General features: G+C 42.5%; 6 protein-coding genes, 2 long non-coding RNA genes, 10 other non-coding genes and 1 pseudogene across 46 annotated transcripts; 13 read left to right on the plus strand and 6 right to left on the minus strand.

Annotated features, from left to right (window-relative positions):
• Positions 1 to 17,000: 17,000 nt before the first annotated feature.
• Positions 17,001 to 40,385, plus strand: VSTM5 (V-set and transmembrane domain containing 5). The gene is made up of 4 exons (XM_036324682.1): positions 17,001 to 17,350; positions 37,356 to 37,682; positions 37,786 to 37,926; positions 38,056 to 40,385. Exons 1-4 carry the CDS (start codon positions 17,260 to 17,262, stop codon positions 38,097 to 38,099), a joined length of 603 nt encoding a protein of 200 aa, XP_036180575.1. The 5' UTR covers positions 17,001 to 17,259; the 3' UTR covers positions 38,100 to 40,385.
• Positions 30,252 to 30,400, plus strand: LOC118665628 (annotated as a pseudogene).
• Positions 40,386 to 43,627: 3,242 nt separating the features above from the next.
• MED17 (mediator complex subunit 17) lies at positions 43,628 to 61,020 on the minus strand. Of its 2 annotated transcripts, XM_036324683.1 has the most exons (12): positions 60,736 to 61,020; positions 56,785 to 56,951; positions 54,845 to 55,064; positions 52,854 to 52,990; positions 52,680 to 52,764; positions 52,168 to 52,320; positions 51,142 to 51,272; positions 49,863 to 50,047; positions 48,421 to 48,558; positions 47,245 to 47,362; positions 45,400 to 45,559; positions 43,628 to 44,224 (listed from the first exon to the last, which is right to left on the minus strand). In XM_036324683.1, the coding sequence occupies exons 1-12, from the start codon at positions 60,983 to 60,985 to the stop codon at positions 44,013 to 44,015; spliced, it is 1,956 nt and encodes a 651-aa protein (XP_036180576.1). In that variant the 5' UTR covers positions 60,986 to 61,020; the 3' UTR covers positions 43,628 to 44,012. The 2 variants fall into 2 exon arrangements, with proteins under 2 accessions (XP_036180576.1, XP_036180577.1); XM_036324684.1 differs by lacking the exon at positions 45,400 to 45,559.
• Positions 61,021 to 61,158: 138 nt separating this feature from the next.
• On the plus strand, positions 61,159 to 67,099 carry LOC118664518 (endogenous retrovirus group V member 1 Env polyprotein-like). Of its 2 annotated transcripts, XM_036324686.1 has the most exons (3): positions 61,297 to 61,429; positions 65,055 to 66,577; positions 66,685 to 67,099. In XM_036324686.1, the coding sequence occupies exon 2, from the start codon at positions 65,475 to 65,477 to the stop codon at positions 66,540 to 66,542; it is 1,068 nt and encodes a 355-aa protein (XP_036180579.1). In that variant the 5' UTR covers positions 61,297 to 61,429; positions 65,055 to 65,474; the 3' UTR covers positions 66,543 to 66,577; positions 66,685 to 67,099. The 2 variants fall into 2 exon arrangements, with proteins under 2 accessions (XP_036180578.1, XP_036180579.1); XM_036324685.1 differs by lacking the exon at positions 61,297 to 61,429 and adding an exon at positions 61,159 to 61,251 and having other exon boundaries at positions 65,055 to 67,099.
• Positions 67,100 to 77,107: 10,008 nt separating this feature from the next.
• CUNH11orf54 (chromosome unknown C11orf54 homolog) lies at positions 77,108 to 94,316 on the minus strand. 12 transcript variants are annotated; one of them, XM_036324691.1, is made up of 11 exons: positions 94,116 to 94,250; positions 92,975 to 93,054; positions 92,548 to 92,591; positions 89,995 to 90,145; positions 87,775 to 87,873; positions 84,586 to 84,659; positions 84,333 to 84,434; positions 82,934 to 83,110; positions 81,269 to 81,418; positions 79,292 to 79,408; positions 77,108 to 78,398 (listed from the first exon to the last, which is right to left on the minus strand). In XM_036324691.1, exons 4-11 carry the CDS (start codon positions 90,047 to 90,049, stop codon positions 78,225 to 78,227), a joined length of 948 nt encoding a protein of 315 aa, XP_036180584.1. In that variant the 5' UTR covers positions 90,050 to 90,145; positions 92,548 to 92,591; positions 92,975 to 93,054; positions 94,116 to 94,250; the 3' UTR covers positions 77,108 to 78,224. The 12 variants fall into 12 exon arrangements, with proteins under 12 accessions (XP_036180584.1, XP_036180587.1, XP_036180589.1 ...); XM_036324694.1 differs by lacking the exons at positions 92,975 to 93,054; positions 94,116 to 94,250 and adding an exon at positions 94,257 to 94,274; XM_036324696.1 differs by lacking the exon at positions 92,975 to 93,054 and having other exon boundaries at positions 89,995 to 90,140.
• A 161-nt stretch (positions 94,317 to 94,477) lies between these two features.
• TAF1D (TATA-box binding protein associated factor, RNA polymerase I subunit D) lies at positions 94,478 to 103,973 on the plus strand. 7 transcript variants are annotated; one of them, XR_004970340.1, is made up of 12 exons: positions 94,478 to 94,654; positions 96,339 to 96,465; positions 96,745 to 97,129; positions 98,552 to 98,727; positions 99,003 to 99,063; positions 99,420 to 99,589; positions 100,606 to 100,649; positions 101,548 to 101,599; positions 101,791 to 101,822; positions 102,876 to 102,928; positions 103,293 to 103,339; positions 103,902 to 103,973. XR_004970340.1 is itself a non-coding variant. In XM_036324710.1 (7 exons), exons 2-6 carry the CDS (start codon positions 96,407 to 96,409, stop codon positions 99,555 to 99,557), a joined length of 819 nt encoding a protein of 272 aa, XP_036180603.1. In that variant the 5' UTR covers positions 94,478 to 94,654; positions 96,339 to 96,406; the 3' UTR covers positions 99,558 to 99,589; positions 100,606 to 101,541. The 7 variants fall into 7 exon arrangements, 2 of the variants coding, with proteins under 2 accessions (XP_036180603.1, XP_036180602.1); XR_004970341.1 differs by lacking the exon at positions 101,548 to 101,599; XR_004970344.1 differs by lacking the exons at positions 101,548 to 101,599; positions 102,876 to 102,928.
• On the plus strand, positions 100,343 to 100,467 carry LOC118665596. The gene has a single exon (XR_004970695.1). It is a non-coding gene; the product is annotated as a small nucleolar RNA SNORA40 (small nucleolar RNA).
• On the plus strand, positions 101,371 to 101,501 carry LOC118665576. The gene has a single exon (XR_004970682.1). It is a non-coding gene; the product is annotated as a small nucleolar RNA SNORA18 (small nucleolar RNA).
• On the plus strand, positions 101,647 to 101,718 carry LOC118665609. The gene has a single exon (XR_004970705.1). It is a non-coding gene; the product is annotated as a small nucleolar RNA SNORD5 (small nucleolar RNA).
• LOC118665562 lies at positions 102,664 to 102,801 on the plus strand. The gene has a single exon (XR_004970669.1). It is a non-coding gene; the product is annotated as a small nucleolar RNA SNORA8 (small nucleolar RNA).
• LOC118665569 lies at positions 103,064 to 103,203 on the plus strand. Its single transcript, XR_004970675.1, has one exon. It is a non-coding gene; the product is annotated as a small nucleolar RNA SNORA1 (small nucleolar RNA).
• Positions 103,531 to 103,603, plus strand: LOC118665561. The gene has a single exon (XR_004970668.1). It is a non-coding gene; the product is annotated as a small nucleolar RNA Z40 (small nucleolar RNA).
• Positions 103,974 to 104,007: 34 nt separating the features above from the next.
• LOC118665575 lies at positions 104,008 to 104,132 on the plus strand. Its single transcript, XR_004970681.1, has one exon. It is a non-coding gene; the product is annotated as a small nucleolar RNA SNORA32 (small nucleolar RNA).
• Positions 104,133 to 104,327: 195 nt separating this feature from the next.
• LOC118664525 lies at positions 104,328 to 104,757 on the plus strand. The gene is made up of 2 exons (XR_004970346.1): positions 104,328 to 104,370; positions 104,612 to 104,757. It is a non-coding gene; the product is annotated as an uncharacterized LOC118664525 (long non-coding RNA).
• Positions 104,404 to 104,531, plus strand: LOC118665564. The gene has a single exon (XR_004970671.1). It is a non-coding gene; the product is annotated as a small nucleolar RNA SNORA25 (small nucleolar RNA).
• CEP295 (centrosomal protein 295) lies at positions 104,680 to 169,378 on the minus strand. 10 transcript variants are annotated; one of them, XM_036324702.1, is made up of 30 exons: positions 169,251 to 169,378; positions 166,349 to 166,482; positions 165,343 to 165,543; positions 163,320 to 163,444; positions 162,287 to 162,380; positions 156,815 to 156,910; positions 151,807 to 151,947; positions 149,218 to 149,401; positions 148,831 to 148,998; positions 145,826 to 146,047; positions 141,689 to 141,778; positions 141,414 to 141,517; positions 138,681 to 138,818; positions 136,460 to 136,557; positions 132,943 to 136,192; positions 131,508 to 131,652; positions 131,214 to 131,357; positions 123,070 to 123,222; positions 120,434 to 120,537; positions 119,807 to 119,906; positions 118,902 to 119,150; positions 117,622 to 117,761; positions 114,299 to 114,476; positions 108,112 to 108,767; positions 106,432 to 106,563; positions 105,527 to 105,623; positions 105,230 to 105,397; positions 105,062 to 105,155; positions 104,879 to 104,978; positions 104,680 to 104,801 (listed from the first exon to the last, which is right to left on the minus strand). In XM_036324702.1, exons 1-30 carry the CDS (start codon positions 169,375 to 169,377, stop codon positions 104,763 to 104,765), a joined length of 7,671 nt encoding a protein of 2,556 aa, XP_036180595.1. In that variant the 5' UTR covers position 169,378; the 3' UTR covers positions 104,680 to 104,762. The 10 variants fall into 10 exon arrangements, 8 of the variants coding, with proteins under 8 accessions (XP_036180595.1, XP_036180594.1, XP_036180596.1 ...); XM_036324701.1 differs by having other exon boundaries at positions 104,680 to 104,978; XM_036324703.1 differs by lacking the exon at positions 169,251 to 169,378 and adding an exon at positions 168,230 to 168,354 and having other exon boundaries at positions 104,680 to 104,978.
• LOC118665585 lies at positions 119,986 to 120,055 on the minus strand. Its single transcript, XR_004970688.1, has one exon. It is a non-coding gene; the product is annotated as a small nucleolar RNA U2-30 (small nucleolar RNA).
• On the minus strand, positions 120,229 to 120,307 carry LOC118665586. The gene has a single exon (XR_004970689.1). It is a non-coding gene; the product is annotated as a small nucleolar RNA U2-19 (small nucleolar RNA).
• Positions 169,379 to 175,959: 6,581 nt separating the features above from the next.
• LOC118662701 lies at positions 175,960 to 190,102 on the minus strand. Its single transcript, XR_004969843.1, has 3 exons — positions 189,939 to 190,102; positions 187,904 to 188,016; positions 175,960 to 176,238 (listed from the first exon to the last, which is right to left on the minus strand). It is a non-coding gene; the product is annotated as an uncharacterized LOC118662701 (long non-coding RNA).
• Between the last annotated feature and the right edge of the window lie 76,531 nt (positions 190,103 to 266,633).

Raw genomic sequence — 266,633 nt, forward strand, 5'->3', positions numbered from 1 at the left:
CCACAACAGTGATTCTCAAAGTGTGCTCCCCAGGCCAGCAGCACCACATCACCTGTCATTTGTTAGAAAAGCAAATTCAGGGGCCCCACCCTAGCCCTACTGAATCAGACGCCCTGGGGTGGGGCCCGGCGATCTAGTTTTAATAAGTTCTTCAGTGATTCTGACAAGCATTCAAGTTTGGGGACCACTGGCTCCTGGATCCCCGTTTCCTTTTCTTCTTCCTCATAAACCCTGAAAACATCTAGTCTAGTGAATGCCTTCCGTCCGTGAGATTTCAGGAGTGGCTTCCCAGAAAACCAGAGTTTTCCAAAGTATGAATTCCACTTGTTATACGTCAGGCACTCTTCTAAAGTGCTTTAATGGCATTCATTTGAGTTCATTTAAAATAATGAATGATGCTTTTTTCTGCCTGGCTGGTGTGGCTCAGTTGATTGGACGTCGTCCCATGAACCAGGAGGTTGCCACTTCGATTCCCGTGTTCAGGGCACATGCCTGGGTTGCAGGCTCGATCCCCAGTAGGGAGCTTACAGGAGGCAGCCAATCCATGTTTTTCTCTCTCTTACCTTTCTCTCTCTGGAATCAATAAAAACATATTTTCTACAGAGGGAAGGCTGGGGAGGGTTGGGGGGCAAGTAGGGGGGTGGGTAAGAGATCAACCGAAGGACTTGTATGCATGCATATAAGCATAACCAATGGACATAAGACACTGGGGGATAGGGGAAGCTGGGGGAATGTCAAGAAGGGGCAGGGGGGAGGAAACATATATAATACTCTTTGTAATACCTTAAGCAATAAAACAAAATTTAAAAAAACATATTTTAAATAAAATTATGGGTTTTTTTCTAAGTTTGGGTCATTTATCCTTCTAAAGACAATAAGATTTAAAACCGAACTAAGACATTTGGAACATCCCCATCAGCTCCTTTCATCCTAACAATCCCGTAAGCCAAGTGCTGTGATTATTGCCTCCATCCCACACATCAAGAAACAGACTCAAGGAAGTGAAGTCTTTTGCTGGCTCCAGCGTCACATCCCCAGTTAGCCTATTGCCTGTGTGGGACCCTTTCTTACCTTCTGAGCTCTTTGCACCTTAGTCTTAAAGCAGGACTGGACCCTACGGTGGACCAAGGTATCGTCCAGTGTCCACCTCTAAGTCCGGGCTCTGCTGGCTTGCAGCTTGCTGAGTGCACTTCCAGGGCATTTCCCCCAAGGGCCTGGGAGCCATCAGAGATGTTGCCAGCATCACTAAGCCAAGTAATTGGTCAAACTATTTCAGCATCTCCCACCTACACTGACCAAAGTGGTCAAAGGGACTGTGGATGCTAAAAGGAGTTTACATTGTGGCTCCACTTCCCAACTTTGGAGGGCCTGGCAAAGTAGCTTCATACTAAAGTGTATGCTCATATTTTTAGTAGTATTTAGTACATAGCAAAGGCTATGTTCCCATAACTTAAAAAATTACAGCAAACCTTATACTACAAAGCATTGCCGAGGACAGACACTCCCACCAAGCAACTATTCTGGTAAATAGAAAGCTGCCATATGTCCTATACATGGATTGTTAATTTAGACAAATTTTAGAATCATAAGGCATACATTTTGGACATTTGAAAGAGACCTGATTTAAGTCAGTGCACCTCCCCAGCGCCTAAATCCTCTGATCAAGGCCTGTCCATTATCTACTGAGACATTAATTGATGAGAACCCACCCCCAAGGCGGTCTGGTCCGTGTTGGACAGCCAGACAGTTAGGAAGATCTTCCTTCTAATGAGCCGAGAGCTCTCCCTCTGCAGCCTTTGGCCCCTGGGTTTCTCCTGTCTTTCATTTCACCTTCAGACACTTGAAGACAGTGATCATGTCTTCCCTGAGCCATCCTTCCCTCCAGCTCTCAGCTCTGTGGTTCCTTTTACCAATTGAGCATCACCTCCAAACTCACTCCATTTTTGTCTATGTCCCTCTTCAAGTGTGCTGTTCAGAACTGAGCCCCCTACTCCGCGGCATGTTCCGATCAAGAAAAAGAGGAGCAATGGGTTGGGATACAAATATAACTAAAGCCACCTTGCCATGACCTCATAAGCCCACACATAGGGAGTCCAGGTCCGAATACATGCATGTGAATACGTGTTAGACGTTTACAAGTCTGTTAAATAATAAGAGGCATTTTTAAATACTCAAACAAATTTTTAAATAATTTAAAAACACATGGCTCATCCTCACCCTTCCCCAGCTCTATGGTGTTTCACATACGGCAACTTCTCTCTCTCCATTCCCTGATCACCTTATGAAGGACACGTGTTGTCCTCAGGGAACACAGAATGTTTGTGTAACCTGCCCAAGGTCACCCAGCTAATTACAAGCAGGTAGGAATGAGAATGCTGGCCTGGCTGCCCAGGCCGGTGTGCCCCTCTGTCAGGCCACCAGAGAAGCCATCGCTTTCTACTCACAACCTACATGTAACATGTGCTCCACAGGATGGGGCTGGAGGGGTCTGGGTGGGAATCACAAAGCAGTTCCCTTTTCAGGAGCAGGGATCCCAAGTCCCAGGAACCCAAACACCCAACAGGGTCTTAGCATTGCCCCCTAATGAGTCACTTGGGTTCCTACCTTGGGAAATGGGCCCCTCGCTGGCTCACTAATGCCTGGGTTATCTCTGTGATCTGGGAGAAGGCTGGGCTGGTGCCATGTTAATCCATGCATATTAATTAACAATGACGAGTATATTTTTTTCTCCCTTCACACTTGCTGAAATGCTTTGAATTAAATAGGTTATTCATGATCACATCATTTGGGAGGCATCTCAAAAGAGAGTGAGTAAAAGACTTAAGTCACTTTGGGGATGTCTATAGATTTCCAAAGTACTAAAGGTTTCTTGTGTGGTCAGCCTGGAGGCTGTACTGCTTCTTGTCTGAACTGGGAGCTGAGATGGAGTTAAATGACTGAAATTAAGAGGGCTGTCTCCCAGTGTGTTCGAGGAAGAAAAATATCATTAATCATAATAAGGATGTGAACTTATACAGAGCCTTTCATCTATGCCTCTCAAAATATTTTAACCACCATTAATTATACCTCCCAATGCACCTCTGAGGTAGGTAAAAACTATTATAGCCATTTTATAGGCGAATAAAGGACTACCAGGAGGGAGGAGTAAATAATCTGAGGCCACACGAAAGTCAGCAGCAGACCAACCAATCCCAATCCCAGCCCCCCAGGTCAGGGCTGAGGCTGCCCTGAGCTTGTCAGCACTTCTTCCCAACGGACTGGACTCTGGGGCAGCATCAAAGAGGCCACGGGGATGCCACCTCTGAGGACCAATGGAACTGACCTCTCTTAGCCCAGGCTCTCACAAAGAGAAACGTGGCCTGTGTATGAAAGGCATGAATAAAGTGCAAGCTTTGTGCATCGTCCCTTAGATTGGTATGGCCAGTAATCGAAGGGATGTTCAGGACACACCCTAGGCTATGACTTGGCTGCCCTGGGCCCTGAACAAGATTCTCCTTTCAATAGAGTCACAGAATTGGGTTTTAAAGTGACAGAGAAGAGACAGAGAAGCATCGATCAGACCGGCAAACCTCAGAGGGAAGGTAGGGGAGGGTGGGGATAAAGGGGAGAGATCAACCAAAGGACTTGTATGCATGCATATAAGCATAACCAATGGACACAGACACCAGGGGGGTGAGGGCACGAGCATTGTGGGGGGGATGAAGGAATAAGGACATATATGTAATACCTTAATCAATAAAGAAAAAATAAATAAATAAATAAATAAATAAATAAATAATGTGTGTCTGAACAATGCTCTGCATAGCAGCTCATTCGGATGACCAAAGCTTCATCTTCTCAAAGTGTGTCTTTGCCTCTAGCCTTCCGTTCCCCATTGCCCACACCACAGGAGCACATAGCAGGGACATCTAACCTAGTCTTGGGGACTCAGGGAGAGCCCAAAAGAAGAGCATGAGAACCCCAACAGAGGGATGGGGACAGGAAGTGACAGAGGTATGGGATCCAGAGGTGAAAGACAGCATGACTGTGAGGAATGCAAGGAGCTCTGTATGGATGATACGCAGTGTGTGTGTGAAGGAGGAGTGAATAGTAAGCGCCAAAATAAGAAATTTTACCAAAGAATGTCATTAGGGGATGGTGAGTTGTGGCAAAGCGCAATCAAGTTTGTATTTTTGAAATAGTTTTTATTTTGGAAGCCTGGGTAGAGGTCCAGGTACGGATGGAGAGATGCTGAGTTCAGTGGGGACATGTTAACTTTGAGGTGCATACACAGCACCCAAGTACGGATGCCCAGTGGGCACTGGGTACAGGGGTCTAGAAGTCAGAGTCTGGGCTAGAGACAGAGAGAGATTAACTCAGATGCCCGTTCCTGCTAGTTTAAACCTACAAGGATTTGTTACAGTATGACTTACAGAATTCATTGGAGACATGGAATTAAGTTTGGCTGCTACAAATTTAGGGCAACTGCACCATGAGACAATTCTAGTAGAACCCCACTCCTGCTGTTGCCTGCCACTTGGCATCTCTAGAGCCAGAATAGACGCTCCACTACAGCATCCAGAAAGACCCAGTGTCTCTACATCGCCACCACCTTATAGTTACCCTGCATTGTGAGGAATGTCACCCTGACATCCAAGCCTCAGAAGGCACACCTACGTCACAGGCAGAACCCTAACCACAAGGAAGTCTGAGAATTATTATTAGGAGGATTACTACTACAGCACTGAGAGCCCGAGTGTGTCTGAAGAGGTACACAATGATGAGAAACTTCAACGGGCTCATTCTGCAATGACGCCAGGTGTCTGAGGTTTTGCTATACTCCAAATAGAACACCTTAGAGACCTAAAGTCAAGAGGCACATGAATGAAACATAGAGGGTAATAGAAAATATTGTGAAACTGGAAAAAGGCAATAGTTTGAAAAAGAAAGAAAACTGAGGACTCCACACACCGTTAAATAGTCTTAGGGTGACCCGTTTATAGAGAAAAGGCTATAAAACCAGAATTTTCTTAATTCTTCCCAATTTCAAATATTCTCTCCCATAGTCAAAACAGGTACATGTACTCTTACCAGGCATGGTGTCCATCTTGTTTTCATACCACTTTTTAAAAATTATTGATTTTTTTAAATATATTTTTTATTGATTTCTCAGCAGAAGGGGGAGGGAGAGAGAGAGAAACATCAATGATGAGAGAGAATCATCAATGGGCTGCCTCCTGCATGCCCCATATGGGGACCGAGGCCACAACCCAGGCATGTGCCCTGACCGGGAATCAAACCATGACCTCCTGGTTCATAGGTTGATGCTCAATCACTGAGCCACATCAGCCAGGCTTAATTATTGATTTTAGAGAGAGAGAGAGGAAAGGAGAGAGAAAAAGAGAGGGAAACATTGATTTGTTGTCCCCCAGGCATTCATTGGTTGTTGCTTGTATGTGCCCTGACTGCAGATTGAACCCACAACCTAGGTGTATTGGGATGATACTCTAACCAACTGTGCTACCCAGCCAGGGCCTCATACAATTTCATCCCCCCATTTTCCATATGGCAGCCCTGCCTCAACTGTGTCTCTAGACGCTCTTCTTTGGCCTCGTCAGATAATTAATCCTGGACATGAACTTGGCCTGAACATCCACTGGACCTGCTTCCACTAGTTCCCAGAATCCTTCTCTTTGAGTCTAGCCATAGGTGCCACACATCTATGCTGTCCCACTCAGGCCTTCCCATGTCCCCCACCAGGCAATGGGAGAGCTGAACCACAGACACCACGGCAGCATAATATGAGAAATCAGCGTCACTGGTGTGTTGTGGCCTTCCTGCCACTGTGCCCAGCAGAACCCTTCTTTGGGGGTCAAGCAGGACCCTCCCCCAGGAGGTGCAGGTGACTCTATTAGAGGGAATGGCCTGCCCAGGTATGTTTATTCTGATTCTTTAGTCTACACTTGAGGCACCATAACTGGTTGTGAGGAAGACATATCAGTTATAGGAAACTAAAAGCCATATTTTCTTAACATATCTCAGTGTGGAATGAAAATGTTGACCCCACTTCATCTAGAGAAGCGGTTCTCAACCAGTGGGTCGTGACCCCTTTGGGGGTCGAACGACCCTTTCACAGGGGTCGCCTAAGACCATCGGAAAACACATATATAATTACATATTATTGTTGTGATTAATCACTATGCTTTAATTATGTTCAATGTGTAACAATGAAATTGGGGGTCATCACAACATGAGGAACTGTATTAAAGGGTCGGGGCATAAGGAAGGTTGAGAACCACTGATCTAGAGGTTTGGTTACTCAATGAATAACCAGCTGTCTCTCCTATGAGATCTTATCAGTTTTACTCACCATTGTATTCCCAGAATCTAGCACACAGTAATAATTAATACATGTTTGAAGAATGAGTAAATAAATGAACAAATGAAAGAATAAAAACAGTGTAGGTAGATAGAATTTACCTTGATCAAAATAAAAGGTGCCTCCTCTAGCATCACAGAAGGCGAGCTGAAGAGGATAGACGGGAATAGGAGGAAGTTCAAAGGTGCAGAGTTAGGAAGCTGAGAGAGTCTCCACAGATGTTTTACTTTATCTATGAGTTGGGGGCGGGGGGAGAGGGGTGGTAAGGGGCATCTCCTGAAAGGGAGGGGAGGGAGGAATGAGGAAAGAACTGCAGATTTGACGCAGTTACTGTATAAAATGGGACTGGATGCCCACCAGAGGCTCGTGGAGGGATTGCTGGGCAGCAGGGTGGCTCTGAGGAGTCAACCATGATGCCAGGACAGCCAATGCCATCAACCAAGAAGTGATCAGTAGGAGAAGAAGCCTAATTCAGGGAAATGTTGTAGAGGTCGGCTTCCAGACAGAGCTAGCCATCTCAGATCAACAAGAATATACCAGGTTCCTATTAGGCACTGGACCTTGTATTGAGTACAAGGGAAAATAGGCGAGCCCCTGGCCTAGAGCAGCTAGAAAATGCTAGAAAAAAAGAGGGAGTCATAAATGCCTAAGTAAAACCACAGGAGGTCTCATGCTACGGCTCAACTGTTGATGCAAAGAATGCCAAGACCAAAGGTGTTTTCTCTTCTGTCTCCCTTTTCTTTCTTTTAAACCAAAAATAGCATTTCAGTGCCTTGTCCCTGCGCCCAGAATTCTTTTTCAGCCAGTGTTACCTAAACGAGGCAGTCTTGGAACGCCATCTGGTGGATCTTTAAGGTATTAAATATTTAACTTCAGAGGAAAGGGCTCTGGCTTGTTAATAAAAGAAAAATGCATTCCCTCAGCAATATTTATTCCCAAAACATTGTAACAGGCACCAAAAATACAAATATGGCCCTGACCAGTTTGGCTCAGTGGATAGAGCATCGGTCTGCGGACCAAAGGGTCCCGGGTTCGATTCCAGCCAAGGGCATGTACCTTGGTTGTGGGCATATCCCCAGTGGGGGGTATGCAGGAGGCAGCTGATCGATGTTCCTCTCTCATCGATGTTTCTAACTCTCTATCCCTCTCCCTTCCTCTTTGTAAAAAATCAATAAAATATATTTTTTTAAAAGAAAAAAAATACAAATATGTGCTGTCAAGTTTCTTTCAATCTAATAAGAAAAAAGTTGTAGGTTTATTAGGACTTATACTAATTTCTGAATTGAAAGCTCATATAAAAGCAAATTAAGTGAGAACTGGGATCTGCTGACTGAATTATGGTTCCTCAGATAAGAGAACATGTTAAATAAAAAATAGAAAATCCAGGCCATGGAAATTGCTTTTCTTCTGGCCCACTCTCACTTCTCTAGCTCCCCAAATGTTAATCTGACGAGACACTACAGAACACTACACCAAACACTACACAAACCCACTTCTTCAAAGTGCCAACAGGGAGGGCAACTATGGGCAGGGAGAGAGCACCAGGCTGAAGTCAACAGTCCTGAACTTGAGGTAAAGAAAGCCAGGTGGACTTGAGGGGGTCTTTTTGTGTCTGTTTCCTGAGCAGTAAAACAGAAATCAAAATGCCCATCTTTCAAGCTGGTTATAAGGATTAAATAAGATAATAAAGTGGAAAACACTTTCAAGGTGCTGATCAAATTTTGGTTAATACTGTTATGAGTCCAGAGAAGGGTTAGCACCTCTTTCTCCTTGTGAAGCCATCATTGACACCTGTAGGTAGAGGAACCCCTCTACAACACTTCGGAATAATAAAAACAGAACTGAGAGGTGAAGAGTAAAAGACTGGCCAGGGTCATCCTAGCCCATATAGCACCATTGTGTGGGTTAGGAAAAAGCACCTCTCCTCAACTTGAAAGGACTCTTTGTCCACATATCACTGTACAACCTGAAAAAACGTAAGTCATCGGGCTTGAAAACAGGAACAGAGGTGGCTGTGAGCTCTGCCGTGTTCAGGGACCCTTCTCGTCTTTACTCAGGTTTAAAGCGGCTCCGTCACTGGCCACGGGAAGAGCCCTGACGAATAATACAAATTGGCCAACAGAATAAAGGCTAACAGAGATCAGGGCCTGGATCAGGCTCTGAAGCTTCCATGCGTATTAGAACAGCCGTGGGAAGGAGGCTGCGAGAAGCTGTTTAAGATGTCAGGGGCAGAGTTGTTCTTGGTAACAGCGGGGTCATGAAATGGGCCACGGGAGTGGAGGCTGAAGCCCAAGGAGTGAAAGGGAGAAGGTTGGCGTGACAGGCTGGGCCATCCCCATTTACATGGCAATCACCCCCGCTGGTTGCAGGTATGAGGTAGAAATCCACTTCAGAGAACTGTGGGGAAATTGCATTCTTCTTTAAAATGTTTTATTTACAGGTTTGAGAGAGAGAGAGAGATTTGTTGTTCCACTTATTTATTCGCTTGTTGGTTGCTTCTTGTATGTGCCCTGAGTGGGGATCAAACTAGTAACCACAACCTTGTTGTACCAGGACGACGTTCTAACCAACTGGGCTACCCGGCCAGGGCCGGAAAAATGCTTTCTTTTTCCTCAGAACCTCCCCTATTCTACCCCACTTAAGCTTGATTGGTTGGTTTGCCCCTGAATTCACCTGGAAGCCCAGCTACCCCAACTAATGAAGACTTTTCACGTTTTCCCTCTCTAGGAAGAATGCCAGATAAACTCCAGATTTCACTCCACAAGGAAGAAATCCTGGGACCTGGAAATACAGGGTCCACCCTTCTGCTCCTGCCCTGCCCCAGAGCAATTGTGCCTTGCTGGAAGAATCTAAGAAACTTCCAGGCCATCACTTTGCTCTTTTCTCTCCAAAATTACCTCCCAGAACCATGATGCAATGGGGAAAAAATGTGAGATTCAAAGTGCAACCAACCTGGTTTGAATCCCAGCTCTGGCCATGGATAAATTCCATGATTTTTCTAAGCCTATAGTTCCTTAATTCAAAATGGGGATAATAACTCCCATCGCATAAGGTCGTGTGACAGTTAAATGAAGTAATTTATATAAAGCCACATTCCTGCCAGCACGTGGTTTCCACCATTAATCCTTACCCCTAAAATCCCAGTCCCCAGAGGCCCCTCCATGAGCCTTACTGGGCATGAGGATGGCCACAGGAAGTGTGCAATGAGAGCTGGATTGGGGGCAGGAGCCTTGCTTCCCGATGTGACTTTAGTACTTTAATCAGGCAAAGCACCCAGCCTGGCTGGCCCTCGTGCCTTTTTTTTTTTAAATATATTTTATTGAATTTTTACAGAGAGGAAGGAAGAGGGATAGAGAGTTAGAAACATCGATGAGAGAGAAACATCGATCAGCTGCCTCCTGCACACTCCCCACTGGGGATGTGCCCGCAACCAAGGTACATGCCCTTGACCGGAATCGAACCTGGGACCCTTGAGTCCGAAGGCCAATGCTCTATCCTCTGAGCCAAACCGGTTAGGGCTGGCCCTCATGTCTTTATCTCTAAATGCAGAGGATGGTGCCAGCCCTGCCCACCTCACAGGATGAATACAAGTTTTAAGGGAGTTAATGTGATTTATAAATATCAGCAAAAATGGACAACATGAATAAGTTCATATTAAAGTACCAGTGAGTGACAGCAGCTTAGAGGTCTACTTCCCTAGAGAGTATTGCATTTTTCTCTGCAGTGAAATGTAACCAGGCCAATTTAATAAAACTGAATTGGGCAAAGATCATGTATCCAATCCTGTGCAAAGGATTGTCCATAAAAAACCTCTCTTCCTCTGTGCTACTAGATCAGGGGTGGGCAAACTTTTTGACTCCAGGGCCACAATGGGTTCTTAAACTGGACCGGAGGGCCGGAACAAAAGCATGGATGGAGTGTTTGTGTGAACTAATATAAATTCAAAGTAAACATCATTACATAAAAGGGTACGGTTTGTTTTTTTTTTTTTTAGTTTTATTATTTCAAACGGGCCGGATCCGGCCTGCGGGCCGTAGTTTGCCCATGGCTGTACTAGATACACGGGTTGAACATTTATTTGTTCGTTCATTCATTCATTCATTCAATAAATCTTTATTGAGCCCCTGACATTTGAAAGGAGCTATAGGATTCATCCCTTGTAGGACATATTTCAGTCTGATTAGTAATTCACCTCCTACTGACTAGACCAGTGAAGGCGAACCTATGACACGCGTGTCAGAGGTGACATGCGAACTCATTTTTTTGGTTGATTTTTCTTTGTTAAATGGCATTTAAATATATAAAATAAATATCAAAAATATAAGTCTTTGTTTTACTATGGTTGCAAATATCAAAAAATTTCTATATGTGACACGGCACTAGAGTTAAGGTTTTTCAAAATGCTGACACGCTGAGCTCAAAAGGTTTGCCATCACTGGACTAGACTGAGCTTTTTGAGGACAGATGGGATCCAGGCAAGGCTCAGTGTCTGTTGACTGGACAAATGAACCCAAACTGACCACTTGTCAAGTAACACAGCTGCCAGAAGCTGCTTCTCTCTGACTGTCAACTATACTCATAGGGGCTGCTTGTCACCCAGGCTTGGTGAGGGAACTGGACTGATCATGTTTTCATCATCCCCCCCAAAATACTCCTTACCCTCCAGATGTCTCAGCAGTCTCTAGGCCCTGGCCTGGCATCTGACCCCAAATTGGCCCAGGGAAGTGCCATCTCTGTAAGCACAGCCTAGCACCTGCCCAACCAACATGTTCCCTTGCCAGTCCCTTTGCAGTGCACAAGGCTCAATGGCCATTAGGGCTGCTGGAGCCTGTGATATTAATGAGGGAGGCTCTCAGCACAACTCAGCTTTACTTCCTGGACATCAGCCTACCAAGAGCAGGCACGGATCTCATGGCAAATGCATTTCCCTCCAGTCCTGAGCCATTCCTAGGCTGCCTGCTGGCTGGGTGGTTCCTCTCCTCATGCCTTTCTTCTCCCATCTCCATCCTATCTTCCCTTCCTTGTCCCCACTTCACTTTCTTTTTTCTCCCCTCCCCCTACACATACTTCTTCTACTCTCTCACTTTACCACTTAGAATCGGTGCATTCTATTGTATGTAACTTATACTTATTTTTTTTTATTACCCATAATTACATAATCCACAAAAAAATACTACTATATGTCAACTAAAGGTGGTGACCAATTTTGCAGAACCAAACACCAGCATATCTGGTCTCACAGATTCGTATATACTTACAAGAACAATGGACTAGCATATTTAAAGTTGGGACTGTCCTCAAAAATGAGAACTGTATGAAGATGACGGCGGTCATAAAGTCAGGACTCTATAAACACATCATTTGCTTATCTTGGGAGTGAAGAGTAGCTCCTGAGGTCTTGAGAAAATAAACACTGGTGGGTGGTGGGTTATTTTGGTTAATCCTCACCCTAGGATATGTTTCCATTGATCTTTTAGAGAGAGGGAAAGACAGAGAGAAACATCAATGTGAGAGAAACACATCCATTGGTTGCCTCCTGCATGCACCCCAACCAGGGCCCGGGTTGGGGAGGAGCCTGCAATCAAGGTATGTGCCCTTGACCAGAATCAAACTTGGGACCCTTCATTCCACAGGCCGACGCTCTATCCATTGAGCCAAACCGGCCAGGGCTTCTTTTATCTTTTTTCTTTTCTTTTCTTTTCTTTTCTTTTCTTTTCTTTTCTTTTCTTTTCTTTTCTTTTCTTTTCTTTTTTTTTTTCCAGAATGGTTGATTAGTGAGAAGAGTTATAGTCAAACCTCATTTCTCGAATGTCTGCCATCAAACAATTCGGTTCTTGGCCAAGTTATTCCAGAAAATATGTTTCAGTTGTCCAACCAAACTTTGGTTTTTGACCTGATAACCCTTTCAGGCTGATACCTCAGCTTGACAATAAGCATCTCTCAGGCAACAAACAAAAGAGAGAATGCTGGCGAAATCCACATTAGCACAATTTTAAAACATAACGAGGCTTTCAAGAGTGCTCATCAAGAGAGCTAATGTTGCTAAGGGTGATAAATAAACAATGGGACAACTGAAGAGGTAGAAAAACTGTTGTTGATTTGGGTAAATAAAAAGCAATTAGCCAGTGACAGCATTTCATATGTGAAAAAGCAAAGATGCTACATACTTATCTGGAAGATACTCCTGGAACCAGTGCTGAAGTGATTCCTTTAAGGCTAGTAGGGGGTGGTTTGATAAATTTAAGAAAAGAAGTGTTTCTTTATAGATTAAACAGTCCATTAGACATGTACTGTATACAAGAAAGGTTAAACAGGGAATCATTTGGGATTCTAGAACAGAATAATTCTATTTACATTATTTCTACTGGGAAAAAAATTATTCGGTTTTCAAACTAATCACTTCTCAAGCAACCTTCTAGAATGAATTAAGTTTGAGAACTGAGGTTCCACTGTACCGAAGAACAGAGGGCTATAATATATGCCAAAGATTGCAGAGGAGAAGCCAACCCTTCAGATCAAGTGTGAATCTGGAATTACATCCTTTTAGCAAACACAAGCATCCTCAGTACTTCGTACATAAATTCCTCAAATCTTAGCCCCAATCTACTTTTCTAGTCTTCCCTCCTACTCCCTCCTCTCTACTTCAATCAGACTAGTGCCATGCCTGGGATTTTGCAGGTAATTAATAGCTGTTGAAAGGGAAAGAAAAGGAAGTGAAGGATGGAGGAAGGGAGGAAGGAAAAGAAGGAAGAAAGGAGGGGGAAGAAGGAAGAAAGGAAGTGAGGATGGAGGAAGGGAAGGACAACTAAAACTGTAAATTCTCCCTGAAAGGTTAAAGTTGGTGGCGCACAGGCAGGCTAAATAGCCATCTCAGACAGTGATTCAGGAAAATTGAATTAGTTTAAGGAAAAGAGGATGGGAGGTGGGGCTCTCCAAAGGAAGGGCTACACACAGAAAGGGGGGCCTTGGAGATAGGTTCAGGGGGTAAGCCCGTGAGGAGCTGACACTGCCCATTGCTCCCCTGGCTGCAAGTCTCATGGGGTCCCTTAGAGGTTGTGGGATACATGACTGGGAGAATGGCACGGGTGTGCTCCTTGGAAAAACTCAACTAGTCCTTTGTCCTGAGCGTATTTACCTCTCTTCCAGGTGGAAATTTTCGGGGAGGTCTCAGGGGAGGGTATTAATAGAATATTCATTAGCTTTCCAGGAATGCTCTTTCAGGATCGTGGTCTCCACTGATTGGTCGGTGCCAGGGCAAGGGGTCATTAGTCAACGTAGTTCCTGGCGCTACTTGTCTGATTTTGCTGCTTTTTGGGCCAGGAGCTGAAATACAACTGAGGCCTCGATGTTATTTTTAGAGAGGAAAAGGTCAGGGAAGCTAAGTAACCTGACCAGCAATATCAAAGATCAGGGGTCCAAACTGCATGGCCAGTGATATGCTAGGGGAGGATAGGCTACCCTGGGGGCAAGGTTCTTGTTTTCCCAGTTTTGCCCCTTGCTAAGCATCTGGGGTTTTCTTCCTGGTAAGTTTCTGTACCTGGCCCATCGTCCTTGCTCTGGGGGTCTAACACTCCCCTCTATGGAATCCTACTCTAAAGAAAGGATCTGATAAACTCAGACCTAAATGTCAGAGGCATGACCACAAGAAGCTTCTAACTCATCTAGAGTGGTGGTTTTCCATCATGGTTGCACATGAGATCATTTAGAGAGATTTTGAAAAACTCTAATGCCACCCCCCACCCCCGATAATCTGATTCAATTGAACTGGGAGTGAGGCCTAAGGCATGGTGCTTTTTTTCCAATGTGCAGACAGACAGGGTTAACCATTTCTGGCACAGTCCAACCCCCTCAGAGGTCCAGAGAGTTGGTAGGTGACAGAAGTAGGATAAGAACTCATAGCATCAAAAGAAAAAAAAGAAAAGAACTCATAGCATCACTGAGTCAGTCTAGCTGGCCTTCAGTAGCTCTTTATCTCATGAAGTTCTTTCTTCTCTCTTAAATCTCTCAGGCTGTTTATCTCATTCATATATTTCTTTAACAAATAGTTACTAAGCACCCACCAGGTGCCAGGTGCCAGGTATATGACAGTGAGCAATACAGCCCATTTCCTGTTCCTTGGCCTCAGCGGGAAGAGCCGTATACCTGAAGGCCTTTCTCAATTTGGATCATTCTGTCTCCATTCATTTGTGAGCTTCTTGGGACTAGGAGCCATGAGTGATTCATCTTTGGAGCTGCAGGCCTGGTACAGGGGCAGATTTAATAAAAATCTGATGAATAAACAAATGGATACAAGTGATTCCTGAACCCCCTTACATGGAATAAAGAAAACAGGAAAATGTCGCCCAGCCAGGGTAGCTCAGTTGGTTGCACCGAAAGGTTGCCGGTTCAATTCTCAGTCAGGGCACATACCTGGGTTGTGGGTTCGATCCTATAGAAGGCAACTGATTGATGGCTCGCTCTCTCTCTCTCTCCCTCCCTTCCTCTCATTGAGCATTGACCTATGAACCAGGAGATCACAATTTGATTCCCGGTCAGGGCACATGCCCAGGTTTCGGGCTCAATCCCCAGTGTTGGGCATGCAGGAGGCAGCCAATCAATGATTCTCTCTCATCATTGATGTTTCTATCTCTCCCTCTCCCTTCCTCTCTGAAATCAATAAAAAATATATTTTTAAAAAAACAACAGAAAAATGTCAGGAAGATCACCTGTATTAATCAGGAGTTTCTCAATTTTATGTCATAGAAATACAACTTAAATTTTCTGAGACAAAAAGGGGTACTTATTAGATCACAACTGGAAAAGGCAAGCGTAGAATCGCAGACACACAATGTCATTGGGGCTCCATCCCTCTTCTCGGTTCCCGGCCATTTGTGTCATCTCGGCTTCGTTCTTAATTTAGGGCCTCTGCACATGACAGTCAAGATGGTTCCTCCTATTCTCTGATTTTAGAAGTCCCAACAATGGCCTCATGTAATTCCCAGGGAAGACCAGCCCATCCTTGAACCAAACACTTTGGCTGGTGAAGAGTGTACTCTGATTGGTCAACCTGACTCACCATCCACCCTGCGGCTGTCAGCAGGGTACCACCACTGTCAGCCTCACTGCGAATTCACAGAATTGGCAGAGTCCCCCTTAGGAACCAGAAGAAGGAGCTAGGGAAGTGTTCTGGACTTCCATGCTCTTCTGTCTTTCCATCTTTCTGCTCCACCACCTTACTTGGCATGATGGCTTTTGTCCTCATCCATGCAAATTCACGGATGCAAGATAGGAACCACAGATCTAAACATTATCATTGTGTTCAAGGCAGGAAGAAAGGGGAGGAGCAGCCCTATCCTTATCCGTCACTATTATCAGGAAAGCAAAAACCTACCTAGAAACACCCCAAGGTGGCTTCCCTTAAACATCACTGGCCAGCATTAGATCACACTGCTGCCCCCTGCTGCAAGGGAGGCTAGGAAATCTAGTTTTATCAAACTGGAATAGACTTTCATCACACACACACACACACACACACACACACACACACAGAATTTCATGACTAGCTGGGACCAATACTAATTCCTCTCCCACCCTGTGCTCCTTCCCCCTCCCCTAGGGTTAGGTACTCTTGCTCTGAGTCCCCATAGCATTCTGGTCTCCCTTATCAAAGTGATATATGCACTGTACAGCAGCTGCTCATTTTCCCAGCCCCACCCTTTGCTAGGATTTCTAAAGAGGTGTCCATACCTATCTTGTGGTTTGGTTTGGTTTTAATCCTCACCCAAGGATATTTTTCCATTGATTTTTTAGAAGGAGTGGGAAAGGGAAAGACAGAGAGAAATATCAATGTGAGAGAAACACATCCATTGGTTGCCTTCTGCTCGAGCCCCGACCAGGGCCCGGCCAGGGAGGAGCCTGCAACGGAGATACATGTCCTTGACCTGAATCGAACCCGGGACCCTTCGGTCAACAGGCAAACGTTCTATCCACTGAACCAAACCCACTACAGGCCATTCCTATCTTGTTCATATTTGTATCCCAACCCTGTGCCAGCCTAGTCCTTCATTCCACCAGTGTTCTCTACCATGTGTCAGGCCCTGTGCAAATAAGGAGGAGACTCTCAGTGAACTCTTCTTGGATGGATGGATGGATGGATGGATGGATGGATGGATGGATGGAGAATGAATGAATGAATGAATGAATGAATGAATGAATGAATGACGGTGGTAGATAAATGGATGGTGGGTGGGTAGTGGAAATTTGAGTGGCAGATGGTGGGTGAATGATGGATGGATAAATGGGTGGATGGTTAGGTGGATAGATGGGTTCGGATGAGTATATCATCACTGTCCAAAGGCTCCACCCAGAGCAGCCAGCCTGTGGGCTCCCTGGCTCCCCTCTTCTCCCTCCTCTCCCCTCAGGTTGTCATTTCAGTTTCCTAAAAGCCTTCTCCTTTCCCGTGGAGCCATGATTAGATGGTCCCTCTTGGTCCCGAGGCAACAGCTAGTACTTTCCCTCCTTCCCGCCACCCAGCATCCAGCGAATCTTGAATCGATACCAGTCAACTGGGTGTGAACGGAAGGAGACTGCTCCATGTTTGCCAGTATTTACTTCTAAGCGTGTGCATTCTCTCTCTCTCTCTCTCTCTCTCTCTCTCTCTCTCTCTCTCTCTCTCTCTCTCTCTTCCCCTCCTCTCTCCTCCCCTCCCATTCTCTCTCCCTCTCCTCTCTCTTTCCAAATCCTTGGGAACTGGTTCAACCAGAGCACAACCAGCTAGCTCACCCGCATCTGGCCCGAAGGACTCGCAGGAGCAGAGGAGGAGGAGACGGGAGGCGGCCGGGCAGGCAGGCAGGAGCGGCGGCGGCGGCGCACAGCCGGCCGCGCGGGGCAGCCCGTGCCCGGCGCGCCTCCCGGGCTTGCTCATGAGGCCTCTACCGAGCCGGAGGAGGGAGCACCGCGGCATCTCCCTGGGGCTGCTCGCCCTCCGCCTGGCCGCAGCCTGCTGTCTGCAGAGTAAGCTCGGGGCTGGGCGGGGCGAGGGAGGGTTGGGGTGCCTGGGCTGCCCAGCCGCCGGCCCTCGCCACCTCGGCTGGCCCTCCCGGGGGCTGGGCGCGGCCTGGAGCTGGCGCCGACCGGGGCCAGAGGGACCCGGGGCAGAGCGGAGCCCCGCGGCCAGCCCCCGGGACAATTCTGGGGAGCGCCCCGCCGGCCGGCCGGGCGTTATCAGAGCCGGAAGCCGTCCGGCTTCATTTCTTTTTCCTGGAATAACCAGCCTGCGCCTGAGCTGCCGGAGACCATAGGGCGCACGGGCCCCGCCCCTACTGCTGGGACCCCTCCCCCTCCCCGCTCCCCTTTCCCACTCCTCCCCCCACCCGCCCCATCCTCCTGGCTCACTCAGACAGACTCTTGCAAGGGTTGGGTGCTGGGCCTGAGTGCAGGCTGGTGTAGCCTCTGCACTGAGCGGAGCGGGGGCACTGGAAACCCCTGACTGGAGGCAGCCCACAGCCCCACAAACTCGCCTATAGACACAAACAACAGACTGTGAGGCAGGCTTGCTTTCCGGTTTAATCATTAGCGTTATTATCATTTCCATTTTACGGATTAGTCAGCTGAGGTTTAAAGAGTGACCAGTGCAGGGCCACTGCAGCGGGGAGGACCAGTAGGTGGAGCCAGCACTTGTTAAGCCCCGAGGCATTCGCCATCCCTCAGACTTGACAAGACTGACTCCTGTCATTTAGTCCCCTGGGCACCCTAAGAAATAAGTGCTACTCTTATCCCTGCTGCACCAGGGAGGACACTGAGGCACCGAGAGGTGGTGGTTACTTGCACCAAGTCCCCAGCTAGCCAGTGGAGCAGCTAGGATTCAAACCTGGGCAGTCCAGCGCTTCTGACGGTAATGCCTCTCTGGCTAGCGATCAGCTGTGGAAGCTGCAGATCTCAGAAGCCCAGGAAAACTGGCGTGAGGCATGTGCATCTAGCTGTCTGTGGGGCAAGAAATCGCTGCTGGGAGCCCATCAGGTGGGTAGGTGTGTTTGGAGTTGCAGTGACCTCTTCCATTGTTTTTCCGCCCTCCACCACATATTTCCAACCACCATTCTCAGGCCACATCTGCGCAGCTCTCCCTGACTTCCAAGGGCCTGACGTTCACCACAGTGTCTAATTCATTTATTCACTCACTCAGAGCACTGCCTGCCTGCAAGAAGCAGGCCACAGTGGGTACTGGAGTGAGCACGTATCACAGTCTTGTCCACAGACAAGGAATCAGGAGAGCCAGCTTGGGGTGGCGAGTCCTGGGAGACTCAAAATCAGACGAGGGGAGCCGCAAAAAGCCCCCCAAAGGGCGCTACACCTGCTGAGACATGACAGGTGAACGGGAGCACCAGAGAAGACAGGGTGTCCTAGACAAAGGGGAAGCACGTGCGAAACCCGGAGGACAGGTACAAGTTTTGCAATTCTCCACTCAGTACCTGGCTCCTGCACAGCTGTACGCTCCAGGCGGCAGGCACTCTTTCCAGCTCTGGTTCCTAGCACGAACCCAGTGCCAGCCAGGCTCTCGACCTGAAAAGTCATTGAGTGGAAGTACACCTGCCTGAAAGAGGCCGTGCTTCAGGGCCAGCCTCGATGACGGAGTGGGCTCCCTCTCACCAGCTCCCTCCATTTTCTGCCTTTTCAGCCTCTGTCAAAAGCTGCCACCCAGAAAGTCTGATGTTCATCCCTTACACTGAAGTTCTGTTAAAGCTCACCCCACAAACACGAACTCACAGACAGCCTGCATCTGAAGCGTTTTCTCTATACATGGACGGCCATGGACTGAGTGTTTGTGCCCGCCCTGAAATTCATATGTTGAAGTCCTAACCCCCAGGATGTGCTGTTTTTGGAGGTGGGGCCTTTGGAAGATAATGAGGTCTAGATGAGATTATGGGGGTGGAACTTCCATGATAGGATTTAGTGTCCTTGTAAAAAGAGGGAGATGCCAGAGTTTGCCCCTCCGTCATGTGATACATTAGGAACGTGGCTGTCTGCAAGCTAGGAAGAGAGCCCTCGCTAAGAACTGAGTCTGTGGGTACATTAATCTTGGACTTCCCGGCCTCCAGAACTGTGAGAAATAGATGTCTGCTGTTTAAGCTCTCCCTTCTTTGGTATTTTGTTGTAGCAGCCTGAGCTGACCAAGGCTGATTTAAAAGCTTGTCCACTCAGAAAGCTGGCAGGCCTCCTGCAGCAGGCCAAGCTTAGTGTCTTTCTAGGACCCTTGTTCATTTCCTTTCTCACCTGTCAACATGGTAAGTTAGCCATCAGGGGTGTGAGTATCTGGTGCTCCCTCTCATTTAAAAGCAGATGATCAGAGACTAAAGCAGGGAAGTTTAGTTAATGGCCTGGGTCCTTGTCAGCTTGCTTCTTGTGTTCCAACCCCAGCTTCTGAGAAGCAGCCTGCTACCCCCAACATACACACATACTCATACACACACATACATGAATACACATGAGTGTCCTTGAGCATCCCCACTTTACCCGGGGGAGCTGACCCCACTGAGTTGCTCCCAGCCCAGTGCCCAAGCCAGCAGAGGAACAGAGTGGGGGCTCAGTCTGAGTCTGGGGAGGAAGGGAACAGGCTGGAGCTGCAGGTTCTGAATGGAGCTATGGGTCCTGGATTTAGCTGGGAGTAGGATGGCTGGGAAGGGGAGGCTCAGTGTAGGAGGAATTCCCTTGAAGCCCCTGGGGAGATGCCCAGATTCATAGATCCAGAAAAAGGCCCCAGTGGTCACCAGTGTTGCCACCCAATGTGGCACATGTTTACTGCGCACCTACTGTGCACCAGGCTCTCCACGGGACCTGTATGACACACAGACAGATGAAGTGTGGTCTCGCTCTGCACTGAACTGCAGATTAACTTGTAGATGTACCTGCCAAACAAAGTGGTTTGGGGGATGCTTTCCAATAATGCAATCGTGCCGAACTGGTTATTCAGCAACTTAGTTTTTACACCAATTGTTCTTAGCTCTATCTGCGTTGATAGGCAGAGGTCTCGCTCATTCCTCTCACCCTCTATACCTATGTCATCACATAAATGTGCTAATTTTTTAAAATATGTTTTATTGGTTTTTTTTACAGAGAGGAAGGGAGAGGGATAGAGAGTTAGAAACATCGATGAGAGAGAAACATCGATCAGCTGCCTCCTGCATGCTCCCTACTGGGGATGTGCCCGCAACCAAAGTACATGCCCTTGACTGGAATCGAACCTAGGACCCTTCAGTCCATAGGCCAACGCTCTATCCACTGAGCCAAACCGACTAGGGCAAATGTGCTAATTTTTACTTAGTCAGCCTCCTCCTAATAGATGTTTAAGCTTTAAGTGTTTAGCCCTCACTTGAGGGAGAGCAGACCCCTCTTACGGGGTGACAAGTATAGTGCTAGTGATTCATATGGAGGATGTGGAAGGCCAGCGCCACTTCCAGGCTGATGGGCGCCTGCTGCACGCCCCTCCCCCCACCCCACCCACCCCCCCCCCACACACACACACAAATGCCTGGAGGATTAAATTGAAGCTATTGAGGGAGTGGTGGCTTCAACCAAAGAGTCACCCAAATGTCTTCGTTCCTGATCTCAAAGGAGTCCTGATATACTCCCTGCTCATCTGGGAAGGGGCTTTAGGCAGGAGGCCCTCCTTTCTCCATTATCCTCAGGACCTAAAAACACCCATACATCTCATTCGCTGTAAGACTTATACATTTTTTATGTCTAAAGTCAGGATGCATTTTACAAATCAACAGCTTTGCTGTAATCTCTGTTGGCTGGGACTGAAGTTGAGTTCCTCCCGAGAGAATGTGTGTAGCTTCTGTCTTTCACCAGGAGGCAGCCAACCTGGGGAGTAGGAAAGGCTCCATGAAGAAGGTGAGGCTGAGCCTTGAAGGATGAGTAAGTGTATTCAGCAGAGCTGGGTGGAGAAGCGCATTCTAGGCATACTGCAAGGTGTACCATTTATCTTGCGGCCTGGCTGGGTCTGGACATGCTAAAGAAAATAAGGGCAAGTGGGGTGCTGCCTTAGCAGGCATTACCTGGGATCTAACTGGTACCCCACTGACACTGCACCTTTTATAGTCCAGTGCTCTCAGGCCCTGGTCTGGCCATATATGGCTTTTTCCTGGAAAAATGGGCTTGGGCCAGGAAATTATTTACTTACCCAGCAGAAATGGGAGTAGGAGAGAGGCAGGATTGGCAGGTTCAAAGTTGGAGAATGATTTTCTCCCATAACTGGTTTGCTGGGCTGGGAAGGCACCTGTCAGCCCTGTGGGCAAAGGGGAATTGACACACTGGACTGTAGAGAGAGCACAGGACATTCCTTGCTCACATGGGGTCCAGGAAGCATATTGGTCTTTCCCCTGCTGGGGTGTATCCCAGGGGTGGGGGCAGCTCAGCTGCTCTGGGGCTTCCTGGGGAACGTCAGCCGGCAGAAGGGGAAGGGCCTGGGGTAAGCCCTGTATATGAGGACACCTCCCTTCCCCTAGCACACAGGACAAGGAGGGTGGGCTGGCTCAGTGCTTCTCAGCCAAGGCTGCATGTTAGATCCACCTGGGTGGTGGGGGGTTGGGGGGGCCTTGTAAGACCTACAGATGCCCATGTTCTACCAAGACAGTTAAATCGCTATCTCTGAGGGCAGGACCCAGCACTCTTTTGTTGCTCATTTAAGTCCTCAGGTGTTTCTAATGTGTGGCCACAGGCAGAGAGCTCCCGGACTGGGCCATTTCCATGTCCCTCTTTTAGGCTCATCATATGGAAACAGCTTGTTTCTCCCCGTTCTGTTCTCAGACCGCCACCACTGTGTGTAGTAGTCTCGCCTGTGTCTTATTTTTGGTTTCACCCTGACAAACCTATAGATCAGGGGTGGGGAACCCTTTTTCTACCAAGGGCCATTTGGAGATTTATAACATCATTCGCGGGCCATGCAAAATTATCTACTTAAAAATTAGCCTGCTGTATTTGTTCACATATTTAATGAACTCACCCCTAACGCCTTGGCAGGGCCAAACCAAATGATTTGGTGGGCCTTATGCAGCCTGTGGGCCAGATGTTTCCTACGCCTGCTATAGATACTTTCCCACCAGGATCAGGACAGGAGGCAAGGTTGCTTTGCTTTGAAGTTTGGTTTGGTTCAATAATTAGTTCCTGAGCACCTGCTGTGTGAGACACACCAAGCCAGGAGCCAGCGATGCTCAGCATGGTCCCTGCAATGGGTGTCACGTGGCACAGCGGGAGGTCAGATGCCCTGGGAGCACTGAGAAAGGCATTTAGCTCAGTTTGGAGTTGGGAAGAAGCTTCTTGAAGAAGAAGTCTTGAAGGCAAAGTAGGAGGTGGCCGGGTGAGCAGGGAAAGAGAGAGTTCTGACAGCAGGAAATAATGAGCACTTAGTGTGGCCATCTTCTCTCCCTTTGTGCCAGTAGCAGGGTGACAATTCTCTAGTAATACCAGGTTTTTCAACTCATGCCAATTTCTTCATATTCAATCTAGTAAGTCATCTAACAGTTAAAGGAATGCGGCTTGGGAAGGCCTTGGATCATAGGTGGAAGGTGCGGAATAGTTACGCTCGTGCCAAAGAATCAGGAGGGAGAAGTGGGTCCCTCGGCACCAGGCCCGGGCCAGGGAACCCAACGTGAGGCACCGTGGACTGTTTGCCCTGGTGTACGAATGTATCATCCCTGCCCCAGGCTCACTGTGGGGCAGGGTCACATCTCTTAGGAGCCACGCCCAGAAGCAGAACACCAGACCTGCTCTTCCTCCCACCATGAGCCAAACCTTCCGCATACTTGGGATGGGATTCCAGTGATCTTGAAGCACAATTATTTCTGTATGACAGGTAGACTGACAGTTCAATCTGACAGCTCAGTTTGAGTGAGCTATCTGTCATGTCACACACTGCTGGAGGCTGGTGAGTCAGACCTAGGGCATGATGCCTGCTCGCCTGCTCTTTCCAGCAGGGGCCTGATCTCAGACTCACTGAATTAGAAACTGAGGCTGAGGCCCAGCGATGGTGTTTGCACAAGAGCTCCAGGTGATTCTGATGCAGCTAAATGTTGAGAAATGCTGTGTGCTAGCATTAGAGAGGACGGAGGGGGCAAATGGATTACTTAGCTCACCTGTTCCTTGGTTCCGAAGGCCCACTCTGCAGGGGCTCTGAGAAAAGATTGGGCTGAGCTGGTTGGGCGCCAAATTAACTAATAATGGACTTCCACGTGGAGCAGGTGACTCTGAGTTGGTGCCCCGCAGATGTCAGTCCCCCTCGCTTCCATTCCCAAATGCTCATTGAATGGAATGAGGCTGGATTCAAATCTCATGGCCTGGAATCGGGCTTCTTCTGGGTGAGAAATCGGGGGAGGGAGCCCCTCTGTCCCCTGGAATTGCTCCTGTCATGCTCTTTCATCCACGTGTTGTTTTGGTTTGTGTTTTTACTATCATTGACAGCAAACCATGATAATCCCTAATTGCAAATGAGAAAATGGTGGGCCAGAGAGGTCAAGGGATTTGCCCAATCACACCACTAGGGTGTGTGCAGCCAAAATAGAACCTGGGTCTTTTGGTTCCACAGAACGTGTATGGATGGCCCTCCCAGGGCTTCCCCGGACAGCATCTTGCCCTCCTCTGCCACCCTTTGCTCCCACAGGCAGGCAGGCCTGCCTTCCTGGCATCTGGGGAGACGGGTGGAGCAGACTTCTCATGACGCCTGCTAAGTGTCCACTCTACCGTCAGAGAGGAGCTGGGAAGAACACCGGGTGAGTGTGGTGACCCAGAAGCCACAGGGTGTTTCAAGCAGGTGAGGTTCGTCAGCAGTGTCCCAGGAGGTGAAGGTCATCTACTGAGAATGAGGAGGAATTTGTAGGTCCAAAGAAACGGGAGGGATCTTGTCTTAGTAATTGTGGAAAAAATACGAGTAAATTTATGTGAACAAACATAGTAAGACTGACAGTATGGAGGGCCCTCTTGAATTTTGGTGACGTGAAGGTGCACTGGAAACAGTGGGCTTTGTTGTTCTGGAGAGTGTCTGCCGTGGGGCATGCTTCCGCAGCGTTGACTGCTCGGGTTTGGGCAGAGAGGAAGAAGAGAGTGGTGGATCCAGGGCTGGGAATTTACCTGGCAAATCTGATGAAAAGACAGAGGTCAATGGAGATTAAAGAATTGGAAGGACTGCTTAAGACGATGGAACCAAGGCTGGATAGGGAGGGGTGAGGGTTGGGAAAAGCAGAGGGAATCATCGGGTAGAAGGATGGAGGAGGCCAGTGGGAGAGGTTGAACAGTTAATAGGAAAGAGAGAAGGCTGTGGTCAGAGCAGGCTGCTTTACTGGAAGCCAAGGTAGATGGAGCGAGAATGTTCTTGTAGAAGAGGGTGCTAGATGGATTGTCCATGGGGATGCTGGGACTGGAGGGCAGAGCGTGCACATTGTTGAGAAGGGGAGAAAGTGGAATACCCTCAAGGGAACAGGATATATATATATATATATATATATATATATATATATCCCCCAAAAAAGGGTGGCGTGAAAGTCTAAACAGGTGTTACCCAATAGCACTATAGTGCAAGCCACACCTGCAAGCCACATATGTAATTTTAAATTTTCTAGTGGCCACATTAAATTCACCTGTTTCTTTTTACATTCTCATTTTATTTTTTTAATATATTTTATTTATTTTTTACAGAGAAGAAGGGAGAGGGATAGTTAGAAACATTGATTCAGCTGCCTCCTGCACACTCCCTACTGGGGATGTGCCGGCAACCAAGGTACATGCCCCTGACTGGAATCGAACCTGGGACCCTTTGGTCTGCAGGCCGACGCTCTATCCACTGAGCCAAACCGGTCAGGGACATTCTCATTTTAATAATGTATTTTGTTTAACCCAATATATCCAAAAATTACCATTTCAATGTATAATCGATGTAAAGATTCTTAATGAGCTATTTTACATCCTAACATACTAAGTACTAAGCCTTCAAACTATGACATGTATTTTACACGTAGAGCACATCAGTTTGGACTAGGCCCGTGGTCAGCAAACCACGGCTCGCGAGCCACATGCGGCTCTTTGGCCCCTTCAGTGTGGGTCTTCCACAAAATACCACGTGCGGGCGCTCACGTACAGTGCGATTGAAACTTCGTGGCCCATGCACAGAAGCTGGTATTTTGTGGAAGAGCCACACTCAAGGGGCCAAAGAGCCGCATGTGGCTCGCGAGCCGCCGTTTGCCGAGCCGCAGTTTGCCGAGTCACTAGGCAATTTCACGTGCTCATCAGCTCTGCGTGCCTAGCAGCTACTGTATTGGAAAGCCCCGGTCGAGACTAGCTTATCCCACCTGTCTCCGAAGTCTTTACCAACATGGTGCAATGTGCGCGTTGGGGAAACAAAATAAGTGAAAAACTTCACCTCTATAATCCAAGTACTTACCTCATTGGAGGCAACTGTGGAGCAGCAAAGAGTTGAGTTCCAGTCTCAGTTCTGATTTTCTACTGGGCAAGGACTTGGGCTCTTGCGTTGTGCCTCTGAGTCTGTCTCCTCACTTGCTCTATGCATCTCTTCCATGGGCTGCTTCTGAGTTGTTTTCTTTATAAGAAACTGGTAATAGTTTTCTCAGCGATCAAATAAGCAAGTACCTGTGAAGCAACAAGCATAATTTCTTAACCCACGTCTCCTGCCTGCTTCACAGGTTGAGGTAATGTTTGGTAGGTGCTTTATGGTGTAAATGTGAATCACTAGCATTTTCAAACAAGAAGAATCCGGGGCTCAGACCCAATGTTGGCATGCATTTATTTTTAGGATTTCACTGTTTTTGTTTTTTAAGTCTTTCACAAACTTCCTAAAATATGCCAACGGTATAAAAGGGTCTAGAGAAACTACAAGGCTTTCCTCCACCCCAGTCCCCCAGTCTCCTCCCCAAAGACAACCACAGCTCCTGGTTTTGAGTGTCTCCTCGCAGAGGCGTTCTGTGTGTTTCCACGAATAGGTGTGCGTGTTTACGTTCACTACTTTACTCAAATGGAAACATTTTGCCCTGTGCCTTTTTATTATTTTTGAGACTATCTAATACCAATGCATATAGGCCTGCCTCATTTTTTAATGTCTCTGTAGTATGAACTAAAGTAGATGGTCCCTGCTCCTGGTTCTTGAGACAGAGCACCGGAAACCCTAGAATTTCCTGAGTGACAGGAACATCTTTGGTTATAATATTTGGTGTGAGTGCCCAGTTCCCTTCGCAAAGCTTTTAAAACCCTTGGAATCACCAGCAGTGGTAAGAGTGTGTTTTTGTTTGTTAATGAGGAGACATCGGAAGATGAGGTCTGGTTGGCAGAGGAACTGACCATGTGATTAGAGGGTTGGAACTTTCAGCCTCACCCCCCTGACCTGCAGGGTCCCCGAAGGGAGAAGGGTTGGGAATTGAGTTAGTCACCAATGACCAGTGATGTTATTCAACCATGCCTATGTAATGGAACCCCCCCAACCCCCCACTCTGTCTCCCTGCACCCCCCCCCCAAAAAAAAAAACTGAAGGGGTTTAGAGAGCTTCTGGGTTGGTGAACACATCAAGGTCCTGGGAGGGAGATGCACCCAAAGAAAGCATGGAGGCTCCACCCCCTTCCCATGCATCTCTTCCATGTGCCTATTCCTGAGTTGTATCCTTTATAGGAAATTGGTGATAGTAAATAAAGTGCTGTCCTGAGTTCTGTGAGCTGTTCTAGCAAATTATCAAACCTGAAGAGGGGGTTGTGGGAATCCCTGATGTGTAGCCGGTTGGTCAGAAGTAGGAGAGACCAGGACTTGTGATTGACAGAGCCCTTACCCTGTGGGGTCTGTGCTGACTCCAGGTAGCTAGTGTCCAACAGTTTTCCTTCAGTGAACACATGGATTGTCCCAGCCTTTTACTATAATTGACTACCATGCTTCAGTGACAATACTCACTTCTATCTCTGCATCTCTATGCCCTTATTACTAGTAGGATAAGTTCCTCTGGGTCAAGAGGTAAGTGCTATTTAAATAATTCTCTAGATTTCATCATATTACCCTCTAATTAGGTCACACCCATTTACAATCCCCACAGTCATGTTTGAAGTATAACTTCTGCACACTCCTGACCACACAATGTTATCCAACTGCTTCATCTTTACCAGTCTGATAGCAAGTCATTCAACTTCCCCGGCCGGTTTCACTGGGCTGTGATAATAGTGTGTGACATCTGGTACCCAGCAGGTGCTACCAATGGGAATGGTGGCTGTTGCTACTTTGGAGTGATTTTTCTGGTTGGGCTACAAATATAGGAACCTGATGAGGGGAGCAGCCTGCCAGCCTCTATCTAAAACTGCCTCTGTCCATGTTGTTTGGGTTTGGCTGACATCTGTGTGATTTTCCAAGGCCATTAAACAACAAGATCGTGGGGGAGCTCCCTTGAAGATGAGCTGAGCTCTGGTCTCTGGGTAATCAGGCACTGGTGGGGGTGGGGAATTAAATACCTGAGCTAATTGGAGGGATAGGTACCCTGTAAAATATGTGCAAGTGTCAGTCATCAGCTCTATTCATGGCATTTAAACCCAAGGGCCATTATTCGGGGTTGCTGTGCAGGCCTCCTACACACAGCTGTGTTTCCAGAATTCCAAGCTCGTTTAAGAACACCAGGAATGAGGTAGGGACATGGATATTTTGTTTTGTAAAACTGCCAATTCCACTCCTAGCTATTTAACTCTCAGCAGACTTGAGGCTGGGAGAGGGGTCTTGCCAGCACCTCCCTCAGCCAGAACCATTACTCACTCCTTCAGCTCAAAATAGATCCTCCCTGATCTCTCCAAATAGGCAGCAGTTTGACAGGCAGGACATACATAATATTCATTCATTCATTCATTCATACAATTATCCAGCATTTGGTCCTGTCAAAAATATCCACATTTAGAAAATGTCCCTGGGTTCAAAGGACCCATAATGTTTATTTCTACATTTGGTTTATAAGATTTATAATGAAAAATACTGTTATGTTTTATTGCTCCAGTAATTCTGTTGTGGCTGTGTTGCCAATCATAACCCCTCTTACCTCCGTAGCCTAGCTGGCCATGGTACCTGGGGTTAGATATATGGGTCAGGGTTCCAATCATGCAGAAGAGCAGGATTTATATTCATATTAACTACAGACCAAATGTCTCCATGGACCTTTTGGTACAGGATCAAATATCAAGCAGCTTTTGGTGCGGACCAAGTGTCTCTGTGGACATTTTGCACGAGGCCAAATGTCCCACAAGGATTCATACGAGTATATTGTGAGCACCTCAAAGTGCCAGGCCCTGTGCTAGGCGCTGGGGTTCTGAGCTGGATGGGAAACGAGTTCTCCAAGCAAAACCTCATGGCCTACCGTGCACAGGTGCGCTTCCTGCTGCTCCCTATCTGCTCCCCAGGTAGGGCCACACCCGGCTGTTCCCAACTGTTTGGGCTCCAGCCAGGGGTTCTCCTGAAGGTGCAAGGACAAGCACATGCGGTGCAGGGTGGGTGATGTGTGTACATGATAACGAACTCTGCTGCCAGCTTGCCCTTCTGGGAGCCAAGTTCAGATCCTACATTCCTCTATTCAAACATCACTGCGTCCTCCCTGCCCCAGGGAGAACTCCTGCCGGTGATCCCAAGCCTGTCAGTTCCTCACTGGACAGCCAACCTGCACTTCTTAGTCACCAGGCCCCAAACCTGAGGCTCTGCCATGGCTCCCTGGGGTGGGTGCACTGTTCTCCCCGCTGGGATTGGGCTTCCTCCCTTTCCTATGCTTTTCACATCTTATTCTTCCAGCCTCCGCTTAAATGAGGGTCTCGCCTCTTCCCAAACTCCTGCAGACTGGAGTTGTCCTCAGTAAAACGGGGATAATAATACTCAGCAGGCGGTGGAGAAAGTGTGGCGAGTGCAGGCGAGGTTCCGTAACGAGTGGGAGGCCCCCACCAAGATGGGCTGGCCGTGGGAGCGCTGACCCCTGGGAGGTGTGTTCAGAGCCAGCGTTAGGGGAGGAATGGCTTTGTCCACCCTCCGCTTACCCAGCTGGCTGTCCTACCCCCACCCATGCCGAGAGCCTGGGGCGCCTTAGAAATCAGCTCTTGTACACCTTGCTCTTTGACATTTCCTTTGAGTCTCAGGTAGGGTGGCCAATTGTTCTGTTTTGCCTGTGACTCTCCTGATTTTAGCACTGACACTCGTCACCTTCTGGGAAACCCCTCAGTCCCAGGCAAACCAGAAAGGTTGGTCACACTGGCCAGCGACACAGAACTACTGTGAGAAGGGCAGGTGGTGGGGCTGCAGATCCTGGGTCAGCCCTCAGTGCTCGTCCTTGCTGGGCCTTCCACGTGTCCCTCATCCTCACAGCCTTCCTCCCGGAGGTTTTCCAGGCCTCGTTCTAAGTGGAAGACGCTGAGGCTCTGAGAAGTGAAGGCGCTTTCGGCAGGTCTCACTGCAAGGAGACAGCATGGCTGAACCTCTGTGGGTCCCGCCCGCCCCAGGTGTCTCCACCACACCTCGATGCCAACGGAAATAACGCTTTTGTAGGGTGATTCATCGCTCCACCCCCCACTCCTGAGCCCTGGCTTTCTGATTCCTGGTTTAGCTGCTTCCAGGCTCAATAAGGATGAAGACAACAATGATGAGATACTCATTTCCTGGTTTCCAGCTGCCTCTGATAGTCGCAAGGCTGGGTCGATGGCTTTCCGGATGAGGGTGAAAATGTCCTGATTAAGGGGTCTCCTCCACGACTCCCTTAAACTCAGAGCCACGCAGGCAATGTACCCCTCACCGTTAGCTGAAACTCTGGTCCACCCAAACTGTGTTCTGAACAGTATCAACCTTTGCTGTGATTTCAGGAAATAGATCCTTTTTAAAGAATACATTTTTATTTACTTATTTGTAATATTTATTTATTAAACTGATCGCTTCTCGGCCTTTTGGCTAAGATCAAGTGTAGTATTTATTAAACTGGTTGGGGTGACACTGGTCAACATGAACAAATAGGTTTCAGGTGTGGGTTTCTGTGTTACAAGATCTGTATCTTGCACCAAAGTGTGCCCACCACCCCAAGTCAGATCTTCTCCTGTCACCTTACATCAGGACTCCTGCTTCCCCCAACGCCTTCCCTCTGGCAGTCACCACACTGCTGTTCGTGTTCACCAGTTTCAGTTTTATATCCCACATATGAGTGAAATCATATGGTTCTTAGGTTTCCCCTGACTGACATAGTTCACTCAGCACAACGTTCTCAAGGTCTATCCATGCTGTGGCACATGGTGCTGTTTCATCCCTTCTTTTGGCTGAGTGGTACTCCATTGTGTACATGTGCCACATCTTGAGCCAGTCCTCTATTGTGGGACACGTAGGTTGTTTCCATGTCTTGGCTGTGAATAATGCTGCAGTGAACATAGGGGTGCATATATCTTTGCGGATACATGATTTCGAGTTTTTTGGGTAGATGCCCAGGAGAGGGATTGCTGGGTCAAATAATATGTTTTTAAAAGCAGCAAAGCTCTACCTCTGTAATTTATTTGTAAGAAAAGAAATAAGGAACCATTCTGAGTATAAGTTCTCACTTACCATGTCGATAGATTCTTGGAAACTGAGACTTTAAAACAAAACAATGACAAAATAATGTTATGATGAAACCAAATTAACCCTAGGCTAATTGATACAAATAAGAGTTAGGTTCCTTCAGTATATTTCTGACAAAAACATCCCAAAACTTCTAAATAATGAGAAGCAAGGTAAACTTTTACACTGAACTTTTCTCTAAACTTTGCCAGTGAGATTGTTTGTTCTAACCAGGAGAACTTAAAAAATACTTTTTAAAAATATTTTTTTAATCTTTATTGTTGGAAGTATTACTTATGTACCTTCCGCACCCCCTATCCCCCCCCCCCCGCCCTCCCCCCCCCCCCCCCCCCCTGAACTCTTCTGGCTCGACCCTCCACCTCTGACCCCAGGCCTTCACCACCCTATTGTCTGTGTCCATGGGTTATATATATTTGCATACAAAGTCTTTGGTTGATCTTCTCCGACCCACCCATCCTTCCCCACCTTCCCTCTGAGGTTGGACAGTCTATTCTATGCTTCTATGTCTCTGGATCTGTTTTGTTCATCAGTTTATTTTGTTCATTAGATTCCACATATGAGTGAGATCCTGTGATACTTACCTTTCTCTGACTGGCTTATTTCACTTAGCATAATTCACTAATTTTTTTATTTATTCAATGAGTAACTGTGAAAAGTTAAAAATTATATAAATGTATAACAAAATAAAATCTTGTTGTCATCCAGTCTCTAAGGAGAAATTCCTGTTAACAGTTTAGCATATATTACTACAACATTTTTCTACATATTAGCACATATTTACACAAATAAAAAAGATGATATTATGCTGTTTTATAAATTTATGTTTTAATATGCTTTTATTGATTTTTTTTTGGGGGGGGAGGAAGGGAGAGGGAGAGAAACATTGATTGGCTGCCTCCTGCAAACCCCCACCTGGGGATCTAGTTCACAACCTGGCCATGTGCCCCGACCAGGAATTGAACTGGCAACCTCTTGGTGCATGGGATGACAGTCAACCAACAGAGTCACACTGCCTGGGCTATAAATTTATTTTGTAACTTAGTAACGTGTCATAGACATCTTTCCTTGTTCTTACAAAGCTCCTCCTGTCTGTGGCTGCCTGGCATCCATTGTATAAGTAGAGCCTGATTTATCGAACTCACCTCCTTGAGTAGAACTTTTGAGGCAGCTCTGAATGTTGATCTAGTCACTAAGTTTCTCTGGACTTGTTCTGGAACAATTTTAGCATGAGGTGCAGAGGTGGTAACTCATTAATTCAACATTTAAACAGTTGACAAGCAGTTTGCCTTTAAACTCTTGGAACTGCTAGTTTTCCATCTTTGCTATGGATCATTTATTTCTAATTATGTGGTAGATTGACAGGAGGAGAAACTCGTTGATTCTAAAACCTGTTTAAATACCTGGTTAGTTTGATTAGGAGGAGGTTTTTCTGATCAAGAGAAAAGACAGAAATCAACGTGAACTAGTTGGTCAGTTTACACCTGTATCAGTGTTAACCTAAAACTAAAAGGCCAAAGTGAAAAGCAGCAAGAGCTTATTTGAGATCAAAAAAGAGTAGCTATTCAGGACACACTGATTCAGGCAGAAATCCAAATAGTGTTCTGCTTAGGAGACAAAAGTAAGGGGTACGAGAAAGGGAAGGGGCCAATTATATCAATAGAAGGAAGGCATTTCTATTGGTGTAGGAAGGCTAACATAGTGATGTTAATTCTAAAGAATGTTTTTCATTTTCAGTCTGTAGTCTTCTGTCAGTCTGGTAGTCACAATATCTGCTTTCTTGTTATCTTTGCAAACAGTTCTTTAGGCACAATGTCGCTTTAGGCCCCGGCCAAATGTTATTTTGCCCTGTTTTAACACCCCAAAGGCTTGAGGCTTAAGTTACTCAGTCATGGCCTCTCCGCTCCATTGTAAAGTGAATGCTTTTGTATTCTTTTATTTTTTTTACATCAACATCTGAGAAGCTTGAGCTTGTTTTATTTTTGTTTGTTTTTCAGTGTTGCTGTTTCTTGAGCCAAAGTAATTGAAAGGCTCAAATAATGGTCAACATGGTTAACCTAGGACAGTGATGGCGAACCTATGACACGCGTGTCAGAGGTGCCACGCGAACTCATTTTTTTGGCTGATTTTTCTTTGTTAAATGGCATTTAAATATATCAAATAAATATCAAAAATATAAATCTTTGTTTTACTATGGTTGCAAATATCAAAAAATTTCTATATGTGACACGGCACCAGAGTTAAGTTAGGGTTTTTCAAAATGCTGACACGCCGAGCTCAAAAGGTTCACCATCACTGACCTAGGACTTATGTGGAATACATATACGTGATGATGCAGATTGTCACTAGTTCTAAATATGGTTCTTCAGATCTTACAGTAATCACTGTTCCAAATGCTCCTATTTGTGGTCAGAGAAATCAGAAAATATAGATAGATAAATGATTTAAAAATCTTTTATAAATCATAGATAAATCTTTTCAGTCACCAAGTAGAGTGGGAAAAAGATGGGTTTTGGATCATACAAAAACTGCATTCAAATCTCACCTTTGCCATTTCCTAGCTATGTGGGCATGTTGCTGACTTGCATGTAAAAAATAAAAGAGATAGTAAAGCACATAATCTATATATGTAAAAGGCTAATATGCTAAGTGTCTGACCATCTGACCGGTTGCTATGACGTGCACTGACCAGCAGGGGGCAGGTGCTCAACGCAGGAGCTGCTGTGACGCACACTGGCTGGCACCACGGACCTGGCACCGACAAACCAACACTCGGCTTCCCCAAGTGGGGCACAGGCCCTGCCACCACCCCAGAGTGACACCCCACCAAAACGCTGCCAAGACCCCATGGCACAAAATGCGGCCCACAGCCCAGCCCAGCCCTGAAATGGTGGCTGTGGGTGCTGGGTAATGACGTCACGTAGCAACGACTGGCTTCCTCTTCCTAGCAACGACTAGCCTCCTTGCAGTTTCTTCAGCCCAGGAACACCACTTGCTTTATAGCCAGGTGCAAACATTTCACACTTTAACCAAATGTCCGTGAAGCATTTTCCCATGCCTCATCTCATTTGATCCTCACAGAAGTCCTGGAGTAGGTAGATAGGAGACTTGGTTGGATCCTATTTTCTTTTCATTAGCCAGAAAATGGAGATTTAGAAAGCTTAAAAACTTGACCCAACTGAAAAGAAGAAATGGTGGACCTTGAAAATGACTTCAGATTTTCTCACTGTGCAGAATATAGTCAAACACTGTGGCAATTAAATATATTACCCTTTGTTCTCCCTGTGTGATCTACAATAATAATTTGCTTCGTGTTGATATTTACTGCTGTGTTGCTGACAATTACCTGAAAGAGATGTTGGGGTGCTTCATTAGGCTTGAAAAAGTTTAGCCACATCAGAAATCAGGTCTAATTAAGCAAGTTTGTTCTATATCTATAAAAGGCTAAGTTGACTTGCGCATGCATGATACATTTAAAGCTCTCACTGGTGCCAATCACACATGTGTGTTTCGATCTGTCATTGTCAACTGTGAATGTGGTTGGCACTTCTATTATAGAGAAAGGGCGAATAGCAATATTAAAATATTTCTTCTAATTAATTTCCTTTCAATGTGCATGAATTCGTGCACTGGGCCACTAGTAAGTAAATAATATAGTAACTGACATAGAAAACCCTTGACTGTAGTTCTTTCTTATGTTTGTTAGCTTTTAGATGTACCTAATTTTTCATTTATTGATTGATTGATTGACTTTGGAGAGAGACAGACAGGCAAACATCAATTTGTTAATCCACTTATTTATGCATTCATTGGTTGATTCTTTTATGTGCCCCGACCTGAGATCAAACCAGCAATCTTGGCATATCAGGATGACACTCTAACCAACTGAGTTACCTGGCCAGGGCCAGATGTGCCTAATTTTTAAACTACTGAAGCAGCAACAGTCCTATCAGCAATGGCTCATCCTTCTTCTTGCTTCTATAAATATTTGGTCATTCACTTACTCATTTCCTCAGCAAACATTTATTGATCAATAACTATGTGAGATGTTATGCTGAGTTCAGGGGGCCAACAGAGATGACGAAAACACATAATTCCTGCCCTCCACGGGCTGTCCTGGAATTTGGCCCCTGTTTTCTTCCCAAGAAAAAGAGAGAGAAAGCAAATGTAGCAAAATGTTAATAATTGGTGAGTCAGGAGAAGATATATAGATATGGATTGCGCTTGTCTTTCAACCTTTCTGTGAGCTTAACATTTTTTAAAATAGAGTTGGAGAGAAAATACATTTCTGTAACTTGACAGCTATAACACTTGAAAGCCATTATTCCCAATTTTTCAGCATGGAATTTATCAGATTATCAGTCACCTAGCCAGGTCTTAGGAGAGCAGCACAAATGTGATATGTTGGGAATGGGAGACGGCAATGAGAAAGGCCTGGAAAAGTAACAGGAGTGGTGACCTAGAGCCACAGCAGGGGCCCCAGGGCAACTGGGCACCCAAAGAGTGAGAGGTCTAAACAGAAAGTGGAGGTGGAAACCAAGGGATGGCCTCCAAGCTTGAATCCTGCCCTATTCATTCTGTGGTCTCCAGCCAGCCCTGACCTCCCCTCTCAGCCTGGGGACATTGGTCACATTCTGGGCCATCTCCCTCCAACCACTGACCTTTGATTTGAGCATACAAGATAAATATGTCGGTTTTGGAGTCAGCAGCCCTTGTGTGAATCTCAGCCTTGCAGAGTGAACTTGGACAAGCTTGTCCTGTGGAGCCTGAGGTTTCTTGCATGCAAATCCTTGATAGAATCGCAATAGGTTGCATGAGGCTGAGAGAATGTGTGTAAAGCAGTTAGCATAGGTACCTACTTAATACAGTATAACAACATATACAGAACCTTAGCCAATGACACTACTATCAATATACCCATTTCATGCAGAAATCTTGGCTTGATGCTTCTTTGCCTCACCCACCCCCATATCTAGTTCACCAGCATGTCCCCCCATCTTCCAAATTCCCTAAATCAGACCACTCTTCACTCTCCAAGGCTACATCTCCATCTCTTATCCAGTCCTGTGCACAGCCACCTGACTGCTCTTCCTGCTTCTATTCTGGTCCCTTCACCCCCAGATCATTTTCCACAGCAGACATTCTTAAGATTTATGGAGAATGTCACCCTCCCAATTAATTCTTCTATGGCCTCCCATCGCCCATGAGTAAAAAACTTTACCCCTGACCTTGACCTCATGGGTCCTGCCCATCTCTCCAACCTTGTCTCATAAGCTCTACCCAGGGCTTTCTGTGTTCTAGCCTACTGGCCTATGCCTGCCCCTCAAACACAGCAATGCCCACTCTCACCTCATAGCTTTGTGGTTGTTCCCTCTGCCTGAAATGTGCTTCCCCCGTGCCTTTATCTGGCTGCCTCCTTTGCCTCCATTAGGTCTCAATCAAAAGCTCTTTGCTCAGTGAGAACCTCCATGACCACTCTATATAAGGGTGTGTACCACGCCATCCCCACTGGCCACCATGCCCTGTTTCACCATCCTTAAAGCACTTGTCATTCTCAAAGATGATCTCGTTGGTTCATTCAGCCCTTGTACATCCCCCTTACGGAATGAAAGCTGCAGGGAGCTGTAGACAGTAACCTTGCATCTTGTTCACTGTCTGTCAGTTCAGGCTGCCAGAACAAAATACACAAACTAGAGGGTTTACACAACAGAAATTTATTTCCTCACAATTCTGGAAGCTGGAAAGATCAAGGTGCTGGCAGGGTTGGGTTCCTGGTAAGACCTCTCTTCCTGGCATATAGACAGCTGCCTGTCGCTGTGTTTTCACATGGTCTTTCCTCCATGTGTGCCCCTGCAGGGAGAGGGTATGAACTCTCTAGTGCAGCGGTTCTCAACCTGTGGGTCGCAACCCCTTTGGGGGTCGAACAACCCTTTCACAGGGGTCGCCTAAGACCATTTGAAAACACATACATAATTACATATTGTTTTTATGATTCATCACTATGCTTTAATTATGTTCAATTTGTAACAATGAAATTGGGGGTCACCACAACATGAGGAACTGTATTAAAGGGTTGCAGCATTAGGAAGGTTGAGAACCACTGCTCTAGTGGGTTCTCCTTTTATAAAGATCTTAATCCTATTGGGTCAGAGCCATACCCTTATGACCTCATTTAACCTTAATTACTGTCTTTGAGGCCCCAACTCCAAATACAACCATATTGGGGATGAGTGTTTCAATATAGATATTTGGGGGGATATAAACATTCAGTCTATAACATTCACCATTGTAGCATTAACACCAGAACTTAAGAGAGAGCTTGGCATGTAATAGGCACTCAATAGATATTTGATAAATAAATCAATGAATTATAGAAGTTCACGCCACTGTAAGTCCATATAAGTTGCCCCACATCTAGCACTCCATCCTGCAGGTCAGGGCGTGTCACTGTATATTCCCCAGTCTGCCATCAATGCCACGGTGGAGGAAGACATCCTGCTCTCCGTGGAGTACTCCTGCCATGGCATCCCCACCATCGAATGGAAGTATACATCCACCTGGGGGGTGCAGAGGATCGTGGAGTGGAAGCCAGGGACTCAGGCCAACATCTCCCAGAGCCACAAGGATAGAGTCTGCACCTTTGACAATGGTTCCATCCAGCTATTCAGTGTGGGCGTGAGGGATTCCGGCTACTATGTCATCACGGTGACCGAGCGCCTGGGGAGCAGCCAGTTTGGCACCATCGTGCTGCATGTGTCAGGTAAGACGGCTCCAGGGGCCCTGTGCGTGGGAGGCCACACACTTCATGACATTAAAATAGACTTATCTTCTCCCCTCCTCTTCCCCCCTCCCCCACCCCACAGAGATCCTCTATGAAGACCTCCACTTCGTCGCTGTCTTCCTTGCTTTTCTCGCTGCTGTGGCCGCAGTGTTAATTAGCCTCATGTGGGTTTGCAATAAGTGTGCATATAAATTCCAGAGGAAGAGAAGACACAAGCTCAAAGGTAATTCTCGGGGCCTTGTGATAATCAGCTCATGCTTTCATGGCTGGAAGTAGCCCACGTTAGCTGGTTCTCACCAAAAACCACCTTATGGCTGATTTGCAACTCATGGACTTGTCTTTTGCTTTGCAGAGAGCACAACTGAGGAGATTGAGCTACAGGATGTTGAGTGTTAGCCAAGGCTGAGCCCAATGACATTCCTACCTCAAGAGGAAAACTATTTTCCCGTGGAAGGAGCAAACATACCAACCCATGCTAAGAGCCTCCTGTTGTCCTGCCACAGCCGCCCATTCCTGATGGGCCTGCCGGCCATGGACAGAGTGGACTGCATGGAGTTGAGGACTCTGGATTGGACCAAGTCAGTTCTTGCACGTGCATGAAAATCAAGGAGAAGAGTGCTTTGCGTGGCTGCAGCCCAGAGCTGTGCTAACCCGCGGGCAATGGCATAGGGCCAGCACTGGCTGCTTGCTCACTGTGCTCTGCTCGGCCCAGAATATAGCCATTGGAGGCGTCCCCATGCTGGAGGCCAGAGTACTCGAGGTCAGGTGTGCAGCCAGCAGGCTGTCTGTGCTCCTGCCTGCTCTGCCCTCCAACCCGCTGCTGTGGGGCTGTTGTGAGAAAACGTGAGGCGTTTAGACCATCTGCTGCCCAAGACAGAGGTTGGACCAGACCAAGGGGTGCTGCTGTGCTTTAGGGAGTTGCTCAGAGAAGGGCGAGCACCCCCATGGCCTGGAACTTCAGGGAAGAGAGCTTAATTTGTTCTTGAGGGACCCACATTGAGAACAAGGAAACAGAAAATTATCTTTCTTTTCCTGTCTTGGTCCAACGTTAATGAATTTTCCCTCCTGTGGCCGCAGCGTCAGCCAGTGTGAGGAGCACAGTTTTCACCGTGGGCAGCATCTGGCCTGCAGGGAACTCCTGCCCGGCTGTGTGAAAGCTGGGCCTGCGTAATGGGTGGTACAACAGGAAGTCAGCATGAGGATTCTTCAGTGATCTGAAAGCAACCAGCACTCTACTGAGTACTGGAAATTGATGAAATGCTCTGGGGTGTTGGGCTCCCTGTGAAATTGGGGGCTGGATCTCAGCTGGCTTTGGCCTTATTCTCTCAAGTGTTGGTGAGCATGTTTACCTGAAAGTTTCTCCATCCCCGCTTCCATTTGGCAAGCTCTAAATCATGACTGCATTTATTTTCCATTATCTTTTCTCTCTCCAGTATTCTTAGCTACAGACCAAAGGTGCCATCTCAATTATTGGTGGAGGCTGAAGCTATTAGCTGAGTCCCCAGTCTTTAGCTGCAAATTCGCCCATGCAAAGCAGAGTAAGAATATTCCCTTCTGCCTGACTGGTGCGGCCCAGTTGGTTGAGCATTGTCCCATGCACCAAGGGATCACTAGTTCAATTTCCAGTTGGGGCACGTGTCCAGGTTGCAGGCTTGATCCCCATCAGGGGGCATGCAGGAGGCAGCCAATCAATGTTGGTGCTCTCTCATCGATGTTTCTCTCTCTCTCTCTCTCTCTCGAGAGAGAGAGAGAGAGAGAGAGAGAGAGAGAGAGAGAGAAAGAAAAGAATATTCCCTTCTCTCATCCCCCACTTCATGTCCTTAACATCCACATCTTTTCTACTTCCCATGTGGCAGAATAAGGAGTTGTCGGCAGAAGTTAGTATGTCATCTTTCCTTGAGTAATGAATCTAGGCTTGCAGGAAGAAATCTTTAGCAATATTCAGACAGGAGCTACCAGAGATCTAGAGGACTCCAAAGGCACTGACTCAAAAGGCAAGGGAGTGACTGGTCTGCACAATTGATTTGTAGCACTAGCTCTTGACAGAAGTTCCCACCTCAGGCCACCTCCTGCACACACACGTGTGAACGTGCACCCCTGTGCCCTTTCCCTGGGCAGCATAGGAGCCAGGCCTGTGCCAGGACAGGTTCCTTGTGCCAGTCTCCAGTGCCCTGGAAAGGCACGGGGAGGAGAACAGGGTTCTAGGACCTGCTTATGTCTTTCTCCTTTCACATACTGCGCCCATCCGCGGGAAACCGGTTTGGATCCAGTAGCTGCTGGAGTCTGAGTCCTCTTTTATCACCTGCTTTTCAGAACTCTGCCTCTCAGCTTGCCAGATGTCAGGGGTTGAAATCTTCATAATAAAAGGAGAAATGGGAAAGAATGCCCAGTGAGAGGCCTCAGGGGCAAACCCAGATGTCCATTAAATTGCCCCCCAAATATGTCATGAAAGGTTTTGCCTCTTCTTTCCATTTCTTTATTTTGCACTTTTAAAGCTCCCTCCATACTGAACATTCCTGTGGAAAGTTTTTGATTCTAGAGCCTGAGGTTTTTGTCTATTTTTCGAGACAGGAAAATATTAACATCAGAGAAGTTAGCCACTGTAAATGTTAAGCTAAAAGTTATTATGTTTCAAACTGTGAAGGTGTTTCAAAGAATGAAATAAAACCTGAAAATAAAGTTCTCCTTTGTGTGTGAGACTACTGTTGCTGAGAGAGGCCCCAGGGCCAGGGTCCCACAGCTGCGGGCATAAGCAAACCCCTCAGTCAAGGTCATGGGTCTGGCACATTTCTATTTATTTGTTTTTGTTTACTTGTTTCTGAGACTTAAAAACCTTTTATTATAAAAATTTCAAACATGCACAAAAATGCAAAATTATGACTTCCCATGTACCAATTACCCAGCTCCAATAAAATTGTCAACTCATGGCCAATCTTGTTTCAGCTTTGCCTTCTCCCCAACTATATACTGCATGATTTGAAGCAGGCAGCCTGTCATTCATTTTTTAAAAAGATAGTGCCACCACATTATTGTCTGGGTTATGCATATAAGCATATATGTTCTTTGGTTAATCTCTTACAGCCCCTCTCATCCCCCCCTCTGAGATCTGTCAGTCTGGCCCATGCTTCTGTCTCTGGACCTATTTTGTTTGTCAGTTTATTTTGTTCATTAGATTCCACATATAAATATCGTGATATTTGTCTTTCTCTGACTGGCTTATTTCGTGCAACCTAAGATGACAATAGAATGGATCACATGGTTTCTAACAGTAAACATTCTTTAGCAGTTCAGAAAAACACTTTATTATTACCATCATTCTTCCTTCTATTTGAAGTTTTTGCTTCCAGAATATAAATCTAAACTCAATGGAGTCCTTTCTGTGACCACTGTACCACCTCGCTCAGCGGTGCCTAGGACACTCGACAGAACATACATGCTTTGTCAACAGTATGTCCCCTCAGAGACTGTGATCTAAGAAACCAAAAAGGTGTCCTTACAGAACAGTATGGAGCATGCAGGAGGCAGCTGGTCAGAGATTCTGTCTCATCATTGATGTTTCTATCTGTCTCTCATTCTCCCTTCCTCTCTGAAATCAATAAAAATAAATAAATAAATAAATAAAGCCTTAAAATATCGGGGAAAGGGAGACATATGAGGATCACATTGGTTTTCAGTTATTCCTCAGACAAAGCTGAAAAGAACAGGTGGTAACATCTGTGCATGTGTTCTCATGAGGACTCAAGTGTGGTCCTGTTACCGGCTCATGACAAGATAATCATGGGAACAGAAAACAAAGCACCTAAACACCCAACCGGAAAAGCAAAATGAAAAAAGAATCCAAAAATGCGAGGATAGTGTAAGGAGCCTCTGGGACAGCTTCAAGCGTACCAACATCAGAATTATAGGGGTGCCAGAAGATGAGAGAGAGCAAGATATTGAAAACCTATTTGAAGAAATAATGACAGAAAACTTCCCCCACCTGGTGCAAGAAATGGACTTACAGGTCCAAGAAGCGCGGAGAACCCCAAACAAAAGGAATCCAAAGAGGACCACACCAAGACACATCATAATTAAAATGCCAAGAGCAAAAGATAAAGAGAGAATCTTAAAAACAGCAAGAGAAAGAAACTCAGTTACCTACAAGGGAATACCCATACGACTGTCAGCTGATTTCTCAACAGAAACTTTGCAGGCCAGAAGGGAGTGGCAAGAAATATTCAAAGTGATGAATACCAAGAACCTACAACCAAGATTACTTTATCCAGCAAAGCTATCATTCAGAATTGAAGGTCAGATAAAGAGCTTCACAGATAAGGAAAAGCTAAAGGAGTTCATCACCACCAAACCAGGATTATATGAAATGCTGAAAGGTATCCTTTAAGAAGAGGAAGAGGAAGAAAAAGGTAAAGGTACAAATTATGAACAACAAACATGCATCTAACAAGTGAATCTAAGAATCAAGTGAATAAATAATCTGATGAACAGAATGAACTGTTGATTATAATAGAATCAGGGACATAGAAAGGGAATGGACTGACTATTCCTGGGGGGGAAAGGGGTGTGGGAGATGCGGGAAGAGTCTGGACAAAAATCGTGCACCTATGGATGAGGACAGTGGGTGGGGAGTGAGGGCGGAGGGTGGGGCGGGAACTGGGAGGAGGGGAGTTATGGGGGTAAAAAAAAGAGGAACAAATGTAATAATCTGAACAATAAAAATTTAATTAAAAAAAAAAAATTTAAAAAAAAAAAAAAAAAAAAAAATTTTTATACCTGATAGCCATTTTGTCTTTTATAATAAAAGGGAAGCTTTATGCTGTATCTTTTTTAAATTTAAATTTTCTAGTGATTCATTTTTATTATATTTTTCAAAGTCTCAATTTGCAATGGATGGAAGTTTTTGGTAGTTTATTAAAAGCTAGTCCTTGGATGAAAATCTGAGGTTCACTGCAGTACAGTGTGAGCTTTTCAAAATCACGTAAGACTCCTCGTGTGCGACGAGCTGTACAGGAGAACTTGGTAAAATTAGCTAAGGCAACTTTTGTGGGCTACCATAATTATGAAGCACCAAAGAGTTTTAAAATAATTAACTGCAGATTCTTACCAACTATTTCAATTTCCATGGATAGCTGTATCTTGATCAGAAAGGGAAAAAAGAAAGCAAAACATGGAGGTGTTACGGTATTTTATGGCTGACAAACTCCATTTTTCTTTTAAAAGGAAAAAAGATGGAGAAATACGAAGAACTTTCAAAAGTAACTTTTAAAAGTCATGTTATAAATTATTGAGTATCCTTTAAAAATTGAAAGCTGTACTCATAAAGAAACCACTATCTGTATATTATTTATAGTGGTACCAAAAGGCCCATTAGCCTAAATCTCTTAAGGGAAGTTTCTCAGGCATGTGAGGCACTATTTCCAAGAATGCACACGTTACTTGTAAAATGTAATCCATTAATCCATTAGTATTTGCCCTATGAAAAAAGCGCAGAGAACTGATAGCAGAAGACAGGGCCAGACTTTAACTGAAAGAAGCGATCCAGGGCCACTGGGTGAAGGCTGGAGTCCCAGAGGCAGGGCGAGGCAGGAGCATGCCCTCTCGCAGGGAGTGAGGACCAAAAAGGGATCCAAGGAAGAAAGTCCCAAAGCTGAGAAAGTCCTCATGGCGCCCATTCCTTAGACCCGCGCATGCACAGAGAAGACCTCTGGAGGAAGGGGCCCGTTAGAAGACCAGTGCTCGGTGTAATAGCTTTGGTAGGGAAGGGCGGGCCGGCTCCTTTGGTTGGCATGTACTTTGTTACACTTTAGGCAGAGGGTCTGTCTAGTGAATTCCAGTATGACAGCTGTGCCATAGTGTTGAAATATTCTTAAGCAATCTTTCTTTTAACAAATTGTGAACTGAGACCATTCGATTAAAGACACAACTCCTTTAGGCTGTTAAAATTCAGAAAGTATCTGGAATTTTTAACCATGTTTTATTTGGTGTCAACATCAAAGGAATGTTTTAAAAAGCAAATTCAAACCCATAAGTTAGTAACATTTCAAGTTAACTGAATAAAAATAGTATTATTTTACATTTCCCCATACTGTATACCCTATAACTAACTGTACATAAATTTCCACAAAGCATTTGTCACTTATAAAGTGAAGGTTCCAAAATGCTAAGTAAACGTTTGCCAATTACCATTTTTTAAAAACAATACTTCTTTGGAAGGTTTCTCTTCTTTTTGCTTGTATTTGATCTGCAAATACCTCATGTCAAAGTTTCTGGAAACTTCCCTGGAAAAAAATTCTGGAAACTTCTGGAAGAAAATCATAGTAGACAAGGGCTCAGAGCAGACATAAGCAGCTCCATTTTATACACAAAGTTTCGACCCTCCATTTTATTCCACTGAACTTCTTTGAATGGGCCACGCAGATGATTCCATTTGCTATCTTGTAGAACATCACTTTTTGGGAGGTCTTTACACTGGTTACGTGGAAACTGAACCATAATCTTGCTGCCACTTTCAGGGCCGTTGCGCACTGTGGAGCAAAACCAAAATATCAATACACTATTTTTCCAAAATAGAAAACGTAGATCGTACATTCTACCATGATTACAAAAAGCTTGTCTGTTACCAACTTGAAAATTCTGTTTAAAAGTGCTTTTCAGTTTGATATGCTTAAAATTTACTAATTTGTGGATAGTAGGCTGGTATAAATACTCATGAATTGCCATATGTACTATAAAATGTGGCAAGGTGAATTTTGGCTTAAGAAAGTCAAATGTCCTATACTAGAGGCCTGATGCATGAAATTTGTACAAGGGGCTCGGCCCTGGCAGCCCTGGCTGCCTCGCGTCCCCGCCCACTGGTCTTTCTGGAAGGTTATTCCACTGTCCAGTCTAATTAGCATATTAGCTTTTTATTATATAGGATATTTTCAGAATTGATTCTTTCTAAAACTTTAATAATCCAATCATTCAATGAGTTTATTAGTATGCACCAAATATATAATGAAACTCAAATGTTCAAATCAGGACAAGGAAGGATGAAAGAAAGATTATTTTGAATTAAGAACTCTAGGTTAATGAAGCTTTAACTATTACTTAGGGAAGAAGAATAGTGTATTTTGAAATTCTTATTAATAAAGATCTAGCAATACCAAGCTTGCAGATACACAAGCTGTGATCCTGTGGGGAAAAACTTGTAACTACCCACTCTTTCAAATATTTAGAGCAGGTATTAAAAAAGATCGCGTTAAGTCCGGAAAACCATAAGCACTCCAAATATAATTGTCAACTAGATAATAAGTGTAAGTGCTTGTTAAAGTGCCTGACTCACAGCAAGTGCTTAATAAAACACCTATTCCTCTCTTAGCCATCCCTTTACCATCTTTAGGATCAGATACCATTCTTCCCAAATCTATAGCAGTACATTTTTAAAAAGTTCTTTCCCATTAAAGATTTCGAGCTGCAGGAGTAACAATGGTGATGGCAGTCTTCAGATGTTCTCTCAGGAAAACGTGTTTGCTGCAAGCAAACAATTTTGATAACTACTGAAAGAGAAGTTATAACCTGTTGCTCTGAAAAACAGCTATGATCAGATACTGTTCAGTACCACTACTACATGAACTCACTCATTGCAGAGATAAATCACTCTTGGTACATGTAACTATTAAAGCTAATTAAGGCCAAACTGCCAAAGAAGTAAAAATACCTGAAATAGCATAGTCACCACTCGGGGAGGCCACTGTTATAGCGGAGGCATTGCCAATGCTCTCTATGGGCCCAAGCCCCACATGATTACTGAAACTCAGAACTTGCCAGCCCATGACCTTGGCTAGCTGCTGAACTGCATGCACCTGATGCTGCGACATCTGTGAATGAAAAAGGACACTTTATTGACATCAGCATGGACATTTACTTTGCAGTGACCTGATGTTATGATTGTAAACTTTGGGTGGGGTTTTCACTGCCTAGCACAGAAACCCTATGTCATGAATGAGGAATCCTCCTGTGTGTGACTACTGGGAGGAGGGAGAGGACCCCCCCCCACACCCCCCCGCTTCCACTGCAGAAGCTAAAATAGCCTGATGCTCTCTTTCCCTGTCTACTGGCAGCTTGAGGCCAGGCACATGACCAGCTGGATGCTCCCATCTGGATCACTACATGTAGAGCAACATTCAAGGTAGCAGGGCATACTGAGTATCTTCCATTCACCCTTCAAGTCTACTCCAGCCTACTCTGCCCGGGAGCCTGGCCTGTATGGTTACGTTAACAGCTTTCCAGGTCCTCTGGTTCCAGGTTGGGCTCAGATAATGGGAGCCACCCAGGTAATGAGAACCGGCAGGATGGCAGGGAAGAGAGTGCGGTCAGGGTATTTATTTTCCTGGTACCTTTCCTGTGAGGTTGTCTAGGCTTGTTGTATCCAGTGATAAAAGGCTGCTGATCTTCTCAAGGTGCTCTGCTCTACGTGACTATCCCCATAGGGTTCCTATTACTTGTCCCTCCTCTATCCCTTTGGCCCATTGGCCTGGTTAGATGATTACTACTGGCAGCAGGCTACCACTTTCCCTGGTGGCTCTCCTGTACCCCCACTTTTGTAAATTGATCCTTAGAAATAAACCCTCCCGGAGTGTGCCACGTGTTGCCTGTTAGGACCCTGACTGAGACGCAGGGGCAGTTTGAGTACATTCTGCCACCAGCCGGGGGGAGTAGTGTCAGGATGGCAGCAGTGGCACTGCCCTGGCTGTGGGTCTCACCATCTAGCTTCCTCTGCTCCCTGTCCATTTGCAAGCCTTGTCTCTAGACTCCCACTGATCCTGGGATCTACCCAGTAGCCCTCCAATACATCTCTGTGCATGTGCCTAAGTTGGCCAAAGCCATTTTAGATGTAATCCACCAAGACCTGCCATTCCTCACAAATGCATTTCATTTACTTGGCACCAAAGACACGTCAGTGTCTAATGTTATTGCTTCGAGGATGGAGAGCATTAGTATTTTTTGGAATTTTATATGAAAATATAGTATCTGGATCATCACAATTCCAGGAAGGTAAGGAAGATACTGTTGTTACTTTACGCTTGTTAAAAGTCTGGAAGTTTCTCCAGTGTCACAGAGCAAGTGTGTGGTGGAGCTGGGCCTAGACCCCAGCACTTTCATACTGCCCCTTAACATGGGGAACGCTTTCATACGGCTTACGGTTAAATACTCCATTTAATATTATGGCTAATGGTCACTATGGTTTTGACCTAATCTTGCTTTCTCTGGTTTTCTTGGGTTAATACCTCTCCACCACCATGTGGCCCTGGAGGGCAAACATGAGAAAGTTTGACAGTTTCAGACCTGATCCTTTCTCTTCAACACACACTAAGTGGAAACAAATCTAGGACATTTATCAACATTTTCAACTAAATAATAGATTGTAAGATATGCACTAGAAGTAAGATGGCAGAAAAAATGGTTTTCTTTTTATAATTTACTATTCCCCCTTCTTACCCACTCTGGTCTTTAAGTGGTTATGGGAGGAAGGGACTCAGGACCTGTAGTCTGCACCTCTCACCTGAGACAGAAGGAAGTCCTGCAGCTCCTGCTCCTGGTGCGACAGCGTGATTACTCTCCCATCTCTGTGTACCACGCGGATCTGCTCAACTCCAATGTTCAACTGCAGCTGAATGGACCTTGATAGACACATACACTAAAAATCAGAAATGTTCCAAATTACCCTGTCAATGCCACAAACATCAACCCTTATCATAGAAAAAGAAAATAGCAGACACTTGATAACCTACACCAGCACCCATGGGGTGGGGAGCTTTCTTAGGTTCAACTGAACCATAGAGTCAGGCAGACCACCACAGGCCACACTGAACACCAGTCTACGAAGGGCAGAGGAGAGGAGCCGTGCTTGCCAGCTGGCCAACGTCGGCTGCTCCTCTTGAGGCAGTCCTTGCAGCAGGACATGCAGCTGTCAGCACAGCAGCAGCACACCTGGCTGAACGAGGTGAGGTCCACGCCGGGTATGTGTAGTACCTGCCTTGACTTACAAACCTCAGATGCAACAGGAGCCACGCTCACTTGTAACAACTCCACAGGCATGTTTCCAGGGTCCCTACAATAGACACTGACTGCCCAGTTTCACAAGCCACCCCATCCATGGAAATCCACAGGCATTCCTGTTGGGTACTGATAATTCCTCCCAGTCCCAATCCATTTCTTAATGTGAGATCAATCATTTTGCCATAAGCAATGTTGCCTAGTAACAGAGATTGCATTTTCCTTATCAGGTTACTAGGGGACTAGAGCTAGAGAATTAACCAAAGGTCAAATTCTCATATAGAAAGGAAAAAGGTTTTAACTCTTCACCCTCTCCTGAAATAATCAGCAAACAAGTCAGATTATGAACACTATTAACCTGGTTTAGATCAAACAAAATAAAAACCCTCATAAAATAGACAATAACTAACACTCTGGTCACAACACTTTTCCAAACCAACGCACAAATTGCTAGCACATGACATGTATGAGAAACCCAAACTACCCCAAGTCAAATAATCTAGATGAACAAATGCAGAAAAAGTAGCACTATACATTCCCACATTTGATGGTACCACATTTTATTTTACAGTAAATATTTAGGAATAAAACATTTTGGCAATTGTCTACATAAAATTATAATTTTTATTAATTAAAGTTTGCCCTATTTCTTCCAAATGAAGAACTTATTTTTGACACTTACTTGCATATTTGTTCATAACCTTGTGACGTGATTAAGACTTTCACACTAGATTCATAAACATCATTAATATTTGACCAGTGAGCCTGTATCTGAGGGTCCTCAATGCGACTTGCTAAGCTATCAATGGTTGCAGCAGTCCTTTTAAAGAAAAGAAGTAAAAATTTTGTAAAAGCCACCATATAAAACAGTAAGATTACAAACCACTTATCAATTTATGAAGATTTGAAAACCAGACGACATTTTAAAAATACCACCGTCTGAAAGCACAGACTTTAAAGCAAGGCCGGCTGCATGGAGCCCTCCTTCACATCACTCTGAAGTGCTGGTTCTCAGCCTCACATTGCAGCCCACTCTCATGCTCAGGCTCGTCCCCTTTAACTCCACTTGCTTCCTCCCACCCAGGAAATCTTATCAGAACACAGCGAGGAGACTTGTTGGGTACTAATCTCAGCTCTAAAAATAATATAATCATTCATAAATATTAATACTTGATCTCTGCTAACAAATGACTTGGGACATACCCATGCTGTAATGGAATTGTAATCATTTGCATCAGAAGCTAGAAAAACATTTTGCACAATTAAAATCTTTTTTTTTTTTTTTAATATATATTCCATTGATTCTCTACAGAGAGAAAGGGAGAGGGATAGAGCTAGAAACATCGATGAGAGAGAAACATCGATCAGCTGCCTCCTGCACACCCACCACTGGGGATGTGCCCGCAACCAAGGTACATGCCCCTGACCGGAATCGAACCTGGGACCCCCCAGTCCGCAGGCCGACGCTCCATCCACTGAGCCAAACCGGCTAGGGCACAATTAAAATCTTATACTCCAGGAAAGACAAAATAGGAATGAATGAGAACTAAGATTCTTCAAGAGCTAATTATGTAGCAAATATTATAAGTGTTTTCATGAATTATGTAACTTAATCTTACTAACAACCTTGTGAAATAGGTACTATTATTAGCTCCATTTTTCAGAAGAAAAAAGAGCAGTGTAGCGATGTTAGGTAATGTGCTACAAGGTTAGAGCTGTGAGCCAGGGTACAAAACCTGGAGTCTAACTCGAGAGCCAGTAATCTTCCTTTTGCACTTTTTAAAAAAATACGTTTTTATTGATTTTAGAGAGAGAGGAAGGGAAGGAAAGAAACATCAATCGGCTGCCCCCTGCACGCCCCCTACTGGGGATCAAGGGGATAGAGCCCACAACCTCAGCACGTTAGAAAAAATATACTAAGTTACATGGGCCATGGATCTGAGTCTGCCCCAAACCCTACAGGACCATTTATGATCATAAACTCTCACACTGCAGCCACCTTCCTTTCCCTGAGAAGAAAGGTTAAAGCATTTCCAAAATAACACGTGAGATAAATAATAAAGGAAAAAAGGCTGTGGTTTCAAAACACACACGCGCGCACGCAGTAACTTCTCTCATCCTTACCTACTCCTCAGAAAAATATGCTTTGCTTGTTTAATTATTTTTTCCAGAAGCCCTTCACTGGACTGTAGTGAATTGATTTCATTTTTATCAAAAGCTTGAGGACCGGAAAGTCTCATTCTCTTGTGGCCGAAAGGTGCACTTGCTGGATGAGGCATCATGACGGAACTCAAGGTCTGTTTATGAAACTGTAACAACAGTTGTTATAGACGATCAATACCCACATATTAATGACTACACAGTGCTTAGTCAAAGAAGAGCTCACATTTGGAAACATGAAAGCAACGGATCTGAACCACATAGGCCAGCCGTGGGCAAACTACGGCCCGTGGGCCGGATCCGGCCCGTTTGAAATGAATAAAACTAAAAAAAAAAAAGACCGTACCCTTTTATGTAATGATGTTTACTTTGAATTTATATTAGTTCACACAACCACTCCATCCATGCTTTTGTTCCGGCCCTCTGGTCCAGTGTAAGAACCCATTGTGGCCCTCGAGTCAAAAAGTTTGCCCACCCCTGACATAGGCAGTCTTGGCACACAGATAAATGCTAACACCGAGGCCATGTGTAATGCAAGTCTGTAAAGAGAAGGGTCCCTCTCAAGCTGTTTTTTTTTTAATTTTATTTTAGAAGTTTTAAAGTACAAGACCAAGTATTCTTCAGTAGGTCTCACAATAGAACACATGCGATCAGTACTAGTTAGTTCACTATACCCTCAATTCGAGGCTCCCAAACCTGGCTCCTACAGAGCCACCTGTGGACACTGGAAAGAAGACTGATTCTCATACCATCACAAACAACTGAACCAGGCGCAGGGATGAGGCAGGGGAGGCTGCATGTGTATTTCTATTAAAAGTTTCTCATGGGTTCTTTTGAAATTGGCCTAAACTGTGAACCAGCACTCTGGAAACACAGTTTTAGATAGCCTGTAAGTGGTACATGTCCCGAGACAGCAGGAGTATCCTGTTCACAGGCTCTGGCAAGTCATTTCTCCTGATCACCCAATCAGAATCATTCTTCCCTCTGTGCCCTTTAACATGCGTTTCTTATACCTCCCTATAAAACATGTGGTATCTTTCTACCACTAGCAGCTATGCTAGGGAACAGAGACTGTATTCTGATCATCTCTGTATTCCCCAAGCATATAGCAAAAATCTTTCTCATCACAGACAGTGAATGTCATTGTTATGTGATCAATGAGGACGTGGCAGGGGGAGCTTGCGTGTATTCACTTGCCTGGACATGCTCACCGCAATGCAAACAAAAGTATTTATTTCATTACCTCTCTAATCAGTAGATGCAAATTATGCTCTAGGACATAAAGGTGGTCCTCCGGACTTTGCTTCTCTGTAGCAAATTTTTGGGATTTCTTGTCATTTGAGGAATGGCACAAAGAAATAGATAACTGCAAGCCTATTTATAAAAAGAAGTAGAACAGATATAAATAATCTAAACTATGAAAAGGCACAACCTGTCTTTATAAAGTATAACCACAGTCCATTCTCAAAAGATACATTCTAAACTTAAAAGGAGGCTTCAAAATGACTATTCATGAATGCAATAAACTACCATGTATTTTAACAATTCAAATTCTGTTGACCTTGAGCTGTGGCTAAAGACCGGTGAACAGAAGCTATATATTAATTAATTTGTTTCTTCTTCCCTTTAAATTAAAAAAATGATACCTAAAAAAAAGAAAAGAAAAAAAAAAAGAAACCCAACAGAGTTGGTATCTGGTCTTACTAACGAGGCGAGAAATACTCTCCCCTGCTTCCAGGATGAAGGGAACCAGGATGAAGATTTTCATTCCTAAAACCCATTCCCTTGACAGATCTAGGAAGATACTCCTCAGAATTCATGTAAAAAACAAGTGCCCAGCTAACTACAAACTGATCACCAGGGGAAATCTAACTACCTTTCAAACATATAATTAAAATCTAATTTCCACAAATTTAGAAATATGGGTACTTAATAAATTAAGCATTTTCTAAGTGACATCTCAGATAGACAATAAGGCAGGATCCCTGAAAAGTCTTTCACACATGGCATTAGCAGAGACACCTCAAAGCAACTGTGGTTGAATAATGGCCTTGCTGGTGCAAAGTTTGAACACGCGATGTTTAAAATCTGGAGTTCCACTATTTAGGCCATAGAATCAGTAGTGTGGCTTGTGTTGCATGCTTTCCCAGCTGCCCTTATGGACAGCACACCACCCATCTGCTCTTACTGTTCCTTTGACAACTCTTTATCCTGTTCCCCAAACCACAAAGTCCTATTTATAAATCTCGAAAGGGTTGGCTGCTCATACTTGGAAAGGGCTGAGAGATGATCTGGTTTTTCACCACAATGTGAGGGATCTGTGATTTAATTTGAACAGCTTCCCGAGAGAGCTGTGCAAAAATTTCTTTACACAAGAGAACATTTTGTGCTGCTTCTAATTTTGTCTGCCAATGTGGGGAACCTGAAAGACAGAAGACATATACATGTGTAAATTATTTAAGTATATTATGCATTAACTAGTTCAAATGGTGATCTGAATACATACAACAGAAGTTCAGAAACATTATATTACAGCATATACTTTCCAAAATACAGAAATTATTACTTCTTTTACGTAAAGAAAACTGATAAATAAGTTTAATCTTTAAAAAAAAGAGTACACAACTCTTTACTAATGGTTAATTAACAAATTATAAATAGTACATTTCTACTTGTTCTTACTTCAAAGTACTTATTTTTCCTATCTATATTTATCTTTAGTTTATTTGTATGTTTAAGCTCAGTTAAGACTAAAAGTTAGAGGATAGAACATAACTATACCTGGTTTGGATTTGGGCAAAGGCCGTTTGAAGAGGTTAACCGTGCCCAGATCACCTATGTCTGGAGCCTGTTTTTGAATGGAAACCTATATGATAAAAACACATACACAAATGTTAGCAAATTAGTCTCTGGGCTATTAATAAGAAATTACTTGAAAAATACTCTGACAAATACCTTGATATATGCAGATCCCTCTAAATCACTAGGAATTTGAACATCCAAGGGACAGTAATCTTCAGGTATCTTCTTATCTAGATCAATATCTGTATTCTTTATTACCTCAAATGTACCATGATGGGGAAAGAGAGATCCTAGTAGGGTATTAAAAATAGGAGAGTAAAAAGCAATGAACACATTTAACATACATTATTAAGTATAAAGTAATATTTCACATCCACATCATTGAATCATAAATTAAGTTCCCACCAAAACATGTGTTCAGGGGGAAAGAGGAAGGGGTAGTGAGCAAAGGGAAGAAAGAAAGCAGGAGAAAAGTTTTATTTACCTTAAAAAAAATAACACTCTGTAGTTACTAATGCTATCATTATAATACAAACTTCATCCAAATTGTTTTATTCCAATGGAATTTTGATAAAATGAATATACTTCTTTTTTTAAAAAAAAAAAAATATGTATATATATATATATATATATATATATATATATATATATATTGATTTCAGAGAGGAAGGGAGAGGGAGAGAGAGACTGAAACATCAATGATAAGAGAGAATCATTGATCAGCTACCTCCTGCACGCTCCCTATTGGGAATCAAGCCTGCAATCTGGGCATGTGCCCTAATGGGGAATCAAATCGTGACCTCCTGGTTCATAGACCAATGCTTAACCACTGAGGCACGCCGGCTGGGCAAAATGAATGTACTCCTTGGAGATTAAATACTTTTGAAGCTTGGCCTCTAGAATCAGATTGCAACTGAAGTGTTCTAAATCCAGCAAGAGAAGGACAAAAGGACAGTGCATATACTAGGTTTTTTCATGTTTTTTTGTTCAGTGCAAAAGTTTCAGTAAGTTGTTTTGACTGCTGTATTATGTCAAGAGTGGGTGATTACAAGTAATTGCTGTTTTATAACAAGGGAGGATGGTCAAGATCCTCTTGCAATTAGAAGCGAATGTAATCAAATCCTTTTATAATCCTGTGTGACTGTCCCACAGAGAGAAATTGGGTAAAGTACTTGCACATAATTATTTGTTGGAAAGAACTTACAACGCCCACAGCTAGAAAGTACAGCTTCTACAGACTGCCTAATAAAATGTAAAAATGTCTTATCATCTTGAATTCATCTTTGTAATGGGATTTTGCCTTCAGAATTCAAAATTTCCCAATTCACAGCAATGCTGAGGCATACAGGTCCTCCAATATTTGACTTAACCACCTCAATCTACCTTCCTTTAATTTTAGAATAATGCTGACTTGCTCTGGCAAATTAATCCTTTTAAAATACTGATCTACTCGCCCTGGCTGAGTAGCTCAGTTGGTTAGAGTATCAAGGTTGAGGGTTCGATCACCTGTCAAGGCACATACAAGAATCAACCAATGAAGGCGTAAATAAGTGAAAACAGCAAATTGTTGTCTCTCTCTGTCTTGCTCCCTTCCTATCTCTCTCAAATAAACAAATTAAAAAACATATATTCATCTCTACTATTATTAGCTCAACAATCACAGTGCTATGGATGTCTCACTGTCTGCTTAGGCCTGCTCCCCGTTAGTTGGACATCCCCTGAGGGCTCCCGTACTATGAGAGGGTGCCGGCCAGGCTGAGGGACCACCCCCCCCTTCCAAGTGCACAAATCTTGTGCAACAGGCCTCTAGTTTATATATATTTATCTAAGGCTATAAAAGTAATTTAGCTTCTTCAGGCTAAATTTACAGAAATTAAAACTTTAATATGTAACATGTAACTGAGACACAACATATTATAGAACTAGAGGTCCGATGCACGAAATTCATGCAAGGGGCTTGGCCCTCGCAGCCCTGGCCGCCCTGGCCCTTGCAGCTCTGGCTTTGTCCAGAAGGTCCTTCTGCTGTTTGGTCTAATTAGCATATTAGCTCTTTATTATATAGGATATGTAACAATACAATCAATTCTGTATCTTATTTTTACAAACTTTAATTTAAAAGCACAGTTTTTAACAGTAATCTATACCTGCACTTCTGTAGCTGAGATCTCCAAGAATTTTATCTCCAACTTTTCTCAGTTTCCAGTGTTGTCTTAATCTCAGAAGCTCAGAGTTGAAGTCTCTTTGTAGCTTATTTTCTTGATTTTCGGTAACTGATTTAGTCAGTCTTTCTGCACCCTTCAATAGGATTTGTGCTGCTCCAGCAAGTGACTTCTTTTTAGATATCAATTGTAACGTCTGAGGATTCTACCAAAAACAATCCAAAAGTGTAATTCTGTATTATTTTTAAATGATTTGAAAATCACACATTTTCTCAGTAACAACATACCTACTAAAGAGATTCCTAAATTAAAGCAAAGAGGGGGAAAATACACATAATAATATAACCTTAACCCATTTCTTTGGTCAACTCAAATAAAGACTTACGTTAAACCAAAAACTGCACAGTGGGCTACTCATCTGAACAGACCCCTGCATCACTCTGCCCAGCCTCGGGTAGGCTCCCTCCCTCCTGTATGCTGTTCCTTTCCTGTGTCTTGACACTCCTCACTCATGGGTATACTCTTCTGTGGCACTTATTAAACTTCTGATTAAGGCCTATAATCCCTACTTGAATTGTAACCTATATGATGGCAGAAACCATTATATCCACAGGCCCTAGAACAATGCCTGGCTCATTACGTTTTATTTAATGAATAAATGAATGACTCCACTGACTACAGCTGTAAAATTACCTTATATTACAGTGAGCTACCTAAGTGCCTTTCAAATGAATATTGAAACCAAGCAGCAATAATATTAAATGTATTTCACTGAATGCTAATTTTTGGAAAACTGATGAGAAATCAAAATCTATGTGCTGCATACACATACATAAATATCAGTAGTCACCACCAATTTGTGTAGCACATTAACCACACATACTTCCAAACAGAAAGTTTTCTGGCTATGTAAGAGTCAAAATCATAAAGTTTCACAGCAATGCCACAATAATCCTTTGATCACGTTAGAGGACCTAATTCTAAGTTCCTGAAGAGCTCAAGAAACTCCTGCGACTCCTTTCTGGGAGAAGCACAGAGGTGGAAAAGGCAGTGGGCTATGAATGAATGAGGTGCTGGAGGTCTCAGCGTGGCTCTCTAACCACTGGCCTTACTGCAGTCTGAACACATCACTGATCTCTCTGGGCTTAGTTTTCTCTCTGAAAGATGAAGGAAGCAGATTCAATGATTTCTAAGAAGTCTTCCAAAGCAATGTTTCTAGATTCTGAAACTATTTCCACATGAGTAATTAAGTAATTCACTTAATTATTTCCTCTCCACGCCACTAACTTGTCTCGGTCCTGATGCTTGCTTTCCTTAAAAACCTTCTCAGCTGACCTCCCCGATTTCAGACTCTTCATTCACCAATTCACCCTTTTTCCGCATCCCTTTCATCTTCTAATGCTCAAACCGTGAATATACTCATCAGATCTCAATATCCTTGCTTTCAATATCCTCCATTAATTCGGCTTTTCTAAGTTTTCTAACCAGGCCCTAAAAATGAGGGGAGGGATTAGAAGGAAAAACTGAGAAAATAACTTACTCAAGGTCACAGGGCTATTGAGGGCAGAGGCAGGATTTGAACCCAGGTCCATCTGACCCCAAAGCCATTCTGTCATAACATTTTTGTTTAATACATTGTAGACTAAGGATGCAGGCTGTAGGACTTTGTTAAGATTTGGGAAACTTTAAAGTATTATATTGTTAATGAGACTTAACTCTTCCAAGGGTCACAGGAATATTAATAAAATAATATACCAGTATAAAGGATATACAGTTTTATGACTGTTTTGAGCCAGTTAGTCCTTAAATCTTCACCTTGACTTAATTTTGCATGAAAGGAAAAGGGAACAGTAGGCACACAGCCTAAAAAGTGATCCTGAGATTTAACAAAATGGTACCATTATCCAGCTAAAGCCCACAAATACCTGCTTTGGAGGAAGTCCGTCCTGAGAAACAGGATCAAGAGTCATAAATTTTTTATCCCTAACGATACTGAGAACATCATAGAGAACGCACATCTCTGTCAGGGCACCTCTCAAATTGTTCCTCACTGAGTCCCAAGGCCAAAGGGAAGGCTGAAATTTTACCAACCCTGAAAAGAAAAAGAAAAAAAGAAACACACGAATATTAGTTATAATGAATAGAAGCCAGGAAGCCCAGTCAGAGGTTTTAAAGTTCTAAAAGAAGAAATAATAAATTTTATTTCAAAATTGTATCCTCTTTTATCCTATGCTCTCTACCCTTTCATGAATCTTTAACATTTAAGTTAGTATTCCTACAATAGCAAAACAAATTATACCTAATATCCATAGGTTAAATCTAACATTACAACATGATAGATAGGCATTCAGATATCTTTATAAATTTATTCAGGCCTTTTAAATAACCTTTCTTCCAGCTTTTAAAATGTGAATAAGGAATTATAGAGAATTTCCAAAATACAGGAAAATAAAAAATAAAAATGGCCTATAATTGTAGCATTCAGATATTATGCACTATTACCATATCTTCCAACTTCTTAATCATTTTTAAAATTAAACTTCATGAACACATGCTTATTGTATGCAGTTCAAACAACAGACAGTTACAGTGTAAAAAGTGAAAGTTTTCCTTTATTCCCCACCCTAATTTTCTCCCTCCCTGAAAGGTAATCATTATTAGCAGTTGGGATGTACCGGTCCACATGTTTTTCTGTGTATTTATATACATACTAGTGACCTGGTGCATGGGTTCCTGCACATTGAAAGGAAATTAATTAGAAGGTGGCCGGGGGTGGGAATGGGAGAGGTGGACCCAACACGCCCTGGAGCCAACCTCCTGCGGTCCCTCTCCGGCATCTGAGGAGTGAGTGGGGTCCCTCGGCCTGGCTGGCAGGGATCCGGCCGAAACCGGCTCTCAACATCCCCCAAAGAGTCCTGGAGTGCAAGAGGGCACTCTGCAAAGTTACTGCCGCACAGGGTGTGGAAAGCAAACACAAGTGTGCAGTGAACCAGATTTGGGCCGTCAGTGCCCCAGCAACAATATAAGCCAAGGCTGAAGGCAGAGTCACACAGCGCCACAAGGAATCTCCAGCTCCTTCCTCTCTGGTTTCGGGGTGCGTCACCCGAGAACCGCTGCTGCCAAGTCACCGCAGCTTGGCAGCTCCTGCGTTGAGCATCTGCCTCCTGGTGGTCAGTGCGCGTCATAGTGACCAGTTGGATGGTAGGAGGGACACTTAGCATATTAGCCTTTTCTATATATAGATACTCCTATATTTCTATTACTTGCTTCCCCCGCCCCACCCCTATTTATTTGTTTTAGAGACACTTCCATATCAGCACATACAGATTTACTTCATTCATTTATCACAGCATGATACTCTAAAGGATGGCTATACAATAAGTTTAACCATTCCTATTTAATGGACAGGTAGATTAGATCCAACAATGCTAGCAGCGGTAAACATCTTGAATACACATTTGTGTACATGTACTATGTTTTATGTAGGTTAAATTTTAGCCGAAATATTAGTGGGTCAAAAGAGATGCACATTTAAAAATTCTGACACATAACAATCATCAGAGAAACGCAAATTAAAACCACAATGAGAGCCCTGGACAGTTTTGCTCAGTGGATAGAGCATTGGCCTGTGGACTGAAGGGTCCCGGGTTCAATTCCAGGTCAAAGTTTGTAGGTTTGATCCCTGGCCCTGGTCGGGGCATGAGCAGAAGGCAACCAATGGATGTGTCTCTCTTATATTGATGTTTCTCTCTCTCTGACTCTTCCCCTCCCTTCCACTTGCTCTAAAAATCAATGGGAAAAATATCCTCAGGTGAGGATTGACAAAACAAACAAACAAACAAACAAAAACCCACAATGAACTATCACCTCATACCTATCAGAATGGCTATCATCAAAAAAATCAACAAACAAGTGCTGGTGAGGATGTGGAGAAAAGGGAACATTAGTTTAATACTGGTGGGAATGCAGACTGGTGCAGCCATTACAGAAAACAGTATGGAGTTTCCTCAAAAAAAAATTAAAAATGGAACTTCTGTTTGACCCAGCGATCCCACTTCTGGGAATACATCCTAAAAACCCCAAAACACCAATCAGAAAGAATATATGCACCTTATATTCATAGCAGCATTATTTACAATAGCTAAGATTTGGAAACAGCCGAAGTGCCCATCAGTAGATGAAAGGGTAGAAAAGCTGTAGGACATTTACACTATGGAATAATATTCAGCTGTAAAACAGAGGGATCTCTTATCCTTTGGGACAGCATGGATGGACCTGGAAAATATTATGCTAATAAGCCAAAGTGAGAAAGAGAATATCACATGAACTCACTTATTTGTGGAATCTAATGAACAAAATGAATTGAGTAGGAACCCGAAGCAGGGAGACATGGAACACACTGACATACCTGGATGTGGGGTTGGGGGATGGGAAGAGATAAACCAAAGAACTTATATACATATATGCATAGTCCATGGACATGGCCAATAGGGTGGTGAAGATGGGGGGGGCGGGGGAGATGAGTGAGGGTTGGGAGAGGGAGATAGCGGAGTAAATGGGAGATATCTGTAATACTATCAACAATAAAAATACATTAAAAAATAAAATAAGAAAGAATTATTTTTAAAAATTCTGATACATATAGAACCGCCAAATTGTTTCCCCAAAAGGCTCTATCAATTCACATTCCAAACCCTGGATATTAACAATCTTTTAAATTTCTGCTAATCTTATGCATGAAAATAGTATCTTAATGATGTTTTAACTTGCCTCTCCCTACTAGAGAGATCTGAGGTCTTTCCTCTGTGAGTTGACTGTTCATATCTTTGGCTTATTTTTCCCGTGACTTGTCTTTTCCTTTGCAGGTTGAAGGGACTCTGAATATGAGGGATATTAACCACTGGGTGCCAATATTTTTCCCAGTCCGTCACCTATCTTTTCACGTTATGACTACTCCTGTTGCCTACAACTATAACAAGAATTGTGGATATTTTTATCCTTGACAAGAATGAGAACCCCAAAACACTCATATTTTTCCTATAATTCTCTAGCTGGCCTCCCTCCTTCCAGTTTTGTTTTCCATTTACTACATAGCATCCTGAGTAATCTTTTTAAACAAAATCATCTGTCTACTTAAAATCCTTCCAAAGCTTCCATTTTGTCCTTCTGATAAAAGCCAAATGCTTATCCTGGCCGACTAGACTTGGCCGCTGTCTACCACTTACACCTTTATCTCATGCCCCAATCAATACCGGTGTTACTATCAACATTCACCCTGCACAAAGAAACATCTTAACCAGAGTGTGCCAAGTGACAGCAGCTCGATTAAAAACGTAAACACTGCACCAGTAACAGGTCTCAAACGCTCCAACTCAAGGAAACTTGCAGAAAGATACGGAGTACTGATAGTAAAACAAAACCCTAAATTGTCCAGCTATTAAAAAAAAAAAAAAAAAAAAAGAGCCCTGGCTGGGGCTCAGTGGTTAGAGCATCCGCCTGTGGACTGAAGGGTCGCGGGTTCGATTCCGGTCAAGGGCAGGCGCCTCGGTTGCAGGCTCAATCCTGGGGCGCCTGCGGGAGGCAACCAATTGATTGTCTCTCTCTCACATCGATGTTTCTCTCTGTGTGTCTCTCCCTCTCCTTTCCAGTCTCTAAAAATCCATGGATAAAAAATCCTCGGGTGAGGATTAGCAAAAACAAAACAAAAAAGAGCACAGTGACTGTTCTACGCGGGCGTTACTTTCATACAAACCTCTGACTTTCACAATGACACCCAGCATCTCACGAAGCACAGAAGAGGCAGGGTGGCATTCCCCGGGCGGGGAGCAGGACGCCCGGACAGACCGGCGGACGCGAGCGGCAGCCCCGGGCCTTACCTTCCTCGTCGTCCTGGTCCGCGCTGGCCCCGGCGCCCGCCCAGTCCTGCGCATCGCCCTCGGCGCCCCCGGCCTCCTCCTCCTCGGAGCCCGAGCCCTGGCTGAAGTCGATCCGCTGCGCCAGACGCGCCAGGTTCTGGGACATGGACAGCGGCTGCAGGTAGGTCTCCGTGCCATCCAGGCCCACCTCCTGGACCTGCTTCTCGCAGGCCGACTCGATGCTGATCCGCACAGCGCGCACCCCGGACATGCTGGCGGCTGGGGACGCGGCGGGAGGACCACCGCGCGAGCCAGAAGCCGAGCGAGGCAGCCCGAGCGCCTCCGCGGGGAGGCGGCCAGCTGGGGACCGGCGCCCCTGCGGGCTGTCGGGAAACCGGCCGCCGCTCCTCCGCCGGAAACAAAGCTGAGAGCACGGCCACCTTCCCAGAATGCACTGCAGGACCCTCTCCGCTACGAGTCTCCGGGAACGAAATCGACGAGGCGCGGGCTCCAGGGGCTTCCGGGCAAGAACTTCCGGTTAGATTCCCGCGCGGCGGCGGGAAGGTTTGATTGCTGGGGGCGTGGAGCGCAGCGGGAGCTGGGGACCCCCAGTGCAGAGAGCGTAGAGAGGCTGGGGCCCGGTGTTGGTCTGCGTGTTAAGTTTTACGTGTTTGAAAGTCGTGGAGGAAGGAGAGCTGGAGAAGGCCGGAAAGAGGTAGGGAAGAAAATGAATGGCCCCCCGGGGCTTCCCATTAGAATTCCCCTGGGGATGCTGAGAGTTAACCGCTTACACCTGGAGTAGAAACGTGCCTGGAGAGTTACAAAATAGGCCGCAGTTTGAGAGGGGGAAATAATTGTGCTTATTCCTAGTTAAAATTATCCTTCATAAGTTATTCGCTGCTTTCCCGTTAGCTGTAGATTTCATGAGGGCGACTGTCTTCCACAAGCCTGATAGACACAGGCATGTATGAGCTTAATAAATATTTATGTTATGCCTGAGTGACTGGGGATAAGTAATGTTTATAAGTTAAGAAGTAGTGCCCTGACCCATTTGGCTCAGTGGATAGAGCGGCGGCCTGCGGACTGAAAGGTCCCAGGTTCGATTCCGGCCAAGGGCAAGTACCTTAGTTGCGGGCATATCCCCAGTAGGAGATGTGCAGGAGGCAGCTGATCGATGTTTCTCTCTCATCGATGTTTCTAACTCTCTATCTCTCTCCCTTCCTCTCTGTAAAAAATCAATAAAATATATTTTAAAAAAAAAAGAAACACAGACGAGAGAGAAACATCGATCAGCTGCCTCCTGCACATCTCCTACTGGGGATATGCCCGCAACTAAGGTACTTGCCCTTGGCCGGAATCGAACCTGGGACCTTTCAGTCCGCAGGCCGCCGCTCTATCCACTGAGCCAAACCGGTTTTAGCTCATCTGTGTTTCTAACTCTGTCTCCCTTTCCCTTCCTCTCTGTATAAAATCAATAAAATATATTTAAAAAAAAAAAAGAAGTAGTGGTAGCCCGGCCGGTGTTGCTCAGTGGTTGAGCATCAACCTATGAACCAGGAGGTCACGGATTCGGGTCAGGGTGCATGCCCGGGTTGTGGGCTTGATCCCCAGTAAGGGGCGTGCAGGAGGCAGCCAAGCCATGATTTTTTCACGTCATTGATGTTCCTATCTCTCCCTCTCCCTTCCTCTCTGAAAAAAAAAAAAAAATATATATATATATATATATATATATATATATTTTTTTTTTTTTTAAAGAAGCAATGGTATAACTTCAGTCTCTGAGTACCTCCCCCCCCCCCCAAAAAAAAGTATTGCATTAGTAATAATTCCACCGGGGGAAACATGGATTATTTCCTATTGCAAAACTTTACTTAATTTAAGGAATTATATATACAACTTAAGAATCTTTTCCAGTTTTATTCTGACCAAATATCCAAGTTTTTTTTAACAACTGTATAGAATTATTCAGGAAAAATAAGGATACCTGGTGTTAATCTCTACCAGAACAGAATATACGTGACAGGGTGTGTTGGGGGAGGGGGGTTGAATTTTCAAGAGTAGCCTATTTTTGGCAAGCACAGTCATGTTTAAGATCTAGTGTACTTGACTATGCCAAAATTTGTAAACAGTTTGAATACTTCATTTTCAATTTAATATTTTTCATGGACTCTAGTTGTATTAGTTACTGCGCCTTTAAACATATTTCTCATTTCATCTTTATAAGGTGCTCATACTTCTACAGTTTGGCTGGAGCATTGCAATCCCAGCAGGGCTTATTCACACACTTGAGGGCCAGATGACCTATCATGGGCTCAGCTGCTTGATTCTATTTTGAGCTATAGGTTTATAGTCACTCAGATGACTCTGTACCATGCATCTCTCTTCTTCTTATATTAGCAGGCTGGTCAGAGTATATTCTTTTTATGGCAATGGCAGAGGTACAAGAGATAAGCCTTCCCTGGCTGGTGTGGCTCAGTTGGTTCTGTGTCGTCCCCTGCTGGTTTGATATCCAGTCAAGGCACATGCCCGGGTTGTGGGCTCCACCCCCAATAGGGGGCATGCAGGAGGCAGCTGATGGATGTTTCTCTCTCATCGATGTTACTCTCTCTCATCTTCTCTCTGAAATCAATAAAAACATTTTAAATAGAGGCAAGCCTTGCCTGCATTACATGCCAACATCCACAAGTTCCAAGGCCAAGCCCAAAAGTCAAGGGTGGGACATGGGAATACACTGAGCTTTCTTACTTGGGGAAACTGTAGAGTAGCATGGAAAGGGGTGTGGATGAAGGGAGGACCAGAGCCAACAATCTGTCATACATGCAAAATAATCTAGTTACATTCCCGTCTCATACCATAAATAAAAATAAACTCTAAATGTTTTCAAGATCTAAGTGAAAAAAGAGTGAAGTCTTCTGTAGACTCAGATACATGTGAGAATGCTACAGGCAGATCATTTACCTAAAGAAACAGCAGTTATACACTGCAAGGGACACCAAAAAGGTCATGACGAAATAACTCAAGGAAACAAATATGCTGATAAAGCTGCAAAAGCAGCCACCACGTCTATGGATATATAATTAGGAGCATTAATTTCACCCTTACCTACAGAATTGCCAATCCCTAAATATACCCAAAAAGAAATAGAATGGGCATCGCAACACAGGCACATCAAAAGACCAATGGGATGGTTCAAATCAGAGGGAGTCCATGTCCTCCTGCCCTCCATGACTCTTGTCACCCGGGGGGAGAGAATATGGTCCTGATATGCAAAAAACTTTTTGCCAGTAAGGGCTTACACAAAACGATTTGACAGGTCTGCATTATGTGCCTAAAATAACCCCCAATGATCTCAATCTCCACCTGTACTAGTCCAACTTATACAGAGAAGGAGCAACTATCCAGAGCAAGATTGGCAAATAGATTTTACTCAACTATCTCCATGTCAAGACTATAAATGCCTACTAATCTTCATAGATATTTTCACTGGGTGGATTGAGACCTATCCCACCAGGACTGAGAAAGCACAAGAGGTAGCAGAAATACTCTTAAAAGAAGAAAATACAATTCCTCAATTTGGACTCCCTCAGTTTCTGCAAAGTGATAATGAACCTGGATTTACTTTGCAGGTCACATGATTAGTTAGCAAAGCCCTAGGAATAAAATAGCATCTTCACTCTGCTTGGAGGCCACAGTCCTCCAGGAAGGTAGAAAGGCAAATCAAACAATAAAGAAAACTCTTGGCAAACTTTGCCAAGAAACTGCCCTTAAATGTTTAGATTTACTACCTATAGCCCTCCTCCAAATTGAAACTGTCCCCACAACTCAATTACAGTTAAGCACCTTTGGATCATGACATGGACGGCCATTTCTATACTCTACTTATAACAGATCCTGAATCCACCAAACTCCTACCATATGTCACCTCCATAGCTAAGTTTCAACAAGCAATATAATATTTTGGATAAAGAAGAACTCCAGCCGAAGCCGGTTTGGCTCAGTGGATGGAGCGTCGGCCTGCGGACTGAAGGGTCCCAGGTTCGATTCCAGTCAAGGGCATGTACCTGGGTTGCGGGCACATCCCCAGTGGGAGATGTGCAGGAGGCAGCTGATCGATGTTTCTAACTCTATCTCTCTCCCTTCCTCTCTGTAAAAAATCAATAAAATATATTTAAAAAAAAAAAAAAAGAACTCCAGGTTCTGAACAGAACTCCAGGGGCTCCCAATCTTTATATCTGCCAGGATCACAGATATACATTAAAACCTGGAAAGAAGGAATCCAGGATTGCAATTAACACCCCTATGGGAAGGGCCTTTTACTGTCCTGTTCTCCACTTCCACAGCAGTCAACGTTGCTGTCATCTCAAGTTGGATACATCACATATGAGTAAAGCTTATTACAACTCTACTAACCACAAGTAAAGCCTTTTGCAACTCTACTAACCCATCTGAGCCTGAGAAATCAAGCAAGACGTGGGAATGCGAACCAATTGAAAACTTTGTTCAAGAAAAAGACAACCCTCAGATAAGTTTACTTCTCAATTTTTGTTATTATTTATAAATTTTTTAATATTCTTTTGGTTTGGCCTTCTACTCCTCTGCTGTCTTACAATTCCTCCATCCTCCCTGTAAAAACCCTTCTCAGAATTACTCTTTATTAGATCAGTAATCCTTTCTAAAACTCTTCTCGGCTGCTTACTTATTTGTGCACTACCCGCCACTCCATTCAAGGCTTGCTTAGACCTTTTCTACAGTTTTACACAATGAATAATTTCCTTCTATTCCTATTCCTGGCTTCACAAGTCCCTTTAGTACTAGGCACAATAAACACCGTTCTAAAACCAGAACCACAACCATGGGACCAAAACTCACTAATTAGGATTACCAAGGCTATAGCGTCGGGGAACATCACTAATTGCTGGGTCTGTCACAAGCACCCACAAGCTATAGGCCCCACACAATATTTAGCTAAGCCAGAGAACAAATTCGGTAATGAAACCTGGCGCTCAGAGCTAGCGTATATTTCCAAACCAAGTACATATGCCACCCTTTTCATTCTGGTTAACATAACTACCTCTCCATCTATCTGCCTATATACTGCAACATCGAAACATAAGCCTGCTCGTCCGGGAAAAGAGTTTCCTGTCTGCAACAAAACTAAGACTGCTCTATGCAAACTTAGAGCCTTATATTATTCCATGTTGTGGCCAGCGAATATTTCCTCATGTAGCACCATTGTTCCTATGGTTTTAACTAGCACCTCCAACACAGTCTGTGCTCCTGAGGGAATGGTTTACATATGCGCATATTCCATGAATAGGACGGCAGGCATTGGTTCAGTACACACCACCCCCACGGGATACATGGCCACTTCATGCCTAAATCCCTATCTCATTTATGGAATGTGCACCTTAGGATATTTAACTCCTAGCCTGGCTGTCTACAACGAAACATCAACACCTTCCCAGCATAAGCGGAGACTCCTAGACAACCCCTTAACTTGGAAAAGAAAGTCCCTTACTTCCCTTGTTCCCTGGGCAGGATACATGGAACATGAATTCATCCTTCCTAATCTCACAACTGAATTAGAAAAGCTCTCAAGTGAAACAGGGGGAGCCCTCCATGAACTACAACAGTCCCTCAACTCATTAACAAATATAGGCTTAGACAGTCGTATTGCCCTGGACTATCTTTCAGCTGCAGAAGGAGGAGTCTGTGCTATTCGAAATACTACATGTTGCACCTACATCAATAACTCCGCTAAAGTAGAAACAAGAATACGTGAGATTCTAAACCACGCAACCTGGTTAAAGAATCTAAGAGAATCCTAACTGGCAACCTCACTTGCTTAGAATTGGAAAAATTGGTATGGTCTCTCCTTGGACCCCTTATAATCCCTCTCCTTATCGTACTAGGGATACTACTATTTGGTCCCTGTTCATTTAACCTACTTGTAAAATTTGTCTTTTCCAGATTACAGCAATTCCACCTCAGATAACGTTCATCGGTGTTTTCAACCTTTCCAAACACCCCCGCAGAAATAGCTCAACATCCTGATCAAGCTGGCCAACGGTTCCAAGAACCTTATGCTTTGCCCTGACAGATAGCAAGAGAATGAGACCCAATCCCAACTTCGCCCATTTGTCAGCAGGAAGTAGCCAGATGATTGTCTACGTCCATAATCCCCCAATGAATTGGGTGTCAAACTCTTGAGCGGGGGGAATGTTAGAGTAGGCAGGTAGATAAGAGCAGGGCAAACTGATCAAAGACCATGCTTAAGTAAATGGGGAAGGAGGGACAGAAAGCTAAAAACAGCCATCAAATTTAGACAAAAACAGGAAGGAGGGCACCAAGAGGGCAAATCTTGCAAAAACACCTTCGAACAAATTCCAGCCCCTCAACTAAGGGGTGAATGGTACAATAAGATTAAGGCAGCCGAAACTGGTTTGGCTCAGTGGATAGAGCGTCGGCCTGCAGACTGAAAGGTCCCGGGTTCAATTCCGGTTAAGGGCATGTACCTGGGTTGTGGGCACATCCCCAGTGGGAGATGTGCAGGAGGCAGCTGATCGATGTTTCTCTCTCATCGATGTTTCTAACTCTCTATCCCTCTCCCTTCCTCTCTGTAAAAAATCAATAAAATATATTTAAAAAAAAAAAAGAAGAAGAAGAAGATTAAGGCAGAAAAAGGGAGGGGCAAGCATAAGATAAAAAGCCTGGAACTAGGCCCATTCTGGGGCACTGGAACCTAGCTGGAGTTGCCCATCCAAGAGTCCCTTAGGTGTACTTTCACTTCAAATTAAACTTTGCCTTTTTGCCCTAGCCAGTTTGGCTCAGTGGATAGAGCGCCGGCCTTCGAACTGAAAGATCCCAGGTTCCATTCCAGTCAAGGACACATGCCCGGGTTGTGGGCTTGATCCCCAATGGTGGACTTGCAGGAGGCAGCTGGTCCATGATTCTGTCTCATCATGGATATTTCTTCCTCTCTGAAATCAATAAAAATATATTTTAAACAAACAAAACAAAAAAACTTTGCCTTTTCTATCTTGTGTTGAATTCTTTCCTCTGAGAAGTAAATACCTGATCTCCAGCGCTGCTGACAAGACTAAATCCTGCTTAAAGGGAAGTGTTCCATGAAAAAGACTTGAGGTTTCATGGAGCTCAAATCTTCTGAAGGAAGGAACTGAACTCCCATGTTTCAGGGCTGAGGAGACAGATCTGCCAGGCTCTCAATTCAAACCTCAGAAGAGGCACGTGGAATAACAGACTGTAAGCAGAGGTGGCCTGAGCCTTATTTAAAATGCAACCCAACCCCAACCCAGCTCAATATCTAATTGAATTGAGGTAATCAGTCTCTCCATCTGCCTAACAAAAGAGTGAAAGATACCATCTAGAACACATAATATATAGTATATAATAATAGTAGTAGTAGATAGTAAAGAGGCAGGAAAGAGTGACTGGTAATCAGAAGCAAAAACAAATAATAGGAACACATTCATGTGTGATCAAACCATTCGAAATGGGAGGCAAGGACTATAAAATAATGTGTTAAAGGAAAGAGGAAAATGGATGAAATGATGGGAGTTTGAACAGAAAATTACAATCTATAAAAAAAAATGTGCATCTAGCCTGGCCAGTGTGGTTCAGTGGTTGAGCGTGAACCCTTGAATCAGGTCATGGTTCCATTCCTTTCCATTCCTGGTTGGGGGATGGGGGCCGTGGGAGGCAGCCGATGGATGCTTCTCATTATTTATGTTTCTATCACTCCCTCTCTGAACTCAATAAAAACATCTTTTTAAATGTACATTCTAGGCTAAAAAATGTTGACATTAATAACCCATGGAATAGATTTACTAAGAGATTTGACATAGCAAGAATAGGGTCAGTGAACTCAAAGACTGGTCAATGGAAAAACACAGAACAGAACAGCAAAAGATAATTTGGGATACCCATTCAAAATTCTTATAGACATTAAAAGGCTAATAAGGGAATACTATAAATTCCCTTTCCTGCTTCCTCTGGTCACAAATACCATTCCTGCTTCCTCTGGTCACAAATACCATTTTTTGTTAATTTTAGTCCCTTACACCCCGCACTGCAATGCAGTTCTTCATAGCCGGGACCAGCCTCCAGATGAAAGGCCAAGGGCAAAGAGAGAAAAATGGGACCATAGAAGGCCCATTTCCTGGTTCATCTGGAAACATTTTTCTGGTTTTTCTCTTGGTATTACAGATGTTTAGCCTTTGGGCAGGGCTGAGAGAAAAAAGAGAAAACAGGAAAAGAAAATGGAGACTGTCACACCATGACTGCTGGGGCTCCCTTTCCTGGTTCTTTGGCCAGTAAGGACTGTCAGTAATATTTACTGTCCATGCCAGTTGCATAGTGTGACATAGGCTGCCTCGGGTCAAATTCAGGAGATAGAGGAAAGAAAAAGCAAGAAACTCATAATCATATTATTCATTCTTCAAGTTCTGATTTCCCTCTTCAGCCTGCCTGCTATGGCTTAATTTTCAAGAGTGTTCTGAGAGTTGCGTTTTGCATTTTGTCCAATGTGTTGTATTTTGTAATTGTGATAGAAATAGGCTGTTGTCAGCTTATTGCATCTTGGCCAGTACCAGAAGCTCATGTCTTCTTTTCAATTTTTGTATTTATGATATGCAGATTCCTTTAATGTACAGTACCTTTTTGGGATAATACTAATAATATTTACCCTTGTTTATTTTATAAGTACCGCGCACTAACCGATTGTGCCACTGGAGCTCCGACCCTTGTTTATTTTAATTATTTGTTCGTATGTCAGCCAGAGTCCCCACTAGACTGAGCTCTGCTGGGGCAGAGACTGCCGGAAGCCAATTCTAGCATGTCATAATTTCAAGAGTTTCATCAAAAGGTTGATGGAATTTGGGGACTCAACAAGGGCTGAGTCACATATGTAGTCACCTGTTGGGAATGGCTGATGGCATTTCCCCAAACCTGAAAAGGGATGATTGCTGACTGCCAGACAGCTCAGGGCATCTTAATCCAAATGCTATTGCCTCCTACTGGCCAAACACCTGAACAGCCGTAGGCTAATTCCCCCATTCTGACAATGGACTCTGTACCAAACCCTGACCCTATGAAGTGTATATCTCTGCCTCGACTCAGGACAAGTTGTGTTAATAAAAAGCATGCGATCCTGAGACGAGGAGAACTTAGATCTTAGTTTCCTTTAAACTAGGCTCCTCTGACCCCCAAATGCCTTTCAAAATTATATTTCATCTCTGGACTCCTATTTAATCTACGCACAGCCTTCTCCAGATTTCCTGAACCCTTCTTTTTTTTTTTTTTTTTAAATATATTTTATTGATTTTTTACAGAGAGGAAGAGAGAGAGAGATAGAGAGTTAGAAACATTGATGAGAGAGAAACATCGATCAGCTGCCTCCTGCACATCCCCCACTGGGGAAGTGCCCACAACCCAGGTACATGCCCTTGACCGGAATCGAACCCGGGACCTTTCAGTCCGCAGGCCGATGCTCTATCCACTGAGCCAAACCGGTTTCGGCTCCTGAACCCTTCTTGATGCCGGAACAAGAATCCCGGCAAGAGACCATGTCTTATTCATCTTTGTATATTCACAATGCCTGGCACATTGATGATGCTCAGTAAATTGCTGATAAATGATAAAACAGGCCACACAGAGGCTTCACAGATAACCTAAAAGGAAGCTGGAGTTCTAAAACCAAAAGCAAATGGGAGTCTGCTTGTAGATATACTGTAGCGGCAAATACTAGGTTTGCTAATGCAACTAACCCCAAGCATTAAGTCAGTCTTCTTTGCTGTAGTTAACACACTTCAGAAAAACAGAACGTTTCAGAAACACAGAACGTATTAGAGAAAAAGGGCCAAAGGTAGGAAGGAGTTCCAGGATTTGACCAGTGACTATTCCAGATTTTCTGTGGAAAACTCAGTTTTTAATAGTTTTTAATTGCCTTTATGTCTATCAGACTGTGTTCTCATTTTAGGTTTGGAAAGATGATTTAAATGCATCTGGTCTTTAAGCGTTTTGAACATGTGTCTGTCAGCAAAATGTATTTCAGCTGACATCCCTAACAATGTATTTTAAGAAGTGTACACAAATATAGAAATTAAAACAGGTGAAATAAAATATGTGGACAGACCTCCTAATATTCCTGTTCTCCTTGGAACAGCCTGTACCCTTGCTGTGGTTCATGCACTCCTCTGTGGAGAAAACTAATGGGAGGGTAAAGGCTGTATTCGAACTCTAGTCAGGGGAGAGGCCCTGGACTTTTTCAGAGAACCTCCCCCCGCGCACTCCCAATGTGAAATCAGATGGGAAGCAAGCAGCCTTAGAGTGGGACCCTAGCTAACTCACTGTAGAAGTATTTTAGCAGAGCAGCACTTCTCAGCGTAGGTCCTTAAAGTAACTTCTAGAGACCTCAGGTGTGAAGGCAACAGGCAAGCCTATAGGATCCCATCTCCTGGCTTCCTGTCTGCAACAGGTTCTTAGTCCACTTTGCATTAGTTCTACCTTCACTTTTCTTCCTCACTGAATGCAGCACCCCCTGCCTGTTAATACTCTTTTTTTCAGGGCCAAATCTTCAACCTTTACCTACACTTCTTTGATTTTTCTCATCACTGCATTATGGTGGGGACTTGAAAAGTAAGCTGGTCTCTTCTTTAATAATATGCCTCATAGGAATTCACTAGTATTTAAGACAAAAAAATTGGTATAGCATGATTCAATCTTAACTTAATACATAGATATTCCAATACATTTCATAGAAAAACATCATACAGTATATTTCATTAACATTTTTCCATCCTCCCCAAAGCAAATAGGATATCCTCACCCAACATTATCATAAATGGAGGTCACTGAACATACAATGGATAACTCCTCTTAGGAAAAAAATGGTATTATATCTAGGATGTCAATATATCAGAAGAGAATCCTAACAAGTCAAAAGAACAATAGGGAAATATTTAATATAAAAATAACTGAGTATTAAATTAATTACTAAATCACCATAATTCTTTAGTATAAACTTAAAGATATTTTAAGAAAATATGTGAGAAATTATGTACAAAAGACCATACTTCAAAAGAGGAGATTCATGATACTATGTCCTTCACTTTATTTATTTTTTAAATATGTTTTTATTTATTTTTAGGGAGAGAAAGGGAGAGGGAGAGAGAGATAGAAACATCAAGCCCTGGCTGGTTTGGCTCAGTGGATAGAACATCGGCCTGAGGACCAAAGGGACCCAGTTTCAATTCCGGTCAAGGGCATGTACCTTGGTTGCAGGCTCCTCCCTGGCCCACGCCCTGGTCGGGGCACGTGCAGGAGAGGGGAGGGGGGGCAATCAATATGTTTCTCTCTGTCTTTCCCTCTCTCTTCCACTCTCTCTAAAAATCAATGGAAAAATATCCTCGGATAAGGATTAAAAGAATAATAATAAACATCAATGATGAGAGCGAGTCATGGGTCAGCTGCCTCCTGCACGCCCCCTACTGGAGATTAAGCCTGCAACCCCGGGCGAATCAAACTGTGACCTTTTGCTGCATGGGCTGTCATTCAACCAACTGAGCCAAACCGGCCAGTGTTTAACTTTACATTTGAGTTAAAAAAATAACAACAAACATCTGTGTATTCACACCTACCATAGGAAATAAAACATTACTGATATAGTTAAAGCTCCTTTGTACTCTTCCCAGTTCACATCTCTCACCCTCCTCCTAGAAATAACCAGGACTTATCATTTCCATGTATTTTTTTTTTAACATCGTTTTCTTCCACTTATTTATGCATTCACTGATTTATTCTTGTATGTGCTCTGACTGGAGATCAAGCCTGCAACGTTGGTGTATCAAGGTGACCCTCTAACCAACTGAGCTACCTGCCAGGACACCATGTGTTCCTCTTTAAATCAGTAACCTATTGTTGTGAAATAGAGCACCCTAAAAGTCACAGTTTTAAAACTGAAGTCATGCATAGGAAGCATGAAGCATCAATGGGGGTTGGCTGAACGAAGCTGAGCTTCCATTCTCTCTCAGACACTGATTGCCCAGTAGTCCTCCCCTATCTTAACTCATTAGTACCTTCAAGGAGGTACTTTTCTATTTTTCCAGCTTTTAAAATTGCCTCTAGTGAGATGATTTGTCTGAATTATCTAATCTGCCATTACTAGAAATAGAATCTTAACATTTAACACTGGCCATTGTTTTTTTTTCTCTTTTCTCCCAAATGTCAGTTCATAACTTCTGCCTATTTTACTATTGGGTGTTTGTCTTTTCTTTGTTGATTTGGGAATGTCTTTCTTTTTATTGTTAATCCTCACCCAAAAATATTTTTCCATTGATTTTTAGAGTGGGAGGGAGGGAGAGAAACACACAGAGAGAAACATTGATTGGTTGCCTCACACACAAGCCCGACAAGGGCCGGGATCCAGCCTGGAACCGAGGTACATTCCCTTAACCAGAATTGAAGCTGGGGCCCTTCAGTCCACAGGCCAACCCTCTATCCACGGAGCCAAACTGGCTAGGGCTGGAGATGTTCTTAATGCATTCTGAATACAAGCTGAATTTCATCAGCTATGTTTTGAAACATCAGCTATTCTCTCAGATTGTGGTCTGCTTTCTTCCTTTTTGAGCCATAGTTTGACAAACGAAAGTTTTACATTTTAATGTTGTCAGATCAGATTTATCTATCTCTTCTCTAATAGTTTGTGCCTAATATTCTTTAGGAAATACTTCCATATACCTAAATCATAAAGATATTCCCTTATACTTCCTGCTAAAACTTTAAAAATAATTAATATTTACATTTAAATTTTTAATTCACCTAGTATTGAGTCCAATCTAGTTTTATTTTTCCATATTAATAACTGGTTGTGGCAGCACTACTATATTCGAATACATTTTCCTTTCCTCATTGATCTACAATGCCACCTGTCAAAAAAAAATCATGTGAGTATCTTTTCTGGCCTTGGTTTTATGTTCTGTTGGTTTGATTGTCCTTCACTGTGCCAAAATTGCACTGTCTTACTTTTCATAAGTTTACTTGTATACATTTTGATATCTATATATCAAATACCCCTAATCTAGTTGTCTTGAAAATTGTCTTTACTTATATTGGTCCTTTGCTATCTCATATATTTTAGAATCAACTGGTTTCTATGAAAAGCCTGACTGGGATTAGACTGGCATGAGTTGAATTTATAGTGTTTTAAATATATATATATATTAAACATCAGTGATGAGAGTGAATCATGGATCGGCTGCCTCCTGCATGCCCCCTACTGGAGATTATATATATATATATATATATATACTAGAGGCCCGGTGCACAAAAATTTGTGCACTTAGGGGGGGTCCCTCAGCCTGGCCTATGCCCTCTTGCAGTCTGGGACCCCTTGGGGGATGACCACCAGCTGGTTTAGGCCTGCTCCCTGGGGAATTGGGCCTAAGCTGGCAGTCAGACATCACTCTGGCAGCCCAGGAGCCCACAGGGGATGTCCAATTGCCAGTGGGGAGCAGGCCTCAGCTGCAGTTGGACATCCTTAGCGCTGCTGAGGAGGCGGAAGAGGCTCCTACTACCACCGCTGTACTGGCAGCCATCAGCCTGGCTTGTGGCTGAGCAGAGCTCCCCCTGTGGGAGGGCACTGACCACCAGGAGGCAGCTCCTGCATTGAGCGTCTGCCCCCTGGTGGTCAGTGTGTGTCATAGTGACCAGTCATTCCCAGTCTTTCTGCTATTAGGGTCAGTTTGCATATTACCCTTTTATTATATAGGACAAAGGCCTGGTGCATGGATGGGGGCCAGGTGGTTTGCCCTGAAGGGTGTCCCGGATCAGGGTGGAGGTCCCCACTGGGGTGCCTGGCCAGCCTGGGTGAGGGGCTGATGGCTATTTGCAGGCTGGTCAAGCCCCCCCCCCCAGTGGAGACCCTCACCCCATGGAGGTTTGGCCAGCCTGGGTGAGGGGCTGGTGGCTGTTTCCAGGCTGGCCACACCCCCTTTAGGGTGGGGAGTCCCAACTGGGGTGCCTGGCCAGTCTGGGTGAGGGGCTGAGGGCTATTTTCAGGCTGGCCAAGCCCCCCAGCGACGGAAGCTCCCAGCCTCTCCTTTTTTATTATTTTTTATTCTGGGATTTATTTACCTTCTATAATTGAAACTTTGTTGCCTTCAGTGGAGCTCAGCGCCGGCCGGAAGCTTCGCTTCCTCCATCACTGGAGCAACCAAGCCTCCTGCTCGCTTCAGCTCCATCTTGGTTGGGTTAATTTGCATATAGTCGCTCTGATTGGCTGGTAGGTGTGGCTTAAGGCATAGCAAAGGTATGGTCAATTTGCATGTTTTTTTTTTTATTAGATTAAAATTGATTTCAGAGAGAAAGTGAGAGGAGCGATAGAAACATCGACAATGAGAGAGAATCATTAATTGGCTGCCTCCTGCATGACCCCATTTGGAGATGGAGCCCACAACCCGAGCATATTCCTTAATGGGGAATTGAACTGTGACCTCCTGGTTCATGTGTTGATGTGCAACCACTGAGCCACACCAGCTGGGCTGAATTTATAGTTTTTTTTTGTTTTTTTTAAAAAATATATTTTATTGATTTTTTACAGAGAAGAAGGTAGAGAGATAGAGTTAGAAACATCGATGAGAGAGAAACATCGATCAGCTGCCTCCTGCACATCTCCTACTGGGGATGTGCCCGCAACCCAGGTACATGCCCTTGACCGGAATCGAACCAGGGACCTCTCAGTCCGCAGGCCGATGCTCCATCCACTGAGCCAAACCGGCTTCGGCGAATTTATAGTTTTGAGAAGAATTGATACTTTTATGAGATTGCATCTTCCTAGTTATAACTATTTTTTGGAACTTCTAAGTTTTCAACAGTTTTACTATTTTATTCATAAAAGTTATAAGTGATTTTGTTAAATAAAAATATTACTATGCACTTTTGATAACATTGTAATTGATATCTTTTTCACATTTACATTTTTAATTGTTTCTTGTTAGTTATGTACTAGTAGAAATACAAACCTTTGTATACTGATTTTATATTTAGGAACCTTTTTGAACTAATAATTTCACTATAGATTGTCTTGTTTTCTAAGAGGTCAATCATGTTTTCTGCTAAAGAGCTTATTTTTTTCTACCTTTTCATTAATTACACCTACTCTTTCATTCCTGTCCTTTTTCCTGGTTGAAATGCCAATGGTTAATGTATGAGAATCTGATTGTGTTCACAGCGGCCTCCTTGCTGGTTCTTGAACATACTGAGTGCTCTTCTGCCTCTGGGGCTTTTATCTGCCAGGAAAGATGTTTTTCCAAATAACTTCATGGTTCACTCATTTCTTTCAATCAAGTCTTTGCACAAATGTCTCTTTACCAGAGGCTTTCCCTGATCTCCCTATATAAAATGTTAACGTAGAGTCCGATTCCATTTTTGATGTTTGACTGCTTACAGCTATTAAGCCCTACCCCTTCTGCTCCACATTTGGGCAGCTGATAAGAAAGTGTGGGTACTCTTTCCTTCAACACCCGTGGGAAATTCAAACTGCATGAAGAACCATCATTCTGGCTCCTTCCCCTAACCACCATAAACCGCCCCTGTTCCCAGCCAGTCTCCTTCCCCTGTTCTCTCAAGCCATTTTTTAACTTGCTTGGGAGCTGCCCTGCTTTCCCCATAAAGCCTCATTATGCAACCAGTAAACCCTTTCATATCGTGTGTGTGTGTGTGTGTGTGTGTGGAGAGAGAGAGAGAGTGAGTGAGAGAGAGAGAGAGAGAGAGAGAGAGAATTTCATCTGAACCAAATTTTGGGTGGGGAATTCATTCTGTCTCAGTGTAGGATGGCCACAACAAAATAGCATCCACTTTTATAATGCATCCAATGCTTGCTTTATTTTTCTTCATAGCACTTACCATCATCTGACATATTATATACTTGCTTATTATTTGTCATGATTGAATGATAGATCCCAGTATTTAGTGAAGTATCTGGCATAATCATCCACCCACCCATTCATTCATTCAACCAATATTTATGGAGTGCCTCCTTTTCCAGGCACTAGTGCCTTAGTGCTATAATAGTGACCAAAGCCCTTGCCCTCATAGAGCTTACATTCCAGAGGGCAGGGTAGGTATTCAATACATATTTGTTGAATGAATGAATAATAATATTTTTTTTCCCTTAGGTAGAATGTTAGAAAGAAACACAAGTCATATTATGAATATAAATTTTTAATCACTCTTTAAAGATATATTTTTATTGATTTCAGAGAGGAAGGGAGAGGGAGAGAGATAGAAACATCAATGATGAGAGAAACATTGATCGGCTGCCTCCTGCACATCCCCCACTGGGGATAGAGCCCACAACTTGGGCCTGTGCCCTGACAGGGAAAGGAAGGGTGATCTCCTGGTTCATAGGTTAGACGCTCAACCACTGAACCATGCTGGCTGGGCTTTAATCATTTTTTGCTACAAAATAGTACTTATTTAAAAAGAATATTTAGTAATTTATACTCAAAGGACATGTTACAAGTAACATCCTGAAAAGACAATCAAAAATATTTTTTGAAGATTTACTATGTGCTTAATATTGAAGAGCTCCTAAATATGCACATTGTTTGCATTAGTAAGATGAGATAGTTAATTTCTGGCTAATGATTACTGAAGAACACTGAGGAAAATTTTGACCATTATAATCAGTAAGAGTATAATTTTATATATCTTGAAGCACAGTGGCCATGTTTAGCAATAGCCTCACATAAGTTAAAATATATACTCTCTTCAATTGTATTTTGATGCTGTTTGTTTTTCCTTCTCTTTTTGCAAGTAACCAACAAGACACAAACTCCTTCCAGTTGGCAGTCCAAACAGAGGCGGAATCATGGCTAACTATCTAGTTGCTAATGTTTGTGAAAGGGAAATTGCAAACTCTGAGTATGGTTGAACTTCACCAAAAGGGGTGAAGCTCCTCCTTCTGACCACCGTATTCCATGAGAAAAGTGTTTAAATTATTAAACACTCTGACTTCTAAAATGGATTTTTAAAATTCAATGCAAAGATTCAATAACTATCAAAATTTCCAACACTGATTTTTCTAATATCCTATTAGGAGTTTTGAGACTAGGTTGAAAATTTGAATAATTTAAACAAATATAAGTGATTACTATTTGTAATTTACATAACTTACAATTGTAAGTTATGTAAAAATAACCAATCACATGACTCCAGGTCATGTTTATATTTAAGGTATAAATATAAGACTGATTTTTAGAAAAAAAAGAATGAAGAACATCTCCATTATGTATCTTTGTTCCCAATAAAATTTTTCAGATAGACCTATGAAACAACACAGCATAATGTCACCGTATCTTTCATTTCAAAGGCCAAAAATACGGAGTTTAAGTAGTGAGATAATTTCTGTTGGATTTTATATTTACATCAATTCCTGAGTTAATCAATTAATTAACTTAATCATTTCTTTTTCTAAATGAGTAGCAGTTGACTTAATCCCGCCCAAATGAATGAGTCTCTTTTGGTTGATCAATGCGATAGAGAAACTCTGCAGGTAAGAAGTAGCCAAGATACTCCACTATATCTGGGGTAGTGTCATGATGGTAGTGTCCACCTTCTCCATGATGACTAAAACAGTGAGTGTGCTCCAATCGCAAATCAAACCCCTAGAACAACAGACAAACTATCTGTTAATATTCAAATTATTTTGAACAGAATTTACTTAAGGGGGAGGGAGACCTTTTAAATTTATACTATGGTAGTTTTTATTTTATTGTTTAAGTAGGTGATACATTCATATGATTCAAAAGGATATATTCAGTAAAATACATCTTTCCATTTCTTGCCCTCACCACTCACTTCCTTTCTTTGCAGGCAACTAATGTAAGCAGTTTCTTCCATATCCTTCCAGAAAGATTTATTTATTTTTTTCACTCAAATAGTAGTACTCTGTACATATTGTTTTTCTTCATTTAACAATATAACTTGAGATCTTTGTATATCAAATCATAAAAGAGTTTCCTTATATTCTATTGTATGTATATGCCACTTTCCAACTGATATTTAGATTATTTCCAGTTATTCTATTCTTATAGCAATTCTGTCATGAATAACCTTGTAATGAATAATTTTATACGCTTATGCAAATATTTAAGGATAAATTTCTAGGCATGTAATCATTGGATCAAAAGATATCACTAGCCAGTATTTTGGTAGATATTTACTTTGAACTGATCTATAGTATAATATTTTTTCTAGTGTATATTATTAGAATATAATGAACAGTATAATAAACAGCAAATACAATGAGTCATGTTGTAATTCTACTATTTAATAACATGACTTTGGGTATTATTTAAAATGACTGTGCCTTTATTTTCTCAAAGGTAAATCTGCTCTGCCTAATTCAAGATTGCTAGCCACCTGCTTCCTTATCTTTCAAGATAATTCCTAGTTTTTAAATAATAACACAAAAAATGTCAAATTAAAAAAAAAACATCCTAAAACTTGAGCATCTCATTGTGGTATACTACAATATAAAAGACAGACACGGACTTACTGGGTCTTTGGAGACAAAAACTGGCAGACAAATCAAAGGAGCCTTCATCTCATAAAAATGCAACCAGTTATTCACGTCTTCATCAGAGTTCAATGGGCAGGGAGAAAATTCTCTAGGCTACAATAAAAGATTAAACAGGTAAACATACTGAATATTTTTGAGAATTAAAATTTTATATTAAGTTAAAAAGTTTAAGAGTTCTTATACATTGTGTTGACTATTTTTGGCATCTAAAGTTATATACCTTAATTTTTAAAAGGATCATCAATCAGTGTGTACACACTAAAATGTATGAATGAATAAATGAAGGAATGAGTCTATTAATGTATTTTTACTTTTTGTAGCCTCAGTTTTCCTGTGAGTATATTCTCATCCTAATCTTATGTGTCATCCTATAGTACACAATATTTTTTATTAACTATATTTACCATTATGTACATTAGTTTCTAGAACTTGTTCATCTTTTTTTTAAAATTTGTTTTTAGAGAGAGAGGGAGAGGGAAAGAGAGAGAGAAACATTGATTGGCTGTCTCCCACACACTCCCTGAATGGGAATCGAACTGGTGACCTCTTGGTATATGACCAGAGGCTCAATCAACTGAGGCACACTGGCGGGGTGAACTCGTTCATCTTATAACTGAAGTCTGTACCCTCTGACCAACTTCTCTCCATTTCCCCTGCCATCACTCCCAAACCCCTGACAATCACCATATAGATTCTACATATAGGTGATATCATGCAAGTTTATCTCTCTCTGTCTGGCTTATTTCACTTAGTATAATGTCCTGTAAATTCATCCATATTATCATAAATGACAGGATTTCCTTCTTTTTTAAGTCATATATATATATATATATATATATATATATATATACACTGTGTATATATATATATTGTTTTCATAACTTGGCTATTGTGACTAATGCTGCAGTGGACATAGGAGTATATATATATATATATATATCCCTTCAAGATACTGATTTCCTTTCCTTTGAATATATATATATATACATATATTTTTTGGTACAGCTATTTCCCACAATAGTTGTACCAATCATATAATCATTTGGTATTTACAAATAGATTTATCTATAATTCTGTTGTAAATAATTTGGAAAAGTAGTTAGTTTCACAAATGTGTTTCTTTGCAGGGGTCAGCTGGCATGCCACTTAAAAATAACAGGATATGCCGAAACCGGTTTGGCTCAGTGGATAGAGCGTCGGCCTGCAGACTGAAAGGTCCCGGGTTCGATTCCGGTCAAGGTCATGTGCCTGGGTTGCGGGCACATCCCCAGGGGGTGTGCAGGAGGCAGCTGATCGATGTTTCTTTCTCATCAATGTTTCTAACTCTCTATCTCTCTTCCTTCCTCTCTGTGGGAAATCAATAAAATATTTAAAAAAATAAAAAAAAATAAAAATAACAGGATAAAAAAAACCATTAAAACAATACATTTTCTAATGGCTTTACTGATAAAATCACTTCATTGACTCATTCACCTATCAAAAATTATATTAAAAGTCCCAAATGCCCTGGGTCTGTCTTCAAATAGTATTCCATACTTAATGTCTTATAAACTTATTATATTTAGCCACAGATTGTAATTTTCATGAGATCTTTTCCCCAAACTACAACCATTCTAATAGTAAAGTCTATGTATTAAGTATGGGATTCTGGCAAAGTAATAATCAGCGTCTCAGGCTTATACTCACATCTATCTTGATCTGAAAAATAAAGACATTGAAAAGAAAGTTCTAATACATTAACGTGACTCTAGCTAGACGTCATTGTACAATATGATTTACAGTATTGTTTGTCATTTAAATTTTGAAGTAATACAATCTAGTAAAATTATTTATTTAGGATGTCTTTAAAGGTAAAATTTTCAATGTGCATTAAAAAAATCCTTAAGATCTTAAGCACATGCACACACATACATATCCACAGATGCATGCATTCACACCCCCACAGGCCCTTACCATAACGTGAGTCTTCACTTTTCCTTTCTGAATTACGAAAGTACCTCCCATTCCTACAGGCTTATCTCCATAATGTTTTTCAAGAGTCTGTCTCATGCAAGTCACAAAATTAAGTTTTCCATTTCTTCTTTTGGCTTTTACCTCAATGACCTAGAGAGGACATAAATATGCATACCATTGTTCTAAAGTGCAAAATTTTATGTACATATCTACCAAAGACAAACATTATACAATCCAATGCCATTAAGCAAATATTCACATTTTTGCTTAGAGCACCCACATATCAATACAGATATACGTGTGTGTGTGTGTGATAGAACATTTACTCTAATAATAATGTTTAGTCATGCTTTCTTGGGCTGAGAGTTATGGCTAAATCCTTCACTGAACTCTAGAGATTCTTATCATTACATGTCCAGGTGGTCAAGAGTTGAGAATTCCCTGGCTGAAAGGGTATTGCTTCCTATGTGTTATTCCTAACCTCAGTATGAAATGAGACTTTCACTCTGCCTACAGTACTTTCTGAATCTTCCATGACTGGATTATTTAATTGCAGGGGAGGGGAAAATGATTACATTTTTGTCACTTCCTTTAAAATCCTGGACTTAGGTTATCTTCATTTAATTAGGTATTTTTACTTCACTACCTCATTTCTCAAAGTAGCTGAAGCAGCTATCCATACTTCTTATAAAATCTAAGCGTTCTCGAAGCTAAAACTGAAATCATCTTTTTGTGTTCTAACATGAAGTAAATCTGAAGTGAGGCATTAATTTTCCTTACCTCCGTCTTGCTATAATATTTTGCTACCATCATTTCTATCTAATTCAATCAATGTTTGATCAGTCAGGAATGAACAAATTGTATAGATTCTAATTATAGGTAGACATTATCAGCTACATGGTTCATATATTTGACTAACTCACTCCCCATATGGATATCCTGATACCTTATAGTTCCTACAAAGAAGAGTATTGCTTACTAAATATTCTTAACCTCAGTTTTAAATGAGAGTTTCACTCTACCTGTACTACTCTCTGAATCTTTCATAACTGGGTTATTAAGAGAGCTGCTTTTTATTTATTTATTTATTTTATTTATTTTTTTAAAATATATTTTATTGATTTTTCACAGAGAGGAAGGGAGAGGGAGAGAGAGTTAGAAACATCGATGAGAGAGAAACATCGATCAGCTGCCTCCTGCACATCTCCCACTGGGGATGTGCCCGCAACCCAGGTACATGCCCTTGACCGGAACCGAACCTGGGACCTTTCAGTCCGCAGGCCGACGCTCTATCCACTGAGCCAAACCGGTTTCAGCTGCTTTTTAAAAATATATATATATTTATTGATTTCAGAGAAGAAGGGAGAGGGAGAAAGAGACAGAAACATCAATGATGAAAGAGAGTAATCAATCGGCTGCTTCCTGCATGCCCCACAATGGGGATTGAGCCCGAAACGTGGGCATATGCCCTGACCGGGAATCCAACAGTGGTCTCCTGGTTCATAGGCCAACGCTCAACCACTGAGCTACAATCAGCCGGGCTAAAGAACTTTGACTTAGGCACTTTGGATATTTATTAGAAAACCATATTTGTGGTGGCAATAAAAGTTCAAATTTTTAACTGAGAACTTCTGAAGAACACTGTGTTTTTATGGACAAAATCACCTTTCCAGGTTGGCCTTCACTGGCAAAAAGGTTAGCCAGTAATGCACACCCATAATCATGGTATTTCTCACTGTATTTCTCTAGTAGGCACCCTCCATCTTCAGGATTAATGCAGGCAAAGTAACTTCCATTCACAGGAGGTTTGTGTTCACTTTCTGTTTGAATAACTGGCATAAACTGAAAAGTAAATAAAGTAAAATTAGTCAATCTTCCTATCTCTTTGCAAACAGGATATCTTGAATAATATGACAGAATTTTATCTTATATTTTAAGACATTTTATTTCAATACTAAGAAAACATGAAATATGAACTTTTAATTTTAGATTCAAAACAAAATGTTAAAGATTTACAAATATCAAAAAGCTGAAAAAAACATTTTATAAAATGTTTACAGTATTTCTTACAGTGTTCCTATTACATTGTAACGTTTGCTTTATTTAAAATGTCTAGCCCTACAGCGCCTGGCTAGCTCAGTCGGTAGAGCATGAGACTCTTAAAATGTCTAGCCCTGACCGGTTTGGCTCAGTGGATAGAGCGTCGGCCTGTGGACTCAAGGGTCTCAGGTTTGATTCCGGTCAAGGGCATGTACCTTGGTTGTGGGCACATCCCCAGTAGGGAGTGTGCAGGAGGCAGCTGATTGATGTTTCTCTCTCATGAATGTTTCTAACTCTCTACCCCACTCCCTTCCTTTCTGTAAAAAAAATCAATAAAATATATATTAAAGAAAAAATTTTAAAAAAAAGTCTAATTAGTTTTTTTTTCCTTGAACAGTAGGCAAATTATATTGATTCTCCAAAAGAACTTGATTATTGACTAATGGTCATATCTGTAAAGGTTGTGAGAGAATGGGCACATTGAAGATGTCATTCACTCTTCTGTTTATGAGATGTGAAGAAACAGTGCTATTTTTATGTTGGAAATATATTGACATTCACAGTACTAGATATTACCTTTTGTAAATAATCATACTACTGGGGTAGGTTTCTACAATTTGGTCAGAAAATGGGTGTTGACTAGATCATTAAATATTCCACTCATCTTCTGATCGAAAGCTGCTCTTGTACCAAAAGCAAAGATTTATGGAGAAGCTGAAATCCTCTGATGTATAAGGATTAAAATCTTTCACAATCCAGATCCACAGTAGGACCTTGGACTCACCTAAGAATGAGTGTATACCCTAAGAAAATCTAAATTAGGGGTTAGCACCCCATTATAGTTGCATCAATTGGAGCATGTGCTATAATACAAAACTGTATCAAACAGTGGCAAATCTGTAGAGAGACATGATGATATTAACTACTTGCAATTCATCCAGGAAGTTAAGATTTCTGATAGAGAAGGAAAGGCAAAAGACAAACCAAATGTCTAATCAATAAAATAAAATAATTATATGCTGACCTCAGAATTGAATCCAAGAGTCTGAAATGGACCTGCCCCCGCTCCAAGAATAAAAGCTCCAGGAAGCTTGATTTCTTTTGCAATCTTATTTAGATCATAAACCTATAAGAGGAAAACAGTATTATTTAAATAATAATTTATACAAATTCCCAGGTTTACTTTTACGACTGAGTCCATCAACAATTTTTAATAAGAGGATTCAACCCAAATTCTATAATCTTCATGTGAATGTGAAGAGTAAAAGTACACTTACTTTTTTTTTATTTACAAGAGGCATTAAGTAAGGCACACCTCCTACTTCTGCAATTCTAGTTTTCCCACAGATTCCTAAAAAAAAAATCTTACATTTAGGTAAATATCTAATGCAATTACTATAAAATGCCAGAAAACACTAGTTTAATTTATTAGGAGTAGATAACTTTCCCATTCTCATAGTTTTACAAATAGTAGGTGTTGGAAGGTGTAAATAGCTAGGACCCATGTTCTATTTTAACACCTGTGGCTCTAATACTGTCATAACGAAGCATGCCTTGATATAGTTGGTAGCATAAAGATACTATGAAGTTTATTATAGGGAAAGGGCTAGAATTGGGGCCAAAACTTGCATTGGATGAGGTTTCTATAATTTAATTTCTTGTCTATAGTTACCTACGTATTCTTTTAAGAATTTGTGGGGTTTTTTGGTGGTTGGGGAGAGGTTTAGCTAAAATTGTATTTATCTTAAAATATTTTACTGTGGTAAATATTTCTTTTAGAAATCCATATACGAACTCCTCTTATCAAAGTTGTTTTTTCCTAAGGTTGTTTATAAAAATGACAAGTAATTAGTGGTAAACTTCAAATGCTAGGAACTTTCTACTTTCATTTTTTTAATCCTCACCCAAGGATATATTCATTGATTTTTAGAGATAGAGAGAGAGAAAGGAACATGGATTGGTTGCTTCCTATACACACCCCAACTGGTAACTGAACCTGCAACCTAGGTATGTGCCCTGACCTGGAATCAAACCTGCAGCCTTCTGGTGTATGGGACAACACTTCAACCAACTAAGCCACCTGGGCAGGGCTCCACTTACATTTTTAATTAACATCACAGTACAGCTAGATATAATTTGGGAGAAGACTTAATTACCTTTTGTCTGAGAAAAAGTAGTTTTATCAGTTTCATACTAACAGCATTACACAGTAGATATAATTGCTCTGTTTCTTCAGCTATGCATATGGCAGATGTACACAATTCTTTTAGGTTACATTTATAATTAGCTATTTTGTACATGTTTTCCATGGGATCAGCAGAAATTACTCATGGATAAGACTCTTTATCATAAGTGACAGTAATGCTGAAGTTTAGAGAAACCACCAATAGAGTACTATTTTAGTAGTTCAGAGAAAAGACAAGTAATGGCTAAAAATGGTGACTTGTAGAGATGAAAAGGAAATTAAGAAAAAGAACAAAGAAAGAATAGGCAAATATGATGAGTTAAATTTTAGACATGTAGACCTCAAGTTGTCCTTAGCATATATAGGTGGAGATGTCCTATATAAGACAGCTGGAATTACTGATCCACAGCTAACAAAAAAAGAGATCTAGGCAACATGTACGGATTTCAAAGTTGTAACCAAATAGTCATTAAAACCACGGGGGTAAATGGACAATCCAAGAGAGATTGTACAGAATAAGAAGAGGCTGAGAAAAGAATTCTGGAAAACATCCAAATTTAAGAGCCTGCTAGAAAGAGAAGAAATCGGGAGAAATGAGGAAGAAAAGAAAAACACAGAGGTATGAAAGGCCCCAAGAAAGACGAGGCAAAAGAACAAAGGAGAGGGGAGAACCAAGGGGAGAGAGAGTGTCAGGTAACAACGGGCAAAAAGGATGAAGTATGTAGAGATCAAATAATTCTAGTAAACATAGCAAGGTCACCGGGGACACGAGCAAGATCAGTTCATGTAGAAAGTGCCTAACTATGTTTGTGAAAGGTCGTATATACATATCTGACTTCCTTAGTATTGTAATTTAAAGACTCACAAATTATTGACCAGAAACCTCTTGTTCAAAGTATAACCCTTTGGATGACAGAATTAAGATTAAACATTTTTTTCTTTGTACCCTCTGTGATTTCTGATTTTTATTTTATTTATTTGATTTTTTTAAATTGGGGAGAATGTATTACTCTAAAAATTGGAAGAAACATAGCTATAAAAAAGCATTGCACTAAATGCTTTCAAGGTGTGAAGATAAATTGCCATCTGGCACACAAAACTTCTAGAATTTACAGGTCTACCTAAAATCAAAGACTGTTTAAACTGGAAAGACACCCCGCCCCCCCCCTCCGTCCCCCCCCCCGCCCCCCGTCCCCAAAAGAACATTTAAATCCCCCATGAACCCCAGGTACATTAATTAACTTTCCCAGGGTAATGAAATCTGAATGTGGCAGAGAAAGAGCCAGAGTTCAGGACTTTCATGTAAAACTATTTTTTAACAAAGATGTCAGTTGCATACTAAAAGAGTGAATAAATATTAGTCTTTATCTTCAAATTTTTCATCACAGTAGGGTATAGCAGGAGAAAGTTGTATTTTAGAAGCAGACCTAGATTTGAATCCTGCTTCAGTTTTCACACCTATAAACGAGGGCTAGTACTTATCTTGCAGTGTTATTGTAAAAATTAAGACATCAGATATAGGTATCTATCATACTCTGCCAAATTATATTTACTCCACCAATATTAATTTCCCTTTAATAATAATTAAATTAATAGTTAAGTAATTATTATTCTCATTTTATCTTTTAATATATATTTTTTATTAATTTCAGAGAGGAAGGGACAGGGAGAGAGAGATTGAAACATCAATGACGAGAGAGAATCATTGATTGGCTGCCTCCTGCCCGCCCCCAGTTGGAGACCCAGCCCGCAACCCGAGCATGTGCCCTTCGCTGGAACTGAACCCGGGCAGGCTGACGCTCTACCCACTGAGCCAAACCGGCTAGGGCTATTATTTTCACTTTAAACATGAGCTGGAGATCACTTGGCAAACTAGGTGAAGGATGTAAGTATTTAAGAGCTGATTCAAATACAAGGTTTTAAAGTTCTCTTCACATCTTGAATAAATAAATAAATATTTAAGTAAGTGTCCATAACAGTCACTTGACCACTTAAAAACAAAATTCTCATGTAATAGCAAGGATTCTAGCCTACTAAATATTTATTATCTACCCTATGAAAGTTACTAAAGTACATAAAACAGACCATCTTTCCACAAAAGTACAAAATGATATTTGATCAACACACAAAAAAAACAGTGAGCATAGAAATTAAGCACAATTTAGTCTAAAAGTTGAAACAATATCCTTATTTGTAGATACTTTAAAATAATATTTAAAAATCATTCTGTTTTCAGAAAAAGATTAGGACTGAAAAAAAATTAATAGGAAAAATTGCTTACCTTTTACAGGAAAGGTAAATGGCTCCTTAGTCAAATCAGGGCAATCAACTACAGAGACCTGCACATCAGCAAAGTTATCCTTTAGCCCCTTCTGCAGAACTAATAAAGACAAGGAAAGCGATTCCTTAGCATTAGGTAAAAATTTGTCACCACGTATCAAATCTTCCCTCAACTTTTTGTGTGTGTCACACTTCTAATCTAAACTTGTATAATTAAAAAAGTGGGGGAAGGGATCTTATTAATGAATACAATTCGACATTAGACACATAGTCAATCACAAGGTATCATGTAGACTAAGACACATAAATACCAGTATAAATCATAGTGATTATAAACCACTGAGAAGAAACACGGCACTCAGGTGAGGACTACCTTTCTTCTGGGGAGAGGATTCCAAAGACATATTGAAATGTAAATATTTAAACTGGTAGAAAGTAAGCAATTACATGCAACAACTTCCTTGAAGCTTACAGGTTGAGAAAGACAAGACACAAAAGAGTATATATTATATGATGTATTTAAAAAACGGATCCCCAATCTAAAGTGACAGAAGTCAGGACGGTAGTTACCTCTTGCGTACAGATATTGACTGGGAAAGCACATGAAGGAGCTTTCTGCAATGCTGGAAATACTTTATATCTTGATCTTGATGGTAGTGACATGGGCATAAATATGTTAAAATTCATCAAGCTGTACACTTAAGATTAGCGTACTTTACTATAGATATATTATGATTCAATAAAAAGTAAGAAAGTGCCCTGGCCGGTGTGGCTCTGTTGGAGCACCATCCCATACACCAAAAGGTGGGTGGGTTTCATTGCCGGTCAGGGCACATACCCAGATTGTGGGTTCAATCCCTGGTTGGGGTGTGTATGGGAGCAACCGATTGATATCTCTCTCTCTCTCTCTCTCTCTCTCTCTCTCTCTCTCTCTCTCTCTCTCTCATTAATAAAAAACATACCCTTGGGCGAAGATTTTAAAAAAAAAGTAAAAAAGCAAACAGATGTCTCAATGTTATAAATCTAAGAGCAATATACTTTTAAGGATGAAAAGTTCTTATAAAAATTTCTCTGAAAGTAGTGTCAACCATTAGTTTAAGTCTTGTAGAATTAGTGTCTCTAAAAACAAGAAGTCATCCTAAATCTAGCCTCAGCTGTCCTGTCATATCAGACTGATAGAAAAGAAACACTAGCAAAGAGTACTAGCAAAACAAATGGTTTATGAGCTGCCATTCAGTTTTGGAAAAAAATAGGAAGATATAAGAGAGTCACAACCAAGTAAAATATGAGTCCACTTCTTGACTTCAACCTTATCAGAGGGAAAGAGGAACTACCAGGACAGATACACTGTAAGAAATAAGGTTAGGTTTTAGAGTTAGCATCAGAATACAGCCTAAAGGCTGTCAAACAAATGTTAGCATTCTGACAGGCTCTCCGGTTTCACATTATTCTGTCTTCGCCCGGCCAGCATGGCTCAGTGGTTGAGCATCGACCCAGGAACCAAGAGGTGGTGGGTTCAATTCCTGGTCAGGGCACATACCTGGGTTGCAAGCTCAATCCCCAGGAGGGGTGCGTGCAGGAGGCAGCCTATTGATGATGTTTCTCTCTTATCGATGTTTCTATCTCTCTATCCCTCTCCCTTCATCTCTCTCTAAAAATCAATAAAAACACATTTAAAAAATTATTCTGTCTTCATTTTATATTCCTATTTTTTCTCTTTATTTTCTATCTTGCTTCCTAATTTATCTTGTGAAGCTGTCTTAAATTCTTGTTTGATCAAGGTGAAATACTTAAAAATACATGGAGACAGAAGCATATAAGCAAGTTCCTTGGTAGTCTGTCATATGGGGTTGGGAATAGTATATTGGGAGCCTGCTTAATACACCACAGTAGGTTATATGTTTAAAGAATACTGTAACTGATAAAAAGTTAATAAAGCAAAATTGTGCAATTCTTTGAGCACCACACACCCTTAAACCTTAAAGGTAGATGATTATATTTATTTTCATTCAAGAAAATAAATTATCAAGAATCTTCAAATAGTGAGTTTAATTTTTTTCCGAGGGCCAGAATTTTGAACTCTCAATACAAATAGTATAGAACAGGTATTGAAAAGGAAAACGAGTTCTGTATTGAAAGTACTATTGCATAAATCATATCTTAGAATACTTTCATTTTTCCCCTTAAAATAAATATAAAAACTTTTAAGTATTGTACTTACCTCCAACAAGTTCCTCTAGACTTGGCGTATGAAAAGAATACTCAGCACAGGCCATTTTCTTACTTCTTCACGTGTGAGGATGCACAAATAAAACTACTGCAGGCTAATACTCATAGGAGTTCACAGTGCACCACTACAAATAGCTGCTGCTCTGGAAATGAACATTCAGAGTTCAGTTACACTAAGAGGGCAAAAGGGCATTAGTTTTCTGTGCTCACAGAAAGGCAGCCACGCCCAGCCGGTGTGGCTCAGCGGTTGAGCATCAACCTATAAGAATCAAGTCACCCGTTTGATTCCTGGTCAAGGCACAGGCCCAGGTTGTGGGCTGGGCTCAACCCCCAGCTCTCCCTTCCTCTCTGAAATCAATTAAAAAATATATATATAAAATCAATAAAAATAAAGAAAAGCAATCACAACTTCTAGTATTCAATATTCCCAGTGACAAAATGTCCAAGTAATCTCTTTTAATACAGATACTTTATATAATTGACATTTAAAATAGACAAGAAATGGCAAACCAAGAGGGCACATACTTCATTTTCTTTAGTCATAGACCTGGATTGAACATGGGGTTTTCTAATGGTTGGGATAAGGACTATAGGTCCTGAAACAAAAAGTAGTTATTAAGCTTTATGAAGTAATGAAATGGTTGTAGATAACAGTATAGAATGCTCAAGTACTTCTATATAATAGATCATTTGTGTTTTCTAGTCTATATTTGACATTAGGCTAAAAATTAAGTTTCTTAGATTATCATTTTTAAAAAAGAAAATTTAAATTACTAGAGAAATAACTCCTGTTAATGATTAGCTTTTGAAATTCAAATTTTCATTTACAAATTAACATACTTTCTTAGTAAACAGCTTCAATATTTAATTATTCTGATAATCTAACCAATTATAATTTGATATTTTAAAAATATGTGCTAGGGCCCTAGCCGCTTGGCTCAGTGGGTAGAGCGTCAGCCTGCGGACTGAAGGGTCCCAGGTTCGATTCCGGCCAAGGGCACATGCCTGGGTTGCGGGCTCCATCCCCAGTAGGGGGTGTGCAGGAAGACAGCCGATCAATGATTCTCTCTCATCATTGATGTTTCTATCTCTCTCTCCTTCTTCCTTCCTATCTGAAATCAATAAAGAAATATATTTAAAAAAAATATGTGCTAGGTATATTTTATAATAAGTAGCCATAGATACACAGAAATTAGTATCTTACCTCAAATATTCAGGTGATAAAGTGTGCAAGCAGAGGGAGATAAATAAAATAAAGGCAAAAGAAACAAACGACAGTAATAAGGTGGACAGGAAATCCCACTCTAGGCCAGCTGCAACAAGGAACGAAGGCAAAAGTTGAGAGTGTCTCTAAGAGCACTGTTGGAACTCTCATTAAAACTGTTAATGGAAAACCTCATTAATCTGAATAGTCTCTGCTAGCTACATGGTTACTCAGTAAATGAAAGGTGGTCCTTCTGCAGCACTGGAAAAAATTCTTTCAAAAAAAGTTTCCTTTTAACTTTTCCAGAGTCCCAGGTTTCTTATAAACTGAATTTTTAGTTTTGATGATAATTCCAAACTACACATCTCCCACAAATATGCTATTGCATACACTTAGAACTTGACATTTATTTCAGTACTTTATCAAATACCAACTTTTATTATACTTTAATTAATATGCATATTCTTGTCTCCCAAATAAAAGATAAACTGTTGACAATGGGCCCCAAGTTCTATATAATTATAATTCAATGATCTCAAACATATTTTTAAAATAATATATTTTTATTGACTTCATAGAGGAAGGGAGAAAGAGAGAGAGATAGAAATATCAATGATGAGAGAGAATCACTGATTGGCTGCCTCCTGCACTCCCCACACTGGGGATCAAGCCTGCAACCCGGACACGTGCCCTTGGCCGGAATCGAACCCGGGACCCTTCAGTCCGCAGGTCAACACTCTATCCAGTGAGCCAAACCGGCTAGGGCCTCAAACATATTTTTAATTGAATAATCTATAATTGTTCAGGAATTAGACATTTTAATTTTTCCTTTAGAAATAATTTCAGATGGACAGAAATACATATAAATAATTCCTGTATACTCTTCACCTAGATTTTCCAAGTGTTAACATCATACTTTCTTTACCATACACCCAGCAAGTACTAATTAAGAACATGTCAAAATCTGCTCAATTAATATAATTTATTTATAATGAGGATAATAAAAGCATCCTAGATATTTCTACTTCTAGTACAAATAATAATGACTCCAGTTTAAATTCAAACATATCCTAATTTTACACCCTTTACTATCTTTAAAAAGCTCAGTTTTTTTTATTTACTTTTTCACCAAAATAGAAAGTCCAACCTTGGGGGCTGTAGCCTGAATAACTGGTCTAGAAATGTAGAACTTCAGTCAAGCCAACATCCCAGAAGGCAGCGTGGTAGTGTGTTGAAGTGGGAGTTGGAGGGGTGATGAGAGAAAGGGATAGAAAGGTTCTGATATAAACTCAGAGTGGCTCCAGGACAGCTGTGGGCCATATGGAGGCACACAGCTCTTACCTCTCATACTCCATTGCTGAGAGTCAGTGGCCCAGAAGTAGGGTCTAGAGATGGGAAAAGAAATAGGAACCAGCTGGATAAATGGAACTGCAGAAACAGTGAATGAGCTATGGTAACCAAGCTGATAACTATTTATTAACTGCATTTTATGTACCAGACACTATGTTAGGCACTTGACAGACATTCTCTCAAAACCCCTTACAACCATGTTGATGTCCTCATTTCATAAGAGGGAACTGGTTAGAGAATACAGTACTTACCCGACACCACAGCTATTATAAGTGGCAGAAACTGAATTCAAGCCAAATCTAACACACTGCAAAGCCAGAACGCATCACATATGCCAGTTAACCAGTGAAGGAATGACACATTTCAGCTCACAATAAGGAAGAATTTGTATTGAGTGATCTTACAGCATTGAGGATACCTGTGATGATCTGTTTGCTTTGTTTATTCCCCCTAGACCGGCATCTCTTTGAAGATAGGGCTGTTTCTCACGTCTGACTTCTATTACAGAACAAATTCAAATGAGTAAAGTTGAGGATCTAATTGGCTTTATTAAGAGATCCGTGAACCAGGCAGCATCCCATCCAAGTAAGCAGAAGGGCACTCCCAGAGATGGGCCATAAATGGAAGGTTTTTCTAGTCTGAAGGGTGTGGCAGACAAGTTATTAGCAAAAGAAAAGAAAGGATTATTTTTAGGCCAAGTTCTATTCTTTTGGGGTGAAAGGGCCGGAGGGTTGTTTATCAAGCAGATTACCACACTAGTTTTGATCTGGATATTCTAGAATCTATGGATTGGCTTCCAGTCAGTACAAAGGTTCCATATTTTGAGTGGCATTCAAAGCATGTCCTTTCACAGCTTACATTTTAGGACCTTTAATGATACTTTTCCCGATTTTTCAACAAGTGACCCTGCATTTTTCATTTTGTAATGAGCCTCACAAATTACATGCCCAGTGCTTCCTAATACGGCAGTGGAGGGGACATCCATACCTGTCCTGGAGCTCACAGTATTTCATAGACTGGACATGCCCACAGGCTCAGACTTTCTATGCCTAGAATTGTTCATTTTTTGGAGCAAAACTGAGGGAAGAGACCGGATTACCTTCTAGGTCTGCCCAAACCTGAGATGACCCTAACTCTAAGACTAGACAGGTTTACTGCTTATCATATGACACAAGAGGTCTGAACATGCACAAATCAGACCAGCTTATTCCGTTTTGTGACCGCTTTGGGGAAGAAGCCCCACCAAAACTAAGCTAGTTTTTAAATTGGTTTATGTTAATACTCGGGAACTAAGGGGGCGGGGAGGCTGAGAAAAGGAATTTATCTCCAGTGATATGTTAACCAACTCCTGGGAGGCTGACCCCACTCTAGAGTTAAACAGGTAACGAAAGTCCAAAGGTGGAGAGAACCGGGTGCCCTACGCAGTAACACGGGTGCCAGTACAAAGGTCCCATATTTTGAGTGACAGTCAAAGCAAGATCCACAGAAGAGATTTTTGAAGGCAAAAGGAGACCTAATTCGAGAACAAAGCACACTAGGCACCATGCACATCCACTCACCCACACCCGGGACGCCAGATGTGCAAACGCGAGACCACCGGAAACAAAGCCGGCTGTTCCCTCGCATTCACACCCGTTCTGCTCACTTGTCCGCACAATTTCTACCCGTCGTTTGCCTATGCTCTTGGCTATGGCGCTTACCTAACGGGTTAGTTACGGAAGCCTGCGTCTAAGCCCTGCCTCAGGCAACCCCGCCTCCTCTGGGTTGGAGTTCAGGCCCCGCCCACTTGCCATCGCTCCTCCCCCCCCCGTGGCCACCTGAGCGGCGCTCCCCGTACTCCCGCCTCTCGCGTTCTTTCCGCAGCCAAACTGTTATCGCGAGAGTTTGGCCGCACTCTTAACGAAGTCTCGCGGTTGGTTCCGTCTTTTCCTCCGCGCGCTTGCGGAGGTCGGCGGTTGTTTCGTGCTGTGCCGCTGAGAGTGGCGGTTCCTGGATGCGGGCTTCCCAGGCCTGGGCTGCGGGTGGCGCGTACGCAGCTGAGGCCCTGACGGAGCCGGCGTCGGTGGTGCCCGCCGTCTGCCGACCTAGACCTACACGGGTAAGAAGAGGACAGTGCCAGCCGGGCCTGCTGGGCGGGGGAGGGGGTGCACCTCTAGCTTTTGTCGCCCCACCCCCCACCCCCCGCGACGCTCGTGAGGTTCGAGCCGAAGAAGTCGGGCCTGAGGGCGGAGGCACACACCACGATTACAGCGGGTGTGATCCAGGTGCAGGAGTTGTAGGCGACATAGACAAGTGCAGGTGCTCTGGGCTAATAGCACCAGTAACGCTTAGGCCGTCTTCTGTGCCGGAGGGCAGGCGGCTCCTGAGAGGCACCAAGGTCTGGTAATGGCTGGAGAGGCTGTGGGCGCCGGCCGGGTGCAGGGCAGGCCACGTGGCCTCGCCCAGTTTGGAATAAGGGACACTCATGCTGTTTAGATAAGTTTCAGAAACTGATTTTTGAATTAACTACACTTCATTCTGAGAATGTCCTAATATTTAAAAAAAATTCAACCTCGGGTATAGCACCAGCGCCATTGGCCCCAATGTTGTTGAATTTAATTTTTGAGCATTTTTTGACAAAGTCTGATTTTGAATATAAACTACAACAAAACCATGAAACTACTACGTGAGTCCATTGGACATTTTGGAAAATCTAAGATACATGTGATCTTATTGATTGCCCATTATTTGAAATGTTTTCCTGTTAATTCTAAGAAAACTTTAATCTTTACTCATTGGTCATTGTCAAGTATGTTAAACACTGAAAAATGCAAACGTGGAATGATGATGACATCCTCTAAGAGCGAACCAGTATTCTCATCTTTATTTTTTTTTAAATTGTATTTTGATTTCAGAGAGACAGGGAGAGAGGGATGGAAACAACAATGATGAGAATCATTGATGGGCTGCCTCCTGCATGCCCCCTACTGGGGATCGAGCCCACAACCTAGGGGATGTGCCCTGACTGGGAATGGAACCGGGACCTCCTGGTTCATAGGTCAGTGCTCAAGCACTGAGTCACCCTGGCTGGGCTTTATTTTTAATTTTAAATTATTTTCCCAAACTATTGTAAAATTTTCCAGGAATTTTTTTGAAAAGGAAGATAAAGGACATCAATGTTAATAGTCCAATACCCTCATTGACGTTTGAGAGAGAATTCAGAACTTTTAATAACCATAGTAACAAAAAATTATGCCAAGAAAGGGGATTCATAGTGATTTTGTTGAATCGGTATGAATGGGCAAACGCCACAAATGAAAATCCCAGGCCAGGAGTTTAAAAATGGTGTGATGGACTGAGATAGTAAATTATTTTTCCTGGTATGCTGAGGCTTGCTTTGTGAAACATTTCTAGGAGTTCCCATCTGCTTTTGGAAAATGGCTTTGGGCCATTAATTGCACATCACTAAATGACTAATGACAAAATTGCATTTTTTCCTGTTATTGGAAAGATGTTTGATATTTTTTGGGGGGAATGACATTTTCTAGAATCTTGTTCCACTAGATAGCTTTAGAGGCACAACTGAAAGATACAACACATTAATAAAATTTCTAGATTTTAGGATTTTTGATTTGAAATGGATGGTTTCTACATGAAAATATGAATGGCCTTGTAAATGATTGTTCCTTAGTTTATATATAATGGCTTAATCTGTATCAAATTTGCATTGTTTGAATACTAGCTGTTTGTGCGGGCACTTGTTCGGGGAAACTAGACATATGTAGTGTATTTTATGTTGTCAGAAATTTGGTGAAAGCAAAGAACAAGTGAGAAGAACAATTTTGAGACAGATTGGAAGAAGATATCAGGAATGGATTCTCCAGACTACATAACAGTATCTGATTCAGCTATGGAAATTGAAAATCAAAAGTAAGTGCATTTTTTTATATCAGCAGCAACTGCTAGATTTTCACTAGAAAACACTAGATTTGATAATGTTTACTTGAATTACCGGGAAAGCAGAAATCCTTGTAGATAAGGAGTGGTGGTAAAGGTAATTTTCAAGGATTAGGAAAGAAGAGAAAAAGCTGGTTTACACAAACCTGAGCAGGTTTTCCTGCTTCTGTCCTTGAAGAAACGTACATTACTGGTAATAAGCATTCAATCATATAAATAGGATACATTAATTTTCCCCCTTTTTTTCCTTAGTGATAGCTCTTCCTCTGATAGCAGCTTATTTAAAACTCAATGTGTTCCTTCCTCACCTAAACGGAGGCAAAGAAATCCCATTAGGAAATGTGTTCATTCACTTGAAAGTGTTCAAGCAAGAGATTCATCCAGTGACTCATCTATAGAACCAAGACCATTGACTTTAAAAGCTATTTTTGAAAGATTCAAGAAAAAGAAACCAAAGAAACGTAAAAAGAGGAAATACAAGCCAACAGGAAGACCAATGGGAAGACCAAAAGGAAGGAAAAACAGTAGGTCACAAATAAGTAAGAAACAACTTAAAGTTAAAAGACCTCAGTTCCCATTTATAGAGTCAGAGAATGGAAGAAAACCAATACCTTGGAGGAAAATTTTAACCTTTGAGGTGAGTTGGTGTATGTGGGTACCCATAGCTAAAGTGCCTGAAATGGCGTGTTGGTCACCTAGAATTTAGATGGCTTCACTTGGCTACTAGGTGGAATTTTTACGGGTGTATTTAGTGAATATACCTGTATATGAAGTGCTCCAAGGCTGTTCATTTTCTTATTGATACTGAGCAGTTAATTTCTGATAGAATTGCCTGATAAATGCCCTGTAATTAGCAGTATACGCTCCTGTATTTGATTTAATGTTTGCATAGTTAATTTTAATTGCTTGATTTAAATTCTGATTTATTTGAGGGAATTAATACTGAACTTTTTTTAAAAAAATGTTGATTTCAGAGAGGAAAGGAGGAAAGAGAAACCTCAGTGATGTGAGGGAATCATTGATTGGTTACCCTCCTGCACACCTCCCACTGGAGCATGCAACTCAGGCATGTGCCCTGACCAGGAATTGAAACTGGGACCTCCTGGTTCTTAGGTCGAGGTCCATAGGTCGACGCTTAACCACTGAGCCATGCCAGCCTGGCAGTTAACCTATGTTTTAAGGTGATTATAATAAAGCCTCAAAAATTTGCTTATGTGCGCCCTGGACGGCTTAAGTGGTTAGAGCAGCGGTTCTCAACCTGTGGATTGCGACCCCTTTGGGGTTCAAACGACCCTTTCACGGGTCGCTTAAGACCATCGGAAAACATACATATTGTTTTGTAATTAATCACTATGCTTTAATTATGTTCAGTTTGTAACAATGAAAATGTCCTGCGTATCAGATATTTACATTACAATTCATAACAGTAGCAAAATTACAGTTAAGAAGTAACAACGAAAATAATTTTATGGTTGGGGGTCACCACAACATGAAGAACTGAACTAAAGGGTAGAGGCGTTAGGAAGGTTGAGAACCACTTGATTTAAATTCTGATTTATTTGAGGGAATTAATACTAAACTTTTTTAGTGGTTAGAGCATTGGCTGGTTGGCACACTGAAGGTTGCAGGTTTGATTCCTGGGCAAGGTCATGTACCTCAGTTGCAGGCTCAATCCTGGTGAGGGTTCATGCTGGAGGCTATCAATCGATGTGTTAATCACATTGATGTGTGTCCCCCCCCCCCCACTATTTAAAAGCAATAGAAAAATAACCCCAGGTGGGGTTAAAAGATTGTTTATCTGCATTTAAGTCTAGTAATTCCCAAACAACATATGATTTGTTCTTGGTTGTACCAACTTTGGTAAGTTTGATAATTTTCTAGGTAGCAGTGAGTTTTACAGTCAGTATTTGTTGTATTACATGAGTTGCATATGGCAGAGTAGTTAAATCAAGATCTCTGAGAGCTCTTGGTAAGGGGGTCCTTGCTGTTTTGGAACACACCTCTGTTGAGGGGTGGAGGAAAGTGTTACTTTGTAAGGCTGTGACTTTCTGATTTGTAGCAAGCAGTGGCAAGAGGATTTTTCAACTACCTTGAAAAACTGAAATATGAATACCACCTCAAGGAATCCTTAAATCAGATGAATGTTGGTGAAGATTTAGAAAAAGAAGACCTTGATAGTCGTAGATATAAATACTTGGATGATGATGGATCAATCTCTCCTATTGAAGAGTCAGCGTAAGTTTAATCATGTCAAATTGTTTTTTATTAATGCTCATTCATCCTTATGCTTTTAATTTGTTCATACTTTAATAATGATGGGAGCAAAGATTCAATAGGCCATTTGGGTTATTACAGTTGAGCTATGAGCTTGGCACATGAGAGCCAATTTTGGGTGTTATACATGACAGTGTAATTTTTCTCCTTGACTATAGCTATTTTGTGTGTAGTAACTATATAATATACTATTGGGTTATAGAGGATTTAGTCATCTGATATTTTGAATATTGCAGAGAAGAAGATGAGGTTCCTACAAATCTTGGACGTGATGATGAATGTGATATCAAATTGGTGGTAAGTGACATTTTTATCCTGTTTACTTTTGGGAGGGTGCCTCAGATGGTACAGGAAGAATTTTATCCAGTAGTTACTGTCTTACAGTCCCTGTTTAATTTTGGAAAGGCTATAATACATTTGGTGCAAGAAATGCAAGAATAAAAATGCTTTTTGGGGAGTTTAGTGTGACATGGACTTTTTAGTACTATTGTTAGGTTTGCTACTAGTCTATCAATTGAGAATAAAAGCAAAAGTTAATTGGATTTTTAACATCTTAGATGTCTTCAGGTTGAAATCATCTAGAACTCAGTTATGTGTAATTACTAAAGCAATAAAGTTTTAGTTACTGCTTAATATTGGTATCTTTTATGCAGGAGAATAATTATTTCATAATAAGTTCTGAATTACCAAAGAAGATGAATGTATATTTAGAGCAAGAATACACTGAAGACGTTGCTTTGCCTAAAAAGAGAGTATCAAAGTCCAAAAACATTGGACAGAAGACAGAATGACCTGAAAAGGAGATACGAACGTGAATGTCAAGGTAAAGAGACTAGAGAAAAAGAAACTACAGAAAGTAAAGATGATGTGAATATATATGCCAGTCCAGTGATAAACTGCCACGATGAAAATAAAAAGAACCTCTGAACAAATTTGTGAAAGAAACTTGCTAAAGAAGTAATTATTAAGAAAAATTGAAGTGAAATTGTGCATGTACAAAAAAATTGAGGCTTTCATAGCAGAAATAATCTATTGCACAATAATAAAGTCCTACTGCCTGGCCAGAGTGGCTCAGTTGGTTGTCATCCTGTGCACTGAAGGGTTGCTGGTTTGGTTCCTGGAAAGGGCACATGACTTGGGTTGTGGGCTTGATCCCCAGTTGGCGTGTTCAAGCGGCAGCCAAACGATGTTTCTGTCCTTTCTCTTCAGTATCTCCTCGGAGAGGATTAAATAAAAATAAAATTTTTAAAAGGGTCCCACTGTTTTTGCCTATAATTGTTTATATCAGCGTAAGAGCTTAAAGGTATTATTTGAGCACTGAATCAAAGTATAGAGATTGTAATCCTAAAATCAAAATCTTATCACTAATGAATGACAACAAGTCACCCTTCTTAGGATATCTGAAACCCTTATTATATTTTTATCCAGTTTTATTCAGACAAAAGTGACCTTTATTGTCAAATGTTCAGTGCTAAGAATTTAATAATTTCCCCTTCTTAACAGCCTGGAATACTATCATTGTCTTGTCGCCATAAATATTACTGATAATACTGCTAAATATACTGCATTTCACAATAGCACTTGTGTTTGTTTTTGTAATTTGTGGACAAAAACTACATACAGGTGCTAAAAATAAAGCCTCTTTTGCAACCCAGAACTCATTGCTCAGTATGAGTTTTGATACATATAAGAAGGAACATACCTAAAACACTGGTTCCAGGACTGTAGGATTAATAATTTAGAAAGCATAGAATATAAGGGAAATATCAACCGTACTGCTTTAGTATTTTTATTTTGCTGTTGATAACACTATAACAAAGTTGACTTTTTTTTTATTAGGGTTTTATCTTGAGAACACTATCTGGATTTATGTAACTCTTTAGGTGAGTTTTTGGATCGGATTTGTTTAAATGTAGCACATTGTCAGGTAATATAAATCTCCACAAGTTTCATTATTAAAAGACTTTGCCAATTTTTAACTTCTGATTAGGACACGATTTCAGAAAATGAATCTTGGGAATCACTGTTATATAGGGATACTGTGCCAGCTTCACTTTACTTGCAGGAAAGGGTCCCAAAACTGGCAGTTGGGCTATAGAGGTACATTTAATACTATATACTAGAAATGACTAGGACACGACTTCGTAAGTTTAATTGGCATAAAGTTTTCAAATGGTAAGAACATAAATATAGCCACATTAAAACTTTTCCTGTATTTTTATATTTGATAACAAGTAGCTAAGGGGAAGATTATTTTATATAGATCTTCATTTCTGAGGCAAAAATTCTGTTAACTTTGCTGTGTAATCTGGGAATTTCATAGGGGAAAGATGGCAGTACCAAAATTCACAAAAATCAATTTATACATGGATATTAGAGTAGCTACTTGCCATTTTGTATGTTTTTTTGGGCGGAGTCAGAATGTACTTTCTCTGCAGCATTGCTAGAATCTTTTGTGATTAATTTTATGGGATAATTTTATTACAAATTTGAAGATGTTTGACTATTTTTATAATTTTGAGTTTAAATGATTGGAGCAGATCAGTTCTCATTGTCTTCCTATGGAGACTTAGGTTTGCTTATGCCTTTTAAAATGTGTAAATGATTGAGGTCTATCCCGATGGGTCTTTTTCTGTAGACTTACATCGTTGGAAACGCCTCATAGAATAAATATGTTGTTTCCTTTATTCACAGAACTGTGTGTTAGATCTGTGGGAAGGAATTACAAGACAGCTGCTAAAACTGTGACAGAATTAATAATCTAATTTTTTTAAATCTTAGGTATTTTTGTATATCCTGAAGATCTGTACGATTCTAGGGAGTGATAGCTTAGGTAAGTTTTAATTGGCGACAGTGTGACAACTTTAGGGTACAACTGCAGTTCAGATGATGAATTTAACTGTTCAACTGCTGAATGATACAGACATGAACTAAAACATAATTCTGACAGCTGAATATAGCTCTGTATAAGTTTTAGTTTTTTAATCACATTCATCAATCTTTTATTTGGTGTTTTATCTGTAGGAGTGAAGATTTTAACTTACTCATGTGTAGAGGTAAGTGGAACATTTAACTTTTCATTTATTAAGGATTCAAAGTTGTGAAAAGCAATTTGTGAGTAGAGTAAGTCCTCCCTTAACACTATTGATAGGTTCTGAAACTATAAGTGAAGGGATGTAAAAGGAAGCCAGTGTGACCACAGGCTAAATGATGAGAAGTTGCTGTGGCATCTCAACTTGATAAGGACACCTTGAACAAAAGGATGTTAAGTTGAGGACTGCTGTACTGCATTCCACTACTGTTGTGACTAATAGATTAGGTATAAAGCAGAATTGTCAATATCTTGTTGAAAATATTTGCCATAATTGTATTTATATACAAAATTGGTGGTGGGGAGGGGTGGGAGTTGAAGAGACTGCATGTCTAGGGGTACCAAATGAAAATGTCCCCTTTTTGCACCCTTTTATTAAACGGACTGTTCCATATGGTTCATCCTAGAAATGCAGACTTGGATATGTTAAAATAGCAAAGGAATTCCACCTAATAACAGTTTGAACAATGGTAACCTTTATTTCTAGTGCAAAGAGAGAGGATAAAGATAATAGTGACTTAGGTTTATAGTTTATTGCATTAATATGGTTGCCTCATTGAAATGACAACTGGAAAGTCGCTGTTTTTAAAAAGATTTCCCCCCATTGACCCTCCCCCCACCAACCCAGGTCTTCACACTATTGTCTGTGTCCATGGGTTAGTGCATATAAGTTCTTGGGTTAATCTCCCTCCCCCCACCCCAATTCCTCCTGAGTTTTGTCAGCTGGTTAACATGCTTCTGGATTTTGTCCAATGATATTTAATCCTCAGATACTTAAAACAGAAGTGTTTATAGTTCAGTCATAATGCACTGCATGGTATCTGCATTCAGTAGTTTATTCCTGCTGGGTGTTCAAAGGACAGTGCAATATAAATTCAGTATCTGGCATCGTTGGTTTTCTTGGCTTTGTGCATGTTAAACCTGGTATTTTTATTGAGACATTATTCTTACAGTTCTTAGTGTTCAGTTAGACATAAGTAATCTTCAGTAGGAACTAATACTTGTCTCTTGTCCCTAGTGTCTGATATTAAAAAACCAGGCAGATCCATCTACTACTCAGACCCTAACCACGTAAGCCTTTCTATTTCTGTTGCTTCTAGTGGTTTCTTTCCTTTATTGATAGCAAGTGTCAGCAGGAACTACTTCTATACAGATGTCAAAGGCTTTTGCATAGTGTATACATAAGCTTGAGAGAAACTTTTATAAAGCCTCATTCTATATGAAAATGGGCACTGTTTTTTGTGTACGGTGTCCAGAAATTTGTTATTGTGGCTATATTGAGACACAGGTTATGCTTCCATCACAGTAATCTTATTACAGTGGTGACAATGAGACCTGTAACATTTTTTGCTAGGCTCAGTGAGCGGAATAATAAGTATACCTTACATCACCTGCTAAAATAATAACAATGTTTTTCTTAATACTCAATTTATAGGGTCCTAAAGTAAATTGCTTGAAGAAATTAGTTCCCAATGATTATAGGTAAGATTTTAATTTTTTCCTTCAAACTCCCTCCTAGTTTACAGGAGACTTAAGCTCCTTTATAAAATTTCAGTATTAATGTCCTTGCATTTATTCACTTATTACAGTAGCCCATCCTGGTGGCTTATTACTACCACAAAAAAATTGGACATTAAAAAGGCCGACCGCTATGCTTATAGTGTTCACCAGCATGATGTTATGATGATGGGCAAAATGTTCAACTGCTCTGAATGAGCTGAATGAAAAATAGCCATCTGAACATCCATCTACATAATAAATATGAAAGCTAAGATAAGCATTCCCTGAAACACAAACATTTCCAAATAGTGCATTTTCTATGAGAATTTTATGAATGGAAATGGATTAAGTCTTATTTTAACATTAGATTTGTTCCCAATATTTAATTTGATTGAAAAGATGCTTATTCCAATTATTTTCAGTTTCAAGCCTGGAACTTTCAATGTATGCTAGTTGGGAACTGGTTGTGAGGGTACTTTGGACCCTAATGAAATGTATTTTGAAAAATTTAGTCCAATATGAACGTTAAAATCTTTCTTCATAGGTGCAGAATTTTTGAAGTATGTCCATATTCAAGTGTAGATCAAAGAAGCTCAACTAAAAGGATTGTGGCAAGTATTGTCTTTATCTTACCCCACACCAAAGTATAATGGTCATTACCAAGGCTTTTAGAATGTAGTTTCTCATTTGCCGTGGACATGACCACAAAACATTTCCCCAATAGGTTTTTTTCTGCTATGTTGGTACCATAGCATTCAGCCTACTGGGAACATTTTACTAACCTAGATTTACATTGCTAGATCACAGTCCACTATACATTTGACACAAGCTATAGGAGATTTCTGTAATAGTCCTTGGGAATCAGATTTGATGACAGCCATTTTAGATGTCTGGGGCTTGATGTCCTTGTCTAGCCAAGTCCTTCTCAGTTACCATACAGTTTGTGATCATGATAATCTCTATTCCTATTATATAGGACTGACTTGAGATGACATCCGGATTGAGCAAAAAAGGTATGTAAACATTAGAAAAAGGTATTAATTTATGGGTCATTTCAAAGAGAGCTTATGGGACTAAAACCAGGAGCTCTTAACGCTGTGACCTAAAATTGAAGTTCTCCATAGGATGTAATAGACACTCAATAGTGTCTATTTTGTCCTGAAGAGATATATGATTTAGCTACTTACATCAGTGATCGGTGAGGTGGGAAAGTAAACTTTCCAAGTTTAACCACTGCATACTCTTCTTTTTTAGGGAATAAGATGATTAAGACTCAAACTCAGGAGGAACTAAGGCAGTGGAAGAACTCAGAACATGTGAAATTCCTTAAATAAAAGTTTATTAACTTTAAATAATTGTGCCTATGTTACAAATAATAAAAGTCCTTCATACTTTTTGTAGAAAGTCAGCATGTATTTTTGGCTCGAAGTTTCTCTAGTGTTTTCTGTGGAGGGAATAAAAGTAAATTTTAGTTTCAATTGTGTACTTTTGACATGAAAAATCACTTTGTACCTTACTCACCTTATGAAATTCCTTTGCTCTAGCTCTGTTTTGGGCATAAGCTTCTTGTTTTGCTTTCTCTTCCTTTTGTCGTTTTACTTCAGGTAACTGATTGTGTAACCTGTAAGAAATTTAAGTGGAAATCAAAGACAGATACTTAAGAAATGTGAACATTATTAATACACACACATATAAAATACGTACCTTAGAGTCCTTTGGTGCTTGAGGGCCTGTGCAGCCTTTCTGTCTTCGGGAAGTGACACTCTAACTTGACTTTTTAGGCCATTCACATGTGAACCTGAGCAGAGAACAACTAATTTGGTAAGCCAGATTCCCTTTCTCAAATGAATACAAATGTTTTGGGGAACTTACCTATAGAAAGTGTTGGCTTAATCTCTTGGTTTTCAGGATTTCTAAAAACATGTGTTTTATTCCTTATTTCTTTCTGTCTCTGGCAAGATCTCTCTATAAATGATTTTTTTCTCTTTGCAAATGCTTCTTGTAAGCTTCCTGGTGCAGGTGTAAACTTTGACAGGGTTTCTGGTAGAAAAGAAAAGTTGAAGCTATTTTTACCTCATTGAGCAACATGCAAACTTGGAACTTCAATTTGTGTAGGGAACTCCCACTAGCCTTTGGATCACTGACCCATTTCAGATGCTCAACGCATACCTGCAGACACTGCAGCTGGCTTCTCCACAGAATGGTCTGGTGCTGCTGGATACTTTGAGTTTTCTGTTTCTGGTACAAGAGGCAGAAATTCACTCTCCTAATTGCAAGAAAGTCATAGATGAAAGCAAAGTTTAGCTTAAAACCCTGTCAGGTTTAGGACTGAGTTTCTCTGGCTAGGGAAAGTCTTGATTTGCCCAGCTGTACAATGAACAGCTTTCCCCCCAAGCCAAGCCTACTTTCCCATCCTACCCTAAAGTTTTTCCTCTGATTTGGCAACAGTTCACAAAAAACACTTGCATATAAATAACCTGGAGCCCTTATTAAATTATAATTCATTATGAGCCAGGCAAGAAACACATGGTTTGCTTCTTGGCCATTGCAGAAGATATTTCAAAGAGCTTTGAAAAAAGGGGGAATGTGAATTTAATAGTGTTTGAAATAGTCTTATTTTCAGAATAAATGTCTAAAGCAATAGAATAGCACTTTCTATATCCATCTCAGTTCCAGATTTCCTTACCTATCTTGCCTCAGATTTGGAACAATTCTAACCCAAGCTTAAGTGAAATCTATAGCATCAGAAATACATGTATTTAGGAGCATCTGAGATCTTCCCTGGCATGTGTCACCAGTTTTGGCTCAAATTTGTAAAAGCTAAAAACATTTAGGACTATTACACGATATAAAACTGTTCAAGGGGGTGGTGGTGATAGGCTTTTCTAGTTTCTGCTCTGAACACAGAAAACCTGCACTTGCAAAAAACTGCAATACAGGGAAGGACATTAATTTGCAAATAATTCTAATGGAAAAAACTGACTCGTGGAAAGAAAAGTGAAAGAGTAGTACCTTTTTTGTTCCCTAATTCTCAGCTATGGGTTGCTGTATAAAGTGTATAATATGACATTTACCTGAAAACTTTTTGCCTCATTCTTTTCTTCTATGGATAAATTTGCAAATTCCATTTCAGCAATACTGATGTCACTGGCGCTTACTAACGTAAGTTCTGGTTCTTCCATTATACCATGGCCAGACTCTGTCTCCTGTGCAGTAAAATTAAAAAGAAAACCATATCCAAACATGTAATACCTTAATAAAGAAAAAAAACCATGTCCAAAAGTAATAGCTTTAAACATTCAATATGTGAAAATGTACATTCTGGAGGAAGAACCACAACATGGCAGTGCACCCCGACTTTTAATAAATACTGGAGAGAGACCCTGACTGGTTTGGCTCAGTGGATAGAGCATTGGCCTGCAGACCGAAGGGTCCCGGGTTCAATTCCAGTCAAGGGCATGTATCTTGGTTGCGGGCACATCCCCAGTAAGGGGTGTGCAGGAGGCAGCTGATAAATGTTTCTAGCTCTATCCCTCTCCCTTTGTAAAAAATCAAAATATATTTTTTAAAAAATTGCAATAATGTGATAATTGTTTGAAAATATCTTCTGCAAGGATTATACACTCACAGGATCACAGGGCTAGGCTGATGAGTACAGGATAATGGGGAACCAGAGGGTAGCTTGTCTAAAGGGAGTAGCGCTAATGGGTTGAAGCCAAATGTAGGCCCCTGCTTACAGATTAATTTCTTAAGGGAAATACCATCCTTTAAACACCAAACAAGAATTTACAAAGAAAATCCAAAAGCCAAATCATGTCTGGTCTAGATGTTGACAAGCAATACTATAGTCAGGTGATGAGTTGAAACAAAATAGATTACTGCAGCAATTTTCAACTGGTGCACAGCGGCTATTTAGTCGGGCACTGACCTCTTTTCCCTTACAGAGAGTCAAATAAAAAATGACAGCCAATGCACAACCAGCCATTTGGTGTGAATCTAAATCATGCCATTTTTTTTTTTTTATCAGATCCACAAAAAATTTTTTTGGTGTGCCTTAGAATTTTAGTAATTATGTGTGCCATGAGATGGAAAAGGTTGAAAAATCACTGGATTAACTCAATGCAGTGCAATGGGGTTGAACACAAAGTGCTGAAGCATGGGGCCAGCCACCATTCCTCAGTGAAGCTGAGAAGGGATATGTGAATTGGAAGGAAAATCTAGTAAAATTCAGAGATCTCCAAATTTGGAGATTTCTGATGATTATAAAATTGGTTATCAGGTATACTAACAAGTAGCTTTGTTGTTTCTCTTGAAATTTGTTTCAAAAGTCCCCCTGGGTTTGGACTTTTATGCTGTTGAATTTTTTCTGTTGAATATTATTTTGTTGAATACTATTTCTGTTGAATAATATTAATAATTACTCTTAAATTATAACATGCATACATACACACACACACTGAGTGGCCAGATTATTATGACCACCCCATCAGTACTTCATTGACACTTCCAAAAATACTGAATATTGAAAACTTCCTAAGCAAATACTCTCAAGGTTTTATTATTCTTTGCATAACTAATTCACTTCATTGTACTGATGGGGTGGTCATAATAATCTGGCCACTCACTATATAATGCTTGTGTGTACATTTTTGGCCAGTATCTTAACTAAACAAAATAAAAACACAAATACTAGTTTTAAAAAAATATTGGAAAAGCATTCTAAATGTCATTTATACAATGCAGACTTCACTTACCCAGACTGGAATAGAGCTCTGTTGTAGAAATGATCCAGAAGTGGAAAACAACTCTGATTGTGATGGCTGAGACAGGTTTGGTGTGATTTTTGGAGTTTCTGCTTTAATAGAATTCTCAAAATACTTTTCATTCTGAATAGTATGTGGTATCTGAACTGAAGTTCCCATCTCCACTGTTCTTACACATAATTGTGAGTCAATTTCCTGTACATCTGGATTTACACTTAAAACTCCACAGGTTTCATTTTTATCCTCCTCAGTGAGCCCTTGACTGTGTAACACTGTATCAGCCCCTCTTTCTGATAGTTCTTCAAAGCCCAGTCCTTCTTTTTGGCCTTCTAATTGGTCTTTCACTGAGCACTCACTAGAGGTAGAACCACATGGAGTGCTATGTGGTATATTTAATTGATGAAATACATTAGCCTCAGCAGATGAACTGAAGACTGAACTTTTCAAATTTCCTACAGAGAGCTGGAAATGAACATTTCCCCCCTTATTTTGTAATATTTCAGTCGGTTCAGAGGAGGAGTACTGATTTTCCATGCCTTGGGAAGAATCTCTTGCTTCAATGCTAAAAATACTTGGTAGGTCAGCATGCTGGATCCCCTCCTGTGAAGAAAATTCTGGCAGAAGCTGTTGAAAAGACTGTTCAGATCCTACAATAAGAAGTTTAAGAGATCAGTTAATCATCATGTTATAAAACTTGGGTAGAGATATAGTCCCTAATACTTTGCCTAAATTGCAAAGGTTAGTTCCTATAATTTTAGGAAAGTTGATATAAATAAACATGAATAGAAAGCTAAAGGATGGTCACAGTGACTTTGAAATAACTCTACTGCTCACACCACCATGTATTTTCTCCTATTTTAATATTTTTTAAAAATATGACTATTTGACACAAATTTTCCCTCATAAAAGAACAAAATATTAGTATTGTTATAACAGGTAAAATGTGCATGTGTATCTTATGTATTTATGTGTACATAAAACTTGTGCAGAGAGAAACTAAGATGGCGGCATAGATAAAAACCGGGAAATTGCTGCTTCCCACAACAATCGATAAATGCATCAAAAACACAAGGTGGACATCATCCAGAACTACAGGAGGGCTGGCTGAGTGTAAATTCTACAACAAGAAGGAAAGAAAAGCACACTGTGAGCGGGAGGAGCTGCGGAGGTGGAGTGCAGAGGTACGGGGGCTCTGGCACCTGAGGACGCGGCTGTCTTTTTGAATCCGGAGGGAGACACAAGCTCCCGACGGCTCTGAAATCCGGTTCCGGGAAGTCTCTGGGGACCCAGGACTCATACGGGGAGATACTGGACTGTCTGGCAGCTGGCGAGCTTGAGAGCGGCTTTCCCTCACAGGTGCTTGCAGCCATTGCCGGGACACTGGGACTCGCAACTCCTTAGGGCAGGGCTGAGGCTCCGCCATAGCTGCTTTCTCCGCCCTTTGATTTCTTGAGTCCCCGCCCCGCCCAGGTTGCGGCAGAAGCTTTTGCATATGAATGCCCCAGCCATTTGCAACCTGTAATTACCTAACCGCAGCTGGGGCCAGATAGACCCAGAGCTTCCAAGAAAAGGCCCAAGGCCCCACAGCGACTTGCATTGCTACACAGCTGAGCATCATCAGGGCACTTCCAAACTCCAAAAAAAAAGGAAGGGGAATCTGCAGTTCTCTTCGTAGTTCCTGCTGTGTAACCTCAGGCAGAGGCTAAATTAGCACCTCCTTAGATCCAAGAGCCACTGTACCCAGTGGTCAGAGGGGAACCATCCAGATCACAACTCCTCAGATCCATAAGGGACACACTCAGGGTGCAGTCTCAGTGAGCACCAAAGCCCCACTGAAGCAAGTCTTGCCCCAGAAGGGTGTCTCCAGCACAGAAGTTCTCCCACTGCAGACACAGCTGATTCTCGCTGCCAATTGGCCTGGAGGTCAATTCCTCCCAGTGATCCTACAACAACCAAGGCATAGCTACAACAAGACTGTGCACAAAGCCCACGAGGGGGTGCACCAAGAGTGTCCACCTCAGGTAACTGGGGAGGCTGAGCCACTGGGCCCTACAGGACACCTAGCACACAAAGCCACTCTATCAACACAGGGAAGCAGCCAAAATGTGGAGACAAAGAAACAGGTCACAAATGGCAGAAATGGAGGAAAGCAAACGACTGGATATAGAGTTCAAGGCCACGTTTATAAGGTTTTTCAAGAATTTTATGGAAACCGCCGATAAATTTAATGAGTCCCTCAATAAGTATAGTGAGACCATGGAGGACATGAAAAAGGACCAACTAGAAATTAAGCATACACTGACTGAAATAAAGAATAATCTACGGAGATCCAACAGCAGACAAGAGGATCCCAAAAATAAAGTCAAAGATTTGAAATACAAAGAAACAAAAAATACCCAACTGAAAAAGAAAAAAGAAAAGAGATTCCAAAAATATGAAGATAGTGTAAGGAGCCTCTGGGACAACTTCAAGCGTACCAACATCAGAATTATAGGGGTATAAGAAGAAGAGAGAGGGCAAGATATTGAAAACCTATTTGAAGAAATAATGACAGAAAACTTCCCCCACCTGGTGAAAGATAGACTTACAAGTCCAGGAAGCACAGAGAACCCCAAACAAAAGGAATCCAAAGAGGACCACACCAAGACACATCATAATTAAAATGCCAAGAGCAAAAGATAAAGAGAGAATCTTAAAAGCAGCAAGAGAAAGACAGTCAGTTACCTACAAGGGAGTACCCATACGACTGTCAGCTGATTTCTCAACAGAAACCATGCAGGCCAGAAGGGAGTGGCAAGAAATATTCAAAGTGATGAATAGCATGAACCTGCAACCAAGATTACTTTATCCAGCAAAGCTATCATTCAGAATAGAAGGTCAGAGAAAGAGCTTCACGGATAAGAAAAAGCTAAAGGAGTTCATCACCACCAAACCAGCATTATATGAAATGCTGAAAGGTATTCTTTAAGAAGAGGAAGAAGAAAAAGGAACTCTTACCATTTGCCACAGCATGGATGGAACTGGAGAGCAGATAAATACCACATGATCTCACTCATTTGTGGAATATAATGAACAACATAAACTGATGAACAAGGACTGATCCAGAGACGGAGAGGCATTGATTGGACTGTCGGGCTTTGGAGGGAGGGTAGGGGAGGGTGGGGGTAAGGGGGAAAGATCAACCAAAGGACTTACATGCAGGCATATAGGCCTAACCAATGGACACGGACAACGGGGGGGGGGGGGGGGGGTGAGGGCATGAGCGGGGGGGGGGGGTAAGAGGGTAACGTGGGGACAAGGACACATATGTAATATCTTAATCAATAAAAATATATTGAAAAAATAAAATTAAAAAAAATAAAATAAAATAAAAAACAAAAACAAAAACAAAAAACTTGTGCAAAAAGTTTTAGAAGGGGAAGATGACGGTCTCGGAGAAACCCAGATGGCGGCATAGGTAAACACTGGAAATTGCTGCCGCGCACAACCACTTCAAAAATACAACTAAAAGACAAAACGGACATCATCCAGAACCAAAGGAAGGCTGGCTGAGTGGAAATTCTACAACTAGAAGGAAAGAGAAAAGCACACTGAGACTCAGAGGAGGTGCGGAAGTAAAGTGCAGAGGTACAGAGGCACTCACGGGAAGGGCTGACAACTGAGGATGCAGTTGTCTTTTTCAATCGGGAGGGAGACACACGCTCCCACTCTGAACTCTAGTTCCAGGCGAGTCTCTGGGGACCCAGACTCCTATGGGAGAAACTGGACTATCTGGCAGCAGGCAGAACTCAAGGGTGGCTTTCTCTCAGAGGGGCCTGCAGCGATTACCGCATGACACTGAGACCCGGGGCCTCTTAGCGCAGGACTGAGGATCAGCCATAGTTGTTTGCTCCTCCCTGTTGATTCCCTGAGACCCAGCCCCACCCAAATTGTACAGAGGCTTTTGTATATGAATGGCCTGGCCCTTTGCAATCTAAAATTACCTAAGATGCTCAAGGCCCCACAGCAGCTTGCATTGCTTCACAGCTGGGCCTCATCTGGGCACCTCCAAATCCCAAACAAAGAAGAAGAATCTGCAGATCTCACCGTAGCTCCTGCTGGGTAGCCTCAGGCAGAGGCTAAATTAGCAACTTCTTAGAGATCCAAGGGCCAGTGTACCCAGTGGTCAGAGTGGGACCATCCAATTACAACTCCTCAGATCCATAAGGGGCACACTCAAGGGGTACCCATATGATTGTCAGCTGATTTCTCAACAGAAACTATGCAGGCCAGAAGGGAGTGGCAAGGAATATTCAAAGTAATGAATAGCAAGAACCTACAACCAAGATTACGTTACCCAGCAAAGCTATCATTCTGAATTGAGCACCAAAGTCCCACTGAAGCATGTCTTGCCTCAGAAGGGTGTCTCCAGCACCGAAGTTATCCCACCATAGACACTCCTGATTCTCACAGCCAATTGGCCTGGAGGTCAATTCCTCCCAGTGATACCAACAACAATGAAGGCTTAACTACAACAAGACTGTGCACACAGCCCACAAAGGGGTGCACCAAGAGTGTCCACCTCAGGTAATTGGGAGGCTGAGTCACTGGGCCCTATAGGACACCTAGCACAGAAAGCCACTCTACCAACACAGGGAAACATAAAAAATGAGGAGACAAAGAAACAGGTCACAAATGACAGAAATGGAGGAAAGCAAATGACTGGATATAGAGTTCAAAACCACATTTACAAGGTTTTTCAAGAATTTTCTAGAAACTGCCAATAAATTTAGTGAGACCCTCCATAAATCTAGTGAGACCCTTGAGGATATGGAAAAGGACCAACTAGAAATTAAGCATACACTGACTGAAATAAAGAATATTATACAGAGACCCAACAGCAGACCAGAGGATCTTAAGAATCAAGTCAAAGATTTGAAATACAAAGAAATAAAAAACACCCAAGTGGAAAAGCAAAAAGAAAAATATCCAAAAATATGAAGATAGTGTAAGGAGCCTCTAGGACAACTTCAAGCGAAACTACATTCGAATTATAGGGGTGCCAGAAGGAGAGAGAGAGCAAGATATTGAAAACCTCTTTGAAGAAATAATGACAGAAAACTTCCCCTACTTGGTGAAAGAAATAGACTTACAAGTCCAGGAAGCACAGAGCACCCCAAACAAAAGGAATCCAAAGAGGACCACACCAAGACACATCATAATTAAAATGCCAAGAGCAAAAGACAAAGAGAGAATCTTAAAAGCAGCAAGAGAAAGAAAGTCAGTTACCTACAAGGGAGTACCCATATGATTGTCAGCTGATTTCTCAACAGAAACTATGCAGGCCAGAAGGGAGTGGCAAGAAATATTCAAAGTAATGAATAGCAAGAACCTACAACCAAGATTACTTTACCCAGCAAAGCTATCATTCAGAATTGAAGGTCAGATAAAGAGCTTCACAGATAAGAAAAAGCTAAAGGAGTTCATCACCACCAAACCAGTATTACATGAAATGCTGAAAGGTATTCTTTAAGAAGAGGAAGAAGAAGAAAAAAGTAAAGATAAAAATTATAAACAACAAGTACGTATCTATCAACAAGTGAACCTAAAAATCAAGTGAATAAAAAATCTGATGAACAGAATAAACTGGTGAATATAACAGAATCAGGGGCATAGAAAGGGAGTGGACTGACAATTCTTGGGGGGAAACGGGTGTGGGGGGTGCAGGAAGAGACTGGATAAAAGTTGTACACCTATGGATGAGGACAGTGGGGGGGAAGAAGTAAGGCCACAGGGTGGGGTTGGGACTGGGTGGAGGGGAGCTATGGGGGGAAAAAAGAGGAACAACTGTAATAATTGGAACAATAAAAATTTAATTTAAAAAAATGTAAAAAAAAAAGATTTAATTTTAAAAAAAAGTTTCAGAGGATAAGCTGTTGACTAAGTGTTGAGGTGGGGAAGTTGAGCAAGAACTTTTTTATTTTATCAAGTTCATTACTCTGAAAATTGCCAAGTAAGCATACATTACCTCTGTTATTTAAACAAATACACAAAGAAACAACTTGTAACACTGGGGGCAGATGTGAGAACAGGAATGGAGACAAACCAGGAATTGTTAGGCACAATTTCCAAGAAAAATGAATGCACACAATCAAAAATATATTGGGTTTTAAAGTTTTTGTATCTGAATCATACATACCCTCAATATTTTCTGTGCCAAAACTCAGAACTGCAGCACGAGTCAGGTTAGGGTCAGGTTGCTGACTCAGGCTTGTGTTAAGAGGAGAAGGCAGGCTGGTCCTCCTCAGTGCTGTGAAAGAAGCTGTTCTTTTGCGGGGTACAGCTGCATGGTGGCTTTCACATGAAGCCTCTGAGCTCTGATGAAAAACGACAGGGAAATGCTGAAGTGTTGATTATGTATTACAAGTTGAGGCAGTAATCATGTTCCTTTGATATTACTCTTCCTTAACTGCCACTTGACTATCACACTAATAATTTGCTTATTCAAACCCAATTCTTCCATTTTAGTCAATATGAAAAGACTTAAAAAGAGATTATCTAGAAAACAAATTACAAATTAACCAGACTGAGTTTAGAACACGATGAGATCACTTTCTTTTCTATTTTTTAAAAATATGTATTTTATTGATATTAGAGAGAAAAGAAACATCGATGAGAGAGAAGCATCGATTGCCTGCCTCCTGTACACCCCCTACTGGGGACTGAGCCTGCAACTCGGGCATGTGCCCTGATGGGGAATTGAACTGGCCATCTCTTGGTGCATGGGATGACACTCAGCCAACTGAGCCACACCAGCCAGAGCTGACATCATTTTCTGGTAGGCAGGAATTATGTACAGCAGCCCAGGATGTCAGGATGTGGGAGTAGAAAAACCATGGTTTGAGTCTTAACCCCTTTACTAGGTAGGAGAGACTTTAAAATTCGCAAAATTATATTTACCTGAACTGTTTAATTAAGGCTGAATTACAATTCTAATGCAGCTTTTTTTCAATCTTGGTTCCACATTAGAGTCACTTTGGGAGCATTAAAAGAAATCCTGATATATGAGTACTCCTAGAGATTCTGATTTAACTGGCCTGGGGTGCAATATGGGCACTGGGATTCTTAACAGCTTTCCACATGATTCTAATTGGCAAGCAAGATTAACAACCACGGGAGCAACTAAGATGGCGGCATAGGTAAACACCGGGAATTCGCCGCCTCTCACAACAATTGAAAATTACCGCAAAGGACTGAGCAAACATCATCCAGAACAACAGGAAGGCTGGCTGAGTGTAAATTCCACAACTAGAAGGAAAGAAAAGCACGCTGAGAGCCAGAGGCGCTGCGGAGGTGAAGTGCAGAGGTACGGCGGCTCGCGCGCGCGGAAAGGGGGTGGTGCCTGAGGACGCGGCTGTCTTTTTGAATCACCAACTCCCGACTGCTCTGAACTCCGGTTCCGGGAAGTCTCTGGGGACCCAGGTCTCATACGGGGAGAAGCTGGTCTGTCCGGCAGCGGGCGAACTTGAGGGCAGCTTTCACTCAGAGGTGCTTGCAGCTGTTACCGGGACACTGAGACGCGCGACTACGGGCGGAGAATCGGCCATGGCTGCTTTCTCCGCCCTCTGACTCCCTGAGACCCCGCCCCACCCAGGCTGCGGCAGAGGCTTTTGCATGTGAATGTACCTAACTGCAGCCGAACCAGGCAGACCTGGAACTTCCAAGAGAAGGCCCAAGGCCCCGCAGCGGCTTGCATTGCTTCACAGCTGAGCCTCTTCGTGGCTCCTGCTGTGTGGCCTCAGGCAGAGGCTGAATTAGCACCTCCTTAGATTCAGGAGCCACTGTACCCAGTGGTCAGAGGGGGACCATCCAGACTGCAACTCCTCAGATCCATAAGGGACGCACTCAGGGAGCAGACTCAGTGAGCACCAAAGCCCCACTGAAGCAAGTCTTGCCCCAGAAGGGTGTCTTCAGCACAGAAGTTCTCCCACTTTAGACAGAGCTGATTCTCACAGCCAATTGGCCTGGAGGTCAATTCCTCCCAGTGATTCTACAACAACCAAGGCACCAAGAGTGCACCAAGAGTCTCCACCCCAGGTAACTGGGGAGGCTGAGCTACTGGGCCCTACAGGACACCTGGCGCACAGGGCCACTCTATCAACACAGGGAAGCTGCCAAAATGCGGAGACAAAGAAACAGGTCACAAATGGCAGAAATGGAGGAAAGCAAACGATTGGATATAGAGTTTAAGGCCACGGTTATAAGGTTTTTCAAGAATTTTATGGAAACCGCCGATAAATTTAATGAATCCCTCAATAAGTATAGGGAGACCATGGAGGACATGAAAAAGGACCAACTAGAAATTAAGCATACACTGACTGAAATAAAGAATAATTTACAGAGATCCAGCAGCAGACAAGAGGATCCCAAGAATCAAGTCAAAGATTTGAAATACAAAGAAACAAAAAATACCCAACCGAAAAAGAAAAAAGAAAAGAGATTCCAAAAATATGAAGATAGTGTAAGGAACCTCTGGGACAACTTCAAGCGTACCAACATCAGAATTATAGGGGTACCAGAAGGAGAGAGAGGGCAAGATATTGAAAACCTTTTTGAAGAAATAATGACAGAAAACTTCCCCCACCTGGTGAAAGAAATGGACTTACAAGTCCAGGAAGCGCAGAGAACCCCAAACAAAAGGAATCCAAGGAGGACCACACCAAGACACATCATAATTAAAATGCCAAGAGCAAAAGATAAAGAGAGAATCTTAAAAGCAGCAAGAGAAAGACAGTCAGTTACCTACAAGGGAGTACCCATACGACTGTCAGCTGATTTCTCAACAGAAACCATGCAGGCCAGAAGAGACTGGCAAGAAATATTCAAAGTGATGAATAGCAAGAACCTGCAACCAAGATTACTTTATCCAGCAAAGCTATCATTCAGAATAGAAGGTCAGAGAAAGAGCTTCACGGATAAGAAAAAGCTAAAGGAGTTCATCACCACCAAACCAGCATTATATGAAATGCTGAAAGGTATTCTTTAAGAAGAGGAAGAAGAAAAAGGAACTCTTACCATTTGCCACAGCAGGGATGGAACTTGAGAGCGGATAAATACCACAGGATCTCACTCATTTGTGGAATATAATGAACAACATAAGCTGATGAACAAGGACTGATCCAGAGACGGAGAGGCATTGATTGGACTGTCGGGACTTGGAGGGAAGGTAGGGGAGGGTGGGGGTAAGGGGGAAAGATCAACCAAAGTACTTATATGCAAGCATATAGGCCTAATCAATGGACATGGACAACGGGGGGGTGAGGGCATGAGCGGGGGTGGGGGGGGGTGGGGGGTAGAGGGCAACGTGGGGACAAGGACACATATGTAATATCTTAATCAATAAAAAATATATATATATAAAAAAAAAAAAAAGATTAACAACCACTATTTTGTTCTAAAAGAAGAAAATTTGACAAACTGTTCTTGGCAATTCAGTGAAATGATGCATCTACTTTAACATACCTGGTAAAAGTCTCTGCTCTCTTGAGAAATCCCAGAGGATAATGACGACAAATCAAAATCTGGCTGTGGTTCTAAGGGTTTAAACAGCTGACGATGCAAGCTTGGAAAAATGTATTCCAATTCGGGAAAGTCAAGTTCAACTGTTGGAATTTTAGGAAAAAATATGAATTTATTTTTAAAATAAAGCCTAGAAAAATAGTACTAAGAACATATTTATAAAACTTATTTTTAGGTAAATCCCATTAAACAAAATTCCATTTTTTTCATTACCAACAGAGGTTTTCAAATTAGGTCCTCTATTACTTACAGTGTATAAAAAAAGGGGACACTCTCAATGATCAAAATCTTTCACAAATATGTCTCCATTTCTGCCAGGCCCAAAGTGATTTAAGGTTAATTAGGTGTAAGAGGCCATTATGATCACTGCTTCGCTATAAGCTCTGTTATCCTGACGTAGCTCATTTCAGGTCAATGATTAAAACAGAAAAGCTGCTGATCGATGTTTCTCTCTCATCGATGTTTCTAACTCTCTATCTCTCTCCCTTCCTCTCTGTAAAAAATCAATAAAATATATTTAAAAAAAAAAAAAAAAAAAAAAGCCAAAGCCGGTTTGGCTCAGCGGATAGAGCGTCAGCCTGCGGACTGAAAGGTCCCAGGTTCGATTCCGTTCAAGGGCATGTACCTGGGTTGCAGGCACTTCCCCAGTGGGGGATGTGCAGGAGGCAGCTGATCGATGTTTCTCTCTCATCGATGTTTCTAACTCTCTATCTCTCTCCCTTCCTCTCTGTAAAAAATCAATAAAATATATTTAAAAAAAAACAAACAAAAAAAAAAAACAGAAAAGCTGAGTGTTACTATGGGCCAGACATTGTACTTTATGTTCATTATTCCATTTCATCTCCAATACCCCTCTTTTATAGAAGACGAAAGAGTATCTTGCCCATGGTCTCACAGCTAGTAAAATGGTCAAAGTAGGAGTCGAATCCACGTCTGTTTGACTTCTGAATTCTTGTTCTCAATACCAACAACACATACTGCCCTGAAGCTGTTACAGCTAACTTTCCAAAGGCTGAAGATGATCTGCTGAGCTCTTGTTCTTCTGTGAGTCTAACTGGTTCCAAGTCCCTGCTCTCACGAAATGCCCGCAACACTGTCCATGGTATAACTGTGCTGCAGCAGGCCATAAAAACATGGAGCTCAAATATCACCCCCCAAAACTAAAAGGGATAAAAAGCTAAAAGTTACAGTTTATATAAAAGTATTTGTTCAAGATAATTTACCCTGCAAGTCTGTTTTTTCAGTCATCAGATTTGCTTCATTTATGTACTTGTCTATCGGCTGCTGAATGTGTGCTTGACCAGGTATAAATTTTTCTACTGCAGGGGACAGAGGTTTAAGAACATCCCAAGAGTCCTGCCTTTGATAAATAACTTGTGATGGAGGAACTGTAGAACTTAACATAGCTGCTGCTGCTTCTTTGCCAGTGGTAGATCCTTGTTCCCCATGGTCCACATGCTCTGAAAATGACTCTGATAATTGAGATTAATGACAATATTTAATGGCCAGTTACTTATTAGAGACACATTTTGGTGAGAGGTATAGCAACATTGATAAGGCACCAGTGCAATCAAGAAATATGCTGACATAGCTTCCCACTGAATGGGAAAATGTGACCATTAGTGGATACTTTTCAAAGTACTGTTGAGGATCCACAGAGCATCCTCAAGAATCTGCAAGCCTGTGATTTCCAATAATGTTTAGAATATCATGCTATCCAATATATTTTTTTTTGAAATCCCCCCCCCCTTTTTAATATATTGTATTGATTTTTTACCGAGAGGAAGGAAGAGGGATAGAGAGTTAGAAACATCAATTAGAGAGAAACATCGATCAGTTGCCTCTTGCACACTCCCTACTGGGGATGTGCCCGCAACCAAGGTACATGCCCTTGACCGGAATCGAACCTGGGACCCTTCAGTCCGCAGGCCAACACTCTATCCACTGAGCCAAACCAGTTAGGGCCATACTATCCAATATTCTATCAGAGATAAAAACTTTACTTTTGTAATTAAAAAAAAAATCCCTCTCAGCACAATGTGGAAAGCAATGCTTGCTCTCACCACTGTACTACAAATGAACTGGTGTTGGTCTTTCAATTTATTTACAGACATTTTGACATTATTACCTGGATCTGTAAAGCTCAAATCTGTGTTTTCATTACTTAAGCTTCCAGTAGAAATAGTTATTGAAGATAATGGCTCATGATAAATCCCTTGTGTTTCAGCCTAAAAATAAAGGGAACATTAGAACACAATGTAGGAAGTAAAAATCTAGAAAAACCCAAACATCAGCAGTTACCAATTCTGAGCTCAGATCAAGTATAGAAACTTTCATAATTGTGAAGTTCAGTAGTCAAACGTTGTCATCATTGCTCAGACCTGACCAGCCTTTCATACATACATGTCCCACCCCCCAATCTCACTCATCCATCAGCAAGTTCTCAGTTATCCACTGTCACCTTTACACACACACACACACACACACACACACACACACTCACACACGCACGCGCGCACTTATTGTTTTAAACGACTTTATACTTTTGCTTCTCAGAACTATAGAGATCATGCATCAGTAGACTGAAAGGTCTTTTGATGCTCAGATTTGGCTATTTTCATCACTGATCCACTTCAGTAGGAGCAGATCTCAGAGAACAGACTCTTTAGTATTTCACAACTTCTGTGAACTAAACAAAAGAGAATATAAAGCCAAACAGCTCTAACAATGTAGTGCACACAAAGACGTTACCAACCTTATTATCTGGCCTCACAGCTGCACTCAGATATGTACGTTCTTCTCTGTCCACAGCATAACTTAATACTGCCTGATTCTCAACCACAGCCTCTTTGACCTTGACTGAAATGGGGGTAAGGGGGAAGGAGGAAAGGAGATTTGGATTATGACAAATCAAATTCTTAGCACCAGAGGGCATCATTTCCTGCTTTCCTAAAAAATGTTTTTTCATCTTTTGCTTCGTAGAGTTGCCTTATCTTAGACTAAAAAAACAAACAGGGAAAAAAATTCATTTTATTATTCAAACATTTACTAGTCAGCACAATATACTTTTTTCCCCTGAAAACTGTAGTTGTCATTGTTTTTCTATGAATAAAACCCTTTTGAAGAGGGCCCTGAGCCCTATAACATACCAAGAAGATTACCCAAGAGGAGAGATAAGTGCACAGGGTAGCTTCTGAATAGTGGTAAGAAGTGAAAAATAAAAATTGAGAAAGGAACAAGATCAGTTATTTAAGACATTGAAGAATTCAATGAACAGGTCCCTGAAATTATTTGGAAGAGAAATAACTGTCATTAGTTTGGAAACGGTTCACTGGGAGTAGGGACCCATTAGGAGGTCCCTAAAAGGGGGATGAAAGCAAAGCCTTAAACCAAGCAATCTTCCATGCTATGAGGAAGGCAACATTTCTTGCTTTCCTTCAGAAGCAAAGCACCATTTCCTGCCTTCCCACAAAAGCAATGGATACAGAGCTTGAAGTTAGCAATACCACCTACAAAGCTATTAAGAAAGAAAGGTGAGGTGATGAGGAACTGAATAAAGTGGTAGGGAGGGAATGGAGAAGTAACAAAACTAAAACCCTCCCTTCTAAGATAGAAACAATACAAATCTGGGGATGCATATGAGAAGAAGAAAGGCAGCCAAGAGCCAGGAACTGATCTGGCGTTATCTATCAGCTAAACCCTGGTGTTCTGTGACACATAACAATTCCACAGAACACCAATATCAGAAAAGGCCATTCTGTGACCATGATGGATCAAGGCAAAAATCAGATCACCTACTCTCATCTCTGAACAGAGACAAAATCATGAATCTAGTCCAGACCACAAATATTACCAAGCATCTCATCCTGGCTAATAAGCCTGACTACCGCTTCTTTACCAGGTAACAGCTTTAATTAGCTTCATCCCATTATTCCTACCTGCTGAATAAGAATTTTTTAGGTGCCCCAAAATAGAATTACCCTGCTCCCTGATAACATCCAATACTAATAAACAGGGGCCCAGTTCCTTGAATCCTTCACAACATCACCTCCTAGAAGTCCAAGTCCTTTCTTCTTTTATTTTACTGATTTAAAAGGAGAAACATTGATTTGTTGGTTCCACTTATTTATGCATTCATTGGTTGATTCTTGTATATGTGCCCTGACCAAGGATCAAACCCACAAACCTTGATGTGTTGGGAGCCAACTGAGCTACCCAACCAGGGCCCAGTAAGTCCTTTCAAATACCCTCTTACTGAGACATCTCATTGTTCGCTGTGGTGGCTTTCTACCTTTGACTGTAACAAGTCAAAACTGCAGCTTTGTTCAACTATAGGTGTGTTTCTGGTAGTCTTTGGCTAGAGGGCATCAACAGGTAGAATAAAAAGGAAATATAGTCTCCTTTAGCTAAATCTAAAATAATGATATAATAGTTTTACTTTATGTGTCAAAAACTATATATAATTTATTGGAAATTATATCCTCTGCAGTTATTTCAATCTCCAATTTTTTAAAAAAAGATGCTAAAGTCAGTTTTTCTATAAATCCTCAAAAAGAAAAGAGGTCTCTCATCTCATTCTACTGTAGATGAAAATAGGAGAATTACTCAAATATATGTGACAGCTAAAATAAGAAATCTGGTTAGAAAAAGTAACTGCTTAAAAGTTGCTTTAGAACTAATAAAGCATTACTAGAACTATGCTTTGTATGGTTAGTAAGCATAATATACATGTAAAATAGCTTGTTACCTACATACATAAATACAAAAGTGAGAAACTTAACACTGATTGTCTTTGGGTGGCAGAATTATGTTATTTAATTTTTTTTTCTTGTAACCCTTTTTATTTTCCAAATATTTAGAAGTAAAACAAAATAGCTCATTTAGAAAGCTACATATAGAATTTTTGAAAGATAATATTTTATAGTATTAACTGTGAATTGTTATGAAAAGGCTTAAACACAAAATTTGTACAGGTTGCCAACTATAAAAATCTCATACCTTCAAATACTTCCTACTAGCATTTATTTAGTGAAACAATTGAAAAGCAAACTTATTTATTCTTTAAACACACTTTACTTGTCTCATTCAGTTTTTTCTGTACAGAATACATACTTTTTTTTTTAAATCTATAGGTAAACATATAAAATAGAACCCAGTCTCCAAAAATAGTAAACCTGTACCAACATTTTGGTGATTACCATCAGATACTTTTCAATGCATGAACCCAGATTTCCCCCGTCATTTAACAATACACAGAATCGCATACTATGGGTGACCATAATGATTCTAATCCCAAGAGTCACTGAATTATTTACCATTTTTCATTACAAATAACACTACAATAAATATCTTGTACACAGCAATTCCACTTTCAATTTCTTTATCTCTCACCTGTTTCATTAGAGTTATCACCACAGATGTTCTCCTGTGCAATCGGGTCAGGATGAGCAAATGGATCACAGTCCAATGGAGCCCCAAGAAAACTTTGTTCTCGACTTATAGAGACCCTTAGGGGGTCTCTGTCTTGATAAAAATCTGGATTACCTAGTAGGGAAAAAAATGGACTCATTAGACTTCCGCTTAAGTTTCTAGTACTAGCAAAACTAAAATGGCAATTTAGATTATGAGGCAAAAATCTAAACTCAAAGACTTGACCTATGTAGCAACAAAATAATAACTACTATCCGGCCAATGTGGTTCAGTGATTGAGAGTTGACACATGAACCAGGAGTTCATGGTTCAATTCCCAGTTAGGACACATGCCCAGGTTGTATGCAGGAGGCAGCTGATCCATGATTCTCTCTCATCATTGATGTTTCTATCTCTCTCCCTCCCCCTTTCCTCTCTTTGAAAAAAAAAAATTAATAAAAACAACAAACTACTTATCTTTAACAAAGGCCTTTAGATGATTTTATTTCAATTATTATTATTATTATTATTATTATTATTATTATTGGTATAGCAAAGGTGGAAACTTATTGAAGAACAAGTACAGACTCCCATATAGGGAAGAGGAAAGAATCTCACAGCACAAACTCCCATGTGGAGAAAGGGAAAGAATCCCCTATTTTACTGAGTTTTTAATGAAACACCTACTTAATACCAGATAATCCTTCAGTACTGAATCACAGGAAAAATGCCTGAAGACTTCATTAACCATTAATCTATCCTATCTAATAATAGAGAAACATGGTAATTAACTGTAACTTCGCTACCCTTCCCATTGGCTAATCAGCAAGATATGCAAATTAACTGCCAACCAAGATGGCGGCCGGCAGCCAGGCAGCTGAGGCGAACAGGAGGCATGCTTGCTCCAGTGATGGAGGAAGCCAAGGTTCCCCACCTGCCGCTGCCGGCCTCTGAGCTGCAGTCTAAGAAACAATGTTGCAATTATAGAAGGTAAATAAACCCAGAAACCTGCTTTCAGCCATCAGAGCTGGAGCGAGCAGGACTGCAACAGTGTTATAATTATAGAACCCAAACAAACCCAGATATCTGCTTTCAGCAGCCGAGGTCTCAGAGCTGGAGCAGAGCCTCAGAGCTAAAGCTGGCTCTTAGCTCCAGTGACAGCCATAGAGGTAAATAAATCCCAGAATAAAAAAAAAAGAAAAAAAGGAGAGGTTGGGAGCTTCAGTCACCCGCCAGCCTGAAAACGGCCCTCAGCCCCTCACCCCAACTGGCCAGGCACCCCAGTGGGGACGCCCACCCTGAAGGGGGTGTGACCAGCTGCAAACAGCCATCATCCCCTCACCCAGGCTGGCCAGGCACCCAAGCGGGACCCCCACCCTGATCTGGGACACCCTTCAGGGCAAACCAGCCAGCCCCCACCCGTGCACCAGGCCTCTATCCTATATAATAAAAGGGTAATATGCAAACTGACCCTAACAGCAGAAGGACTGGGAATGACTGGTCACTATGACACACACTGACCACCAGGGGGCAGATGCTCAACGCAGGAGCTACCCCCTGGTGGTCAGGGCGCTCTCACATGGGAGGAGCTCTGTTCAGCCACAAGCCAGGCTGATGGCTGCCAGTACAGCGGTGGTGGTAGGAGCCTCTCCTGCCTCCTCAGCAGCACTAAGGATGTCCGACTGCAGCTTAGGTCTGCTCCCTGCTGGCAAGTGGGCGTCCCCCGAGGGCTGCCGGGCTGCCAGAGGGATGTCTGATTGCCATCTTAGGCCCAATCCCCCCGGGGAGCGGACCTAAGCCAGCAGGTGGTCATCCCCTGAGGGGTCCCAGACTGCAAGAGGGCACAGGCCTGGCTGAGGCACTCCCCCGCCCCCCGAGTGCACAAATTTTTGTGCACCAGGCCTCTAGTATATATATAAAAGCCTAAGTGACCATCTGACAGGTAACTATGATGTGCACTGACCACCAGACACTCAACGCAGGAGCGGAAACCACAGGCATGGAAACATGGAATAGACTGATAAATCTCAGAGGGAAGGGGAGGGGGCAGGAAGAAATTAACCAACAATCTTATATTCATACTAGAGGCTCAGTGCATGGATTCATGCACCAATGGGGTCCCTTGGCCCGGTCTGCACCCTCTCACAATCCGGGACCCCTTGGAGGATGTCAGAGAGCCAGTTTCAGCCCAATCCCTGCAGGCCAGGCCGAGCGACCCCAAGAGTGCACGAATCCATGCACTGTTGGGGCCATGCAGGCCTCTAATCCTATATAATAAAAGGCTAATATGCAAATTGTCCCCTCCACCAGGAGTTCAACCAGGGGGTGGGGCCGGCCAGCCAACTGCCCTTGGCCCCTCCCCAATTGGTCCTGATCAGCCGGACCCCACCCGTGCACGAAGTCATGCACCGGCCTCTAGTAGTACTATATGATATAATATATATTCATAATATAAAGTTCAAAATAGCCAAGGCTAATCTGTGGTATAAGAAATCAAGACAGGGGCTTACCTTGGGGAGGACTGAGCGGACAATAATAGTAAGAGTACAAAGGAAGGGTTTATGAAATTCTCTAACATTCCAGTTCTTTACCAGGATGGTGTTTACATGGGGGTGGTTATTATAATGATAATCACTGAAATAAACACCTATGATTTATGCACTTCTCTGAATATCACACTTTGATACAAAAATAAATACAAGCAAACAAAGAGAGGAATGGGAGATTCCCCAAAGTAGAAGCTACCTTACTGTCAAGTCCCCAAAATTTGGGTATTAAAGGCAACAGGTATTGCAAAAGGATGGTCAGGAAACTAAAAATGGAGAATGTTTAAAACTATGTTCTTGGAACAGATCCCTCCCATCTAGGGACATCCCTGTCCTTCCACATCATCCTCAGAGGAGACTACAAGTTTATTCTTTATAGAAATCAAATCCAATACATTCTGCATTTGGGGGGAACAGGCCCTAAAAGGTGCAAGGATGGAAGGAGACAGAAGGCCACTGCAAAAAATCAGGGTATTGAGAGAAGGTTTGCACTCTCAACCCAGATCCCGCAGATCTGCTAGCAGCCAGGCTTGTATCAGGCTTGGAGGGATCTTTCTTTGAAGAAACTGAACTATAAACTGATTTAGGGAAAAGAATTACAGATACTAATATGAGGGTCCCCTGTGAAAAGCCATATTTTCCAATAAAGTTAGGCAGTACATAAGGCCCCCATCTACAGATTTCCAACCAGCCTTTCAGCATCCCACTCCAATATGCAAGCTTTTTGAGAAAGCCTCTAATATATTAGAAAGAAACAAAAAAGACAAAAAACTCAAACAGAAAAATAGGAACTCAAACAAAAAACGATAAGTATATGAAGTAGATAATATTTTGCCTCCCTGAAAATAGCTGGATGCTATGAAAAAGGAAAGTAAAATCAAGAAAAAGAGCAAGCTTTTAGAAACTATAATTTGATAATAAAAATTCATAAGAAAAGTTAGAAGAATAAGTTGAGGAAACTTTCCCAGAAAGTAGTCAAAAGAAAATGAAATGAACTATATAGTAAATTGGAAGATCAATATAGATCATTTCTCAACATTACTTTTATCATCATCCACCTAAGGAGCTTTTATTTTTATCTTATTTTTTAAAATATATTTTTATTGATTTCAGAGAGGAAGGGAGAGGGAGAGAGACAGAAACATCAGTATGAGAGAGAATCACTGATCAGCTGCCTCCTGCATGCTCCACACTGGGGATTGAGCCCGCAACCTGGGCATGTGCCCTGACCAGGAATCCAACCATGACCTCTTGGTTCACAGGTAGACCTCAACCGTGAGCCATGCCAGCTGGGCACCTAAGGAGCTTTTAGACTTCTTAAAAAATTGCCTCCTGCCCTAACCAGTTTGGTTCAGCGATTAGAGCATCGGCCCGAGGACTGAAGGGTCAAGGGCACATATCATGGTTGTAGGCTCCATCCTCAGCCCTGGTTGGGGTGAGTGTGGGAGGCAACCAAATCAATGTGTCTCTCTCACATCAATGTTTCTCTGTGTCTCTGCCCCTGACTAAAAATCAGTGGAAAAATATCCTCAGGTGAGGATTAACAAACCAACAAAAAAAATTACCTCCCAACTCCATGAAATTTAATAACTATAGATATATTGTATGTCTTTCTATTTACATCTGTACTTTGCTATATAAAAGGAGTAAGACTTAAAAAAAAAGGAGTAAGACTTTTTTACCTCCCCAAGAACCAATTTTCATCCCTCTTATTAAAAATGCATGATAGCCCTAACTGGTTTGGCTCAGTAGATAGAGCATCAGCCTGCAGACTGAAGGGTCCCAGGTTCGATTCTGGTCAAGGGCATGTACCTTGGTTGTGGGCGCATCTCCAGTGGGGAGTGTGCAGGAGGCAGCTGATCGGTGTTTCTCTCTCATCGATGTTTCTTCTAACTCTCTATCCCTCTCCCTTCCTCTCTGTAAAAAGTCAATGAAATATATTTAAAAAAAAAAAATGCATGATATAGCCCTGGCTGGTTTGTTCAGTGGTTACAGCATCAGTCTATACACTGAAGGGTCTCTTGTTTGATTCCCAGTCAAGGGCACCTACCTTGGTTGCAGGTTTTCAATCCCCAGCCTGGGTTGGGGCGCATATGGGAGACAACCAATTGATGTCTATCTCTCACATTGATGTCTGTCTATCTGTCTCTCTCCCCCTGCCTTTTTCCCTTCCACTCTAAAAATCAGTGGAAAAAATATCCTCAGGTGAGGATTAAAAAAACAAAACAGAAGCATGATATAGGTCATCCAACTTTCTTTCTTTTTTTTTTCAGCAAGGCAACTATCTTTATTCCTGCAGAAAGGTGCACATGCACATGGTCTGGGAACACACACACACACTGAGCGGGCAGTTCACTTGGCTTTTTATTCCTGATGCATGTGATCTTTTGCAATTGGCTAATTTAAAGGAAGGGGTGACCTTTGCTGTTTCAAAATGGCAGCCCCCCAACTTTCAACTAAAAGGTGTTCCACAAACAGAAAGAGATGTGACCTCAAATTATATCAGGTATTTAATAAAATATTAGTGTGGGAAGACAGTCAACAGAAGCTTTAAGCAAATGAAGAACAAAAAGGAGACAATTTACTATAGGAAAAGTTTTACAAATAGGAAATATAATCATAGTATACTAATAGTCTCAGCAGTGAAAAATATACATCATGTGTTAATTTAGCTTAAATTTTTCTAAAATCCTCTGCCAACTACAGAGGTAAATGCAAGAAACACTTAAAAGACTTGTAAAGTGACTGCCTCTGGTGAATAGATTAGGGGCAAGGGTATGTAGGGCAGGAAGAAATGCTGTTTTCATGTACCTTTGAGTACCATTTACCTTTTTAAACTCTTTGTAATATTTTGATTAAAAGTATTACCTAAAGTGGTGTGATAAAGGCTATAATGAAAGCTCCTAAAGAGCACGAGAGAGATACCTGAGAGTTCAGGAAAAGTTTATTGGACAAGTGGTATAAGCCAACCCCGAAGGAAGGAACAAGATGATGAGGGACCTGGTAGGTGAAGCTAGGGACTTAGAGTTAATTGGAACTTATTCCTTGAATCAAAGGAAAACCACTGAAGAGTTTTAAACTGGGAGGAATAAAGGGAGATTACTCTGAATACATCATGGGAAAATGAATTAAAGCTAGACTGGAACCAGAGAGATTAGGAGATATAGCAGCCATCCAATAAAGAAATAAAGAAATGATGGCGTGAATTAAATGAGTGGTGGTGGGAATGGAAAGAAGTAGGCAGATGCCAGAGCTCACCAAGCAGAACTGAGAAGAAATGGTGACTTATTGGGTGTCAGAGAGGTAGATAAGAATGTCAAAACTTGTATCTGAGTACTCTTCACTGAAGAAAGGCTGAAGGACAGGAGGTGGAGGTTGAGGGAACAGTATAAAACTTTCCCTTTTAGACATGAAGGCATTATGAAACCTGAAACATGACTCGTTAAATTATAGGGATCAATGGTAAAAATTTCCCAGTGCTCATTGTGAATTAGGAAAAGTATCAATCAATTCCTGAAGCTGTGGTTTTCCAAATAGTGCAAAATAGAAGAAAAACTTGCAAAGCCCAGAATAAATCAAATCATTTTTCTAGTATGGCCCGCAGGAGGTCATGGATCAATTCCTGGGCAGGGTACATGCCCAGTTTGCAGGCGCAATGCCCAGTGGGGGTGTGCAGGAGGCAGCCGAATGGTTTTCTCACCACTGATGTTTCTACCTCTCTCCCCTCTCTCTTCTTCTCTGAATAAAAATATTTAAAAAAATCTCTCTCTATATAAAAGGCTAATATGCTAAGTGTCCCTCCGCCCGTCCAACTGGTCGCTATGACATGCACTAACCGCCAGGGGCAGCCGCTCAACACAGGAGCTGCCTGACTGCAGTGACTTGGCAGTGGTGGTTCTCGGAAAATGCACCCTGAAACCAGAGAGAAGGGAGCCCGACTGCTACGCAATTCCACCTTCAGCCATGGGTTATGTTGTTGCTGGGGCACTGTTGGCCCCGAATCTGGTTTACTGCACACTTGTGTTTGCGTTCCACATCCTGTACGACAGCAACTTTGCAGAGTGCCCTCTCGCACTCCGGGACCCCTCAAGGGATGTTGAAGAACCGATGTCGGCCAATCCCCACAGGATAGGCCGAGGGATCCCACCTGCCTGAGGGACACCGCTCACTCTGCAGACACCAGGGAGGGACCATGGTAGGTTGGTTCCAGGGCATGTTGGGCTCTTTTTGTCCAGTCCTGCCCAGCCACCTTCTAATTAATTTCCTTTCAATGTGCACGAATCCGTGCACTGGGTCACTAGTAAATAAATAAAACCCTGACTCTATGTTATAAGTTGCATAAGATATAAAAAGCAGAAAAGGGATTGATTCTTAAGAATTACTCTCGCCCTGACTATCATGCTCAGTGATTAGAGCACTGGCCTGCACACCAAAGGGTCACGGGTTCAATTCCAGTCAAGGGCATATACCTAATGTACCTAGATTGCAGGTTTGATCCTCAGCCCAAGTTGGGATGCGAGCAGGAGGCAACTAATCAATGTGTCCCTCTCACATTGTTGTTTCTCTCTCTCTCTCCCTGATCTGTTCCATTCTCTCTGAAAATCAATGAAAAAAATACCCTCAGGTGAGGATTATTAAAAAAAAAAATTGCTCTCAATCTCTATTTTCTTTAATTCTTTTAGCCAGAAACAAAGATATAATCTTTTATGGCTGAAGACCAAAATAGCTAATACTAATAGAAATATTACCATGTACCTTTCTATTGACAAAGCTAATTTCTCCCTTAAAAAAAGGATTTACTTTGATAAATTTGATCAAGAAAACTATCTGGTGAATCTGAAATCTAAAAATAATCATAAAATTATAATAGGGCTATTTACTAATTATCTCCAAGAGGAATTTTTTAGATAATGGGATCTAGGAAGAAGTACAGTGCAGAAATATACCTAACTCTTCTTAAAGCCAGAATTTTAAGCATACCTATCCTATAAAAGTATAGGCACAATAAAGGTACTGAAGTAGAAAAGCAACAAGGGAAAAGAGAAAAAACTGAGTTATAGCCTAAAGAAACAGGTTTAGAAGGCAGACTTGAAAGAAAGCAGAGGGAAGCAAGTGTCAGAATATGGGATAGCGAAGAAATTTTGTCTATAGTAAACTGGTTTCCCCCCATATACTAGTACAAGAAGAAAATCAGTTACCTAATGCCACACTTTTTTTTTCCCCATTGATTTTTAGAGAAAGTGAAAGAGAGAGGGAGAGAGAGAAGTATCGATGTGAGAGAAACACATGCACACGCCCTGATCAGGGCCTGGGCCGAGGAGGAACCTGCAAGTGAGGTATGTGCCCTTGACCGGAATTGAACCCAGGACCTTTTGGTCCACAAGCTGACGCTCTATCCACTGAGCCAAACTGGCTAGGGACCTAATGCCACATTTAAGACCAAATTTTATATACTATTTATAGAAATCATTCTTTTCTTTCCAGAAGTTCTCACAGCCAGGCTTCTTCAACAAAAAATTAGCATCCTGAAAAAACTGTCAAATTATTACAAAACCTTATTTTATCAAACCATCTGTTTACCTAGTATAGAAGGTCTGCCACTTGCCGGTGATTCTACCTCTTGTATCGCACTAAGTTCATGTTGGTTCAAGTCCAATCCACATTTAACTTTTGCTACAGGTGGCTTTGAGGCTCTCCTACCCAGTTCTTTGTTCAGATGCTCACCTAATAAGTCAATGATAAATTTATGACAATCTATTAACATACTGCAAAGTTCTCTTTAATCAGCAAGTTGCAGGAAGTGAAAGCAAAGAATAATCAGTGGAATAATTACAATAAAACCCAATTACCTTACTACTCTGCTTGGTTACTTACCTTCTGAAAACAGCTGATTATCATCAGAGTTGCTCCTGTCTACAGAACTAATCTTTTCATGATCACCTCTTGCTTGGTCTTGGAAATAAGGAAGCCTCTCTCTGAGCATCTGGTGTAAGTCATTTTCAAGAGTGGGCTTGCTTGTCTGAAACAGTGGACAGATGATGGTGGGGATGACACAGGAGAAGGGATCATGGGAAGCATTCATTAGAATTATAACTCCCTCTTAAATTAGAACCTCAACCAAATAGACAGTTCCATCAATCACACTATTACAATTTTTTTCCATAGATAAAAATAAGCAAGGTCTCTACTACTGAAAGGGTGATATATTTCTATTGGGAAGAATAACCACTCACAGCCTTCAACCTAAAACAGCCTGCATTGTACATTTCAATAAGAGACTATTTTCTTGAGTATCTCACTCGGGTTTGTTTTCCCATTACTTTTCCTTTAAATGACTAGTAAATCCCTAGAACTCAAATTCTCATAAACTCAACTGAAGCTTCTTTTGAACATCAAAGATTTATAGAATTCTACTTAGGCTAAATCATAAATTTAGGAAATAGCCTTTTAAAGTAAAATGGACACATTCACATTTAGGAGAATATACTCTTATCTCCCATATAGAGAAACTATGAATGTTTGAGTGACCATTTCAGAGTCTTCTCTATAATTCTGTGACAAGAAGCAGGTCCAGCTGTCCATCAGCCTAAAACCATGACAATTTTGCAACAGGCATTAATAAAGAGGGGACTGATTTTAATTCACATACAAATGTCAACAACATGCTAACAGAAAGCACAAGGTCTGCTATTTGTAGAAGAGAAATTCTAATTGGTTATTTCATAATTTAATCTTCTTATGGTAAGTTCAAAATCCTTTATAACAAAAAGTTCAAAACCCTTTATAACAAAACTTCAAATGACAATCTACACTTTTTTGAAAAAGTGTTTGCATTTGCTCTAGCTGGTTTGTCTCAGTGGATAGAGTATTGGCCTGCAGATTGAAGGGTCCTGGGTTTGATTCTAGTCAAGGGCACATGCCTGGGTTGGGGGCTCGATCCCCAGGAGGGGGTGTGCAGGAGGCAGCCAATCAATGATTCTCTCTCATCACTGATGTTTCTATCTCTCTCCCCCTCTTCCTTCCTCTCTAAGTAAAAATATACATTTTTAAAAAGTATTTGCATTTGGTTGTATCAAACTACTGGCTGAAATTAGATGGGTTTCACTTAACTATTAACCTCATAAACACCATGCGAAGTAGTGTTTATGTTTTAATTTCCATATTAAGGTAGAAAATTAAAGCACTCAAGCTCAAACTGCTTATTCTTAATAACTAAGATCTTATTCAGGCCTAAGATGAAAACATTTAGCTTATCTGAGTTGGGTTAACGCCACTGTTTAATTCTTAAGTACTCAAGTTTAATACATACCTGACTGTCTTTAAGGAAATCCTTCAAGGTCTCTTGGTGTTTCTGTATCTGCTGCTGCAATGTGGTTTGTCTTTGTACTAGCAGTTCTTCTTGGGCTTTTTGGCTACAATGCAAAACTTCTCTTTGTAGATCCAACTGCTTCTGAGGTCCCAAGTTATGTTGCTGAGCTAAGTTAGACTGTGAAAAACTTAAAAGTCTACCTTGAAATTTTGGGATCACAGAATCGCTTAAAGAAACTGTATGTTCATTCCTGGATGAATCTGATTCACAAATGTCTTTATATTTAACTTCAGCAAAAGGTAGTGAAAGAAATGAATGTTCTCTTTCCTTGGGTAGACATAAAGAAGGAATAGTGTTCTCAGACGATTCACTTTCAATCAACTTACTTCTTCTGGTTAAAAGTTGTTCCTCCTGGGCCTTCTCATCAGAGGGCACCATTTCCTTTTGCAAGTCCAAGTGTGCTGTCAAATCAACTTGCTGAGGCAGACTAGGTTGTGAGAAACTTAAAAGCCTATCCTGTGATCTGGTTGGCAAAGAATTCTGGATTCTTTCAGAGTCAACAGGCAGTGCTACCTGGGATAAGGTTAAAGAGGAGCTAACCTGTTCAGATAATACCCCTTTCTCCAATTTACTTAGTCTTTGCGAAAGCAATTCTTCTTGGGCTTCCTGCCTAAATCGAATGGCTTCCCTTTGTAGATCTAATTGCTGCTGAAGTACCATCAAATCATGATGGTGAGGTTGAATAAAATGCTCAGAAGATAACTTTTCCTCAAATTTATTTTGTCTGGGCAATATAAGCTCAGGTAAAACAGACTGTGATAAACCCAAAAGACTAGCAGGCAATCTTGGTATCTCAGAATGACTTGAGGGGGCTGTATTATCACTCTCAGTTGGGCAAGGTTCTTGGATTCTATCAGATTCAGTTAGAGGTAATGAAGCAAATGAATATTGCACCCTTAGGGGTAAGAAGGAAGAGGTGCCATCCTGCTCAACAGATATTCCTTCCCTCCACTGACTCTGTTCATGTTCTTCCTGGGCTTTCTGTCTAGACTGGACAATGGCTTCCCTTTGTGCTGCTAACCGTTCTTGAAGTGCCTTCAAATTATCTTGTTGAGGATGGATAAGCTGTGATATCTTCGAAAGCCTATCTTGCAATTCTGGGATCTGAAAATGGCTTGAAGGAATTTTACCATCCCTCTCTGTTGAAAGAGGTTCCTGGGTTTTACCATATTCAGAAGGTACTGAAGCAAATGAAAGGTGTCCTAACTGTGGTACAAATGAGGAGGAACCAGTTTGTTCAGAAGATGGATTTCCTTGGGTTTTTTGGCTAACACGAAGGGCCTCCTGTGTGTCTAGCCATTCTTGGTGTTCCTCTAAATGACCCTGTGAAAATCTCAGAAATCTTTCCTGAAACCTTGGGGTCTTAGAATGGCTTAAGGGACCTGCACTGTCACTTGACAAAAATTCCCGGCATCTTTCAGATTCAGCTACTTGGGATAGGGATAAAGAGGTGTCAGTCTGCTCAGAAGAAATTCCTTTTTTAAATTCACTTTGGAGTGCTGTCAAATTTTCTTGCTGTGGCAGGCTATGCTGTGGAGAACTGAAAGGCTCATCCTGAAATGTTAGGATTACCGAGTGACTTGTGGGAACAGCACTTTCCTTCTCAGACAAATAAGGATTCTCAATTCTTCTGGGCTCTGTTTTAGCAGAAGCTTGCAACGCAACTGAACGTTGAGCACCCATTGGTGGGAATGAAGAACTCATCTGTCCAGACTTACTGTCTCTTAAATCCCTTTGTCTATGTGAAAGTAATTCCATCTGGGCTTCATGCCTCGCCTGAAGAGCATCCCTCTGTGCAGTCAGTTGTTCTTGGAGCAACTTCAAACTATTGTGCAAAGGCAGGAACTGTTGCAGGAAACTCAAAGAGCCATCCTGAGATTTGGGGATTTCAGATTGGGTTGAAAGAAGTCTCTCCTCATTTTTAGATGAACACGGCTCCCAGATTTTTCCAGACTGAGTACCAGCAGAAACGAATGGAGGAAATGTATGCTGAGCTACCTGAGAGGGGAGAGAAGGTGGCTCAGTCTGTTCAGACCATACTCTTCCACCCAGCTCACCCTGTTTATGTACAGGTAATACTTCCTGGGCTTCCCGCCTGGCCTGAATGTTGTCTCTCTGAATATTTAACTGTTCGTGAAGAAATTTTAAATTTTCTTGCTGTGATAAGATAGACTGTGAAAAACCCAAAAGCCTATCCTGAAGTTGTGGGACCCCAGGATGGCCTGAGGAAACTGCAGTGTCAATCTTGGATGGAGAAGGTTCCTGGATTCTCCCTGATTCAGCTTTGGCAGAAGGCAGTGAAGCAAACGAATCCATAGGTACCAATGGAAGGAATATAGAGGTGCCGGTTTGCCCTTCCAAGTCTTTTTGTTTGCCCAAAAGCAATTGTTCCTGGGCTTCCTGTCTGGACCGAAGAACTTCCTTCTGTAGGTCTAACTGCTCTTGGAGAAGCTTCAAATGACCTTTCTGGGCTGTGATGTTCTCTGAGGATGGGAAAGACTCATCCTGCATTTGGCTGATTACAGAGTGGCTTACAGAAACTGTACCTTTGCTCATAGCTGAAAAGGGTTCCTGGATTTTTCCAGATTCAACTTTAGTAGGCAGAGATATAAAAGAATGCTCAGCTAACAGTGGTAGGAATAAAGAAGGTTCCCTTGGCTTAGAAGCTGTATTTTCATTATTCTCTGAGAACATCTGCTGGGACTCTAAAGTTCCAGCTACTTCATTAGCATGCTGCAATATTAGTGGCCCATCATGTGATAAAGTCCTTGAAAGTATATGAGAATCTTTAGGAACTGATTTATAGTCTCTCTGCTGTGTTTCAGTCTGTGAAAATTGCTTTGGCTGTTCTTGTGATCCCAAACATTTCTTTGCTAAAACATTTGTTTCTGTTGTCCCTACCTGTCTTTGTGGAAAGCGGTTTTGCCTTGGAACCTGAAAATAATCTTGTTCTAATTGGGGGACCCGTGAGGGTTGTATAGGTTGATATCTATTAGGGCTCAATTTGGGTCTCTGACCTTGATCCCAAAGTTCTGATATAATAGTGGGTCTTTCATATTTCCGTAGTGGGGCTGATACAACAGAATCAGATATTGATGATGCAGCTGGAATGGATGGATACTTTCCTTTTAGCATAGTCTGATATTGGAGTAATTGTTTCCTGGCTGTTTCAACAGACTGTCTATGAAGCCTACCAAAAATGAACACAAAAACAAAACAAATAAATATTATTTTTTGATTAAAAAATACTCCATATTCTCAAGTGTGTATACATTAAATTCAATAGCAATCGAGGATGGGCCAGAATCATGGTGGAAAAGGAACTATGTTCATACTGCCCGTAGAGAAATCTATATGCTATAATTTTAAGGGAATCCCAATTAGATCTTCATTTAAATAATAAACCCGGAAGATGTAGCCACACACTAGAACACATGAATTGTACCCTAGCTAATACCTCTTTTGCTGTAAAAGCTGATGTTGATAGTTGCGAATCATCTGCCTATGACTATCTTCAGCAGTACTTATGGTGCATGATGCTTGAGAAGTTCCAACCTAATAAAAAACAAAGCTACTAATTAAAAGGCAAACCCAGAAACAAGTACTAAAGTATTTAATATGAACTGAAGTTCTATAATTAATTTGATATAGCTTTATTATTATTACTTTTTGAAATAAAAGATTGGTACTTCCACTATTAAGAAACAAAGTCATTTATCATTTTCTTTTAGTGCCAACCAAGTCCAAGAGTTCATCGTACCCATTACCTACAAATTATGGTCACATACACTGACACCATCTAGAACAGCGGTTCTCAACCTGTGGGTCGCAACCCCTTTGGGGGTCGAACGACCCTTTCACAGGGGTCGCCTAAGACCATCGGAAAACACATACATAATTACATACTGTTTTTGTGATTAATCACTATGCTTTAATTATGTTCAATTTGTAACAATGAAAATACATCCTGTATATCAGATATTTACATTACGATTCATAACAGTAGCAAAATTACAGTTATGAAGTAGCAACGAAAATAATTTTATGGTTGGGAGTCACCACAACATGAGGAACTGTATTAAAGGGTCATGGCATTAGGAAGGTTGAGAACCACTGCTCTAGAAGCTGAAAGATGAAAGCGTTTAGGTTTGTATAAACATATATATGAGCTTATATATACAACTTTATATATATATCTGTACATGATTAAAAGAAAAAAAATTATCAAAAAAGAATGAGAAATGCAAAAAAAAAAAAAAAAAAGAATGAGAAATGCATTTTACTTTTCTGAATGCTAAGATTTCTTATACTGTATGCCCATCCATTTTGCAGACCTTGATTTAACAGACTTTGGATTTTATGGACAAAATTTCCAGTCTGTATGTCATATGTGAACATTAAAACCTTGTTAATTTTTAAATGCTTTAAATCAAGATTTGCTTAAAGTTTACTTTTTATTATTAATCCACTGTTATTTTTAACAAATTTTTGCAAATATGCAATATGTTGAAAAAGACACTAGTAATTTTGCTGGCATAAATAAATATTACATAATTCTAACTATAGTCTACATATTTAAATCCAGGAGTCACCGCTCATAAACAATGTTCAGCAAATGATTGGCACGTGACCATATCACCTCGCTGTAACTCTAGCATGTCAAACTCGCGGCCCAAAACAAGTATTTTTTCGGCCCAGCCAATATAACGATATGTAAGAAACATTTTAATAAAAATTTCGTAACTTTTAAAAATATTCTGTTATATATAATTATTAATGAACTACAATATTCGCTAATGACTGATTGCTATAATCGTGTTGAATGCCATTTCCCCTATGCGCCTTATGCACAGGTGCACCATTTCTCTCCACTAATACTAGCAGCGAATATTTTAGCAGCCGATGGCCACGTCGTCTTGAACTGGCTTGTTTGGTGAGTGCAACAGGAAATACTTTGCTTTCAGAGAACAAGAAAAATAGGTTTATTTGCATTACGCTTATTAATTTGTGTAGATAGTGTCTGGTAAGTTAATGTTCAAGAAAAAATATTAAATTTTTATTAAAATGCTCTATTATTTTATGTTAATGATTACTCATTTATTTCAGCCCTTTGTATTCAGCATGTCTTTATTGAAATAAACCTATGTTTCTATGAAAATTGAAGCTATTGCTTTTTTGCGGCCCACATAACCTTAAACTTTGTTTATTTGGCCCGTGTTAGCCTTTGAGCTTGACATGCTTGCTGTAACTGGTTGTGTTGTCTCGTGGGGTGACTATCTGTAGCAGTTTAAATGCAGGCGGCCGCCAATGTTCCCACGTGTGCTAAGCCACACCCCAGCCGTGTACACTTTATACTTGAGGTGACTGGTGAATGCATGTATTTACTAGACCTTTCCAGTATAAATTTAAAATTATAGTAATACATATAGAAAACTTTCCTGTGAAATTAAATTTTTCATACATAATTTACAGAAACGTGTCTAATAAGTAAAAACAGGTAAAATAATTAATTTGTTAATTTTTTAACATATGCATTGGGAAAACCTACTTTATTATACAACAGACTTTTGGCTTTAGCAGAAACCCCCTCACCCGAATAAGTCCATTATATTGAGGTTTTATTATATTTCCTTATCCCCCAGTGGTCTATGTAGGGATGAGATTTCCCCGCATCCTACCTCAGTCTGGTGAGGTTGTTTTCTTTTTTCTTCTTCCAGCTGAGCCCTGAAGCAATCAGATTCTAATCTTAACTTCTGTTGTTCAATTTGTTCAAGTAATTCCAATTGCTTTTGCTTCTGCTCTTCTATTTCCATTATCTAGGTAAAAAAAAACCACACACACAAGGAAAAACACAAAACTGTGGATCTATTAACAACAAACTCACACAAAAGAAAAGTTTATAGAATGAATTACATTGAAAAGGAAACAGGTATTATCACCAACAGTACCAATTATCCCAGAAGATTATCTGTTATTGTGCTGCTGTCGGGGGCAAGGGGGAAGGGAGTGAAGGATGGGAAAAGGAGGAAAAGAGAAAAAGGGAAAAAAATTAAAAAGAGGCAGAAAGAAAACAACAACACATTAATGATTTCTATTTCCTGGAAGCACAGGGAAGCCATGATCATCACTGAAGCCCCACCTCCAGAGAAGGCCAAATTCTGTGTCCACATCGTTAATTTCACAACGTACTAAGTAAAAAATGACAAAGGTATTAAATGTCAAGGCCTCCCCAAACACTTTGATTTCTGAGGCATACCCATAGAAGAATGCAGTTATTTAGAACCCAAATAGCAATACAATGATAAACACTGTCAGGCAGGAAACAGAGTTGGCCAATGGCACATGGATGACACCTGGACTATAAGGTTAAACCAATATACACACAGATCCAAGTGAAAAGAATGGATGTCAGAGTGACCAAGTTTCATGAGGACAGGGACTGGGCTAACCTGGTTGCCTGCTAAATCCAGCATCTAGTCAAGTCCCTGATACATATGTAATACATAGTAAATATTTACTGATTAAGTAAAAAAATGAATGTGAAGTTTTATTAAGAGGAACACTTTTATTAGAGATAATAAAAGATGATCTTGTTTTCAAAACAAAAACTGTCTCAATCCGAAACTTTACCTATTTTTAGTCAGGCAACAGTTAAAAATTAATGAGGCTATAGCAAGTTCCTGTCTTCATGTTCTTACTTTCCCTCAGAGTAGGAACCACTGAATTTAGCTGTTTACAGTACTGTAGTACCTCTAGAACAGCATTATCAATATAAAAGTCACTAGCTACATGTGACTAGGTAAGTGAATTCAAACTAAGTAAAAATTAAAATTCAGTTCCTCATTACACTAGTAATATTTCAAGTATTTTATAGCCCATGTAGCTAGCAGTTACATGGACACAGATATAGAACATTTCCATTACCACATAAAGTTCTATTGGACATTAATGCTTTAGAATACTGATTAAATAAACAAGTATCTGAGAAGAAATACTGGCTCAGAACTTAACTGTATAGCTGTATTTTTATAAAAACTATATAAACTGACTGACTTAGTAACAACCAGCTTCTTTCAAGGTAATTTATATTAAAAATAAATATTTTGCCCTAGCCAGTTTGGCTCAATGGATAGAGTATCGGCCCGGGGACTGAAGGGCCCTGGGTTCGATTCCAGTCAAGGGCACATACCTCGGTTGTAGGTTCGCTGACCCTGGTTAGGGTGTGTGCAAGAGGCAACCAATCTATGTGTCTCTCTCACATCGATGTTTCTGTCTCCCTCTCCCTTCCACTCTCTTTAAAAATCAATGGAAAAATATGCTCGGCTGAGGATCAAAATAAATAAATAAATAAATAAAGGAAAAGCTGTGTTGAGACTGAATATTGAATGTCATATGTAATTGACAAATTAAAACAAATAAACCAACCAAAAAAATCTTAAATAAATAAATAAATAAGATCTTTTACTAAAGTATATGGAACCAAAATTATTGATAAGAAGGTTGAATTTAGCCGAAACCGGTTTGGCTCAGTGGATAGAGCGTCGGCCTGCAGACTGAAAGGTCCCAGGTTCGATTCCGGTCAAGGGCATGTACCTGGGTTGCGGGCACATCCCCAGTGGGAGATGTGCAGGAGGCAGCTGATTGATGTTTCTCTCTCATCGATGTTTCTAACTCTCTATCCCTCTCCCTTCCTCTCTGTAAAAAAATCAATAAAATATATATTAAAAAAAAAAAAAAAAGAAGGTTGAATTTAAATTTTTCTTCTGAAATAATATATTTTTTTTAAATATATTTTATTGATTTTTTACAGAGAGGAAGGGAGAGGGATAGAGAATTAGAAACATCGATGAGAGAGTAACATCGATCAGCTGCCTCCTGCACATCTCCTACTGGGGATGTGCCCACAACCCAGGTACATGCCCTTGACCGGAATCGAACCTGGGACCTTTCAGTCTGCAAGCCGACGCTCTATCCACTGAGCCAAACCGGTTTTGGCTTCTGAAATACTATTTTTCAAAAAATCTTTAAAATTACAAAGCCCAGGCAAATGTCCAATATTATGACAGGGATCCATTTATTCCACAAATATTTATTGAACACTTATTATGCATAAAGCACTGTACCAGAAATTCTGTAGAATAAAATACATTTTTAAAAGTCTCCAACTTTAAAAACAAATACATTTTATAGGAAAGATATTTACAAAAGTATAAAATGCGAAGCAGAAGTCATAAGGGTAAAATGAATAGTACATGTGAAGATGAAGTGCCTTCTATCAGCTGAATGTGTAAGTCAAGGTAGAATAAATGGTATCAAATGTAGCCAGATATTAAGACAAATTTCACTGGTCAAACAAAATTATAGTACCAAGGGGAAGAACAAAACCTTTAATAACAAAAATTTCAAATTACCTGTTTCTGTCTTGCTGCCATTCTAATTCTGGTTGCTTCCTCTTGAGGATGGAGTAGAACTGAACTCTGAGCTACAGCTGTGATTGTTTGGGTCTCATTTATTTCTAAGAGGATTCCCAAAACAAAAATTAGTTTTAATAATTTAGAATTTTGATACTACTCTAATGCTCTTTATTCATTCATTTCATGAAGTTTTATTAGGAAAAAGATTTGAAGAACAAGCAAGTTTAATTTGAGGATGTAAATTTAAAAAGGATGTAAATTAAAAAAAATACCTTGTTCCTTTTTAGAGTCTGCATCACATGAAATTGGTTGATCTTCACTAGTGAGTGGTCCAGAGTCAACTGTTAGCATATCACTTTCAACTATAATAAATACATTATTATGAACATATTATCACTGTTTTGTTTTTTTTTAAAATATATTTTATTGATTTTCTACAGAGAGGAAGGAAGAGAGATAGAGAGTTAGAAACACCGATGAGAGAGAAACATCGATAAGCTGGCTCCTGCACATCTCCTACTGGGGACGTGCCCGCAACCCAGGTACACGCCCTTGACCGGAATCGAACCTGGGACCTTTCAGTCTGCAGGCCGACGCTCTATCTACTGAGCCAAACCGGTTTCGGCATATTATCACTGTTAATCTTAAATCTGAACAAAATAACAAAACTCTGCACTCAGATTAACAATTCATCTTGGTCCACCTGAATGTCTTATTTAAGATCCAGTCACCTTCCAGATGACCACATATTTTATATATTAAACTTGGGCCTAGCCCAGCCAGCGTGGCTCAGTGGTTGAACATTGACCTATAAACCAGGAGGTCCTGGTTCGATTTCTGGTCAGGGCATAGGCCTGGTTTTTGGGCTCAATCCCCAGTGTGGGGTGTTCAGGAGGCAGCCGATCAGGGATTCTCTCTCATCATTGATGTTTTTCTCTCTCCCACCCCCTTCCTCTCTGAAATCAATAAAAATATAAAAATAACAAAAGCCCAGCCAGCATGGCTCAGTGGTTGAGTGTCAACCCATGAACTAGGACAGTGATGGCGAACCTTTTGAGCTCAGTGTGTCAGCATTTTGAAAAACCCTAACTTAACTCTGGTGCTGTGTCACATATAGAAATTTTTTGATATTTGCAACCATAGTAAAACAAAGACTTATATTTTTGATATTTATTTTATATATTTAAATGCCATTTAACAAAGAAAAATCAACCAAAAAAATGAGTTCACGTGTCACCTCTGACACGTGTGTCATAGGTTCGCCATCACTGAACTAGGAAGTCATGGTTCAATTCCAGGTCAGGGCACATGCCCGGTTGCAGGCATGATCCCCAGTGATGGGCATGTAGGAAGCAGCCAACCAATAATTCTCTCTCATCATTGATGTTTCTCTCTTTTTCTCTCCTTCTCCCCCTCTCCCTTCCTCTCTGAAATCAATAAAAATATATTTAAAATCAAAACCAACAGAAAACCTTGAGCCTAATATAAGGAGACAGATGGAAGACTGAAATTGTAAACAAAAAGGAAAAAATGAAGAACCATTAAGAAGGCATGCTGACAGCTTCAAACACAATGGAAAAGCATAAAATAAGCAAGACACCAAAGTTTAAGCAGAAGCTAAAGAAATTTAAAAGTATCTTTGAGATATTTAGATGTTATGATTTTTATTATTTATGAAACCAGAGCAGAGAAGAAAGTTAAGGCAATCATATCAGGGTAGCCAGAAACTCTGCATTAAATATTCACTCATTCATGCACTTATTCATTCAGTGCCTACTTAAGTGTTGCATGTTAGGGACACTGTGGTAAATAAGAAATGGCCTTAAAAAAGAAAGAAAGAAAAGAAATGGCTTTAAGGAGGTTTTACAGGGTGAGTGGGGACAGAAACATTATGTAAGTATCCTAAAAAAAAGATAAAATTAGAACCTATGGTAAGTACTATATAAGAAAAACAAAGGGTTCTGCAAGAGTATTACAGATGGGATTTCTCTTAGGAAATGACACTTAAGCAGACACTTGAAAGTTAAGGAAGAATCAGCCAGGTAAGCCGGTATTAACACCCTGTGAGGATAAAAACAACTTGGCACATTCAGGAAACTGAATGAGGATCAAATGGGTGTAAATAAGGGGGAAAGTGAAGCAAGACGAGGCTAGAGAAAGGCTACTCATACGAGGCCTTTTTCAAAATTGAGATGAAAAAGGCCCCTTTTATTGCAACTTTGTTGGCCACTCCTTTGTACTGCCTTTGCTGTTCTCTAGCCATCTTCTAAATGCTGGAGTCCCTCAGAGGGTCTTAGAAGCCCTCGTTTCACTGAATTCTCTAATTCTTTAATCATCATATGTATGTCTAACTTCCGAACTTACCTCTCTTGCTTTAAGCTATTCATTTAACTGAGTATTAACGGAGCATCATTAAATATTAACGGAGCATCTTCTATGTACAAGGCACTAGTCTATGCTCTGGGATTTAGCAATGAACAAACTCAAGTTCTTATCCTCATGGAGATGACATTGTGGGATTGGAGATTGCTCAGGAAAAGTGTCAAGATAAGGAGCAAATAAGCAAAAGAGTAAATTTATGGTTCAGCAGATGTTGATGAGAGACACAGAGAAAAAACAGGTTAAAGGGATAGGGAGTAAAGGGAGTGTGGGTGGGGTGAGGGGCTGAACCTTGCCTTTTTGTATAGAGTGGTAAGAGAAGGCCTTACTGAGAAAGCATTATTGAGTCAATATCTGAAGTGAGAGTGAATCATTAAAATACCCAAGAGCACTCCAGTCAGAAAGACCAACTACAAATACTATGTGAGCCATGTCTGCTGTGTTAAGAATACCAAGGAAGCCAGTGCCTATGGTTGGGGAGGTGTAGAGAAAGAAGTCAGAGAGTGAGGATGAAAGAAATGACAGGGTAGGGGTGTGTGTGCAGCTCACATAAAGCTTTGATGCTACTGTAAGCACTTTGGTTTTTACTGAGTGAAACTGGCAGTTGTTGGAGGGCTTCCCCCAGAACAATGAGCTGATTTTAACAGGATGAGTCTGGGAAGAGACTATAGCAGGGTGGCAGAAAACGGAAAATAAAGGACCTGTTAAGGGTTTACTACAGGAAGCTACACTAGAGAATGAATATGGCTTAAACTAGAATGGAAGGTGGTGAGTAATGGCTGGACTTCGGATATATTTTGAGGGTAGGAGCACTAGGATTTGCTGATGATTCAGATGTAGGATGTAAAAGAGAGAAACCAGAATAACTAGCTTTTGGGCTCAAGCAAAAGAATTTTACTACCACCTATTGAAACATAGAGCACTGTAAGAAAAGCAGGTGCTGGGTGGAAGGGGATATCAAGAGTTCAGTTTTGGAAAAGTTTGACAAGGGAAGATGTCAAGTAGACATTTAAATGAGTGGAGTTCAAAGGAGAGACCAAGCCTAAAAAGACACCCTTGGAAATCATCAGTACATAGATGGTAATACAAAGTCATGACATTAGAGATGGACTAGGAAGTGTTGATATAAAGAGAAAAGATTTGAGAAACAAGCTTGGGGCAATGACTAGTGGTTGTAGAGATCAGGATAAGCAGCAAAGGAAACCATGGAGGAGGAGCCAGTGAGACAGGAAAACCAAAAGAGGGTGGGGTCAACAGGTCAAGTGAAGAAATGGTTTCCAGAAGGCTTCCTGTTGTACTTGGAATAAAATCCAAATATGGATGAATCACTACTCTTGGAAGCCTGGTAGCAAAATATTTCCATACAAATACAATCACATTTTTAAAAAAGACAGAAGACAAAATTCTAAGAATAAGCACATAATATAGTACACTCAAAAGCTGTTAACATGTTCATCTCCTTTGATTCTCTCAAGAGCTGTTCCTAAGGAAATGATTTAAAATAAGGCAAAGATTTTGCTAAAAGAATGCTCACTGCAGCACAAGAAGTACCAAGAAAAATTAGAAACAGCCTAAATGTCTCAACAAGAGAAAACCGGTTAATTTTGGTTCAATTATATTGGATATAATTGTAATATTACTACATTGAAAGTGGTCTGGAAGGAGATTCACTAGAGTTTTTTTGTTTTGTTTTGTTTTTTCACATTTATTGCCTTTAAGTAGCAGCAATATGGGCTCTAAAACATTTTTTTTTTACCTCTATTCTTTGATTTTTCAGGAATGAGCATATATACATATTATCCTCACCTGAACATATGTTTTTATTGATTTTAGAGAGAGAGGGAGAGAGAAACATGGATCAGTTGCCTCCTGTATTGCGCCCCAAATGGGAATTGAACCCACAACCTTTTTGGTATAAGGGACATTGCTCCAATCCACTGAGCCACTGTGCCAGGGCAGGAATGAACATATTTTTAAGTAACTTAGAAAGGGTGTATGGACTACAAAATGAGACTACTGGACAGACACACCTTGTTCCTGCCTAGAGGATAATGTTCCCTCTTCAATAGCAGTTGTTTCTGATTCAAATGTTGGTGCTTTACTCTCAGTTTCACTAACAGTCGTAGTCATTTCACTTTCATCCTCAGACATGGATTTAATTGTCCATAGAGATTTCTGGTTTCGAATCTTATTTAATAATTTTTTAAAAAGAATTTTTGAAGGGAGTTGCTGGGTCTTCATTGCCAAGGGAACTAAAAGAAAAGAAAAAACATTTATTCAGCATCTATTATATACCCAGTAAATTATCCTATCTTTATACTTATTTACTGCTACAACTACTAGTTAAAACAAAAGCACAACTTTATTTTCCTCACATTATTTATAATTTAACAGTATGTACAATGCTATTCAAACCCAATCACAATTTTATGACCAGGAATAATATTTTTAACTTAAATTTAATAAAGACACCAAAATTAAACTATTTTCCAACAAGCATCCATCACAAATTTGAAGCTGAAAACATATCAGTAACATGTTTATTCTGTTTGTAAATGAAGACAGAATGCATACTTCTTAACTTGTAAGATTAACTTTGAAAATATGTGTTGTAAGGTTCTATATGCTAGAGGAGGATACCAATTATGGTTCTGTACTTAGTAGCTACAGAGAAAAACATTAGCAGTTATACCTTGAAAGCAAATCAAGTGCTCCCAAAGGATTCCTGGTACTATCTGGGAAAATTTCTCCCACTTATCATTATAAAGAGATCCCTGTAGTTAAAAATTCTTAAGTTGTTTCCTCAAAACATCCTTCCATATGGGCTGATAGTACAATTCCAAAACTCAGTACAATACTAACAATTCTCTAAGGGGACAAAACTGTGTTTCCAATGCATAGTGTTCTGACGTAAGGAATAAAATTTAATAAATCTACAGAGGTTGAAAACTGGCAGACTATAATTTTATCTGACCTTTTCTTTAAACTTTCTTAGTCATAACTTACATGTACAGCACAGTGAACTTTACATTTATCTATATAACATCACCCAGATCATTATGTGAAACATTTCAAAAACTCCTTCATGCTCCTTCCAGTCAGTACACCCCTCAAGATAACCAATATGCTGCCTTGAGACCAGATTATTTTTGCCTGTTTTTCTCTTTAATTTTATATAAATATGGAATTACAATTAGGTATTTTATTTTTTTTATTTTATATATATTTTTATTGATTTTTTACAGAGAGGAAGGGAGAGAGATAGAGAGTTAGAAACATCGATGAGAGAGAAACATCGACCAGCTGCCTCCTGCACACTCCCTACTGGGGATGTGCCCGCAACCAAGGTACATGCCCTTGACCGGAATCGAACCTGGGACCCTTCAGTCCGCAAGCCAACGATCTATCCACCGAGCTAAACCGGTTTTGGCAAGGTATTTTATTTTTACCTGGCTTCTTTCACTCACCATTTAAAAACAACAGTATCCCTAGGTTCTTTTGAAAAATCAAGAGAATTGGCAAAACCCAACCAGCAATCCCAAATGGATCAGCAGTAGCTGAAAAGTGACTGTCCTTTTAGATATGGCAAACTGTGCAACTCTGACAAACCACCAATCTGAATGATATTCCCAATGAAAACAACTCAAAGAGCTGAAGGAAACAGTAAAGTATCTTCTTAAAGGCACTGCTGATCTGGCAAGAAAATAAAAGATTCTGCAGAGGCCAGAAATGAAATTTAAGTGGGAATTCTGGAAGACAAATGATGAGCCCAAAACCACCTTCTGAAGTTATGGCCAAACCACAATGACCTTACACTTTGGACAGTAGTGTGGGCCTAGGGACAGGGACAAAGCCTAGAGCCCTCACCCAAGGAGTTCAAGAGGAGATCCACATAAAGTTGGAAGCCTAAAGGGCTACCTACCCAGTGTAGAGTGGAAATGATGAGAAAGCCTGAGTGGTTTTGAACAAAGGCCATAGTAGTTAGGGGTAGGGGTAAAAAGAGGTCAAAATGAAGAGGACTTAGTCTTATAGCAGATATAGAGTAAAAGAGCGGGAGGTGTCAGAGGCAACCACTGGTCTATCTTGGACAACTGCAAACTATATCTATATATATAAAAGGCTAATATGCAAAGTGACCCCTCAGGAGTTCGACCAGGAGACCTGGAGTTTGATCGCTCGCTATGACGTGCGCTGACCAGGGGGCAGCGCGGAACGAAAGAAGGCCCCGGTCGGCAGTTGGAAGGCCCTATCAGCCCTGATTGCTGGCCAGGTCTAGGGACCCTACCTGTGCACAAATTTCGTGCACTGGGCCTCTAGTATATATAAAAAAGGCTAATATGCAAAGTGTCTCCTCAGGAGTTTGATCACTTGCTATGAGTGCGCTGACCACCAGGGGGCGGCGTGGAACAAAGGAAGGCCCCAGCTGGCAGCAGGCAGCCGGCAGCCGGAAGGCCCTGATAGGCCCAGATCACAGGCCAGGCTGAAGGACCTTACCTGTGCACGAATTTCGTGCACCGGGTCTCTAGTTTACTACAGAGGAGGAAGACAGGAAGACAAGGTTTCTGGACTAAAGAGAAGATGATCAATTTGCTGTTAAGATACTGAGTTTTAAGTACCCATGATAAGGTTTAGAATGGTGGAGACAGAGATGAAGTTTAGAAAAGAGATTTAAGGGTTTGCTATTTATTACACACTTAGTGTCTAGCTATAATTAACACAGTAGGATTTCTTTGGTGATTTGATGAAAGTCTAAAAAAAATGCTGACCTTTCAAATGAATTCAGAATTAAGCATCTAAACCAAGTAACTTAAAAATCTTCAGACTATATGTACATATGAATAAAAGAACTTTCCTCCTATATATATGAAAAGGATCATTAATAATGGAAATCTGTACATGCTGTTTCCTCCTTCCATCACTCCTATTCCCATTAAGCACTGTTTGCACTCAAATTAGACCACATTTTTCTGTTGGCAAATGATTAGCATTTTGTTCTATGAAACACTGTAATATTCAATTTTGAAGAAGTTTTTACCGTCTGCTTCACCAGGACATATTGTTTCAGCTTCTGTCACTGGAGGTTTTTCAGTTTCACCTAAATTTTCTTGTTCCATTGAAAGGTCCAGCTCTTCATCTTGGATCTGATCAGTCACAGTGGGCAAAGGTTCTGGTTCGAGGTGCAAAATCAGGTTTCCTTTCACCTCTCAATAAAGAAATACAGAGATATGTTTCCATTCCAAAATGACTAAAAAGAACTTGAGCATAAAAATTTAAAGGCCATTACAGTTTCTAAGTCTAAAACATGAGGACCTCTTTCAAACGAACAACTCATTTCAAAATAAAAACTGCTTCATCAATGCAAACGCATTTTCCCACCAAGACATTTAAAGGCATCGTTGAAAGTTTATTGAAAATATCTTACTCCTGTCTGCATTGTACATGTCTTCAAAGGCAAATTCGAGCTCTCTCTGCCAGTCTTCTTTCATTTCACTGCGTTTGTATGGAAGTGCAACTAGTTGTGGTGGCATTCGTGCTACAGTCTGTCTCCTGCGTGCCAGGTCCTCTTGCTGTAGCTGTTTGAGTTCTTTCATTAGTTTTTCTTGATTCTTCAAGAATAAAAGAGATTTCATTAACAACAGCTTAGGGTATTAACAACACACTTAGGGTATTAATATTAACAGTGAGGGAAAAGTAGGGAAATCGTGAGGAACAGGGCCAGGGGTTCCCCTCCCTCCTCTACCATTTGTTATACCACAAAAAAGACATTGATTTATTCATTCAAAAATATTTACTAAATGTCAGATACCACTGATGTTAGAGATACAACCTCACCCCTAGAGCAGCAAACAGGGAATTAGTACTCTGTCATAAGGACTCTAAGGTGGTGGGTAGTACTGATTACACCACAAAGCTTCAAAGGTGTCTGCCAGTTACAGTTCTCCTTTCTCAGGACAGGCATGCAGGTAGGCTCTGTCTAATAGGCTCTCTGTAAGTGCCACGACTCCTGCAGTGCACTCTGTACCAGTTCTCCTCGCAGACAGCAGCATATACCAGTCTCCGGTAGGCACCAGGACCCAGAGCGACTGTGGTTTAACAGATGATACTTATTATATCATACTCTTGGAATCACCATGATTAAAGGAGATTTATATGTATCTCTTTAAGCTTAGAGTCTGGCTAATTTGGAAATTTAAGCAGGAGTTTCAGTGAGGTTATCTAACAGGATTTTGGTGGTGGAGGCTAGGGAGGGAGCATAAGAGAAGACTTCTGATTCCTTGGGATGAGGATTTAGCCCGATAAAAGTGGGTGAAGGAGAAGGCATATAAGAAAGAAGTAACAACTACAGTACAAAGGTATGGAAATGAAGGCACAGGGTATACAGAAAAAGTACACTATTCATTATAGATAGGACATACAAGTAGAGGGCAGGGGTATTCAAGGAAAAAAGATAAAGTTGAAAGGGCAAGTAGCGGCCAAACACTAGTTATAACAGACACTAGACACCAGCAGGAAATACGGTCCCAGGGCACAATGGTATTTACAGCAAAAAGGTTCAGACAGGGGGAAGGAAACACTCTAGTAGTAATGAGATTGCATAGTTTGATGACATTTTTGTGTAAGAGACACTAAGTCTGAAAAAAGGTGGACAGCCTGTATAACAAAGTGTTTTTCAAGTGATTACATATACACACTACTTGTTCTTATATAAGTTTAAAGTATTTTGTCATTTGGAGATAAAATATCTCCAATTTTTTTGCCATGTCCTGAAAAAGAATCAAATTATGAAATCACTTCATTTACATTGTTTCAAATCACTAACTTCTTATTCAATTAACTTCAAATTTATTTGAATAAGTATACTATTCTTGGCTCGCTGAAAGCTTGGCATATTTTTCTACTTGAATTATTTATAATATCTACCACCACCAATGATAAAATTACTGTGAGCTTATGAAATTCCAGGCACAATCCCAGGGGCTTCACTCAATTCATTTAATCCTCACAAAACAGATCATGAAACAGAACTCAGAAAGCTTAGGTAACCTGCCTGAGATCAAAGAGCGAAGGAGTAAAGGGACAAAAATCTAGGCCGACTATGGAGTCTACTTACTTCACTACCAGACATTATTGATTTATGGAGGAGTGCTCAGTTTACGATGCTTTCACGATTTTTTCTATAGGTTTAGGCCTTAGATAGACTGATACTAATTCAGACATTCAGTTATTTTAGTCATAACTTATTTCCAGTTTATAACAGCTAAAAATTTAAGGGAGAAGGTAATAATTCAGTTCAAACTATACAAATGAACTTTAATAAGATAGGCATTTTGCCAATGTCACCCCAATAAATTCAATTTTAAAAAGAGACAGGCATTTATTCCTCACAGAAGCACTTAAAAAACTTCCTCAGATAAGCATTTAAAACATCTAAATGCATGCGTCAAATTCAGAACATAAATTCAGACTTCTAAAAAGATTAGTCATTTCTATGCTGTTTCAAGAATAAACACTTGCTGACAACTGTGAAGCTGAAACTATGAAGCCAGTTTCCATTATACATATTCTGCAGTTCTGCAACAACCACCTTTTCAAAGCTGCTTGACAACAGGGTCATGACTCCACCTTTGAATCAACACTCTGAGAAGCCAACAAGTGCTCTGCTCAACAAATATTTAATGAGTTGAATTCTAGAATTTAGAGAGCACAAATTAGAAAAGTGATTAATTTCTTCTCAGGCTATTTTCGAATTGATTAAAATATTTAACTTTTAATAAATTCATCATTAGTAAACATTTTAGAACAGCAATATACTATTAGTGAGAATAGCTTCACCCAACCTGAATTTGAAACAAGAGGTAAAAGAAAGTGGGGAAATTTGAAATCATATGACTCAGAGGCTATATTTTCACATTCCTCACACCTCCTTACTTTGAGCCCATCCACTCATCAGTTCTGCAATGCTATTGGTTAAGTCTGTCAGTAGTGGTCACAGTGAGAATGTAATTCTTACTTGAGCCAAATGGATCTTTTTCATTGCTTGGAAACCCCGTACATGTGCCTTTTCAGTCTGCTCCATTCTCTCTTTCTCTGCTTGTTTTTGTACTTCTTCCAGTCTTTTAGCTTCTTCTTCAGCAGCCAAATGAGGATCTGGCTAGCAGTCAATCAGTAACATTTTAGGCAATTTAAAAGTGTAAAACAAACCAATAATTAAAAAAACAACTTTAAAAGCATGTTTTACTACTTAAATAAAATAAAATGATAAGCCCTAGCAGGTTTGGCTCAGCGGATAGAGCATCAGCCTACGGACTGAAGGGTCCCAGGTTCGATTCCAGTCAAGGGCACATGCCTGGGTTGGGGGCTCAATCCCCAGTAGGGGGTGTGCAGGAGGCAGCCAATCGATGATTCTCTCTCATCATTGATGTTTCTATCTCTCCCTTTCTCTTCCTCTTTGAAATCAATAAAAAATATTTTTTAAAAAATTAAATGATAGGAGTTGAATGCCCATAGCATGTATCTATGACAAAGATGAAATTGTTACTGTAAAGTTTTACAAGTTGTTAATTTCAAGCCAGATTACACTATAGCAGTGATTTTCAACTGGTGTGCCACAAGAATTTTCAAAACATTCAATACCTAACTATTTATTTAGTCAAGAGCTCTGACCTCTTTTCCTTACATTGGAAAAAAAAAGACAACAGCCAACACACAATAGCTGTCCGGTGTGAATGAATCAAAATTATACTTATTTCTTTTTTTGCCAGATCGCAAAAAATGTAATATATTTTTTGATGTGCCACAGAATTTTAGTAATTAGGTTATGTGTGTCATGAAAGAGGTTGAACATTGCTGCATTATACTTATCCAAACGCATTTCTCTATCATTTTTTGTTAAGTAGAGAAATCCCATTAAAACAACAAATGCTGAAAGGTAGTAGTAAAGAAACCACAAACATCAAAAATCATGTAAGTCATTTAGGAAAGCACCGAGATTTATTTTTGATTTTCAGCCAACATCTGCTGCTTGGCTTCAGCCTCAAGAAGACCAATTCACCAAAAACACCTACTTTAATATAATTTCTGGCTTCCTAGAACTTGCACATAACCAATGATTATGTGACTGTAGTTAGCCATCACATTCATTAACATAACAATAATACTAAAGAGGGGGAGAGGCACATAACCTGGATTCTTATATCTGAATATTCATTTTCAAATCTTGGTAAACATTCCAAATGTAATCATAATAAAAGTCTTCTATGTATTTTATATGTTGAAATTGTATTTGTCAGTTGAAATAATTAATGATGAACATGAAAACTATATATATAAAAGCCTAAGCAACCGGTTGACCAGTAGCTACAATGCTCACTGCCAACCGGGGGCAGACACTCAATGCAGGAGCTGCCCCCTGGTGGTCAGTGCGCTCCCACAGCGGGAGCACCACTCAGCTAACCAATGGGCACCAGACGCTGGGCTCATGGCTGGCGAGTGCAATTGCAGTGCATGAGCCTCTCCCACAGACACTCCCCTGCGTTCCCTTCCCCATCGGGACCGGGATTGGTACTGACTGGGAGCGAGCCCATGCCCCCACTTGGTCATGGGCATGCTGGTATCGCCCTAGGATGGGTGCACGGAAACCACAGCGGAGTGGCAGCAAGCCTACTGAGCAGTGGCAGCAGCAGGTGCAGCGGAACCAGGATGAGCGGGAGTGGCATTGTGCTCAGCCTGGGCTCAGGCTCCTCTCTGGCTGCCTGCCACTTTGCATACTACTACACCCCTTGGGGGATGTAGAACTGCTGGTTTCAACTGATCCCCGCAGGCCAGGCCAAGGGACTCCACCGGTGCACAAACCCATGCACCGGGCTTCTAGTTAAGTATATATATAAAATTATTTAAAACTCTCAAACAGTGAAATAAATAGGGAAAGAGACTGACATTAAGATATTAAGAGTGCAATGTCCAAACAACTTTATAAAAAAATATTATGTAAGTCCTAGCTGGTTTGGCTCATGGATAGAATGTCAGCCTGCAGACTGAAGGGCCCCCAGTTTGATTCCAGCCAAGGGCACATGCCTGGGTTGTGGGCTCGATCCCCAGTAGGGGGCATGCAGGAAGCTGCCAATCAATGATTCTCGCTCATCATTGATGTTTCTATCTCTCCCTCTCCCTTCCTCTCTGAAATCAATAAAAAAATATATTAAAAAAGTAAGTTTCCAAATATAGAGATTAAAAATATATTTTAAATAAGTTAATTAAAAAAGTATCATATAACTTTTTTTTAATAATCCTCACCCAAGAATATTTTTCCATTGATTTTTAGAGAGAGTGAAAGGGAGAGGGAGAGACAGAGAGAAACAAGAATGTGAGAGAGACAAATTGATTGGTTGCCGCCAGCATGCCCCTGACCAGGGCCGGGAGCCTGCAAGGGAGGGATGTGCCCTTCCCCGAACCGAATGGGGGGCCCTTCAGTCCACAGGCCAATGCTCTATCCACTGAGCCAAACCAGCCAGGACAAAAATATAACTTTTGAGCCAATAAATATTTATGCAAATCTAAATACACCAGACAAAACAAGAAAGATTCTATTAAATCAAAATTGTATTTGCTATAAAATTATAGTGCATTAACATGCATAACATTATACAAAATAACCTTTACGGAACAGTATTTCATTCCATTTAGGCCATGAGGTTTAAGAAAAAAAGTTGTTTTGAAATTCTTCATACCATTTAAGGGTAAATTAAAAGCAAAATGTCAATTTTGATAAACCAAAATTTTAAGGGAGGGAAACTTTAAAATATACAACATTCATGATTAACATGTTAAGTCCAGACACAATGAGAAATATAAAGGATATAAAGAAAATAAAGTTAGAGAAAAATTAGGTAACCCCAACTTTTTGTTTGTTTGTTTGTTAATCCTCACCAGAGGATATTTTTTCCATTGACTTTTTAAAAAATATATTTTATTGATTTTTTTACAGAGAGGAAGGGAGAGGGATAGAGAGCTAGAAACATTGATGAGAGAGAAACATCGATCAGCCACCTTCCACACACCCACCACTACTGATGTGCCCGCAACCAAGGTACATGGCCTTGACTGGAATCGAACCTGGGACCCTTCAGTCTGCAGGCCAATGTTCCGTCCACCGAGCCAAAGTGGTCAGGGCTCCATTGACTTTTAAAGAGAGTGAGAGATGCCCTGCCTGTTTGGCTCAGTGGATGGGGCCTCGGCCTGTGAACTGAAGGGTCCCAAGTTCGATCCCAGCCAAGTGCACATGCCCAAGTTGCGGGCTTGATCCCTGATGGGGGGCATATAGGAGGCAGCTGATCAATCATGCTCTCTCATCATTAATGTTTCTGTCTCTCTCCCCACTCTCCCTTTCTCTCTGAAATCAATAAAAAAATATTTTTAAAAATAATGAAAAAATAAATAAATAAATAGAGTGGGAGAGAGGGAGGGGTGTACAGAGGGAGGAAGGAAGAAAGAGAGAGAGACATCAACATGGGAGAGACACATCGATTGGCTGCCTCCTGCACCCGCGCTGACGAGGGCCAGGTCGAACCTGCAACCCAGGTACATGCCTTGACCAGGAACTGAACCAGAGACCCTTTGGTGCATGGGCCACTGCTCTAACTACTGAACACACCGGCCAGGGCATGTACCCGGTTTTATTCTTACTGCCTAAACATCAAGAAATGATTTTACAAGAATGCTTTAGGGATATAATCCTTTATAGATTTGTGTCAGTGCAACAATTTTTTTACACTATAGCAGTGTTTACCAAGGGTCCCAGGTAAACACTACTTAATGTTTACCAAGATTTGAAAATGAATATTCAGATATAATGCAAAAATTTAAACAAAAATCTGGTTGAAATAATTATTCAGATTCCACTCAGTAGCTGAACTCAAAGATGTGTGAAATTTGCAAAAACTGAATCCCAAGCAAAAACTCATTTTAGAAAACGTTTCTAAAATTTTTTTTCATGAATTGTAATCTGCAGTGCATAAAATAAATATAAAATATGCTACTTCTGCATCTTGTACATTAGTCATTTAGAGAAATTTTTAAATTGATGAATTTAACTTTTCTGTTTTACTTGTCTGCAGACATTCCTGGGTCTCACAGTAACCAATATAATGGTTACAATAGAAAAAAATATTTTTAGAATGAAAGATCCATTTTTAAACTATGCAACTGTCAATGACAAAGGAAAAAATATCATGAAGGGCATCAGTAATTTAAGAATTTAGTTTAGTTGTGTATATAGAAAGTAAATGTAGCAAAACATAATTCAGAGAATTACTGGCTCCAGCAGGAATATAGCAGGCCACTTTCATCATTCTTCAGCCAAAGACAAATTTTGTGGCATATAAGAGTTTAGAATTAAGTTATCAGGATATTCAAACACCACATACTAGAAGCTCTTACATGTTAAAAAAGTTGACTGAACAAATAAAGTAGTTTATTTGCAAAAAGCTGATGAAGAAATATTATGTTTGCATTATTTACAGAAGAAATGGAACAATAGAAAAATGGTTAAATAAATTCTATGATTTAATATTAAGTACTTGTTAAATATCATGTTTTTAAAAGTGTATATGTTTATATAGAGAGACTATAATGAATTCATTAATGGATTAACTACATTTCCTTTTGGTGATGAAATCATGGGTGCTTTTCCTATCATTTAGGCTGGCATGTATAATTCCAAAATTTTCACAAAGAGCATATATTATTTTGATTAAAAAAGTTTTAAGATTTGCTATTTTAAAATATAACCATCCAAATAGCTAACTCCTTTCATTCATATTAAACCTCATTTATATTAAATATGACATGATAATTCAAAACATATTTGAAAGATTTTTAAAAACATTATTACTCTATGATGGTTAGTTGAATTATTTAAATTTTGACATCTGGAAACAACTTACAAGAAGCTATATATAACTCAAGTCAATGAACAGAGAAGTAATAAAATGAGGAAAACGAACAAACATTAAGTCAATCACCTGTTCTGTGTCTGTCTCTCTATTCACGAAAGCGTAAAGATGATGGTAGGTAGAACTATTGGTTTTCACATTAGAAATTCTCTTTACTTCAATGTTCTGAAAAAAATGGAACATAGGAAATAGATTGTTAGATTAAAAGCATTAATTTTCATTTAAAGCTAGATCCGATACAAATAAATTTATTTTGTATTTTCATGAGTTATTCTTATTTTTTTCACATGGGATCATGCCCTATATTTCCATTAAACTGGAATTAGAATTAAAAGCTAGATTATATTTAGAAAAGAGTATTAAAGAGGTGATGCTGTATAGTTTAATGCAGGGGTGGGCAAACTTTTTGACTCGAGGGCCACAATGGGTTCTTAAACTGGACTCAGAAGGAGGAGCTGCGGCCGTGTTTCCCGACGTTGCCATGTTAATACTGCTGCTGGTGAAGGAGGGGAGGGGAGAGCAAGAGAACCCTCCGCTCTTTCGGCTCCGCGGGCCGGATAGAACAGCCGAACGGGCCGGATCCGGCCCGCAGGCCATAGTTTGCCCACGGCTGGTTTAATGCATCACATCAGGAAGCATATAATAAGTTGTTCTACTATTATTGATTCTAAATTTGATTATTTGGTTACAACAGTTCATGCTCACTGATGAAGTTCCATCTCTCAGATTACTTGGTAATCCTATCTAATAAAAGAGAAACATGGTAATTGGCGTACGACCACTACCCTTCCCACTGGCTAATCAGGGCGATATGCAAATTAACTGTCAGCCAAGATGGCAGCCGGCAGCCAGGCAGCTTGGAACTAACATGAGGCTTGCTTGCTTCAGTGATGGAGGAAACCAACGTTCCCCGCCTGCCTTGCAGGCCTCTGAGCCTGCAGTTTGAAACATTTTAACAAATATAGAAGCTAAAAAAACCCCCCCAGAAACCAGCTTTCAGCAAGCTGGGATCTCAGAGCTGGAGTTATACATTGTTTCGAACCGAAACAAACCAGATACCTACTTTCAGCAGCGGAGGCCTAAGAGCTGGAGCCTCAGAGCTAAAGCTGGCCCAGAATTAAAAGAAAAAAAAGAAAAAAAGGAGCGGTTGGGAGCTTCTGTCACCCGCCAGCCTGAAAACAGCCCTCAGCCCCTCACCCAGACTGGCCAGGCACCCCAGTGGGGACCCCCACCCTGAAGGGTGTGTGACCAGCTGCAAACAGCCCTCAGCCCCTCACCCAGGCTGGCCAGGCACCCCAGTGGGGACCCCCACCCTGAAGGGTGTGTGACCAGCTGCAAACAGCCATCATCCCCTCACCCAGGCTGGCCAGGCACCCCAGTGGGGACCCCCACCTTGAATGGTGTGTGACCAGCTGCAAACAGCCATCATCCCCTCACCCAGGCTGGCCAGGCACCCCAGTGGGGACCCCCACCCTGAAGGGTGTGTGACCAGCTGCAAACAGCCCTCAGCCCCTCACCCAGGCTGGCCAGGCACCCCAGTGGGGACCCCCACCCTGAAGGGTGTGTGACCAGCTGCAAACAGCCATCATCCCCTCACCCAGGCTGGCCAGGCACCCCAGTGGGGACCCCCACCCTGAATGGTGTGTGACCAGCTGCAAACAGCCATCATCCCCTCACCCAGGCTGGCCAGGCACCCTAGTGGGGACCCCCACACTGATCCAGGACACCCTTCAGGGCAAACCAGCCAGCCCCACCCATGCACCAGGCCTCTACCCTATATAGTAAAAGGGTAATATGCCTCCCAGCACCGGGATCAGCGGAGCTGAGAGGCCCCCCGGCACCGGGATCAGAGTGACAGGGGGCAGCGCCCAAACCCCCTGATCGCCCTGCAGCTCTGTGTGTGACAGGGGGCGGGGCCGCAACCTCCCTATCGGCCCTGCTCTGTTTGTGACAGGGGAAGGCGCCCCAACCTCCTGATCAGCCCTGCTCTGTGCCTGATAGGGGGGAGCTCCCCAACCTCTGATCGCCCTGCAGCTCTGTGTGTGACAGGGTGCGGCGCCCCAACCCCCTGATCGGCCCTGCTGTGTGTGTGACAGGGTGTGGCACCCCAACCCGCCCCCCCACCCCCACGGGCCCTGCTCTGTGTGTGACAGGGTAGAGCCATAACCTCCCCATCAGCCCTGCCCTGAGTGTGAGAGTGGCGGCGCCCCAACCCCCTGATCGGCCCTGCTCTGTGGGTGATAGAGGGCGGCGCCACAACCCCCCCACCCCCATGGGCCCTGCTCTGTGTGTGATGGGGTAGAGCCATAACTTCCCCATCGGCCCTGCCCTGAGTGTGACAGTGGCGGCGTCCTAACCCCCTGATCCGCCCTGCTCTGTGTGTGACAGGGGGCGGTGCCCCAACTCTCCTATCGGCCCTACTCTCTGAGTGACGGGGGGAGCTCCTCAACCCCCTGATGGGCCCTGCTCTGTGCGTGACAGGGGGGAGCTCCCCAACCCCCTGATGGGCCCTGCTCTGTGCGTGACAGGGGGCAGCGCCCCAGCCCCCTGATTGGCCCTGCTCTGTGTGTGATGGGGGGTGGCGCCGCAACCTCCCCATCGACCCTGCCTTGAGTGTGATGGGGGCGGTGCCCCAACCCCCTAATCAGCCCTACCCTGAGCGTGACTGAGGGTGGCATCGAAACCTCCTGATCCGCCCTGCTCTGTGCATGACATCCCAATCGGCCCTGCTCTGAACCCGACCAGGGGCTGCACCTAGGGATTGGGCCTGCCCTCTGCCACCCGGGAGCAGGCCTAAGCCAGCAGAGTGTTATCTCCTGAGGGGTCCCAGACTGCGAGAGGGCACAGGCCAGGCTGAGGGACCCCCCCATTCCCCCCGAGTGCACAAATTTTTGTGCACTGGGCCTCTAGTCTTATATAATAAAAGGCTAATATCCAAATCGACCGAATGGCAGAATGACTGGTCACTATGATGCACACTGACCACCAGGGGGCAGACACTCAATGCAGGAGCTGCCCCCTGGTGGTCAGTGTGCTCAGCCAGAAGCCAGGCTCACAGCTGGCAAGGTCAGCAGCAGTGGCGGGAGCCTCTCCTGCCTCCGCAGCAATGCTAGGGACTGAGAGAGGGTGCAGGCCGGGTTGAGGGACTTCCCCCCCAACCCTCCGCCACCCCCATGTTCTGTGCACATGCACCGGCCCTCAAGCTAAAGAGAAAAATATACCTTTATGATGGATATCTCTTGTAGACATGACCATAACCAAGCCAGATAAATACAGAACATGAGAAACTAGTCTAGTCTCTTCAAACCAGTCCCTTAAAAAAGTCTGAAATAAAAGACTTGGGGGAGTTATTGTTTTACATTAAGAGAAACCAAAGAAATAAAACAAGCAGAAGCAATAGGTGAACTTTGGCTTGGATGCTGGTTTGGGGGGAAAAAAAAAGTCCTAGCTGGTTTGGCTTAGTAGATAGAGCACCAGTCTGCGGTCTGAAGGGTCCCAGGTTCAATTCTGGTCAAGCGCACATGCCCGGGTTGTGGGCTCAATCCCCGGTGGGGGGCGTGCAGGAGGCAGCCAATCAATGATTCTCTCTCATCATTGATGTTCCTATCTCTCTCTCTCTCTAAAATCAATTAAAAAAGAAAAAGGTATAAGACAAGACAATTTAGGGGCAGTTGGAAAATTCTGATTACTGACTAAATATTAAATGGATTTAAGGAATTAATGTTAATTTTCCTAAGGTGTTACTGTGATTGCATAAGAAAACATCCTTATTCTTACAAGAAGCATGCGGAAGTATTTAGGGTGAAATGTCATTTCTACAATTTACATTCAAATGTATACATATATGCACAACTATTTGAAATCTATACACAACGCAAACAGCTATTCATTGTATTCTTCTAACTTCTCTGTTATTTTGAAAATTTTCATAAAAAAAAGTTGCGGGGGGGGGTCTACATCCAACATATAATTCATATTTGCTAAATCATACAGTTTTTCATGCTTTTTGTAAATTTTTTACTTTGGTTTGCCAGGAACATTAGGAATTATGACAACGATAAATCACAGGATCACAGATAAAATACCACCTGTCTTTTAACATGGTCCTGAGGGAGAGACTGAAATCTGACTCTTCCATTTGAATCTTGTTGGATCAAATGTTACATGGCAGATGGCTCAACATAAAAGCAGGAAGGCTGACAACATTAAAGGCTTAAGAGGTGAATACTGGGTACTTATATCGATCATGCGTACATAAAATATATATGTATATACAACTAAATTAGACACTTTTGTATTTGTGTTTTTCCTTTTCTAACTAACTTCTTAGGTAAAAACTGTAATTTTGATAATCATCCAAACAGCCATCCCAATAACCACCAAAAGCTAACGTGTGCCGAAATCAGTTTGGCTCGGTGGGTAGAGCGTCGGCCTGCGGACTGAAGGGTCCCGGGTTCGATTCCGGTCAAGGGCATGTACCTGGGTTGCAGGCACATCCCCAGTAGGAGATGTGCAGGAGGCAGCTGATTGATGTTTCTCTCTCATCAATGTTTCTAACTCTCTATCTCTCTTCCTTCCTCTCTGTAAAAAAATCAATAAAATATATTTAAAAAAAAAAAAAGCTAATGTGAACAAGAGAACTGATACCTTTTAATTTCCACTTTACTTAATAAAATTGTTCAAAATGATATTTTGCATAATCTTATATAAACTTATGAACTTATATGAACTAATCTCTATCTTATAATATAGTAACTGTCTACAATGGCCAAATCCTAAATATGGAAAAGTCTACAGAGCAAATAATCCAGTTTTTAAAAAATAAATAAAGGGCATTTTTAAAGATAAAAAACATCTACAGGTTTTCAAATAACCAAAAATATTTTTAGATAACTGGGAAAAACTGAACACAGACTGTGTTTTAATATATTTTCATTGATTTCAGAGAGGAAGGGAGAGGGAGAGAGAGATGGAAACATCAATGATGAGAATCATTGATTGGCTGCCTCCTGCATGCCTCCTTACTGGGGATTGAGCCCGAAATCCAGGCATGTGCTGTGACTAGGAATGAAACCACCTCTTGGTTCATAGGTCGACAATCAATCACTGAGCCACACTGGCTGGGTCACACACTTTATTTTAGATTATATTCAGAACAGTATTAGTATTGTGCTAAAAAAAAACCAGTCCTAATACAGTAGAGATACATACTATTTACTCCAAATATATGCATGTGTTATTTGTACAATTAAAATTAAGTTAGACCCTGGTCGGGTAGCTCAGTTGGTTAGATCACTGTCAGGATAAGCCAAGGTTGTGGGTTCGATCCCCAATCAAAGCACATACAAGAATCAACCAATGACTGCATAAACAGATGGAACAACAAATCCATGTTTCTCTCTCTCTCCTTAAAAATCAATAAATTAAAAAAAAAGTTATAGCAAATATTTTGACCTGCACTGAATTCTATAAAGAATTATTATAGAATTAAAGTAAAGAATTATTATAACCTAGTTTTTCTTAACACTCAAAGTAATTCACCTCAAAAAGACGTGGAGGAGGAGGTGGCAGGCTTGTGATTTGGGCAGACCTCTCTTTTTCCGCAAGCAGTGCTTCCTTCCGAGCTTTTATGTGCCTTAAAAAACAAAAGATGCATAAATTACTTTCTCAGACAATATTATAGTACATCCCTGAAGATTAAAAATATAGAAGCCACAGGATCTCAAGAAATCCTCCCATCTGATCCCACAAGCTCAGTGTGTTATTTAATAAACAGTCTATACACAGCAGGTATTAAGAAATTGTTTACCAAGTTTAAGAGATATATCTAAGGACATAAAGCTCTACAGTGGGGTCTAGTCCAATGAACATCTAATGTTCTTTAGTTCAGGGTTAAAAAAAAAAAAAGAGAAATATATTTTTAAAAAAATATATTTTATTGATTTTTTACAGAGAGGAAGGGAGAGGGATAGAGAGTTAGAAACATCGGATGAGAGAGAAACATCAATCAGCTGCCTCCTACACACTCCCCACTGGGGATGTGCCCGCAACCAAGGTACATGCCCTTGACTGGAATCGAACCTGGGACCCTTCAGTCCGCAGGCCGACGGTCTATTCACTGAGCCAAACCAGCTAGGGCAAAAAAGAGAAATATTGATAAAAATGGGCTACTACATAAAATGACTATTGCTGACTAATAACAGGCTCTTTTCATTTTTATAATATGCAAAAATACTAATGACTTCCAAAGAGTCTATAACCTTTTAATGTTCTTAATCGCACTGATATATTTTTTTTCCCCACATCAGAGGCAGAGAGATTTTGGTTGACACACGTGCTGAACTAGCCATACATTTCTACATAACTTAGCAATTGTTGCTAAAGTCTTTGTTACTATGTTTACCTACCTAAGCACATCCCCTCCCCCTACTGCATTATTTTTAAAAACCAAATTAACAACCCAATGGATATACTGTGATTTTTTTTTAATAGCTGTTTAAACAATATCCAATGCAGCATCTACTTCTAACCATATCTGCTTCAGTGGAAAATATGATAAAAACTATTACTTTACCAGGTTTTTCGTTTAATTGACATTTCTTTTTGATTTTTCTGTACTTTCAGGGCCTCTTTATGCCTCAGTTCAGCTTTTCTTTTTCTTTCTGCTGCCCTCTGTGCCAGAGCATTCAAATCAGGTTCCTAAAAATAGATATAAGATATTAAATCATGTAATTCAGGGTTAAAAGGTAGCATTACAGTACAATCTTTGGTTGCTTCTCAAGTCAGAACAAAAATCATGAAAATGACTGAAGTTTAGGAAACACTGAAATAAAGCACAAATAAATGAAGCTACAAAAATCTGGTATCAGAACTTACTGTCATTACTAAAAACCCAGACTAAAACCAGGGACCATGGAACATATTTATTGCCACATTCTTTAAAGATATTTCTTTTCGCTGAAACCGGTTTGGCTCAGTGGATAGAGCGTCGGCCTGCGGACTGAAAGGTCCCAGGTTCGATTCCGGTCAAGGGCAAGTACCTGGGTTGCGGGCATATCCCCAGTAGGAGATGTGCAGGAGGCAGCTGATCGATGTTTCTCTCTCATCGATGTTTCTAACTCTCTATCCCTCTCCCTTCCTCTCTGTAAAAAATCAATAAAATATTTAAAAAAAAAAGATATTTCTTTTCCTCACTATTGGCTTGATATTGAAGACTTGCCTTGTTTTGTGGACTGTCTCCGGGACTGCAATCTAGAACAGGCATATGTTGTTTTACTGTGCTTCACTTTATTGCACTTGATAGTGTGGATTTTTACAAATTAAAGGTCTGTGGCAACCTACTTTGAGCAAGTCCATTTTTCCAATAGGCTCAGATGATAGTTAGCATTTTTTAGCATTAAAGTACTTTTTAGTTAAGGTATGTACATTGTTTTTTAGACATAATGTGATTGTATACTTATTAGACTACAGTATAGTGTAAATATAACATTTATAAGCACCAGGAAACCAAACAATTCACGTGATTCACTTCATTGTGGTGGTCTGGGACAAAACTTGCAATATCTCCAAGGTATGCCCATATTTCCAATCATAAATCAAAATAAAAAACAACATAAGGTTTATGGGGCAGTCTGAAATACTGAGTTAAGTTCTACTTTGCCTCTTTGAAAGACATCAAAAAATTTTTACACTGTATGAATGAAATCCAAGTGTATGTACATTCAACTATATATGTATTAGAGATATGAGGAATGATAATGAAATAAGAAATATGAATTCAACCCACTGAGTCTGTCCAAAATGCTCAAAAACAACTTCTGATTAAGAAAGTTACTTTTTTTTTTTTTTTTTTTACCCAGACAGTTAAAGACTGGAAGAGAATGAAACATTACAGGACGATAGCCCTAGCCGGTTTGGCTCAGAGGATAGAGTATCAGCTCAAGGACTGAAGGGTCCCAGGTTTGATTCTGGTCAAGGGCATGTATCTCAGTTGCAGGCTAGATCACCAGCCCTGGTCAGGGCTCCTGTGGGAGGCAATTAGGTGCGTCTCTCTCACATGGATGTTTCTCGAATTGTCTCTCTCCATCCCTTCCATTCTCTCTAAAAATCAATAGAGCCCTAGTTGGCTTGGCTCAGTGGATAGAGCGTTGGCCTGTGGACTGAAGGATCCTGGGTTCAACTCTGGTTAGGGGCACATGCGCAGGTTGCGGGCTCAATCCCCAGTAGGGGACATGAATGAGGCAGCCAATCAATGATTCTCTCTCATCATTGATGTTTCTAGCCCTCCCTCCCTCTTTGAAGTCAATAAGAATATATTATAAAGAAAAACCAATGGAAAACTATCCTCAGATGAGGCTTAACACACACACACACACACACAAATTAAACATTACAGGAAGATAGATTTTACTTGACATGACTCTTACTAGGAAATGAACCTAGCAGCATTCTTAAATGACATTAAATTTAAAAAGTTCAGATTGCCCAAAACAAATTCTATATATAAAAACGTTTTTTTATCAAACATTTAACAAGTACAATTTGCTTTTACCCATAATTACTACCACAGATAGGCAGTCATACCAGTGTTCACTTACATTTTCTTTGGCTTGTTGGTGTCCTTCTCCCATACTTCTTAAACTTGCCAAATACAGTTTTTCCAAGTTGTTTATTTTCTGAGTCTGTGATTCTTCCCATTCTGCCCTCAGTGCCTCTGCCAAATGATTAAATTGCCGAATTCTCCTTTGTTTTACATCTTCTCTTCTCTGTAAAGCGATATCCCTTTCTTGCTCTCGAACCTGAAGAATTAATATTTAGCAGATATATAAAAAAGAGTACTTAAATCTTTTTAAAAAGCTATTTGGAAACAGAACTTAAATTAATTTTCTTTAGATCTATCAATTCTCCTGAATATTCATTAGATAAGCTCTATGTAAAGCAAAAAAAAAAATCCAAGTGATATAGGGAAAAAAACCCTAAAATTTTAAGACATCTCCTAAAGTTTCCTAAATGATTAGCTATAATATCCCTCAAGCCCTAGTGGTACTGTCATTACCATTCTAATAACCTAATTTAAGAGGCTAAAATGGTTAAACATGATTCAATAAAATGTATAGTTCAGATGAATATAGACAGAGCTAGATGAGAACTCCCTATCTAAGGTACATCATCCCAATTTTAAGCAGAATGGCGCCTAAAATATGCTTCACAAAGACTTAACTAACTTACTCTAAAGACTTCTAGAAAAGAAAAACCTGCAACTTCATAATAAATTTGTTTCAGCAGCTAATGATCTTTTCATTAAGTCTTCAAAGTCATCCTAATCTTTATCAGTTAAACATCATTTAAAAAATATTTAAAGAACTATCTCCAATAATTATTGAGTCAACGCACCCCTATCCTCAAACTCTTCTTCAATATATTTACCATTTTGGTCTATTTTTCAAATGTTCCAAAACTAGTTAGTATGCAAGAATCGAGGCTTTTGTACAGCCAAGAAAAGGTTTTTAAATGCAACATTTTACTTAGAACACTTTAATGTAAAAAATACTAATAATTGGGGGAAGATACAGAATTTGAAACTTTGTTCCAAATAAATCTTACTTGTAGCAATCGTAGCTTTCGTCTTCTCTCATAATCTTCTTTTAAAATGAAGGCTTCCTCATTAGGACTCAATCTCATCTTGCCAGCATTCACTACCTTTCTTTTCATGTCTGTGTTCTCTAAATATAAAGGTTCTGCATGTTTAAAAAGGAAAAATGTCTATTAATATAGGGCAGCAAAGATAATTTTTAAAAAGTATATTTGACAATTAAGGGCTGTGTACATGCAAATAACATAATTTGGGTAAACAAAGTCCAAATTATTTACAAACATCAATCATTAATGCAGCACTTAAATCAGTGGCTCTCAGATAGATGGGAAGAAGTGGAGGATAATCAGAAGTACTTGAAAAAAAATGTTCTCCATCTACAGCAGATTATTGTTTACCTAGCGTACCTGGGACCTGACTTATTCCTAATTGGGATTTCCAATTTACTTAGCTTAAAGGCAAAAAAGCCCAAAGACTTAAAAAGATGTACCAGCACAGAATAAATGTTTTCACAATTACTGCTGTAACTGCAAGGGCTCCTGGTCCCTAGATTCAACTTCCAATCTGTTATACACAACTTGATCACCTATCAACCCCTGAGCAGTAAACAATTCTTCAACAACTACAATGGGTGATTTCTAAATAAATAATCATTTTCAAAAATCCCTTTGGAACAATTCTGTTGTTTGGATGAGTTAAGTGTTTAGATTTCCAGTTCTATATGTCTAGTAGTACTGTTTATACTCAGTATTCTCACTCTCCTCCCTAGTTTAACATGCTCCTATTTGGGGGAGTCTGCTGGAGAGAAATTGAAAGAATGTAAGAATCTGTAAGTTTTTGTAATTTGAAAACCCTCCTCAGGTCATTCTGATACTTCCCCATTCCCATCACTGTCATTTCCAAGAATTCTGAGTATTCACCATTTCATTTGTGAGAGGATTATAGAAAAGCAAACATACATTTGTTTATTTTTACCTCTGTGTGACAGAACAACTGTTTTCTCTTGTATATGACTTAAATTTTTTTAAGCGTATTTGGAAATAATTTCAGACTTAGAATTCCCGTATACTCTTTCCCCAACTTCCTTAAATGTTAACATTTTATGTAACCACAGTACAATAATCAAAACCAGGAAATTAGCACTGGCACAATACTTTTAACTAATCTATAGAAAAAGTTAAAACCTTCAAATTTCACCAATTATTCCACTAATGTCCATTTTCTGGACCAGGACGCAATCCAAGGAAAATACACTGCATTTGATTGTTGTGGTACTCTGCAGATACCAAGGTGGGATTAAGCCCACAAAGGTTTTTATTAGGGGAAATGCCTGTGTCAGAAAAAAAATGGGGAGAAAGCTGGTGAAAGCTGGGAAAACGTCAGACTTCCATGCAAATCTGACACCGAGTGAAGGAGAGAGGGCAGCTGGGTAGATGCCTCCTAAACGGCCATGCAGTCTAAGGAAGGTCCAGCTAGCCCTCTGAGCGTGCCTCCTTTCTCAGGAACAGGCCTGCTGTGCTCAGTTATTGGCAAGGCTCCATCGTTGGCAAGGAGACCCCAGCGGAAGCGTCCATGCCAACAGACGTCAGGACGCAGGTGCTTCGCATTCTCATGGCTGCGGAGGCTGTTGCGTCTCCTTCAACTCCTCTAATCTGGGACGGCTCCTCAACCTGTTTTTCTTCTCAAAATCTTGACATTTTTAAAAAAACACTGGCCAGTTATTTTGTAGAACGTCCCTCAATCTGGATCTGTTTAATCTCCTCCTGCGGTTAGCATGAGGGTATGCATTTTTGCCAAGACCACCACAGAAGTGAGAGTGCAGCCTGCCGGTGCACCCCATCAGGCGGTCAATGAAGTTAAATGATCAGGCGGTTCAGGTGGTATCTCCCTACCAGATTTCTCCACTGGAGTTACTACTTTTCATGTCTAAGTATCTGGCGGAGGGATAGTTGAGGCTGTGTAAGTTTCATGCTGCTCATCCAACTTCTGCCCATTCCGTTTAGCATCCACTGATGACCGACGCCTGAAACAATTACTGTGCCGTTTATCAAGCGGTATTTTCTGTTTACATGATTCCTCCCAGGCTTACATTTGAAAACCTACTAAGAGGTAGGTTTGAAAACCTGCTCCCTCCCTTATGCATATGAAAATGGATTTTTGAAATCCTATGAATTATTGCTATACAATAAGAAAGATACTAATCTTGCAAGATTTTGTTCAGATCAAATGGCACCTGACACATTGTAATCACAAACTTTATACCAGACTCAGATGACTGGGTTCAAGACCCCGCACTGCAACTTAAGGCAGGAAGACTCTGGCCAAGTCACCTAAGTCACTGTGGCCTCCTTTTTCTTAAATTATGCAAACAATGGGAGTAACCCCAACAGGCTGTCCTGGTGATTACGCGAGTGAATGAACGTGACACGACCAAAGACTCCGAACCTTCCCCAATGTTTTAAAGGCTCAGTTTGGGGCAGGACTTAATGCTTAAAAAATTAAAGGTGACAGACACCAAAATAGAGCACGCTCTCCGGCGGTGACCAGGTTTCAGGCCACGTCCCGGAGACCTCGGGCGAGGGCGGGCAGGACGCGCGGAGCAGGGTGCAGATTTCCGGGACCCCGCGCGACCGGGCCCGGGAGAGGCGCAGAGCCACACGCGCCAAGGCCCCGGGGCGGCCTCTCGCGCGAGCGGACGGGTCAGGTCGGGCCGCGCTCCGGTCCCGCAGCTGCTCGGAGCCGCAAGCCCAGGCGGGCCGGGGAGAGCGGCCGCCGAGGCCGGGCACCGCGGGCCTGGCTGCGTTCGCGGCGCCGCGCCCGCTCGGCGTCCCCCTCCCCGCCGCACCCCCAGCTCCCAGGCTTCCGGGGTCGTGCACGCCCGGGTCGAGGGGAGGCGGTGCGGCCGTCACTCACCTGGGAGCCGGGGGCCGGGAGCCAGGAGGCGTAGCTCCGCCAGGGAAGACCCCGGCGGCCGCCGCCGCTCAGCTTCCCAACAGCCGTTCGTGCGCCTGCGGGACTGCCATCGCCGAGACGCCGTCATTTCCGTCATTCAAACCGCCCGCCAATGGCGGGGCCGAACCGCGGGAACCCGCCTGCTCCCGCCTCCCCCGGGGGCCGCCGGGACGGCCGCGCACGCGCATGCGCACTCGCACCCGCACGGGGACGCGCCGGCTCCCGAGTGGATCTGTCTGGCTTCTCACTGCACGCGGCTCTGAAGTTTCACTTTCTCTCGCTCAACATGCACTTTTCACACGTTAGGAGACAGAGGTCCCGAGTGGGGAAGATGTTTGGCCAGAGCCGCGAGGGCGGCGGTCGGGCCTGAAGATGCCTTGGGATTTGCATCCTTTCGTGGTTTGGGACGAGGACGCTAGTCTGAGGCTTCCTTTAAGGGCCTTCAGCTCGTACTCCAGGAAACCGTATCCGGAGACTCTGTGCCTCCCCAGGTCCGACACACCTAGAACATGTCAGGGATGTATCTGCTGCAAACAAGCTATAATCAGAAAGGGGAAGAGTGCAGTGTCGCATTTATTGTGCCAAGTGCACTGTGCTACGTGGAAGGGAGACGGGTATGAATCAGGGCCCTCACACTAGATTTTGTGGTCTGGTTAACCATGCATACGAGGAAACAGAGGATTGGGGAGTGGGAAGCGGGGGAGAGGGAAGGGGCTGGCGTGATCACTTCTGGCTTCCTCCTGTGGAAGGGGTCGGAGGGAGTGAAGATTGCGGGGGGGGGGGGGGGGACGGGGGGGGGGCGGAGGGCACTAGCGAGGATATTGCTGCAGGGAGTGAGAGCTGATGGCACTGTGAATGGAGAGAGGCGGGTAGGTTTCAGAGACAAATAGGATGCCAAACATTAGGAACTGGTAGTCGCATAAGCATGGAAGTCAAAGGAGAAGGGGATACCCAACCTTGATACCCAATTCCATATTTGACAACTGAGTGGATGGGGAGAACATCCTAACTGCAACAAGGGAAGAAGAGCGGTTGTGAGGGAGGAGGTAAGCTCTCCATGTTCTCATTTTTTAGTGTGTATGGGATATTGAGACAAAGGAATCATTGCAGAAATACTTAGGAGGCAACATTAGCAGTACTAACAAACAGTTGCACGTGAGATGGAGGGAAGAGAGTGAAGTGAACCTCACAGGCTACTTAGCTTGGGGAGCAATGGTGATGCTGGTGCCACCAACCAAGGACGAAATCAAGTGGGAGTCGGTTGAAGTGACAAGGTGAGGAGCTCAGCTCTGGACACCTTGAACTTCACATGCCCGTGGAGCATCCAGTGATGTGCAGTAAACAGGAGTGCAATGGTAGCCCACATTTTCTCAGTAATACCCTGCTACCTTCATAGGGTAGTTGTGCTTAGAGAGACTCAAGGTGCACAAATCATATGGGAGCATTTTGTAAACTCTAAAGACGTAATTTAACAACTATTTTATTTTTTCTGTCCAGCACCTTCCTGCCCTCTTCTGGGACAGACCCAGCCCTCCAGACCACAGGGGAAGGCATGTAACTCATACTGGGCAAATCGTAGTTCCCTATCTCCCTTGCTATTGAGATGACCCGGGGAGGGGTACATAATCTAAAATGGGTCAATCAGAGTCTTCCATGTGAATTTTTTGTACCTGAGCCATGAGGGACAGATATTTTACTGTCTGGACTCATGTTAGGAGAGGAAACTGGAGCTTCCCCAAATGACCCCACCATGTGGGCTCCCATAAACTGGCCTGGGAGAAAGAGCCTGACATTCATCGAGGAACACACAGAGAGAATCCTGACGGTGTTCAAGTCCCTGGGCCCAGCTGTCCCTGATGCCAGCCCATTCTGTAAGTCACCGATAGGAGCCATTACATCACTCCCTTTTACTTAAGCTGCTTTGAATGGGAGTTTCATTTTTTTTGCAAATTAAAAGAGGCTGTAGATTTATATTTAAATTATTGCAGACAAACAGCATCTGGGCATCTTGGGAAATACTGTAGAATAAAAGTTAAGATTTTGGACTTAGCAACCAACTGCCTGGATTTAAATTTCTGGCTTAGCAAGTCTGTGACCTTGAACTAGTTCTTGAACCTCCCCAGAAGTCATTTTCTCATCTTTAAAGAGGATGTAGTAATAGCACTCAGAGGTTAGTGTGAGGTTTAGAGCTCTTAAGGCAGTACCTGGCACAAAGTGTGCACTAAATGTTATCTTTTTTTACTTTTATTTTAATACATTCATTTTAGACTACAGGAGGCAAAGAACCCCAACAACTTTTCATTGTGTTTATTGGTGTTTTGGGTTTAAATTTTAGTTAGGTCCTTTGGGCCTAGGGAGAAGTATGGATATTAAGCTTCCAGTGTTGTTATCACACTAGGAGTGAATGTTAATAAACAGTGATTAAGGGGAAGAGTTGCCCCTAGAAAGTAATGGCTTTAGTGTGACTGGTCACCATGTAATGCTGCCTCATCTCAGAGTGCAACTGAAGCCAGTTAGGATTGGAGCCCTTTAAGATGTTTCTGTGATGCTAACAGTTTCACTGTTCTGAGTCTCCTTTCATCTTTATCCATATTGGATAGGAGAGACTGACATTAAAGTGTGTGTGGTGGGGGGCTCATAATGAGTGACTGTGAGTTACATACGTAAAAAGACAGGATGCCTAAATGAAAAGAGGAGAAAACGGAAATTATTTACCACCCAGAAGAGTGTGTAGCAGTCGGGGAGGATTGGGTGGGGTGGGGAAGAGTTGCAGTTGTAGTCAGAAGATGTGGATTTGAACATCTGCTTGATCAACAGTTAATCTCTCTGAGGCTCAGTCTCTATAAAGCAGGAATAAAAATACCCCAAATGTATTGAGCATTCTATGTGCCAGGAATTTGAATACCCATCCTATCTAATAGAACAGTTGTAAAGACCAAACAGAAAAAGCTGTAAATATCCTACCTAGAAGCATATAATCTATAATAATAAAAGTGTAATATGCAAATCGACTGAACAGCAGAACAACCGTTGGACGACTTTCCAGATGACCACGCTATGACACACACTGGCACCAGGCCAGCCAAGGCGGGTGCGATGCAACTGGTTGGGAGGCCTGCCATAGCCCCACGATCGCCCCGCAGAGGAAGGCCCAGGCCACTGGCCAGGGGGGCGATCAATCGGAAGGGGGCTCTGCGATCGTCTCAAAGAGGGAGGCCCAGGCCACCCTCTGCGGGCGATCGACTGGGGAGCTCCGGGGAACGAGGGCGGCAGGGGGGTGTGGTGGTGGATGCGGGCAGCTCTAGGTCAAGGCAGGTGCAGGCTGGGGGCAGGGCCGTGAGGCAGCAGGGCCGCGAGGGCCTACCCTTGCACGAATTTTGTGCATCGGGCCTCCTGTTAACTATAAAGACCATACTACAATTTGGCCACCAGTACAGACTCCGGGCAGGTAGCTTCTGCACTGCAGTTTTTTTGTTTCTGCCATTTAACCTGCTTTAACATACCCAGATTTTATATAACATGAATCGGTACGATGGGGTCAGAGTTCTCATCATCCAAAATGTGTGAACACAACACTGATCTACCAAAGTGTGGGTGAGGACCAGAGCATCCTCAGCACCTGGGAGCCGGTTAGAAATGCAGACTTTCTGGCCCCACCAGAGCTGCTGAACCAGAGTCTGTATTTGAACTAGATCTGCAGGCAGTTCGTACACACATTAAAGTCGGAGAAGAAGCTGTGCTCTACACAAAGTCCCATGTGAGATAAACTTGGGACAGGGCAACAGAATAGAAGAGGGGAAGCACATGAACAAGGAACAGAGACAGACTATGCCACCATTAAAATGAGGATAGTGGTTCCTTTTACTAATGAAGACCTTGGCCACTTGCGGTGCAGGTGTGAGGTGTGGTAGAAAGAGTATTCTGGATTTGGAGTTCTTGTCCTAGCTCTGCCACTTAATTTAGAAAACCAGTCACTCAATTTCCTCACCTAAAAAATGGGGTTGTAATATCTATAATGTACATGAAGCATTAAGTACAGAACAGAGAACCCACTGTTCTTTTCACCCCCTCCCCCATTGGAGAGTGTCTAGAAGAGTAATAATATGATGGGTTGGTGCTATCTTTATGATGTATCATATTTCTCTACATGGGAGCTCTCACCCCCAAACCTAGGATGTGTCTATGTCCTGGGCATCTTAACAAGATGATACTTATCCATTTATAAGCATTGTGGCTGCATTGTGTTCATTCATTGAATATTCATTGAGCATTTACTAAGTGCCAGAAATTTGGTTGAGAATACAGTGATTAACCAGATATTGAGGAGACAGCAGTCCACATGATAGACATGATCCTGACCTCAAAAAGGCAGTGCAGGCATGTGAACGGCTCTTAAAAGACCGAATGGTAAGTGCAACAGCCTGTTCATTCCTTACACACCTGTGTACCCAACCACGCCCTGTTTGGGCCTAAAATGGGGGCCCCACATAACTGTTAAACTGAGGGCTAGGATTAGCAGAAGGAAGGGGACAGTGATACCGAGGAGACAATGGGTGGTTCTGCTGTGCCAGAGATCCAGCACATATGGTGAGCACTTTATGGTTTCCAGAAAGAAGGGATTCCAGTGATAAATCTTTGGCACCGGGAAGAAGACAGGTGGGGATCTAAGATATTCTAGCAATTTCAAAGGGAGCAATGTCTTGTTAATGTAATGCACAGGGTATTATTGTGTGTTGGTGGTGTAAAATATTTACTTAGATGATTGTAGATTGGTTAAACAGGCATATTGAAGGGAATTCTGCTCTTCTGGGACGCTGCCAAGCACAGCTGACAGTATAAATTTATGCTCGCTTCAGCGTCTGTATGTTTGGGCTTGTTTTTCCCCTCCGCATTCCAGAAAGTGGTGACATGGGACAAATCTTTCAGCCAAGCATTCCTCTGTAAGCATCCCTGCCCTGCTTAAACCTACAGGGGTTCTCTTTTACATAATGCATCAACTCCAAATGTCTCTTAATAGCTTTCCAAATCCTCTAGACTATGTCATTAGAAAGAACAGAGCTCAGGGTTTGAGTTGATTGCTAATAGCTTTGAGCCTTTATTTCTTTATTTGTAAAACAGAAGTAATAATGCCCACCATGCCAAATTCACAGGACTGCGAGAGTCAAAACAAAATGATGCATCTGAAAGCACTTTGTAAACCACCAAATACTATGCAAACATTATTATTATTATGGTGCTCTTATCCAGCCAACCTTGTTTTAGGACACCCCTTCTGCTGCTCTTCAGCCGAGCCACACCACGCTGTGACCATTCCCGTGTCTGAGTGTGCCGGGGTCCAACCCCAGCAGGTCCAGGGGTCCCCAAAGGTGTGGATGGAGTCGGTGAAGAAGGAATGACACAGAGACAGCGTTCAGTTGATCAGCAGCCTAGCCAGGATCTCTAGCCAGGATCTCCAGCCAAGTTCTGGTCTGGATCTCCAGCGAAGTTCTGCTGTTTATTGTCTTGTTACATCCGTATTTATCCCAGTTGATTTTAATCCTGTCAATTTCTATTACAAAGGTTAGGGTGTTTCTTATCTCCATTCCAGGGAGTAAAGATTATGTAGCTTAAGCATGATTGTTTGTAGTTAAAGTGATTAACTACCCGCCTGGCACTTAGTTAAGGAGTTTCATCCCCTCCCTGACTTCAGGGAAAAATTCCTACCTGGGGAAACAACCTTTCTCGGAGAGGTGACCTTGGTTAAAACACACAGCGCTAAGGGGAGCAAACATATTAAGAACAGTATGCTATATACGCCAGGTCCCTTGAAACATATGCTGTGCAGATGTTTCTTTCCTGCAGCGACTGTGTCAAGCAGCAAGGATGGACCGGCTTCCGGCATGAGTGTCTGAGCTGGTGTCACACCTCAGCATAGTGTGGGGAGAGCAGACCCTAGGCCAGACTGCCTGGGGTCTGGATGATAGTGGTACTTGCTTATAGGACTGTGGTGAGGATTAAGTGAGTTACTGGTTTAAAGTCCTTAGGACAGTGCCTGGCACACAGTGTTATGTAAGTGCTCCCGGCTGCTGTCCCTCCTGGCCCTGTTGTGGCTTGTACTCTCCATACCCTTCATGCCTCTCAGTTCTAGTTCATGTCCTATCTCCTCCATGAAGTCTTCCTCGACTCATGAAATGTGACAGCTAGAGTCCGTGTCGCCCAGGCTAACTGTTTATTATTTAGTGAGGTCATTGTTCTCCCTTTAGGCGCATAAATTCAGCACTTAATGGACACCCACTATTACCAGGCTCTTTCCTAGACAATGAGAATAAAGATTTGTAAGACACAGAGCCCTCTCTCGAGATGCTCATGGTTAGTAGAAAAGAAGATCACTTCCCCATCTGTGGCCAGATGACCAAGCAGACAATTACAGGAAGGTAGTTTTGTTGATGGATTGTTTATGTCCCCCCATTCATACCCACCCCCAGTGTGATGGTGTTTGGAGTGGGGCTGTTGGGAGGTGATTAGATCATGAGGGTGTAGCCCAGGGGTGGGCAAACTTTTTGACTCGAGGGCCACAATGGGTTCTTAAACTGGACCGAGGGCCGGAACAAAAGCATGGATGGAGTGTTTGTGTGAACTAATATAAATTCAAAGTAAACATCATTACATAAAAGGGTACGGTCTTTTTTTTTTTTAGTTTTATTCATTTCAAACGGGCCAGACGGCCTGCGGGCCGTAGTTTGCCCATGGCTGTAGCCCCTGGGGTGGAATTCGCCTGCGGGCCGTAGTTTGCCCATGGCTGTAGCCCCTGGGGTGGAATTTGCGTTCTTATAAAGGAGGCCCCAGCGCTCCCTTGTCCCTTTTACCAGGTGAGGACACAACAGGACAGCCATCTGTGACCCAGGAAGTGGGTGCTCACCAGACACCGCGTCTGCTGATGTCTTGATCTTGGATTTCCCAGCCTCCAGAACTGTGAGAAGAAAATTCTGTTGTTTATAAGCCACCTAGTCTATGGTATTCAAAACATGAATTCTTGGGGGGCCCTATTAAACACATAACACTTCCTCTTGTAGCTAGTGCAAGGGCAGTGACCTACACGAAATGACTGTTTATACCAGTGATGGCGAACCTATGACACACGTGTCAGAGGTGACATGCGAACTCATTTTTTTGGTTGATTTTTCTTTGTTAAATGGCATTTAAATATATAAAATAAATATCAAAAATATAAGTCTATGTTTTACTATGGTTGCAAATATCAAAAAATTTCTATATGTGACACGGAACCAGAGTTAAGTTAGGGTTTTTCAAAATGCTGACACGCCGAGCTCAAAAGGTTCGCCATCACTGGTTTACACACTCACAACTCAGTGCTTCACAGCATCGAATCAGAGATGTGCAAAGTGTGTGAGATTCCTTGCATCTTACTAGTGTGGGGCCAATGTTGTGTGACTCCCAGGGTTGCTTTAGTCTTCCTAGCACGCTGCCTGCTGCTTGCTTATATGTGTTCAGAAGGATGATTCCTTAGAGCAGCGGTTCTCAACCTGCGGGTTGCCTCCCCTTTGGCGGTCGAACGACCCCTTTCACAGGGGTCACCTAAGACCATCCTGCATATCAGATATTTACATTACGATTCATAACAGTAACAACATTACAGTTATGAAGTAGCAACGACAATAATTTTATGGTTGGGTCACAACATGAGGAACTGTATTTAAAGGGCCAGAAGGTTGAGAACCACTGCCTTAGAGTGTCAAGCCAAGTATGGGCTTGATAAGTAGTGGGAAACAAGTGCCCTTCTCTTTATTTCCACATATCTGTAACCTACCCATCTTTCAAGACCAAGGTAGTCTTAGACATTCTAATATCTGATATTATTGAGCCCTGAAGTTGCCCAAGTGTTACATGGCTCAAGTGACAGAGCTGAGTTTCTACCCATGTATTTCTGACACTAAAATCCATACTCATCCTATTGCTCCCTGTTCACTCTGTTTTCTGCTCCACTCCAATCATTCAATAAATATTTATTACTTGTGGGAACAATGCTCTCTTTAAGCCAGCTGTGATCAGATTATATTTTGAACTATCTCTTCTCAGCGTTAATGGTGCCTTCTACCTAGTTTTGTAATTATAAGTATGCCACATCCTCTGGTAGATTGCAAACACCTTGGAGGAAACTGCATGTCTAATTTATCTTGCACCCCTACAGGGCTGAGAAGAGCATACAATGTTTGAATTTTGTGGGCCTCCATAAATATCCAATTAACAAGTGAAAGAGTATATACACCTACAAATATTAGGTATTCAATTCTTTCCACTTCTGTGTTCTGATTATTATAATAAGGTCCAATTTCAAAAATAATTCTGTATGTTAATTTTAAAAAAGCCTATCCTTTGTCTATGAGTTAAGTCCCCTATCTCCAATTCATTGGTTCTCAATCCCTGGACTTTTGGCCCAAAATATAAAGTTCTTTATACCAGCACAAATGCATACTAACATATATATATGTATAGATATAGATAAATATAGACATAGATATAGAGGTAGATATATAGATGTAGATAGATATATAAGTATAGATATAGATATGAATCACCTTTCAGGCTAGGAAAATTTATGCATTCCTTTACTTCAAGACTTAATTTCCAATCTTATTATACCAACTGCTGTTTTGAGGTGTTACTTCTAGACAATTACAGTTTTTGAGGGAACAGAAGAAGCATGTTGGGGATTCTCATCTTCTACCCACCACCTTCGGAAAAGCCAGGGGCCCCTTTAAGCTCACTTTTATGGCTAACATCCCATGGGCTTGCTGACTCTCATCCCATGGAGTCCCACTGCTAAGTCCAAGCTAAAGGATTCACAGGCAGACCACTCCTCCCAGGCACAGATACAGGTTTGTATTTTAAGGAGGAGCTTCAAAGTCTTAGCACAGGTAGTGAGCACTGGGCCAGTTGTAGGTAGGCACTTTTGCACCTTTCTGTGGTGGTGGCAGGACCAGTAGAGGGAGGTGAGGCAAACGCCTCAGACGCTACCCTTTTGGGGCATTTTCTATAGCAACTCCAATTGGAGGAAAAGAAGTGGCAATTATTATATCTACCACTAGAGGGCAGATTAGTCAAATTTTGGAATGTTTGCTGGCCATTGTGAAGCCTGGCGAATTTTTTTTTCTTGCTTTCAAAAATCCCCCTGCATTAGACAAGAGACCAGAAATAGGAAAAAGCAAAGTCAGAGGCATGCTATTGATAAGGGTGGGTCCTCCTCCGCATTTTTTCTCTAATTGTGTACTAAGCTTGCATACTAGGCTTGCCCTAGGGAAATGAACAGGTATCAGCACATCCAGGTAGTAACAGCCTACTATTTAGTACCTGTTATGTGCTAGGCACCATGCTGGGCATTTTACCTGCATCATCATCTTTGATCCTCCCAACAGTCTTTTGTGGCAAATTTTTAAAATAATTATTTTATAGATGAAGAAACAGGCTTATGAAGGTTAAATATATTGGTCAAAAGTAAGAAGCTAATTAGTGGCAGACTTGGGATTTGAATTGATGTTTGTTAAGGAGGGGGTAGATGGGAAAAAGGGTGGCTTGAAGGGATGAATAAATCATTCAAAACCTCTGAGAGGGCTTCAGGGCAGGGCATTGTCTTTCTTATCGCAGCAACTCTAAGTGGAGAAAATAGCTTTAAGCAAATTATATATGTACTCAGTGTAAAAAATTTATATTTAAAAATATATATATTTATTGATTTCAGAGAAGAAGGGAGAGGGAGAAAGAGAGAGATAGAAACATCAATGATGAGAGAGAATCATTGATCAGCTGCCTCCTGCATGCCCCCCACTGGGGATTGAGCAGGCAACCCAGGCATGTGCCCTTGACTGGAGTTGAACCTGGGACACTTCAGTCAGCACTGAGCCAAACCAGCTAGGGCTCATCATTTTTTATTGTAGATACATTACTGTGCAGATAAACACAGAATCTTTATATAAATTTTAATGATTGTATTTTATCACGTATCCAGTTCCTGTTGATAAGCTTTTCATTAATTTCCAGTTTTTTATTATAAACAATTGGGTAACAAATTCTTTGCATCTGCTTCTATCCAAGGCATTCTATCTCATCTCCCTTAATTCCTTTGTCGTTATTTCTGTTCTGCCATACCTTTTCTTTAGAAATAGATATCAGATAACTAGCTCCCATCTTTAAAATAAATCTTCCTTGATGTCACTCCACCTCCAGCTATACCCATGTTCTTTGTTTCCTTAGTCACCTTACATTTTTAAAAGAGGTGTTTATACTTGCCAACCTCACTTTCTATCCTCCTGCTGTCTCTTGAATCCATTCCCATCAGGTGTTCACCCACAGCCCTCCACAGACAGTTCTTACAAAGTCATCAGTGGCCACCATGCTGTCCAACCCAATAGCTGGTCCTTCGTCTTTGACTTTCTGCAGCATTTGACACATTGAGCATTCCTTTCTTTCTTGGAATTCTTCACTTGCCTTCCATGAAACCACTTTCTTGGTTTTCCCCCCATTTTATTAGCCACTGCCTTTCACTGTCCATAGTTTCTCCTCGCCTCCAGTTTGGGGGCATCCCATTGTTCAGATCTCAGACCTCTTTTTTTCTCCTTCTCCATTCATTCCTTAGGAGATCTCATCTGGTCTCAGAGCTAAACACTATCCAGAAGCCCAGACCTCTCTCTGAACTCCAGATTCCTAATCCAAGTGCTTACCTGACATCTCTACTGAGATGTCTAACAGACTATGCAAACTTGACAAATTTTTCAAAGCCCTTGATTTCTCTGACCTCATTTCACCTAAGTTCTCTTTCTACAAGTTTTCCCGCTCAATAAATGTCCCTCTCAGCCAAAAATCTTAGAGCCAAACTTGACTCCTTTATATCTCTTATGACTCGTATCTGCTCTGTCCAGAGATCCTCATGGCTCTGCCTTCAAAACATATCTAGGATTCAAGCACTTTCAGCAATCTCCACGGTCACTCTCCGTCCTCGTGTCTCACCCGGATCATTGTAATCACATGCTGCTTACACTTTTGCTCACCTCAGTCTGTTCTTCACCAGGAGCCAGAGGATCTTTACAAACTCAAGTCATAGACCATCTTCGCTTTGCTCAAAGCCCTCCATTGTTCCCACAAGTAATTCTGCTTGTTTTGTTAATGGTGAAACCCCAGTGGCCTCACTGTGGTGAACAAGGCCCTGTGTAGTCTCAGAGGACCACTCCCTCAGCTCCCACCACTTTGCTCTTCCTCACTCTGCTCCAGACTCACTGGTCCCACCTTTGTACCTGCTTTTCCTCCGTCTGGAAGCATCTTTCCATCGGTATTCCTACACCCTGCTTCCCTACTTCCTCAAGCCTCTGCTCTGTGTCTCCTCATCAGAGAGGCCTTTCCTAATCACCTTGCTGGGACCAGTGCATTCCATTTCTTATTGCCCTTACCCTGCTTTATTCTTCTTACGAATATCACCACCACCACCACCCACACACACACACACACACACAATTGATTTTTTTGCCATTTGTCTCCCCAAACTACAATGCATACTCCTGGAAGGCAGGCATTTTGCTTGTTTTGTTCTCAGCTGTACCACTAATTTTCAATCCAATGCCTCGCACATGTAAAAAGACTCAATACTACATATGAATGAATATTCATCTTCTAGTGGAGATTATCTCCTTACGGTAGATTTCTAGGAATGGGAGTACTGACTACACGATCTGAATTTTAAAGACATACTTGACACATTTGACTGATATATTTTCTCATCCACAGAGTACACGACAGTGCCATTGACCCAACATTCACCAAAAGGCATTTTGTTAGTACTTTTCATCTTTAGGAATCTCATAGACAAAATATTTTCTTTTCATTTGCATTTTGAGATTATTTGAATGTTTATATATAGATTTATCAATCATTTGTACATGTTTGTATGAGTTTCTAGACTATGTTATTTGTCTACTTTTCTATTATGATTATTTCCCTTATTGATTTATTCTTTGACTGTTAAAACTTTGTTTAAATTGATAGTACTTTCCAGTTTTCTATTTGTCTTTCAACCTTGTTTTTGCCAAAAAGAAGTTAATGATATATTTTGCAGTCAAATTTATGCATTTTTCCCTGGTGATTTTTAATTTCTCCAATAAGGATATTGAGATTGCTCAGGCTTGCTTTCTTGGAAATGTTTACTGAAGGTATTCTTTTCTTATAGATAAATTTCCTGCTAAAATTATATCATAAGTCAGTACGACTATATGAGTTATATAGTCCCAGGAATCTGGGGGGTACGAATACTATGCCAAGAAAAAAAATGCCATGAAACCAATCTCCTGGGGAGTTCACATAAGGGTGAACAGACACGGCTGTTAGCATCTATGCATAAAGCAGGTGCCAGAGAGAGAACATTGTGTAGCTCCTGGAAAGTGTGCACTCACATTGTTCTGCTCTGAGGAGAGACTTGCAAATGAACATAACTGCACAGTTCTGGAGACTCGGAAAGGTTTGCCTTGACAGGTTTCTCAGCTTGAAGAACCTTGTCATCACCAGCTAGTTCAGTGGTTCAACCTGTGGGTTGAGACCCCTTTCGGGGTCAAACGACCCTTTCACAGGGGTCGCCTAAGACTACCGGAAAACACATATACAATTACATATTGTTTTTGTGATTAATCACTATGTTTTAATTATGTTCAATTTGTAACAATGAAATTGGGGGTCACCACAACATGAGGAACTGTATTAAAGGGTCGCGGCATTAGGAAGGTTGAGAACCACTGAGCTAGTTCCCTTCCAGTCAACACTATTGGCTGACATATATCTGACCACAAGGTGATGCTATACTTACGCACTAAGGTAGGTGACTTTCTGTCCATCCTCACCCTGTGTGTGTGAGGCATTAAAGATGCCCTCAGCCCTAGCTGGTTTGGCTTAGTGGACAGAGTGTCAGCCCACAGACCTAAAGATCCCGGGTTCAATTCCAGTCAAGCACACATACCTCGGTTAAAGGCTTGATCCCTCGTTCGGGCCCATGTGGGAGGCAACCAATCAGTGCTTCTCTCTCACATTCATGTTTCTCTCTCTTTGTCTCTCCCCTCCCTTCCACTCTCTAAAAATCAATGGAAAAAAATATCCTCCTGTGAGGATTAACCAAACTAAACAAAAGAGATGCCCTCAGGTAGCATAATACTCTCCAGATCCATCCATGCTGCCCCCCAAAGGTAAGCTTTCCCCTTTTTTATGGCCAAGTAGTATTCCATTGTGTAAATGTACCACAGGTTTTTTAGCCACTCAGTCACTGATGGACACTTTGGTTGCTTCTGAATCTTGGCTATTGTAAGTGAAATAAGTCAGTCGGAGCAAGATAAATACCACATGATTTCACTTATAGGTGGAATCTAATGAACAAAATAAACTAACCAACAAAACAGAAACAGATGTGTAAATACTGAGAACAGACTGACAGTTGTCAAAGGGGAGAGGGAAGGAGGACTAAGTGAAGGGATTAAGCAAAAAACCAAACCAAAACAAAACAAAAAACCTCATAGACCTACAATAGTATGGTGATTACCAGAGGGAAAGGGGGGTGGGGGGAGGCAGAAGAGGGTAAAAGGGGGGAGCAGTAAATGGTGATGGAAGGAAACCTGACTTGGGGTGGTGAACACACAGTACAATATACAGATGATGTATTATAGAATCACCTGAAACCTATATAATTTTATTAACCAATGTCACCCCAGTAAACGTAATTTAAAAAATTAGTAAATAAAATAGAGAAGCCCTCCGGTGCAGGAACAACACTTTCTGGTCACAATATAAATGATGAATTAGCGCAAATTAATATGAGTGAGAATAGTGCTTCCCATCCACTGAGCCATAGATGTGTTAAGGTGTACTAAGATACTGATTTCCTCTGGCCCTTAGGGCTGCTGGTGCTGGGCTGGGCGGCCTGAATCCCCAATCCTCACCCCTCGTGGACAAGTAGCCCGGGCAACTTCTGGGAGCTCGTTAGAAAAGCAGAATTTCAGGCCTCCTCTCAGAATCTGCATTTTCATGAGATGCCCATTTAAGTTTCAGAAGCAGTGCCCAAGACAATTGACTCTGGTCCTGAGCCACCCCGTCCCTTGATCCCACTGTGACGTATACACATCATTCTTCGTTTCTTTATCTGTTTCTTGATTGTGGAAACATCTGGGAAGCACTTATTATCTGAGCTGGAAAGAATGGCAATGCTGTGGTTGCTGCTGTTGTTTTCTAATGGCTTTGGTTTCTGGAAAATGTGGGCACTTCTTCGCCCTTGATTTTGTTGGCTTTGTCCCCATCTCTAATTGTTCATGTATAATATATGACTTCCAGCGAGACTGTAGCACCCTAAGGGACAAGGGCTATTTCATCTTTCAACACTTCCTTATAATTTTTTAGTACCATAAAGCACTGTTTGGCAAAGGAATCCCTGGGTGGGGGGAAGTGTCTAGTTAAAATGCGAATTCTTATTCAGTAGCTCTGAGATTATGCGTTTCCATAAGCTCTCAGGCGATGCTGATACTGCTGGTCCGTGGACTACACTTTGAGTAGCAAAGTTATAGAGTATTCACTGGACTCTTACAAGCTTATGAGGTAGGTGGGCTTGCTGTTCTCCCTATTTCACAGATGAAGTATTTGAGGAGCAGGGGGTTAATGTAGGATGTCCAAGATCCCACAGCTTTTAAGTGATAGAGTTGGATGGACCCACCTTCCCAATGCCGCGACCCTTTAATACAGTTCCTCATGTTGTGGTGACCCCCAACCATAAAATTATTTTTGTTGCTACTTCATAACTGTAACTTTGCTACTGTTATGAATCGTAATGTAAATATCTGATATGCAGGATGTATTTTTATTGTTCTCGGCCCAGAGGTTGAGAACCGCTGCTGTAAGGTGTTTGCCTCTTGTAACCCTTTTGTCCTTTGTGTTTTTTTTTTGTTGTTGTTTTTTAAATATATTTTATTGATTTTTTCACAGAGAGGAAGGGAGAGAGATAGAGTTAGAAACATCGATGAGAGAGAAACATCGATCAGCTGCCTCTTGCACATCCCCCACCGGGGATGTGCCCGCAACCCAGGTACATGCCCTTGACCGGAATCGAACCCGGGACCTCTCAGTCCGCAGGCTGACACTCTATCCACTGAGCCAAACCGGTTTCGGCCCTTTGGTCCTTTGTGCAGTAAAGGACAGAAGAGCACTGAGACTGACCCTATAATGAACTGCTAGAGCAGTCTAGGAGCCGAGACCAAAGTTCCCTCTTTCCTTTGTTGATGGCCATGACTCAGGCAGTATGCTTTAGACTGGCATCATAGTGTCCTAGTCTGTCTGGGCCATTGTAACAAAATACTGTAGGCTGGGTGGTTTACAAACAACAGAAATGTATTTCTCGCAGTTCTGGAGGCTGTGAAGTCCAAGAGCAAGGCACCAGCAGATTCAGTGTCTGGTGAGAGCCTCCCTCCTGGTTCATTGGTGGCATCTTCTCACAAGGAGAAGGGGCTAGGGAGCTCTCTGGGGCTGCTTTTATGACACTATCTCACTCATGAGGGTTCCACCCTATGACCCATCACCTCCCAGGGCTCTCTTCCAAATATCATCACCTGGAGATTAGGATTTCAACAGAGATTAGGATTTCAACACATACATTTTGGGGAAGACCCACACATTCAGTCTATAGCAGCCAACTACGGCCCGCGGGCGGATCCGGCCCGTTTGAAATGAATAAAACTAAAAAAAAAAGAGACCGTACCCTTTTATGTAATGATGTTTACTTTGAATTTATATTAGTTCACACAAACACTCCATCCATGCTTTTGTTCCGGCCCTCCGGTCCAGTTTAAGAACCCATTGTGGCCCTCGAGTCAAAAAGTTTGCCCACCCCTGGTCTATAGCAATGATGAATAAACATTTTGTACTAGTGGGACACTTTAACATCTTAGTAGCTGCAAAATAAGTTTCATCTGAGATACTTATTCCTTTAGATCCAATGGTTCTCCATCTTGGCTCACTTGCTGCACTTTATTTTTTATTTTTATTTTTAAAATATATTTTATTGATTTTTTACAGAGAGGAAGGGAGAGGGATAGAGAGTTAGAAACATCAATGAGAGAGAAACATCGATCAGCTGCCTTCTGCACACCCCCTACTGGGGATGTGCCCGAAACCAAGGTACATGCCCTTGACCGGAATCAAACCTGGGACCCTTCAGTCCGCAGGCTGACGCTCTATCCACTGAGCCAAACCAATTAGGGCCACTTGCTGCACTTTAAACACAGAGACTTCTGGGCTCCCCCGTGAAGGCACTGAATCAGAACCTTTGAAGATGGAAGCCCAGGCGCCTGAGTTTTTTTCAAAGCACCAGAGATAATTACAGTGGATGATGATGATTTTAAAAAATCACTGCTGTCTTCTTTGTCTTTCCATTCTTGCCCAGCCAATTCTTACATTGGAATAGCTAACATTTTTTAGAATTTACTGTGCGTCTGGCAATTACTCAAAGTGTGGACAGGGTACTAAGACGTTTGCTAGAAAAAGTCAGCATCTCAAGCTGCAATCCACACCCACTGAATCAGAATTTGCACGTTAACGAGACCCCCAGGTGATTCCTGTGCACGTGGAGTTTGAGAACCACTGCCTTACATGCCTAATCTCATTCCATTTTATCTTTCCCCCCACACTGTGGCGGCATTTTCCAGATGTGAGGGCACTGAGCTGTAGGGAAGTTAAGTACTTGCCTAAGATCGCATAGCTAGGAAGAATTCAAACTAGGTCCCACCTGGCTCTAGAACCTGTGCTCGTAACAGAGGTTCTAGTGATTCTCATAATTTCGTGGGTGGAGGATTTTCTTAGAGAGCTTATGAAAAATACTGATCTTCATACTTCCTTCCCTGAAATTCTGCTCCAGCCCATCTGGGTAGGGCTGAGAAGTCAGCATTTTAACCCACCCATCCTAGGGATTTTGAGGCAGGTGGTCACAGAACACAGTTTGCAAAGCACTGCATTGTAGCCTACTTTCTGAATGTGCTTTTGGGAGGGGAGCCACCCTGTATTTCCAGAGCAATTCAAAAGGGTGGTGTGGTTGATAGTAACAAAGATTTTTCTTTACTTAGATGGGCCCAGATCCCCTGGAAGCCTCTGGAACCATCCCAGGTTTTGGGAGGAGCCGGAGTTCCACTATAGCTGGACCCAAAGCAAGGGTTGGGTTGAGTACCAGCCAGACACTGAAGTCAGGAAGGGAAAGATAGGCATCTATTTAAGAACAAAACCAGAAGCTTGTTATTTTTCACAGTCTACAAAATTGAACGTAGGCTGGGAGGTTGGCTGCCTTTTAAAGTTTGTATTATGATTTCACGTATAATTTAAACCACTGGATGGCTGTAACTCTAGCTCACAAATTGTGTACACCCTGAACACAGTGAAAATCAGCCAGCACAGCAGAATTAGTCTGTTTATGCTGACCCCCTTGGGGCATGGCGGAATTCAAGAACGGCGAACAATCACTAGCTATAGTGGGCGGACCTTCTCCTCTCCAATTGGATGTCAACAGAATATATTTTGAACAGACTTTTCTGACATAACACTCCACTTCTAAAGAGCTCAGTGTGTGACACACACATTCACATTCCCTTCTTTTGAGAGAACTAAGGGGAAAGAAGTAGAAAGAATAAGTAGTAGTAAATTATTTTGAGTCGTAAGACTCACCATTTTGAGTCAGTTCATTCATGATTTTATTTAACAGCCCGTATTGAACATTTATTATACTATTGAGACATTTGGAGCCACTGAGTCTATCACAACTTCAATCCTCAAGATAATACAGTCTCCCAGAGGTAGGGGGTGGGGATAGGAGCTAAAACACAGAAATACACAACTTTTACACATTGTCTTAATGAAGGAAATGCCTCCCCAAAATACACCCCCCTGGGATGTATCTTTTTACAATAAGGAGGAAAGTTGGGGCTCAGAAAAAGTGGTGACAGTGGGCAGCCCCCACTTTGGGAAAGCCTTCGTACTCAGTGTCAGGCGCAGCTCCCAGCAGTGGCGGGCTCTGAATAGTTATCTCAGACTCACAGGCAAGGAGGGGCAGCCCTAGGAAGCTACAAACATTCCCAAAGTCGCACTGGGTGAACATGACATAATCAGAACCTACGTTTGTCAGACCCTAGAGCAGCTGTCTTTTGAATTTGCCACCTTATTTATATGGTTGAGAAGGTGAGTAAAGAGAAGAAAGGAAAATCCATACATGAAGAAAATTTGACATAAAAAGCAACACTTCTAATGATTGCTGCTGGGTTTTTAGAAATGCAATTCTATAGTTAGTGTTGGATGGAGTTTGGTAATTTTCTAGGTGAGTAGATGGCCCGGGCAAGGCCTGATGGGTGATTTCATATACGACCTGGAAGAGGGCCATATCATGAGATTTAGGGACGGCCTTCACGGTTGATAATGCCTCATTTATTCAAAGGGGATTTTGGCATTCTGTATCCTGCTGGATTCTGGGATGAGTTTTGTTCAAAGGCCATAAACCCAGAAAGACAGATGACATCAAGGGGGCTGAGAACATGACATACCACTTCAGGTGCTGAGTCGTCATAGCTTACCTGAGGATGTTGCATTTCCTGGGCGGATGGTCTACGTTTTTTCTCTGAACATCACGGTGCGTTGGGGCTGGAGTCGAGTCTGGCAGTCTATGCATCTTGTCTGTCTAGAGTTTCTGTAAGGGGTGGGAATCCAAGGATGTGTGAATCAGTTATGCTATCATAACAGATAAGACTCCCAGATCTCCATGTTTATGATAACAAAAGGTTATTTCTCACTCCTGTGTCCAACATGGCTCACTGTCACTCCACATCTGCCTGCTGGGACCAGGCTGATAGAGTGGCCTCTCTTAGAACCTGTTCGGTCATTGAGACAGAAGGAAAAGAAAGATGGCAAACCATGTCACTTTTGCCCACTTTTCATTGGTCCACTGAGCCCGTGGCTATTCTGTAGTTTAATGGAGCCAGCTTTTAGAATCCTCTCATAGGGAAGAGAATCAGAATATTTGGTGATGAGTGAATCCAATGTACTACAGTGAGTAAAGAGCTCTGAGGATCAAATTTGGAATCTAAATTTAGGGGTCAATGTAATGGATGAGAGCAAGGGCAGAATTACAAGGAAAGACCATGGAGGCTAGAATCCACCAGAACTGGAGGAGCACAGGAATTTGGAGGTAGGGTGGGGTCAAGGGTGATCACCATGGTACCCTAGGTGTTTGGGTCCACTGACCGGTGACTGGCCGGGTTGTGAATGAGCTAAAGGTTCACAAATGTCTAGGCTTGGGAAGAGAATTCATTAGGGTCCATCAGGGAAATGTGAGCTATCCATTTTGTGTTTGCTTGGATCAATGCCATCCTCTCTCCTCTCACTGTCTTGTCTTTAGCTCTCCAGATGCTGATCACCCTGGGGAAACTGAAGCAGCATGTTACACCAGTGAAGGGTTCTACAACATTTCCCTTGTCTACAACCTTGGAGGGTCTTTTTTAGAGTCCTGAATGCATTTGTCTTAAAATAGGTAACTTATATTGGACAAAAGCCTTCCAACTAACTTTAAAGGACTTTTGATTAAAAGATGGTACATGTAGGAGAGCCTTGCAGATAATTACTTGTCTGGGATAAACAATGATTTACAATGAGCAACAGCCAAGATTATTAAATTAGCTTTGTTTGTTTTTTTCATTACCTGGAGTGCTATCAAGCTAAAATCTTTGCTACGAAGAAGAAAAGGAAAATAATTTTCCCAAAGAGGGAGTCAGAGTAGGCAAAGGAACACAGGATTCAATTCTCCCCGTTTTAGAACTTGAGAAAAACTATAAAGTGAGTTTGATTCAGCACTCTTTACCATTCCTTTATTTACTGTTCATTTCACTAGGTTTACCTCCTTCGAAGTGCCCAGTCCCCTCTTGTATCCACTGCAGGGCTCTACCCAGGTCTACCTCTCAAGGCAGTGCCTCAGTCTCCAAAATTCTGTCTTTTCTCCACTATCAAATTTACCTTTCAGTTCCCTGGGTTGGGGCCCTTTGTTGGGGAGTTTAAGAGCAGTACTGAAGGAATCTGTGAATAGACTAATTCAGACTAAAGTGTAAGAGACTGGCAACCAGCCAGTATGTTAACCTCTCCTAGTAATATTTGCCTTTCAAAGCTTCTACTGCTGTACTGGTGGAATATGAGGCAATGGGGCTTGCTACTGGGGAGTTCCTTTGTTAAGGGGACTTTTCTAGATGATTCCTAGTCTCGTTTAAACAGCTTGTATTATTACACATTCCACAGCTTGCTAGCATCCAGCTTGACACAATTCAGGCAGCCCAGAAGCTGATGACTTTTGCATAGAACTGGGCCATTTTAAGCAAGATAGTGTAAATTTCAAGTGTCTGGCCTGGCTTGGCCAAACAAACAAACAAACAAACAAACAAACAAACACTAGTATTATAACACCTTACATATCATCAGGCTTCATGATGAGAAAATAATGAACTTTCAGTTCCACATGGATTAACATAGCTAATAGTCAAGTCTATGATGGAGGCAGGGCAGGTTTGATATCCTGCCCATTTTATGGATGTGGAAACTGAGATTTAGAGACATGAAGTGACTTACCTAAGGTCCCATGGCTAGTTCATCTTCCCATCCTATTCCAGTGCTTTTCCCTTGTGAAGGGCTGTTCCTTCAGCCTGTGGCACTGCTGCAGTTTGAAGCAGACAGGACAAAGATGCAGGATGGTGGGGCCATGCCATCAGTCAAAGCCCCTTGATGTTTGGCCCCACCCAGGACACAGCATGTTTTGCTTCAGGGGATGACCTCAGCAAGTGGGGTGGGGAGGATGGGGTGGGGGTAGTGTTTTCTATATTGGTACTCAGCATCTGTGTGGGTATTGATTTCTTTCTCAAAGGGGTCCATCTGCCTTCTATCTAATTATGTAACTAATCTTCACCCCGATCCTCTGAGGATTTTATCCGTGTTCTATAAAGGCACAGGTTTCCAGGGTTACCAGAAATCCAGAGATTGAAGCCTTTCTCTGGCTTTCTTACAGAGGTCCTTATCAGTGGCAGTCTTACTGTTTTCTTCTGTTTATAGTTAATCTGTGAAGAATAACCCCCGAGAAACTGCTTCGTGCAGAAGAGGATGCAAAATAAATTATCGACTCCATGCTCTCCATGGCAGTTATAAATAACCAAGTCCTGCAAGGCCAGTGCCAGGAGGTTCCGTACTCTGCTCTTGGAACCAGCAGATCTGGGACAGGTCTCAGTGTATCAATAACTAGCTGTGTGGTCCTGACCTACCCATCTAATGGTTCATGTCTGAGTCTCAGTTGCTTCCTCGGTAAAATGGGGAAATAACTAGATTTATGAATGAGGATTTAATGAGATGATTGTCAGACAGGGCTTCTCAGACTTCACTGTGCATAGAAATCACTGGTGGGAAATGCAGGTTAAAATGCAGGTTCTGAATCACTAAGTCTGAGGTGGGGTCTGAGATCTAATTTTTATCAAACTCCCAAAAGATGGGACCAAAGATGAGAAACACTGTCTAAAAAATGCGGGTACAGCATGTGGCCACAGCCACTGGAGGGCCTGAATCCCAAAGTGCCTAGAAATCAGAGCAGCGTTTAACCGCCCCCCCTCCCCCCCAATTCATCTTTCTTCATATTTAAGAACTGCCACAAAGGAGGTTTAAATGCAACATTTGCTGTTATTTTCACATTACAGAAGTAATGAGTGGGGTTTGTGGACACAAGGCTAACTCACATCTCATACTCTTCCTGGCTGACATTCAGACTGATTAACAGTGCCAGGGGCTTAAAGGTTTGAGAATGTCCCAGCAGCGTAGCGCACAGGCAGCTAAATTAAACTCTACGCCCAGGACCTGCGTGGTTAGAATAATGAACTATTCCAATCTATCTCGAAGACCTGTCAGTGGGGAGGGGGTATTGTAGGAGCAAGAGGAAGCCAAATTGGGGAAGCAGAAATTTTATTACAACTATAAGAAGTCCCACCAACTGATTACATATTAAGTAAATTGTTTGGGATGGTGAGAAATTTGCTATTTCAATTTGCCTTGAATGTTTGATGGATTTTTTAACCCAGAGAAAAACTTCCTTTTTTTTCCATTTGGAGAAAGTGGGAAAAGTCTCATTATAGTCAACATCATGTCCCTCTGTATTTTCACTCCCCAATTTTCCACCCCATACTCAGGGACTGGACAGTCTCAGGAAGGGGTGCAGACCAACCATGCTACTTGCAACCCAAGACCTGGTCATCGTCAGAATGCTGAGCTAAAATTGCACGGTGCGTTATGGTTTAAAAAGCACTTTTACTTACATTATATTATTTGATCCTATGACTGTCCTTTAAGCCAAATAACATTATCTCCATTATCAATTCGGGGGAACTTATGAGATATATTCACGTTGATACTGAAAGTGACAGAGCTGGAAGGCAAAGCCATCTTTTGACCACTTATTCATTATTTCTGCCACAGTAATGCATCTGTCTTTATTCTAGAACAGTAGCTTTTTAACCCTGACTCACATTAGATGCTTTTAAAAAATAGTGGTGCTCAGTTCCTATCTCTGATCAATTAAATCAGAATCTTTGGGATGAAGCCAATATCCATCTGCATTTAAAAAAAATCTGAGTGATTCTAATCCGGAAGTGAGCAATCACCGATCTGAAAGGTCTTTCTTTCTTTCTTTCTTTCTTTCTTTCTTTCTTTCTTTCTTTCTTTCTTCCTTCCTTCCTTCCTTCCTTCCTTCCTTCCTTCCTTCCTTCCTTCCTTCCTTCCTTTCTTCCTTTCTTCCTTTCTTCCTTTCTTCCTTTCTTTCTTTCTTTTTTTCTTTCTTTTTTGGTCAAAAGGAAGGTATTTGTTTACTCAAGGCAAGATATTATCCTGGTACTTGGTTCTTTGTGTGATTTCTAGCACCGAATTCAGTGCCTGGCAGAGTCAAGAAAAAGAACCAAAGTTACTACCTACTATGGGTCAGGTGCCCTGTTAATCATTTACTAGTAACTGGTCTACACCTCAGTGAGATTGGTGTCACTACCCCATTTTATACATGAAGGCACTAACGTTTGCCAAAGTTAAATAATTTATTCCAAATCATGCCACTTGCAAGTATCGGGGCTGAGATTTGAATCTACTTCTGCCAGTGCCAAAGCTCAACTGTGTTCTGTACTGGTGGTTTTAAACCCTGGCTGAGTCTGATCATCTGGACTGGAGTAGAGACCAGATGTTGGTGTGTTACACAGCCTCCTGGGCGATCCTAACATGTAGTCAAGGTTGAGCGTCACTGCCCCACACCCTTCTGCCTTTCCAACATGCTGAGACTACATTCCTTGAACTTGAAAGGTACTGGGGAAGGCCTTCCTTAGGCACATAGATATATACACACCTGCACACACATTAGTCTACACATATTTCTCCCCCTCCCTTCACCCAAAATTGGGAGAGATAAAGGCTCTCATTCCAGAGGGAATACTTTTTAGTATAGGAAATCCCAAGCCTTTCCTGAGAATTTGTGCCGAGGGTCTGGGTATCTCAAGGGTAGCTGGGCAGAGGGAAGTGGCGCAGAGGGGTTAGGAAAGGGTATAGAAAGTTGAGCTGGGGGAGAGGGGGGTCAGTCACAAAGACAAATTAGACACCTTCACAGCTTTACTAGGAAGCAGCCCAGTCTTGGAAGGCAGATGTGATCATCTAGACCAGGCTGTGAAGGGAATGGCCTTGTGACTGGGAGATCATGAAAAGGTTAGAAAACACCTCATTCAATCCCTGGGTCCTGGCAAGATCTCTGGAAGAATGAATTCGTGTTCTGAGAAAAATGCAGCAGATGTTCCTCCTTGGGTCGGGTCCTGGCTCTACTAATCTGCAGTAGGTCCCGTTTGCATATGCAACACTGTCTGGGTTTCATGGAGGAGGGAGTGCATTTCAGTCTCAGGTAAAGCGATTCTTAAGTGCTGCCACTGCTTTCAAAAGACATGTCTAGGTCACTGTTATTTAGATTCTAATTAAGTGCTGCAGAAGAGAGAGAGAGAGAGAGAGAGAGAGAGAGAGAGAGAGAGAGAGAGAGAGAGAGAGAGAGACATCTCCCTATTGGTATTCCTACAAAGTTAGAAGAAAACACAATGTAATTTTTGTTTGAAATGTGACCCAATGAAAAATTCTTAGTCAATTGCATTCAATTGGCTGCGCTCCACCTTAGTTGAAACAGAGATGTCAAGCTTTAAATACCAGACTATTCGTATCTGAGGGTCACAGCACAGCGGCACCAACTTAAGGGCCAAAATAGATTGGATCCAAATTAATTTACTTTTGGCCAAAGATTATATGCTGCCTAAGCAGAAGGAAAATCATTGCTTTAGCGAAACACTTTGGGTCTCCTAAGCCAACATGTTGGAAAGGTCTCCTAACCTCTGTTAATGACATTTGAATTCAATTCAAGGAATGTTAATTGAAGGAATACTTCATTGGAAGATTCAGAATGGGGTAAAAAGGAGTCCTAATCATTTGTTCATCAAACATTAATCAAGCCATTACTATGTGCCCGGTACTGGCCTAGGCTGTTCTCTCCATCCTCCAGGCTTCAAATCCAGCGGGAATACCCCCAATATTTCCTCAGTATCTCCCTGCAAAGTAGGAACAGTATTTCTCATACCTGGTGTACAGATCAGGAGAAAGAGAAGGAAGTCAGCTGGCACGGGCTTTCCTCTTGTTAGCTCCCCATTACTCCTTCCTCATGCCGACCGGAGCCACATGAGGAATCAGACCCTAATAAACCCAGCGTGTTAGTACTTCCTGAACATTTTGGATGGTTTAGCTACAGTGCTTTTTGGAGTTCTTCAGGTAATGGTGATACTTGCACACTTCCTCTGTGGGGTTAGTTCATTTTATAACTAGGAAAGGGGAGGAGATTTACACTGATCTGGTGACCCCTTGGTTGATCTCTTAAAGCCACAGAGACCTCTTTCTGGATCCCAAACCTTGTAGGGAATTACTGGGTAATTTCATTTAGAGAGGGGTAGTACATTATAGCAAGAGAAAATCTATCATTCGTTTTCCCATTATTCTAATGTAACTCACTTAACTGAAGCAAGAATGCCAGATTTTATTTTTTAATCCTCACTAGAAGATATTTTTTCCATTGCTTTTCAGAGAGCGTGAAAGGGAGAGAGGAGGGGAAGAGGAGAGAGAGAAACATTAAAGTGAGAGAGACACATGGCTTGGTTGCCTCCTGCATGTGCCCCGACTAGGGCCAGGGATCGAATCTGCAACCGAAGTATGTTCCTTTGACCGGGAATTGAACTCGCAACACTTCAGTCCTTGGGCCGATGCTCTAACCACTGAGCAAATCTGCCAGGGCAAGAATGCTGGATCTGACCTTCCACCCAATAAGACATTTGAATTCCATAGGACTCCATCAGGCCACGGCAGGGTAAAGTAGGAGGCAGCAGGGGTCTGGGCTGATCAGTGGGGTGGGGCTGGGGAAGGGGGTTAAGCCAAAGATGCTTAAGAGGAGGATATCGATGGACAGAGACAGAGAGAAGTCAGGGGTTTCGAAAGTCTAGACGGAAGTCAAGGAGCGAATGGGTAGCTCTGGTCAGAAGTAGGCTAAAAGTGAGAAATCTGCCACAGAGGGCCAGGGCACTACTAGCTGCCGGGTCAGGGTCAGACTGGGGTTCTTGGAGGGGAGGAATTTTTGCTGCTGTCGAGGCAGGAGTAATGTTAGCATCTGGGTGGATGTGTGGCCACAGATGGGAGCTGAGAGGTGAGAGGGAGTGCAGCTGGTTAGGGCAGGAGAGAGTGGGGCTCTAGATGGTTAGGAAGTTGTTTCTCTCATTCAGGCAGAGTAAATTCTCTATATAGCCTTAGCCTTATTGCCTTATTGTCACATCTAACTCACTCTCTCTCTCTCTCTCTCTCTCTCTCTCTCTCTCTCTCTCTCTCTCTAGATCTCCATCTCTATCTCTGTCTCTATCTATCTCTATCTCTATCTCTATCTCTATCTCTATCTCTATCTCTATCTCTATCTCTATCTCTATCTCTATCTCTATCTCTATCTCTATCTCTATCTGTCTCTAATCTATCTTGCAAGTTACTTCCCCAGCAGACTTGGAGCTTGCTCACACAGGTTTGGCTCACAGTAGGTGTTATTCGCTTTACCTGACTCTGAATGTAGAGTTCTTTACTGTCCTCCTGAGGTTCCCACGTGTTTGCTCAAACCCATAAGAACGACATCTCTAAAAATTATTGAGGTTCTTTTTGCCACTGTTATCTCTGATGCAAGGGTTACACTGGCTTGCAAGGCAATGGCGTAATGTTAGAGACCTTGCGTATACGTACATGCTGCCAAAATACCTGAGAGAAGTAATACGTATTGAGAAGTGCTGAGGTTTGGCCTGTGCTTATGGTGCCAGCGTCAGTGAAAGTTGCCATCAACCCAGCTGGTTAAGCAAAATCAGCCCAGAGATGTAGCTCTTCTCATCTCGCTGCCATGAGCTGTTCCCTGGCAGCTCCTGCTATTCCGCTCCCAGGTCTCTTATTTAGATTTTATTTTTTTTCTGGGCTGACAGTGTTCTAATGCGGGATGGCATTTATTCTTCCTAATTCCCCAAACGCTGTGATGCAGTGAAAGCAATGTTATTAGCTTCTCTGTCTTGTAGTTTTGTGGAGGAGATAAAAAGGGAGGGAGAGTAGCAAAAGGAAAAGAACAGGCTGCCTCAAGGGAGGAAAACAAAAGGGAAGACAGAGGGTGAGGAGAACTGGGAAAGAAGTATAATATGAATCTCCGTGACAGTTTGAGTTTTGCCTTATTCAGAAAGCTGTTTAAATCCTTCAGCATTTCTCTTTCAAGCCAGTTCCCTGTAGGAACTTGAAAGAACACCTCTTCTGCCTGGGATGCAAGCTGTGGGAAACTAAACGATACAAAGACACCTAGCTAGTTACTCTTTCTATTTAGAGAAAGAGAGAGAGAGGAGAGAAGAGAGAGGAGGGAGAGGGGGAAGAGAGAGAGAGAGAGAGAGAGAGAGAGAGAGAGAGAGAGAGAGAGAATATGAATGTGTGCCCCTTAATGGGTATGGCAGCTATTTCTAAGTTTGAAAGCCAAAGATGAATTCCCTATTTTCCCAGGCTCTGCTGTGATGGCTTGGTGCAATGGCTGAGAGGACAGTAATTCAGTTATTTATTTTTAGGCCATCGCCAGGGGACAAGGGAAGGGAGATGATTAACTTTCCTATTTCTATGCTTGCTTTGTGGATTTTGGAGAAAGAATATAAAGTGTTCCTTTCTCCTCCTGAAATTCCCAGGTCCCTGCTGTCCCCTTTCCTGTTTCAGACTATTGCTGGGACGCTGCTTCTCAGCTCCACGCCTTGCTCCACTCCGGATTGCACCTTCCCACACCAGGCAGCGTTCTTCTCTGGCGATTCACCAGGCACCTGCCAGGAAGGTCTTTCTAGCCTCCTTCCCACTGAGTCTGTTAGTGATACCCCCGATACAAGATGAAATGAAAGCCAAAGCCTCAGACCCTCGGAGGATGAGGCCCAAAATTCTCAACAGTGGAACCCACAGTTGTCAGTGTGTGTGTGTGTGTGTGTGTGTGTGTGTGTGTGTGTGTGTGTGTGTGTGTTGGGGGGACGCTGTTGTGACAGAGAATGAGAAGGAGGCACTGCTTGGATACTCCCAGGGGTTACTTGTTCCTGGTTATTTTAATTCTGCCTCCCCACCCCCTACCCAGAGTGGCCCTATAACCTCTCCTATCCTTCCCTGGTTCCCTCCCTGTTCCAGGATAAAAGTGAGGGAAGGAGAGGGTACCCCTCAGTGAATGTGGAGGTGACAGGAGGTGGTCAAAGTGTGCAACACAGGGCTTACGAGAGGGAGTATTGTGATGGAATTAGGAGTGTGGCTGTAGGCACCACTGAATTTGAATCCCAGTGTTAGCCAAAAAGTCACTTCTCTGATTTCAGCTTTCACATATACTGGTATAAATGAGAATACGTTAGATTGGGTGTTTAGAGCAGTTAGAATGCTGCACATTTAGCGAAAGCTAAGAAATATAGGCTTTGTTAGCATCGATAGCGGCAGGGCAAGCGCTTTGAAGGAGTGGTGTCTATCTGAGGATGCCGCCTCTCTTTAAGAGCCTGGAGGAAAGGGCCATGAGGAAAAGCTCAACTAGAATGTAAAAGGGAGTGCAGGGGGCAGTGTCCCACGTTGGTGACTGCAAACCTGGGAATGTGAGTGCTTTTCCTTTCCCCGTTGCTTCAAGACGACCTAATCTCAGATTCCTGCCAAAGGTGACTTCACGGCCTTGGCTATGCCACATGACACGGTCCCCGTCAAATAATAATCCAGCATCTGTGGGTTGTTGATTTTGCTGAGAAGCCCTTACAGGGCTGCTCAGCCCCAGTTTTTACAGCGTAGTCTGAGTTCACTAATTTTAAAAGGTCAACTCCTTAGAGGCAAATTGGGGGCCCCAGAACAGACAAATAAATAGTCGGCTAAGCCATCCTTTTAAAATGACAGTAGCCAAAATGTTAACAAACATCAGCATTTGCACCACAATTTCTGATCTCTTTTAACAAGCAATTCTGCTGTGGTCTTTGAATGGTTTACCTTAATAGATGACTTCCCTGTTGTCAGATTTGATCTTGACTCAGTGCGATTATGCTGCCCCACTCCACGTGTGCTTGAGTTAAAGACTCTTGGCTGAGCTCCACAGCTGAACTCAAGAGGGAGACTCGTTATGGATTTTCATAAGTGGTGGTCACCTCTCTGCATGAGTTGGTATGGAGGTTGCTGCTAATATAAATTGTGGAATTAGAACCCACTTAGGTAAATGAGTAATTCTGGCCCTCCAAACTCCATTTCAAGGGCGAAATGATCTGGGTTGGATCTCTGGACAACTACTGAGTAATGACCTTATTTACTTCCAACTTTATGTGTTGCTCATTAGACATTGACTTATTAGGCTACAGAAGTTATTAAAAACAGATTGGGTTGAGTAACCAGAAGGTTTTACTCACTCCTTGAGATTCAGTTTCTTCATCTGTAAAATGGAGGTGATAATAACCCTTACTTCTCAGTGTGTGTGTGTGTGTGTGCGTGTGCGCGTGCATGCGTTTGTGCATGCATATTTACATGCATATGTGCATATTCACGTGTATGTTACTTAATAAAATATTGGCTATTAAGTGCACAATGGTCCCTGATCTGGTAGCTATCAGAATCACTGTGCCCTCCTCTAAGGTGTTCCCAGAGTTCCTCAGTCAGGTGCCCCAAACCCACCAGTTTAATTTTTACTTTCCTGTTTGGGCATATCTTTTGCATGGTTTTGCAGGTACAATTATGCCGGCAGCAGTTAATCACTTTGTGTCTACCATCAACCACTAAAGGATATTCCTCCAGGGTGTTCTTTTTTAAAAGTTCTTTTTTACTTACCTATCCTCATCTACTTGCATCTTTTACAGTAAGGGCTTGGATGGAGGATTCTGTTCAAGGAAAGGTTAACTTAAAATTGACTCTAAAACCTATCTGTCCAGATCATGTGAAAAATGTTTCCAAGTAAACAAGTCCATTTTCCTGCTCTCAGTTCCATGAACTAGAAGTTTGCCAAGTACAGGCTTTGTAAAGTAACATTACTTCTGCTCTCAATGCAAACCAAGAGCAAAATCGACTCCTTCACGAACCCCTCAATTCCCAGCCGATCTCTGTCCTCAGGTGGACCACACCCTCTTGGAGAGCACATTCTTCTTCAAAGCTCCAAAGTACAAAAAACCATCACCCTTTAGGGAAATCCCACGCCCTACCCTTTGGGGTTTTTCTGGTCTTAATATCTGTCCCACCATCCCTGGGACAAGCCGGGAGGAGAGAAATCCCATCAGATCATTTTGCAAAGTCTGCGCTCTGCATTCTAATCTTGAATTCAACGGAATCATTCAGGATGGGCTTTAACTGTCCCCTTCAAAGTCTTTTAGTCGAGATGAGGTACACTTAGACCTCCTTGGCCGTCTGAGCAATCCTATGTGTAACTATTAGGACGCTTGGACACACTTGTACATTAAAGATACACAAACACACAATGCAATCTACATTATATAGAGGAAAGGAAACATTTCTTAAATTTTTATTTATTGGCTTTTAGAGGGGGGGAAGACAGAGAGGAAGACATTGATTTGTTGTTCCATTTATTTATGCATTCATTGGTTGACTCATGTATGTGCCCTGAGATGGAACCCAAAACCTTGGTGCATCGGGATGACTTGGTGCTCCAATCAACTGAGCTACCCAGCCAGGGTGAAATGAAACATTTCCAATTGCAACACGGCCCACTGAGATGCTCTTGCCGGGGATGGAGGGGGAACATTGTACTAGTATGCAGACTTTTGTCTCCATAAATTCCTTTTCCTATGCCTTCTTGGAGTAGCAAAAACTGGACCCATAGGACTATCTACTGCTCAAAAGCCACCACTTGGCTATTTAAAATACCTTGCCAGTTGTTTGTTCAGCCTTACCTTGGGGTATATGTCCGTTCGCTAGGACTGCTATAGCAAAGTACCACAGACTGAGAGGCTTGAACAACAGGAATTTATTTTCTCACAGTTCTGGATACCAGAAGTCTGAGTTCAAGGTTTCGGCTGGACTCGTTTCTTCTGAGGCCTCTCTCCCTGGCTTCTAGACAGCTCCCTCTGCATCTGTGTCCTAATCTCTTCTTAAAAGGACACATCTGAGAAGAGATATGGGGGTTGGGGGGGCTGGCCTTGATCACAGATGAGTAACGTCATATTGGATCAGGGCTGGCCCACCCTGACCTTATTTTAACTTAATTACCACCTTGAAGAAGCTACCTGCAAATATGGCCACATTCTGAGGTGCTGGGGTTAGGACTTCAACCCATGAATTCTGGGGCGCGGACACACAGTTCAGCTCATAGCAGGGGACAAGATTAAACCCCTGAGCGGGGTGTTTTCCAGTGCGCTGTGACATCTCTGTACTGTGAAGAGAGGACACAGGAGGCGCTGTTATCCTCCAGGGCACAGCAGGGCTGGAAAGCATGCAGAATTGGAAAGGCAATATCCACAGAAGCAGCCCATTCATCCTACACAGCGCTGGAGGACTAACCCCTGTTCTCACCCACGACATGTCCCCTGAAGCCCATTCTCCAAGAATGCTAGAAGATTCCCCACAGCCTCTCACATCCGTTTAAACTTGGATAATGAGTTTTCGTCTTTCTCTCTCTCTCTCTCCCTCTCTCTCTCTCTCTCTCTCTCTCTCTCTGAAACAATGCTCTGCATACTGCAACTCATTAATAAAAAGTCGTGAATAGAAGCTGTTGTGATCATGCTTTGGAATCCAGGGGCCCGACTGGGGCGGAAGCTCCCCCCTTATTAACTGCACGCTGAGGGGCAATGCACTCGGATCATTCACAGACATTCCTAGGCACCTGCCACAGGCCAGGCGTTGTGCTGAGTTTTAGAGACACAAAGGTGAGTAAGATCAAATTCCTCCCCCCAGGAGTCTTAGTAGAGGCGGCCAGAAAAGTAAACGAGGAATTGCCACACAGCATATAATAGGGGCTAAATGGTGTTACAGGCCGGAGCTGTGGGACTTCAGAGGCCAGGGGAGGGGAGTTAGGGAAGCATTCTCAGAGGGGGTGGTAATGGTTGAGTGAGGCCTAACGGGTAAGGAGAAGGTAACCAGATGAAGGGAGCCAGGCTGGTTAGGGAGGAGTGTTCAGGTGAAGGTGAAGTAACCATCCACAACATGGGGCCAGGAACACCCAACTCAAGGGGCTGTTTTGAGAATTAATGGTGAAAAGTTATGTGTCTAAGGTGCCTAGCCCAGCCCATAACAGGTGCTGACCAAATGCAATTCAGGGGGTCCATCCCGACCTCTCAACCCTGCTATTTCCTCCCCTAGGTTCCTTTTTGGGGCAACACAGAAGTCTGGACACAGCAAGCCTCCCCACGATCGGTGTGGGTAGTGTCTGGTGAAGATCGTCCTTTCTCCGCTCTGTCAAAACAGCCCATATTTTGTGCATCTTAATTGCAGAGGTTGCAAGGGAATGCAGCCACCTTCTCAACTGTCCCCCACAGCACACAGTATAAAAGGGAGTCCAGGAATGCCAATTAAAACACTTTAGAAAGTTTTGAGTATTCTGGTGCATGCACGGAATTATTCTCTGCGTAGCAATTTCTATCACTGCAATTAGACGCTGTAATTAAACTTCACTAATGTTTCATGACAGCCCGCAATTGGATTTGGGACACACAGGAGAAGGTTGAGATGTGCTGGGATGCGTGGGAACACCGCACACAGACATGTCTGTGAGGGGAAATGGTGGCATCCTGTAGGGCCACTCACTAATAAAAAGTCTTCTCATTTATGTACAGAAATAATGGGGGAAAGGAGCAGCGTTAAAAAATGAAGAAGATAGCACGGGAAGATAAAACTGCAAATCACTGGGAGAGCCTCAGGAACTTACCCGCTGGCTTTCCCTTTCTGGGAAGATCTTTATCTCTGTCTGCGTTGCCATCAATTACTTAGTAAAGCTGGAGTCAAAACTGGTTTTCAGTTTATTCCACCTCCATTTGACCCCCGCGTACACAGGAAGCCACACTGGATCTGCTCAGACTTCAGCTGTGCATCAGCCCCCAAGAAACCGGGTTGCTGCTTCCAATTGTCTATGACTCTGGCGCCAGCAGATGGGTGATGGCAGGGAATCAGAAGTCTGCTGGCCCTGCCAGGAGGGAGTCTCTGTGCTGGGGCTTGCCAGGCCGCCTGTGGGCTAAGGGGAGCCTGCCCTTGGTATCCCTGGCGCGTGCCAAGTAGCCAGGAGGAAGGGGACGTTGGAAGGAACCTAGTTCCCTGCTCACCCTTGTCGGAAAAGGATTTTCCCTCCGGCCCCGGAAAAGGATTTTCCCTCCGGCCTCGGAGAAGTTCTGTGTCCTGTGAAAGTAAATTAGGTAGAAAATTAATTTTTGACAAACTTGACTGAAGCCTATGAAAGTCATTCTGCTCAAGTTTGTAAAGTGATCAGAACTGAAGGGTTTTTCTTTTCTTTTTAATTCTTTTCCCCTTCTTTCCTTAAAAAAACAAGCCAACAAAGAAGCAGATTGCCCGGGAGGAAGAAGAGAAATTCAAGGAGACCGAGTACTTTTCTGATTTTTGTCTGATTCTGATGGGGGATTCTTCATATACCTGCCAATACCAAAGGCCCTCTTCGATTTTCTAGGCATTCTGTATAGTATGTCAAAGTTTCTATTACTTCATTGCAAATGTATCATGTTTATGGATTAAATAGGCTTTCTTATAGTCTTGGGGCAAACAAACACCATATTTAAGGTGTTGCATTGTTTCTGTTACCTATTGCCAAAAGATAACCCCAAAACTTAGTGTCTTAGAACAATGAGTTGTTATTTTCTTTAATTCTGTGGGTTAACTGGGTAGTTCTTCAGCCCCACGTAGAGCTGTCTGAGGTCACTCATGTCGCTGCATTCAGCTGGCAGAAGGCCTGTGCTGAAAGGTCCATGGAGGCCTCTCTTGCGTGGCTGGGTCTGGGATGGTGGCAGGAATGTGTTCAGCTGAAAAGAACAGAAAACCAACCCAAAGTGGCTTCAACAAATAGAGTTCATTTATTGTGACATCATAGGAGGCTCAGAAACAAGCAGCCCAGGGCTTATGTAATTGCTGTGTGCCACTGGGGACCCAGGCCTTTTTCATGTTCCCACTCAGCCATCTCTAGCTTGTTGGCTTATTTGTCTTCATGCTTGTTGCTTCATGGTTGCAAGAGGGCTGCTGAGCCACTCAGCCACACTTCTGCTTTCCAGGCCACGAGAGGAAGAAGGAAAAAAGGGAGAGTTTTTTCTGAAGATCACCAGTTGACCTCTGCTTAGATCTCAATGGACAGCAATGGCTTACATTCTATATGGCCATCCAGCTGCAAGGAAGGGAAGTAGGAATTTGAATTTTCAGTTTTCCAGTCTCTATAACAGAAGGACACAAATAAGAGGACATTGATAATTGGTGATGAGTAAGCCATTATACAATACCTCTAAAATATCATCATTTTAGATCAAGTGTTAGGTCTGGCAACAGATAGCAAGAAAACAAAAATAGTAGCAGTCCAAACACATACGAGTCTGGATATAGGCAATCTAGGGCTGCTACGGAGGCTTCATCATCATTTAGAGAACAGATTCCTTCCATCTTTTCCCTCTTCATCTTTAGTGTTAGCTTCCATCATCACTGTAGACTCATAATCCAAAGTGGCTGCAGAAGCACCAGACATCACAGTCTCATTCCAGAAAGCAGGAAGGATAAAGTGGAAGGCAAAAGAGCATGTGTTGTTGAATTGTCCTTCTTTTGAGGAGTCCTCCAGTCAATATCTCCTTTTATATCTTATTGACCAGTATTAGAAGAAAATGTAAAACTCTTGCTTTTACTCAATAAAAATAGGGCTGTGTCAGTAAGGCAGAAGATAGCTAGCTGTTGGGTAAGCAGTAAGTAGCTTCTGCCTCATTGGGCAAGTAAGTCTCATCTCAGGTGGAATTTTGGCTTCTTCGTAGTGATTTCCTAGAGCATTGTGTTAAAGAGGATTCTGAGGCAGTGCTCTGGACTCACTGGGTAGAGTGCAGTGTTTGATTACGGGTCTTGATCATGGTCATGAGAGTGGGGGTAATGATGTTTATACATGTGCTTTGAATTTGCTATTCCTGGAGAGGAATATTCTAACTAGTGAATGTGAGGGTTTAAGAAAAAACAGAACAAAAAACATGCCATTTTATCCCGTCCTTCCCCTCTGTAGCCCTTGGGCCTAATGTCTGGTGCCTTATGGTTACTGTGCAATAACCAGCTGTCGAATGGGTTCCTCTTTCCTTGGAAAGAGGAGGAGAAACTCATTTGATGGTGGCATAGGTGGACTGTGGGAAGATGTACTTGTTAGCTAGGGCTACCATAACAAAGTACCACAAACTGGGCTACTTAATAGAAGAAATTTATTGTCTCAAGGTTCTGGAGGCTAGAAGTCCGGGACCAAGGAATGATCAGGGCTGGTCTCTACTGAGGGCAGTGAGGGAAGGATCTGTCTCAGGCGCCTATCCGTGGCTTGTAGATGGCTGTTTTCTCCCTGTGCCTTCACATGGCCTTCCTTCTATGCCTGCATTCAGATCTTCTTCTTCGTATAAGAACACCAGACATATTGGACTAGGGCTCATCCTAGTGACCCTATTTTAGCTAAATGGCCTGTTTAAAAATCCCTATTTGTAAATACAGGCACATTCTGAGGTACGGGGACTTGGGACTTCAATATATGTATTCTGGAGGAGGGGGGTCATTGGAAGGGAGGAAGGGGTTGTTCCAGAAGATGGTTTTCTTCTCTGAACCTCTTCTGTCTGACCCTTTGCACTGAAAAATAGGAATGTCTGCCTGTGTGCATGCAGGGAATGTCATAGGTACCAACTGAGGGAGGGTGGTACTCAATGCACAAGTTCCTCAGTGGCTGAGGCTGTGGCTGTAGCTATTCCATCTCCCCTCGTTATTACTATTTATTTACTTACTTATTTATTTTTTTAGAACAACTTTCCCTACTAATCATGGGAATGGTATAAGCACCACACTCAGGCTGGGTTGGTTATAATATACCATTCCCCTGTCCTCAGAGATTGATCCTTGTAGAGTTATACAGCTCAAGCTAAGCCAACCAGAGCACTTCCCTGGACATTTTCAACAACGTCTGGAAGAGAGAAGTTCTCCTTCCATTAGGATCATTAAGCGAGAAGGTTGCAAGCCCCGAGCAGCCTGTGTCATGTTCCTTGTGGATAAGTTCTACTGGCAATAAAATGAATGAAAGGAGCAGAGACAGATTATAGAGACAGTCCCTGGAGCATTTGAGTTCCTGAATATGGGCATCCCTAAGACCAGCTCCACCCTCACTCCTTCCATGACTATAGAAGCCAATACGTCGCCTAGCTTAGGATGGTGGAGTTGAGCAACTGTCACCAGCAATCACAAGAATCCAATTCCCCAATAGATGCAATATAAAGACATTCAGTGAATTTTCGATCTAATCAATGGGATAACTAATCACAGAGCAAACATAAAGATATCTAAGTTTGTTTTTTGGGGACCCTTTTCAATTTATGGTTCATCCATTTTTACTTTATTTATAAGGGTGACATTGGTTAATAAAATTGTTTAGATTTCAGATGTACAATTATATAATACATCACCTGTATATTGTATGTGAGTTCACCACCTAGAGTCAAGTCTCCTTCTGTCATGAATTATACCTCCTTTACCCTCTTCTACCTCTCCCCACCCACTTTCCTTCTGGTAATCACCATACTGTTGTCTGTGTCTATGAGGTGTTTGTTTGTTTGTTTGTTTGCTTGCTTAATTCCTTCACTTTTTTCACCCAGCCACCCAACCTCCTCCCCTCTGATAGCTGTCAGTCTGTTCTCTCTATCTATAAGTCTGTTTGTATTTTGTTTGTTTGTTTATTTTGTTCATCAGTTTCCACATATGAGTGAAATCATATGGTGCTTGTCTTTCTCTGACTGGCTTATTTCACTTAGCATACTATTCTCCAGGGCCATCCATGCTATTGCAAAAGGTAAGATTTCCTTCTTTTTTTTCAGCCGAGTAGTATTCCACTGTGTAAATGTACCACAGCTCTTTTATCCACTCATCTGCTGATGGACACTGGGCTGCTTCCACATCTTGACTATTGTAAATAATGCTGCAATGATCATAGGGGTGCATATATTTTTTGAATTAGTATTTCAGGTTTTTATAGATATGTTCCCAGAAGTGGAATTGCTAGGTCATAAAGCAGTTTCATTTAAATATATATATATTTGTATTGATTTCAAAGAGGAAGGAAGAGGGAGAGAGATACAGAAACATAAATGATGAGAGAGAATCATTGATCAGCTGCCTCCTCCATGCCCCACACTGGCAATTGAGCCCGCAACCCAGGTATGTGCCCTGACAAGGAATCAAACCAGGACTTCCTGGTTCATAGGTCAACTCTCAATCACTGAGCCATGCCAGCTGAGCAAGGCAGTTCCATTTTTAATTTTCTGAGGAAACTCCATACTGTTTTGCACAGCGGCTGCACCAATCTGCATTCCCACCAACAGTGCATGAGGGTTCCCTTTTCTCCACGTCCTTGCCAACACCTCTTGTTTATTGATTTGTTGATGATAGCTGTTCTGACAGGTGTGAGATGATATCTCACTGTGGTTTTAATTTGTATTTTTCTGATGATTAGTGATGTTGACCATCTTTTCATATGTCTATGACCATCTATATATCCTCTTTGGAAAAGTGTCTATTTAGGTCTTTTGTCCATTTTTTAAATTGATTATTTGTTATTTTTGGTGTTGAGTTGTATAACTTCTTTATAATTTTTGGATTATTAACCCTTTATCACATGTATCATTGGTGAATATGTTCTCCTATTCAGTGGGTTGTCTTTTTATTTTGTTGATGGTTTCCTTTGCTGTGCAAAAACTTTTTAGTTCAATGTAGACCCATTTGTTTATTTTTCTTTTTTTCCCCTAGCCTGAAGAGACATATCAGAAAAATATTGCTATGAGAAATGTCCAAGATGTTACTGCTTATGTTTTCTTCTAGGATTTTTTATGGTTTTGGTCTTACATTTAAGTCTTTAATCCATTTTGAGTTTATTCTTGTATATGGTATAAGAAGTTGGTCTAGTTTTATATTTTTGCACCTATCTGTTCAATTTTCCCAACACCATTTATTGAAGAGACTGTCTTTATCCCATTATATGTTCTTGCTTTCTTTGTCTAATATTACTTGACCATAAAGGCATAGGTTTCTTTCTGGGCTATCTATTCAGTTCCATTGATCTATATGCCTGTTTTGATGCCAGCTATGGTTCCCCAAATTTTAACGAGCCAGTTTAGAGCAGTAGCTAGTCTACAACTAGTGGCTGGTGGTTCTCAGGGGCAAATATCGTACCATTTATGTTTTAGGGAATAGAAAATGGGATAGTACAGGAAAAATTATTATGTAAGTGCTATTTAAACATTTCTCTTTAAAGTAACTTTATTCCTTTGAACATTTTTTTTCTCTACAGTTGTAGCATGGTTTCTAACAGAGTCCAACTCATGACTTCCCTTTTTGCTTTCAACTATATGCTATTTAAGACACTAAAAAGCATTTACATTTGAGGACTAGGTTTTAGATTTGATGCACAAATTATATTTTAAGTGAAACATCCCATCTAAATTAGACACACAGCCTGGCCAACATGGTGCAGTGGTTGAGCATCAACCTATGAACCAGGACGTTACGGTTCAATTCCTGGTCAGGGCACATGCCCAGGTTGCGGGCTCGATCCCCAGTGTGGGGCATGCAGGAGGCAGCCAATCAATGATTCTCTCTCATCATTGATGTTTCTATCTCTCTCTTTCCCTCTCCCTTCCTCTCTAAAATCAATAAAAACATATTAAAAATAAATAAATAAATAAATAAATAAATAAATAAATAAGCACACATATCTCTGCTCCAAACAATATTTATAGGCAAACTTCATATTGTGATAGTGTATGCAAATTCCCTTCTGGTGAGGAAGTGACATTGCTAATAGCGGAGAACAGTGGCCTATACAAGTCTATTTTCTCACTGGAGCTATGTAGAAACACTTGCCATTTAGGTTTTGTTTGCCCTTTAAAGTTAATGAATTGCATGATCTAATAATAACTAATTGTACCTTCTTTCTGTCATAAAGCTCTCAAAGCATTCCACAATCAATTAGCAGCTCAGGGATGTCATTATTATTGGACATTTTTGCAATATGAATGCATTCAGTTAATACAGAGTTGACTTTACTCCTAACCACTTAGGGTGGGGCTGGGTGGCAAGCCCAACAGGCAGGCGTTGCTGTTTATAAGGAAAGCTTTCAATGTCACCCCAGCTTCCTGGCAAGGTTTCTTGGTCCCTTGCTTTTATTTTTCACATATTACTTAAGCATTGTCCGTTAAATCCAGTGCTGGAGCTGAGATCTGGTGTTTCTACTTTCCTACGTTGCATTGCTACCTTGCTGCTCCTGATTAGGCAAGCTAACTGAGTGTACCCAACCAGAGCGAAGTCCAATGCAGCGTAATTATCCAGTGTATTTGCTTGCCACGGGCCAGCAAGCTGGGTGATTTAGGTCAGAATGGATTTTTAGGGTAAGGTCGTACCAGAAACCATTCAGGACTTATGGACCAAATCTAAACATTCAAATGCCACTAACCTTGAAAAGGTGTTGAAACCCTATGCAATTAACGATTTGCTCTTAATAGTGGGTGACCAGAAAGATGACGAAATGATGTAGTACAATTTCCCTCAAATCTTGAGAGGTAAACACCGCTTGAGACATTTTTAATTTACATGGTATGTTCATTTGAATTACACACAGGCCAGATTTAAATAACGCTTCATGAATCCCAAGGGGAATTTAAGGTAGCTTGAAAAACTTTATGTAATTTACTTCTATTATCTGGAGGCTTTCCACCTGACTGGGAGCTGTGTGTTCGCTCTTATTTGTAGTTTAAATCAGGGAGGGCCTTAGGAGCCTAGGATGCCCCATAAAATGCCCCAAACTGCGATGAACTACCCAGCCCTGTTCTCTTAGCCAACCTCTGCCTTCAAGTGACAGAAAAGTCATGTTGTAGCAATCAGTAACAGGGTGGTAGGCTGAATAAAACTCCCCCTAGAAAACATAGACTCACCCTGACTGGTTTGGCTCCCTGGATAGAGCATCAGCCTGCGGACCAAAAGGTCCCAGGTTCAATTCCAGTCAAGGGCATATACCTTGGTTGTGGGCACATCCCCAGTAGGAGGTGTGCAGGAGGCAGCTGATCGATGTTTCTCTCTCATCAATGTTTCTAACTCTCTATCCCTCTACCTTCCTCTCTGTAAAAAATCAATAAAATATATTAAAAAAAAAACAAAAAACATAGACTCATATCCATATCTTTTACCTAATATAGCAAAAAAGAACTTTAGGGCTGGGATTAAATTAAGGACCTTTAAATGATGAGATTACCCTGGATTATCTGGGTGTGGGTGTGTGTGTGTGGGGGGGAGGGGTGTAAATGCAATTATTTGCATCTGTATAAGATGAAGGCAGAGGGAGATTTAATAGAGATAAGAAAAAAAAATGGTCACATAGCCAGAGATGACAGTGATGCAACCATAAACCAAGGAACACCAGTAGCCACCAGGAGCTGCAGAGGCAAGAAATGGATCCCCCCTGAGAGCTGGAGGGCATGGCTGTGCCAACACCTTGATTTTGGACTTTTAGCCTCCAGAACTGTAAGAGAATACATTTCTGCTGTCTTAAGCCACCTTTGTGGCAATTTGGCATAGCAGGCCTAGAAAACTAATACGAACATGAGGGAAGTGATACAAGGAGATCGCTGTGCAGCTGTGCCAGGACCTGCCTTCATGGTTTCAAGAATTCAGCCATGGCCGAGCTCCAAAACACAGCCCAAGACTGATTATTTGGGTCCAATAATGTTAATTGCTGAAGAGATTAAGGAGAGTTTGAGACTAATGATAGAAATTTTGGGACTTCCTCAAACTTGGAATATACCTCACACTGCAGCCTATGCTATCCCTCCAGTCTGCTCGTGTGTGTGTGTGTGTGTGTGTGTGTGTGTGTGTGTGTGTGTGTGTATAAAACTGTTAGCTGCTAATGGTCTGTAATGTATTTAATTTGGCTCTCCCTTATCTCAGCTTTTTGCCTTTATCTAATGGAACTTTATTCTGAGAATTATTTTCTGTTTCACACACATCTCTCTCTCTCTCTCTCTCTCTCTCTCTCTCTGTCTCTCTCTCTCTCTCTCTCTCTTCTCTCTCTCTCCCTCCCCCTCCCCACCTTCTTAGAGTTTTTATTCTGGTAGGGACAGCCAAACAAAAGATAAATACTAACCATAAAAATGAGCAAATCATACAGTATGTTAAAGAATAATAAATGCTCAAGGGAAAAAGAAAAAGTAGAGCAGGGGATTTGAAATTAAACAAGGCAAAGGGGATTTGCAGTCATCCTTGATTATAAACTATCCTGAAACTTAATGGCTTAAAACAATTTATTATCTCCTATAGTACTGTGCTGTAATGGGGCTCATCTAGTTGGTTCTCACTTGGGTTTCTCACGTGCTTGCAGGAAGATATTAGCCAGGGTTTTTGTCTGGGCTGGAGTTCCAGGATGGCTCATTCACATGGCCAGCAGTTGAAGCTTGGCTGAGGTTATTGACCAAAGTGCCTACAAGGTGGCCTCTCTATGTTACTTTGGCATCACAGTATGGAGGCTGGGTTCTGAGTGTTACTGTCAGTGGTCATCTGAAAGCCAGTATTTCAAGGAACCAAGAAAGAAATTACAGTTTCCTTTGACATTCTAGATTTGTCACATCTGATATATTTCATTAGTTACAAGCAAGTCACAGAACAGCTCATATTAAAGGACCAGAGCTACACTGAATATCATCTTTAGTAACTGGCTATAAAAATAAGTTGTTGCAATTTTATTTATTTTATTTTTTTTAAAATATATTTTATTGATTTTCTACAGAGAGGAAGGGAGAGAGATAGTCAGAAACATCGATGAGAGAGAAACATCGATCAGCCGCCTCCTGCACATCCCCCACTGGGGATGTGCCCGCAACCCAGGTACATGCCCCTGACCGGAATCGAACCCGGGACCCCTCAGTCCGCAGGCCGACACTCCATCCACTGAGCCAAACCGGTTTTGGCAATTGTTGCAATTTTAAGTAGGGTAAGTAGGCCTACTGAGAAGTTGTCTTTTTTATTTTTTTTACTTTTATTTATAACTTTTATTTATAACAGTTTTTTTTTTTTTTTTTTTACTTTAAAAATTTTTTAGTTTTCAGTTATAGTTGACTAGAGGCCCAGTGCATGAATTTGTGCATGGGTGGGGTCCCTCAGCCTGGCCTGAGATCAGGGCCGATTGGAGCTGACTGGTAGGGGGGAGGGACTGTGGGAAGTTGGCGTGCCACGGGAGGTTGGCTGTGGGAGTGCACTGACCACCAGGGGCAGCTCCTGCATTGAGCATCTTCACCCTGGTGGTCAGTGCACGTCATATTGACCAGTCGTAAAGGTCGCTTAGGCTTATATATATACTAGGAGCCTGGTGCATGGAATTCGTGCACTGGGGGGGGGGGTTGGGGGAGAGTGGTCCCTCAGCCCAGCCTGCCTCCTCTCACATACTGGGAGCCCTCAGGGGATGTCCTACTGATGGCTTAGGCCCGCTCCCTGCTCCCTGTAGGGAGCGGGCCTAAGCCGCAGTCTGGCCTCCCTTTGTGGGAGGCAACCGGGCTGATCAGGAGAAGGCACCAACCCCATCACCCCACTGCTACAGCCACTGCTAGTCACCATAGCCACCAAGGTTTTTTCATCAACACGGACTCCAGTCCCTTCACCATTAAAAAATGACAACTTTCTTTAGGCATTTTTAAGATGTGTCTTTCATAGGATATGACATTTCTTTATTATTATTTTTTTTATCCTCACCTGAGGATATGTTTCCATTGATTTTTAGAGAATGTGGAAGAGAAAGGGAAAGACAGAGAGAAACATCAAAGTGAGAGGAACACTTTGATTGGTTGCCTCCTGCATGAGCCTGACCTGGGCCCCGGCCAGGGAGGAGCCTGCAACCTAGGTACATGCCCTTGGTCAGAACTGAACCCAGACCCTGTGGTCGACAGGCCGAGGCTCTCTCCACTGAGCCAAACTGGCTAAGGCAGGATATGGCATTTCTTAGCCCCTCCAGCAGCGGACCTTCATTTTTTTCTCCAGGAGTGAGATGGAAAAACCCTACATCACCTTCTTGGATTCTTATTACCCAAGTAACTAAGAATATTACCAGTGGCATACAGGGAGCTTAGCCAATGAGCGTTCAGAAAAGGTGTTTCCTCTGTAGTTCACCCCGATCCCCAGCTCAGCCCCTGCCCAGGCCTAAGGCCTCTGGCCAGGGCATTACGCCTGGGCAAGGGACCCCCAGCTTGCTCCAATCGCAGGCTCCACCCCTGCCCATGCCAGAGGGGTGTTAGGCCTGGGCAGGGGACCCCCAGCCAGCTCCGATCACCTGCCCAGGCCTAAGGCCTCTGGCCAGGGCATTAGGCCTGGTCAGGGGAACCCCCAGCCCCGTGCAATCACTGGCTCCACCCCTGCCCAGACCTTAGGTCTCTGGCTGGGACATTAGGCCTGGACAGGGGACCCCCAGCCCCTGCCCAGGCCTCAGGCCTCTGGCTGGGGTGTTAGGCCTAGGCAGGTGCCCCCTCGGCTCTGATTGCAGGCTCAGGCCCTGCCCAGGAGCCCCCTGGCTCAGGCCCTTCCTAGGCTGCTCATGGTCCACATGGGGCCTACCTAGGAGTGACCTGGGTGCCCTATGATGTTTCTGGACCCAGGCCACTGGTGCCTAGTATGCAAATTAACTGCCATCTTAGGTGGGTTGATTTGCATATTCGATTCTGATTGGCTGGTGGGCGTGACTGGTGGGTGTAGCGGAGGTACAATTTGCATGTTTCTCTATTATTAGATTAGACTAGAGGCCCGGTGCACAAAAATTTGTGCACTTGGGGGGGAAGGGGCGGGTCCCTCAGCCCGGCCTGTGCCCTCTCGCAGTCTGGGACCCCTCGGGAGATAACGACCTGCTGGCTTGGGCCTGCTTCCGGGTGGCAGAGGGCAGGCCCAATCCCTAGGTGCAGCCCCTGGTCAGGCTCAGAGCAGGGCCGATTGGGGAGTTGGGGCGCCGCCCCCTGTCATGCACAGAGCAGGGCGGATCGGGAGGTTGCGATGCCACCCTCAGTCACGCTCAGGGTAGGGCCGATTTGGGGGTTGGGGCTCCGCCCCCTGTCACACTCAAGGCAGGGTCGATGGGGAGGTTGCGGCGCCACCCCCTGTCACACACAGAGCAGGGCCAATCAGGGGGTTGGGGCGCTGCCCCCTGTCACTCACAGAGCAGGGCCCATCAGGGGGGTTGGGGCTCCGTACCCTGTCACGCACAGAGCAGGGTCGATCAGGGGGTTGAGGAGCTCCCCCCTGTCACGCACAGAGCAGGGCCCATCAGGGGGTTGGGGAGCTCCCCCCTGTCACTCACAGAGTAGGGCTGATAGGAGAGTTGGGGCACCACCCCCTGTCACACACAGAGCAGGGCAGATCAGGGGGTTGGGGCGCCACACCCTGTCACACTCAGGGCAGGGCCGATGGGGAGGTTGTGGCTCTACCCCGTCACACACAGAGCAGGGCCCGTGGGGGGGGGGGGGTTGGGGCGCCGACCTCTATCACCCACAGAGTAGGGCCGGTCAGGGGGTTGGGGTGCTGCCACTGTCACACTCAGGGCAGGGCCGATGGGGAGGTTACGGCTCTACCCCGTCACACACAGAGCAGGGCCTGTGGGGGGATGGGGGGGGGGTTGGGGCGCCGCACCCTGTCACACACAGAGCTGCAGGGCGATCAGGGGGTTGGGGAGCTCCCCCCTATCAGGCACAGAGCAGGGCTGATCAGGGGGTTGGGGCGCCTTCCCCTGTCACAAACAGAGCAGGGCCGATAGGGAGGTTGTGGCCCCGTCCCCTGTCACAGAGCTGCAGGGCGATCAGGGGGTTTGGGTGCTGCCCCCTGTCACGCTGATCCCGGTGCCGGGAGGCCTCGCGGCTCCGCTGATCCCGGTGCTGGGAGGCATATTACCCTTTTACTATATAGGATAGAGGCCTGGTGCATAGGTGTGGGCCGGCTGGTTTGCCCTGAAGGGTGTCCTGGATCAGGGTGGGAGTCTCCACTGGGGTGCCTGGCCAGCCTGGTTGAGGGGATGATGGCTGTTTGAAGCTGGTCACACACCCTTCAGGGTGGGGGTCCCCACTGGGGTGCCTGGCCAGTCTGGGTGAGGGGCTGAGGGCTGTTTTCAGGCTGGTGGGTGACTGAAGCTCCCAACCTCTCCTTTTTTTCTTTTTCTTTTTTTATTCTGGGCCAGCTTTAGCTCTGAGGCTTGGCTCCAGCTCTTAGGCCTCCGCCTATCTGGTTTGTTTGGGTTCTATAATCGAAACACTGTTTCAACTCCAGCTCTGAGATCCTGGCTGGCTGAAAGCAGGTTTCTGGGGTTTTGTTTAGCTTCTATATTTGTAACAATGTTTCAAACTGCAAGCTCAGAGGCCGGCAGCAGCAGGCGGGGAACGTTGGAGTCCTCCGTCACTGAAGCAAGCAAGCCTCATGTTTGCTTCAAGCTGTCTGGCTGCCGGCCGCCATCTTGGCTGGCAGTTAATTTGCATATCGCCCTGATTAGCCAATGGGCAGGATAGCAGATGTATAGCTAATGACCATGTTTCTCTTTTATTAGATAGGATAGACTAGATGCCCAGTGCATGAATTCATGCACTAGTGGGGTCTGTCGGCCTGGCTTGTGGGTCAGGCTGAAACCAGCTCTCTGACATCCCCTGAGGGGTCCCGGATTCTGAGAGGGTGCAGTTCAGGCCGAGGGACCCCACTGGTGCACGATCAGGGACAGGGAGGGACGCGGGAGGTTGGCCGTCCGGGGAGGGACCGCGGGATGGCTCCAGGGCATGTTTGGCCCATCTCACTCAGTCCCGATTGTCCAGACCCCAGCAGCAAGCTAACCTACTGGTCAGAGCATATGCCCCCTGGTGGTCAGTGCACGTCATAGCGAGTGGTTGAGTGGCCTTAGCATATCATTAGCATATTACGCTTTGATTGGTTGAATGGCCGACTGGTCGACCGGACACTTAGCATATTTGCCTTTTATTATATAGGATATACACTATTATATTAGTTTTAGGTGTACAACTCAGTAATTAAATGTTATATAACTTACTAAGTGATCATCCTGATAAATCTCATACCCATCTGATACCATACATAGATATTACAACATTATTGACTATATTGCCTATGCTGTACTATGTATCCCTATGACTATTCTGTAACTACCAATTTGTACTTCTTAATCCTTTTACCTTTTTTACTCACCCCCATAAACTCCCTCCCATTGTCAAAATGCTCTCTGTGTCTATGAGTCTGTTTCTGTTCTTATTCATTTATATATATATATATATATTTTAGATTCAGTTGTTGATAGATATTTATTCATTGCCATTTTATTGTTCATATTTTTATCTTTTTCCCCTTGTTCTTAAAAAAGACCCTTTAACATTTCATTAATACTGGTTTGGTGGTGATGAACTCCTTTAGCTTTTTGTTGTCTGGGATGCTGTTTATCTGTCCTTTGATTCTAAATGATAGGTTTGCTGGGTAAAGTAATCTCAGTTGTAAATCCATACTTTTATCACTTTGAATATTTCTTGCCAATCCCTCCGGCCTGCAAAATTTCTGTTGAGAAATCAGTTGACAGTCTTATGGGAGCTCCCATATAAGTAACTAACTGCTTTTCTCTTGCTGCTTTTAAGATTCTTTCTTTGTCTTTAACCTTTGCCATATTAATTATGATCTGTCTTAGTGTGTGCCTCTTTGGGTTCATCTAGGTTGGTACTCTCTGCACTTTGTGGACTTGCATGTCTATTTCTTTCACCAGATTAGGGAAGTTTTCTGTCATTTTTTCACATAGGTTTTCAATTTCTTGTTTCTCTCTCTTCTCTTTCTGGCATCCCCATGATGTGAATGTTTGTACACTTGAGGTTGTCCCAGAGGTTTCTTATACTATCCTTATTTTTTTTGGATTCTTTTTCCTTTTGCTGTCCTGATTGGGTTTTGTTGTTTTTTTGCTTCTTTATCTTCCAAATTTCTGATTTGATCCTTTGCTTCATCTATTCTATTGTTGATTCCCTGTAGTGTATTCTTTTTAAAAAAATATTTTTTATTGATTTCAGAGAGACAGGGAGAGAGATAGAAACATCAGTGATGAGAGAGAATCATTGACTGGCTGCCTCCTGCACACTCCTCATTGGGGGATCAAGCCCACAACTAGGCATATGTCCTGATGAGGAATTGAACCATGACCTCCTGATTCATAGGTCAATGCTCAACCTCTGAGCCATGTCAGCTGGGCTTCCCTGTAGTGTGTTCTTCATTTCTAACTGGTTATATTTTATGTTTTCTAGTTCCATTTTTATGTTTTTTACCTCTTTGTTGAAGTTCTCACTAAGTTCATTTGCTCTTCCCCTAAGTTCATTGAGCATCCTTATAATCTATGTTTTGAACTCTGAATCTAGTAGATTGCTTGTCTCCATTTTGTTTAGTTCTTTTCCTGGAGTTTTGTTCTGTTCTGAGTACTTCTGTTTGGGAAAAGATGCCCCTCCAGCTTTTCCCCTGATGCCTGACAATTCAGTTCCTCCCTGTATGCCCCTGGTGCCTTTTGAGCTGCTGCCCTAACAGTGGAACTCAGAGGGAGTGCGTCTGAGTAAGCCCATGTGTGGGCCCTTTAAGAGGAACTGCCTGGGACTCCAGCCGCCCTCCATCTCCCTCAGCCTCAATCCCTGCTGGTTTTTACAGCCAGAAGTTATGGGGACTTCTCAACCTGGCACTTGAACTCTGGGCTAGGGGACCAGGCATGGAACTGGGACTCCTCACCCCTCAGGGTCACAAGTGGGTGTGGGACCAGCCCATTTCATGTCTCTGCTCCTCCTTCCAGTCTCGATGTGGCTTCTTCTTTACATCCTTAGTTGTAGGACTTGCGTTTGGGTAGATTTCAAGCCATTCTGAATGATGGTTGTTCTAGAATTTGGTTGTAATTTTGATGTGGTTGTGGGAGGGTTTGAGTAGCACACTTACTTACTCACCATCTGACAGGAAGCCTCACTCCTCTCTTTTTGGTAGGAGACTCTTTACAGGGTGCCTCCTCATAATTCAGTTCTACAACTGAATTATGAAAAATTTTGAAACCTAGCATTTTTCTGGTCCTTCCAGGCAAACAGCCAAGTCTGGCATGCTGGGGGCTTTGCTTAGTGGGAGTGGACATACTCCCCACCTTGGTGTGGGAAGTGTCAGTGCCTGCAGGTCAGCCTGCAGGTCAGCTGGGCGAGTGAGCCTGCAGCTCCACAGGCAGAGTCCTCGGCTATCCCTGGGCTGTGTGAGTTTGGATATGAAATAGCATATCTATTACACAGGGGCTCTATCTTCTGACAAGAACACCCCTGGGAAGCACTGGGTGTGTCACTCACTATTAGGGCCTGGAGGAAATCCAGCTGAACAGAACAAAGTGGTTCTGAGGATAAAATGGCTCAATCAAATGAAAAGTGATTTCAGAGCTGACATCAGCCTGACATTAACAACCAGGTTCTTACTATTCTCCGCTTTTGAACCTCAGTGGGAGAACTTGCCTACCTTTGATATTATAAGCATAATGCTTCATGTTTAAAGATTAAAGCAGCTTTCTGGCTTGTTAGGAGGAAATCACATGGGAATGGGTTTCACAGCCAGAAGCTGGGCTCCCCAAAAAGGATGTCACTGCAGCAAGATTACCTCCCCCTTTCGTGAATATCAAAAAAAGCCATGACTAATTCTCTCCATTCGCCCCATGGTCCACTACTGTTATGTTTCGGATTGAAACAATAGAGTCTGATTACCACTGTGTCCTGTGCAGTGTAAACTCTAAGTGCAAAATGTGAAATGTAAGAATTTTTTTTTTTTTTTTACATCTCCAGGTGAGGTTAAACTTTGGAAGTGGAATTAGAAACAATGCAATGGTAAGTGAAGTCTGGTCTCTTCCCTGGGACTGAACCACAGCCCACAGTGCCAACATTTTGATTGACAGTATGTAATTAAAAGTTGCTTTAAGTGGTACTAAATATAACCAGTTACAGAAAGTGGACAAGGAAGAATCATTTTAATATAGAAAAAATTTTAAAGGTAGACACATTTAGAATATGTGTAAAGCACCCAATTAAACATTTAAAATTAAATCCCCAGGGCATACAGAAATGGTTATACTCCACAGTTTTTGCTTTCTTGTTTATATAAAGCAACAATTTAGTGTACACTGTATTTGCAACACATTACCAGTTAATATGTATAAATATTTAGGGGAAAGGAGAAGTGTTGAGACTACAGAAGGATGGTATATTAGATGATAAATTCCAATATGCCTGAATATATCCCTTTTGCTATTGTATTTTTTAAAAAATATTTTTTTATTGATTTCAGAGAGGAAGGGAGAGGAAGAGAAAGAAACATCAATGATGAGAGAGAACCATTGACTGGCCGCTTCCTGCATGCCCCCTACTGGGGATTAATTCCTCAACCTAGGCAGACTTAGGCCCAGGACAGTGCTATATCCACTGAGCCAAACCAGCTAGGGCTGCTATTGTATTCATAAATGTAATTAAAATAATTAAACATATTAGTCATTTGTTTTACTGTATATAAAATATACCTCAATTAAAAATTTTAATTATTAGTCAACTTGAGTACAATGTTTTGGTGGCAAGGAGGAAACATCTAAGAGAGGGGAGAGGTGACAGACAGCACAGGAGGTTTCTTCCTGCCCTAGGTAACATTTCCATAAAGGCTTATTTATTTGCAAAAGCACCTGAGTTGCAGTGTCACTAGGGAGTTACCAAAATGCAGAAAAAAGCTTGTTTAAAAGATAAAAAAAAAAAAAATAAGTTGATTTCATATACGTATTTATGAGTTTAAAATAGTTCACACACTTTGTTAGTGTGAGATTTATTTGTTTTTACTGGACACACTACCCTTGTGGCCAAGCCCAAGGCCACCTGTTATGCACACCCATGCCCACAGCTGGGGAAAAGCACAGAGGGAAGCAGAGAGCATAGATGCCAGCTAGCAGGTCTCCCAGGTCCCCACCAGGGACTGGTCGCTTTCTCACAACTGCACTTACAGTGCAGCAGACCCTGTTAATGATCCATGTTCTGAACTTTTTTAGACCTTAAGGAAGAGATGAAAGTTACCTGAAAACAAATAAACAGGCATAGACACTAGTGATTGGCATTATTAATCTTCCCTAAAGAGAAACACAGCTTGCCCTTTAAAATGTCAGGTTCAGAGTATTCAACAGCTCAAGATACAAATGTTGCCAAATGAGTTTAAAGCCAGCCCCTCCTACCCCTGGGGCCTATTGTGAACTGCTCTGTGACAGTGGGAGATGTGGACACGACCTTTATTCCCATGGGGGCAACCTGGGCTCTTTGTTAGGACTTGGTTCCATCCTGACTTTCAGATCAACTATGGTGACAGTTCAGGTTACTATCCACATGGTACTGGCTGTCTTTTTCCGCATTAGCAGTAAGCTCTGTTGTTTCATCAAGCAGCCCAGTCACCCATGGGGACAAAAGTGTAAGAAGTGTAAGCCATAATCCCTACCTCAAGGAGCGCTTAATCTTTTGGGGAGCATTGTATACACACAGAGCTTATTAGCCACGAAAAGGAGGAAGGAAGGAAAGGAAGGAAGGAAGGAAGGAAGGAAGGAAGGAAGGAAGGAAGGAAGGAAGGAAGGAAGGAAGGAAGAAAGGGAGGGAGGAAGGAAAGAAGGGAGGGAGGAAGGGAGGGAGGGAGGGAGGAAGAGAGGAAGGGAGGGAGGAGGAATAACTTTGAAACAAAACCTATTGCTTTCCATGTGATCTCTGTTCATTATTTTTAAATTGAATTACTTAAGATTAATTTATTAGAGGTTCAATGCCTAATTTTTAAAAATTAACAATCTATTAGCATTTTAAATGACAATATTTAAAACCATAATAGTAAATAGGGTTCAGAATATCACACTATAATATCTTTTTTTTTTATATTTTATTGATTTTTTACAGAGAAGAAGGGAGAGAGACAGAGAGTTAGAAACATCGATGAGAGAGAAACATCGATCAGCTGCCTCCTGCACATCTCGTACTGGGAATGTGCCCGCAACCCAGGTACATGCCCTTGACCGGAATCGAACCTGGGACCTTTCAGTCCGCAGGCCAACACTCTATCCACTGAGCCAAACCGGTTTCGGCTACACTATAATATCTTAATACTTTATTTTGCTTATAAAAAACAAACAACTTTTGTTATAAGCAAAAAAAAAAAAAAAAAAAAGCTTTTTCCCCTCTGAGGGCTCTGCTTTTAATATATATATTTTATTGATTTTTTGCAGAGAGGAAGGGAGCGGGATAGAGAGTTAGAAACATCGATGAGAGACAAACATCAATCAGCTGCCTCCTGCACACCCACTACTGGGATGTGCCCACAACCAAGGTACGTGCCCATGACCGGAATCGAACCTGGGACCCCTCAGTCCGCAGGCCGACGCTCTATCCACTGAGCCAAACCGGTCAGGGCAGGGCTCTGCTTTTAACCATGTTCTCATTCTTACTGTTTTTATTTTTTTAAGAAGAATGGGGATTGTTTTTTTTTTTTAATTTATCTTTATTGCTGAAAGTATTGCAGATGTCCCCTTTGTTCATTTTTTTTTTCCCATTGACCCTGTCCACCCTGTGCCCTCTTCTCTTAAGCCTTTAGCACCCTATTGTCTGTGTCCATGCATATGCATACATGCATGTAAGTTCCCGGATTAATCACTTCCCACTAATTTTCCCCACCCCATCATTCCCTCTGAAATTTGTCAGTCTGTTCCATGGTTCTATGTGTCTGGGTATTTTGTTCATCTGTTCATTTTGTTCATTATATTTCACATTTGAGTGAGATCATGTGATACTTATCTTTCTCAGACTGGCTTATTTAGCTTTCATCTTCATTGTTTGTAATAGCAGTGAAGTCACATTCTTGCATGAATCTTTGAGTTTCTGAGGAGAGAAGTGAGAAAAGTGTTCCCACTTCTCCACAGACCCACGAGGGGGCAACAGCTCAGTAGATAATGCATTTAGTTACACAGTGTCTCAGATGGAGACTTGCTACAGTAGTCTCTTATCTCTGGTTTCACTGTCTGCAGTTTCAGTTATCCACTGTCCAAAAATATTAAATGGAAAATTACAGAAATAAACAATTCATACGTTTTAAATTGTGTGCCATTCTGAGTAGCGTGATGAAATCCCACGTGTCTCGCACCGACTGGCCCAGGACACCCCTTTGTCCAGTGTCTCCAGGCCGCATACGCTCCCCACCCTTAATCACGTACATAGCAGCCAGCATCTGATTTATCAGATGAACTGCTGTGGTATCACAGTGCTTGTGCTTGAGTCACCCTTATGTGACCTAATAAGGAATGGCCCAAACCCCAAGAGTAGTGGTGCTGGTAGTTTGGGCGTGACAAAGAAAAGCTGGAGAGCGCTTCCTTTAAGTGAAAAGGTATGTATAGGAAAAACCATCCTATCTAATAAAAGAGAAACATGGTAATTAGTGTATGACCGCTACCCTTCCCATTGGCTAATCAGGGTGATATGCAAATTAACTGCCAGCCAAGATGGTGGCTGGCAGCCAGGCAGCTGGGAGCGAACATGAGGCTTGCTTCCTTCAGTGACGGAGGACTCCAACGTTCCCCGCCTGCCACTGCCGGCCTCTGAACTGCAACTCTAAGCAACTATGTTACAAATATAGAAGCTAAACAAAACCCCAGAAACCTGCGTTAGTCCCTGGGCTTCAGCCAGCAGGATCGCAACATTGTTTCAAATACAGAAGGTAAACAAAGGCCAGAAACCTGCTTTCAGCAGCCGAGGCCTAGGAGCTGGAGCCTCAGAGCTAAAGCTGGCCCAGAATAAAAAAAAAAAAAAAAAAAAGGAGCGGTTGGGAGCTTCAATCACCCGCCAGCCTGAAAACAGCCCTCAGCCCCTCACCCAGACTGGCCAGGCACCCCAGTGGGACCCCCACACTGAAGGGTGTGTGACCAGCTGCAAACAGCCATCATCCCCTCAACCAGGCTGGCCAGGCACCCCAGTGGGGACCCCCACCCTGATCCAGGACACCCTTCAGGGCAAACCAGCCGCCCCCCACCCGTGCACCAGGCCTCTATCCTATATAGTAAAAGGGTAATATGCCTCCCGGCACCGGGATAAGCGTGACAGGGGACAGCGCCCAAACCCCCTGATCGCCCTGCGGCTCTGTGTGTGACAGGGGGCGGGGCCGCAACCTCCCTATTGGCCCTGCTCTGTTTGTGACAGGGGAAGGCGCCCCAACCCCCTGATCAGCCCTGCTCTGTGCCTGATAGGGGGGAGCTCCCCAACCCCCTGATCGCCCTGTGGCTCTGTGTGTGACAGGCTGCTGTGCCCCAACCCCCTGATTGGCCCTGCTCTGTGTGTGACAGGGTGCGATGCCCCAACCTCCCCCCCCCACCCCACGGGCCCTGCTCTGTGTGTGACGGGGTAGAGCCATAACCTCTTCATTGCCCCTGCCCTGAGTGTGACAGTGGCGGTGCCCCAACCCCATGATCGGCCCTGCTCTGTGGGTGATAGAGGGCGGCACCCCAACCTCCCGATCCGCCCTGCTCTGTGCATGACAGGGGCGGCACCCCAACTCCCCAATCGGCCCTGCTCTGAGCCCAACCAGGGGCTGCACCTAGGGATTGGGCCTGTCCTCTGCCACCCGGGAGCAGGCCTAAGCCAGCAGGTTGTTATCTCCCGAGGGGTCCCAGACTGCGAGAGGGCACAGGCCAGGCTGAGGGACCCCCTCCTTCCCCCCCGAGTGCACAAATTTTTGTGCACCGGGCCTCTAGTCCTATATAATAAAAGCCTAATATGCAAATCGACCGAACGGCGGAACGACCAGTTGTTATAACGTGCACTGACCACCAGGGGGCAGGCACCCAACGCAGGAGCTGCCCCCAGCCCACAGGCCCCAGGCCAGCCAAGGCGGGTGCCAGCAGAGGGCCCCTGATCACCCAGCATATCGGCCCTGATCGGCGGCCAGGCCTAGGGACCCTACCCGTGCACAAATTTTGTGCACTAGGCCTCTAGTAGTACATAAATGGTTCGGTACTATCCGAGGTTTCAGGCATCCACTGGGGGTCTCAGAACCCATCCCGGGGATAAGGGGGACTACGGCACACTCACTGCTTCCTCCTTTAGTAGTTCTCTAACTCTGTTGAATGTGAAAGGTGCTGAACTCCCATCCGACCCAGCAGAAAAGAACTACAGACCTACTCAAAAGCATTTGGTTAAAATACAATTCCTTAATACAATTTTTGAAATGATTTCAAATTTACAGAAAAAATGCACGAGTAGTAGTACAAAGGACTCTCATGTAGCCATCACTCCATTCCCTAATTCCTAATGTGGTATTAACATTTTACCACAATTGCCTTGCCATTCTCTCTTTTTCCATACATATTTATACACACAGGTGTTTTGGAACCTTTAATAATAAATTGCAGATATGATTCCTCATTACTCCCTAATACTTCAATGTCTACATCCTAAAAAGAAAAACATTGTCCTATATAACCACAGTACAGCCATCAAAATCAGGAAATGAATACTGATACAATACTACCATCTAGTCCTCAAAGCCCATTCACATTTCTCTGATAGTTCTAATAATTTCTTTATAGTTCCAGGATCAAACCAAGGATCACATGTTGCAGTTAGTTGTAATGTCTCTTTAGTCTCCTTCAATAGGGACCAGTTCTAGTGGTGTGCTGCCAAACTGGATCACTGGGAGAAAAAAAAAAAAAAGCCCTGGTTTGTAGTGGTTGCCAATTTTTATGGTGTAAGTATTCCAATATGGCCAATGGCATGGCACCAATTTGATATCACTGTCTCTGAACTGCAGAGTTAGGAAGAGAGGCATGCAGTTCATTTTCTAGAGCGAGTGAGCCAATGCCGGCTGTCACTGACTTCCTCTGTCTTTTCTTGTATTTCATGACCACAATATGATTTTTTTAAAAGAGTTTGGGCCAATTACTTTGTAGAATGCCTTTCATTTTTGGTTTGTTTGATTCTCATATGTAGGTTCAGTTTATTCACTTTTTGGCAGGAATGCCACAGAAATGATGCTGTGTTCTTCGCAGTGTTTCATAGCAGGAGGCCCGTGATAGTTATTTGTCTCATTACTAGAGATACTAAAAGAGATGTGACATTCTGTTATCATGCTGTAAGCTCGAGTCTAACTCGTTTTCTCCCCTGTAAAGATAAATTGCATTTTATACCTTAATAAATCATTAATATGCATTTTATGCGGCAATACTTTGAGACTTCTTAAATATTCACTTCTTCCTTAAACTATTGCTTGCTAGTTTTAGCATCCATTGGTGATTCTTGCCTGAATCAATTATTCTTAGTATGATTGCCAAATAATTGTTTAGTTCCATCAAGACTTTATAATTATTAGTTGTCATTCTACTGTAAGGTAGAGCCTCCTCTTTCCCCCACTTTCTTTACTTATATTAGTATGGACTCATGGATCCCTAGTTTATTCATTGGGTTATAATTTGTTCCTCTCATTATTTGTTTTAATGCTGACACATGGCCGACTTGGCCAAATTGGGCCTCTTTAAGGTGGTGCCTGCATTCTTTTGACAGCTCTCATCATTCTGGGATCGATTTCTTACTTAACGGCACCGTATATTTCAGGTCCATCCTCTGCTTTCCCTGCATCAGCCCGGGAATTGGCGATTTTCTGAGGAGGCTTAGTTCCTTTGAGCAGAGAATGGTATTTAGCAACCAATACCTGGGTAGTATATGTGCTCAATCTACTGGGATTTCATTGCTTCTTGGCCTTCTCAGAGCTAGAAAACATATGTATGTACATGCACAGATACACACACATGCATTCACACATGTATTGTGGTGGAATCTGAAAATGTACCATTCAGATCCCTCTTCAAGGAAGGATTTGTTGCAGAGAACTGCCTTGCCCAATATCACACCTTTTCTGGGGCAGCCAGGCCACAATGAATGACTGATTGAGGAAAACATATAAGTCTAATCATTTTGGCACAAATAGGAATAACTCTGATAGGCCACGTATGCTCTATTGGAGTTCACCAAGACTTTCTGGGGCCTGTATTGCAGTTTAGCATCTCCTTCTGCCCAACCTGTTTCCTTCCACATGTTTTGGTCCCTAATATATATCCTACACCCAAAACTCCATCTCAATGCTTACTTCATTGAGACTTGGCATTAATACTTCAAATTCCAACGAATCACCATGGGTTTATTCCAGTCTTCCCCTCTCCCATAATCCTCAATCAATTTACTTATTTCTCCATCCCTCTCCACATGCAAGCAATCTCCTGAACAGACAGAACATCCCCCCATCCCCACCCCCACCAACCCTGGCCACACTGGCCCGCTTGACCTCACTGTCTGTGTTAGCTGAATCCTCAGCACTGAACAAGGGCAAGGGAAGTCCAACTCATAAGAGAGGTGGTTATAAAACTTCATATGAATCATACATTTTATTTGGTTAGAATGTACACTTCAACAGTATGTGAGGCTTGTTTTCTTTCTACTGGTGACGGAGGTCTATTAAAAATGAAACTCTGTGTGATAGTTTCGTCTTGTGTCAAGTGGAGAAAGAGTCTTCAGAAGCAGCATTCTGACACATCTGATAGGAAAGAGATGTCAAAAGAAGGCCCTAATTAGGAAGTTGCACAGTAAAAATAGCAATCATTTCCAGCTGAGAAATAAGTCACAGGACGTGGAGTTTGAACTGGCTGTGTAGGATGTATTGGATTCAAATAAATGGATCAGAAACCGATTGGGGAAACAGAAAGATGAGGCATAGTGTCAATGAACAGGTAGAGTGGGTAAGAACAGGAATATCAAGGGGAAGTGAGGAGGTCAGTTTGGCAGAAGGGAAAGATTCATGTAGAGGGAACGGGGAACATAAACCTGGAAAGTGAGCTTGTGGAAGATCCTGACGGTGCTTCAGGTTTTATTTTCTGGACAATGGCAGCTGCTTTTTGTCTTTTTATTTTTTATTTTGTTGTTAATCCTCAGCCGAGGATATTTTTCCATTGATTTTTAGGGAGAGACAGAGAGAGAGAGAAACATGGATGTGAGAGAGACACATCTACTAGCTGCCTCCTGCATGGGCTCCCAACCAAGCCTGGGGATTGAGCCTGCAAGTGAGGTACATGCCCTTGACGGGAATTGAACCCAGGATGCTTCAGTCCTCAGGCTGATGCTCTATCCACTGAGCCAAACCAGTTAGAGCTCTTTATCTTTTTAGTATAATGATAAAGATAAGCCTAGCAGCCATGGTTAAGATGCATTGGAAGGAGATAGAGTTAGGTCATTTCTGCAGTGGTTTGAGTGTTGATGATAAAGGCACTGATGGATCAGTCAGGGTTCAATCAGAGAAGCAAACCCATAATGAGTACTATGGAATATGGATTTATTGTAGGAATAGACTTTAACTGTTATGAGAGAAGCCATGGAAGTAAGGGTCTGGAAAGGGGAGTTGGAAGATCAGAGAAAACTCACTAAATTAGTCTTTCTGAGGCACTGGCATGGTTGGGAAAGTTGGAGATTTAGGGGAACCTGGAGGATAGGTACATGCAGCTTCCAGGATAGACCACAAACGAAAGGTAGAAAAGTTTATGGAAAGTTGGCTCCTCTGTGTAGCTACTGTTTCTGCTGGTCTACAGCCGGGCATCTGGTAGTGGGCCTGGGCCACTGTTAGTCGTCAAGGCCAACAGTTGTGAGGGAGAGCTAAACACCAAGTAGGGGAGAGCAAAGGCAGCTGAGATAAGAAAAAACCCACCTGCATCTCTGCATCTGTCTGTCACCACTTCTAATCACGAAGCCCTTCAGACAGTAATGGCTGCTCATTCACTCCACCTTCCAAAACTTGTACAAGTTCTTGGTGTTACTCTAGGTCCTCTTGAAAGTAGAAGCAAAAATGGAATTCACTTTGCAAGAGATTTTAGGGGAACATCTGTGAAGGAAAATGGAGAGAGAGCCAAGGTAGGAGAGAGGCTGAAAGAGCCATGATACCATGATGCAGGGTGAAAAAGAGCGGGAAGAAAGGAAGGTTGGGTGGCTCAGCATCGTTCTAGGAGAGTTCAGCAAGGTTACTGGGGAGTCCTGAAGCCAAATCAGAGGAATGTCCATCAGCAGAATGTCCTGTCTTCTATGTGTGAGCCTTCCTTAGTATCCCTGCACACTTAGCATGCTTAGTCATTGGCTGAGAGTGACTCATGGTAAGTGTGACCTGGGTGCTTAAGAGGTGATGGATTTCAGAGTGTAGCAGCTGAGGCCATCTGCACTTCTTGTAGATGGAAATCTAAGAACCAAATTCTCTTGGCCACCATATTCTTCTCTTGATCAAGTCTTACTTGGAACCATATAAGGAATGGATTGAGTTCCAGCTTAACCAAATTGGCACAGTACAAACCACCACAGTTGCGAATAGTGGGGATCAGCAGAGGATTTGGGAAATGCCTCATGAAGGTAGAAAGGAGTTGGTGATTGGATGGATAAAGGGGCAAAATAGAAGGATGAGATCAAAATGCATCTCATCTAGGCTGCTAGATATCCTTAAGAAAAAGAGAGAAGGAAGTTAGAAGCAAAAACTGTTCTGGAGAAAAGTTGATAAATCCAATTTTAGACATGTTAAATTTGAGGTCTTGGAAGAACATGCAAATGTAACTTTCTAACAAGAAGCTGGAAACACTACACTGGTTCTTGGGCAGAAGCTCAGGGAGAAAGATTGGATGCCCATGCAAGTACAATGATGTGTAGAAGGCGTGAGGATAGGTGGATCCTGGGAGACTGTAGAAAGAGAAGAGCATTTAACCCAGGCTTATGCCCATATCTAGGGGAACTCGAAGAGGAAAGGAGCAGAAGGACCATTCATAGATGGAAAGTGATCTGAGAACCATGATTTCAGAGTGCCACCGAGGCCAGGGAATCTTGAGGAAAACACCAGCAAAGTCAATGCTCAAGAGGCCAAGAGATTGAAGACACACGATAGATGTCATTAGATTCAGGGTTAGAAGGTCATCTGTATTTTTGCACAGTGTCATTTGCAAAGAGGGCTAAGAAATGAGTGGCAGGTTAAAAAAATTGTAGGCCAGTGGAGCAGTTTGACCACCACTAAGGACAAGCAAAAGCTTTTTTTTTTTTTTTTTTAATATATTTTTATTGATTTCAGAGAGGAAGGGAGAGGGAGAGATAGAAACATCAATGATGAGAGAGAATCATTGATCAGCTGCCTCCTGCACTCGCCCCACTGGGGATGGAGCCCACAATCCGGGCATGTGCCCTTGACTGGAATTGAACTCAGGACCCTTCAGTCCGCAGGCTGATGCTCTATCCACTGAGAAAAACTGGCCAGGGCAGCAGAGGCTTTTTAAGGAGGCAGATCTGAGCAGAATTATACACCAAGAAGGACCAATAAGAAAAAGGAGAGACTGACAATATTAAAAAGAAAAAATCCTGGAAGAGCCTGGACAAGGTGGAATCAAGAGCTCAGGGGACAGAGTGGTTAGTGTTAGGAAGGAGACATACATATTCTTTTCACAAATACACACCCATCTCCTCTCCCTAGGAGGGACATTCCTGGCCCTTCTATAGAGTTCCTGCACATTACCCTTAGCCTGATTAACACCATGCATTTTTACTACTAACAATACCTCATACACCAATCATAAATGCACACACTGAGAAGTATAAGTCACTTGGCTTTTTACATAGCTTTTGCTTATTAAAAAGTAAGTTCATGTGGCAATTAATAAAGAGAAAGATCTTGCAATTCACTAAAGAAGGATCATCCATAGATGTCAGGATTCCGGTACTTTATTCCTACATTAAATTTAAGGACACGGGGGCTTGTTAAACTGGCTTTTTATTTGAGGATTTGTGGAGTTAGCATGTTCTGAATGTCTCCGGCAAGATAATTTAGGTAAGAAAGTTTGTGCATATCTTTCACGCAGGTGACAACGTTCCAATGAAGTATTTCACAGAGTGCAGAACACAGTCATTAATAAGGCAACATCCTCAACAGTCATGCATATTTCTTTTTTATAACAAGCATCTTGGTAAGGGCAGGACAGCAGAGTGAATATCCTGCCACATTGAAATTCATGAAGTACGATCCATTTTATGAAATGCACATACTAGTATAAAGACTTTCTGCTCGACTCTTTCTAAATTGCTGTCTCTAGCCTCATGACTTAGGGATTTGGGAAATATTCTCCTGATAATAATACTTTAAGATGCATCTCCCCTGCAGTATACCCATTATGTCAAATGAACTACGTAAGGAATTCTTCAAATGTAGCCTGCCTGATCTCTGTAAGGATAATTATCTGTGGAGGACGCCTTGCCTAGGAGTCGTAGGGGAAATGACTAATGGCGCCAATGGAGGACTGTCCTGGGACTCAGCATCTTTATTGGAGCAGCTTGGAGCGTATGCTGTCAGGATACATCAGGCAAATTGAAAGATTAGAATCCCTCTCCTTTGGTACGATGAAAAGGAAAATGAATAAAGTGCATGCTGGCGTGGCCCTGGTTCCACTCCTCTCTCTGGGCTGTTCCGCCCAACCTTGCTGATTGAGACTAACTGGGGAGAAGAAATGTCTGACTTTTGGAATGTTTTCAAAGAAATGCAGTTTTAATACTCCTAAATACCAACAGTAGCTCAAAGCAGGCAGCAACTCTGCCAGGTCGGTGTGCTGGAGGCCGGGGGGGGGGGGGGGGGGGGGGGGGTCATGACCGGAGCGGACAATGATTTGTCAATTAGCAAAGTGGCTGTGTGTGCAGTGATACTTTGAAGGCGCTGTCTGGATGCCCCTCTCCTTTTTTTTTTTTTTTTTTTTTTTTACTTTTCAACCTTCAATATTCTTCTTGCAACTTTGTTTACCCTAATTAGTAATCTTTCAGAAAGAAACTTTAGTCGTGTCCCTATTTCATGTATTCAAATAGAATGAAACTTCAATAAAGGAGGGGTGTGTGTGTGTGTGTGTGTGAGAGAGAGAGAGAGAGAGAGAGAGAGAGAGAGAGAGAGAGAGAGAGAGAGAGAGAGTTTTAAACCATTTTGTTTTTAAACAGGGAAGGTGAAAAAGAAGAAAACACCAAGTTACAGGGCACAATGTCATATAAGTTCTGAGGATGGGGATAAGGGCATTTCAAGGGCAGTGAATGGATATTTTAAAAATCTATACCATGTTCCAGAAACTGAATTAAGTGGATTTTGTATTCAAAACCAGGATTTTAAAATCCAGTCCAGAAATTCTTGTAATCTAAACTTCTAATCACATAATTCTTGAAATACCAAAATATGCTCCCACAAAAGACACAAAAAGGCCTTTGGGATAGAAGAACAGTCAAAGGTCATTTAGGGAGCAGACTCAACCAGCTGAAACAAAGGTTATCTAGAATGAAGCCAAAATAAATAAATAAAACCTCCCCCTTTCAAAACACAAAACTCTGAAGAAAAATCAAATATTGATCAAGTAAAACCGATGGCCTTAAATCAGGAAACTTATACTCCCTCACTTTTCTTACAATAGAGCTTTGGGATTCTTCACTCAGAATTGATTTACTCTTTTATCGGACACAAATATAACTGGCTTGAATGACTGGTTTCTTAGCCAGCTGGAGATTAGAAGGAACCTGTTCCACTAGGGTGCTGGTAGAGGCAGCTGTGATTGCTAATAGAAGGAGGAGATACAGTCTACCAAGTCTAGCAGATATCCAGACTCAATGCCTGCTAACCCAGAGTCTCTGGCATACAGTGCTTCAGTAATCTCCAAGATGTTTCTATATTACAACAGAGAATACTATGACTCTGAGTAGTCAAGCAAAGATTCATTTATGGTCAGTAGACTCATGTTAAAGTGGGGAAAATATCCAAAATATCAAAAGGTTTGGAGTAGAGTTTCTGCTACATTTAAGTTTTATTGATAAGGGATATGTGGCAAAGCCAGAAAAAAAATGTTTTCTTTTACTTATTTATCACTTTCCTCAATCATTTACTTGTTTCTTATTTTTATCCATCCGACAAATTTGATGTGACCAAAGTGTTACTATATGAGATAATAAAGAAATACTGTAGTTTCAAATGGCCTGATTTACAATTAATCTGAAATCACTTCTACAGGACTAGAAAAACTCAGGATCCAAATACAACCCAGGGAAATGTTTCTCTGAGGAAAGGGAAGTGAATAATTTTGGAGCATCAATGAGAACCAAATCATAACCCAAGGCAGTTCCTTTGAGAAAAGTTTGTAAGTGGATGAATGCTCCTTGTTGTTAGTGTAGATCTTGTGTGCCCTAGCCTGTTTGGCTCAGTGGATAGAATGTTGGCCTTCAGATTGAAGGGTCCTGGGTTCAATTCCAGTCAAGGGCACATGCCCAGGTTGCGGGCTCAATCCCCAGTAGGGGGCATGTAGGAGGCAGCCAATCAATGATTCTCTCTCATCATTGATGTTTCTATCTCTCTCTCCCTCTCTCTTCTTTTCTGAAATCAATAAAAAAATATGTTTTAAAAAAAGATCTTGTGTATATAAATAGAGAAAAATCTTCAAGTTGAGGTTATATTTTCAGAAGAATAAAAGGAAAAAGGAACAGAGAGACATGAAGAAGAAAAGAAGGGAGAAAACATGAAAACAGGAGGATGAGGCCCCCACTCAAAGGCAGTGCAAGTACTTCTGAAACTACTGCTAAGCTCAGGATCACATAAACTCTTCAACTGCATCAGAATAATGCACCAACCCAGGAGATGCAGAAGACTAGCTGGAACTATGTTCTAGGGCAGTGGTCGGCAAACCGCGGCTTGTGAGCCACATGCGGCTCTTTGGCTCCTTTGAGTGTGGCTCTTCCACAAAATACCACCTGCGGGCGTGGACGTACAGTGCGAAGTTGACTTAAAGCTTTAAGTAAAGTTTATTAAGTTAATTTTAGGGAACGTTGTGGAGTGAAAGAAGATGTGGTGTCGAGGATTGAGAAAGGTATGTTGAGATGGTTTGGACATATAGAGAGGATGAACGTAAGGAGATAGATGAAACAAGAAGACAAGACGAGTGTGGATGGGAGAGTTGGAAGGGGTCGGCCTCAGCGAACATACCTCAATCAGATTGAGGACATTTTTAGCAAAGGCCAGCTTAGGAGTACCCTAATTAAGTTAATAACAATGTACCTGCCTATATAGTTTAAGTTTAAAAAATTTGGCTCTCAAAAGAAATTTCAGTCGTTGTACTGTTGATATTTGTCTTTGTTGACTAATGAGTTTGCCGACCACTGTTCTAGGGCAAAGTTTAATTTTGCTTAAAAACTCTCTTTTAAAGTTCAGTTCCACATACGCATTCAGTTCTGTTCTGCTAATCTATCAGGCATTTACTGAACCTTGCAATATGGCGGGCCTGCTCAGTCATGCAGTCTATTAAAATTGTCCCTTGCTAATGAGTTCCAAAAATCTTTGGACACACACACACACACACACATTTTCATTACTCTTTCTTTCCCTAAAAACTGAAAACCAGAGAAGGCAAATCTTATACAAACAGCCAAGAGCAATGATAACAAAACTGGTTCAACAACATTATGCAATTGGTTGCTAACCTGATCCTCCCTGTCTCCTTAAAGTGCCCTTCTTGTAACATCCTTTAATTTCCACATTTATTGAGCACTTACTATCTGTTAGACTCTAGGAAAACTGTTCTCAGAAAATATGTTAGTCTCAGTTATTTATTTATGAGTGAACACATACGTTGATTTAAGTGCCAGGCTAGGTGCTGGTATTTCAGCAAGTAAACAAGATAGATAATATTTACAGTCCAAGAGTATAGTCTATAAGCCAATGTGTTGCCTTTCCCAGGGCATCGGCTTTTAAATTTTCGCAAATTGCTTTGAACTATTTCTCTACCCTCTTCTGTCATGTAAGTAGGGCCTGGGAATTAAACTGACAAAAGATAGATTAACAGGAGAAAGGTGTACACATTTTATTTGATGTTAGAATTAAAATTTTTACATGCACAGAGACCTTCACAGAAAAGAAATGAAGACCCAAAGAGGCAGTCAGACCTAGGGGCTTATACCATTTTAACAAAGGATAATAAATGTAAGAGAAGTGACAAGACAAGGGAAAAGGGGTTTGGTCTTCTGGGGCAGTAAATTGAAGGAAGGTCAACAAATGGGGGGAACTGATGAAAGATGGTTATTTTGTGAGGTTTGTTTGTGCAGACCCATCTTGGTAACAACTTTCAGCCTCCAGCGATAAGGGCTGTTCTCCTGTTGGTGCGGGAGAAGGAGGGGATTCCCTTCACAAAGGGAAATGTTTGACCTGCTTTAGGCGGAAGGGGGAGAGACAGAGCTCTTTCTGTGTTTGCTGCTTCTGAACTGCCTTCACTTCAAATAACCCTTACACCAAAGTCGCCCATTTTGGGGGTGATTCTGATCCCCTTCGGTACCTTATGAAGCACTCTTGGCCAGCGGGTACTACAACTGGGGCTGGGGAACTCGGGACATGGGGACGGGATGGATATAGACTACTACCTCGTCTGATTGAGGAGTTAGTAAGATGAAGGCTTTGGAAGTCTTTCCTCCTGGAACAAATGACTGGTCATCTGCACAGCACACACCCCAGGTTTTGTGATGGTTTCCTCTAGGCCAGTGGTTCTCAACCTGTGGGTCGCTACCCCTTTGGGGTCGAACGACCCTTTCACAGGGGTCGCCTAAGACCATCGGAAAACACATATATAATTACATATTGTCTTTGTGATTAATCACTACGCTTTAATTATGTTCACTTTGTAACAATGAAAATACATCCTGCATATCAGATATTTACATTACGATTCATAACAGTAGCAAAATTACAGTTATGAAGTAGCAACGAAAATAATTTTATGGTTGGGGGTCACCACAACATGAGGAACTGTATTTTTAAAGGGCCAGAAGGTTGAGAACCACTGCATAGGGATGGAAGACGAGGAGGGCAGGGCTGGCAGGGGTACTTGAGAGCAGTGGTTATTCAGGTGCTAGAGCTGGGCTTGGGATCCCGTCTGTTGGTTTGCAGAGCGCTGGTTTATCACCACTATCCTGTTAGCAGCCAGCACAGGCACATTCTCTCTCTTCTCTTTGAGAGCTCTCTAATGCTTGCTCCTGGCTGCTGTCTCCCTGAGTCAGCAGTCCTCTCTGCCGACCCCTACTGGACACCAACATAACAGCACTAGCATTCCCTTGTGAGAGCTGAGGGCTCACTTAGTAACTAAATCTTGTGGCTCTGCCCTGGCCCGTGTGTTCAATGGTTAGAGTGCCGGCCTGTGCGCAGAAGGGTTGCCAAAGGGTCATACATAGGTTTGATCCCTGGCCATGTGTGGGAGGCAAGCAATCAGTATGTCTGTCTCACATCAATTTCTCTCTCCTCCTCCTCCTCTTCCTTCTCTTCTTCCTCTTCCTCCTCCTCCTCCTCCTTCTCTTCTTCCTCCTCCTCCTCCTCCTTCTCTTCCTCCTCCTCCTCCTCCTCTCTCCCCACCTCTTTCACTCTCTAAAAATCAATGGGAATAGAGACCATTATAAACTTTTGAACAGTAATAGATACAGAGGCAGAGCTGCCTCAAACAGATTGTCAAACTGCAGCAGGAAGGCCGGGGAGGGTTGCGGGGCAGGAGGTAGGGGGGTAAGAGATCAACTAAAGGACTTGTATGCATGCATATAAGCATAACCAGTGGACATAAGACATTGGGGGATAGGGGAGGCTAGGGGACTGTCTAGGGCGGGGGGATAAAATGGACACATATGTAATACCCTTTGTAATACTTTAAGCAATAAAAAAAAAAAAGAAATATCAATGATGAAAAAGAAAAAAAAATAATAAAAGAATAAAGTTTTATTCCAAAAAAAAAAAAAAAAATCAATGGGAAAAATATCCTCAGGTGAGGATTAACAAAAAACACAAGAAAGCTCATGTCTTTGGCAGATGAAACCTGGCAAGAACCACCTTAGGGATGCCCCCTCTCTGCCCAGTTGCACCACAGAAACAATTGCCAGTCCGCAGAAAGGCCCCCGAGCCTCTGGAGAGAAAAACTCAAGTGCACGGTGGCCTGGCACTCATTCCCTCTGTTCCAGTTCTGCCCCAACCCACAGAGCGGTCACTTCCTCGCGGGGAAACGGGTTTGATGAGTGGTTCCCAGGCCCAGGTTTGTTACGTCCTGTTCGCTGTTCTCAAGTATTTGAAGGCCTGCGGAGGGGAAGAGCGAGGCATTTTCTCTGTGCAGCACAATGAGAGGAAACCACTAGAGGCAAATTTTGGCTCAACATAAAGAAGACTTTTTTTTTTTTTAAGTAATTAAGCTTGTTTCCATCTATAGAACAAGCTACTCTTGGAAGGACGAGTTCTCTGTCCATGGAACTGTTCAGGAGGGAGGACTTCTTTTCAAGGGCCCTGGCGTGTCGTGGTAAGAGCAACATGTACTTTGAAATCTTACTGAGTTTGAAGCCCTGCAGCACCGTACAAAGGTGTGCATTGGGCGAGTTACGTAATCTTGCTGCTTGTCCTCATGTCTGAGTAAGGGCTGGGGAGAGGGTTGAATGGTGACATATGTACAGCACCTTCATTGGTGCCCACACTTCAAGTGAATGGTGTTTGCTTATTTAACTGACACAGAGGCCATATTATGTGTCAGACACGATTCCAAGTGCTTTGCAAATATTAACCCCTGCACCCTCCTGACAGTCTCATGAGGTAGCACTGTCGTTGCTGTGGGTGGAACGGTGGATGCAGTGGTCTCCAGAGCCCCTTCCAAGTCTGAGATGGTGAGACCACACTCCTGTGAGGGCAGTGCCAACAACAGACCCAGACAGCGCTTCCTGGTGAATAGAGCTGATGCCTGAGGGACTGTTTGATGATGTTAGCCACCAGCTTTCCTGAGCCCAAGGGTTAGGCATTTAGATGAATGCATTCTTAAGTCCCCTTCAGCGCAGGGCCCATGAAAATACCCCCTAATCAAGCATTTTTCTTCCTTGCAGACATGTCCATTAACAAATTCTTCCATTATCTTTAAAAGCATGCTCTGGCTGCCTGGAAAATGCTCTCCTCCTCCTCCTCCTCCTCCTCCTCCTCCTCCTCCTCCTCCTCCTCCTCCTCCTCCTCTTCCTCCTCCTCCTCTTCCTCCTCCTTTTCCTTTTCCTGCCCTTCTTCCCTCTCATCCTCTCCTCACAATTAATTGCTACCATGTATTTAATATTTATGCCACGATCCATTTTAAATTATACATGTATGTGTTTATATACACATATACATACACACATACACAGGTATATGGCAGGTGAGTGATAGGATCCTGTTATGTTCTGGTAAATTATTAAATACAGGTCCCGGCTGACCTCATTCAGGCCCTTGCTTATTTACATCGCTACTTTCATGTGCCTGGGACCTATGTCTCGGAGCCCCGCTATTTACAGCTAAGTAAATAGCAGACTGAGGTTTTCCATGACAACAACGTCTCATTATTTAAACGAAAAAAAATGCTTTAAAATGAAAGGTGAGAAAAACAAGATTGAGGGAAAAGACCAGGCGATCAGAAGATAGAAAACGAGCGTGGCATGTAAAGAACCAAGTAGCACCACGAGAGACCAGGCCAGTTCAAGCTGGTAATTATGCATTAAGAATGAGTAATACCTAATCAATAAAGAAATTAAAGATTGAAAAGAAAAAAAAGAATGATGCAATGTATCTATATTTCTCATAAGCTAACATTTTAGATGACAGATTTTCTGGGAGTAAAGACCCAAGTTTTTCTTGTTGTTCTTATAGATTTTTTTTTTTTTTAAACCACAGGACCTCATAGCTAAGAAGGAAGGAACAAAAGGAAAATAATTCCTTCTGTTAGTCACATAGTTATTCAATAATTATGTATTACATTTTTATCGTGACTAGTTTGGGGTCCCATAATATGAGAGCATTTGGAAAAATATAAAAACAAGCACCTTGATGAAAGGGTAAAGAAATGGGCTTTGTTAAAAGGCTAACAAATATCAGTTGTGCCTGGCCAGTGTTGCTCAGTGGTTGAGCATTGAACTATGAGCCAGGAGATCACGATTCGATTCCCAGTCAGGGCACATGCCCCATTGCAAGCTTGATCCCCCAATAGGGGGCATGCAGGAGGCAGCTGATCCATGTGATGTTTCTATCTCTCTCTCTCTCCCTCTCCCTTCTTCTCTGAAATCAATAAAAATATATTAAAAAGAGGAAAATAAGTTGTTTGTTCAAGAAGAAAAATTGGAAATTTATCAGTCAATACCTTTAATCACACGAGGGGTTATTATAAACAATAGTGCTCAATTATTTTCCTTTCCCAGGCAGAAAGAAAAATAAGAAAAAACAAGTTTTCACCCACAGCAAGAAGAGTGTAAAGGCTATAATGAACCTCATTATAGAATTAAGAGTCCGTGTGACTGGGCTGCATTAACAAAGGGCACAGTCTATGTATGGCTGCAAGATAAGAAGCTCCTGATGGGGACTTCACGGGGGTGGTGAACACACAATACAGTGTGCAGATGATGTGTTGTAGAATTGTGCACCGGAAACCTGTGTCATTTTGTTATCCAGTGTCACCCCAATACATTCAATGAAAAGGGGGAAAATAAATAAATAAAATAAAATAAAGGAAATGGGAGATACAGAATCAATGGGAATGTTGCAAAAGCATAAGAATTCCAGAGACCAGATAGCAAGAGCTATCAGTGGAGTGAGTCAACTCCACATATTTTTCCACATTCATGCATCACTTTCTTCAAGTTTTATAGTTTCTGAAGACTGTCTAATTGACCAAGCTTTAGCTAGGGTTCACAGGGTACCTTTCTTGATTGATAATCTTAGCAGGTCTACACACAATCATGTAGAGAGGCCATTTAAAAATATATATATAAAATGAGAGTGATACTTTCAAAGGAAGGGGCAATGGATGCTGAGTAACAACCCCCCGGCCCCGGCCCCCAACAAAGATCCACTAGAGCACCCAAAAAAGAAACCCAGAGTCTCTTCGCTCCTCCTTTGCTCTCAAGCCTCATTTTCAATAAGGCCTCAAGTTTGTTCACTCAAATCTTTTGAATCCACCCACACCTATCTACCTCGACTTCCAGTGCCTTAGTTCAAACCCTCTCATCTCACACCTTGATTAATGCAACACTCTCCAATGTTGCTTACATGCTCCTTCTTGCCTCCATTTCACACCTCTGCCCCCCTTACACACAGTTGTCAGAATAGTCTCTCTAAAATGCTAATCTTATTGAGCCCTTCCGGTAATCATGTAGTCCACAGGCTTCTATGTAATCCCTTTTCTCCTGCCCGTAGAATCCCAGCTAAGGCTTCTATAGCTTTCAGGACAAAAATTCAGAGTGTCTGACTTGTTGGCTTTTGCCTAACTCTCTAGTTTCATTTCATATCACTGCCCAGAATAACCCTTATCTGGAAAAAAAAAGAGAGATAAGAAGCTCCTCAGCTTACTTTCTGTTGATCTCCATTACCCACCACACCCACACTCTCAATCTCAGTTCCAGCAAGACAGGTTATGGAGCCACCACTGCCAGTTGCCTAATCAGCATTGCAGACATCTCTGCTGAGTCTAGAGTTGACTCCCATCAGCCCACTTCCCAGGCCCCCATTGGGGCAGTGAGTAGAGCAGCAAGTTCCATATCAGGAGACCTGGCTGGCAGTCCTGCTCTACATGCTACTTTCCTTCTTTGAACCCCAGTTTTCTCGTCTGTAAAATAAGCACATTGGTCTTAATGCTAGTGGCTCTCAATCTTCAGTGTAGATGAGAATCTTTACAATCATTGTTTTTTTGGGGGGGAAGAGGGTACTTGTTTAAAATCCAGATTTCTGCCCTCTTCCCCACATAATTTTTATTTAATCTGGAGCGGGGAACAGGGTCCAAGATTCTGTTTATTAATAAATATCTATAATAATCTGTAATAATAAAAAAATAATATACTAATTAGACCAGACATCCTTCCAGACGACCTTCCAGATGAAGTTGGGCTGCGAGGGTAGCCCGGGTCCCAGGTGCCAGAGGGAAGCCGGTGCCGGCAGCCGGGGGAAGGAATGCCTACTCTTGCATGAATTTCGTGCATCGGGCCTCTAGTGTGATATAAGTGACCCTGCGCTAGTGCTTTAATTTGCTTGGGCTGCCATGACAAAATAACACAGATAGGTGGCTTAAACAACAGGCATTTATTTTCTCACAGTTCTGCAGGGTGGAAGTCCAAGATCAAGGTGTTGGCAGGTTTGGTTTCTCCTGAGACTTCTCTCCCTGGCTTGCAGATGCCACTTTCTTGCTGCGTTCTCACAAAGTCTTTCCTCTGTGTGCACATCACTGGTGTCTCTTTGTGTCCTAGTCTCCTCTTCCAAGAAGGGCACCAGTCAGATTGGATTAGGACCACTCTCATGACCTCCTTTTAACTGAATCCCATTTTTAAAGGCTTGTCTTTAAATACAGTCACATTCTGGAGTACTGGGGGTTAAGACTTCAACATGTGGATTTGGGGCAGGGGCACAATTCAGCACCTAGCTGCCAGGTAATCTCTACCATTTTATGACCAGTGAAAGCTAGATCATCCCTCTTTCCAGGCTTAGCCTCCTTTTTGAGTCTGCTAGTAGAACTATTGTGAGAATGCTAAAATCCTATTTTTATAAAATCTCACCCACTTCTCCATTCAAAGTTCTCAGCCCTAACCTGGTGGCATCTAGCCATAATCTCCTGGCCCTCATTGGTATTACCACCATAGCTAAAGTACCTGCTGCCTTCCACCCTTCACCACCTACATTTATTTCTGATCTGTTATTGCCTTATTTATTTATGTTTCCTCATTTCCTATCTTTCTCCCTGCTAGACTGTAATCCCATAGATTAGCTAACCTATATCGTATATTTTATTCCTGCACCACACACAGTGCCTGGCACACTGCAGGCACTCACTAAGTATTAATGCATGAGTCAATGAATGAACAAGTGAGATGAGTTGAGGTGACCTTTAAGTCCTTTCCGACTGTAGAATTCAATCACTTTTTCCCTCTTTATTCTTCCACTGGGACAGTGTTTAAGAGACTTCTTTCCAGTCAGAGAGGAATAAACAAAATATGTGGAATACTGGACCACACTGATATCTGCCTAGAGGCCTGGGAGAGGTGAAAATTATGCTCACTTATCATCCTACCAATGTCTTAGTACTGTACTGGGACTGAACTACTCAGAGATAGGTCCGGATAGAGGGAGACAGTTGATCAGCCAAGAATGAAGACAGTTGATCACACATCACTCATGGTGACTTGAGTCCCGCAGGTGAAGGTACACGGGCCCACAACTGAGTCTGAGTCTGAACATCAGACTTCTTGATCTTCAAGGTAAAAGGCCCCAAACACTTATTCATAAACTTTGGGCCTGAGACATTTGCTTACTAGGACACCATAAGCAGTTAAGCTTCTTAACATATATAATTCTTTTAGGTTGTTGGAAAGATGCTGGAATGTGTCAATAAAAGCAACAGTAGTAATGCCAAAAAAAAGATAATAATAAATGAAAAAATTAAAATATCAATAATAGTTTAAACAGAGAGAGGCTGAGGTATACAGGTGAATTATAATCTCTGATGGGTTGGTTCTACACCCAAGAAAACTAGGTCGTATCTTAAGGACACAGGAGGCAGTCCTTAAATATTTTAAAATAGCTCCCATGTATATCTTTATTGAGGAATTCAACCCTAGCCTGAGTAGATAGCTTTTTCCTTATATTTACTCAATTTGAGGGCAAATATTTGTTTCTATGTCTGCTCCCTCTACTATACCGGTGAGAACAATGATCACATCTTATTTATTTCTGCATCTCCTACACCTGCTACATGGCCCTCAAATATTGTTTACTGAATGAATGACTAACAAGGAGATTTGAATATTATTAACTAGGTATTTGCCAAAATGTTTAGTGGGAGATTAGACTGAAACTCGTGAATTCTGCCATGATCATTCCAGTATATTCTTCTCTGAATGCCTTTATTTATAGAATTCTTAAAATCTGACTTTTAGTCTAAGGCCAGAATTTCTTTGAAGAGAAAAGGCAAAGCATGTTTGGGGAAGAAAGAAACCAGGAGAAGGATGCCTGCATGGCCCACCTCTGGGAATGCAAAATGATTTTCAAATTATCCCAAGTCAGACATAATCAAGAAAGTAAATATATTGAAGGGGAGTCAGATACCTGCAGCACAATGTGAAGCATTTAAAAAAATCAAATTGCGATCCAAATTATACACATTGTTGCTCCACTCAATAGTGTACATAATAGTAAATTGACTCTAATTATTAATTCCAACAGTCCCGTTCACTGAGAAATGAGTTTATAATAAAGAGTTATTTAGCTTCCAAGCTCCTGGGGCCAGAGCCAAGAACCTGCCAGAGAGGCAGTCTTGGGGGATCTTTATTAATTATCTGTCCAATTATTCCTCTCTCCCTTAGGAACAGCAATAATATATGGTCCAGGATTCATGAGGGCAAGAAGGGTTCACTTATGCCCACCTCATACTTCAGGGACCTTCTAACAGAGAGATTGTCTGCTCAGCAGGGAACACAGCTACTTCAGACACCTTCGCAGCTGCACAGAGATTTATGCCGGAGGGGAGACTGAAGGAAGGTTTCTGCACGGGAGAAATCGTCCCCCTTCTCCTCAGTCACTGCCCCTTCTTTTGGCTCCCCTGCCCCAACTACCCAGAAAAAACCCCAGGAGACCCCTTCCTCAGCCCCATCACCTTGAGCTAATATTTCTCATTATGCTCCCAACCAAACTGTTTCCCCCCAAAAAAACAAAAACAAAAAACTCAGTTTGGGGGAGATAGTGAAAGGACTGTGAAGCATCCCTGAGTTGAACAAGGCTCTTTTAAAAATGGTGGTAAAATACATATAAAATTTACCATTTTCACGATTTTAAACTGTGAAAATTAATGGCATTTAGTGCAATTTAATGACATTCACAGTGTTGTGGAACCGTCACCACTGTCTAGTTCCAGAACATTTATCACCCCAAAAGGAAACTCCATGTCAATGAAGCAAGTCACCCTGGCAGCCTCTGGCAATCTGTAATGTGCTTGTTGTCTGTATGGATTTGCCTAATCTGAATATTTCCTATTCAGTCTGTGGCCTTTTGTGACCAGCTTCTTTCACTTACCGAGGTTCACCTATTAGCACCCACCAGTGCTTCATTCTTTTTTATGACTGAATAATATTCTACCGCCTTTAGTTCATTAGCTAATAAACATTTGGGTTGTTTTCATCAACCAAACTTTTTAAGGCTAACCTCCTGTGCATGATCTCTATGTCCTTAATCTAATGGGCTCTGGCATCTACTTTAACAAGAATGGCTACCAGTGTTGAAGACAGCCAGTGGTGCCTGACCGGTGTGGCTCAGTGGTTGAACATCAACCTATGAACCAGGAGGTCAGTTTGATTCCTGGTCAGGGCACATGCCCGGGTTGCGGACTTGATCCCCAGTGTGGGGTGTGCAGGAGGCAGCTGATCAATGATTCTCTCTCATCCTTGATGTTTCTATTTCTCCCTCTCCCTTCCTCTCTGAAATTTAAAACAAAACAAAACAAAACCAAAATAAACCAGCCAGGGGTTATGGCCTGTTCCAGGCATTGTGCGTAGTGGTTTACAAGCATAACCCTATTTAATTCTCATGGGATAAAGGCTTGTGCAGGTGGGTTTCACACCAGGCACCCAGCAGGGCACCCGGGGGCTGTGTCTGTCCTGAGAGAGGCACTGGGCTTCAGTGTCAACAGCCTTTTGGGGTAAATGTTATCATTATCCTCAGTCTAAACTTAAGGACAAAAAAATAAATAAACTTAAGGACAGTGAGAAGTACAATTGTAATATATTCGAGATTATACATCTAATGAAGAAGAAGAGACCAGGGCTTAAACCCAGACCCAACTGCCTCCATATCCTCAGCCACTACCCTCGCTACATTGGGATCATACTGGGAAGGGCATCTGTGGCTGCCTTTCTTCTTCCAAGAAGAAACCATCATGCAAAGTGAAAGATGTATCTTACACCGTGACCCAGTGCCTAATGCACATACACACCAAAAAAAGTTACATGAAATACCCTTAACCTTAGTACCGTCAGTACTATTTTCCATTCTATTTTATTAAAAAACCCACAAAACTGGTAAAACTCCAAAAAATGATTTCTAAAGGGTTGCCACCCACAATTTAAAAACTACAGCTGAAATTCACGTTTTTCAGCCTTTGCTTTACGGTAACTTTTTGTGACATTTGACACTGTTGGATGAGCCTCTACTCCCTGAAACTCAACATGTTTTCAGCTCAGTCTCTGTTAGGCTCCAGAACACTATTTCCAGCTTTTTCCTGCATCTCAAGCTAAGTGCCTAAAATATGTGTTTCAAACAGACAGGGCTCAAAGCTGAACTCATTCCTGCCTTCTTCACCCTTTTAAAACCTCTTTCTCTACTGCTCTCTGTCTCAGTTGATGCCTTCTCTACCTTCTTAGTCTCTCAAGCTATATAAAGACTTTTACAACCAAAATATAAAAAAGAAAATATACAAGTGGACAAGCACATGAAAAGATGCTCAACACGATTAACCAACAAGTAAACACAAAATTAAAACTACAATAAAATACTATTATATACCCACAAGAATGTCTAAAATAATAGACTGACAATGAGCCCTGGCCGGTGTTGCTCTGTGGATAGAGTGTCAGCCCATGCACTGAAGGGTTGCAGGTTCTACTCTTTGTCAAGGGCACATACCTGGGTTTGATCCCTGGCCCTGGTCTCGGGGTGCGTGAGAAAGGCAACCAATCAATGAGTGTCTCTCACATCAATATTTCTCTCTCCTCCTCCTTCACTTCTTCCTCATCTTCCTCCCCTCCCTCCTTTCCACTCACTCTCTCTAAAAAAAATCAATGAGAAAAATATCCTCAGGTGAAGATTAACAGAAATACATCAATAAATACATAAATACATCAATAAGTAAATAAAAATAAAAAGACTGATGATGCAAGTGTTGGCAAGGATGTAGAGCAATATATATTGCTGGTGGGGATAGAAAATGGTACAATCACTTTGAAGATCTGCCAGGTTCCAGCCCCAGCGGGCCAGGGGTTCCCAAAGGTGTGGACGGAGTCGGCGAAGAATGATTTACGCGGAGACAGCGTTCAGATGATCAGCATAGCTCTCTTCAGTCTCCGTGGAGCTTCCTGTGCCTGGCTGAGGCCACGGAGAAAGATCCCGAGGCAAGCTGAGCCTTTATTTTATAGTCAGAGGTAAACAAGGTAGTGGTTACCAAAGTTACACTGTTCTTGTGAGTTTCACTTGTCTTGAGCATAGTTACACTGTTCTTGTGAGTTTCACTTGTTTTGGCCACTTCCTGCACCTTCCTCAGCCCATTAGCTTCCCAGATAAGATCTAGGGAACGTTATAAGGTCAAGCCTAATTATGCTAAGAGGATTGTGTCCTCTAAACTGGGACTTCTGTTTCGAAGTTTCTTGTAAAGTTAAGCCTCTATTTATCATGCACTCTAAAAATTCCACTGCTAGCTATTCCCCCCCATGAGAAATAAAATCATATTTCACACAAAGACTTATTCATAAAATTTCATAGCAATTTCATTCATAATAGGCCCAATTCAAAGACAACTTAAATATCTTTCAGCATGTGACTGAATAAATAAAATGTGGTACATCCACACAATAGAATACTACTAAAAAAAGCAAAGGCACCAACTACTATATAGACAACAACCTGCATGAATTTAAAAAATATTATGCTGAGTGAAAGAAGCCAGACAAAGAAGGCGTGCAAACTGTGTGAATCTATTTAAATAAAATTCTAGGAAAGGAAAAACTAGTTCATAGAAAGCCTATCAGTAGGGACCACAGGGGCGTTGTTTATTGACTGTAGAGGCATAAGAGAACTTTTTGGATGATGGCAATACTCTATATCTTGGTTGTGGTTGTACGGGTGTACATGTTTGTCAGAACTTAACAAACTGAATACGAATAGATGCATTTTTATTTTATGTAAAGTTTATCTTTATAAAGTTAATTTAACTTATTGGAATTTTCTAAAAGTGTTCATCCAATTCCTTCTCTTTCTGTTACCTCCTACAACTAATCAATTATTCAATTCTGTTGACTCAACTTCAAACATGTCTCTCAAGTGAGCCTTTCCTGTCTCACTCTCCATTGCCCAGTCTTAGTTCAGGCCATCAGTCCCTCTTCCCCACACCAAGATGAGAGCATCCTGACCGTCCCCATCCCCCCGCACCCCCCCCCCCCCCCCCCCCGCCCACCACCATGCTCACTCCCCTGAGATCCAGTCAGTGTTTTCCTTCTCACCACTCCTAATCCTATCCTGCCACTCCCTTGATGAAATAATTCCACTGGTTGTTTTCTGTCTATTGGTTGAGATACAGATTTCTTCCTCCCTCCCTTTCTTCCCTCCTTCCTTCCCTTCTTCCTCCCTCCCTCCCTTCCTTTTTTCCTTCCTTCCTTCCCTCCTTCCTTCCATAAATAATTATTGGGACGAGGCAGTCATTTAGCACACATGCAGAGCCACTCATAAGCTGGTCCCTCTTAAGGTTCATCTTTAGTCACTTTGAACTTTAATAATTCCACACCTTTATATATTTCGTACCTGTAACCTGTTTTATCCTTTCGTCTCTCTCTTCCTATTTATTTCTTGGAGATTTTCTCCTCTGTGAGGCCTTTCTCCACTTACCCAGGCAGACATAGGTGTCTCAAAACCTTTTATTTAACCCTTACAGGGTTGGTGGGTTATCCCTTCTCAGTGTTCCCCTTCTAGACTGTGCATGATTTGATGTTATAGACTCTGCCAGTCATACCTGTGCCTTGAACAGCTTACATCATGGTGCTTAATAAATGTTTATTGAACTAAAAGAAATGGACACATTAATACATTGGCCACATTTCTATTGATGATAAAGTTAACAAGATAAATTCTGCTGTTGGAATTAATTTTTTCCTCCTATCCTCCCGTAATCTTTTATCAATCTCTCTCTGGTAATCACTTATTATTCCCTCACTAGATTGTGTACTTTAATACATTTTGAAATATTTTTAAGCACCTATAAAAGTATGGAGAATAATAAACTCCCAGATACCCATTTTTGTCAAATTTTTGCTCTATTTGCTTTAGATGCTTTAAAAATCAATATAACATTTGTAGATAAGTTGAAAGCTCCGGAGTGCTCCTTCCTAATGCCATTCCCATCCTCCCTTTCAAAGGCAGTGACTAATTTGGTGTGTATTTGCATATGTGTAAAATCATAAACAATTAATGGTATTGTTTTACATATTTTAAAACTTTGTATAAGTTATATGCAAATATTCTGCAAGTTGTTTTTTGCTTTGCTTGACATGTTTTTAGCTTTATCTGTGTTGACACATATAACTCTACTTTAAATGAGTTAAAGAATATATAGCTGCATGCTGGGCCTGCGTGGCTCAGTGGTTGAGTATCGACCTATGAACCAGGAGGTTGAGGTTCGATTCTGGTCGGGGTACATGCCTGGGTTGTGGGCTTGACCCCCAGTGTGGGGCGGTCAGGAAGCAGCCAGTCGATGATTCTCTCTCATCATTGATGTTTCTATCTCTCTCTCCCTTCCTCTCTGAAATCTGTCTATCTATCTATCTATCTATCTATCTATCTATCTATCTATCTAGCTGCATAAAGTTTCAACTAGGTGTAGTCCAACTAGATGCAGTCCAAAATGATTGTGCAATCATGATTATTTAAAAAACAAATATCTTATTGAGAGAGAGAGAAACATCAGTGATGAGAGAGAATCATGATCGGCTGCCTCCTGCATGCCCCGCAACTTGGGCATGTGCCCTGACTGGGAATTGGACTGTGACCTGATGGTTCATAGGTCAACACTCAACCACTGAGCCATGCTGGCTGGGCATCATGATTCTTAAAATTTCCCTGCCGTGATACATGACATCCCATGATTAGTTTTCCTTCTTTGGGGACTGTACAGAAGACCATCCACAATGCAGTACAGATGTCTCTAAAGAGACAATACATTAAGAATAAGAACTGGGCAACATCTTTCATAAGCTATAGAGATGGACTAAATCTACAAATTTGAAATTTAACAAGGACAAATGTAAGGTGCTGCATTTGGATGAAACAAAGTCCAATCGCACAAATAGAGGATGGGGAGACATGGCCTAGAAGCAGAACATGAATAGAAAATAGGGAGGCTTAGTTGACAAGTAGGCATGACTGTGAAAGGAAGCTCCAGGGGACAGCCGCCCAGGCGGGCTCTGGAATGAGGAAGGTGGTGATGGAGTGTGGCCCCAGGCTGCTTGGACTGTACCTGGAAGAGTCTTCAGTTTCTTCATGTGGAACTTGTTCAAAAGAAAGTAGCATGGATAGTTGAATGAAAAGTTATACTTTTCACTTCAAGAAAAAAAGTACCGGTCTAGCTGGTTTGGCTCAGTGGATGGAGCGTTGGTCTGCGGACTAAAGGGTCCCAGGTTCAATTCTGGTCAAGGGCACATGGCTGGTTGTGGGCTGGAGCCCCAGTAAGGGGCGTGTAGGAGGCAGCTGATCAGTGATTCTCTCTCATCATTGATGTTTCTATCTCTCCCTTCCTCTCTGAAATCATTCTATAATAATAAAAGCATAATATGCTAATTAGACCGGACGTCCTTCCAGATGACCTTCTGGAGGAAGCCGGGGCTGCGAGGGAAGCCCCTGTCCCTGGTGCCTGCAGGCGGCCAGAGGGAAGCCGGTGCCGGCAGCAGGGGGAAGGAAGGCCTACTCTTGCATGAATTTTGTGCATTGGGTCTCTAGTAAAAATATATATTAAAAAAAAAAGAAGTACCATGAGGTGTTGGCTGGAGTCTCCTATGCACTATTGGACACTCTCCCCAACCCCTTCTCTTCACTACACAGCTATTAGGTTATCTTTGCAAAAGGCATATCTGATCACACCAGATATAATCCTTATCTTAGAACCTTGAAGGCACCTACTATCCTCAGGATAAGGATCAAGCCCTTAACTCGCCCTGAAAGCCCTGCCTGGTCTGGTCTTGCCCAACTCTCAACTTCCCTCTCTCCCAGCTGCCTCTGCTCCCCAGTCTCAGTCCCTCCTGCATCCCAGCCTTTGCCTGGAAATCTCTTCCTCACCCCCTCACTCCTCAGTCTGGGTCAGGTTCCCTCATTATTCACTCTTGAAGAACCTTGTTTTCCTCCCGAATCTATTGGTCCCTATAGTATTATGCACTCACTGATGTGATTGATTTGACCGATTTATGGCTGACGTTCAGCTGACTCTAACTTCATGCAGGCTTGGAACAGGCTGGATTTGCTTTTCCATGCCTGTGCACCTTGCTCAGTGAGTATTTGGTAGTTAAAGAGTAAATGGACCCCTGGGAAGTGGATTAAAAAATAGATGTAGTCCTGGCTGGGTGGCTCAGTTGGTTGAAGCATCACCCTGTACCCCAAAAGGTTGTGGGTTTGATTCCCGGTCAGGGCACATACCCAGGTGACGGGTTTGATCCCTGGACCTGAGGCAACCAAATTGATGTTTCTCTCTCACATTGATGTTTCTCTCTCTCCCCCTTCCTCTCTCTCTCAAATCAATAAAACAAACAAACAAACAAAACCCCAACATATCATAAGGTGAGGATTAAAAATAGATCTATAGGATGATGCTAACCTAGCCTAAGTCTTGAGTCAGAGAATCATTTTCTTTGAACGAACAAGATTCAAGGACACTATGAATTGCAGAGGCATGTGCCCTGTTAGGTCAGGAAACCTATTCCTCCCCAAGGTGAGGACTTGGCAATTCCTGCAGCCGCTGTTGGGAGCCAGCATCTGCCCACACTTTGGAAAACAGTGACACATTAACCCTCAGAGGCAGAGCCCAAGGACACTCTGCTGTCAGGCTCTCTGCCTGCCTGCCGCTTTAATAGCCTGCTCTCCAATGGGCCTGACGTCAGTGGGAGATCCTCAGCTCAGCCAGCAGGTCTGACTCAGCCTCAGGGCAGCTGGGAGGGAAGGATTTGGCTGGAAGACATTTCACCTGCTACCTGCTTGGGGCTTAAAGTGAAATTTGGCACTTATACTTTTTTCCCCCTGATGTACTTTAACCTTCATTTTTATTGCATTTGCACGTCCTCCGATTTTATTATTTATAGACAATTAAATAAAAATATGCACGTGGAGCTGGGTTGGGGTAGGGGAGCCAAATCAAGCTCTTCTTAGTCTTTAGACAAAGTTCCAAATTGGCACAGTTAAGGGCACACGGGGAAATGTTTGTCACTTTAGATACAGTAGAGGCTGCAGGATTTAAAATGTTTTTTTGCCTTTTTTAAAAAAATTATGAAAACATTTTTCAATCTTTCAAGCAAAACATGTTAGCTGATGGAATCCCAGAGATTCCTTGCCAGGTGACTACGCAGAGCTTCGTATTTAATATGCCATTTGCAGAAGAGATGTCCTACCAAATGTTCAAGAAAAGTGGTCACCCGAAACCCTCTCTCATACGGGGTTCTTTAAAATACAATATAGCAAGGTATTATAGGCTTGTCAGAAATGTCTGCCAACACCTCAGAATTCCCTTCTCCCACCTCAGTGCTCGCAGTGCCTTAGACACAACTCAGCTTAGTGCAGCGGCTCTCAACCTGTGGGTTGCGACCCCTTTCACAGGGGTCGCCTAAGACCATCGGAAAACACATATATAATTACATATTGTTTTTGTGATTAATCACTATGCTTTAATTATGTTCAATTTGTAACAATGAAATTGGGGGTCACCACAACATGAGGAACTGTATTAAAGAGTAGGAAGGTTGAGAACCACTAGGCCCTAGTGCTTACCAGACATCATGATACAATGTTAGAGTGTCTCTTTGCTGAGACTGAGCCCTTGAGGCTGGAGTGCATCTCTTAGCTATTTTTGACAGGCCTAGCTTCTGTCCGATGTCTGGCGTATGGCAGGTGCAAGGAGAACAGGAATTGAAACCAAAGAGCTCTGTGCTCCAATATTTTATTTTATTTTTTGTTAATCCTCACCTGAGGATGTTTTCTCCATTGATTTTTTTTTTAGAGAGAGTGGGAGGGATGGAGGGATGGGGGGAGAGAGAGAAAAACAACACACTGATATGAGAGAGACACAGTGATTGGCACCTGCCCCAACCAAAGCTGGGGATCGGACCTGCAACCCAGGTACACGCCCTTGACCAGGAATCAAACCTGCAACCTTTCTGTCAGCAGGCTGACACTCTAACCACTGAGCAACTGGCCAGGGCTCTGTGCTCCAATCTTACTCTCACATTTTCAGACTCCCTAAGTCCCATTATTCTGTCAAATGGGGAATCACACCTCTGCACAGGGCAGCTGTGAGAATGAAATGAGATTCGTGGCCTGCAGGTACTCGATAACTGTTATCATAAAGGATTTAAGAGTCAGGACACCGGGCTCTGCCTCTTACTAACTGTGTGTGACCTTGAGCAAGTCCCGTAACCTCTTTGAGCCTTGGCTGCTCATTTGTAAAATGGGAACAAAAATATCTCCCCATCAGAGGTGGGGTGAGACACCTCTGATGATTTTAGACTGTTGGAGTGAATGGGCCAAAAAATAAAGTCTAGTGACTAACACAAAGCTGCCAATCTTTTATTTTCCAAGTAGAAATGTTCTTAAAAAAAACACACCAAAACACCAAAAAAACAAACAAACAAACAAACAAACACAAAAACGGTTGTCTACCATGGCAAAAGAAAGTATATTATAACACTCCAAAAGTAGGAGGGATTAATTTATCTAAATGCACATATATTTAAAGAAAAACCCTTTCCAATATTTCTGTTATAGTCTGGTGAGAACTTTAGTTTGTGCAAGCACTAGTCCATGTCCATCCTTTGGAAACGACTAATTATGAGGATTAAATGAGATGATGTGTGTAAATAGCTGAGCATAGAGCTTGACACACAGAAAACACTAAACAAGTACTAGTATTAACGGCTGCTCTTTAATATTTTTATCATCATCATAAATTAAAATACTTAACTTTTCCATTAAAATGTTTGATGAATGGCCCAGGCCTATGTGGCTCAGTGGTAGAATGTTCGCTCTCATACTGAAGGGTCAAGGGTTCGATTCTGGGTCAAGGGCAGGTGCCTGGATTGCAGGTGGATCCCATGCACCGGTCGGGGCGAGTACGGGAAGCAACCGATCGATGTGTCTCTCCCACATCAGTGTTTCTCTTTCTCTCTCCCCCCCCTCCCTTACACCCTCTCTAAAAATCAATGAGAAAATTATCCTTGGGTGAGGATTAACAAAACAAAAGCTTGATGAATGAACTAAATGCCTGTTATGTTTGTAATCAGTGGAGCTGGAGAAGGAAGAGTGGCAATCACATGAGTAACTGACCTCAGGTTTTGGAACAAGAATATTATTAGCAAACATTCACGGAGGGCTTCCTACATGTCAGGTGCTCCTCTAAGTATGTTACATGTATGATCTCATTTGTTCTCCATGAAAAGCCCATTTTTATAGATTAAGGCAAATGATGCAAGGAGAGGTAATGGAACTTCTTCCATGTACCCACTGGTAAGTGGTGGGGCTGGGATTCAATCCAGGCAGTTAGACTCTTCTGTGTCCCTATAATAAAGCTAGAACATGATAAATCCAATGTAAATGAAGACATTGTATAAACAGAAATATAAGATAATTGGAAAAAAAAGCAACAGACTGTGTCATTGAACTAGATATGAGTTAAGCATTAGAAGACGGGCATAACCACATCCCGTTTTATGTAAAAACTAGAGGCCCAGTGCATGAAATTCATGCACTGGTAGGGTCCCCAGCGGCCGCCAGCCGGGGCCTCCCTCCCTTCCCCAGGGCCAGCCCCACCCCCTGGTCGAACTCCCAGAGGAACTCGAGGGGATAATTTGCATACTATGCTTTTATTATATAGGATATCATCTTCTAGAAATGTGTCAGATATCATTTTAAGTGCAGCTGAAGAATCTGATGTGTCGAAAGCTTGGCACATCACCTTCATTTTTTGCGGGGCTTCTCCATCGGCATACCTTTGATAGTGATGGTGGAAGGAGTGAGGGGGAAGAATGTTTGGTCCTGCATCTTGTTTCAGCGTTTTCAATTCATAGCGTTGCCAAGGCAGCAAGGGGAGAGTGCCGGGAGGGCACCGTGTTCCAGCTGGACTGAAGTGCGAGGCCAGCAGACGGGACAGCCTGTTTGCCACTAGATCACCTGCATGGAACCAGGTTAATGAATCAATCCCCCAGGAAGCACCACTGCTTTATTGCTTGGCACCAGCTCTATGGCAGGGGCCAAAGCCAGCTCTGGACATGGGCCTGTGCAAAATATAGTCAAACAAGAGGTCACATTTTCCCAGGGCCTCACTGCCAACGCGTGGCCAGCGCCCAGCTGAACTTGGCAGCAGTGGCCACCCAAACGTCCCTCCAGCCAAGAGTAGAGGAACTGGCTTCTTGGAGATGATTGAGTCACAGCCACGCCTGGATCCTTCCCAAGCTGACGCTTTGCAGCGGGGACCCACGGAGGATGCAGGCCAAGGCCGCCGTGTTGTGGAAGGGGCTGCCAAATCAAGTTGCTCTTTTGAAGACCGGAGACCTCTCTGCTGGGTTGAGGTTAAGCCTCCAAGGTTCCCAGGCTGCCAAATCACACCAGCTTTCCATTATCTCATTATTCATCTTGTTTCTAATTATCCCCCGCACTTTAGCCTTGACTCCAGTGCTGCTCAGCATAAAATTACATCCTTTTTGGGGTTCAGATTGATAGTGTTTTCTGTGTTCCAGGCATTGCTCTCAGCACATTTTGTGGGTGATCTACTTCTCACAATCACCCTTCGCAGAAAATGACAGGCAGCCAGAGAGACGTGGAGTAACTCATGAAGAGGCCACACAGCAAGCTTGCCTGTAGCCCAGGTTACCCTGAAGGCCTGACCTTTAACCACCCATCTCAGTCCCTCTTTCTCATGCGCGTTGTGAACATAATCGTCATTTAAGTGGTATGTCTCTGTTTTCTTCCAAATGGGTTACAAGCTCCTCGAGGGAAAGGGCCGTTTCTTACTAAGGTGCTCCCACGGTGTCTGTGTCAGCTCAAGCTGCTACCATACATACCACAGATTTGGTGGTTTAAACGACAGGTTTTTATTTCTCACAGCTTTGGAGGCAGGAAGTCCCAGATCAGGGGGCCAGCATGGCCGGGTCCTTGCTGAGGGCCCTAATGTACTCACACGGCTTTCCCTGGTGGGTGCATCCAGAGAGAAATCTCATCCTCTCCTTCTAAGGGCACTCACAATCCCACCCATCCTCATGACCTGCGGCCTCACCTCCTAATACAGTGGTCGGCAAACTGTGGTTCACGAGCCACATGCGGCTCTTTGGCCCCTTGAGTGTGGCTCTTCCACAAAATACCGACTTCTGCGCATGGGACACGAAGTTTCAATCGCACTGTACATGTGCACCCGCACGTGGTATTTTGTGGAAGAGCCACACTCAAGGGGCCAAAGAGCCGCATGTGGCTCGCGAGCCACAGCTTGCCGACCACTGTCCTAATACCCCCCATCACACAGGGGGTTAGGATTTCTACATACAAACTGGGGAGCGGGACACAAACATTCAGTCTTAGTATTCATTCATACGTGTGGGGAACATTTATTGAGCACTTATTATGTGCGAGGGACTGTGCAAAGCGTCTGCCAATACAAAGACAAAAAAATCATCAGGCCTGCTCTTTGGAAGCTAGTAGTCCCATGAGGCTAATACCCAGGGAAGTCCATGAGTTATTCCAAAACAACCAAGTCCACCTGGCATGACGTGCGCCATTCTAGCAGGTCTTAGCAGTTATGTATAGGCTACTAACATATTTTATTGTAGGTGCAAGGAATAAGAATGTTATTCTCAGACAAAATCCTTAAATTAGTCCAATGGTGGGTGTGGCAAAATCAGAAATATATATTTGGTCTTTGTCCCCAGTTCCTGACACAGAGCTCCTACATCCTTTGGAATTTCCTGAGTGATAGCAGTGCTAGGAATGTTTTTTTGTCCTAATGAGGTACTCTGGGTGGGCCCCAGACAGCTTCAGGATGGGGCACGTTGCCAGAAAGACCAAATCGTGATTAGAAGCCTGGAACTTTAAGTCCCCTCCCTCCCCACGCCTCCTCTACTAACCTCCAGTGAGGGCAAAGGGCTGAAAATTCAGTTAATAATCAACCATGCTTACTTGATGAAACTGCCATAAAAACTCTAAACAACAGGGTTTGGAGAGCTGCTTCTTTTTTTTTTTTTTTTTTCATTGATTTTTAGAGAGTGAGGAAGGGAGAGGGGGAGAGAGAAACATCGATGCAAGAGCAAAGCATCGATGGGCCGCCTCCAGCACACCCCCTACCAGGGATCGTGCCCAAACCTGGGCGTGTGTCCTGACTGGGAATGGAGCCCGCAACCTTTTGGTGCACAGGACAATGCCCAACCAACTTAGCCACACCAGCCAGAGCTGGAGACCTTCTGGCTTGGTGAACACTTTGAAATACCAGGAGGGTAATGTGCCCAGAGAGGGCATGGAAACTCCACACACCCTCCCCTACCCGCCACTCCCTTTTCCCTTGTCCTATGCACCTCTTCCACGCGGCTGTTCCTGAGTTCTAACTTTTATAATAAACCAGGAAAGTATGTAAAATTTCTTCTTGAGTTCTGTGAGTCATTCTAGCAAACTATCAAACCTAAGGAGGGGGTTGTGGGAACTCCCAATTTACAGCTGGCCTGTCAGGAGTTCTGGTGCCTTGGGACTTGTGATTGGCTTCTGAAGTGAGGGCAATCTTCTGGAACCGAACCCTTGAACTCAAGTGGGATCTGACATGAACTCCAGGTAGTGTCAGAAGTGAATTGAAAAAAAAAAAAAAAAGAAGTGAATTGAACTGTAGGACACCCAGCTGGTGCCTGGAGAATCAGAGAATTGGCCAGTGGTGTTGGAAAACACCCCCGTGGCTCTCTTGAGCGAACAACATGAATTTATCCATCATTAAACATGGACCTTGGAAGATACAGACATCTGACAAAAGTGTACAGCAGGCTCAAAAGTGCATACAACTTCATCTATCTGAACTCCATTAAGGTCAAAGGAGGAGATGGGTGCAACAACATTTCATGCTGTTAAACTCCTGTCCATTATCATAAAGGCCTCCCAACTCCTCTCCCTGCTTTCACTCTTGTCCTGCTCGAATCATCCATGCATCGGGCATCCACTAAGCACTCGACATGCTTTCTCTCATTTAATCATGATGACAACCCTGGCTCTCCTGCTCTCCAATTTACCCAGCAGCCACCCCTACTCACAGGCCCTTCCCCACCCCCGGACCTTTGCATTTTGCGGTGCCCCTGGCCCAGGATACTCCTGCTCCGCTCTTCTCACGGCCGGCTGGCGTGCACCCATCAGGTGTAAGTGCAAACGCTCACTTCTTAGGAGAGTCTGTCCTTGACCACCAATCTCAGCTGCCCTCTCCGATTGTGATATCTTTTCCTGATGACGTTCTTGCTAATGCGGACTCACTGGGGCCTGTTACACTCATGTTTATTTCTTTTCTTGGGTTTGTCCGTTTCCCCACCTAGAATGTTTTGTGAGCTCTGTATGGCAGTTTGCTCACTGGTCTTGCTGATGAGTCTATCCCCCGTGCAGAGTGTTTGCAAAAAACAGGAGGTGACCAACATCTATTTGGTGGATGAATTGGTGAATGTATCTTAAGAATATTGAGTTAATTAAAAATATCAAGTAATAGATGCTAAAAATTTTTCTATACATTTTTTTTTGTAAGCCGTGACCACCTAACCATGTCCACATTTTCAAATGAACAGGCCTAGGTTCACATACGGTCACTAGATGGGTGTGCATTTGTTGGCTGAGTGATCACATGGAAAGCAGGTCAGGTGCACCTTGGGGGATATACCCAAGTGTTTCAGATGTAACTGGATAAACAGATGAGTACAGTCACATAGCAAAGAGCAGAGAATGATGGGAGGAAGGGGTGACTAGTGGGCTGTCTGAGAAGCATTGGGTGTGTGTGCTTGGGGAAGGTTTGGTGTAGGCTGGAACTTGAGGTAGACGGAGAGAGAATGGAGGGGTGAGGAGTGGCAGGAGATGAGTTTGAAGGTTAAACCACAGACAATGGCAGAAGGTGCTAAACGCCATGTTAAAGGGGACAGGCTTTGTGCTGGAAGCCATGCCAGCCATGAAAGGGGAAGAGAGCGTAGGAAACCAGTGATTAGATTAATGCCACACAGAAGAGGAGCCGTAGCTTGGAGGAAGCAGAGACTGCAGGTAAGACATGAGGCCCTCCCTCCACTGCAGCGGAGCAGTGAGAATGACAAGGATGCTGTGCACTGAGCTAATGGTCCACAGGTCTGCTCAGGAAAAGGCAGATACTCTAAATATGCACAGTGAACTATACAGCACATTATCTGACGGGTGGCAGCAAGTTTAGGTGATGGGATAGAGAGTTATTGTCTACACAAACAGCCCCAGCATGATTGTAAATGTATAGGCAAGCATCGTATGTCCTTGCATGAAGGATTGTAGATACAGTGTGCAGGTCACTCACAAGAGTAAGGACTAGAAGGGCCTTCGGAGTGGACCTGTGCCCTTATTCTTTATTCTCACCTGTATGGCCTGGCTCTGTTCACCAGGGGCTCCTCCACATTCCTTGACTGTGCCATCCCACCCCACCCCCGCCTCCAGAGGTGTGCTCTTGCAGGTCCTCCACTCTCCCTGTCTCTCTCCCATCCCTGTTCAGATACAATCAATTGCTCAACTCTGTATCCTGTGTCATTTGCATTGAGGTCTATTGTGTCAATACGTATTGAGACACAATCATGTGATGATTAATAGGGCAGACTCTACAGCCAGGCTGGCTGGGTTTGCTCTTGACTGCCATATCAGTTACTGAACCATTCTTGGCTTTAGTTTTCTCATCTGTAAAATGAAGATATTAATAGTGTCTCTGAGAATACTGTCCGTCTAAGGTGATTGGAAAGATCTGATGAGCTGATACATGTGAAATTCGAGAACAATCCTTGGCCCGTAGTAAGGCATTAAGTGTGTTAGCTATTTTCCTGCTAGATTGTGGGCTTCTGAGGGTAAAAGTTACAGGTCTGATTCATCTCTGTAAGCCCAGAGCCTGGCCCCGTGCCTGACCCACGGTGATCCTCAGAGAGTGCTGCCAATTGAATGGATTACACAAATCGGGAAACTGAGGCTTAGGGCAGTTAAGGGACATGCCCATGGCCTCATTGGAGCATGAACCCAGGGCCTCGTGAGCTGCAGGCAGTGCTCTGAAGCTGGCCATTGCATCGGCTACCCCGCATGTGGAGTAAGCTATTCTGCATGTGCCTGTAGCAAGGAAGACTCGGTGCACTTAAGCTCACTTTTCAGGTTGCCTGTCACCTATGAAAGTGACATTTACCGCTATAAGACATAAAAAAAATGAGTAAGTGTAAACGTCTGAGATGACTGTGATTTAAGGAATGATAGGTGTTATTTTTTCACAGATTTTATATAATGTGAGCGTGTGCTATGGAATAATGGGAACAGAAGTTGTAAATAAACCTGCCGAGTATGTATTCCTAAGATGGGGCGTGATGGTGGTATATGCCTTATCTTTCAAACATTTTCAAAATGTGTGGTGCTTCTCACAGTTTAAATGTGAAATGTTTCCTCATAATATTTATTGGCCGAAGACACTGTGAAACAGAGGCGTACTCTCATGGCTTGGGGCCCATACATTTCCCAAGTGTGTGTGCGAGGGGGAGGCAGGAGGGCAAGGGAGGCCAACCTCCTTCCCTCAGACGTATGACCTCTTGTCCTGAACTGCAGGTGTCCACCCTGCCCTGACTCTGGGCCGAGTTCTGATTTGAGGGGGAATTTAAAGAGCCCAGATACATTGCAAATTAGCTCTGCTGTTGGGTCCACTCCGATCTGGGTCCCAATTCCAGTGAAGGGAACTAACTTGTTGGTTGCCCTCTCTCTGGCAGGTCCTTACTACATGCTTTATCTCATTTAATCCTGAGACTTTCATATGTGATGAAGCAGATACCATAGAGTGAATCTTAGTTAAGGGATTTGACTTAACTAGGATCCAAAACCTGTTGCATAGTGGAAGCAAACCAAATGCCCAGTGAATGGGCGAATAGATAAATGAAATGTGTTATATCCAGACAATGGAATATTATTCAGCCATTAAAAAAAATAAATTACAGCCCAGCTGGTTTGGCTCAGTGGATAGAACATTGGCCTGTGGACTGAAGGGTCTCCAGTTTGATTCCCCATCAGAGCACGTGCCTGGGTTGCAGCCTTGACCCCCAGGAGGGGGCGTGCAGGAGGCAGCCAATTAATGATTCTCTCTCATCATTGATGTATCTATCTCTCTCTCCCTCTCCCTTCTCTCTGAAATCAACAAAAATATGTTTAAAAAAAGAATAAATTACTGCCGTGACCAGTGTTGCCCAATGGTTAAAGCATTGGCCCACGCACCAAAGGGTCATGGGTTTGATTCTTGGTCAAGGGCACGAACTTGGGTTGCAGGTTCAATCCCTGGTTCCTGTCGGGGCACGTGTAGGAGGCAACCCATTGATGTGTTTCTCTTACATTGATGTTCTCTTTCTCTTTCTTTCCTCCTCCCTCCCTTCCACTCTCTCTAAAAATGAATGGGGGAAAAAAAGAACAAATTAATATATTTTGTAATTTTAGTATTAGTCAGAATTCTCCAGAGAAGCAGAACCAGTAGTATACACATACAAAGTAAGGAATTAGCTCACATGATTATGGAGGCTGAGCAGTCCCAAGATCTCCCTTCTGCAGGCTGGAGACTCACGAGAACCAGTGGTATAGTTCCAGCCCAAGTCCCAAGGCCTGAGAACCAGGAGAGCCAATAGTATAAGTTCCAGTCCAAGTCTGAATCCAACGGCAGGAAAAGGCTGATGTCCCAGCTTGAAAAGAGTCAGGCAGAGAGAGAGAGAACAGATCCTTCCTCACTTAGCCTTCTTGTTCTATTCAGCCCTTCAGCAGATTCAATGAGGCCCACCCACACTGGGGAGGGCAATAAACTTTATTCCGTCCATCAATTCACATATTAATCTGATTCAGAAACACCCTCACCGACACACCCAGAAATAATGTTTAAACAAATATCTGGGCATCACGTGGCCTAGCCAAGTTGACACATAAAATGAACCATCACACACTATAAATGGACGAACCTCCAAAACATGCTAAGTGCGAGAAGCCAGACACGGAAGGTTACATGCCACATGGTCCCTTTATATAAAATATCCGGAATAGGCAAATCCATAGAAACAGGGAGCAGATTAGTGCTTGCCAGGGACTCGAGGGGAAAGGGGAAATGGAGAATGACTGCTTCATGGGAATGGGGGCTCCATTTGGGATGGTGAAAATACTCTGGAGTCGATAGTGGTGATGGTTGCACAGCACTGCGAACATACTCAACGCTACTGGATTGCACACTTTAGATTGGCTAACATGGTAAGTTATATGTTTTGGGTATTTTTTCCACAATAAGAAAACCAAAACCCTGGTGCATCTGTCTTTGAAGACCTTGTTTTTCTTGTACAACAGGATGTGCTTCCACCTTGTTCCTGATTCTCAGTCCCTATCTTGTACCTGGATCTCTCTGTGTAGAAAGCTCGGTCCCTCAGTCCTCTGCTGCAGGCCGGCTTGCCTTTGAAGCCACCCCTCCACTGCTCTCTCCTTCATCCCATGGTCAGAACCTATGATGTCACTCACTCCGACTTCTGGCTGCTTACAGCTTCTGGCTGGCTGTTCCTTTTACCTCCCTGCGGCTCCACCTGATTCCAGCTGCTTGTCTCAATGCTCATCTCAGCCTGTCCCTGGATTTCCATGGCCTGACCTGTGTCAAGTGCTTATGGGGTCATCTTCCCCACTCACCTTCATTCCTTCCCCCCGTAGACACTTCCTTACTTCCTTCCTCTCCTACCCTACTCCTGACTTACCTGTCCTGCTCTTTTGACTCCCTGTCCCTGTCAAAGTTACTCATTCCAGCCTTCCTCGCCCTTCCCCAGCTAAGCCCATCTTCCCAGAAAATATGTGCATCCAGGAGAGATGTCCGCCCCCCCCCCCCGCCCGCCCCAAGGCCTTTTCCTCTCCTGTGGGTGCTTACTGCCACTGGGCCCCTTCTTCCTGCCAACATGATCCACTATCCCAGCCCCGCTGGCAGCCTTAGACACCTGGAGACAAGGGGCAACCTGCTCGTTTCCTGAATAAGCAGCCATACTTCATTTGCTATGACTTTTCCCCAAATCCCTGCCTGAAAAGGATGATGTCATTAGACATGCAAAGGGAAAAAAGAGCCCTTTTCATCTTCCAGCTACAAAGGAAGCAGGCTGTGTGGAGGAGGGATGGTGTGGCCGGGAGAAGCCCAGAGTGAGGCCGGCTCACCTGTGCAGGGAGGCAGCAGAGAATGAGTCAGCGCCCCGTCCACTGCCATAGGGGAGGAAGAGCCCTGCAGAGGCTGGGAAACAGGCTCAATGCTTTGGTCTAGAGCAGCGGTTCTCAACCTGTGGGTCGCGACCCCTTTGGCAGTCAAATGACCCTTTCACAGGGGTCGCCTAAATACATCCTGCATATCAGATTCATTACATTACGATTCATAACAGTAGCAACATTACAGTTATGAAGTAGCGACAAAAATAATTGTATGGTTGGGTCACAACATGAGGAACTGTATTTAAAGGGCCAGAAGGCTGAGAACCACTGGCCTAGAGAAATCAAATCTTGCTTATGAGCAGTGGTATCATAAGTGGGGAGTCAGAAGACGGGGAGCCCTCGGGTCTGAGAAGGCTTCTTGACAAAGGGAGAACTTGATCCCAAGCTGACTGGGTGGGATTTGGAACTTGGAGGGCATTCTAGGTGAGGGCCCCTTGTGACAAGTCAGGGATGGGGATGGAGGAGCCTGGCGGAGGTAGAGCACGGAAATGCCAGAGGAAGGGCTGGGAAGGAAGGTGGTGGGGGAATGTGGTGAAGGCTTGACTAGCTGTTTGACTTTGTATGACCCTGGGCCCCGGTTCACCCACTGCGCCATGATCAGACCTGGTAGTGCTGTTCATAGAGTCCAGTGAGATGCTTGATATGAAGCCCTTAGCCAGCACGGGGCACTCTCCGGGCCTTAGAAAATGTCAATTCTGGTTCTCCCTTCCTGGGCTGAGCTGAGTGGGCATCACCATCCTGCAGGCTGGGCAGGTGGCAGGAAAGGAATTTCAAAACACTGGCAGAGAGGGAATTATGAAGGTTGTGAGAGGGGCTTGTGGGAGGTTAACATAAGCCTGCTCTGACAAGGACCCAGGGCTTGAAAGGGATACACTGAGGTCCTGGGTGCAGGGTGAGTTATCCGATGGGAAGCCTTTTGGGGGTCTCTCGGACCCTGCCTGAGGCCGTCAGATCCCCCCTGAAACCCCCTGGAAGCTCTCTGGAGCTCCCAGACAGTAGGGGCTGCCAAGCCCTCGTCCTCATGCGGAAGCAGAATGTGCGGGATAGAAGGTGAGAGACTCTACCTTCCCCTGTCAATCATCATTTTTCATTCCAGCTAAAATTTAGCAGGCATATTAAAATGCATCCAGGCAGAATAAAACCTAGTTTGAGGTTTAAAATATAGCTTGTCAGATGAGTATTTAGTGCTGTGTTTTAATATGCATAAGTGCAAACCAGAATTTAATGTGTAGGTCAAAGTCCACATTAGCAATTTCGTCAGTGAGCTAACATCGCAGTGTACATGAGCAACTTGAGGGGAGGGAGGGGGGATAGGGGGAGAGAATCAAAATATCATAAAACCTCCAGATCTTTTTTCTTTATTCCCCTAAGTAGGGCCTTGAATTCCCAGGTGAGTTTATAATGACGTTTCCTCTTACTTATTTACTTTTTTGGTTATGCTTTATTGAGACAGAATTCACATACCATAAAACTGACCCTTTTACAGTGGATCATTCAGTGGCATTTAGCCCATTCACAGTGCTATGCAACCATTCCCTCGATCGAGTTCCAAAACATTCTCTCGCCCCCAAAGGAAAGCCTGCATCCACTCAGCAATCATCCCCACCATTAGGCAGCCAGTCACTCCTCATTTCCCCTCCCTCCAGTCCCTGCAACAACCACGGGTCTGCTTTCTCTGTCTCTGGGGATTTACTTGTGCTGGATCTCCATCTCTCACTTTATTTTAAAAAATGTATTTAATTGTTGCTTTTGTTTCTTTCCTGTCATTCATAGAGCTCGTGTGTTTCTCTGGGCCACATGCAATGCCCGCTCTTTTGGAAAGAATTCAGAGGTGGCAATGCTGGGAGCCAATGTGTCAGGTTGTTGAAAGAAGGCACCCACAGGCTAGACCACAGCGTTGTAGCGCCTCTTCAGCAAGGCGAGGGGACTGGCCTACCAAGATTTTCCTGAAGGTCTAGGAACTTTTTTGTGTCATAGGCTCCTCTGATGGAGCTCTTCACCCTCTTCCCAGAATAATGCTTTGAATAAAATAAAGCATGCAGAAGTACGAAGGAAACCACACATACTGAGATGCAGTTGTAAAACATTAAATTACTTGGTGATCAAGTAATATATACACTTCTTTGTGAACACATCGAATAACAAGATCCAGCTGTGGGTCCCATAACACCATAATTTTAATGTAGTGAGAGGTGTAAATCTTATTCTGAGATTTCTCCAACACTATGTGATATGAAAATATCTGATTTCTATTGGGGGCAAAGGCACAGGTATTGCTCATAATACAGTTTGTTGATTGCATTAATGATGGAAAGGAAGGTGAATGGAAGTTAGTAAAAAACAAAGATAATTTTTCTCGTTCAAGTCCACTACAGACCTTCACTAAGAACTCTTGCTCTGGGATCCATGGTTTCTAACCCATTTCCGGTCACAAATTCCTTTGAGAACCTAATGAAAGCTGCCTGTAGCCCAAGCATGTCAAACTCAAAGGCTACATGGGCCAAATAAACAAGGTTTAAGTTTATGTGGGCCGCAAAAAACAAAAGCTTCAATTTTCATAGAAACGTAGGTTTATTTCGATAGAGACATGCTGACTACAAAGGGCTGAAATAAATGAGTAATCGTTAACATAAAATAATAGGACATAAAAATTAATATTATTTTATTGAACATTAACTTACCAGACACTGAATAACTGCACAAATTAATAAGCGTAACACAAATAAACCCATTTTTCTTTCTTTTTAAAAAAAATATATTTTATTGGTTTTTCACAGAGAGGAAGGGAGAGGGATAGAGAGTTAGAAACATCGATCAGCTGCCTCCTGCATGCTCCCTACTGGGGATGTGTCCGCAACCAAGGTATTGGCCCTTGACCCGAATCGAACCTGGGACCCTTGAGTCCGCAGGCCAACGCTCTATCCACTGAGCCAAACCGGTTAGGGCTAAACCCATTTTTCTTATTCTCCAAAAGCGAAATATTTCCTGTTGTGCACAACAAACAAGTCAGTTCAAGACTAATGACGTGGCCATTGGTTGCTAAAATATTCGCTGCTAGTATTAGTGGAGAGAAATGGTGCACCTGCGTACAAGGTGCGTAAAGGAAATAAATGCAACACAATTATAGTAATCAGTCATTAGCTAATGTTGTAGTTCGTTATTAATAATTATGTATAAAAGGATATCGTAAAAATTAAGTTCCAAAATTTTTTTAAAAATATATTTTATTGATTTTCTACAGAGAGGAAGGGAGATGGATAGAGAGTCAGAAGCACTGATGAGAGAGAAACATCGATCAGCTGCCTCCTGCACAGACCCTACTGGGGATGTGCCCGCAACCGAGGTACATGCCCTTGGCCGGAATCGAACCTGGGACCCTTCTGTCCGCAGGCCGACGCTCTATCCACTGAGCCAAACCGGTCAGGGCAAGTTACGAAATTTTTATTAAAATGTTTCTTATATATTGTTATATTGGCTGGGCTGCAAAATATCCGTTGTGGGCCACATGTGGCCTGTGGGCCAGGAGTTTGTCATGCTTGCTATAGACCATCTCAGACAAAGAAAAAAGAGCGTCTACCAGTACCTACAGATACAAACGTTCTATCATGTTTGTGGTCCTCCTGATGCCCTTCCATGCACCATTTTTAAGTCCACAGACTCCAGGTTGAGAACTCCAGTTTAAGATGTATCAACAGTCAAAGGCACTGCACTATTCAGCATTTTTTGTGTGTGTGTGTGTGTGTGGGGGGGGGGGATTGGGGCTGTAAATAACAATCTAACTCTGAAACTAGGCAGTTTTAGAGGGTGTTTGTAGCAGAAGCAACATAACAGTCTTATCTGCATCCCACATCTGGAATGAGCAAGCTCCCCCTGTGGCCAGCCTATGCCCTTCTGATCATTGTTCCAGTGTCTGAGTGGCCTATAGCTTGGGTCAGGTGCCTGTCCCCTCACTGGGAGAAAGCTGGGCATCTTGGTTAAATACCTCAACAGGCTAGATCTAATGAGAAAGAACAATTTATCCCAAGGAAGTTGAGGTCTTAGTACAAAAATAGGAATGGTGTGGACATGAGGCAGGCAAAAGTGAAGACAAAGTGTAAGCCTCATGAAAAGTGATGATAAGTACAGTTTTTTAAATTATTATTATAACACATACCTTCTGGAAATATTTTAATGTTCCTGAAATCAGGATATGGCTCTCAATGTATATACATTGAAAGTAGCCTTCTCCCCTCTCCCCGCTCCCAGAAAAGTAAATTGTTGTTAAATCAATATTGTATCCTACAAGTGGAGCGGCCTCAGAGCATAGGGACTGTGGCCTCACAGTGTCATCAAAGTCATATGAGCCCGCCTCCTTGAAGCTGCAGGAAGTGTGTCCACACCTGTGCTCTTCAGGGCATTTTCCTGCAATCTCCGCACTTTACTCGCTTTGTCCAATGTGGCTCTTATTTCACATCAGATGTTGGCCACACTGCTAAATGCTGTGATGAAATTCAGTTCCACCAAACGGGTGTTCGTGGACCCACAGCTGCTCGTCAAGCTCTCTCCCAGGCCCTGTGAGCCTGACAGCTTAGGTGTGGGGACTGCACACACACAGGAGCCAGGTGAGATGCTCACCTGCAGTGCTCACCTAAGTGCTGCAGCCAAGGGGACACGGGGGTTCAGAGAACAGAGTGCGGGTTGAGTGGTGAGGAGAGAACCTGGGGTGTCCCTGCCCTGTGCCAGCGCCTGATGGGGACAGGGCTCCCAGGACCCCTCTCTGCAAGTAATGAGACACTGAGAGCTCACCCTGCCACTCAGGATGGAAGACATACAGAGGCCTTGGGTGAGAAGGACCATGACCCCATGGGCCGCTCACTGGGTCAACATCCATTCATCTCTCAGGTCTCTGCTTTAAAGTCACTTCCAGAAAGGTCTCCCCAGATTTATTTGTTTATCTATTTTACCTTTTAAAAATTTGCATATTTTTATTAAATTTATTGGGGTGACATTGGTTAATAAAATTATAATACATCACCTGTACATTGTATTGTGTGTTCATCACCCCAAGTCTCCTTCCATCACCATTCACCCCCCTTTACACTCTTCTGCCTCCCCCCACCCTGTTGTCTGCCTAGGAAGGGTTTTTTTTTGTTTTGTTTTGTTTTTGCTTAATCCCTTTGCCTTGTTCACCCAGCCCCACTCCCTGCTCCCTTCTGACAGCTCTCAGTCTATTCTCTGTATCTATGAACCTGACTTCTCAATTTAAACGAGGTCCCTTTATTAAACTTCCTATTAGCACCTTGTTGCTTTTTTCCCTCAAAATACTTAACATAATTTGTAATTGTGTTTACTTCCCTCTGATCTGTGAGCCTCTCTAGGGAGAGAAAGAACTGTATCCTGTTTGCTTGCTTCTGTGTCTATAAAGCTCAGTACATCGCCTGCACATACGAGGTACTGGGTGATATGTGTGGCGGGATTGAAGAGTGAGGTGCAGGCTAGAAACCATGCTTTCTGGTAATGATGAAGCACAGTTGGGGACAAGGACACAGTTGATAGGAAATACTTTTGAAGTTAAAAATGTGCCCAACCCAAAGGGACAGCTGGTGTCTGAGTCACGGAGGAAGATTCTGAGGGCTGTGGATCTGAGAGATAAGGTAATGAATGTGTTGCTTTCAGTCTGGAATTTAAAACCGATAGAGGACTATTTACAGCCTATGGAGCGAGGGTGAAGCTCCCTGCTCTGTTCCACACAGGCCGACTGGCCCTCCTTTAATGGGACTCAGGGGAGTCGTGGTGTTAGTGTGGTCGGATTTTCCCAAGCAAAAAACAGAGACCCTGAAAGGAGCTAGACAAGCATGAAGAGGCAAGTTAATGAAGCTCTTATGTCTCCTGAAATAGAAACTTAACATTTGCCAGCAGGGAGGAAGATGTGAAGACATTAATTGAAAGAATGCAATG

Source organism: Myotis myotis, unplaced genomic scaffold (assembly GCF_014108235.1).
Source record: "Myotis myotis isolate mMyoMyo1 unplaced genomic scaffold, mMyoMyo1.p scaffold_m19_p_10, whole genome shotgun sequence".
NCBI classification, from domain to species: domain Eukaryota; kingdom Metazoa; phylum Chordata; class Mammalia; order Chiroptera; family Vespertilionidae; genus Myotis; species Myotis myotis.

What these genes read in the sequence shown, in the direction of transcription:
- VSTM5 (XM_036324682.1), top strand. Translation starts at nt 17,260, where the DNA reads ATGAGGCCTCTACCGAGCCGGAGGAGGGAGCACCGCGGCATCTCCCTG. An exon ending in CATCGTGCTGCATGTGTCAG is followed by an intron (nt 37,683 to 37,785) that starts GTAAGACGGCTC and finishes CCCACCCCACAG; the next exon opens with AGATCCTCTATGAAGACCTC. An exon ending in GAGAAGACACAAGCTCAAAG is followed by an intron (nt 37,927 to 38,055) that starts GTAATTCTCGGG and finishes TTTGCTTTGCAG; the next exon opens with AGAGCACAACTGAGGAGATT.
- MED17 (XM_036324683.1), bottom strand. Translation starts at nt 60,985, where the DNA reads ATGTCCGGGGTGCGCGCTGTGCGGATCAGCATCGAGTCGGCCTGCGAG. An exon ending in AGGGATCTGCATATATCAAG is followed by an intron (nt 52,765 to 52,853) that starts GTATTTGTCAGA and finishes TTTATCATATAG; the next exon opens with GTTTCCATTCAAAAACAGGC. An exon ending in CATCTCTCAGCCCTTTCCAA is followed by an intron (nt 51,273 to 52,167) that starts GTATGAGCAGCC and finishes TTTTATAAATAG; the next exon opens with GCTTGCAGTTATCTATTTCT.
- LOC118664518 (XM_036324685.1), top strand. Translation starts at nt 65,475, where the DNA reads ATGAATAATTTCCTTCTATTCCTATTCCTGGCTTCACAAGTCCCTTTA.
- CUNH11orf54 (XM_036324695.1), bottom strand. Translation starts at nt 90,049, where the DNA reads ATGGCCTGTGCTGAGTATTCTTTTCATACGCCAAGTCTAGAGGAACTT. An exon ending in CTCTTGTAAATAAAAAAAAA is followed by an intron (nt 84,435 to 84,585) that starts GTAAGTGTACTT and finishes TTCCTCTTATAG; the next exon opens with GTTTATGATCTAAATAAGAT. An exon ending in TTTTTGTCTCCAAAGACCCA is followed by an intron (nt 78,399 to 79,291) that starts GTAAGTCCGTGT and finishes CTGTTGTTCTAG; the next exon opens with GGGTTTGATTTGCGATTGGA.
- TAF1D (XM_036324710.1), top strand. Translation starts at nt 96,407, where the DNA reads ATGGATTCTCCAGACTACATAACAGTATCTGATTCAGCTATGGAAATT. An exon ending in GGAAAATTTTAACCTTTGAG is followed by an intron (nt 97,130 to 98,551) that starts GTGAGTTGGTGT and finishes TCTGATTTGTAG; the next exon opens with CAAGCAGTGGCAAGAGGATT. An exon ending in TCTCCTATTGAAGAGTCAGC is followed by an intron (nt 98,728 to 99,002) that starts GTAAGTTTAATC and finishes TGAATATTGCAG; the next exon opens with AGAAGAAGATGAGGTTCCTA.
- CEP295 (XM_036324701.1), bottom strand. Translation starts at nt 169,377, where the DNA reads ATGACGGCGTCTCGGCGATGGCAGTCCCGCAGGCGCACGAACGGCTGT. An exon ending in ACCAACAAGCCAAAGAAAAT is followed by an intron (nt 163,445 to 165,342) that starts GTAAGTGAACAC and finishes ATCTATTTTTAG; the next exon opens with GAACCTGATTTGAATGCTCT. An exon ending in AAAAGATCCATTTGGCTCAA is followed by an intron (nt 149,402 to 151,806) that starts GTAAGAATTACA and finishes TTATTCTTGAAG; the next exon opens with AATCAAGAAAAACTAATGAA.